Here is a 242297-nt window from a genome sequence, read left to right on the forward strand (position 1 = left end):
AAAGGCTCCTCTTTCTATTCAAAGGACAGAAAAGCTGCAGCGGGTTGAAACTGTCTCTATGCGTCTCATTTGTCTCTATGACAGTAAACTGGTGGGAATTCTTCAGAAAAGCATTCAAAGCCCTCAGTAAACGGGATGTAAATGTCGATTCTGGTCAGTTTGTGTTTGCTGTCCAGGTGCAGTGAGTGCTACACTGTCAGAGGTCACTGTCTGGATCAGCAGGTCAGGTTGTTATATTGGGTTGAGTTGTGGGGCTGCTTGCCACACAGAAAAATGCCTAACTGAACTTGTGTTTTAGGGATGAACACCAAGAAATGCATTAGGTTAAGTAGTTAAATGGAGAAATCCCATGAGCTATTTGTGAATTTATTCTACTTTAATCACAGTGCTACTTGTGCACTATATTAGGTACAATATAAAGACCCAACAGCATAGTATAGACAGAGAGTTTTATGTATTGCATTACATTTGATGTGAGTTTAAAAAGTTAAACCTGTTTTATAAATGCCACTATTAAACCCCCTTAGAGCAGAAAATACCAGGAAGTCAATGGTTTCTAAACAAATAAAAGGTATTCTGACATTTTTTTCCTAAAACTATCTGCAAGAGACTCGTTCAAATCTTTCAGTCCAGCTGTGGAGTTTTGGTCTTAACAGTTTATCTAATTTGTAAATGTGAAGTGTATTAGTATCTGTCCCTCAGGCAGAGTACCAAACATCAAACAATTGGCACATTGATGATAAACTGCATTGGAATGGTCAATTTCTGTCATTCCATTCACCTCATATTGAAAACAATCTCACTCTTCCTTTCAAAAAGTGAATATATTATTTCCACATCACTGTGCCTTTTGCAACAATGTCCCTTGTAACCACTGGCCCTACTAATATGGTTAAAATGTCATTTTTGATGAATTTCTTTTTTAATCCCTTTGCCAACAGAATACCCACAGAAAGGTTAGTAATAATCAGCCGCCCCACTTTCTGAGTATAAAGGACTATTCCTTTATACCATCATTTTTGATGAATTATACCACTGTGATTCCTAAAACCCTCTGAGCCTCGTAGAGATTGATACGAAGCAGTGTTTAAAAGGTTTCCTTTTGCTAATTACTTCACTAAATTTGTAAAATAACCATGTCAAAGGTTTCATTGAGCAACACGTGTTTCCTCCAGTCTTTATTAACACCATGTAACACAGGTTATTAACACAGATACAGATCCCATTGTAAAGAAATTCCAATCTGAATTGCGACTGTTCTTTTAAATCAATCTCCTACTGTAGGCTGCTGGATGGAGCAGACCATGTTCCTGCAGTTCCATCTCCACCCAGAGATGAATCACGCAGAACAAGGCACCGATCCCACTGACTAGTGCAGAGCAACATTGGGGAGAGTCTTCATCAGGTCCTCATCATTCTGACCGTCAACTTGAAACAGGGGGGCATGGAAACAAGATGGCAATAGTGAATATCTATTAGACGGTATAAAGGAATTGTCCCAAATGATTTCAGAAATTGGGAAGGGTAATTAATACTAACCTTTCTGTAGTTATTCTGTTTCAAGGTTGAGCCAATGCATCTTGGAGATGGTTCACACCAGTCTGTCCGCATTCATCCTCACCAATCTAAAGCCTGCACTGGGACTTTATATCACAATGAAACTACTAGTTAGGAATTTGGTGCTTTCAGCAAAGAGACCAGATTGCAAGAGAGTGCTTGCCACTTCAAGTTCCAATGTCACCAGCCTACACCAATTAGACAGGTACACAGACATTCATTGACTAAGAATGGGATTGGAGGTTATATGCATAAGTAGGTGCAGGTGGCGAAATGCCTCTGAAATTCTTTGGTTCAAATGCTGTTGGAAACTGAAAATGTCAGGTTTATGGAATGTATCTGCCAGGGTTAACCAGACTGTAATATTTGATTGACCACTTACAATTACGCATTCTCAATCCTAACAACCTCTTCTTTAGTTCTCCGTTTGCCAATACTTTTTCATCTATTGATCTGCTTAACAGTTGCTTCATGTCCACATTTGATATCCTTGTCCTCAGCACAACCTTCATTCCCTTTCCTATTCCAGTTGATCCTTCTGCTATGACCTCATCTTTTGCTCCCTCAAGTCCATAGCGAGACACTTTAGTGTATCTGACATATAACTGATTTAGCAAATTCATCACCACATCAGACTGGACTACATTCTCCATCCTTCATAAACATCAGCTCATCCAAAAACTCTGCTGCCAGTATCTGAACCCACGCCAATTCCTGCTCACTCAACACCGCTCTTCTTGCTGACTACATTAGCTCCCATTCTCCAATATCTCAAATGTAAAACTTCATGTTTCAGAGAGCAAGACTTTATTTATTCTTTCATGGGATGTGGGCACCTCCGGCAAGGCCAGCATTGGTTGTTCATCCCTGATTTCCCGAGGTGGTGATGAGCCACTCTCCCTAACCACTGCAGTCCACCTAGCGTAGGTACACCCAGAGCGTCTTTCAGAAGGGAGTCCCAGGAATTTGACCTAGCGACAATGAATAAACAGTGGTATAGTTCAAAGTCAGGGTGGTGTGTGGCTTGGAGAGGAATTGCAGGTGGTTGTGTTCCCTGGTTCTGTTTCCTTGCTCTTCTAGGTAGTGAAGGTTGCGGGTTTGGAAGGTACTATTGAAGGAGGCTTGGCAAGTTGTTGCAGGGTATCTTATGTATGGTACGTGGCGTTGCCACCATGTGTTGGTGGTGGATGGGGTGCTGATCAAGCGGGCTGCTTTATGCTGAATTGTGTCAAGCTTCTTGAGCGTTGTGGGAGCTGCATACCATCACACTCCTGACTTGTGCCTTGTAGATGGTGGACAGGCTTTGGGGAACCAGGAAGTGAGTTACCTGCTGCAGAATTCCCAGCATCTGACCTGCTCTTTAGCCACAGTATTTATATGGCTGATCCAGTTCAGTTTCTGGTCAATGGTAAGCCCCCAGGATGTTGATGGTGGGGAATTCAGCAACGGTAATGCCATTGAATATCATGTGGAGGTGATAAAGGAGGTTGGAAGTTCCGTCACCAATGGTGATGCAACGAGAAGGGGAATGTTGAGTCAGAAAAATAGAGCAATCGTGAAGGTATATAGGGTTGGAGGAGATTGACGAGGTTAGGGATGGGAATAGCCATGAAGGTGTTTCTGGCAGGGGACAGAATATGTGCAGCAGAGTGTTGGACAAGTTAGAGTTTAGGAAGGGTGAACTAAGTAAGAAGTGTTAGAGAAGTTTGGTCGTTATCATTTATAAGAAAGGTCTTTTAAGAAATAAACAGAAAATAGCAGTTGACGCTAGGTCACAGCTGCTGTATCATCCTTCATTGAACGAGAAACAGCAGCATTGTTTCTCATCATCGCTGCTGCCTTGTGTCCCATATGGACTAGCAGGCGACCGAGTGTCTCCTCCCTTCCGAGGCTACCTTTAGCAGGATACAATGCCAGAAAGGATGTTTTATCGAGTGTTGATGATTTTGATGCAAAACAACAAAAGAATGTAATATTTTTTTTATAATCATGGGGAATATTTTAGTTCTAAGTCTGTGGCAGGTCCAGGCGCTCTAACTAAACCCTAACTTTGCCAGCCTATTGTAAAAGTGAAGGATAAAAATGACTAGGATGCTCTGCTCTGCTGGGTAAACTAAGTTCACATGTTTTGCTTGTATACTACCCCACCCATCCCCACCCACCCATCCACCCTCCCTCATCTGTCAGAAAACACCAATTTTGGAATTTGTACAAGCTGAATTGGCTTATGGACATCAAACACCTGTAAGAGTACCAAGATGCTCCCAGCTGTCTTCCAGTCTTATAGCAGCACTCTCCGACCAATACTGGCCCCATCCACCTGACTACAAACAATAAACTGCCAATTGTGTTTTGTGGTAACATTCATTGAGTTTCATAGTTTAATAAAAGTTTTACATAAGGCCTCTGGCAAAAACAGGATTTTTTTTTCATTGCATTTTTTTGGTTGACCTACATAAGCTGGATTTGAAAGAATTTAAACTAACAAGTTCCTTCTTGTTAATGCACATTTCTATAAAGTGAGCTCCTCCTTTCAGAAAGTGCTAAAGCAGCCAAAGATCTCGCAAGTGTCACTTATTAGGAGTGGGAGTCACTCATTTTGGTTTGGGGACTTAATCCAAATTGACATTTGCGTTCTTAAAAATTACCACAGCTCCCTGTGTTCAAGCCTGTCTGTAATTCGTGTCACCCTCACTAATGGTAAATGTCACTCCTAACCTTTCCTAGAGACTGACAGCTCTGTACCACTAACAAACAGAGACCTGGACGATTAAAGCACTTCGTCTGAAAGATTTTACCGCTTAAAAATTTTTTGCCAGAAACAAACATGATCAGTCACTATAAGCAGCAGATACCCTTCTTGTTAATCTATACAGAATAAATATGGCCCATTTAAGCAGAGTGCCCTTTAAAATTGTAACATTATTTATGTATAAACTTCTGTCCAAATGATTTCTTCTAAATATTGAATACTAAATAATGTATACAGAAGCTCTGCATAACTCAAAGAATAGTTTTCATTTTTCAAAATTCAGTGGTAAGGGCGAGGTTGGCAATGCAAAGTTTTGGCCTGGTGCCAGAAAATGGGGCTTTAAGTTTACCCCGGTTGCTGATCACTTCCTGATGGTTAGCTAAAGCTCCAGGAGTTCAGGAACAGTCCCAATTCGGGGCTAGAGGATCAGGTGGAATTTCACCTCAGGCCACACAATTAGGTCCCGTGGCCCAGTGGGAAACACACTCACCTGAATCAGGAGGTTGTCGATTCAAGTCCCACCCCAGAGATCAAAAGCTGATATTCCAGTGCAATACTGAGGGAGTGCTGCATTGTCAGAGGTGCCATCTTTCAGATAAGCTGTTAAGTTAAGGCTCCATCTACTCTCTCAGGCGGATGTAAATGATCCCACGGCACTATTTTGAAGAGGAGCAGGGGCGATATCCCCGGTCAATATTTATCCCTCATCAACATCACAAAGCCAGGTTATCTGGTGATTATCACATTAATGTTAGTGGGAGCTTGCAGTGCGCAAATTGGCTTGCATGTTTCCTACATTGCAACAGTCACTACACTTCAAAAGTACTTTAGAACACCCTTTGGTCATGAAAGGCACTATATAAAGGCAAGTCTTTTTTCTCTCTCGAAGGCTGACCACAAAGCAACTTTAGAAGAAGCCATGAGCATCTTGGCAGTCACTTGCCTCCAATCTGTCTGATCTAAGAGGAAATAAGGATTAAATAGGTGGCAAGAAATAAGAAACCTAATTACATTTTCATATGGATATAAATGTGGCCACGAGAGCTCAATATGCTCCACGATACAAAGGTTTAGGCTTTTGTCAGTGCATTGTTATTACATTTTCTTATTGACCATTTCCTTTCCCAATCTAAACCTTCCGCTCTCAGCAGGCCTTTGACACGGGAGACTCAACAACTGAACCATTAGAGTTAGACTGGAGCAACCTTATGGTTCATTCTTATCCAACCTGGAACAGAAAAATCACATCGCCCTTACCCCTTTAAAAGAAAATGATTCTGATCAAGTTACTGTTTATCTGGGTCTTTTACTATGTTTAAATATTTTACTCCAGGACAGCTGTAAGAGTCTAGCCCATTGCAGGAGCAGTGGAGAACAACACAATCCACTCTTCACTCAACTATTCTACTGCCAGTTCACCAGGGAGGAACGATGTGAAGGAGAGTTATCTTGAGCCAGTCCCTTCCCCATGCAGGTTGACCAGGGAATCGGCGTGTGACCTGGGCAGAAAAGAGATTTTACATAATACATTGCTTAGAAACACACACACACACACACAATCATGGACTGAAAAAGTCTGTTCCTCGTCATTGGCGCCTCACTTTGATCAAAACTATTCAAATAATCAAAACAAATGGAGCAAAAAGATAGAGAGCAACAGCATACAAGGATTTTGTTCTTAAAGTGGATACTGTCACTGCTTATTGGAGGCATTTCTATGAACTCAATTTACATCAGATCTGGGTAACAGATAAATTAATCGGAGTTATTGAAGAGAAATAGTTCTACAACGTAAGGAAAATATGGCATGAAACTTACCTTCTACCACTAGATGTCACTACTTCATTTAATTTAATACAAGTATTTTCAGTGTTAAGGGATAGTGTCAGTCTTTCCCAAATTAATTTAATGGTTAAAGGCTGTGCCTTTCACACCCTCATCATTAGCAAAACAGTACATTGTCTAGTTTTGTTAATGCTAAAGACTTACTAACAAGAATGAGTCATTTATGTTCCCTGGGCTGATTAATGCATTAATGTGGCATGGCGGAGGAAGGAATTTCATCCGAAACAATCAATCGCTGAAAATAAATGTCTTAAATTTTTAAAATAGATTTGAACTCTGGTCATATTTCACATCAAAGTGAGTGAATTGAAATAAATTCCAAGTAGAAAGTGCGAAGCGGTCTTTATTAAGCATCACGCATCATAAGGATATGCTAACAGAGTGGTTATGTTAGCCCAGAGAAGCAGACCAATGATCCAGAGACACGAGTTCAAATTTCAACATGGCAGCCGGAGTATTTAAATTCTGTTAATCAAATAAATCTGGAATAAGAAGCTACCATACCCTCAAGGCAGCATTCATCCAATTATGGCATCCAGGGGCCCCAGGAAAATGGGAGTCAGAGGGAATACCGTCCAGTGACGGGACTGACACGTGAGACAAACAAAAACGGCTGTGGTCAATGTTCCCTCTGAGCTGCCCAGCAGCACAACAACCCAAAATTTCCCACATCCTGTAAAGTTACCCCCTGTGCGTGGTCACAGAAAAAAATCTGAAGGGCCGCACCAAAAAAAGGTATGTTGGTTGTGGCTGTTGAAGGCTTTTCAACACAGCCCCAGGACATCACTGTAAAAGTGCGACGTTTCAGCCCAGCCATCTTCAACGGCCTGTCCTCTGTCAAAAGTTCAGGTGAAGGCTATTCATTGTCAATTCCACACTGTTCAACTTCATTCATAACTCTGGAGGTGTCAGCTGTGGCTCAGTTCATAGCACCCTCGCCTTTGAATCAGAGGGTTGTGGGTTCATGTCCCAATCCCGGAAAACCAAGAACTGTGATTGTACTTGAAAGAGTTGCAATCTGTGACTGTTGATAACTCGAAAGAGTTTCATTCATAACTCTGCTCATAACGATGTTGCTCATACCAGATAACAGCAGGCAAGTCAGTTTAAAAATAAGATGGGGGGAGTGCCAGTTTAGGACCATTTCAAACAAGAGAAAGCACCTCCGACAATGCAGCACTTCCCCAGCACTGCACTGATTATGTGCTCAGATCGTGGAGTGGATCTCAACCCATGAATCATTAAATGATAATCATGATAGTTAAACAGCCAGTATTTGCAAAATCTGTTCTTAAACTACACACACAGCAATTACAATTACTGAGCCAATGGCCAAATCACACAGCCGCATTCATTTAGATCACAATTCAAGTGGAGTTGGCTTGTTCAGAGGTAATGAAGCAGTAAAGCCCAGGGGATTTGGCTGTAAATATTTCTTCCAGTTTAAAACTTTGCACCATTAGGCAAAAGCAACAACAGGAACAAATTCAATAGTCAACAGCTTCAGTTAGCAAATCCCAGGTCAGGAAGTGTTTGTGACAGGGAGCATGCATTAAACACACATGGTAAAAGGCTGTGTACTAGGAGTCACTTCAGCAAACACTACAGTGGAATAGACTTAATCATTAACTGTAGGATGCACTGTGGTAGTTATAAAGCAGCCAAGGTGCTCTCAAAGTGATCAGAGTTAATAAATGAATCAGTCTGCATGCAGTTTACTCAAAAAGCAACCTTCTTCAAAAAAAAAACCTGAAAACCTTCCTTTGACTGCAACAAAGAACTGGAATTAATTGAGACAGCTCCCCAACAATGTAGCTGGAAATCCAGAGACACATCCTCGTTCCTCAAAGTGTTCTGGAATTTTTCATCCCAGGTTGGTTGAAGTTTTAGCTTTTGCTAATTCTGGGACAACTCAGACACTCCTCTACCTGAAAGACGGTTCTCACAAACAAAGCACAGTGGGCTAATTGATGACTAATTACATTTAAGTGTAAATAAATTGAGATTGATATTCACTGATTGCCAATTGACTATTACTTTATATACCCAGCCTTGACATCTTGATAAAGTTTCTAAATAGACATAAATGTGGACTCTAAACACACAAATAAAAGTCCGGTATCAAATATAAACTAAAGGCCAAGATATCCCTTTTTCAATAGTAATATATTTCTACTGATTTAAAGTGAAGAACATTAATTATTTCAGCCATCTGGCTGATTTAGAATTAAAAGTAAATATATACTGCATAATGAAACCAGAATTGCACTCAACTAAGATATTTATATGTGTTCAGTGTACTTTGTCCTTCATCAACTTCTTTCAGTTGTCTTTTGTCACATTTTAGCCTTTAAAACAATTTTACTGAACACAGCTACACTGAGGGAGATTACTGTCTGTGGAATTTAACAAGGGCATCACAAAACTTGCACTTCCATGACTAGACAGATGTGACCAATGGATCAGGAAAAGTATTGCCCACTTACTGGAGGAGAGAACATCAAGAAATCATTATGGTGGAGCTCTGCTTGATATATTTTCTTGATGTGCTATCTGATAGCAGTTAAAATAGGAGGAGAAAAATTAATGACAGAAGGTGTAAATCGGCTCCCTTTATAAATATTTTGGATGATATGGAATTCAGATAAGTAAACTTCCCATAAATAATTCAGAAAAATGTTCTGGATGAAATCAGAGTTATGAACAACAGGAATTTATCCCAAATTGGCCACAAAAATCTATCAATGAGGTCCCTCCTGCAGGTCCATTGCCCCCTTGAACACTTTACCTCTGCTTGCTATCTTTTCTAAACTGTCTCTTTTGACTCGTACCTGGATTCTACTCTCCCAAATTTCCTCCCTTTACCCCCTCCCACTTTACAAACCTCATCCAAACCCATCTCTTTGACCATGACTTTGGTTCCCCCTATCCCCATCTTTGCCTTCCCATTTGTTTCCCTACTGTGAAGCATCTTGGAGTGTCCTTGCAATAAAGGCGCTATCTATTGAGAAGTTATTAAGGAACAGGAATTAGAGATGATTTCACCACTATTTTTTGCAAAAAAAGGCATCTAACTGCAAAAAAAAAAGTCTAGGTATTGCAAATAAATACAAAATTATTGTATTATTTTCCTGTTTTTGAAATATTTTATGGACCTAGCATGACACTTAGTGTGCAACCAACCTAAAGAGAAATGAATACAACAGGTGTAGACTGAAAACCTTTTATTTATTTCTATTCATTTTTATTGTGATGTGATCAATACATTCAGGTACAATCAGCTACATTGAGCAATACCCAAACATCAGAGGCAATGTCAGGATCAAACACTCCGCATGTAATCAAAACCATTCCACACTCTCCACTTGCCCAATACACATCAGTTGTCATGTCTGAACAGCCAAAGTTGCAACACTAAAACCTACAATTGCAGTCTTAACACCATGGGCAAGAAAAAGTTAAAATGGTATAGAATTGTCAGATAACTGGCATAAATACAACGTGAAGGTTTGTCTAAAATGTCAATAGACCAAGTGATTAACAATGGTCAAAACAGCAGCAAAAGCAAAAAAAGGAAATCTCAGAGCATTGACTTTGATTTTTAATCCCAGATAAATTTATGGAAAGAGGTTGTAAAACCTGGTTTGCCAGCACGTGGACATTTGCACAACAAAACAGCCACAAACTCAACTAAGTTGAGCATGAAACGTTTCTAAGGTAATGTGGACAATTTGATTTTGAACTTCAGCTTATTGCAGTCAATGGCAAAATTACTAGATCACTATCAACAATGCTGCAAAGCATAAATGTAAGGAAGTCACATCAGTACTAGAAAATCCAAGGATGTTCTATCCAATGGCAATAGTGTGCTCATTTCAAATTAGTGCAAGTACAGGGTTGCATGTAACAAAAAATCATGAGTTTTGATGCCAGTTTAGACAGGCTGCGAACTGTATCTCAAACAGTGGCTAAGGGTTTAACTGTTAGATTATGTGAATAGTAAGAAAGATGACCCCTGATTACACAACCCGTGCAGCAGATAGCCTATATGGCTATATTTATTGCATTGCTCCAGCACGTCAATTAGGAAATATCAATGCTACTTTTATAACCAAAAGTGGGAGATTGCCCTACCAGACTTGAAACTATAAGAGCATTTTCTTACAGCTACTTTTTGAAATAAAACCACCTTACTGAGAAGGTCCTTGAAAACAATTCACACACCCACACAGTACAGGATATTCGGTTGATCCACCGACCCCATCTTTTCACCAAGATGCCCATCATACTTTTTCTGTTTTGTATGGAATCAATAAACGTTTACTATCATGAAAACTACACAGCAACTATGGAAGTTCTTGCCTGGTCCACATGTGCCACTTTAGTTTTCTTTGGCATGGTTGTTCCATTGATGAATCATCTTGGTTATGTTACACACCTCTGGAACTGCGTTCTGGGATACTTTGGTCATTCACTTACCATTGTCATGGATATCTCCAAACCTTTTGATACAATCTGATGCCATGAACTTCTAAACATTCTTAACATTAAATGGATGTTCCATCAAAGTTATGTTCATGGCTATCTAGTTCCCACTCAAAATTGTTCTACATGTGCTAAAAGTGATTCTCTCTTTTCAACTCACTGATTTCACCAAACACATCCTGCTCCTCACCAATTTTCTTCAGATCTGCGGGAGCCCTTGACAATAGTTTCATTAGATTTCTGCTAAGTTCAACAAATGACTATTTTCTTTTAGATGGTTCCACATAGTTCTTTAATTCACTCTCCTCTGATCTTAAATGGAACTCTGGGATCTTGTCCATTGCTAAAACTAACACCACAAAACGGTTTTTCTTGCTGTATTTCTCAATAACAACTATTAACCCATTCATCCAAGACTAGAATGCTGCCCTACATCTGGGGAGGATCTTCTATTCTTCCTTCAGACTCCTAGACACGGTGCAAGAAAAAACTCATCTTCTGATTGTTGATCCTTTACTGGCCTGTAGCCTCCAATCGAAGTCTTTCTATGCTGACCATTTCTATCAATATTAAAATGGTCACTGCATCTCTAAAGGTTGCTCCTTCTAAGCTCCAAATAAGCCACCACACATAATCTTTCTCTAGCTTGTCTCTTCATTCTGATTTATTACTCACTTCCTCTTTTACTCGAATCATTTTTCTCGCAGGAACACCTTACTTCCTTCAGTTTTCTCTTCCTCCTACATTGTAGGTTTAGAAAACCTGTACATTCAGTTTAATCTAACTGCTACTACTGTTCCAGTTACCTAATCTCCCCATTGTCTGTACACCTGGTCAAACACCACAGACGGCGACTATCTAGTTCTGCTGAAGCGTCATGAGGACTCGAAACGTCAACTGTGCTCTTCTCCACCGATGCTGCCAGACCTGCTGAGATTTTCCAGGTATTTCTGTTTTTGTTTTGGATTTCCAGCATCCGCAGTTCTTTGCTTTTAGCTTTGACAAATTGTGTCCATGCTGACTCAGTTAAGACTGACAAACTTCACTCAAGTTTCTCAACAATACAAAATTGGTGAGAAAACCATTGGAATACTGAAATAGTTTGCTAGATACTATTGCCACTTTATGAGAGATTGGTCCAATTAAATGATTTCATTTACTTTCTGCACCAAACATGGGCAGGCAAATGGAATTATAGCAGCTGTAATGCTTGATCATGGATCTGGTTGCTGACAACATTCTTACCCCTGAAATGAATAGACGTGAATGAACACTAATTAAGCTGCACAAAGGTGTAGTTTGGTCACTGTTAGGGCTCAAATTCACTAACCACCACTCTTTGCTATGAAGTTCAGTTTTAAGCTAGCTCCAGAAACTAGGTTGGCAGCAAAACCAACGTAGAAAAGACAAGCTATTATGCAAAATACAAAAGATCTCCTAACATCAAAAGATTCAAATAGAATTAATATTTAAATTCTACTGCAACAGCACTGAAACTTGGTCAAATTGGGAAAATTTCCATATTGCATCTTTTTATGACTTTAGCGAGATGTGGCATCGTGAATTAAAGATTTACTAAGGATATTACATATCTTTGAAAGTTCCCAGACCTCTGCAGCAAGAGAGTAGCCAAGCAACTATCTCATTTGAGCTGTATTTCAGTAAGTTATTTGCCCATGGTGACTTTTATTGTTAATGCAGTTGGCTGTGCCTAGAAATAACAGTGGTCATTTTTTGACGTGTTAATGTATGCAAGTTTGTAGATTGAAGGCAGCAAACAAATCTCTTGTTTCTAATCAGGGTACATCTTGTTAAGAAGGCTGTAATGTCTCGATTTTCTCTGCTATCACCCAACCTGCCACTTCTCAATAAGTCAACACGCTGGTCCAAAATGTATACACATGTGTTGTCAAGTACACGCAAATTCAATTTTAATGAGGGTAAAGCCTTTACCACATTACCCACCACTTGCCCAAATTGTGCAATGTTATTGGGACTGCCTGTAAGGCCACACCATCCAATAATTTAAGATTAATGGAGGGAGCCTTGATAACTACCACCTTCTTGCTATATATATATATATATATATATATATAGATGAGCCTGGTCAGAAGAATGGCAGGGGCACTTGCAGGCAGGGCACAGTCCTACCACACTGAACATGCATCCCCACTAGAAAATCCAGGCCTTCTTGGCACACATTTAACACTTTTGACATCAAAGGTCTCTTTCGGCATAAAGACACTACAATTGCTGCTTATCCCAAGTTCAAGGTTTAGTTTTCAATAATTTATAAGCTGCTGCACAATAGCAGATTTAAAGGGTATCTGTTAGCTCTCTCTCACACAATCCTATTCATGTCACACATCGGTGCACCTTTATATTCCCAGTCTGGTCTACCATTTTCCTGAACACAATTGTGTTCAAGGGAAATGTCAAATAAAGAAAGAAAATCTTGCAGTTATACAGAACCTTTCAAGGTCTCAGCATGCTTTATAGCTAATGAAATATTTTTAAAGTGTAATCGCTGTTGTAACATAGGGAATATGGCAGCCCATTTCCACACAAGACCACAACAGCAATAAGATAATGGCCAGATAATCTTTTCTTAGTGATATTTGCTGAGGGATAAACATTGGCCAGGACATCAGGAGAACTCTCTGCTCTTCTTCAAACAGTGCCATGGGATCTTTTAATTCCATGATTTGACTTAACAGGGCCTCGGTTTAATGCCCTATTCTAAAAGTGGCATCTACAACAGCGCAGCACTCCCCAAGTACTGCTGTAGTGCCAGTCTAAATCATGTGCTCAAGTCTCTGGTTTGTTACTTGAACCCACGACCATCTGAACAGAGATGAAAAGGCTACTGAACTCAAGGCTGACTTACATACATCAGTGTGTGGTTCCAATAAAAAGAGACAAGCAAAGTATCAGGAAATTCTAAGGAATTTGGGCTTGACTTTTTTGGAAGAGAAGAGACATCAGAGTGGCTGAATTGAAAGTTTCACAATTATAAGAACGTTTTACAAAGTCCATCTAGGAAATTGCTCACTATGGTGCAGGATTATGGTATCAGGGGACAGGAATTAAAAATAAGTTTAGGAGTAAGGTGGTAAGTCAGATCTCTTTTTCATATATAAACATGATAGAATTTTTATTTAGAAGTTAGAATTCCTGGGGGCCAACATGAATGAGTTTTTATGGCAAGGAAGGAGTGATGGAACTGTGGAGAAGGCAGGGTCAAAATCAATGAAAAAGATATGCATCTGTTGGGCCTAAAAGGTTTAGAAGAAGGAGGGTGGGAGGAGGCTCATGTGGAGCATAAATGCCAGCAGACAAGTGGACTGAGTGGCACTTTTCTGTGCTGTAAATGCTATGTAACAGCCTCTTTCCATTCTCAAAAAATCCAGCTAAGGATCTTGACATTTGGCACTGTAGTTTAATAAAATCAAATGGGAGTATGGTTAAAATTTCAATCCATACACTTTTGTCGGGTTCTTTGGGCCTCCAAGGAAATCATTTAAAGTGGTGAAACATATGTCCCAAAGTAATTCCTACAAGTCACGTACTGTCCAAATTACTGCCAGAAATCTGCAATTTTGCACAGAAAGTTAGTGGGATTGGTTTCCGAGTGAATTTGAATGGTACTAAATCACCAGCCCATCTAAATCACTTGCCCTAATGGTGTCACTTTATTTGTGCTTCAGCAAAGCAACGATGGAGCCGAGCAGACGGTTACACTTCTGGACCAGTCATTAACCACGTTTTATACAGCACCTTGATCTGAAAGTTTATTTTTAATGTTCATCATGGTCTATTGACACTAAATTAAATACCATCTCTGAGCCTGTGTTAGATACGTAAACAAATAGGAATTCCTTCTATCAGAAAGGTCAGGGAATGTTTTCATCATAAAATTTACTTGTGAAGTAACTTCAATACAAGTGCAAAACTGTATAATCTAAATGTTTGATTAAAATAATTACCACGGAAATAATTACTCAGCAATCAGAGACCTCCAGGCAAAATGTGCGGTTCACAATGTTTGAAAATAAACACTTTCTTGCTTGAAAGGCATTGCGATGATATTTGGGCTGGGGAAGGGTGAGGGGGTGGGGGGATGTTGGGTGGGATAAATGATAAAAAACATGTTGCAACATTAACATTTACGAATTACAAAAACAACATATTCAATTTATTTTCGTTAGATATAACTCCCTCATTCCCTGCCCCAAATATGTAGTTTAATGTAGTTTCACCCCAGTGCTTGACATGTATTAAATAATTTTAAAGAGACAGTACTGTTTGGTTTGCCTACATCATAAACTATATTTCATTATTAATGAATACAAGTAGCAAACGATTTCATGTGCTTTGCTATAAAGTTCAATTTAAACACCACAAATGCATTTCTGAAAAAAATGACCTTGTTCTCCACCACTACCACCATCTTTCTTGTGCGTAGTCAAAACAAATTAAAGCAAAAGTGTTTAAAATGCATAAGAGCGTTGTTGCTTCTCCAACCCCAACCTAACCACAATAAGAAGAATGCAGGTTTTCAGCATTTTACCTACTGGACAGCTGAAACACTCTATACTAATTAAAATCTGGTTCAGAAGAAAGGGGAGCAGTGTCTGATTGATGTGCCATATCAAAGAGTCAGTCTTGGGTCATAATTTGAAATCAAATCTATACAGTTCAAGAACTATACTGTTGCCCTGAAATGAAATCAAAATTGGTTCATGTCATGGAGCTCCCTTCAGTGCTAACTGAAGTTTCTTCCAAATTCAGGGTTCTCTGCGATAGTTTTATTGTGTGGTACTGTGACTTTCAATTTGACATTGCTACTTCTCTTGCATATCATAATCCATCGAGATGATACAAATAATGGTACAAAGGTGACAAAGGGGTTTCTTGAACTCGAACCATAAGGAAAGCCTATTTGCCCAACAAAAGAAAATCAACTTTGTTACAGTCCCATTCTTCAGGGCTATCCCAGTCTGAGTGTGTGCACTCCATTTACAGTCACACCCAAATACAAAGTTATTGTAATGCAAATACAAAATTTCAATGCACTATTTCCATTCATTCCCATTATACAATAACAATTCGAACACAAGCTTATCATTTCCAATCATGTTCTTAGCAGGCTTCAACTGTATCAGCTCTTAGAGATGCTTCTAGCAGCCAATGTGGACTGCCAAGAAACAATACAGCTTTGTTAGTGGTGCTGCTTCTTCACATAAAAGGTGGGACTGGATGCCCAACCACATTTCCTTGGTTGATTCTAGATCACATCAAGAGTTGACTGAGTGCTAACAAAACACATCATAAGCAAGGTGTGGAATTTTGCGGGGTTTTTAACCTACAACCAGGTAGATTACAGGTGAGCATTTTGACTTCTTCACCACTGAGGTAATTCGCTCTTTGCGTGCTGAACTCTTTGGACCTGGTCATGCAATAACGTTGCACCAAAGTGTAACTGGGTGTAACTAGCCACTCATATTGATCAGGTGTTTACATGGGCCAGAGCGTTATTTGCTGGATAGCAAAAATCCACTGCTCAGGATGCAATAGCATATATTTACAGTAAATTAATGGAATTAAGGACGTTCTGTTCATGGAGGCCAAATCACAGGATCACATTTGCTAATTAGTTAATGTCATTTTCATTACTGGCACCTTCTGGACGTCGTAGTTTATCCACGTGCTCATTTATCTGTCCATCACCACCCCGCCTATCCTCTGTTTGCACATTCAGAGGATCCTCCTCATCCACGTGACTGACATCATCATCTTCATCCTCATCTTCATTCTCTTGTTTTTTTTCTTCCTCCCCTTGGACTTCCATCCTCACCTGACATTTAACATCTACTTTGTTGCTGTTAATGACATGGCTACTGAGATTGCCCCCTTCAGGGCTATGGTTCTCTGTGATTGGCGAGGAAGAAGCTGATTCAATGCTGACTGGTGAGATGTCGCTGCTGCTGTTGTTGTGATTGACTGTCACCGAAGTGGCTATTGTCGATGGTTTGACAGGAATCTGCCAAGAGGGTATCTTTGGAGCTGAAGGCGAAGATGGGAACTGTCGTCTACAACCAAAGTACAAGATTATGCATGTTAATAATCATAAAATCTACTGGACATATCTGCAGCATCTGTAAGCTCTATTTAGAGTTTGACATTATTTTACGAGGGTAGGTTTTCTTTGCCTAAAGGTGACATGGTTTCCTTCTCCCCACTGGGAGTCTACACTAGATTTATATAGAGACTGCATTTCTATCTGACTTTAAGGGCATTATAATTCTGAAATATGTTTTGGGTCCCTCTAGAAGTCCCCAGCATCACAGATGCCAGTCTTCAGCCAATTTGATTCACTCCATATAATATCAAGCAGCAGCTGAAGACACTTGTATACTGCAAAGGCTAAGGGCCCTGACAACATTCCGGCAATAGTACTGAAGACTTCTGCTCCCTTCTGGCGCCCTTAACTAAACTATGCCATACAGCTACAACACTGGCATTTACCCTATACAGCTACAACACTGGCATTTACCCTATACAGCTACAACACTGGCATTTACCCTATACAGCTACAACACTGGCATTTACCCTATACAGCTACAACACTGGCATTTACCCAGCAATGTGGAAAATTGCTCAAGTATGGCCTGTCCGCAAAAGCAGGACAAATCCAACGCAGCCAATTACTGCCCCATCAGTCTACTCTCGACTAGCAGTAAAGTGATGGAAGGGGTAATCAACAGTGCTATCAAACAGCACTTGCTTAGCAATAACCTGCTCACTGACGCTTGGATTCTGCCAGTGCCACTCAGCTCCTGGCCTCATTACAGCCTTGGTTCAAACAAGAGCTGAACTCCAGTGGTCAGGTGAGAAAAACAGTCCTTGATAACAAGGGAGCATTTGACTGAGTGTGGACATCAAGGAGCTGAGGTCAATGGGAATTAGGGAGAAAACTCTCCGCTGATTGGAGTCATACCTAGCACAAAGGAAGATTGTTGTGGTTGATGGAGGTTAATCATCTCAGTTCTAGGGCATCATTGCAGGAGTTCCTCAGGGTAGTGTCCTAGGTCCATCTTCAGCTGCTTCATCAATGACCTTCCTCCTATCATTAAGGTCAGAAGTGGGGATTTTCACTAATGATTGCACAATGTTCAGCACCATTCGTGACTCCTCAGACACTGAAGCAGTCCATGTCCAAATGCAGCAAGACCTGGACAATATCTAGGCTTGGGTTGACAAGTGACAAGTAACATTCATGCCATACAAGTGTCAGGCAATGACCATCTCCAACAAGAGAGAATCTAACCATCACCCCATGACATTCAATGGCAGTATCATCACTGGATCCCCCACTATCAACATCCTGGGGGTTACCATTGACCAGAAATGAACTGGACTAGCCATATAAATACTATGACTACAAGAGCAGATCAGAAGCTAGGAACAATGTGGCGAGTAACTCACCTCCTGACTCCTCAAAGCCTGTCCACCATCTAAAAGGCACAAGTCAGGAGTGTGATGGAATACTCTCCACTTGCCTGGATGAGTGCAGCCCCAACAACACAAGTAGTTTGACACTAACCAGGACAAAGTAGCCCGCTTGATTGGCACCCCATCCACAAACATTCACTCCCTCCACCACCGAAGTACAATGGCAGCAGTGTGTACTATCTACAAGATGCACTGCAGGAACTCACCAAGAATCCTTGGACAGCACCTTCCAAACCCACAACCACTACCAACTAGAAGGGCAGCGGACAGATGGGAATACCACCACCTGGAAGCTCCCTTCCAAGCCACTCACCATTCTGACTTTGGAAATATATCGCCGTTCCTTCAGTGTCGCAGGTCAAGATCCTGGAACTCCCTCCCTAACAGCACTGTGGGTGTACCTACACCACATGGACTGCAGTGGTTCATGAAGGCAGCTCACCACCACCTTCTCAAGGGCAATTAGGGATGGGCAACAAATGCTTGCCCAGCCAGAGATGCCCACACCCCAGGAATGAATATAAAAGAAAACACCATGGAGAACCTCCACATTCAATTGTGCTCTTTATAGTCACTTTGCTTCAGTGTCTATTGCAGATAAAAAGACAATGGCCTGGATTTTGCTTTAATAATAATGGCAACTTCTGGCATTCTCACAAATGCAGGTAAAAACTGCTGCGGTCAGAAATATCCTGGCACCTCCACAGGGTTCACTGTTACAGTCCTCACTGCCAGACTTGGCACTGAAGTCTCTAAAATACATTAACTTGCCCACTTGTTCCACACTAAGAACTGCACGATACATTGAGAAACAAGTGAATTTTTAATCTTGTAATAAGTGGGAATTACTGAACTTCTGAGTTTCTCAAAAATGAATTTTACAAGTATAGTCTCATTCCCTAAGAAAATTAGTGTTGCAGACTTCAGAATTTTTAAAAACCTTCTCTGTTTGTCTGTTTTATCTCCCTCCCGTAGTAAGTCCCAATATTTATCTTGCTTCTTGTACATATTTTAACATTAATTTACCATTTCCAGCCTTTTTGAAAAATTCCTGCTTTAGACGCCAAGTGTCTCTGCAAGAATTCGACAATCTGAGACCCTCACATTTGCGTATACTGGTCACACACAGCACAGGCCCCCCCCGAATAGAGTGCTGCACTGAAACAGACAGCGAATTAGTGCAAATTCCTGCTGACAAACCAGCAAAAGATTTCTGGGCAACTGCCAGTGAGGTGAATGGCGAATCTCATTCCTTCGTCGCTGAGAGCAAAACTGTTCAATTCCTGTCTTTCGCATGAAGAGGAGATAATTCTACTGAGAAGCCCAGAACCTTTTAGGAATATTTTTGGAGCAAAGTTCTGGATTTTGGATGTCGTGACTAGCAAAGGTTAGTTATTTGAAATAGCAGGGAATCTTGGTTTAACCCAGGTTTCTGATACGAGTTCGGCTTCAGGAGTTTTGAGAGTTAACTCTGAAAGGTCCAGTACTCTTTTCTCATCCTGGCATTGGGCGGTAGGCTGGTTACAAAGAAGGGGCTCATATGGTAATAAGCACACCCAGGAATTAGGGGGAAAGTCAGGGATCAGGCTGCTAAATCTATTGACCAGAGAGGTCACAAAAGGTTAGTTAGTGAATTCTACTGAGAAATAGGTAGGGCCTGGACTGGCCTGTCTCAAGAAGAAAGCTGACCAGGCCCACCGAGTAACCTTCGATCAGTTCCAAGAACTGGTTACTCAGCCCAGTAGCCACCAGGATAGGGTAATATATTTATTATTTTGCTTACTTAGGAGGAGAGGCTGATCTCAAAACAAGGTGAGATTTGCTATCGACAGTACTCTGCATGTTTACCTGATGGTGAGCTAAATTACAAGCATACACAATTAACATATAATCACAATATCCAGTTCATATATTATAGGAATCACATTATTACAAAATTTGCGTTACATTACCATATTACAAGAAACTGGTTGGCACAGATGAATTCCTAGACATGAGGTATGAAGGGTCTACATGCAGGAGAGACCACTGTCATTGAGCCCAAGAGAATAACGAACACTAATCCAAAATACAGATGACAATTCTAAAGAAACTAAACGAGTGCTGATACCCTCCAAGGCGTCTTTGACAGCACCTCCCACTCCCAAAATCTCTACCACCTAGATAGAGGGACAAGGGCAGCAGAGGCATCAGAACCTGCAAGTTCCCCTCCAAGTCACAGACAACTATGACTTGGGAATCTATCACCATTCTTTCATTGTTGCTGTGTCAAAACCCTGGATCTCCCTCCCCAGCAGCACTAGATGTGCCTTCGCCACACAGGCTGCAACAGTCTGAGGTGGGCTCACCATCACTTTCTCAAGGGCAATAAATGTTGGCCTGGCTAGCGATGCCCACATGCCATGAACTTCAAAAACTCATTCTATTAAATGGTTAGGGTTTATTCTTTTGATTGTGAGCCAGCCTGCACTATGTGTAACATGTCTCTGATTGAGATTTATGGAAAAATTATGTTACAGTTCTGCAGAGCTCTTCCATGCTGACAATCAAGTAGAATAATAGCAATGCTTTTGTGTAATGCCTGCCTCCTAAGTCAATGATGAGATCATTTCACTCGAAGGTGTCAGGAGAACACAGATAGCCTAAATAACTAAACACAGACTAGAGAACAATAACTCTGTCTGAGAACTATTCACAATAATAAATAACCCAAACTGGTTAGGGAATGGGTGGAGGGAAGGTGTGGGTAAAGGTGAAAAGGAGAGTTTTTGAGGACATCAGCATGGGATTATCTGAAAAACACACTATTTTAAGAATATGGATTGTTCTGTTACCCCTGCACCTTTTGTTTTGCCAATTTTCTCGATCGAATGTGCTGACTCTTACTGGAATTCACTTCCATTGTTGCGAGCAGAACTTCTGTCTCGGTCAAGTCCCAACAGAGTGTGTGAACAGGACCATATAACAATGGAGGACCCCCTCTATCCTCTGCCATTGGATTGTAATCAGCAATGGAAACACTGTCTGATCCTCTAGTCTGGGGCTTTGAAGTTAATACTTGCATTAGCTGTGACCATCTAACTTTGTGTAGACCTGGAACTGAACCTGTGACCCATTGATCTGGATGGGTCAGGGCCTTTTCCCATTGGACCTTTGGGGAAGCTCAACTTAAGGCTATTTATTCAGTGATAATCTCATTTCAAAACCTTTTTTTTGGGTGAAGGAGCACCGTTTGCACACAAAGTAAAGGCTGGAGTTTACCTGTCCTTTCATTCAGGTTTCAGTACTAGTCCAGATCAACTTTACCTGCTTAGGAGAAGTCCTTTCAATGAGGTGATCTCAGCTTTCAATTCATTCACACTCTGAGACTCTAGGAGCCAATTCGTAGAGGAAGAAGCCTAAGGAAACCAGAGGAATCAAGTTTATGTTTCAAAATAATTAAAAAAAATATACAACTGAACTTGCTATTGGCTATGGAGTGTTAGAAATCACAGTTAGGCACTGGGGCACCAAGCCTTCCTATGCATAACAAATCATGTTTCCAGAACAGCATTTTCATGTTGTTTGTTAATTCTTCTGCCCCATATTTTCCCCCCTCTTGGCCTGACCTGAGGAGGCACTGACCTGCTACTACACTAATCTGACACCAATTCGAAAGAATCGTCCTATCTTCAGGCAGTGGGTGGTTAACAGCATTAAGACAACTTCTTTTGTTTCAATTTTCAGGATCATTAGATGCATATTTTCTTCCAGGAGGGAAGGAGAGAGACTATCGAGCCAACGGCTTCAATGGTCAAGTCTGCAACAAAATGGCCCAAGTCTTATGTGCTGGTAGGTGGCCAGAAGATTACAGTACGTAGATACTACGTATAGGGGTGTGCATTGGTCAGAACGTCTGTTGACATGTTCTGGCTCTTCCTAAATGTCATCAACTTCATTTAAAGACAGGGGGAAAGTGAGCCCCACCTCAGTTGTTGTTATACTTTACCACAAATGTCTCACCAGTGCAGAGCATGATCACAACAAATTAAAACACCAACCAAACAGCTCAAAATTCTAAGGAGCTGGATTTAATTGAAGTGACCACCTTGACAGAAATTTGGTGCACCCGTGAGAACTGGAAATTTATATAATCCAGCGTGACATTTAGGTATAATGCTGAAAGGGTGTTGCACTGTCCGGTATGCTGTCTATTGGATGAGAGGTTAAACAGAGGTCCTGACTGCCCTCTCAAGTGGACGTAAAGGAGCCAATGGGTCTATTCAAAGCAGAACAGGTGTCTTGATTAATATTTATCCCTCAACCAACATTCCTAAATGCAGGTTACCTGTTATTATTGCATTGTTGTTTTTGGGTCCAAAAACTCAAATGTAAGATGATGCAGAGAGTGAAAGCTATGGCGGCTAGTGACCCAAGAAACAAGTTTGCAATATGAGAGAAAAATTAATCTCCAAAAATGTTTACAGGAAAGCAAGAGCTAGACATTTCTGCCAGTAACAAGACTGAAAAATAAGGATTGACCAGTGGTTAAAGCAGAGGAATAGGAAGGTATCTTCAAGGAACATAGAACTAAAGATATGTTTATACTACAACAATAGTGTCAACGATAAGTGATTTCGCTTGCACTGGTGCTACAGTTAATAGCCTATGCATCCACAATCAGCACTCAACCTGACATTTGATCAATAAACAGTGAACTCTGCCAAAATTAATTTAAGCATTAACACTCAATTTACACCAGACTTTTTTTAGTGTTGGTGCAAATATGAAACAACTTCACAATAATTTCAAACTTAGTATAAATGCAACTTTAAAAGGATTCTAACTCCTTCACTTCCTGTATTTGAAGAACAACCTAGGCTGATTTAAGTTTAAAATTGCGTTACCCTCAAAATGGGTTTCAAGCGTTTCTTTGAAACATTAAGGGTGCTGCAGACAGCATGTTTGGTTCAAAACCTCAATAAGGCTTTGATCTCAAGTTCATCAAATTATAGGCTTTATTTAAAGAGCAAGAGGTATTTTATACATTGATTCCATTTCAATCGCACAGATGGGATTGTGTTTTCCAATTGTTGCCAGGTGTGAGAAATTGGTCATCAGTTCACACTCTGTCCAATTAAAACAGTTAATGGAGGTGTCAGCTGTGGCTCAGTTCATAGCACCCTCGCCTTTGAATCAGAAGGTTGTGGGTTCATGTCCCACTCCCGGAAACCAAGAACTGTGAACGTACTCAAAAGAGTTACAATCTGTGACTGTTGATAACTCAAAAGAATTTTAAAAAAAAAAAAATAGTTAATATTTAATTGCCTGGCTATTGAGACCAAATTCTTCTTCAACTGAAAGTTGAGGTGTCAGCTGTGGCTCAGTCCATAGCACCCTCGCTTTTGAATCAGAGGGTTGTGGGTTCACGTCCCACTCCCGGAAACCAAGAACTGTGATTGTACTCGAAAGAGTTACAATCTGTGACTGTTGATAACTCGAAAGAGTTTCAACTGAAAGTTCCTATACACTTCACTGTCATAGAGGTGTCAGCTGTGGCTCAGTTCATAGCACCCTCGCCTTTGAATCAGAAGGTTGTGGGTTCATGTCCCACTCCCGGAAACCAAGAACTGTGAACGTACTCGAAAAGAGTTACATTCTGTGACTGTTGATAACTCGAAAGAGTTACACTTCACTGTCATACTTGCATAAGAGAAATGCCATAATAAGTGCTGTAAATGTGTCCTTAAAATGCCGCATCAGTCCTGGGGCTGAATGTTGGGAAAGGAAAAGGCTAATGTTATTTAACAATGAAAATTTCCACAAATGAAACATTCCTTACTAGGGGTAGAAGACAAGCCATCAAGCCTACAGACCCAAAGGCGGCTCAATAAGGGGGATATAAAGATGTCCTGCCTTATTTGGATCTTTGTGAACAAAGGCCCTGAGAAGCTGGGAATAAATTAACAAGCTGGTACATTGGTCAGCAGGACATCATAGGGAGCCTGCAAAAGGACGTAGATAGGTTAAGTGAGTGGGCAAAAATTTGGCAGATAGAATATAATGTGGAAAAATGTGAACTTGTCCACTTTGGCTGGAAGAATAGAAAAGCAGCGTATTATTTAAATGGAGAATCTGGTAGTACAGGGATCTGGATGTTCTGGTACATGAGTCACAAAAAGTTAGTCTGCAGGTACAGCAAGCGATTAGGAAGGCAAATGGGATGTTGGTGTTTATTGCAAGGGGAATGGAATATAAAAGTGGGAAAGTTATATTGCAGCTGTACAAGGCCTTGGTGAGAACACATCTGGAATACTGTGAGCAGTTTTGGTCTCTTTATTCGAAAAAAAGATATAATTGCATTCAGGGAAGGTTCACTCAACTCATTCCTGGGATGAGGGGCTTATCTTATGAAGAAAGGTTGCATAGGTTAGGCCTACACCCATTGGAGTTTGGAAGAATGAGAGGTGATCTTAATGAAACAAAGGTGATCCTAAGGGGATTTGATAGGGGATACTGGGAGGAGATTTCCACCTGTGGGAGAGAATAGAACCAGGGGAAATAGTTTAAGAATAAGACATGTACCACTTAAGACAGAGATGAGGAAATTTTTTTTCTTTGAAAGGGTCGCTAGTATCTGGAATTCTCCTCCCCAGAAGTCAATGGAGGCTGGGTCATTAAATTCAATCAAGGCAAAGTTAGACAGATTTTTGATAGACAAGGGAGTCAAGGGTTATGAAGGCCAGACAGGAAAGTGGAGTTGAGACACAACCAGATCAGCCATGATCTGATTGAATGACATAGCAGGCTCGAAGGGCTGAATGGCCTACTCCTGCTCCTAAATCTCATGTTCCTAATTCTGTTAACTAGTCAGATAGCTAATGAGTCTAATCCTAAATTAATCTCACCAATTTATATCTCAGACACTGATTTCAACTGTAAATTTATAATCAGCAAGCAATGTTAAATGACTGTGACATAACTAAGCTGTCTTTGTAACCTCGCAATTATTTTGACAATTAACCCTATCTACAAATTAAACTATATGTCAATACTTAAGTGCTGCTAATTAGGATTCTAAAATTAATAACCAATTGCTAGTTCATGATTTTATTGCCTGACTTCTTTGGTAATTGGTGTGAATGGGTTAATTTGTTCGATCAGTTGTTGGTGTGGATCCTGGCGGGAGGTTGGTAATAAAAACACAAATTTTGTTAAGATACAAGTGTTTGGCAAGAAAAAATTAGGCATCATTAACTCCTAGGCATAAACTGGGTGGTAAACCCCAAGCCATTTTTTGACGCGACGTTAAAGTGAAGGGATTAAGAATTTGTCTTGTGTGCTTGATAAATGTTCTTTTAATTATAAACTGCTAACAGCAGTTTATAAGGAATTACTTCCATGCAACTTATCATCAGAAACTGCTATCAGGAACTTACTTAAATGAACTGGAAAGATTTAGGCTCTCTTTTCTGTGTTTATTTTTTCAAGAACAATTCATACATTGTGTAAGTTTGGTTGTTTTCCTTCTAGCACCTTACTGTGCCTTTTTTCTTCCATATATTATAGTCACCTGGATGTAAATCTGACCAAGCATTTTTAGCCTGTACACAGTTTAGCAACTTGTTATTTTCTACCTTTGAAGGTGCCAGAAAAACATGATGGGTATAGTGTGTATTCTTCAGTGTAAAATGTTAAACCTGGGTATGCTAAACCGTACTTGAAAGTGGAATGCGAAGGTTTTGGTTCATTAGGGACTCAGTTTAGGCTGCTTATGAACAAAGTGTTTTAAAAAATCCCAAACTGTAATACTTCCCCCAAATATAATTTCTTAGCCTGGGTCACAGTTTCACAGACACCCGTCGGCTTCCAGTATTTCATCCAAGTGGTATCGCTTATGTCCAAGCCTGGGTGAATGCGAGTAAGGCACTTGACTGCAACTGCATCATAGTCAAGCCTGATCCCATCTCTTCTCTAACACTGACACATGGGCTTTCTGTCAGAAGTCAAAGGACAACACTCAGGAATATGAACTCTGGCTAATGTTTAGAACTTTTTGGGGAAAAAAGTAGTACACCAATGAATGTGCTTTATGCCAAGTCTACAGAGGGTGTTATTCTATATCGCTACCCCATCAAATTCTTAACTGAAGGCAATATTATGCTAAGTTTAGATAGATATGAAATGGGTTATTGCTGTACAGCCCAAATTAACCCAACTAATCCTGAGCCCAGAGCCTTTTGATGGACAGTGATAATGACTATCTGAGTTGTTTCGCTGCTTCTGTTCTATGAGGAGTAATTTATCATTAGAAGGTACCGGATAGAAGTTGTAACCTCAGTGGCCAGGACACCAGGGATAATTCCTCTGCTCTTCCTCACCTGATCAGGCAGACAGGGCCTCGGTTTTACGTCTCATCCAAAAGACAGCACCTCCAACAGCGTAGCACTCCCTCAGCACTGCAATGGAATGTCAGCTTTGATTTTGGTGCTCAGTCCTGGAGTGGGACTTGAACATGGAACCTTGTGACGCAGAGATGAGAGTACTACTAACTGAGCCATGGCTGTCACAACAGGGAAATGAAGGAGGGCTGGGCTGCGTTCTTACAGTTTTATTTGGTCATTTATGAGAAATGAGACAGGCAAACCTTTTTCATTGCTTAACTTCTTTTTCTACTAATTTTCCCAGTAGTTATAAAAATTCACCAAAAAACCCACCATGTTAAGAAAAGATACTAAAATCAACCACAATACTACTTTTCTGTATATTATTTTAGCTTATGGAAAACTACTGAGGAGAACCAGGAACTTTAAATAAATCAGTTCAATAGGAATTAGTTCATGATGAACAAAAACTATTTCAAATCAATGAAATCTAACCTGAAAAGAAAAAGCAAAAGATACAAAGCAAAATACTGCTGAAAATCAGAAAAAAAGGCAGTAAATACTAAAAACACTCATCATGTCGGACATCCTCTTGGGAGGGAGAAACACAGGGTTAGCATTTCAAGTCAATGATCTTTCCTGACGCGAGTTCATAAACACTGCTCTGACTCATTGAGGGCTTCCCTGAATTTTCCGTGCGCAAAAAGAAAGTGCTTTCTTTTGTTAATACTGAGGTACTGTTCTAACGTTACTCGTGTTACTTTAGAGAGGGTGAAGTTCAAATTTGGGTGGGAGGGGTGAGTTTCCTTTTCATGAATGTTAAGGGTATCTTTTAGAATTTCTAAACCACAACTTAGATCATTCTACAAAAGGTCACATCGTTGAGCCAAGGTCTTTCTTCAGAAAAAAAGAATACCAAGTATACCAGAGTTCTCCACATTACTTGAATGAAGAAGGGAAAACAGGATTTTGCACAGATACCACACATCCACTTTTAAAGGAACTTTAGCACCATTTGAGCATCAAGAATCCTACATGAAGTAATATGAGAGGAATTTGACCAAATACAGTATCATTCTTATGTGGAATGACTAGTATCTGATCATTTTTGAAAGTTTTAGATTTGAATATCATCTAGCTGACGGCATCCTGAACATTACTACTGGGATACAAGATCAATATTTAAATCATATTTACTTAGGCTAAATAATAATGCTGACATTAATTTAGAGTTGACAATTTCTGTTACATGTTACATAGCAATCTGACTTCCCAGTTATAATTTCCTTTCTTAACCCACCTAAAATAATGACGCATTGAACAATCTATTTTAGACTAGTTGTAGGGTAATCTGGAAATAAACTAATAATTCCCAGAAATATAGCAGCCAATAATTCAGCAAATAATTATTTTTGATCACCATATGGTTACTGAGTATGAATTGTCCCTATAATTTTATTCTAATTTTTGAACATTGAGAAATTATATAAAGATCTCCAATTTAAAGGCGTAATAATCAGTATTAACAACTGAAAAATTGGATTTGTTTTATGACTGAACCAATGGTGAAATTTGGAAATGGCAACCTAGGTTCAATGCTCATAGGAAAATTGATCACTTAAAGCTAAGCTGTCTTGGTACTAGTTCCTTCACTACTGATCTTCTATTTATCCCAAGCATTCAGCATGAGCTAGAGGGTTTTATTTTGATATATACTATAAACAAAATTCATGGCAAAATATCAGGACCTATATTTTGGGTACATGAGACAGGTGTTACTGTCAAGATGATTACCTGGAAAGTGATACCAGTCCAAGTTACAATCTATCAAACTGCAGCACTGCATTTATCCACTTTGTATGTCGCATGAAAACTATACCCTTGTTATTAGCATGCCCAGAACCTCCAAGTTAGTTTTTGTGCAATTCTCCACTCTCCAAGTTAGACACACAATGATTTTTCACTTCGACTGAAATGGGTAGGAGGCTTTATATTTATAATTCACTTCAACATAAACCTGCTCACATTAAACAATTTGGGGGATTATAGGCATGCACTTGGGTTCACCAGTTGTGCGCACACTACAATTCAAAACATGAGACTATATATAAACTGTAGCTTCCAACCAAACGTCTTTCCACAATTACATCAGATAAGCAAGTATTCTCTCAAAAGCAATTAAGTATACAAGGGCTTTTGGAAGTTGGGGGAGAATTTTTAATCACATCACTAAGGTTATACCACATACCAATATCTGGTACAAGTAGGCAATTCTTGACAGTAATATTTGAGTATTGATCCATGTATTCTCAACTTCATCTCTGAATGTGTGCACACACAGGTAGTGCTGCCTCCTGTGGCTGGGCGCTCTGCCAACTGTTATCACTTAAGCAATGTTAACAGCTGAATAGTCATAAAACCCTAAGCCTAACGATAAGTGGTTTTTATAAGAAACATGTGTTGCTAATCACTCATTGAGCACCTGGAAACAATTCTGCAGTTTTCCACATTGGCTTTGATATAAGGCCCTTATGTTTCCAAAGTAAATTGGAAATTAATTCTAAGGACTGTAATATGATCTGCCTGTTGTGTCATTTCGCTGTTTTGTTATAACCTTTGTTTCACACATGCTGAATTTCCCACCTGGTCCAAGATGGAATGTAACACCTGTCAATTTTCAGCAGGCTCTCGAGGGAGGAGAGAGATGTCTCTTTTTGTGTCATTTTATGTAGTTACTAGTTTCTTCACCATTTTTCAGAAATTTCTTATTCAAAGCAATTAACCCCCATGTACTGCTTTTGGATCAGGGTAATTTCTGCCCAGTACAGGTGTTTTCTTAGAGACGTCTCTGGTTCTTCTTACACAATAGTTTTATTGTGGCATCAGTAAGATGATCCTGGAGTGGTGTGAGTGGGCAGCACAGACTTTTGGTGTCGCTCATGTAACTCTGCGAAGAGCAGAAACAGAGCTTCCCCTTTGCCTGGAACTCCACACACTGATCCTGTCACTCTTTGTGAAACATTTAATATTGCAAAAGAAATCATCTCACCTATCTCTTCTTTCTGTTGAAATTTAAAAGCAGCACAGTGGAACGCTCATACTCTTTTAATGCCAAGTTTAAATAGCCAACTTTGTACCAGTTACAGATATACCACATTAATGGATAGTGCAAATGATCAGTGACCTCTCCAGGTGCTAGGCAACTCAAAATTAATGCAAGTTTTAACATGGCGGTGCACATTTCACATTAGTGAGGCACATCAGTGCAAGTGTCCAAATTTTGCAATGCTAATAATGGTGAAGCTGTCAGGTGTTTATCATCATTGCATTGGTGAGAGGCACAGCATCTTCGGGAGATATGCAGGAAGTGTCATTCTGTGCTGCTCCAGAGGCTTTGTGATTGTAGTCACTGGCTTCAGGATTAGAAGGGAAGAACTGGCACTGTGAGAATTTGGGCTGATTGCCCGCTAATAACAAAATATTTTGCTCCTGGTGTTTCCAGGAGAAGAGAGCCTCTGGAGTCACTTCGCTAATAATTAAAAAGTTCGAGCCAGTGAGGATAACAGTACTGGAAGGCATTTCAAATTTTAAAATGGCTGTGGGAGGATCTGACTTGTTAAATCATTTAATTTAAAGGCTTTTAAACATTATTGTGACACTATTTATCTGACTTTTTAAAAATGTGTATAAATTTATGATCTTTTAAATGAATATCATTTATCAGGCTTTTAAAAAATGTATAAACAAGATTTTTTTAAAATTATTCTGCTCAAATTTATTTGCTTTGATCTTTTGTTCCAATGACATGAATCTATTTTGACAGATGCTGCAGCAGTTCAGTTTTAACAGATCCAGTGGGTGTGCCTTCTATTCACTGCAATATGAGATCTGCTGTTTTTTTGCCTGCATTGGAGAACGCTGCAGAACCATGCTGAAGTCTGCACAGTGAGGGAATCCTTCTTCCTTGTGGAATTTTGGCCCACAGTCAAATTAGGTAAGTTTTGCACTTAAGAGGTCAGTGGTGAGGGCCATTGCTTCTCCACTGAACACAAACTCCAGGCCACAGAGTGTAACTTCAGCAAAAAGAAACCAATGATCGTCTGTGTTTGTAGTGGGATCTTTGAGGGTGGTCTTCCTTGCATGCATCTGGGCAGTTGGTAAGGAACCAATGATGGCTTGCACCACAACTATATAATTTTCTTTTATATTTAAACTCTTCAGTTTTCGGCTTCACTCATTGTTTATTACTTTCATCACTTTCAAGCTGGAAGAAATGCACAGATTTGTAGGTTGACAGACTGTTGCAACACATCAGAGAGAATCTTTGATGCTTTCTGATGGTTTGAAAGGAATTGAAGAGTTTTGTGCACTTTCAAGTTTGTAACAACACTGGGCTCGTGAGGCACCAAAGTTGATTAATACAAACATCAGTGGAATAAAATAAACTTTTTTTGCAGAAGAATACTTGTTAATTCAAGATGTATTTTCCTCCTTAACCAAACATCATTTTCCTGAGGTAAAAGCAAAATGCTGCGGATGCTGGAAATCTGAAACAAAAACAGAAAATGCTGGAAAAACTCGGCAGGTCTAACAGCGTCTGTGGAGAGAGAAAAACAACATTCTGAAGAAGGGTCCTACAGACTCAAAACGTTAACATTGTTTTTCTCTCTTCACCGATGCTGTCAGGCCTGCTGAGTTTTTCCAGCATTTTCTGTTTTTGTATCATTTTTCTAAGGTTGTTAAGCATCAACGATTAGTGGTTCCTATTACTCTCTACAGCCAATCTCAGGGAGTCACTTTAAATGTGAATCTTCATAAGATCGAGCACAGAAACATTAAAGTTTCCTCCAGCTAAATTCATCATATTCACCGAGGGCCCCTTCCAGTTGCTGAGCTACTTTCTTTAGATACAGGAAAGGCTATAAATGTTAATACCCCAAACCCTTTTAACAACAATGTGCATTTATAGAGCACCTTTAATGTTGGGAAACACCCCAAGGCGCTTCACAGTGGTGTAATCAGACAAAAATTAGCTGAAGCAGGATGTAGGAGGAGTTTTTTTCACATGGCTGGGAAAACAGTTATAGTTTGATCCAGGCCAAAAATCCATTCAATGGCTTCAGCTGATGCAGTGTGAATGATTGTGAAGCGATCAGAAAGGGATCTCTCAGGGCAGAAGTTCACTATGTGGACGATGGTCTGACTTGGTTGGCCACAGTCACAATTTGTGCTGCTCCTAATGTTCCATTTGTGGAGCAAGTGACCACATCTTCCCCGGCCTATCCTCAAGTAGTTGAGGGTTGTCCAGATTTTTGGTGGAAGGTTGAAACCCAGGTCTTCGCTACCTGGGTCAGTTACCAGGTAACTGACATTTGCAGTCAACCAGGAGTTGAGCCATCAAGAGGTGGGGCTGTCGTCAGTTTGTAGTGTGTGGAGTGTGTTCCAATAGGGATTATGGGATTTCAAATGAGTGCCTGGACTGTTTTTTTTGTGGTCCTGTGTTAGCAGAAGTGTTTTGTTAGCTGTCAACCAGTGGGGTTGGGAAGTTTTTTCTGCAGGAATCAGGAGGTTCAATGTGTGCTGGCACAGGAAGCTTTTCAAGCTGTGCTGGTCTCAACATTCTAGAAATAAACCTCATGATTTTCCAGAGTTGGATAGCTACCATGTATAGCAGCTCCTGAACTAGGATGAACAGCCCAGAAGCTTGGTTAAAGAGGTGGGTTTTAGAGAGGTACCTAAAAGGAGAGAGGGGTGGAAGCAGAGAGGTTTAGGGAGGGAATTCTCGGTGTTCAGGGCCTCAATAGTGGGACAAAGGGAGTGCAGAATGCGCAAGATTTTGAGGAACGATGAACTTGGAAGGCTGGTAGGGCTCAGGCATGCAGCAATTTGAACATGACTATGAGAATTTTAGATTTGAGTTGGTAGATGAGGAGCCAATGTAGGTCAGCAATCACAGAAAGAAAATAATGAACTCCAGATAATCTCTTTTTGTGATGTTCGCGGAGAGATAAATATTGGCCAGGGCACTGGGGATAACTACCTCAGCTCTTCTTCAAAATAGGGCCATGTAATCTTTTACATTCACCTGGGGGGGCAGCATGTGAAAGATGGCACCTCTAACAGTGCAGCATTCCATCAGTACTGCACTGGAGTGTCAGTCTTTTTTTTTTGCTTAAGGCCTGGAGTGGGGCTTGAACTTCGAATCTTGTGACTCAGAGGTAAGAATGCTACCAACTGATCCATGGATGGCATTGGATGAAGGGTGACTGGGATATGCTACTGCAGCAAGAGTTTTGGTTGAGGAAAAGCTTATGGAAGGTGGAGGATGCGAGGCTGACCAGCAGAGTAGTGCAATAGTTAAGTCTAAAGATAACAAAAGCATGGGCAAGCATTTAGTCAGAAGATAGGTTGAGGCAGGGATGGAGATGAGGGATATTACTTATATCTAGTATAGTTTAATTACAGGTTGTGGTGGCTTCTAATTAAAGTCCCCACCTCTAGACATTAACTCAGCATGAAATCACAAAAAATTACATCATGATTAAACCTAGAAAATGCAATTTTCCACTGCCATTAAGATCCCAGTAAAACTGGAAAAATGGTTCTTTACAATGGTCTTTTTGGTGCAACGACTTTATGTAACAGAACTCCAACATGCTAAACTAGTGTCAGGTTGGTGAGGTCCCTGTGAAGCAGCTACAGCTTCTCGTTCTTGTTGTGGATTTTGTATTCTGTGCGATGGCCAACATCATTTAAAAGTCACGCTCATTTTTCTGATGTTAATAAAGCTTCAAAGTCAATAGAACTTTTGCAAATATTAGCAATTGCTAAACCAGCTTGGTGAAACATCAAGACTGTTACTACTAGTCCTAAACACAGCGCAAATACAGATAAAAGTGAAACAGAGAATGAGACGAAGCCATTTAGTTTATTAAACCCATTTCCTGCTGGGACCAGGTGGAATCTGCCTCATCACAGGCGGTACCCAAGTACTCAAGCATCTGAAAGAGCTTAACTACCACTGAAACTTTAAAAAAATTAGTAACAGTTATCAACTCCCAAAAATAATCAAGCAAAACTTCAGAGTATTAAACTAACCATACATCCCTCACTGATTAGTTCAACCCAGCTGTATTTTACAAATAACACATCTAGTCCTGATAAACAGGAACAGGTGTTATTGAAGTTGATCTAGAACTGTTCTTATAACCTTCAAACTTGCTCTTAAGTAGATAGTAGAAGATCCTTTTTAGAAGTTGTTCACATAACATTAAGTGCTTTTTCTGGGATACTTTGCCTTTGCACGAGCAACATGAACTAGGCTTGTTCATTTTCATTCTTGTACTGCATGAAATGTGACAGCCAATTTGTACACAGCAAGCTCCCACAAACACCATTGTGGTAATGACCAGATAATCTGTTTTAGTGATGTTGGTTGCGGGATTATTATTGACCAGGACACTGGGGAGAATTCTCCTGTTCTTCCAGGAAACAGTGCTGCAGGATTTTTTATTCCCATCTGAGAGCGCAGACAGGGCTTCAGTTTAACATGTCATGCGAAAGGTGGCACCTCCAACAGTGCAGCACTCCTTCAGTTGCTGCATTTTCAGTTTAGGTTTTTGTGCTGGAGTCTCTGGAGTGGGGCTTTAAACCACAACTTTCTGACTCAGAGGTGAGTGTATTACCTCTGTACAAGTTGAAGACTACGGTTGGTTAAGTCGTTCCCTTGCATGAGTTTCATTATCATTTTGCATATGACGTATATGTTGTACAACTGTTTGCATTGTAGGCTTGAGGAAACATATGGCCTCTTCCTGCTCTTATTTCTTACGTTTGACACCTCAAATTCACTTAGGTCTAACCGGGCTAGATCTTTAATACCATATTAGGCCAAAGTCTCCCTGCTCATGACCTTTTTCCCTCTGTTCCCGAAGGCACCAACTTATCCTGGGGTGGCAGTTCCACAGGTGCCAGCCTCCCTTCTGGCATCTCACTCATGCAACCAATATTCATGTCAGCCTGAACATCGAAGGTCAGCTGAAGATTTTGGGGTAGGTCAGGGGTTGGGGGGAGGGATTGTAAATGAAGGAAAAGCACACCATCTAAGAAATGGCTGATCTCGACTTGACATAGAAAGAAGCTTTTGCTTTACAAAACTGTCTGGGCTTTTGAGCATCATGAATACTGACATGTAGGAAGCGTAGGGGATCGTACCAGTCTTGGCACTTTTTATTTTATCTTCCACTCAAGTTAAAGTTGCTCTAATTCAATTTTTTTTAGACAGATGCCCAGCTGATTATCTGGTAAAGGTGGTCTGATTGAGCTGTAATTGAACACAGTTCCCCGGTTTACAGTCTAATGCTCCAACCCTACCAGTGTCAGCCCAATTTGCTATCCTTGTTTCATTAGTTTCACTGGTGTTACTCTCCCTTCTCAATTTCTTTTATTGATTGAAGTATGTATGTTCTGCTTTAATTTAGCTCTCCATTTATTCACTTTTTCTTTACTAATCTTTTTTGCTTCAGCTTTTGAGATATATCTGTTCAGTGTCAGGTTTATTATTCCTCCTACCCGGAATTTGCTTTTCCCTTTCTCCTCACAAATCACGCACCATTTGAAGAATAGCAGGACTGCTACAAAACATCTCCCTGGCAGCACTTTTTGTGCTGTCAGTGATCGGGCCGAAAAAGTAGTTGTGTCGGAAAGCCCATTGGAAATGGACTCAGAGCAGATCTTCAGGGCTGCCCAAGTAACTAGAAACTTAGGTGATTCTGTGCATCATTTTCCAAATTTTTTTCCTTGCAGAAGCCACAAAGTGCGTGTGTTGGATGCAATGAGACATTTAACTTATTAATTGTTTGCAAAGGAAAGAAAAGACAGCTTCAAGGAAATCAAAGGGATGCACACAGTGTCTGTAATAACAGCTTAATAAGCGTTGAGATCCATCAACCCAGACACTAGGCTTCCAAGACACTAGTTTAATATTTATGGATTCTTTGAAAAGGTTGATGGAATTCATAGCATAGCTAGTGTTGCACCTCAATTTAGTAGCCACAACTTCTGATTTGAAGCAAATATTTCAGGTAGTTACATGCTTATAACTAATCTACAATAAGAAACAAATGATTAGGTCAAGTATTAAGGTGTTAAAAGTACAAGTCGAAGACTACGGTTGGTTAAGTTGTCCCCTTGCATGAGTTTTATTATCATTTTGCATATGATGTATATGTTGTACAACTGTTTGCCCTGTAGGCTTGAGGAACCACATGGCCTATTCCTGCTCTTGTTCCTTATGTTTGACACCCTCAAATTCATTTCGATCTAACTGGGCTAAGGCATTTTTTGAAAGATGCTGTCTTTGTAGTAGTTACCTTGGTACTAGTCAGTTCTTGGGAGAGCTCTTGTATCCTCTCTTGCTGTTGTTCCAGAAGCTCCTGCACTGTGGTAAGATTTGTTTGTAGCTGTGTCACTATGCAAGAAAAGAAATTAAATCATTTTTGATTCACAGTAATTATAGTTCTCTCACCAACCAACCTTTCACACCACCAAACTGAAATCTTCTTCATGCATCACCTACATTAACTGTTTAAAAGATACACCATTCACCTTTTCTTCCTTCCACAAGTTTGGGATTAAGCTTTTCAAGCTTCTTTTATTTTCCTATATATTCAGGCAGATGGATTAAACATTGAAATGAGAATTCAGCAAATATTGCATCAGCTTCACAATGAACCACTAAAAACTAAATAAATATATAAGATGAAAGTGATATAGTTCACTCTGAAACTTGGGTCTTAAATCTGAACAAAGGAAACTAACAAAAGAAGTTAAGGATTGCATTAGATCAAAGAAAGTGGCTACTAAGACTGCCAAAAAAAATGGTAAAGCCAAGGATTGAGAGCAATTCAAAGTCCAGCAAAGGAGGACCAAGAAACTGAGAAAGAAAGAGAAAAGAGAATACGAATGCAAGCTAATGAGAAACATAAAGGCAGACTGTAAAAGTTTCTTGGGGGTAATATACTGATATGGATTGAGAATTGGTTAACAGTCAGAAAACAGAGTTGGAATAAACAGCTCATTCTCAGGATGGCAGGCTGTTACTAGGGGGGTACTGCAAGGATCAGTGCTGGGGCCACAGCTGGTCACAATCTATATCAATGATTTGGATTTGGGGACCAAATGTAATATTTCCAAATTTGCTGATGACACCAAACTAGGTGGGAATGTAAGTTGTGAGGAGGATGTCAGGAGGTTTCAAGGGGATTTGTACAGGCTAAGTGAATTGGCAAAAACATAGCAGATGGAATATAATGTGAATAAGTGTGAAGCTGTCCACTTTGGTACAGAAAAATAACAGGAAGACAGTATTTCTTAAATGGTGAGATCTTGGAAAGTGTTGATGTCCAAAGGGACCTGAGTGTCCTTGTTCATGAGTCTCTAAAAACTAGCACGTACATGCAGCAAGCAATTAGGGAGGCAAATGGTATTTTGGCTTTCATCACAAAGGGGTTTGAGTGCAGGAGTAAAGATGCTTTGCCGCAATTATATACAGCCTTGGTGAGACAGAACCTCGATTATTGTGTACAGTTTTGGTCTCCTTATCTAAGGAAGGATATACTTGCCATGGAGGGAGTGCACTGGAGGTTTACCAGACTAATCCCTAGGATGGCAGGATTGCCTTATGGAGGAGAGATTGAGGAAACTGGGTCTGTATTCTCTAGAGTTTCGAAGAATGAAAGGTGATCTCATTGAAACTTACAAAATTCTTACAGGGATGACAGGGTAGATGTAGATAGGCTGTTTCCCCTGGCTGGTGAGTCTAGAATCAGAGGGTACAGTCTCAGAATAAGGAGCAGGCCATTTAGGACTGAGGTGAGGAGGAATTTCTTCACTCAGTGGGTGGTGAATCTTTGGAATTCTCTACCCCACAGGGCTGCGGAAGCTCAATCCTTGAGCAGTTCAAGACAGAAATCAATAGATTTCCTGATAATGACATCAAGGGGTGTGGGGACAGTGCAGGAAAGTGGCACTGAGGTAGATGGTCAGCCATGATCTAATTTAATGGCGAAGCAGGCTCGATGGGCCAAATGGCCTACTCCTATGTTCCTCAGTGGACTTCTTGTGTATGTCCTTCTATGACAGAGACCAGTAAGTGAGCATGAAGTTCAGGTGCACAGTGAGGGCTGGTCTCCTCTGTTGCCGGTCATTGCTCTGTAATTAGTCAGCATCATTATAAAAACTAATTTGAAGACATTTTATTACTAACCAACAACAATATTCCCCCGTGTTCAAAAACATTAAGGAATGATTTATAAGATTCAATATTTTTCACATTATTTCACAATTACTGGCATGTGCTAAAGTTTACGTGAAATGTATTTACTTTTTTTACATCAGGCATTACAGGAACAGGAATTGGGAATCCTTTTAAGTTAGAAATACGGTACTATCTGATTAATAGGTGGATGTCCATTTACTGAATCAGGCAGCAGAAGATATTCTGTGAATCACAACTGTTTTACTGTTAATTATAGTTCAGTGCAAATACCAGTTGCCACTCTTCCCTTCTGGATCCTTTCCCTATCCAGAAACAAAAAAACCCCTTACTGGGAAAAAACCAGCTCTGAAGTACGGGCTTCAATGAGCACCACCTGCTCTCAATTTACTCTGAAGCTTGCTCTGGTTTACTCTTAAAGGGACCTACATTTCTAACATTGTCACTATCGTCACGATTTTTTAAAAAATCGTTCATGGGATGTGGGCTTCGCTGGCTGGGCCAGCATTTATTGCCCATCCCTAGTTGCCTTTGAGAAGGTGGTGGTGAGCTGTCTTCTTGAACCGCTGCAGTCCAAGTCGTGTAGATACACCCACAGTGCTGTTAGGAAGGGAGTTCCAGAACAACGATATATTTTCAAGACAGGATGGTGAGTGACTTGGAGGGGAACTTCCAGGTGGTGGTGCTCCCATGTATCTGCTGTCAATGTCCTTCTAGATGGTAGCGGTCATGGGTTTGGAAGGTGCTGTCTCAGGAGTCTTGGTGAATCCCTGCAGTGCATCTTTTAGATGGTACACGCTGCTGCTACTGTGTGTCGGTGGTGGAGGGAGTGAATGTTTGTGAATGTGACGCCATTCAAGCGGGCTGCTTTGTCCTGGATGGTGTCAAGCTTCTTGAGTGTTGTGGGAGCAGCGCTCATCCAGGCAAGTGGGGAGTATTCCATCACACTCCTGACTTGTGCCTTGTAGATGGTGGACAGGCTTAAATTTTGACAATTTTCTCATTTTACCTGATTAAAAATTGCTGACCGAAGCATCACGAGAACTGGGTGAGAAGTTAACATTGAATTTGGCAAAGTAAGGTGACAAAAGTAATATGTGGAAGTCAAAATGACTATGATGCAATCATAGATCAATGATAAATAAATAAAAATGGATTTGAATAATAACCCTTTTCCTTTTCTTCCCAAAAAAGAGGAACATAACTGTAACCCATTTTCAGAAATTCCCATGTTTTGTCTTGATAACATTGGATGAAGTTTTCTACCTGTTTAATGCTTCTTTAAGGTAGTGCCACTAAGATGGTCACCAACATACAAATTGGCTAATAGAAGAATTAAAACGGCACTGATCTGACAGCCTACACCCTCTAGCTGTACATTTATAGCCCAGGTTGGGAGTTTCATTTTGTACCTTGGGCTTTTCAAATAAATTGTATAACATAGGAGGTAAATTCTACCCAAGTTTTATAAAACACTTGTCAAATACACCTTGGATTTGATCCTTGACTATTAAATTGTTACACGATCTTCTTCAAATAAAGACGGTGTCAGTCATACTTTTCAATTAATATTCTGCAAGACCCATTGGAGAAGAATATAATACATATGCTGTATAAAATGTGGAATATTTTTAGAAGCTGATAAAACTGATTTTCTTTTATTGCCTTTAATTTTAGAAATGAATTAAATTCATGGAGGAACTAGATGGCACAGCACATTAAAATTTGTCCTCGTTTACAGGCCTGCTTTAAATCCAGTACAGACAAATAGGATGCACATCTCTCCAGCAGCTGCTAAGGGCCTTTGTGAAAGGAGCTTCTCAGGCAAGTTCCTAGTTGATAAGAGATCTTAACATGAGACCACACATTATTCGTCACTAACTGACACTAATTGGGCAATATCACTCAATGACCATTAAACGAGCATGAACAGAACCACGCTCATTCAACTAAGTGGCAATTCTTCAAAAATGTTTTGCAATAAATTCAGTGTGTGCATAAACCCTATAAAATAAATAGCAAGTGAATTATTTTAAGTCAGTTGTAGGATATTTAAACCAAACCGTGCCCTTGATTGTTTATTTACCTTGTAATTTATTTAGTCATGTTAATAAAGGTGTAATCTAGATTAATGCACATAAGGCATCCAGCGGTGAAAGGCCGTGGATTATCTAGATTAAGATATTGCACAGTGCTTCCTGTCAAGCTTTCTTCATAAAATGGGATTAATGAAATATGATGAATGTTGGGCAATTGTAAGATCTAGGGCTGCAAATACCCCCATTTGAGACTCTAGGGCAGTGAAATAACACAGTCTATGGAGCAGATGGTCGAAATCAGAATTATTTGTACAACATTTGCACTGATATAGTGTCTTTAATGTAGTAAACATCCCAAGGTGCTTCACGGGGTTGGCACATGCATGGTGGGCTGAGTGGTCTGCTTCTGTGGTTTATCATTCTATGATTCTTAAAAAAGTGAATTGAAACAAGAAGAAGGGGAAGGAGAAGAGGACAGAATAACTCGAATTTTTATGGTACCCTATATTAGTAAAATATTCCTGGGTACACAGCAATAGAGGAGGAGTTTGTCTGGGGGATGGGGTGGGGTGGGGGAGAGAGGTGAGTGTCCAAGAGATGGGTTTTGAGAAAGTTTTCGATGGGTAGGAGCATGAACTGAAGTGGAGGGGTTAGGGAGAGAATTCTAGAATGTGATTCTCTCAATACTAAATATAGTGAAGCAGATTTCTCCTGCGGACCAGAAAACAGTGCTTCTGCACATTTCCTATTCTTCCCAGAGTAATTATTTTACACATATTGGAGAGAATCCCCTTTTGCATTTTACAAATTACTGATGCCAAGATATCACAGTCCACAAAGTACCACCAAAGTCACTGGCTGGCTCAGCTGATGGAAATATATCTTCATGCTAGTGTTTAAATTGGTACCTGACACACAAAATGGCCTTGATTCAGTGAAGAAAAACCTTAATAAATCTGCTAAGTGACTACACTAGAAGATCCCTTGACTTATTGGGGTAGCAATGCCAGTGTGGCTAGCACCAACAGCACGAAAAAAGGAAGTACTTTGCATCAGTCTTCACGGTGGAAGACACGAGTAACATCCCCAAAGTTCAAGAGAGTCGGGGGGCAGAGGTGAGTATGGTGGCCATTACCGAGGAGAAGGTGCTAGGAAAACTGAAAGGTCTGAAGGTGGATAAATCACCTGGGCCAGATGGATTACACCCCAGAGTTCTGAAGGAGATAGCTGAAGGGATAGTGGAGGCGTTAGTGGTGATCTTTCAGGAATCACTCAAGTCAGGGAGGGTCCCAGAGGACTGGAAAATCGCTAATGTAACCCCCCTGTTTAAGAAGGGAGTGAGGCAAAAGATGGGAAATTATAGGCCGATTAGCCTGACCTCGGTCGTTGGTAAGATTTTAGAGTCCATTTTTAAGGATGAGATTTCAGAATACTTGGAAGTACATGGTAAAATAGGGCAAAGTCAGCATGGTTTCATCAAGGGGAGGTCATGCCTGACAAACCTGTTAGAATTCTTTGAGGAAGTAACGAGCAGGTTAGACAAAGGAGAGCCAATGGGTGTTATCTACTTGGACTTCCAGAAGGCCTTTGACAAGGTGCTACACAGGAGGCTGCTCAGTTAAGATAAGAGCCCATGGTGTTAGAGGCAAGGTACTAGCATGGATAGAAGATTGGCTGTCTGGCAGGAGGCAGAGAGTGGGGATAAGGGGGTCATTCTCAGGATGGCGGCCAGTGACTAGTGGAATTCCGCAGGGGTCAGTGTTGGGACCACAAATTTTCACTTTATATATTAATGATCTAGATGAAGGAACTGAGGGCAGCCTGGCTAAGTTTGCAGATGATACAAAGATAGGTGGAGGAAGTGAAGCAATCATAATAGGATTTTATTATGGGAGTCTAAAGGAGTATTATCACGCACTGGAATTCATCAACTACACAAAGTCCTCAAAAGTACACAGCGGGAGTTGTTGGTGCTGGTTCCTTCTGGGGTGTGTGAAGGGCATTGAATGAATATGCAATTTTCCCTTTCTCACCTGAATCACAACTTGATGTGCCACATGGCATGAACAAGATAACCAACTTTGTGGGAATGAGATACATAACGATTAGAAAAACAAAATCAGTCGTCGACTACAAAGCAAATAAACCTGCATGCAATTTGGCAAAGCTGAGTATTATTTCTGTGTTCTACATAATCCCCAAGTTATTCTATTGTTTGGCACTTTAAATAAAAATCCTACACCAACATTGAAAAATTAACCTGCCCCAGTTAGATACTGAAAACAAATACAACGAAGATAAACTTCATTTGGCACCAAACACAAACACAGGCACACTAAGAGGCTCTCCAGGCAATGGATAAATAGGATTACATTATAGCACTGGGGGTAATAAATGAAGAATGCATCTGTACAAGCAGTCACACAAATAAGAAATGCAGAATTCTGAAAACAAAAGCATCACAAATACAAAACTAAACTACACATGAAATGAAATGAATTACATAATGAAGTGGCGGACTGAGCGAACGATGGTCAAAGATATGATGTTTTCATTCACTTTAAAAGCAACTACTGTCAAAGTGAAGCAGCAACCCTGGAGCTCATTTAACTAGGAGAGTTTTTCACTGCCAGTAAAATCACATCATTACTCAGATTCTTAAGGGGTATTGACAAATGAGCAAAATAAATCACTTAAATAATTAAGTACTAGCTCAGTTTTGATTGCATGTTAAACTGGACACTGCTGGTGCCTACACCTCATTTTCATTCTATGCCTTCCTTCAGGTCCATGAAGTTTAAAATGAACTAATCAGATGATCATATGTCAGCGGAAACTTTCTACTTTCACTATATTACCGCAAACTTTCAGATAATGTCCAGCAATAAATGGCTTGTTTGAACTTTAAAGTGTACATTTGAACAAAGCACTTAGTTTCGATGTGGCAAATATTCACTCCAAATCTAAACAAAATATCCAAACACAGTATTCTGGCCCTGCATTAAATGTTAACCAATTATCCACTTTATATGATAAATACGATATAAAATACAAACAGAAAATGCTGGAAAAACTCAGCAGGTCTGACAGCATCTGTGGAGAGAGAAACAGTGTTAATGCTTCGAATCCGTATGGCTCTTCTTCAGCAGTTCCTTGTACTTCCTGTAACCTCTCCCACGACGCCCCACTCTCCCCTCCTTTTTTCTCTTCTTTTATCCACTTTATATGCTCAGCATACTAAACATACGCATTTCTCAGTCATCTATATTTACGTGGATCAGCCCGAAACTTAATGTGACACTCCAATTTGAAGCAGCATTGCTTGGCAGCTTTCCGAATGGAATTTCTTCTTCAGTAATGTGACAGATTTCTCCAGACAGCGTTGGCAACTAATATTTCTGATAAGTGTTGATAATATTTTGCTTCTCCCTTAACTTTACATCCTCCTTTACAGAACCAACATGCTATATGGGCCAACAGAAATTTCCACCATCATTAGTGCCCAATGTAAACCCTTTAACTGGCATCAATTTTGCATTCCATGAAATGCAAACCCAAAATACATTTGGGGAAACGTGGCTGAGATGCATATTCCATCCATATTTCCAGCGATTAAATGTTCAAGTATAAATCCAGTCAATCAACTAACAGATTTCACTTGGATAGTTTAGAGGAAATCACTTGTATTTAAAACAGCCTGTTTGTCAATTTTCTCTCCTTACCTGACCCCCTCCCTCACTCAGTCAGCAACATGCTGGCATGTAGTTTTCTACTATCTGAGAGAGCCTAAATAAATAAATGTTGGCAGTATATTCAATTGTGCATGCCAAAATGCACTTACTAGCATGGAAGTCATCAGGCTTGGGAATAAACCCTTCCCAAATTTTTGCTCCTTGCCAGCAATGTATACCAAGGCAAGCAATACTATCCAAAATCCTATTATCAACTATCCTAACAGCACTATGGGTGTACCTACAACACGTGGACTGCAGCAGTTCAAGAAGGCAATTCACCACCACCTTCTCAAGGGCAACTAGGGATGGGCAATAAATGCAGGCCCAGCCAGTGAATGAATGAATAAAAAAAAAACCATGGAAGTTGAGGTAGGTTAACACAGAAGGTTTTTCTTATGATTAAATCAGTAAACAATTAAATTGAATGAAGTGCAGTAATTATCAATTAGATTCTCCTTTCCCTGGTTCAGAGAAATCCTACTTTACACGAGGTTCCCATACCACCCTGCTGCACAATGACGCAATTGGACATGTATTGTGACAGTTCCTCGCACTGCAAATTCACATCCGTTAAGTCTCCTAAAGGAAGGCAGCAAGAGCAAGAGAGATCATTTCTCAAAGGGAGGCAAAGACACATGACATGTCTAAAGGAGTTGCTCCCAAACATCTGCTTGTTAAACAACAACTCTGGTAAAAATGAGAATAACAACTTACTAGCCCAATCTCACAGTCAGGGACAGGAGATGAAAAGGAAAAGGGGAAATTAAATTGAGGGTGAATAGAAAAGGACGGGAGAGTGGGCGTCATGGGAGAAGTTACAGGAAGTACAAGAAACTGCTAACAAATATATTAAATGGAAGCTAAATATTCCTTGGTAAATTAGTTGACAGTTTATCAGTAACTAAAGCTCCAATGCAATCGCTCAATAAATCCTCTTAATAAAGACATATGTTAAGAGTTTATTTTGTGGTCTACATCATTAAAATGTATTTGAATCCTGTATTCATCTTGCTGTGGTAATTAAGTCATTAATCACAAATACATGAAGAGAGTGCTGCCACGATTTTTGTTTTCAAGAGGAATCCACTGATTTGAAATGACAGGAGGTCACTTATGAAGCTTGGTCCGGATTTAACAAACTGTTTTGAAGTTCGAGAGGCTACATCCGTGTTTAAAGACACAGATACACATGAAAGTACAGTTCCCAGCATGTGACAATTTGATGACAATTACCAATTTGCCCACAGCTTGCTAAACTCCATATGGTTAGCAAAACAAACAGCCTAGCACTTCATAGATTTAAAAAAAAACAAATAATAATACGGCCTGTCTCATTCTTTGAACATAATTCAAACCCCATTATTGGGTGGCTGTCTTCAGCCACCTAGGCTCAAAGCACTCGAGTTCCTCTCAACCTCATTCCCCCTCCAACCCCCTCTCCGTTCTACCCTGTTTCCTCTTTTAAGGCCCCCTTTAAAACCTCCTTCTGACTGAGCTCTTAGCTGCCCCTTCTAACGTCTCCTTCATTGATTTGGTGTCAATTTTTGTCCAATATGCTGCTGTAAGGTACCAGGGCATTTTTCCCCTTCATTAATGGCGCTAGATAAATGCAAAGTTGTTGCTGCAAAGAGCCTGCATTCAACAAAAAAAAAACACACCGGAACACCTTAGGGGAGAAGCCATTCTGCCAACGTAACAATCTCAAATATATTCATAAATAAAGACATTTACCATATTACTATACATCACGCAGGCCAATTCTTAGCACTATTTGAAGCCACACAGCAGTTATGTAAACATATAGTTCTTCACTAGCCTTCTTGTTCACAAAAGCAGGGAAGAAAGTTCCTGTCCCTCTAAGGTAAAGTTTTGGAGGTGTTCCTCTGCGCTGGCAACAATTATGATAACCTGTGCTTAGTCTGTCTCTTGCTTTTTTCAATCCTCTTCCTCTCTATCCTTAAGGTGCTAAATTCAAGATCAACTTGAATACTAATTGAGCACACCACAACATTCACCATTGTCCAGAACAAGCTATCGATCTCTGCAAAACATGCAATGTCCAGTGACGATCAAAACTGTTCATGGGTATTTTAAAATGAAAGCCATATGTTACCGGAAAGTTTAACTTTTTTTAAATGTTAATTGTAAACTGATCATTTACATTATACATTCAACTGGGTCAGAAAGCAAGCTGGCAGCTGGAAAAAAATTACATTGAACACTTGGCTGGTAACCATTACCAAATTGGTACATTTAGAAAAAGTTAAATATCAAATTAAATACATTGGTTTTATGTGGGATTCTCATACCTGAATGATAGCTTTCCTGATCTGTATTTAACCAAATCAATACGGTTATTTTAATGATTACGTTAGCCCATCAGAAAACTATAACACTTGATTTGTTTGGGCTGCAAATAGATTTGTGTGAACCTTAACGTTTAATGTAGGTCATGTACACTTGAGCTGCAACAAGCTATAACCAAGGCTTTCAGTGATATAAATGGATAGGTGACTAAACTATACAGGGACAAAATAGTAGTAAAAACTTTTGTCTCCTTGCTTTCCATCAAACGCAAGAAGGAACTGTGCGTTAATACTAGAATGAGGTCTTATATGCAGCATGGGCTGGTAAATAGACCATGGTTGACTCTTAACTGTCCTCTGAAATGGCGTCGTTGGCTATTTAGCTCAAGGGTAATTAGGGATGGGCAACAAATGCTGGCCTTGCCAGCGATGCCCACATCTCATGAAAGAATAAAGAAAAAAAAAAGACCATGTACTTGCTTAGCTCCTAAGTGATGCCCAAGTCTCTAAAGGACGAAGTCCCAATGCAGTTTTTCCATTTAGAATCTGACCCATGCATTTGCATCTGGAGGTTGACACAAAGATAAAGGATTGTTAAAATAAGAACGATTCATGTCTTCATGCACATCCATGTGCAAAACCCCTTTCTCCTCCCTCTCCATCCATTCAAGCATATGAGTAAGAATAATACAAAATAAAGTTGATTGGTAGTACAGAACTTGAACATTGCTGAAGAAAGAGACATGCTGTCAAAGCTTTTCATCTTGCACTTATCAGGATGGATACACAAGAATACTGATAGTAAATGGAACAACAATTTATACTGCATGAAAAGAGAGTGCTGATTGGTTGGCAAGTGGACTCAGATTGGTAGAGATGTTACCATGGAGAATGCAGCAGGAAACATTTAACTGCCAAGCTTTTGTTTAAATTCAAACCAGGCAAGTTGGCTCGGATTGGTCAAGGTATTGCCATGAGGAGTGAACCAGGGAATGGCTGTCCCACAAGCTTTTGTTTAGCTGAAAAAGGCAAAATACACGTACATGCTCCTTCTGTCTGCAAAGAAATGGCCCCATTTGTGAATATATATCACTTCTAGAACAGATAAGTGAGCCACATTGCGAGCCCAACAGATAATCTTAAATTGGTTGTCAGTGTACTTCTTAGCACAATCAGGGTTGTTAAGCAAATGCCGTCCAATCGCAGAATCATGTCTAATGTTGGACACTATGTTTTGCGTTTTGCAAGCATGGAGTGGTTGATTACGATCAGCACTTTGCCTGTTGCAAACAGCCGAAGAGACGTGCTGTTTGATACGTTCCCCCAGTCGTTGGCACATACGGCCTACAAACTTGGCATTACACCGGCACCGAAATTCATATACCACATTACTCATGTGGTAGGCAGAACATCTTTTTGGTTTGATCGCAGCTTCCTGTTAGTGGAGAATACCAATCATGTTGCTACTGCACAATAGCAGCGTGAAATGGCCAACTTCACTAGTTGCTCAAATTTTGAGATACCTTACTCTTTCCAGGGTAATCTGACATAGACTGGGCACTCTTCAGGACCGAAAGTGGCAGCCTTATGCCCATTCATGGGTTTGTGCGATATACAGTGAGAAAAGATCTGATCACCATAGCCATTATCTCGCAGGATGGCTTTGATGCGCCTTATTTCAGCACCGAGTGGCTCAGGCCCTATTTACAAGGTCAACGATAAGGTCAACCTCTTGGCCTTATCAAGGTTGCCGATAAGGCAGATCATATACTCACTAATAACCTGCTCACTGACGCTCAGTTTGGGTTCCGCCAGGGCCACTCAGCTTCTGACCTCATTACAGCCTTGGTCCAAACATGGTCAAAAGAGCTGAAAACCCGAGGTGAGAGTGACTGCCCTTGACATCAAGGTGGCATTTGATCAAATGTCGCATCAGGGAGCCCTAGAAAAATTGCAGTCAATGGGAATCATGGGAAAACTCTCTGGTTGGAGCCATACCTAGCACAGAGGAAGATGGTTGTGGTTGTTGGAGGTCAATTATCTCAGTTCCAGGCCATCACTGCAGAAGTTCCTCAGGGTAGTGTCCTTGACCCAGCCATCTTCAGCTGCTTCATCAATGACCTTCCTTCCATCATAAGGTCAGAAGTGGGGATGTTCACTGAGGATTGCACAATGTTCAGGGGCATTCGTAACTCCTCAGACACTGAAGCAGTCCATGTCCAAATGCTGCAAGACCTGCACAACATTCAGGCTTGGCCCGATAAGTAGCAAGTAACATTCACGCCACACAAACCAGTCAATGCCCATCTCCAGCAAGAGAGAATCTAACCATCGCCCCTTGACATTCAATGGCATTACCATTGTTGAATCGTCTACTATCAACATCCTGAGGGGGGTTACCATTGACCATAAACTGAACTGGGCCAGCCACAGAAATACTGTGGCTACAAGAGCAGGTCAGAGACTGGGAATTCTGCAGTGAGTAACTCACCTCCTGACTCCCCAAAGCCTGTCCATCATCCGCAAGACACAGGTCAAGAGTGTGATGGAATACTCTCCACTTGTTGGAGCTGCATTCATCTAGACAACACTCAAGGTGCTTGATACTATACAGGACAAAGCTGCTCACTTGATTGGTACCCCATCTACCACCTTAAATGTACACTCTCTCCATCAACGATGCACAGTGGCAACAGTGTGTACCATCTATAAGATGCACTGCAGCAACTCACCAAGGCTCCTTCGACGGCATCTTCCAAACCTGCGACCTCTACTGCCCTGAAGGATAAGGGCAGCAGATGCATGGGAGCACCAGAAGCTGCAAGTTCCTCTCCAAGCCACATACCATCTGCTGTCCCTTCACTGTCGTTGGGTCAAAATCCTGGAACTCCCTTCCTAACAGCATTGTGGGTGTATCTATACCACATGGACTGCAGCGGTTCAAGAAGGTGCTCACCATCACCTTCCCAAGGGCAATTAGGGGTGGTCAACAATTGCTGGCCTAGCTAGCGATGCCCATACCCTGTGAAAGAATACATTTTTAAAAATGTTGTACAAGATACTCTTCAGGAACATAATTTACTTTCCAGGTTTTCCTCCAATGGCAGAGTGCAGAAGGCAACCTTGTTAAAAAAAAAATGGAATGGTGGCATAGCTATAGAAAGTACCAACCTGAAGGGGAACTTAACCTTCACTAAGTTTGGACCCACCATTTAGGGTCCAGCTGTTGGAAGGCTGAGGCTGACTGTATTTGAATATGATGTTAAGCAAAAATTTAGTTGGAGGGAATTTCTGCTCATTCAGGACTAGATGTCAGAAAAGCAGCCTGACACAGAAGAAGTGAAGGGGTTGATTGAGGAAGAGCTGGATTTCACCAACAGACATGTGGAACCCAAAATAGATGTTGCTATGGGGCAGCATGTAGATGAAAAATAGGACAGTCCTACAGAGATAGGTCTCTGCAGGAATGGGAAGAGAAGCCATTGCAGGTGATTTCCTGGCTACTGGATAGAGAAACTAGGCAAGGGCAATCCCACTCAGTTGGACGACAGAGGAGAGATGTTGGAGGAGGATGATGTGGTCAACCAAGTCAAAGACTGCAGGTAGGTCAAGAAGGATAAGGAGGGATAGATTACCATGGTCACTGTCACATAGCAAGTCCATTTGTGACTTTGCCAAGTGCTGTTTCAGGGCTGGAAGGATTCAACCCTGGAATTGTTGGAAATATGGGTATAGATTGGGGAGGTGACAATGCATTCAAGAAATTTGGAGGGGAAAGGGAGGTTGTAGATAGGACAGTAATTTGGAAGGGTGGAGTGGTCAAGGGTTTTTTTTTGAGGAGGGGGTGATGACAGAAGATTTGATGGCTAGCGGAGGGGGTGGTATTTAAGGAGCGGGAACCATTAACAATACCAGCTAACATGAGAATCAGGAAGGAAATTGGATGGAAGTAGGAATAGGGTTGAGGGAGTAGGACATGGGTCTCAAGAGAAAGGTGAGCTTGGTGAGGCCATAGAATCAAAGAATTATTACAGCACAGAGGGAGGTCATGAGGGAAGATAGGAGAGAAATAAGAGAATGATGGGAGTTCTAGGCCTGGGCAAATGGGGTGGGGTGGCGTGGGGGGTGGGGGTGATGGAAAGCTTTAGAGGAAACTTGGTTGGTGGCTAGGAAAAGTTCATAAGTTCCTCGCACCTGTTGGGGGTCAGGGTGGAGAAGGTGGGGGAAGGGGTTCAGAAGATGGTTTGTAGCAATGAAGAGAAGCCGGGGTTATCTTTGCTTTCCAGGATGATCCTGGAATGATGAGGTGTTTTGGCTGAGGACAGCAGGACTCAGTAGTGCTTAGGAGTCTTGAATAATTTTGCATTTTATTTAATTTATTTCATAATATTCAGGGTTATGAATAGTATTTTTCATATTCTGAAACTTGAACACAATTCAGGAATAAAAGGAACTGGTGTACAGAAATACAGAAATCTAAAACAAAACTTAAAACTAAAATGAAACGGTTGTCTCAATCAGCAACCTTAATTTTAAAACATTCATTTAAAACTCACAGAAGTCACATGCTCTAATTATTATGCTGCAGTTGTACAATTGACTTTTAAAAAATATTCAATTACCTGTCAAGGGTTTGACACCTATCACACGATTAGGCCATACCCATCTGACCCTGCCTTGCAGTGAAATAGAATGCAATGGGGAATTAAGTCATTCCCCTTCAGCACCAACCTTCACCATATAAACATCTAAAAAATCCCCGAGTTCTGTCGTCCTTCAAAATATGGCCATGTATGCTATGGTAGAACCATAGATAGAGAGTTGAAAAACCCACATTTATTAATTTCGAAACCTCAGTCAAGATTTGTCCTATGAGAGAGGAGTGTGTGGTGGGTAGAGACAGGGAATTTACAAGGCCCAGTCCTGGCAGTTCATTATAGGTGCAACCCCACTGCTGTCCTTCTGTTGAGCCTTCTTACACATTAGTCCTATTGTCTTTTATTTATCATAGTACACAAAATTACTATATTTGTCTGAATGAAAGTAACTGTTCCTGTAAAGGATAATATCCTATTCAATAGCCCCACAAAAGAAAACACTAACATATGAACAAAATACAGTAAACTATCGCAGCTGAAATGTGCATCAGATCTAAGCATGTGAACCTCTGATAACGAATACTAATGGAATCTATTTTGATATTCACAGAACATTCCAGTTTTGTAGTCTAATTGAAGGAGAGTTTTGAAATTGATTCATAGTCAGCAATTGGATGTTTATGAATAAAAAAAAACAACTATGATTTTTCATATAAAACTGCTGCATTGAAGCAAATAAGCAGCATATTCCTTATGTGACAGATATGAAGTTTGTAAGATTGTTGTGTTTTGGGGGCTGTCTCTTTAATTTAGAGTAAATGAAGGAATGAGGGCAAGCCACATGACCTGTTCTGAATTCTGCTGGGCAAGAAGCCTGGCTGGCTCGATTGGCAAAGGTTAAAGGGGGGGCCCAGGTTGTCTTACTGGGAAGAAGGTACGAGATATTCACACCTGTAAACAAAGACCAGAGCAGTTGTGTTGACGGTGAAAAGACTATTAGTCTCCATGTCTCACAGCCTAGAATGGAGTTGGAGCTTTGAAGGAGAGCTAATTAGCATTTCTACTTGATGCAAGGCCCATGTGATCCATGTTGCCATGGAGATGGGCTTTGAGGGGGGGGAAGAGTCCATAGGAAGCCATTGTAGGACAAAAATAAAAATATCTGGAAAAACTCAGCAGGTCTGACAGCATCTGCGGAGAGGAACATAGTTAACGTTTCGAGTCCGTATGACTCTTCAACAGAAGCCATTGTAGGATTGGCTGCCTGACAGACAGGTCAGAATGAACGAGAACAGGGGGGGGGGGCGCGAGAAAGGGAGGGCGAATGAGAGGAGAGGCGAGAAAGGTAGAGAGGAGAGAGCGAGAGAAAGAGTGAGCGAGTGTGAGTGTGCTTGTGAGTGAAAGAGATCAGAGAGAGAGAGAAACTAGAGGAAGGGACCTCCAGGGTAAACATTACCATGAAAGTCACTTCGAGGATTAGCAGTTATCTGGCTGGCAAAGGAATAAGAAAGCAAGCCATTGGGAGCTGAGAATAGCTTTGGACTCGTTCCTGGCGAATGAGGGACAAAGTAAAGTATAACCATGGAGGAGGATTTTCAGTCGCTTTAAAAGTTAAGTGGGGAATTACTCTTTAGTTTAGAGTATAAGTTGCCTACTGAATAGCATTTAGGCAAACTTGCTTTTAGTTTGTTTAATGCAGTAAAAGTCTTAGAAAAGAAAATCTTGTTGTGTGATCCTTCCAGTCAGTCGCTGGGAATCTTTTTAAAAGTTATCAGTCTCTACGGGGATCGCAACACTTACCAAAGCTCAACTCTCCCGTTCACTCGTGACTTGAAGCTACATCAGTGTTCTTCATATTGAAGTAACAGTACAGGTAATATCAATTAATAATCTGTACTAACTCAAACAAGTCTTCAGATGTTTCTTTAGAAAGCGGTCACAATAACCCTAGAACAAACTATTTCTCTTGTCAATTTTAGTTTGCATGGCAGAGTGAGACTGAAGTGGCAAAAGTAACAATAATTAAGTTTCACTCCAAGCATCATGCTGTCTTGCTAAGGAAAACTTTCAAGATGAATTAGTTTCAGCAGAGAGACTGTTGCTTTTCCTACTGAAAGCTTTGCAAAGATTTTGACTGCAGTGCCTTTTTAACGGGAATTAAACGTACTTGCATTTATTATATGAGAATACGATCATAAGTGTATACGTATGTGAAAATGGTACATAAAAATGTACAAAAGGTAGAATGGTATGGAGTATGCTGCACTGGGGATTGTTCTCATATTTTTCATCTCAAGTGCAAGGCTTCACTATCCTGAGCAGTACAGCAGATCATTTTTAAAATAACTAGATTGCTATGACAAGGCCCAGAATGTACCAGAAATGTTGGGGAACACAGGGTTTAGTGAGAGGGAGGAACTGAAAGAAATCGGTATTAATAGGGAAATGGCGTTGGAGAAATTGATGGGATTGAAGGCCGATAAATCCCCAGGGCCTGATAATCTACATCCCAGAGTACTTAAGGAAATGGCCCTAGAAATAGTGGATGCATTGGTGGTCATCTTCTGAGATTCTATAGACTCTGGAACAGTTCCTACAGATTGGAGGGTAGCTAATGGAACCCCACTATTTAAAAAGGGAGGGAGAGAGAAAACAGGGAATTATAGAACAGTCAGCCTGACGTCAGTAGTGAGGAAAATTCTAGAGTCCATTATAAAAGATTTAATAGCTGAGCACTTAGAAAACAGTGGCAGAATCAGACAGAGTCAGCATGGGTTTACGAAAGGGAAATCATGCTTGACAAATCTACTGGAATTTTTCGAGGATGTAACTAGTAGAGTTGATGAGGGGGAGCCAGTGGATGTGGTTTATTTGGACTTTCAGAAGGCTTTCGACAAAGTCCCACATAGAGATCGGCATGTAAAATTAAAGTGCATGGAATTGGGGGTAGAGTATTGAGATGGATAGAAAACTGGTTGGCAGACAGGAAACAAAGAGAAGGAATAAACGGGTCTTTTTCCGAATGGCAGGCAATGACTAGTGGGGTACCACAGGGATTGGTGCTGGTACCACAGGGATCGGTGCTGGGACCCCAGCTATTCACACTATATATTAATGATTTAGATGAGGGAACTAAATGTAATATCTCCAAATTTGCAGATGACACAAAGCTGGGTGGGAGGGTGAGCTGTGAGGAGGATGCAGAGATGCTGCAGTGTGATTTGGACAAGCTGAATGAGTGGGCAAATGCTTGGCAGATGCAGTATAATGCGGATAAATGTGAGGTTATCCACTTTAGTAGCAAAGACAGGAAGGCAGATTATTATCTGAATGGCTATAAATTGAGAGAGAGGAATGTGCAACGAGACCTGGGTGTCCTCATACACCAGTCGCTGAAGGTAAGCATGCAGGTGGAGCAGGTGGTAAAGAAGGCAAATGGTATGTTGGCCTTCATAGCCAGAGGATTTGAGTACGGGAGCAGGGATGCCTTGCTGCAATTATACAGGGCCTTGGTGAGACCACACCTGGAACAGTGTGCGCAGTTTTGGTCTCCTTATTTGAGGAAGGATGTTCTTGCTATAGAAGAAGTGCAGCAAAGGTTTACCAGACTGATTCCTGGGATGGCGGGACTGACAAATGAGGGGAGATTGAGTCAGTTAGGATTATAATCGCTGGAGTTCAGAAGAATGAGGGGGGATCTCATAGAAACCTATAAAATTCTAACAGGACTAGACAGGGTAGATGCAGGAAGGATGTTCCTGATGGTGGGGGAGTCCAGAACCAGGGGTCACAGTCCGAAGATGTGGGGTGGACCATTTAGGACTGAGATGAGGAGAAATTTCTTCACCCAGAGAGTGGTGAGCCTGTGGAATTCGCTACCACAGAAAGTAGTTGAGGCCAAAACATTGCATGTTTTCAAGAAGGAGTTAGATATAGCTCTTGGGGCGAAAGGGATCAAAGGGTATGGGGAGAAAGAGGGAGCAGGCTATTGAGTTGGATGATCAGCCATGATCATAATGAATGGCGGAGCAGGCTCAAAGGGCTGAATGGCCTACTCCTGCTCCTATTTTCTATGTTCCCGATGTACATCTGTCTTGGCCAACTTTACACATGAATTTGGGAAAATAAATAAAATTTGGGAAATTGTTTTTTTCACGCTTGCAAATACATCCAGCATGTTGACGTCATTATTTCTTACCAATTCTACTAATGGTTATTATTTCACATTGACAAAGATGCTCTTATGAATTATCTTACGACAGTTAATTGCCTCTCTTTAAAAATATGATTTAAATGTCCACATTTGAGCTTAAATCTTGCACCATTGTCCCTGTATTCTTAACACTGAACCAATAGGATTTGTAGTATTGACTAATAGTGGTTATAAGATCTATTTTGAATTTCAGCAATACTGAATTTAATTTCATTTCTAAAAAAAGACAAAAGATTAATGATACGTTACATAATTTCCAAGAGTTCCAATCATCTATTCAAGGTCACAGGCATTCCTAATGACTGCCACAGTGCACCAAATTTGATCAGGAGAAACATTTGTCATGAGTCTGTACTTTTTTTGACTCATCATTAAGTCATTTTTATTAACGCACCCGCCTGAGTTTCAGAAGCTGTTATGGGGTTTTCCAGGTTATTTTCAAGGATGGCAACTGTGAAGTGAAATCCAATTGACTCAGATGTTTAATGTTAAAATTTCTGATTGTTCTAAGATGAACCGCAAGCCTAAAGGCATGTGTAAACACAAAGGCTGGCTGACAAATAAAGATTCTCCTTGTTTTGTTTCAGTTTGTTATAATCCAATATTATGAACACAACTATTAATCTGTCACATGGGGCTGCACTTCCGCGAAGTCGGGAAGATCCTTCGGACATTTAAAAATGGCGGAAGGGAGCCAAATGTAAAAGCTTTGCTCCCATTTCCGACAGATCCAATTTATGCCAGCACAGGGAAGGGCCAGGGCGTGAATCACACGAGGGAAACCCAAAGTCAGCAAGGTAATTTGAACTTAGCACTGAGTTCAAACAGACCCCAGTTTGGTTGTTGAAAGTACCTTAACCCACAGAATGGGAGTCATGAATTGATGGAGTAGATCCAAATGCTAAGTTTGTTTAAGTATTATGAACTGAAGTTTTAAAAAAAAAAAAATCCCGCTCTTTAAACGTGAAAAAAATAGGCTGAAACTGTCAATGAGAGTTAAAAAAAACGCTCTACTGAGATCCTTTGATTGACAGGCCATCTGGTGTAGCTTGGAAAAACATTTTCAGCTGGTCTTGTAGTTTCAATAGAGTTCTTTGTTTACATTTCCCCAAGGGCTGTTATTATGTCATTATGAGTGCCTGGTTAAGCTTCAAAAGCTGAAATTATCTCAGTAGGAAGTTCGGAGTTCATGGTTTGATTGACAGTTTAAAGAGGATATTACAGGATTAGCTGTCTTTGATGTGAAATCTGAATTGTTTTTATAAGAGATTAGCCACTTGAGATTTAAAAGCTTTGAATGGGTTTCTTGAATGGAAGTTCAAGGCACAAGTCAGGAGTGTGATGGAATACTCCTCAACACAGCTCCAAGAACACAAGAAGTTCGACACAATCCAGGAGAAAGCAGCCCGCTTGATTGGCGCCCCAACCACTACCTTCAACATTCACTCCCTCCACCACCATCGCACAGTGGCAGCAGTGTACACCATCTACAAGATGCACTGCAGCAACTCACCAAGGTTCCTTAGACAGCACCTTCCAACCCCATGATCTACCATCTAGAAGGGCAAGGGCAGCAGACACGTGAGAACACACCACCTGCAAGTTCCTCTTCAAGCCACACACCATCCTTCCATCACTGTCGCTGGGTCAAAATCCTCGAACTCCCTTCCCACACCACATGGGCTGCAGCGGTTCAAGACACTGGCTCAAAACCACTTTCTCAAGGGCAATTAGGGATGGGCATCAAATGCTGGCCCAGCCAGCGATGCCCACATCCTGTGAACAAATTAAGTTTAAAAAAAATATGTTGCCATGTTTAACAATTCAATGGTTCGTTTTTGAACACCAGTTCTTAATATCGATGTTATTGTCACTTGGTTAATGTAGGACAGTTTGCATCTAACAGCTTGGAAACATACATATGCAGTCATCTAATAATTAAATTTTATCATCTTGATTTTCATTTTTCAGACTTTTCTTAGGGATCATCATAAGAGTTGCTCTTAAGACTTGGTGGTACCAATTTTTTACCCTGAAAATTCCTGGTATGTTTACTGATCTGGAAGTGTCAGCTATTAGGTACATTTGCACCATTTTTAATTGTAGTTAAGTTTTATTCGATTCATTTGGCATTCTATAAATCGGTAATTAAAGAGCATGGTTTAAATATTTTACGGTGTTCCAGGATTTATTCAGCAATTCCTATACTGCCCTTGTTAATATATCAAACTAGAGATACATCTCAAACTCAGTTTTCAGCCATTAGGGCTGCATATCAATGTTTCAATTTTTTGCCTCTTCTCTAGTGAGATGATCAGATTACACTGATTTGCCCTGATATTTCTCAAATCTGCACAGGTTTTCTTTATTCGCTCATAAGCTTAAATTGAATTTGGCACCAACAATCCAATGATCTGAATCTAGTTCTACAGTGTTGTGTTCACCATTTTCTAACTGAACCCTGCTGATGAGGTGATCTAATTCTGTTGAGATTCCATTAGGATCCTATTAGCTCCACATCCTGCTGGGGGAGTGTGCAAAATGGACTGGAAATGGGTGTGAATTACAAATCTTAAGAGTTTGTCACTCTCATTGGTAATAGCACTCTGGGAAGGATAGGAACTAATATTAACAGAGATTTAAAAAAATAGGGTTTTAAAAAGTTACTTAAATAAGGACAATATCACATCAAATCTTACATTTTTGCACTTCTTTCTCAATTCTATTAAGTTTATTCAACTTATGCAGAGTCTTTCAGCTAAGGGGTTAGGTGAATACTGTTACTGTACAGTTACCCAATGCACATCTTGGACTGTCACTACCTTCCAAGGTACAATATACCTCAAGGCCCAGCTAAGCATCAAACAACTGAACCAAATATGTGGCCGACAGATGCACTTGATACCACAATAGTCACTGATCCTCTGAACGTTCCTCTTGCTGTGCCTAAGTTTTAAATATGCCATTTTACACGCCACTCGCCTCCATACATCCTCTATATGTTCATGTAAAAACTCGTTTTACTGTCTCCAGCTTATTCTCTCTGAGGATCTCTAAGCTGTGAAGCTCCTTTAACAAACAGTGAATCCACCCTTCAGTCTTCATCCCCCACCTCCACAATCTCCCAGTTTTTACCTAAACACTGCTTCTTGTTTTACCTCAAAATAGAGCTTGTTTCTTCAGTTTGATCTCTAAATTTAAAAAAATAAGGGCCACTATAGCACTCTTTCTACTTGTATTCAAACAAACTAATCCTTTCACTCACGCACAGGCAAAATACAGTAACTGATTATTTGAGAAACTATGCAAATATACCTTCTTCACCTGGTTCCAAACAAAATAGATTTTGCAAAGAATGTGATTGTTAATTGTATAAATCAAGCATATACAGGCAATTCAGTTCAACAGACAATTACTTGAACACACATAGAGTGACATTTATTGATACTGGTGGTAGGTTGTAAAGTTATAAGTTATCCATTTGTAATAAAATCAAATAATGCTGGAAAAACTCAGGTTTCGCAGCATCTGTGGAGAGAGAAACAGAGTTAACATTTCGAGTCCGTATGACTCTTCAGAGCTCTGAAGAAGAGTCTTACGGACTCAAAATGTTAACTCCTGTTTCTTTCTCCACAGATGCTGCAAAACCTGAGTTTTTCCAGCATTTTTTTGTTTTTATTTCAGATTTCCAGCATCCACAGTATTTTGCTTTTATCCATTTGCAATGTTTCATTTGATGCATAAATCTAGAACTCAGTAATCTGATTAGATCAACTTACCTTTTTGTTGAGGGGGGGGGCCTGGAACTCCAAATCTCGACAGGCCTCGGGAATTTCACGCATGCATGGGCTGGGAATGGGCAGTGCACATGCAATCCGACAGTTAAAGGGATCAGCCATTCTGGCAGCAGTGCGCCTGCATAAAAATAGGAAAAAAGAAATGGCGCGAAAACCCAAATCACGTAGCCAGCAGAAGAGCACCATGGTTGAGAGGAATCCCTGACAGGGGACAAGGGCAAGGACAGGGCACAAGGGCAAGGACAGGGCAAGGTTCCAAAGGAAGCCCCAAAGGGAGGGGACAGGGAGAGGTTCCAGTTAAGAAGAAAGAGCAGCAGAGAAAGCGGTCCCAAGCAGAAGAAGGGCTAAAGTTAGCAGACTTTAAGTGGTAAGGGTTCAGGAGAAGCCCTTGGTGATTGAAGAAGGCTCGGGAGAAGCCCTGAAGATCTAAGAAGGCAGCAGAAGGTTGGTGACTTCATGTAGCGGCTCTTAGGGCAAAGGTACTCCTTTGGAGAAGTAATATTCTGCTGGGCGTGGTTGAAGATCCGAAGTCGCGCTTGTGATTTGGTGCTTGAATGCTGACTCTGGAATGCAGGGGAATGGAGTCTTGGGAGGCGAGAATGAAAGCCTGTGAGCTGGGCAGTTGTTGAGGCTGTCCAAGTTGGAGTGACTTTTGGAGAGAATTCCAAGATGAGATGTTTGAATGTGAAGACTGGAATCCCTCGTGAGAAACAGAGTTTCAAAGAGATTGGCGGACTCAGAGTTTACTGACGTCCGGGTGGTTTGTTGAGAAATCTATGGACTCTGTCTTGGTTGCATTTGCCATTTAGTGTGCAGTGTGGTGTGTTTGACCACAGTTTGTCTGTTAATTCACCCATACCTCATATTAACCCTGACGATTGGAGTATAAGATAGATATTGTAAATTGCTTTTATCTTTCTGACCTTGTATAGTAAAGTTTAATTTTGTTTGTTCAAAACCCGTAGAATCTTGTGGCTTTATTTTCTTAGCTAGTGTCTTGAATATCAAACTTTGTCTACTTTAAATAAAAAATTACTGGTCCCTAACTGGATCTCACCAAACATTTGGGATTTGGTCCAGGTTCATAACAGTAAAGACTGACTTCTGATCTCCTCCTTCACCAACTGGCCCTCAGGAGTTTAACTGATGTTACTATATAAATGAAGCTACATTTTTCTTTACCCCCACCCCCTGCCCAGCATTTTGGAAATCAATACAATTAATTGCTCTATTTGAGTTTCATTGTCAAAAAACTTATCTCAGTTTATCTGTTAGTGATTGGACATTGAATTAGTTTATTCATTCATGCTCTATGCTAATCAGTTGTAACTTGCAGTGCTCTATAACTTCTAACTAGCACAAAGTATCTGAAAACCACCAGTTTAACACAATTGATATCCTTTCTCAAATACGCAAGAATGTACATGAATAAAATTAACCATTACAAATTTCATGGGATTGCACAAGATATGTTCGGACTCTATTACCTCTCAGTCCCATGAGAGTAGACCTAGGAGAAATATAAGTTGATACTTTCAACAAATCACAGTAAATTCTTCCTGGTACACAGGGTCCTCAACATCTGGAATAAACTTTCAGATAGTGGAGACAAATGCAACTAGAAATTACTGTGACCTTATGTCAAGATCTCTTTGGATATATGAGACAAGGTGAGTTGAATGGCCTTCCCTTCATCCATAGTTATCTTGTGATCTTGAGTACATTTTTACTACCCAATATCTAGTTAAACAAGTGTCACCCAAGGGATGTGAACATAGGTCTCTTGTGTCTACTGGATACTGGGCTGCCACATGTTTTCTCCTGTATTTACGAAAGGCAAACTATGAAAGCACTTTAGTGAGACAAGACTGATTGTAAAATTGCAAATTGTCTTAGAGATAAAGGAAACAAACAATATATCTTTCTAGTGCTATATATCTATTCCCTGTCGCTTCCTGTACCATGAAAAATAAGAAAAATAAGCAATTTGGCATTAGGCGGAACTCAATTTCAAGTTACTTGTGTTTGATTTCAGGTTAGAAATAATCTAGTTTCACTCTGCCATTCTCATAATCTCCATATATCTGTGACTGACTCAAGAATGGTCTCTCCTCTCTCCACAGAGACTAGCAATCAGGCTTTCCGCTTTGGTTTCCATTACCTCTAGCACATTTTTATTTGCCAATGCAGTCTTGAAGAGTAACCATATCATAACTGATTGTTTGCCATTTTGAAGTGAACCGAGGTGGCGTATCAATACAATTATTTTTAAATCTACAACTAATACCTTGTCAATCTTTCCACCCCACCCTCACTAGAGCTGTACCTTGAGTGTCCTGCCATCCATTCTTAATTAGCACTTTTCTTAGATAATATCACCACCTTCAACACCTCTTTGATCCTTTTGTCTGTGACATCTTTTGATTATCTGCTCCTATCACTGCTTGCTTGTCCCTACAACCACCCCACCCTCAACTTCTCTCCCCCCGCCCCCCACCTTAAACCAGCTTATATTTCACCCCTCTCCTAACTATACTTCAGTTCTGTTGAAGGGTCATGTGGACCCGAAACGTCGACTCTTTTCTTCTCCACCGATGCTGCCAGACCTGCTGAGTTTTTCCAGGTAATTCTGTTTTTGTTTTGGATTTCCAGCATCCGCAGTAGTTTTTTGTTTTTATCAATACAACACTTGGTCACAATTTCCACAGATATAAACCCTTTCCACTTTGACAGTTTCCCAGCATTTTTTTAAGGGAAAGCATTAGATAACTCATCAACAAGCTCCTGAAAATATTTTTTGTACTCTTAGCACTTCCATAAATGCAGGCAACATCATTAGACATAAATATTGCCTTTGTTCAGCTACATTAGAACATTTCAATAGTGCAAGGAACACAGATATACAGCACAGAAACAGGTCATTCTGCCCAAAAATGCAGTTGCCTTCTGTGGTCTGTGCACTAGGGAAGGGGGAAACAATAAAAGTTATCTGGGGTTCTCACTCCTGGTAAGGTTTGCTGAACGATTTTACAATCAGATGAGAACAGGATTGGGCTTAGTTGTTCTTCCCTCCGAAGTCAAATGACCTGCTGACACACTGCCAGGCCACATGAAGAATAGCCATTCGGGCAAAATATCAGGCAGCTTTTGTCAGTGCCCTTAGATCTGGTACTCAAACAAGAACAACTGAAGAATAGGAAGGAAAACCAAGAAGTTACCAAGAAAAAGTTACTAAGAAAACCAAGAAGTTCCCAAGTCCTCTATTTGTTAAAACATTGGGTTTGCTACAACAATCGGGAGGCAGTGGCATTGTGGTATTGTCACTGGACCACTGACTCCAGAGACCCAGCGTAATGCTCTGGGACCTGGGTTCGAATCTCACCATGGCAAATGGCGAAATGTGAATTCAATAAAAATCTGGAATTAAAAGTCTAATGATGACCATGAAAACATTGCTGATTGTTGTAAAATCCCATCTGGTTCACTAATGTCCTTTAGGGAAGGAAATCTGCCATTCTTACCTGGAATAGCTTACATGTGACTCCAGATCCACAGCAATGTGGTTGACTCCTAAAAATGCCCTCTGAATGATGGCCCAGTGTTGAACACATCCCATGAATAAAAAAAAAGCTACTTCTCATTGAAACCAAAGAGACTGGTCAAGTGAGAAGTTATAGTTTCAAAGACAATTCTCATGAAACTATGAAAACAATACACTTGATCAAAGCTATCATTACAGTTCCTTGAAGAACAGTGGCCAGTTTAGGTAAAGTCATTTTAAAACTCTGGTCAATTAATTAGATAGTTCTAACTCCATAAAATGTTTGCCCTCAATATTAAAACATCTATATCTTAGACTTCCATATGGCCTGTACATAAAGAAGGAAATCAAAAGTTATTTACCAAGGGACAGTCAACTTGCCATATGCAGGGAGGAAGGCTTACAACTTGTGCAGCACAATTGCTTTAAAAAACCCAAAATAAAACACTCATATCAAGCAAATATCAAGTTTTTTGCTCTACCCACGTTTCAAGCAAGATGATTTAAAATACACCAAGGCTAAGGTTAATTCTTAGCAAAAAGCTACACAAGCCTTCAAACGTAGCTGGAAAAACTCAAGAAATCTATTTTTGGCTCAACATTGTACTGATAAACAAAGCAATGTTCAGTGCAGACCGGGGAGCTGCTTTGTTTTTACGCTCACCAATCCAATCTGGAAAGCTAATTGGCAAGAACAATTCCCCATTCCCAACTGTTTAGGATGCTAAACATGTAAAAAAAAACTGAATATATCGACACATTTGATTTTCTGGACAAACTTGTTCATTTGATACCAAGGGCAATTCCAGTTATACAATCATTTCCAACAGCTCTCAAAACTAAAGTTCATGCTCCTTAAAAAAAGTTTATTGTGAAATAGAGTATTCTTGGAGATAAGAACCTCACATTAAGGCTTACATATGCATCATAATTTGGTTATTTCAAGAATAACACCAGTTATGAGCACGTATTGCATAGGAGAGACACACAATTCAGGTTGTCAAATCTCATTAAGATGTTAGGGTCAAAAGCTTTTCATTAAAATATAATTGAAACCGCTGACAGTAAACAAGCAGTTTCATAGGAAAGAAAAATTACAGAAGCTTCATCTTTTAATTACGGAAGATTTGCATTCCAGAAAACTGAATTCCCCTTACAGAATTAAAAACAGGAAATTTAACAGTAAATTTATGAAAGCATTAATCTTCACCTGTCTGTGTTATGGTCCCACTTAGTTCAGTAACACCCGACTCAATTCTCTGCAGATGCTTCTTATCTTCTTTGCTGGCCACTAGAAGAGGCAGAATATATCTCTGGAAGAACAAAAAAAAACTCAAAAGAGATTAACAAAGGAAATATTTAGTGCATTCACTTCCTTCAGCATCAGCACACTGGCTGCGTGTATACCATCTACAAGATGCACTGCTCCTACAACAGCACCTTCTAAACTCCTCTACCAGCTAGAAGGTCAAGGGCAGCAGGCACATGGGAACACCACCACCTGCAAGTTCCCCTCCAAGTCACCGACAGTGGAAGTATATCGCCATTCTTTCAATGTCGCTGGGTCAAATCCTGGAATGCTGTCTCTTTAACAGCATTGTGGGTATACCTACACCACATGGGCTGCAAAAGTTCAAGGTGGCTCATCACCACCTTCTCGAGGGCAATTAAGGGTGGGAAATAAATGCTGGCCTTGCCAGGGACACCCATATCCCATAAGCAACTTAAACAAAAGGACTGAAATACACCATTTAACCGATTTGGTAAATTCTCGCTCATTTACTTCATAACTTCTCATCATCACCACCTTCCCTTACAAAGAAAAGTTTCTATTACAGTTTGGTGCTGCATGCAACAAGATTTCATGGGAAAGACTACGTCATGTCTTCCCTCTTTGTTCCACACTGAGTTAGCACTCTGTCTCAGAACTTATATGCTTCCAAAATCAGATCTGTTACAGCAGAGGAAGATACAAGGCCAGGAAAGAGAGTAGGGCAACGGATTATTTGGATTGCTCCAGCACAGACACATTGGGCCTCCTTCAGTGCTGTACACCTCTATCGTGTCAAGTTAAACCTGCAATACATATGAGTTCTTGCCACAATGCAAAGCTTTCCACGTTGCACACGACTTTGACTACCTACATATCTGTCTATAATCTATTATAAAATCAGTGTGCACAGTTTTGTTGCACTTCGTTGCGACGTTTCAGGAAAGGCAGCGCTTCTGAGTCAGAGCTCATGGACTTAATCCCAACTCCAGAGACCTGAGCACATAATCCAGACCAACACTTCAGTGCATTACTGAGGAAGTGCTGCACTGTTGGATGTGCCATCTTTAGGACAAGACATTAAACCCTGTCTTCCCTATCAGGTGAGTGTAAAAGATTGGTGGTACTATCTGAACAACAACAGGGGAGTTTCTCCTGGTGTCTGGTACAATGTTTATCCTTTAATCAACATCACTAAAACAGATCAACTGGTTATTCCAAAGCAATCTAGTATTTATTTTCTCACTGCTGTGTGTGGGACCTGCTCTGTGGAAACTGGTTGCCGTCTTTCCCAACATTACAACATTAACTATGTTTCAAAAAGTACTTAATTGGCTGTAAAGTGCATTGGGAAGTCCTGGGACTGTGAAAGGCAAGATCTTTCTCTTTCTTGGGTGCAAGTTTCTTATATTCAAATTCTTGCAGAATGAATTGACTGATATTCAAATTCTTCCAGCTAAATTGGCTGAGCTCAACAGAATTTCTTCCTGCAAGTTGGCTGGGAAGCAAATTCATTAACATTGAATCAGATTGAGCAATTGTAATTTGGTGATGTGCACATTCCTTAGCAGAGAGAGGTGAGCTGATCAAATTGCTCAAACCACTTCTCCAAAAAAAATTTCCTAACATTCCCCACCTTCACCCCACCCAACCAACTAGAGTAAAAAGAATGCTTGAATAATACCATTAAAAATGTCATATTTCACAATAACTTAGCATTCTTCTATGTTTTAGTGCTTTCATTGTTGTTTTTAATTTGAAAATCTGAGCTTATCTTAAAAACCCAGCTCGTTCTTGATATTTTTCTGCAATGGTAGATCTCGCACTACACATGTACTGTATGCAATTACTTGAAGTTATAGGACAAATCTCAAATGAAACTAGCAGAGTTTTTTTTAAAAAAGTAACAGAATGTCTGTGTGTCTATAGGAGAGAGATTGAGGATAAAAGGGGCAAGACCATTTCAAACAGAAGAGTGCTGTTTGTGCACCTGTCCTTGCCAATATTTATCCCTGCCTTACTAAAGCAAATTATCTGGTCACCACACACCTGAAATTGCTTTAATCTTTAATACCAAAACAAGTTATTAGTGGAAAGCCAAATTGCACATTTGCATATAGCAGCATTTCGGTTAATGTGCTTCTGAAAATGATTTTAATGCAACTTGGATGATGAAGTTAAGATGAAAACCCTCTTCCTGTGCTGCTAAACCTATGATCTCTCACGCAACCCCATGCTGCCAAACCTCAAGATCCCACCATAGTTTTAGCAAATTGTACGACACTCTTCCCTTGGTGCTATCAAAGCCACGAACACCACCCTACCCCACAACTGCTGCTAAGCACCATCTACCTCAAACATGGCCCCTGCACCATCTTGCTATAGCTTTAAAATGGCAAAAAAAAAATCAAATAACACAGGTAGAGGGATAAATAATAATAATCAAGGCCACTGGTTTGCAGTTTTTATGGAAGAATGAACAAAGTCAGTGAATTGGGTCTTCAAAACGCCAGTAAAAATCTCAGGATACCAGTCAATAAAAATGGAATTTGACGTATCCAATCACTGTAAATCAGTGGCCCTGATAAACTATTTGCACTACATGGTGTAATACTCCTATTATTATAAAACAAAGTTAATTCTCAATGAGTAAAACCACAGGACATCCACTAGCCTGTATTAAAAACTCTTATGTCTGGTGTGTACATCTGTCATACATCACACTAAGTAATAAGTGTTAAAATCTAGGAGTTACAAGCACATGTCAATCTATAATATTTCTTGATCAGTTAGCCTTGGGATAAACCTTCAGGGACATTGCTGAACAATGCCTTTTAATGGGCAGGCCAGATTAAACACAGCCCCAATCCAATATCTAAGCACCCAAATCAAGCTCCGTACCATTTACAAACTACATCATGGGAGCTCAGTCAATCTTCTTTCACAAAATGAGAATCAGCATTGAGGCTAAATATTTAAAGAACTACTTTCTGCAAAGTCCTTATAAATTCTTCAATCATCTGAAAAATGGTAATTTCTCACAGTTTGTCCACAGCAAATTAAGATACTCAATAATTCAGTGAGGGGAAAACAGTCATTTGGTAACTTAAGGTTCACATTCATGCCATTAGCAAACCTCCAGTCCTCTCACATTTCCATGTCTAAACCACTAATCCTTGTTATCCATCATCGCCTTTGTAGGAAAAATGAAAATCTTTTAACATTTTTTCAAAGATAATTCCTTCATATACCTTCCAAATCCAACAGGTAAAATCTCTTTGACTGCCCCATTGTCAGTCTTCTAGTCTTGCGATGTTCTTGCCCTCATTACCTGCTTACACCTCAAATGGGTTTCCACTTTTCACCAATTTAGAATTTTGCACCAATTAACCTAAATCACTACTACCGGATTTACTTAGTCTTTTCCTTTACTGTCTTCAACTTGGAGCTGTCCTGCGCTATTGGCTTTTGTCCATGTTTTGTTTCTCCTTTGCAATTTTAGTAAGGGGAATTTGCCAATTTCACCAAACTGCTTTCTCCTTATTCCTAAGATTAATGTTACATTAGTCAGTGTTCAGTAAGCTGTATATAACAGAAGATTGGTAGATAAACAGTTTAAGCACAACAATGGATTTTCATATTAGCCTTTGCCATCCTGATCTTGGGTTTGAATTCAGCACAACTGATGGGAGTTGAAAATGCTCCATGTGAAATGGTTGCACACAATATTAATAAAGGACCACATTGGGCACAAGTTTACAAACATCACCAACCATAATTCAACACAAATTGCCAGTCTCTCAACAAGATGGAACATAATTACATTCTTGTAGTAGGGAAGCTGTTCTGGTTGGATGAGTGAACACTGATGGGGTACTGTTGAGGGTGCACTAATTTTGTAAGCACTGGAAAATAATTATCCAATCCCTAACAAACCACAGCGAGTAATGAGTGGAAGAAACCCAATAAACTGCTAGTTTTAATCCTCTTCCTGATTGAATCATGGCTCCCTGTTACAGTGACTTTGGTTTGTTGCATAACAGAGGACCTGCAAGTATCTTTTGAATAATCAGAGCATTGGGAAAATAACAGATAATGACAATGGTGCTGTTGCTTACATGATTATTTCAAAAAATAATTTAGAAAAAGGCCGTTAGGCCCATATCTATTTCTTTGGGCTTAAACCAACTAAGCTTACCTCTTCCTCATTTTAATCATCAGTTCCTTCTCTGTCCTGAAATGCATCAAATTGTACGGTCTGTTTCAATTTTCTGCCCTCACAACCTTTTCCACTGAGGACTGGATGAACAAGGGTCCTTCCCTCTTTGTCACTCACTTAACTTCCACTCCATGCCTGAACAATTACCCGCAGGAGTCTTTTCTCATTGGAGGGATCAGGCTAGTTTCACACCGCAAGGAAGGCTAGAATACGTATACTTCCCATTAGCATTCCCTGACTCTTGCCGTGAGAGCAAGGAGTGAAGAGCAATAGGTGCATCACAAAGGTATGTCAGTTGCCTGGATAGAGGCTTGATGCCCACTGAATGAGGAGGTCAAAGAGCAGTATACAGAATATGATACATTAGGTTGCCAGGACACAATGTTGAGCATAAGAGCAACAGGGAAACACACTAACAGGCACAGCTGAGGGGCAGGTGGTTCATATAATTAGAACTTATTCAGTAAGACATTTTTGCTCTGCACCAAGCACCCTAACCACTGAAGGACATTAGTCGCATTTCACTGGAAACCAAATGTCTGCTAATCTCACCCACTAATTTCTGTCAGGTTTTTAAATTGGTTTTAGTTATTTTACTTACGGTTTACATATAGAGTGCCAAAAGCAGGTATGATTAAAGCAGGGCAGAATGGGATGCTCCCAAGATACCAACATCACGGGAATCTTATGGACATTTAGATGTTACACTGATGCAACAAGGGAGGCTCTTGGTTGAGGTCATCACTATCCACGCATTCTAGTCTGGGATCTTTCCTGATGGCACTGGGTGCATCAGGAACATAATTCTGCACCCTTTCAAGTACATGTTTCCACACATGAAAAAGTGTAAAGCTGCAGCACATGTAGCTTCTATTTTTACTTGGTTTGAAATTCAGGCTATCAGATCAAATGAAGCAGATCATCTTGAAGTGGAAGCATCTGCAACAAACTATTAATGGCACTTTTAAATTTTATTATTTGCTTTCCATACTTTGTTTCTATGGAGAAACATCCAGAACAAATTTTCTCATTATAATGCAGCGTAAAGCTGATTATGATATAAGCTGCAATAAAACATTTTGAATTCAGGTTAAGTAACTCTTAACGTAACTTAATCAATGGGCCCACTGCAGCGAAACAGCTCGTAGCAGAACCAAGAACGTATAAAAATCCTTTATTTTTGTTTAGACCCTCAGAACCATTTGTCGTTATTTGTGGCAGCATCCTTCATTGCTTTTCCTCTGGGGTTTAAAGTAGACATTACTTACATAGAAGTAGGGTATGATTTTTTTCCAGCTATATAGTTTGAGAGGTTCCAATACCTAATGATCAAACAAATGCTTACCTCACAACAACAAAAGCAACTTGCATTTATAGAGTGTTTTCACATCGCAGAAAATCCCAAGGCACTGTCCAGGAGCATTATCAAACAACATTTGACACTAATTTTAAGGTGATATGACGATAGGCAATCCACCTCACCTTCCTTTGCCACTTTGCGGGCCCCCAACCCCCAGCCCAATCCTAGAGGACTGGTAAAATCCAGCACAGGGTGTCATTTAAGCAGTGTCTAAAGTTGAAAAATATTGAATAATGCAAAAATTACTTGTTTCAGTTAATAGGAATACAGTGGATGTTGGTAGGCAATTCGTTAATCTTGCAGTTTATATTCAGCCATTAAGAACATCAGCTTTATTAAGTAGTTTCTCGATGCCTTCATAGCCCACATGCGCATTGGTAAGTAATGTCTCATGCTGCTTTAAAGTTTATTTTTCTTTCATATTTAACCAGTTAAAAATAAATCTACATAGCTCATGTACAACAGTAATGACAAAGCAACATTGTCACACAACAGGCGTACAGAATGTAAAGATTACAATCCAAGGGAAACCAAAGTTACGGGATTCAGTGTCTGAGACATTAATAAGACTGGCAGACAATCCCTTGACTTGTACCTGAAATAATTTCCACATTGGAACAGTTTTAATTTCATGGAAGTAGGGTAACAGCAGGCTACATTCTGACAACAGGCGATGCACACAGTAACCCAAAGGCTCTAGTCAGCTAAATAGAAACTTTGTGGGAGAGATTAGAAGCAAAATGCATGTATTATACCTTTAGCATTCTAAAATGAGCTTAAATTGCAACCTATCAAGTTGTAGAGAAGGATAAAATCCTAAAATTCTGCAATCATTTAATCATGGAAAAGCCAATAGTTCAGATACACATCTTATATTTCTGAAGTCCCAGGTGAAGAACTAGTTGCTTCATTTGATATTATAGCAATTTTGCCAGATCTCTGTGTAATTCAGCAAAACCTTAACTCTCCAGACCTCAACACCAACCAAACTCATTGGAATCATGGTGAATGAGAAGCTTTTCACAGAGCAACAGCCTGCTTTCCAATTACCAGTTACCTTGTGATGCCTTCAGGTTCACAGATCATAAATACAAAAATGCTTAATATTCAAAACGAAGACCGAAGGATAGCCTTGTAACCAAACAACAAGAGAGATATAGCTGTGCTGTCAGTCCAGTACAAAGTCATAATAACAACAGGAATGAAAAACATCCGCATTTACACAAGAATTGAATGCAAACCTCTGCAACAAACCAATAAAAGCAAAAGTAGCCTATTGGAACAGTGACTATACAGGCTTCTGATTCTGCCCCACCTCCAAAAAAAAAGCATTCCGTGGAAGAACATCCCCCACCAAGTGCAGTAATCAGAAAATAGCCTTTTTTCGTTTCAACTAACTAATTCTACACAAAGGCAGCATGGGGAGCATCAGTGTTGGCAGGAGGGCAACATTTAATATTTTACTGGTCCCTTTTGTTGCATTTTGGCATTGAGTTAATTAAATTGGGGATTCAGTAATAGACCCTAATAATTTACGATCACTCTCTTCATTATAATCATCTATTTGATGATCAACAATCTGTTATGGTTGTTATGGAACTTTGTGTTTTAAGTATGGGCAATGTGATCATTGGTCATTTTACAAAATCCTACAACTGTTCTACTTCATGTGAAAGATGCTAAGCTAGCATTAATGAAAACAACTGGAGAGTGTGAAATGGCTATATTTACAATCTGATGAGTATTTTTTGTACGAGCAGGGCTATTTTGACATTGCTCATTCCGAGCTCGAACAGTGCCATGAGGAAAATGTGACACAAAGTGCATTCATAGTTTCCATGTGGCAATGTACAAATAAAGTGACATCTGAAGCAACCAACTTCAAAAGTAAACAGTGAAATCCAATTAGCTGCAATTTAATTTGGTGTGCACTTGATACATTTAATGGCAACTCTAAACCAGTGCAAAAGTTAAGACCACCTGAACTCTGCTTACGTAAAATCAGGCTACATGTAAACATCTGCTTAGATGTATTACAGGACATAAAATACTGGAACTTTTTGCATCATACTCTTGGTGCAGGCTAGGAGTGCATATCAGGAATTCTGCAACCCCTCAACACATGAATTTACAACCATTAATTCTGGAAATTCATGGAGTGAGGATACAGAATTTTATGATATGAACTCCAAGTCTGCGCTCCAAGCAGTGAAATAGAAAATCCCAGTCACCAGCTTCTTTGGGGCCCTCTCTTAGTTCATTTATTGACAAAGAATAATGCAGTTAGGTCTTTGGACACAATATATTTTTGCATGTCCCAATGCAACATCAGTCAATTGTACTCAACCGCCATATGCGTTAAAAAAAGAAAACCAGAAAATAATCCCTAAATATTCATTATATAATAAGAATGTGCAATCTATTGTTTTCTTATGGACTTTATTATCTGATGCCCTTTACTATGAAGTAAAGCTGGATTATTTTTTTTCTCAAAAAGAGGGGTTAAATGAGCATCAAGCTTGGCATTCAATACAGTGGGGAGAAAACAGGTCAGTATAGCAAGTGGCTGAACATCTTAAAATAATTGTTTTTTTGCTTAATCAGCTTTAAAAAAAAGTCTTGCTGGATTCCTTTGTTTCCAATTATACCTAATGCAGTCATGAAGGGCATGCTGTCACAAGGCAAGGATGTTTGTTGTACTACTCGACTGCAACCAAAATAAAAATTGAAGTGACTCCAGAAATGGATAACAAAGCTACTCAAAAACAATCTAGTATCAAACAGCACAAGTTACACAATAAATCGTTAGAAAAAGTTTTAAGCAGTTCCAAGTGAATGAATACAGCTTTGTACCTGGACTGCCTACAATAACACAAGGCACTTTGAAACAAAGGTGACTCTTGACACAAAAGCACCAGAAAGTGTCACAGTCAACAGAGTTTACTAGAATGGTTCCAAGTATCATTACACAGTGTACATTAACAACCACTTGTGTTGCATGTCTACGATTGCCTACTTGCCAGCTGTTTCTAGTTGACTTTTCTATCACAACACTTTTAGCAAGTTAATACTTGGCTTTGAAGCATGTAGTGGCACACATCCTATGAGGTTTCTAGATGCTGCAATCTTTGGGCTAAATTTTCCCAGGTTTCTTGATTTGTGTCACATTTCTTAAGCGTTTATTTCAGGTCATCCATGAAACTTTACCTCTGATCCTCTAGCATCCTCCCCAAGTTTCTGGATAAAGGTCACGTTCCTTACAACGTTATTTGAGGCTATGCCTGAAAGGCTTCTTCTGAACCCCCAACCGTGCTTTCTGCTGTCATCAGCTGGGTGTAGAAAATGGCGAACAGAAATTGCTCATCTGACGTACAGAAAACACATACAGTCTACTGTAGCTGCAATTGTAGACCGATGACATTGATGCTAATCATGCTGGCAGGCTGATTAGTCTGATTTGGCACTTCATTTTTTGTGACATTGTATTTGCCTTTTTGTGAAACTGTTCTAGCTACTGCACATGCCTAACAATACCAAATAGATGACATTCAGAATGTCATATCAGAATTAACAACCTCAAGTACCTATCACATTTTTACTGAGGGAGTGGTATAAATCTCAATAAATACTTTAGTTTTCAAAATATGGCAATATGGGGACTGGTTCGTGCAACAGGTTGGAACACTTTTGCTTTTAGCTGTGGAACTCAGATGCTAATCTGACCTAGTTATCTAGGATGAATGTCTATGTCTTTTGTCAATTATAAAAGAACATTGGCAAACACAGAGAGGGGGGGAGGAGGTGAGGGGGGGGAAAAAGGGGGGGGCAAAGAAGTGGGGGAAAGGGGGGAGAGAGGGGGAGGAGGGAGAGGGGAGGGGAGGAGGGAGAGGGGAGGAGAGGAAGGAGCGGGGAGGGGGGGGAGGGAGAGGGGAGGGGGAGGAGGGAGGGGGATGAGGAAGGCGAAAGAGGGGAAGGGGAGGGGGAGAGAGGGAGGGGGAGGGCAGGGGAGGGGGAGGGGGAGGGAAGGGGAGGGGAGGGGGAGGGAAGATGGCAGGGGGAGGGGCAGGGGAGGGGGAGGGCAGGGGAAGGCGAGGGGGAGGGAAGGGGAGGGGGAGGGGAGGGGAAGGGCAAGGGAGGGGGAGGGCACGGGAGGGGGAGGGCCGGGGAGGGGGGCAGGGGAGGGCAGGGGAAGGGCAGGGGAGGGGGAGGGGGAGGGCAGGGGAGGGGAGTGGAAGGGGAGGGAAGGGGAAGGGGGGGGGAAAGGGAGGGAAGGGGAAGGGGAGGGAAGGTGAGGGAGGGGGAGGGAAGGGGAGGGGGAGGGGGAGGGAAGGGGGAGGGAAGGGGAGGGAAGGGGGTCGGGGAGGGGGAGGCCTGGGGAAGGCGAAAGAGGGGAAGGGGAGGGGGAGGGGGGAGAGAGGGCAGGGGAAGGCAAAAAAGGGGAAGGGGAGGGGGAGGGGGGAGAGCAGGGGAGGGGGGAAGGGGAGGGGGAGGGAAGGGGAGGGCAGGGGAGGGGGAGGGCAGGGGAGGGGAGGGGGAGGGGAGAGAGTAGGAGAAAGTGGGGTTGGAGAGGGAGAGGGACAGTGGGGGGAGAGGAACACACATACACAAGACCCAGGAGTGAAAAGATGCGAGAGAGATACAGGGCGGGTCAGGGGAACTGGACAGTCGGGCAAGAGATGATGACAACGAGAATGAAAATTAAGGCACAAAAACTGTATCAAACATGTGCGCAAAGCTTTATGAGGGAAAAAGTCATAATTAGAAAAAAAAGAAAATGAGAACAAAATTGAAGGAATGTCAGGACAATGTGCCTGCAAAAACATTAATGAAAAATTGGCAAAAATGAGACGGATAACAGAGAAACTAAAAAAGGGAAAATGAGAGAACTGGAGAGAAGACTAGAAAGAGTTATAACAAGAGACAGGAAACAGAGAAAGTGAGATAGGGGAAAAGGCTAAAATAGAAGGCAAAAAAAAATGCGAAAATTAAGAACAACAAAAATGACAGAGAGATAAAGAGAGAAAACAATACTTGAGCAAACTTACAACATTATTATAATATTTTTGCCCCTGACTATTTCAAAGTTCTGAGTTGGTGAGACATCCAGGCTGAAAATATGGAATTCCTGGTTAAGACCCCCAAAGCATCTAATTAAAATAACTGACAATCAAACACAATGATTTAATAATGAACATTCCAGTGCATTTTCATGTTGGAATTTGAGACAAAGCTGGGAAAAAAAGCACACAATACAGTTTGAGGACCCCAATGCCAACGAAGCATAAACTGAAACATTCAATATAATTATGTAAGTAAATAGGAGCTAAATATGAGCCAATAGTAGAAGTACTCCTTGTGCAGTGCTGCTATTGGTTGGATGTTTCAATTTTAGGAACGTTGGGTTCCAAAATGCATTCATATTTCTTTTCCCAGTCGTATTGCGATTACAATAATTTACTAAATAATTAGGAATACTGTGCTGTTAGGTTACTTAGAGTTTGGTAAACACAAATAATTAAAACTGAGAAAAAGGCATCTCTGGCTTGATCTTGTCAGGAGAACCTAGTTTTATTCTGCTCAATGAAAGCCTATTTTGAAATACTGGAGAATTAAAAGTACAAATTGGATCATGAAAAATTTGATAGCTTGTACTTCTGCGTTGCTTGTCTACTTTGATCAGCAAGGTACACATTCCTTTCTTAGCTGAAAACAAACCCAGCCAGTTAGTACACAGCTCAACAGCTGATGTGGTTTATATTAACATTAGGATGTCAGCTGTCGTGAATAAATGAACTAAAACATGTAAGCTGCACAAGGAAGTTGCAAGAAGTACTGTCATAGAAGCTGGCTACCAAGTGTTGTCATATATGTTTTCTTTTAGTTTCTTTCATATCCAAGTACTACAAGGGATAAAAATCTACAATTAAACCAATATCCTTCTTTCGCATTACAGTCAGGCTGCATTCACACTACAAGAGTAACAAGAACCTACACTATAATTATGGCATGAAACCAGAGTCAGGATTCAACTCCACTCTGGCGCAACGTAGAATGAAATTCCCTAGCAGGGAACTCCCATACACTTCCAAATTAAGTCAAGTCCTAACTTCACACTGATGCTACTGACCTAATGCAAATGCAGCCTTAATTAATCACCTCCAACATGGCCATCATTCACAACAGAATTGTAACCAATAGTATTCTTCTTAGAAACTATACAGCTCAAAGTGCTCTTTAGACACCACTTGCCACGTGCAGAGGCAAAATATATAATTGCAGTTTTAAAGTTTGTATATTTCACGGTTCAACTCGACATGATATAAAACACCCTTTATGTGTAGTATAAGAGTTAATCCTAACTGTGATATGCTAATGAGACAGAATACATCATCACAGGAAATGATGCAATGTCTCATGATCTTGCTCTCTCTTATAGGCCTCATGGTAAGGAAGCCACAGTAAGAGATGTTCCAATGAAGTTAAAGTTTTCCTTACCTCAGCAGACTCTGTAAATATTGTGTTAGCGCAATGAGACCAAGGATATATTATGCTATATTGAAATCCCAGTGACAAGGAACAGCATTTTATTTTAAATTTGAAAGTCTTTCTGATAATTGTGTAGAGGAGAACTACAACTGTACCTTGTATAGTTGGTGAAAGCCAAATGCAATCCCAGCCATGATAATTGCCAAAGCGCCATATTCCCGCCACCTGGAACTAGGAGGACCTAAAAGATATTAACATAAAGGGCAATAAGCAGTTGATACAGTAAAAACAAAGGCAAACTTGACCTTAAAATGCTACTTGCACACAATGATATCCAATTCATTTTTTGAAATCTTAACCTTTTTGCACAGCACCATCTCCCATTTCAGAGCAAGAATACTTTATGAATAAATACAGTTTTCATTTAGACTGAATTTGAGTTTGTTTCGGCATTTTGCGCACTTTAATTGGGGCAGTCATACTTTGAGACAAACCAGATGTATGGCCTATGTAAAATTTTAATAGTAGAAATGTGGATAAGCTCAAATTGTCCATGTGCTGCCTGGCCTATGAAAATCAAACAATTTAATTCTGTTCATTTGGACGGTGAAAGTGCCAATATATTTGCACGCACAAGTGTGAACGCACAACATTAGAACAGGCTTTTGTGGCTACTGGGTTCTGGATTAAAATTGGATGAAATCTGATTTATCAAAGGAAAAAACATATTGGAACACCTGGGACTATTTGGTAAATTTGCATTCTCCCGTAGAAATAGAAAAAGTGGCATTTCTGATGATTTTGAAGAAATACAATAGCTAATATGCATCACAGGTCCCTTAGTTTCATTCCAAAAACCCCAACATAAACTTAACGAGGATGGTTGAAGTTACAGTAAATACAGCAGGGCTGCAGATTTAACTCAACACAGTTCATTTAATACAAAAATAGTACATTGATAGGTATGTTCACAATACTTCACTATTTCTAGAGCATTGCTGAAAAAAGGGACATGCTGTCAAAGCTTTTCATCCTGCACTCATCAGGATAGTTTGCAAGAATGCCAATAGTAAAGGGAACAACAATTTGTACTGCATGAGAAGAGGGTGCTGATTGGTTAGCAAGTGGACTCTGATAGTTAGAGGCCTTACCATTGAGAATGCACCAGGGAACAGTTAACTTCCAAGCTTTTGTTTAAATTCAAATTAGGCAGGTCAACTCTGATTGGTCAAGGCATTGCCATGGGCAATGGAACAGGGAATGGCTGTCCACCAAGCTTTTGTTTCGTTGATACTAACTGAACTACTAGTATGCAGTATAAATTGTTGTTCCCCGTACTAGCAGTATTCTTGCCAACTGTCCTCATGAGTGCAAAATGGAAAACTTCAACAGCATCTCATTTTTTCAGCAATACTGAAGCTCTCTATTACCAAATGACTATTTCCAGAGCCTTATTATCTATTTTTGTGATTTGGGCCTCATATGGATGGAATTTTCCCTTCTTTAATGCCTCAGCATTTGAAGCTTTATGTCAGCCACTGTGAAGAAAAAGGTTAGAACATAGCGGGTACAACATTAATATAGCACTATTAACGTGATAAAACATTCCAAGGATGAGTTATAAAACAAAATGACACCAAGCCACATATGGAGATATTAGGGCAGATGATCAAAAGCTTGGTCAAAGAGGTAGATTTTAAGGAGTGCCTTAAAGAAGGAAAGAGAGGTAAAGAGGTTAGGGAGGAAATTCCAGAGTTTATTATCTTGGCAGCTAAAGGCATGGTCACCAGTAGTGGAACAAATAAAATCTGGGATGCTCAAGAGGCCAGAATTAGATGAGTGCCAATATATCCAAGAGTTATGGGGCTGCAGGGAATTACAGAGATAGGAAGGGGCAAGACCATGGAGGGATTTGAAAGCAAGGATGAAAATTTTAAAATTGCCTAATCAGGGAGCCAACGCAGGTCAGTGAGCACAGGAGTGATGGGTGGATGGGGCTTGGTGCAAGTAAGAACATAGGTGCTGTATAGCCAAGGACAAAGAAAAGGGCAGTGATCCAAATGAGATATTCAGATGATACTGTAGCCAAATTTTCTGATGATACAAAGATAGGTAGGAAAGTAAGTTGTGAGGAGGATACAAAAGAATCTACAAAGGGATATAGATAGGCTAAGTGAATGAGCAAAAATTTGGTGTATGGAACATGATGTGGGAAAATGCAAGATTGCCCACTTTGGCAGGAAGATTAGAAGAACAGAATATTATTTAAATGGAGGGAGGCTACAGAATGCTGAAGTGCAGAGGGACCTGGGTGTCCTTTTGCATGAATCACAAGAAGTTAGCATGCAGATACAGCAAGTAATTAGGAAGGCAAATGGAATGCTGGCCTTTCTTGCAAGGAGGATGGAGTACAAAAGTAGGGAAGTCTTGCTATAACTGTACTAAGCCACATATGGAGTACCGTTTACAGTTTTGGTATTCTTACGAAGGTGGGATATACTTACTTTACAAGCAGTTCAGAAGGTTCATCAAGCTGATTCCTGGGATCATGGAGTTGTATCATGAGGATAGGTGGAGCAGGTAGGGCCTATACTCATTGGAGTTTAGAAGAATGAGAGGTGATCTTATTGAAACATAAGATCCTGAGAGAGCTTGACAGGGTAGATTCTGAGAGGATGTTTCCCCTTGTGGGGAAATCTAGAACTAGGAGACACAATTTAAAAATAAGGGGTCTCCTATTTAAGACAAAGATGAGAGGGAGCTTCTTCACTCAGGGGTCATTAATCTTTGGAATTCTCTTCCCCAGAGAGTACTAGATGCTGGGTCATTGAATATATTTAAGGCTGAACTGGACAGATTTTTGATATACAAAGGAGTCAAGGGTTATGATGGGCAGGCAGGCAAGTGGAGTTAAGACCATAACCAGATCAGCCATGATCTTATTCAATAGTGGAGCAGGCTCAATGGGCCGAATGATCTACTTCTGCTCCTATTTCTTATGATCTTACAGGTTAAACTATCAGAGCAGGATTAGAAGTCATCTGATTCAGTCACATTAAATCATAAAATAACACCGCATTTACATTTCATTATAAATTCAATTTTATATTGCCACACATTCAACTAGACACACTGGCATCTAAACATTAATGGGAGAAACACAGTGCAAAAACATTCAAAGACATGGCTGAATACAAAACCACACTGTTAAATATAGTTAATTCCTGAACAAACATATAGCTAGTTTGGGGATTATTATTACATGGGTTAACAGTTCAATGAAGCCCAGATTAAAAATTATTTAACGCCATTTTAAATAATTTAGTAACTCAGTCTAAACAGAGGATGTTGTCACTGGTGAGTTGCGACTATATTTTCAGGCTCAATCCAGTGAAGACCATTTCCAGGTCTATCAGATCAGACAGTTTCAGATACTGCTCAAATGTTTCACTGTTCATAAAGCAACATTGCTTTCACATGTGATTTTGCTGTTGATTTTACTGCAAAGAGATGGAATCTGCTGAATATCTGGGCTAAAACAGTGAGATATTTTTAATGCACAAATTAAAATTGGATCAATTATTGAAAATGGATTAAAAGCAAAACACTGCAGATGCTGGAGATCTGAAACAAAAACAGAAAACGCTGGAAAAACTCAGCAGGTCTAACAGCATCTGTGGAGAGAAAGACGGTTAATGTTTTGAGTCTGTGTGACTCTTCTTCAGATTGAAAATGGATTGTTGTGCTACAACAATGTAAAAGCAGTGTGAAGTTTCTCATCTAAGAACAAAAGTCATTTTACAAATTGAAAATAAATAGATTTTATTTTAATGTAAATCAGTCTTTTTGTGAATCAGAGATCTGAAAGTAACAATCCTTGTCATACTTTTATATTTAGACAATCACACATTACTTTGTGCTTTCATCAGGCATACTTTACAACGGAGTTTGCCCAGAGCCATAGATGGATGTCTTTTGTCAAAGATCTCACCCTGGGTTTAACTAGTGGACCCTGTGCACTCAGGACTTGGGCTACCCTTGAAATTGATCCTGATAAATCATGTCATCCCAAACACCTGTGATAACAGCCCACAGGAAAACGGGCTTAAAAGTTTCTTCTTGCAGTTTATTCAAGGTTTGAAGGACCTGAATCCCAGATCTGGGGCTTTAGCTATGAGTACAATGAGATTCTGAGCCATTTGCACATTAAACAGTCCATAAGTGTGGAACTTTGACTGAGCAAACTATCCTTGGGTAGGTCATCACCATCCTCCTCCTCTTCCAGCACTTTTCCCTGCCCTGCCTGAGTCCTATCCTTCGTTCCCTAAGGTCTACTGGGGAATTACTCAAGTGGTTCCCTATAGATTCACTGGCACTGTTGGCCTAGTTTACTCCCCTATGGGGAGAAAAATGGTTTCTTGTTAAGTCAGCCAGAGCACAAATAGATTTGTAATGGGAATCAAGTCCTTCAGCATGCTGCTCTGCCATTACCCTGGACAGCCTGCATCAGTAATTTGGCCACCCACTACGAAGGAAGCCACCTGTGCCTGAATTCCATTCAGAACAGAATTACTTTAGCTGTTCAACATGGAGGGTTCCAATACTCTACATCTCCTGTGTTCCAATACCGGAAAAAAATATTTTTGCATTTAATTCAAATACTCTGTGGAGCCTTGCAAAATATTCTATGAAATATTCCTAGTTTAAAGTATCACATCAACCAGAGTTGATAAAGTATGTAAACAACCAGAGACTCTACTAGTGCACATATGTCTGTTAAGAGTCAATGCCAGATCATGACCAGGTTGTTAAATACATACTCATGTATAAATCCTACACAGATTTCAATAAGAAATCCCTGTTTTAAAGAAACAGCCTAGAATAGGATTGTTGCTTTATAGGATGAACTACTGATTCAGTTCTGGATTCAAAGTCATTAAGATTTTTTAAAAAACAACAATCAGTTTAATTTGCATGCATTTAACCAAGTAGTACAACCCTTTCAGACCTTTGAAATGAAACCGATTGGTTTTCATGACCAGATGAAGGACAAGCATGATTGATAACAAAAGATTTTGCATAACCTACTGGGGGTGGGGGGTGTCACCATACAATTGACACAATGGGTTATGTATACCCCTTTTATCATTGACGTAAACCTACTGTTACTGATAGAATAATGAATTTACATATTGGACAGTTGCAGAATCTATTACTGCCAATCAAAACTGGCACATATACTTTTTAATAGGCCTTCTTTAATAAGAATAACTGGATAGACTGTTTTGCTCACCATGGGAGGTGTTCTGTTAAGAGGTTTCTACTCTAAAACTGCCAAAATTATTTTCTGTAGGTTTCTAATTAGTAACACAAAGCAAATTAGAGAAAAGGGTGAAAGAACAGAGCATTTGTTCATTTGCAACATTCTATGATCAACTGGAGTATTTTAACCCCACTGTATGTGTTTTATTGTAGTAGAAAGTTCTCCAGGGGTTAACATAGCACCGCAAGCAACCTCCAACAGTGGGCTATTACGTTAATTATGTTTTATGATTATCATAATATAACTACTTTCTTGATTAGAATCTGCAGCTTACAGGAAAAAAAATCATAAATATTCATAATCATAAAGATCATGCCTTGAGACTCTGAAAACTCCAAGTTATAAAGTCATATTCACACAAAAGCAGGTTCCAAAGTAGTTACAAAATCTTACTCCATGGTCATTTTGATACCAAAATTTAATAGCCTAAATTTAGGTTTTTTAATTTGCAGGGCTATTCGAATTGGCTAAATTTGAATCAAATGTTCTACACATCACAAGTGATTAATCGGATTTTAAGATATATTAAATTGAAGAATTCGTACCAATTCCTAATTTAGTATGCATTCAGTGTGTTGCACACTAAACAGGCCACTGCTCCGAGGTTGTTTTTATCCCATATCAATTGTTGAGTTACTAAAATTAAATAGAATTGCTACTGAAATGCCTGCTTGATATTAATGTTTTGCAGATCGTAAACCAAACAATCAAATCAAATGCACAAACTGTACTTTGTATCCTTTCTGTAATGGCTAGGCTACTACACAAATCAACAGATTTACGTCACTGTTGAAATTTTATTAATTTTTACACTCTTACTTTCTACCTCTTGTGCCTGATCTGGTCACCCCACCCCCTACCAATACTTAAATCTTGGGATAGTCTGGGTTTCTTCACAGCTTCATCAGCACAGTTGTCAGGAGGCATGATTTATAAAGTGAGATAGATCACTCGGCTGATTTCTTTAACATGAAATTTTCTGTTGCTATTGATCCATCTTGCTGGGTAGAAGTTTGAATGTGAATGAAGGCATTTCTTAAAAGACACTCTTATTGGGAGCCCAATACTCTTACCACTTCTGTTACCAGGCTGCAGTTACTGAGTCAGTTAATTCATTGATTAGCAAATGATCAATTGATAAACCATTACTACAGAAGATTTTAAAATCTAATCCAAATAACTAAACAGAAAACTCTCCAGTGGTCTAAGCTTTCATTCACAAGAGCCATTTCAAACCACATGCCTCTCCAAATTTTGTCAGAAAAAACAAGTAGCACACTCATCAGTATAAAACGCTTCTTCACAACTTACATTTTATATTAACAACCGGAGGAGGAAAATTAAAGTCTCCTGCACATAGTTCTGTGCTATTACTAGATGATGGATTTTATTTTTTCCTGTGCTTCATCCTATGAAGTTAATTTGCTCTCCCTCTTTAGCTCATTTTGGAGGTATTTTGCCCTAACAGACTGGGTCAGCAGCATAATTATCCAAAGCCCTCTTAGCACTTTTTTTCTTTTCCATTGAACATTGGGAGCAGAAAGGAAACCTGGTTTTACCTTCTCAACCATTCACCTTATCTTCATTTAGATGGCTCGCCAAAAGAGTCCAGCTATTATAGTAAAAAGACAGAACTTTTGAAGGAAAGGTAGGGATCTATGTGCAGCACTGAAATTTGGCCTTGTCCAATATACAGTCCTTTCAAAAACTTGGATTAAGTTTTTCTGATCTATGTCTCTGGGGCTGCCCAGTTGCCAATGCATAAGGGTCAGGAAAAAAAGGAGGGATATCCAGATTGTTTGGTCTCTGCCCGTGTAATGTAGGACTCTGCTAGGAGGAGTGGATATTAGCCTTCAGCTGCAGTTGGTGTACAGCAGAGGCATAAGGAGGTGGCAATAGGCATATCCAGCATTCTGCTTTATTTCCCACACTGCTCACTTGTTAAGCACCCAAGGCAAGTTCACTGACAAAAATGATGCTATCACCTTCCTTCTCCCCATGTGAGGAGACAGCAGCATAGTGATAATGTCACTGGACTAGTAATCCAGAGGTCCAATCGAATGCTCTGGGGACATGGGTTCAAATCCCTCCACAGCAGCTGATGGAATTTCAATTCAATTAGTAAATCTGGAATTGAAAGCCAGTCTCAGTAATAATGACCTTAACAACTATCGTCAACCCATTCAGCAATGCCCTTCAGGGAAGGAAATCTGCCGTCCTTATCCAGTCTGGCCTACATGTGACTCCAGACCCATACCAATGTGGTCGACTCTTAACTTCCTTCTCCAATGGCTCAGCAAGCCACTCAGTTCAAGGACAATTAGGGATGGGCAACAAATGCTGGCTTTGCCAGCAACACACAGCCCATGAAAGAATAAAGAAAATGACACCCACCTCCATCCCACTCCGCAGATATTCAACTCCATTGGAACCTTCTGGCTACTTTTCCATCAACAGTCAGAAGATTCTGATCAGACAGGCCTGCAGCCACACCCAAATTTCCTGACCCTAAACCTGCCAGTTGACGGGTTTGTACTGGAATTGCCCCCATTCTACACGAGTGGTTCAGGACAGGAAATCTCAGTGATCCTGAGGCTTGACAGGAGTAGCTAACCTCAGTGGGTGGGAGGAGGCAAAAAATCTGCAACAAGATATTCTGAAAAACCGAAAGCAAATTTGCTTAGAAATAATTGTGTCCATTTAATCGAATAGATTGGCATGACCAAAAAGACACACACCCCATGGAAACGACTGGGAAATTATTATAATTAGTCTGTTTACAAATATTCCTAACTCATACTAATTTTAAAAAGTCACAATTGGTTTCGAAAGGCGAATATCTTGCACCAGCATTTTCTCATGAAATTTAATTCAGGACTCTTCTTATGCTTTAGGTTAAAAAAAAACTTGTATCGACAAGCTGTGCACAACAGCTAGTAAATAATCACATGCCAAAAAATAATATCTTGTGTAATAAATTACAGCTACAAATATTCCAGGAGCTATTCATCAATTTTATTTTCAATTCGTGCAAAGTCTTGGTTTTCTGGATTAATCACAAGGAAATATCCTTTACAGCATCTCTGGAGCAATGTAACTCAGGGAGCAACGCTGTTCTCGCCAAAAATGAGTGATAAAAAGTAAGGAGCTCATTCACCTCCTGTCTAAAGCATTTATTTGTTGACTAAGCAGTAAAGTTATAAACATCTGCAACATCACATTGGCATTTACACTTTCCAGTATCAGTCATGTACAACCCCTGATTAAAGCAACCCCCAGTGAAACAGGGCATGGGGTTGTATCAGGTTCGTTTCCGACACAAAGCAGCATCGATCTTCCCCTGCCTGTTTCACTCTAAATTGCTCTTGTACACCTCCTAGTTGCAAGCTACAGAGTAGCATCAGTAAATGCATGAAAGGTTCCCTGCTTTCTCAGTTACTGACTGATACAAAGCATGAGGTGGGCTAAAAATAAAATAAGGGAAAGAGAAAATAAGCTTAAAATAAATCTCAGTAATCCACACAACATACTGCAATTACAATTTTATGAATCACAGATTTATAAGTGTTATCCTACACGCAAACCTGCTTGATATAGTTCAGACCGCCCTACGCACAAACTCTCAAACACGACTTATGAAGTGGATTTGAAAGGCTTTCCAAATAGAACAATTTTACAAATTTGTCATTTTTTAACAAAACTGCACGTTCACAATTTTACAAAGCACAAGCTACCAAATGTGGTGACTAAACATTTACCTGCCTAAAGAACTTGGGATGGAATTGTAGATTACAATCACAATTCTGACTAAAACTGAGGTGATCTCATTGAAACATACAAGGTTTGGAAGAGGCTGACAGGGTGGACACAGAGGTTGTTGGAATCCTAGAACGCGGAGGCACAGTCTCAGGATAAGGGGTCAATCGTTTAGCATTGAGATGAGGAGAAATTTCTTCACTGAGAGGACTGAATCATTGGAATTGTCTACCCCAGAGAGCTGTGGATGCTCCATCATTAAGACTGAGATCAACAGACAGGGAATCAAGGGATATGGGGAGCAGGCGGGAAAATGGAGTTAAAGCAGATCAGTATTGAATGGCAGAACAGGCTCAAGGGCTATATAGTCAACTCCTTATGTTCGCATATTCTTAAATCTCATCAGTTTATCAGCTGCTCCGACAGCACACCCTAACACTAAAGTCACAAACCATTTACTTTCGAGGACTGTCTCTGACAGCAACTCTGCCAAGGAAACATACAATACTGGAGGCTTGTGTCTTCAAGCACTGTGCATTGCTGGTGGAAAACAGAAACGCTGGCCCCAAGGTCAAATACACCGTTTTAGTCTGGTCAGTATCTGTTGACATATCTGCCCATAGATGAGTGCCAGGGATTTGGCAACAGTGGTAGCAGATCTGTAATATAAATGGGTATCAAATGGCCACCATCATTACACTCATATGAATTTCTGGATTTCCCAAACCAGCTCATGAACTCTCTGAAAGAAATTACTAACTTGGGCCAAATTGTAGGTATCTGTATGTCATGGGCCACAGCCGCCAAGTTAATTAGTATGCATTAATTTATATTTCCTTCCAGCTGCTAGATCACCAGCCCATTAGTCCGGGCTGGATTCAAATGCTCCAAAGGTGAAAGGACAGTGTTTCAACCCAGTGTAAAATGAACAGAAAAGTCACTTCTGCACAGCTGCAAGAGACATTCAGCAGTAAAAATGCAGAACTTGAATAAAGACAGTTGTGACAGACATGCTATTTGCTGTCAGATGGGAGGTATGGTTGGAAGGATGATGATTATTAATTGTAGATAATAAGCTAAAATATAAATTTTTGCTGAATCAGAGAAATAGATTAAATAAGCTGATTTGGAAACAATTCAGCATTTTTAACCAAAAGATTTTGATCATCCGAAAAGGAGGGAAAAAATTGCTATAAGAAGCACAGGTATTGCAATTGCAAACATCTTCTGACTGGAGTAGCATAGTCTGGGCTAGGTACATTAATTTCTACAAATCTGCAAATTCATATTCATATTCAGATGTCAGTTTGGTTCAATTAGCGGTATTCTTGCCTCATAGAATCTAGGTTGCAAGTTCAGAGGGACATCAGCCAGATGAGACATTATACCAAATTCAAGTTAATGTTAAAAATTCCATGGTTCTTTCTGAAGCTGCATATGGGCTGCTGGCTAACATTCTTCCCTAAATTCTTAGCACCATAAAAACAGATTAAACTAGTCATTCATCTCATCTGCTCGCTGAATACAAAACTGGCTGCCAGATCTCCTAAAACAAAGGAAGATCATTTCAAAAAGTAAATAGTCAAGTTTGAAGAGCTTGGAAATGTCCCCAAGTGGCTTAATAACCGTTGATTTTCTTCTGTAGTCACTTGTAAATTCTAATCTGAGGGAAACAAAATGTGGACCTCCTCACAAGTTGGAAAGTCATTCAGATAATAGCAAAATGCTGCATTCCGAGACCATGCTCCTGTCAGTAAGGTTAGATAAACAAAATGCATCTAAAATAGGAAATAAAAGTACCAGGGGGTGTTTAAATGTCAGTTTGTGAGGTAGGGGCTGGGGAGAGGAGGGGTGGGGCAGTAGAATACCAGAGGTGCCTGGAGCCCCATTGCTTCTAATCTACATAAACAAATGATGCCAAAATCAATTTTAAGCTTGTCAAATTTGTAGAAGACACTAAAATAGAAAGAGCAGTAGAGCGGAGAATACAGTTAATCATTTGTAGAAGCTTTTAGGTTATGCAAATGGTCAGACAAATAGCTAATGAGACTCAATAATGAATGTAAAGTATCACACATTGAGAGGAAAAATGTCTGGCAGAAGTACACAAATGAATGGAATTAGCACACTGAGATTCAGAAAGGGGGCTGGGAGTGGAAATAAATGCATTACTGCCAATATCTAGACAATCTGGCAAGGCAGTTAAAAAAGCCAACAGATTGTTCGTATATAAAGTTAGAATAGTAGAGTGCAAGTCTACAGAGGTTCATGTTAATGCTTTATAATCCACTGGTTGGTCCCCACCCAGTGTGCTGTTTTCAGTTGTGGTTAACATGCTACAAAAGACTTGCACGCATTGGAGAAGGAAAAGAACAAAAACTGTCCGAGGATAAAGGGGGTAAGGTATGAGCAAAGGCTATAAAAGCTCAATGAATATAGTCTCAATAGAAGTTTAAAAAGATATACAGTTTAAAACGATAGAGATAAGGTACATCTAGATTACTTCAAAGTAGAATGAGATGACATTTAAATTAGCGAGAAGTAAATTTTAGACAATTAAAGAATTTCTTTAGTAAAGAATAAGGACTTCTCAGATGATAAAATAGCCACGAATTACTTGAATTTATTGATCTTTTCATACTCCAAAAAGCATAATATGTTCAAACACAAAGCAGCATTCTGACAGTAATTTTGTCTTTGAAAACTATTTAAAGCCTCATTTATGAACAGTATTAAGATAACTCTAGTGTTCCATTCATTATTAGCATACAAGGTCACCTAACTTGCTATAAATTAGGAATATATGCCTAAAGGAAGGATTGTTGCAAAATGCACTTCAAGTGATCAACAATATTTGGCAATCTACATACTGATTTTAATCTTTCAACTGATCAAGTAAACCAAATAATCATAGGATTAATTTATTTCAGGGTAGAGGCAAAATATGGAATTTTTAAAGATTGATCACTTAACTAGAGTCTTGTTAACTCTTTTAATGCAGGTCTACATACAAACAAGAATTCCAGCAGCATTAGAATCTCTTGGGGATACTTGTTTAAGTTTAGGTTATTTTCCTGCAGCCATTTTAACATGCAACATCATTCTGAGCAAGTTCAAAGTTCTTTGTCTATAGAGGCAATGAGAAGGGATAATGAGAGCACCAAAATATTCCAATACAATTTCAGTGTAAATGAAGTTGAACAGTGATTGAACCAATATGCACCACAATGTGTGGTTAGACATGATGGCATGTAAACTTCAAAAGCATAGACATTAAAGAAAGTACTTCAAGCCATACAAGTCAAAGAGAGCAGGAGTTACCCAAGAAGAACCTTTGAATATCATTGAACTTTATTCTAAGAGCTGGAGTTCATCCAGAGTAAGTAATCAACCATTCTTCCTCATTTGTTCAACCTCCACATACAAATATGGAAATGTCTCACAAGTACTAAAATGTTGGAGGCAGATCTTTGAGGATATGCACTTTGAGGGCAGCCTAGAGTACCACAATATTGAAACACATATCCTCCTGAGCAGATCATGACAGTAATGCTTTAAAACAAACATAAAATTACTTCAGCTAGATGCCTTATAGTTGCCAAGGAACCAGTGTTGTCACTAAGACTTCAGTAAAGCAGAATACTGTTTTGTGAATTTTTTGGGCTATATATATATCCATTTGTTATTACAAGAAGATTCCCCAAAATACAGATTTAGTCCTTCCAAATTTGGGGTGTGTATAGTAGGATGAAATAATGATGATTACAGTTGATGGTAGTACTAGTGGGAGCAATTTGAAGTTTGGATTTACAAATATCACACAATTGCATCGCAGAACATTTAAGTACATTGGCCAATGTATGATACCGTCTCCATATAAATAACAAAACACAAAATAAGACTCAAGATAACAGTGGGATTCCTGCACTTGTTGAGCACAAGGTGATCACAAATCAACGGAGTGGGCACCACTATTCCCTGTTTCCTATTCAACTAGTATAGTGGTGGGTTCTACATTTTGACTTTTCATGTTGACCTTGTTTGTGTCCTTTTCCTTTCCCAAGAAGCAGAGAAACTTTGCAGGTCCTCCTACAACTGATTGACCATCTTCAGCTGGCACACTAGCCTCTGGAGCATTGAGATCTTTCTAACATTGACTATCAATGTTCAAATTGGGTTGATGACTGCCGGAAAGTCTTTCCACAGGTCAGGAGAGAAATTTTCTGCTTAAATTACTCTGAGATATATAACATAGAGACGAAGATATCTTTAATAAGGTCTTTTATTGATGGTTCTTGGGTCAATTACTATGTCCGAGTCATGTATATAATCGGACACATGCTGGCATCACTACTCCAGTGCAGTTAAAAAGTTGCATTCACTGTCCAAGGGTACCATACAGATTCCAAAGATGGATAGGCTACCTTGACCAAAATTGAGTCACACAGTGAAGGCAAAGTAATCTTCCGTTTTTGACGAGTTACTCATTCAGCCAGCACTCAATGATGGATGCTGGCCACATGGCAGGCATACTAACCAATGAATGCCAGGCTGGAGGGCTACCCGTGTCTGTGCTACAACTTTTTCCATGAGGGCAAAAGGAGGTGGCCCAAAAATCCCTAGACTTTCTCTAACCTGGAGAGTTCTGAAGTTGCTCTTAACAGACCGAATCACAATTTTGCAGTGGGCTGGGTCAAAAGCGTTTGGCATTCTGGTCAGTGTCTCTCAGGATTTCTCTCCAGATATTTAGGGATTTTTTTTTACTACATATATTTGAGATGTGTGTGTCGCTGGCTAGGCCAGCATTTATAGCCTATCCTTAAGTACTCTTGAGGACCACCTTCTTGAACCGCTGCAGTCCTTGTGGTGTGTATATATACTCATGAAGCTTTAATCTCCAAAAGCCCTGGATAAGGCTTTGACGGGCCTGATTTTCTGAAATAGCAGGTGGACAGAAGGCACCAGAGTAATGAATTACTCATCTCCAATATAAGAAAGGCATCTCTGCAATAGTGACTGTCACAAACAAGTACTCTGATCTCTGTCAACAAAGAAAGGAAGATATCTCTTCTCTTGAAAAAACAAGGCTGAGGAGCAGCCTAATAGAGGTTTTTAAAATTATGAGGGGCTTATAGGGTGGATACAGAGTGACTGTTTCCTCTTGTGGGAAAGGGCATAACAAGAGGCCATCAATAGAAGATAGTCATCAAGAAACCCAATAGGGAATTCAGAAGAAACTTCTTTACCCAAAGAATGGTAAGAATGTGGAACTTGCTACCACAGGGATTGGTTGAAGCATTTAAGGGAGACTAGTCAAGCATGAAAGGGAGAAGATGGTTACGATGGTAGATTTAGATGATCAAAGATGGGAGGAGGCTCAATTGGAACAAACACCTGCATGGACCAGTAAGGCCAAATGGCCTCTTTCTGTGCTGTGTATTCTATGAAATTCACTTCAAATGAGGCTGCAAGTCAGCTAAACTATGGGAAACTCAGCTAATGTGAAAATCTAAACTCATGTGCCCTGGAGGATGGTTTGCCTCTCCTCTCCTGGGATAGAGGAAATTTCTAGTTGTATGTGCAGTTTGAACAATAAAAGGAGCAGGAATTCATAAAGCGGCTGCAAAGTAAAACACATCAAGACTTTGGTGTGGCATAAAGTCAGGATGAGCATCATCCAGAGTCTTCTGATTTGGTCAATGAGATCTTGTTTGCAATTATTATGAAAAGTATGAGATGCACTTTGATTTCTTTGAGAGTTAACATCACTTGTGAAAAGGATGATTGGGAAATTCTGTCAGCATCAGGTGTGAAGTGTACACACACCTGAGTATTTCTAAATAAAGTGTTAGTGAAGATTGGGAGCATAGCCAGGGTAAACAAAGCCCTAGATTTAGATGCCGAGTTAACAAGAATTTCTATTTCATTTTGTTTGAGTACACTAAATCAATAAATAGCTGCACTGAGAATGATATAAACATGACAGTTACCATAATTATAGAATTTTGTTAACAGCCATTTTTCTCACTTACCTATGTTACTAAGTGGGTGATTGAAGAGCAGATGATAACTCAATTTGAAACTGTTGGAATTTGAGATGACCCATTTATCCAAGTAATCAGAAAGAGATACTGCATCTCATCCTATATTTTATCAATACAATGCTACAGTGTTTAGCAGCTTATCCAATATTAAATGCTTCTGACATTGATCCTTACAAATTGAACATTCTTAAAACTGGCCACAGCTGTACAAAGTTTAGTAGTTTCATTATGAGTGGTACCAGTAGTTCTTAACTGTACATCTGAAAAATTAAATTGTAGGACAACTGTGCAGCACTATGGCTTTAATAGAAAGAGGTGGACCAAACCATTTGACAGTTAGGATTAAATCAGAGCAACTGAAAACTGTTTCATTTTTCAATCCTATTTGGTCTTATACAGCACTCAGTCCCAATATGATATTATAGAACAGGTGCAGTAATACAAACCTCTGAATAACATTTTGTTGTTCCACTTCAGTGGAACATCTGTTAAATAACTTGTTGTAGGTTGCCAAAAGAACATCTCAGGTCCACAAGAGCCTCATCAGGCAAAAAGAAATCTTAACTGCTGCAGTGGTTTCCATGCAACCAACATTTAGTAGCTTATGTGCTTCTACTGTTAAAAGCAAGTAGATACTAAAGGCATTATTAAGGCATTTTTGATAAAGGTCTTATGGCCCAGATAATAATGAATTAAAAATAATAACAAGAAGGGATCTGAGGCTAGTAGCACAAAAGCATTTAACAAAAGCTAGCTAGGAAGAAAGGAATAGGGGGTTATGCTGATAGTTAGCTGAGGAAGAATGGGGGGAGGCTGAGTGGAGAATAAACATTGAGATAGACTAGTTGCAATGAATAACCTGTTATGGTGCTGTATACTCCATATAATTTTATAGATTAATTCAGCCTGCCAACAAGATAAATTCCTTCATTGAGTAGTGCTTTCTATTTTGTTGTATAAAAAAAGCACAAAAAGCTGACCTGATGTAATATAAGCATGACCATATCATTAAAATTCAGGGTAGGCTTGGTCGAAATACAGGCATTTTATCCATAGGAACATAGGACTTAGGAAGAGTGGGCCATTTGGTCCTTCAAGCCTGCTCCACCATTCAATAAGATCATGGCTGATCTGTTTATGATCTCAATTCCACTTTGCCGTCTGCCCCGCAAACCCTTGACTCTCTTGTCTATCAAAAATCTGTATAACTCTGCCTTGAATAAATTCAATGACCCAGCCTCCGCCACTCTCCGGGGAAGAGAATTCCATATACTAACAACTCAGAAAAAAATTCTCCTCATCTCAGTCTTAAAAGGGAGACCTCTCATTCCGAAACTGTGTCCTCTGGTTCTAGTCTTCCTCATGAGTGGAAACAGCCTCTTGATATGTACCCTGTCAAATCCCCTCAGGATCTTATATGTTTCAATAAGATCACCTCTCATTCTTCAAAACTCCAATGGGTATAGGCCCAACCTGTTCAATCTTTCTTCATAGGATAAGCTTTTCATCAGAGGAATGAGTCCAGTGAACCTTCTTTGAATTGCCTCTAATGCAATTATGTCCTTCTTCAAATAAGGAGACCAAAGCTGTACACAGTATTCTAGATGTGGTCTCACCAAGGCCCAGTGCAGCTGCAGTAAAACTTCCCTGCTTTTATATTCCATTCCCCCTGTGTTATAACACAGCAGGTTTTAAAGGCTGAATTATTTAAAATCCCACAGGGAAAGAGGTTTTTATATCAAACTACATGAGACATTTATTAATTTACACAAGTTAACCATATACACATGGCTACAAATTACTACTATCATAACTTTTTAACAAATTCCCAAACTAATCTCCACGAAGGCAACAGCAACCCGTAGACTTTAAGCAGACATCAGGCAAAGTATTTTCACCTTACAAGTTCAAAATGAGGTTCCTTTCACTTTGGTTCCTTTGCAGACAGTTGTAGGCTTACGACTGCTTTGATGCTACTTGCCTCTGCCCTGCACACACAAAAACTCCCTTCTGTTATACCCAGCACTTCTCTTTGAATGTAAATTTGCATTGTATCATCAGGCCCTTTGAACTTCACCTCTTCTAACAATAAAACCCCTTTCATTGTACCGATTTGATTAGTAATATAAACATTGATTGGTGTCTCCTAGCTAGGTGCAAGATTTCATTTCCACTCTTGAATGCTCTATTCAACAAAATGCAAATGTACCTTTACCTCTCTGTTTGCATCTCAAAACTACTGTACATCAAAGCACCTAGATTAGCTGGCTTTAACCCAATTAAGACACACAGATACACCCACAGACTAAACCTCTATTTTAAAAAAATAATTTCCAATATCATATACATTAATAGCTTCTTGACACCTCGCAATAAACGCCAACATTCAATGCACATTCCTAATCACTTGCTGTACCTGCATACCAACTTTTTGTGACTCATGTGCCAGGACATCCAGATCCCTCTGTACCACCAAGTTCTGCAATCTCTCTCCATTTAAATCGTAAGCCACTTTTCCATTTTTTCTGCCGAAGCAGACAAGTTCACATTTACCCACATTATACTCCATCTGCCAATTTTTTGCCCATTCATTTTAAACTATCTGTATCCCTTTGCAAACTCCCTACCTCTTCTTGACAACTTACTTTTCTACCTATCTTGGCGTCATCGGCAAATTTAGCTACCATACATTCGGTCCCTTCATCCAAATCATTGATGTAGATTGTCAATAGTTAAGGCTCCAGCACCAATCCCTGTGGCACTCCACTAGTTACAGCTTGCCAATCTGAAAAGAGGCACATTTATCCCTACTCTCTGCTTCCTGTTAGCTAACCAATCCTTTATCCATGCTAATGTTACCCCTTACACCACATGCTCTCATCTTGTGTAGTAATCTTTGATGTGGCACCTTATCAAATGCCTTTTGGAAATCCAAGTATACCACATCCATAGGTTCCCCTTTGTCCACCATGCTTGTTACTTCCACAAAAAGCTCTAATAGATTAGTTAAACACAATTTTCCTTTCACAAAGCCATGTTGACTTTGCCTAATCACATTGTGATCTCCTAAGTATCCTGCTCGAACCTCCCTAATAATGGATTCTAGCAATTTCCTTAAGGCAGATATTAGGCTAACTAGCCTGTAGTTTCCAGCTTTCTGTCTCCTTTTTTTGAATAAAGGTCACATCAGCTATTTTCCAGTCCTCTGGGACCCTTCCAGAATCTAATGAATTTGAAGATTTTGAGAGATCCAATCCAAGTCTCACTTTTAATTTGCGCAGCCCACTTACAAAAGCAGATGGCATGATTCAGGACAGAGAAGGAGGAAAGTCTGAAAGTATATATTTTTTTAAATTATGCTTCAGCAACTATTAACTGGAAATAAAATTAAATATAGGAGTAAGAAGGGAAGAAGTGAAAATAAAGGGAAATGAAAAGATGGAACAAGAAAAGTTTATTTACTATAGTTTCTTACGGTTGTTTTGTGCCAAGTGCAGTCTATCATATCTTAAAATGAGAAATCTTAACCATGAAACTCTAAAGCATGCTGTTCTTAATGCCTATCACTTTATGCTTTAAGTGTTCAGCAGCAATGAATTGTATTTATAATAGTGCCTTTAAAGTAATAAAACATCCCTAGGAGCTTCACATGAGAGAGTAAAGAGGTGGACATGTTTAGGGAGGGAATTCCAGAGCTTAGGGCCTAGGCAGCTGAACCAATGGCAGGATGATTAAACCTGAGGATGCTTAAGGGGCTAGAATTAGTGGAGCATAGATACCTCAGAGGGTTGCACAACTGGAAGAGGTTACAAAGGTAGAAAGAGGCAAGCTGGGGAGGGATCTGAAAACGAGAATGAGAATTTTAATATTGAGGCAATGTTTAACCAGGATTCAATGTAGATCAGCAAACACAAGACTGTTGGCAAATCAAGGAAATTCCAATCTATCTGCACATCAGTAAATTAAGTTTTCAGCTTGCACATAATGCTGAAACAATTCCTAATATCACTATTTAGGTCATGAATTCCTGTAATACCAATGGTAAGAAAAACTGTTCTGTGTCTTCTAGTATGATTTATTCTCTACAAATTACCTGGTTTTCCTTAATTTATTATACTTTTTCCCATATCCTGCTCACACATCGTTATGTAAATATAAGTTTTTTTTTATTCATTCAAGGGATGTGGGCATCTCTGGCTAGGCCAGCATTTATTGCCCATCCCTAACTGCTCTTGAAAAATTGCCTTGTTGAACCACTGCAGCCCATGTAGTGTAGGGACGCCCACAGTGTTGGTAGGGAGGGAGTTCCAGGATTTTGACCCAGCGATGGTAAAGGAACGGCAATATATTTCCAAGTCAGGGTGGTGAGCAGCTTGGAGGAGAACTTCCAGGTGGTGTTTGCCTGGCACTTGTATAGTGCGAATGTTACTTGCCACTTGTCAGCCCAAGCCTGGATGTTGTCCAGGTCCTGATGCATTTGGACATGGATTGCTTCAGTTTTTGAGGAGTCGCGAATGGTGAACATTGTGCAATCATCAGCGAACATCCCCGCTTCTGACCTTATGATGGAGGGAAGCTCATTGACGAAGCAGCTGAAGATGGTTGGGCCTAGGACACTGCCCTGAGGAACTCCTGCAGTGATATCCTGAAGCTAAGATGACTGACCTCCAACAACCACAACCATCTTCCTTTGTGTTAGGTATGACTCCAACCATCAGAGAGTTGTTGAAATTAAATTGGACTGAGAGATAGCAGACAGGGAAACACACTCTGGATTGTAAAATATAAATCCATAACAGGACTACACTTAAATCCTATACTGATAGTGTTAAAATGGGCACACTTCCTACTCATCAAACGCACATTTCACTTAGCACCATGGTGGACCACTCAATCATCAATATATCCGAGAATACATACTGTATGGCACAGCAGCAAGGTGTGAAGATTGCACCAAGTGCTGTTGGGTGACAGGCCCAAGTACTTCATCAGCGGCGGTGTTCGACTGCTGTAGAGCTATCTCAACTTCTTCATCTGTTAGACCTATGGAGAAAAAAAATTTAAAAACTTAAAATAATAGTGAATCTGCATAAGGATAAGGCAAAAACCGATACTGCACACACAACTATAAATGGGAACAAAAAAAATTGTCTTAATTATTTTTGGAAAGACAAAATATTCCAATTTTATGCCAATGCAGTGAATGATTGCAAGATGCAGGATTCTCACCATAAAAGCAATATTGTAATCTTCAATTTAAATAATGCAAAACTGGACATTATATTCATTGCTACAGCACTCAGGTAAAGAGTGAGAAGTTTTCAATGTTTTGAATATCCAACCTCTTTTGAGTATTCAAAAACCAAAACAAGTTTAATTATTAAATATTAATTTTGATATTTCAGCTAATTTGTTCCATACCTCCTACCAATCATTTTTAATAGTTGTATCATTTCATCCTTTGAGATACAGGCAAGCAGCAGGAAATCAAATTGATACAAGAATGGATCCCTCCCCAACAACTTTTTTAATCCCTTACCTAAAATAACAGGGCTACAACTGGCAGAGTCACAATGTAGAGTAAGATGACACTAAGGACAACAGAGGGAATCTTAATCCCAAAAATAGGTAGGTTTCGGTTGGGTGGGATTTAAAAATGCTAAAACCTAAAACCCAACCTGCCCACTTCCAATTTTAATGGAGGCGGGGAACCAACTCGCTCACTGGATGTGGACTGGCCATTTAATTATAACGAGGCTGTGTGCCTTAGAATTAACCATCGTTTTAAAGTTAACCTTGGCCGGCCTCAGGAAATCCAGCAGGTAAAAGGAGGTGAGGATGCTGGATGCAGATGACAAGTGCATTTACCTGCTTCGCCCACTCACCACGACCAAACACTCTACACCAACCATTCTGATCTTCCCCAGACCCTCAGCTTGCCCCCTGCTAACCTCAGCCTTCTCACCCATGAACAACAGTCCCTCTGACTTCTGTTTGCTGTGTGCTGAGCCAGCTCTGTGTGCGCAGCCAGCTTGTGGCACTACATGGTCCCTTTAAGATTGATGGATGCACCATAAAGGAAACGTTGCTTGTGCGTGACCTTCTTGTTCCGCTTATTCCCAATTATCACATGGCCGCAAAGTCACACAGCTTAGACCCTTCCAATTTTCCCCACATCTTCAATCTCCCCTCTGGCCTCTGATCCTTCTCTTCTCTCCGCTCCCTGACTGCAGTTTACTGTCAAAGGCACATTCTACCAATAACCAGTTTTTCAATCTGACTGGCTATGGCCAGGAAATCGAGGCAAAATAAATGGTACTCAGATCCTGACATTACATTCTTCCAGGTGTCCCAACTGCAAAAATTGCCCATCCCACCCCTGAGACAAGATCAGGACCCAAGACTCTGAATTGGCCACCCAAACTCAGGAGTTTTAGAGTGTGTGTAGTCTCAATCAGCACAGCATTAATATAAACATAGCACATTGTATTTCACATATCTCAACCTCAACTGGCAATTTGCATAAATAAAGTTCAGGATTAAAATGCATATAAGATTATTAGAATAAATGAGAATGTTCCCAAACCCTTTAACAGAAATAATAGATACCTTGGAGTGATTATAGGACTGCAATCTCGTCAATGACTGCAGAAACCACAACAGCTGTGATAGGAATTTATATTATACATACAGCTATACATGAGAACAAGAATAGCCCTTCCTAATTATTTTCAGAAATCAAATATTTCTCAGATACCCAAGATAGTATCACTGCCTTAAAAGCATTTTGTTTTATTTTATGCAATTTGCAGAATGGAGCTGTTTCTTCCCTTCCCTCCCTCGGTTCAAGTTTCTCTGCGTCTGCCATAGTATCAATCAACAACAGTCAGCGTGCCCTGTGATCCATGATGAACATCCATACTGAAGGAACAACAATAGTGGCATAACCATTATGAATGTAGAGACTGATAGTTGAACCGATTACTGGGAAATAACTGTATTCACATTACAAAATGACTATGCGCAACAGGATCTGAAAGAATATATTGAATTATAATTTATCCATCTCTTATTTAGCACAAAGTTATCGCTATTATATGACAGGACAAACTCAGGGGAAAACTGCATAGGAAAATAAGAGATCAAAAAGCAAGAAATAAGACTAGCTGAAAATTCCATTTGGTGGATTGAAAACTCCCCCTCCCCACCCAGTATAGTTTGCCAAAACTCAATGTTCAGGTTCCAAATATTTTTAAATCTATTCATTTTAAATTACTAATTTATATGCATTAATATAGAACTGATAGTTTATTAGAACTGGATAAATATGTTTCCTTACAATTTTCATTATGCACTAACAACTTAAATACATTTCTAGCACATATTACAAAAAGGAAATATTTCACATTTGTTTTATTAATTCTGCATTTTTATGACATTCAAATGTTGAAATTTCAACTAAGTAAACGGCTTAACTCCTGCAACAAAGAAGAAACAATGGAAGCTTCAGGACAATCTTGGTCATTTAAGATACCCAAGGCTGCGGCCTGCAATTTGCAGGGTTTTACATGAACTATTAGTGGTCACCATTACTACCACTTCAGATTAGTACAAGTACAGATGAACATGGAAATCCTTAAGTTGCAATCCGCCATTCACTGCTCCGCTATAGGCTACACAACATTCGAGGTCAAGGCGGGCACCCGTGATTGCCACTGACTGCAAAACCCAATGTGTCACTCTTTTGTATTTTGAAAAACAAGGATCAGCAAACCAACTGAGGTCTCATTTAATTTAAGCTTTTCAAGATATGCAAACCGTTTCAAACTTTCTCACACCACCGTAGGAATCCTTATTTGTATCTATGGGGTGGGACAGGTGAAGAGAAAAGTGTCCCAAATCTGAGTTGAACTAGTACATAAAAATTATTTTCCCTCCCTCAAAAAGAATTAATGGTCGACAGCTCAGACTTTTATTCATGTCAGTAAACATTTACTTGTCCAACATTAGACCATTAGTGTTTAGGTTTTACCACCCACTTCCCCATTGGAAATTAAAGAGCAGAATAACAGCTGATAGGAATATTCTTCATTACTCCGACATATTAATGACAACCGAATATGACAATGCTGGAATGAGGAAAACACATTGTTAAAATAAAGCAAAACCCCGTTCACAGAATCACACAGTGCAGAAGAGGCCCTTCGGCCCTTCAAGTCTGCACCGACATGTGAGAAACACATGTTGATAGCAAAGCGTAGATATTAAAATATACATAAGCATTTTTGGAATTCTGAAAGATTGAGAAGCAAAGGCCTTGCTCTGTTACTGACTATAGATCAGGAAGTCAGGCAGGCATTCTCAAGAATTTCTTCACCAGCTTCATGGAGTCTAACTGACAGATCACTCATTTCTCATCAATCGGTGTGACCTTGATCAAATGCCTTTAGCTTCCCAAGTGATAGGGAAGGGGTAACAAATCTGCCTTTACTGACTGGCCCATATTCACTTCATGCTGGAGTGGATTTATTGAAGGGAAGGGATGGTACAAGAATGATACACACCGATCTCCATTCCTAGCCTTTCCCTTCTCTATTCGTTCTAGTTTCTTGTCTGGTTCTACAAAGTGGCTTCAGTGAGATTGGATTTATTTTTTCCAAAATCTGCTAAATCTCTCGTAACAAGGCCCCGGGTGAATTTTCAGACCTTTTGTCCAGCGGAAACAGGGCGACAGCCCATCAAAAATGGCAGGCAAATGACCCACCTCTAAATTGTTGCATACAGCATTGCTCTCCGGGCACTACAGCGATCCAAGTCAGACAACAGGTCCATTAAAAATAATATTTGGGGTCCTATGATATACAAAGGATCTTGATTACCATTTTTAAACTTAATTGGGCTGAACATGACCCCAAAGATAAATTTCTCTTTTGCTTTGTGGAGCCAGGAAGAGCAGAAATGCTCCTGTAGGATGCACATGAACAACTTGGGCCCATTGCCCTTCTGGCTACCTAGCCCCTTCCAGGCATTTGGGGGGTGGGGGGGAGCTGTTCTATTTCAGAAAGCCAGGCGGTGAAGGATACAACTGGAGCCTAACCTTTACACACATACATATAAGCTTTTATTTACACAGGCACACATTGCAAACTTATACCTCCAAAACCAACCAACACCTATATATAGAAACACAAGCGAATCCCAAGTTAAGGACCACCACTTGAATACAATTAAATACTCAATTAATATACAATTAACATCTGCCTTCTTTCAGCCAACTTCTTTCAATTTGGAGCCAGCAGGCTGCCCAAGCTCCGCTACCGTCCAGATGCTAATGGTGTCAGGCTCTCAAAACGGACTTGCCTGAAGCTTACTCAAGGAAAACCCATCCCTATGATTACCAGATGTCTTAAATTAGTTCCTGGTCATTATCCCTTTGGCCAATGGAGATAACAGGAAGTCAAAAACCTAGAAGAAAATGAAAATGTTCTTTAAAATAAAACCTGCTTTTCATTGTATTTATCAGGGCTTGATAGAGTATTCATGGTAGCAGGTCAAAGGACCTTGAAGTAAGTGAGGTAGGCTAGTATTTAGTATATCCATTAAGCACTTACATTAAGGTAGAAATAATGGGCATGAACTTCATCACTCTCAAGCTAATAGGGTCTTTGCTCTTTGCTGGTCTTTGTGGTATAAACTCTGTATCCCATTGCTACCTATCATGTATCGCCTATTTATTCTGAAAATATTTATAATGCACTATAAACACTTAACTCTCACAAATTCACTCAATAGCATCCATTAAAACTTCAACCTGAAGCACTAAGGCACTGCACCACTCGGAAAATTGACTTTCTCATTTCACTTTACAATTCATTTAAATAGATATGACAAAATCCACCTTTCAGGCAGTGTTAACCGGAACTGAACAAGCTACTATAATTTCCAGATTTAATGCCTCTAAAATGATAAAGTACTAAAGATACTAATATTGATAATTTGATGGTGGTTTTCCCCCTTCTCTATTCCTAGACAATCTCAGCAACTTCTTTGCAGTCTCAAATCTGCTCCTGAAGTCTTCTTCAAAATCGTTTCTTTCCATATCCTTCCTTCCTTCTCAGTCAAATTGGATTAGTTCAGACTCAATGACAACTTGCACTTGCCTAACATCTTCTTTGTATTAAAGCTCCCAAAAGCACTCTAAAGGAATGGTGGGGATGGGTGGTTGAGAGTTGGGGCAAGGTTAAGAATGAAATAGAGGTGGAGCCAGGCAGTATTATGGAAATGGAAATAGCTCATCTTGATGATGGGCTGAATTGAGGTTTGAAGCTCAGTTCAGGTTTAAGCTGCTTGATTCAGCCAGTTCATTCAGGCTTTATTATGTCAGAGTTAGAAAGTAGATTTCTACAATAAGAAATTTTTTTTAAAAAAAGCAATTAGTGCAAATCACCACCAGATAGATAGGTATAAATAACTCCCAAACTAACACAACAAAGGTACAAGAAACGTTTTAATTTGCAGTCGATACCACCTAGTCAGGTGGCAATTTGAACCAGAGTCCAAAACAAGCAATTTTTTAATGGGTTTAAAAATGGCCTCAAAAAGCATTCCATATAGCATCATAGTGAATACATTTTGTGCTTTGTTATTTTCAATTACTACACAACAGAACATAATATGGGATTTCAACTCCATTTTAAGTAGTACAAATACATTATTATACTCCACAAATATACTGACACGGACACAAACAAACACCTATATTTGTAAGCTTGCACCAACTAATAGTTAGCCATTTATACCATTTGGCACATTCCAGAGGTTCAAGAAAGAAAGACTTGCATTTTTATAGCATATTTTGTGACCACGGAATGTCCCAAAGCATTTTCAGCCATGAAGTGCTTTTTGAAGTGTAGTCACTGTTTGTAGAAAACGTTGCAGCCAATTTGCGCACAACAGTAATGAAATGATGACCAGATAATCTGCTTTTTGTGTTACTGGGTGGGTTAATATTGGCCAGGACACCTGTGCCATGGGATCTTTTACATCCACCTGAAAGAGCAGGCAGGATCTCAGTTTAACGTCCCATCCAAAAGGCATTGCCATCAACAGTGCAGCACTCCCTCAGTACTGCTCTGGAGTGTCAGCTTTGATTTTATGCTCAAATTTTGGAATTAGACTTGAACCTACTACTTATTGACTTTGAGGCAAGAGTGAGTCCAACTGAATCATGGCTGACACAAGCCAGTAAAAGTTATTTTACATTCTATGAAAAGATATAGGGATACTATTTGAAGATGCCAAACCATCAAGATATTGCAGCCATGTTTTTAGTTTATGGTTTTCAGCATCTGCACCTAGAACCAACTAAAGGAAAAATAAATACAACTGGAAATTCCCCCTCCCCCATCAGTGCCTCAAATATCTTCCTTAGAAAACTGCACATTAACTATCCTGTTAGTTAAAACATTCCCTTAAATACAGTTAATACTCAAGGGGTTAGTCTGACATGCATAACAAATCCAAAAGCAGCTCATTCTATAGCTCAGCTAACAGAAGAAACCCTTGCTGCAGGGCAAGAACAAAGAGGTCAGATTTTCCCCCTATGGGGGAGAATCTGTTCCACAAGGCATTCTACATAGCAGTCTAGCTAAAGACTGATGGAAAAATCACACACAAGGTTATCTAAGTGAAAGTGCCCATTAGCTAGGATTTAGAGAGCATGACAATAGTCCTCTAACCACTACAACCTGATTCCTTCAACGGAATAATTTAGCACCACACGTCCAGTAATGTACAATATAGATTTAAACCTTAGTGAGAGTCTGCTGGCAGGCTGTGACATACTTGAGGGCTCTGATGAAATTAAACTAATCAGAAACCCAAACCTGGAGCCCCTGCTATTCATTCTATACAACATACATTTTCCCGTCATTTCTGATTTCAGTAAAACATTAAGTCATTTGTCTCATTTGCCGTTTAGTGGGATCCAGATGTGCATAAAATGGTTACCACGCTCACCTACATCAGAATGACTAAAGCTCAATCGGTAATTCACTCAACGTGAAGGACTTTGAGGGCATGATAAAGTGCTGTATAAATGCAAACTCTTCTTGCATGTTGCAGCAAGGAACATTCTCTCTGTTGCTTCAGCTTTGGACTTTGGGTCCAAGTTTACATGTTCACTCAAATCTTTCCCTCCACTTGGCTGGAGGAACTCTGACGAAATATGCTCATATGACATGGGAGGGGGGTGGAATCTTAAACTGGGAAATAATCCACTGAAAGTTGTTAGGAAGCTCTACAGTCAGGATGTTATAATTAAGTTACCGCTTCAGAAGGTCTTGAAAGTAAATATCACAAAGATATTGATCATTCCACATCCTGTTAGTTACACAGGTCTAAAGGAGAGCAGATTGGAAAAAAACACAATCACTGACAAACAAGCACCATTTTAGTCATTTGATATTACAGACCTTGAGTATTTCTGAAAAAAGAAGACATGTTGTCCAAGCTTTTTGTCTTGCACTCATCAGGGCAGTTTGCAAGAATACCAATAGCAAATTGAACACCAATTTACACTGCATAAGAGGAGAGTGCTTAGTGGTTGGCAAGTGGACCCTGATTGGTAGAGGCGTTGTCATGGAGAATGCACCAGAGAACCATTAGCTGCCAAGCTTTTGTTCAAATTCAAACCAGGCAGTTTAACTCTGATTGGTCAAGGTTTTGCCATGGGGAACGAACCACGGAATGGTTCCCCCCTACCCCCACGCTTCTGATTGGTTGAAAAAGGCAAAATATGTGGACAAGCACCTTCTGTCTGCAAAGGACAGGGCCCAGTGTGAGCAGCATTTTCCAACAGTGACACAAAAAACATTCAAAGGACAAAACTTCAGAATTGGAAGCTTTACTCCACAGAACTACTAAAAGATGACTCTGTGGATGAATTCATTTCAAACAAGGTTGCACAAAACAAAACAGATATTTTGTTCACATATACTTTTCTATAATAAAACACCTTGATCTACTTTATCAATATATCTGATTAACCCAAGAACATATGAAATAGGAGCAGAAATAGGCCATTTGGCCCTTCAAGCCTGCTCCAAAATTCAATACGATCAAGGCTGAGCTTCTATCACAAATCTATCTACCAACACTATCCCCATATTTCCCTTAGTATTCAAAAATCAATCCCTGCCTTCAATATACTTAACAACTAAAAATTCACAGCCCTCTGGGGTAGAGGATTCCAAAGACCCACAACCCTTTGAGTAAAAAGCCTCATTTCATGATTATAAACACACAAACAAAACTTTACTAAACATTAGCACAGAAGTACAAGTGTCAGGGAGGTCAGCACGAGAAGAGATGAGAACAAGTTGGGCTTTGATTCAAGGCCAAGACATAAAAAGATAATTTCACTGTAGGTATTAAATCTAACCAATACATTCTAACAAAATGGATGCCATCTCTTTAATACAAAGCAATTCTGCACTTCATTATACTGCATTATTTTAGCTGCTGATATGTTAAAGGCTCTGTTTATGGTCGTCTGTATCACCAGATGCAGAATTGAGGTATTCTGTGACCTTGTTCTTCTCACCGGGGCATGAAATTACAGTTGTGACACCTTGGTATTACAGTCATAAATACTGCAAACTGCATACCTTACAGCTATATATACACATTTTCTATTGTCTTCAAACATAAACCGGACCAGTATTTATTTAAAAGGGGGAAAAAATTGCAAAACAAAGAATTTATTGCTCTATTTTCTTTCCTTATTCCATTCCCACAGAAGTTATTTTTTAAATTAGCAACACAGTATTACACAATATACTATTAACCCTGTCTAATCCACCTTCTATGGTCACAAACGTTATTATAATCTGGCTGATTTGTGTAACACACAAAGTTTTAAGACCATACTCCTTACTGAAATTTCTTAAATGGACTCAGGAAGAAATCTGAAACCTTTGATAAATTCAAATGTCAAATTGAAATTCATTTTTTGGAAAAAAAAAACCTTTGGAATTATACTATTCCCTGTATTTTAATTCCATGCTCATGCCCTTTCCATGCCTTCCTTTAGTACGGAGAACACGTGCCTGCCAGCAATACAGCTCCACATTAGCTAAAAGGAATTTCAGATTGCTGTACAAGATACAGCTCTCGCTAATATGGTCAACTATGTCACTGTAAGGCATACTATGCTAGACCCTAAACACAACTAGAAACATCTACAAAGGACAAGTAGCAAGGTAGGAGAGGTTCCAATCCTGAGTGGTACCTCTTATTTGTTTGCTCCACAAGTCAATGTCAAACTTTTGATGTACAATAAAAACTTTTATCAAACCTCTTAAAAGTTAAGGGGGGGTTTTAGCTTCAGTAGAAAATTTTTGATGTATGGAATTCTTCACGTAGAGGATCAATAAACATGAAATGCTTTACCAGAGACAATGGTAGAAGCAAAATCCACAATTCTTAAAAGGGAGACGGGTGAATTGTTGAAGGAAAGAACATGCATTAATGTTTTGAAAAAGAATAAAAATCAAAAGTCTATGAGACAAGGGCACAGGCCTGGCATTAAGCGGATAGCTCTTTCAGAGAATCAGCACAGGGCCCGTGGACTAAAAGAGCCTCCTTCTATTTCGCAAAATTCTACACTTCAATGCTTCAACTCAAAGAATATTTTCAAATGAAATAACATCCACACATATATATATTATATTGGTTTATAATAAAAACAGAAAACGCTGGAAAAATTCAGCAGTTCTGGCAGCATCTGTGGAGAGAGAAACAGAGTTAACAGTTCGAGTCCGTATGACCCTTCTTCAGAGCTAAAAAGTAGAAATGTGATGGATTTTATACGGTTTAAGAGGGGGTGGAACAGGTGGAGAGAAACAGGGATGAGGGTGCTCAGGAGAGATTGACAAAGATGTACACAAGATAAAGGGGATGTTAATGGTAGTGTTAAAGATTAAAGAAGGGAAAAATAGTGGCTAAAGGTAGGATAGCAGAATGTGTTAATAGCAAAACAAGGGTCAGCACACTGTGAAAGCACAAGTGACAGGTGGCCCTGTGGGGAGGAAAAAGGATAAAAGGAGGGTTTTTAAAAATAAATTAATATAAATAAAAATTTAAACATTTGATTAAAAAAGGGGTAAAGATGGAGAAGAGACTTCATGGTCTGAAGTTGTTGAACTCGATGTAAGTCCAGAAGGCTGCAAAATGCCTAATCGGAGGGTGAGGTGCTGTTTCTCCAATTTGTGCTGGGCTTCACTGGAACATTGCAGCGGGCCAAGGATGGACACCTCCCCCCATGGCCATCTGTCACTTGTTCCACAGAGCACTGACCCTTGTTCTGCTATGAACACATTCTGCTATCTTACCTTTATGCCACTATCAGCACCTTTAGTCTTTAATACTACCATTAGCAGCCCTCTTGTCTTGTGTCCATGACATCTTTGTCAATCTCTCCTGAGCTCCCACCTCTCTCCCCTTCTATTTTGCTCCACCTCCTCTTAAAACAGTAGAAAAAATCCATCACATTTCTACTTCTTTAGCACTGAAGAGTTGTCATATGGACTCGAAACGTTAACTGTTCTTCTCTCTCCACAGGTGCTGCCAGACCTGAATTTTTACAGCATTTTCTGTTTTCATTTCAGATTTCCAGCATCTGCAGTATTTTGCTTTTATATTAGTTTACATTTATTATTGAGGAAGCAAGGGAGATGGTGGCGTAGTGGTAGTGCCACTGGACTAGTAATCTAGAGGCACAGACTAATGCTCTGGGGTACGGGTTCAAATCCTACCATGACAGCTCGTGGAATCTGAATTCAATTCATAAAAAAGCTAGTCTGAGTAACAGTGACCATAAAACTGCTGTTGATTGTCATAAGAACCCATCTAGTTCACTAATGTCCTTTGGGTAGAGGAAATCTGCCATTCTTACCTGGTCTGGCCTACATGTGACTTCAGATCCACAGCAATGTGGTTGACTCTTAACTGCCCTGTGAAATGGCCAAGCAAACCACTCAGTTCAAGGGCAACAAATGCTGCCCACATCACATGACAGGATAACTTTTTTTTTAAAAGCAGTAAGGGGTCCTGTGTCTTTGATTTAGTGGCTCTGCTATCTTGCCGCAATTTTTAAATATGAATTTTAAACTCCAATTGTATACAAATATTTTTAATTATTTCCATTTGTTCTGAGAAAATTGGTTTTTGACTAAGAAAAATGCTGCCATTCGCTAAAATCATCAAATGAGCCCATCTATGTTTGTCCAATACAATTACATTTCATCTACCAATTTAAAAAAAAATTCTTTAAAATATTTATAAGTACATTTTTACACCAATCTGAAGCTTCCGTCACTCATACCAACTAAAGGGGAATCTAGGGCTACATTCTCAAGTCCTCCAAGCACTGAATTTACCCATTAGAAAGACAAAGTTGATTTGTAACTAGCATCAGCCAGAATGTCATTCAAGCTATAATCTTGCCTATAAGAATGGACAGTGAAAGTATAGCATCAGGAAAATTCTCCCAGTAAAAGCATTCATTCAAGTTCAAACTTTCAAAATTTCACAAATCTAACAAAAACACTTAAAACACTCCCACTTTGAGAAATAGTCCTAAAAGCTAAATGATTTATGGTTACAGTATATGATTTCTGCACATGTAACATAATACATTAAATCTATTTTTAACCAATTCTTATTTTCACAAGTAGAATAATTTTATGACATTACAGATATTTCTCTTTTGTAATTTATTTCAGCTAAGTCTCCTTCAGTAAATCTGTCCAACTAAATTATCTATTTCACTTGTAATTTCCTCTCGCTCTTGCCATTTTTGCATGAAACCGCTATTATTCTCTGAGCTCCTACTTCTATCTCAATAACCCAAATAGTTTATAGCAAGAGTTTAGGATGGGAAAGAAAAATTTCATTCATTATTACTTAAGGTAGAATCATGAGCAGGACATGCTTACATGAAATTATTGGACTAATCATTTATTAAATGCATGTGGCAAACGTTCCAGATAAATGTAGCACATCTACCACTTTATATATAAAAGCATCCATTACAAAGGGGCTAAAGTGTAAAGTGAAATTGAATACCTATAGAATAGGATAAAAACAAGATCTATTCAACATCAGCTGCTCATTTCAGTTATTATCTCCACTCCTGCAAGTGATAGCAACTTACAAAACCCCCCCTTGCAAAACGTAATGCTCTCCAACGAGTATTTAAAAAACATCTTTGACATAGAAAAAAAAATCACAAGGCATATCATAGAGGGAAATCAAAAGAAAAAGGATGCTCAGACATGGAAAGAGAGAGCAAGGGAGGTGACAGAAGGCATGGTTATAAAGGTTCATAAAAGCAAAAAACAAACTTGTATCATTAAAGTGCCTATCATGTCTTCAGAACACTCCAAGTGCTTTACAGTCAATGAATTACTTTTGAAGAGTAGTCACTGCTGTTTTGCAGATAATCATTGCAGCAAGGTGGCACAAGTAACAAAGATGTATGACCAGATAATCCGTTAGTGGAGGAGTAAATACTGGCCACCAGCATGGCACTGAACTGGCAGACCAGACTGTATGCTCATGTCTCGCTGTGTGCCTAGAATTAGAGCAAGGGTTGGCCACAAACTATGGGGTGAAAGAAGAGGATAACAGATAGAAGACTACAAAAGTAAAATACTGCAGATGCTGGAAATCTGAAATAAAAACAGGTCTGGCAGCATCTGAGGAGAGTAAAAGAGAGTTAATGTTTCAGGTCTGATGATAGGTCACAGAGCTGAAATTTCTGTTTCTCGCTCCACAGAAGCAGCCAGACCTGAGTGTTTCCAGCATTTTCTGCTTTTATTATTTAATAATGTGGGAGGGGACACAAGACCAGAGGAGTCTGCAGAGATAGAATTTGGTAAAGCCATGGATTGACCTTGCAACCTCTATAATATGTGCTATATTTGACAAAAGAAACACCCTTAATTTCCTTCAAACAGTTCCCAAGCGTTAACTAATCTAGCAAGACATAAATGAGCATTTCACTCTGGAATGATTATGTCAACGATTGGAAAGAGAGCAACTTCTTAATCTCCAAGTTTTTGGATCCTTCCTCTCGAGAATATTCATAGTGTTTCCTTCTTCCAATTTCCCTAGTTTATTTCAGTTTGGGAGAGTCAAAGTGTAAATTTAAAAGGTTTTCTTTGCAAAAAATAAACTTCTTGCAGCTTGATTACATGGGAAAGTTAACTATGTATATTAGCATAATTATATTTTTGTCTGCAGTATACATCTCTGCTCATTATTAATAAATAAATCTTTCAAAATGGTGACCACATACTGAATGACAAGCACAACACAATACATTGCTGGTTAGCGTCAGTACAGATATTGACAATATTATGTTGAAGCATTTTATACAGTTCAGTGATTTTGACCGGTACATTCCATAAGTGAAATAAAAATTGCATCATATTGTGTCATGCAATTTTCTGGCTATATCACCAGCACATTTTGCTTTTATTTATAAATTTGATTTAATTTTTAAGTCATCTTCACTTTGTGTTACAGGCCTAAGAACAAACTATTTCCATGGAGGGTTTTGAAGAAGAGTGCCATCATATTGTTTATCTAAATGAATGGTTTGTTCACCACATCTGAGAAAATACAAGAAAAAAAAGGCAGATGTATGCTTCACACTTTTGATGTAAATTCTGAATATTGTTAAAAGATGACAGTATTTTCTGATATTCTATGGCTGCATATTGGCAGTGTCTTTAGTGCTTTGAAAATTAACAAGAGCAGTGTTCAGCTTAAAGCCAAAAGCTGTCAGCATTGATTTAAGGTTTCATGAAAGCAAATTTGATGTGAATTAGAGAAGTCTAGCCTTGATATGCAGTTAGTTACATTAGTATGGGAAGGACACAAATGTCATTCACAGAATCTTATGAAGATAAAGCAGACTGCTTGAAAATGGTATGTTTAAGGTAAAATGCAGGATACCATGGCACAGTAAACTGCTATCAAATTTCAATACATTTCCTGAAATGCTTTCAATTTTTTTTTCAAAGTGACCTTTTAGTTAACTGTGTAAAATGAAATCAAATTAACTCTTTAAAGGCTACCGCAACATTCTTGCCCAAACTCCCCCAGAGGGCCAGCATTTGTAGTTTTCCCAAAAAAGCTAATCACGTTTTTAACAGTTCTGTACTTTTCTACAATCATGGGGAATTTAAAGAAAATCATGTGCATGGATTATAGAAAAACAGATTTGAAATGAATCTTTAGTATTCAAGGTGTAGAGAATAAACATAAAATAACTATTCTGAGTAATATGCTTACACACATTTTTCAGAGACATTCGGCAACTAGCAGTCTTCGATGAGCTTATCACCCATGAACTTCACCATGAAGGCTACAGGAAACATCTAGAACCTGCACACAAATATCTTAACCACTATGCATAGAACGTGGGAACTGCCTTGTGAAAAAAGACCAAGTCCATCCAATTCACCTTCTACCATCCAATTAGTCATAACAAAAATGATGTTGTTGACTAATCATTGCAATTAATCTCTATTAATTAATCTGCAGCACATACATGATGTGAGGAAAACCCCAGTGGGTGGAGGGCTCTGAGAACCATGAGTCCAAACCCACGTGTTTCTCCAAAGCTTGCTACACTTACCACGTGTCATCTCTCAAATTACTCTGTTATCTTCTGAAAGAAAAATATATAATTTGTATTTGAATGAATCAGTGCTAACCACTTCCACTGTCTGCCTCAGGAGCCTGTTCCATAGATTGACCACTTGCTCACTGGAATATTGGTTTCATAGATTAATAGTAAATTAACCATTTTTTTACATAGGCCCTATCCTCTGAATTTTCTGACTGTGCTACTAAGGTGAAATACATCATTATGGCCTACGTTATCTAGTTGCTTTAAAAAATTAACAATCGTTTCTCATCTCGCCTTCTCCATACCCATGAGAACATGCTCAATTTACAAATTCTGCACTTCATAAGCCAATCCTGCCATCCCGTCAATCATTCTGCTTGGTTTCTTCTGCATCCTCTCAATATCTGTAAATTTGCTTCTTGTGCTGTGGCATCTGAAATTATACATACATCTGTATACCACCCAGTGACATTGGCCTGTTGTGGGATACCAGTGTACAAATTAATTCATCCATGATTTCTTTCTCCACCACTTTAACAGGGGCCTTTAACCATCTGGTTAATGCCTTGACTAAAGTGGTACAGGTCAATCAATCATTGGCTAGGATATCGTGCATAATTTCAGGATAGATACATCTTAGTTTCCTGCAGATTTCTGTTCTATTGCTTATGCCAAGACCACAATGCAGATTGTGACAGGACTGACTCAGCACCTTTCTCTTCTTCCTTATTTCTCCTTATGGTACCCAGAAGAGGTCTATTGAACCATTGTGAGATGCCCTATTGGGCTATTTGGTTTCAAAACTAGTTCAATTTGTCTACTGATAGGAATGTATATTGAGTAACAGTCAAACTTGGGAATTCAGTGTTTTGATAAACCTAACTATTTGCCAAAAATTACATTGAAGCTTATTTTTCTTTCATCACTCCTGATATGCAAAATAAAAACTCAAAACTACATATGTGCTCTAAACACTCTACCATATGCATGAATTCAAGGTGGCTCATGCACTAAATAGAAACATAGAAAATAGGAGGAGTAGGTAATTTGGCCCTTCAAGTCTGTTCTGCCATTCCATATGATCATGGCTGATCCTCTATCTCAACGCCGTACTCCCGCACTCTCCCCTTACTCCTTGATGCCTTTAGAGTGCAGAAATCTATTTCCTTCTTAATTACATTCAGTGACTTGGCCTCCACAACTTTCCATGGTAGAGAATTCCATAGGTTCACCACCCTCTGAGTGAAGAAGTTTCTCATCATCTCAGTCCTAAATGGTCTACCCCATATCCTGAGACTGTTCTAGACCCCCCAGCCCCATCATCCCTGCATCCAGTCTGTCCATCCCTGTCAGAATTTTATACATTTCAATGAGGTCTCCTCTGATTCTTCTAAACTCCAGTGAATACAGACCTAGTCGGCTCAATCTCTCCTCATACAACAATCCTGCCACCCCAGGAATCAGTCTGGTGAACCTTCGCTGCACTCCCTCTGGGGCAAGTATATCCTTTTTCTTAGGTAAGGAGATCAAAACCATACACAATACTCCAGGTATGGTCTTACCCAGTCCCTGTACAGCTGCAGTAAGGTATCCTTTCTTCTGTACTCAAGTCTTCTCGCAATAAAGGCCAACATATCATTTGCTTTCTTAACTGCTGGCTGCACCTGCATTCTTAATTTCAGTGATTGGCGTACAAGGACACCCAGGTCCCTTTTCAAATTTTCCAATTCAACATTTTCCAATCTATTACCATTTAAATAATATTCTGCCATTCTGTTTTTCCTACCAAAGGGGATAACTTCACACTTATCCACATTATACTGCATCTGCCATGTATTTGCCCACTCACTCAACCTGTCTAAATCACCTTGAAGCCTTTTAACAACCTCCTCATCGCTCATATTCCCACCAGGTTTTGTGTCGTCAGCAAACTTGAAGATATTACGTTTGGCTCCCTCATCCAAATCATTGAAATATATTGTGAATAGCTGGGGCCCAAACACTGGTCCCTGCTGTACCCCACTAGTCACTGCCTACCACTCTGAAAACGACACATTTATTCCTACTCTGTTTCCTGTCTGCTAACCAATTCTCAATCCATGCAAATATATTACCTCCAATCCCATGTGCTTTAATTTTGCACACTAACCTCTTATATGGGACTTTATCAAAAGCTTTCTGAAAATCCAAAAACATCCACTGGTTCTCCCTTATCTATTCTGTCAGTTACGTCCTCAAAATACTCCAGTAGGTTTGTCAAACACAACTCCCCTTTCATAAATCCACGTTGACTCTGTCTAATCCGGTTGATATTTTCTAAATGTCCTGTTATCACATCCTTTATGATAGAGTCTAACATTTTCCCTGCTACTGATGTTAGGCTAGCCGGTCTGTAATTCCCTGCTTTCTCCCTCCCTCCTTTTTTAAATAGTAGGGTTACATTTGCCAACCTCCAATCTGCCGGGACTGTTCCAGAATCTACAGAATTTTGGAAGATGACAACCAACCCATCCACTATTTCCATGGCCACCTCCTCTAGTACCCTGGGACGTAGATCATCGAGCCTTGGGGATTTATTGGCTTTCAGTTCCATTAATTTCTTTCAGTTTTAGTAATACTAATTTCCTTCAATTCCTCCTTCTCACTAGACCCTTGGTTCCCTAGTATTTCTGGGAAGTTATTTGTATCTTCCTCCATGAAGACAGAGCTAAAGTAGTTGTTTAATTGCTTTGCCATTTCCTTGCTCTCTACTATAAATTCTCCTGTTTCAGACTGCAAGGGACCTACATTCGTCTTCACTAAATATTTTCTTTTTACATACATATAGAAGATTTTACAGTCTGCTTTTATGTTCCTTGAAAGTTTACTCTCACTCTCTATTTTTCACCTCTTAATCAATCCCTTGGTCCTCCTTTGCTGAATTCTAAACTGCTCCCAATCCTCAGGCTTGCTACTTTTTCTAGCAAATTTATATGACTCCTCTTTGGGTCTAATACTATCCTTAATAAGTCAGCTAGGGATATAAAGTGGATTAATATTGTTCAGTTTTGCTCCAGCCTCCAGCTTACAATCCTCCCTGAACGCAGCGCTACTTCACTCTGGCCTCTTGCAGATTCCACTTCCTTCAACCCACCACTATTTGCCTAGGTCCTCGGTTCTGAAATTGTTTCCCTATACCTCTCTGCCTCATCTCCTCCTTTAAGAGGCTCCTTAAAGCCTATCTCATCGACCAATCTTTTGAACACTTATCTTAACGTCTGCTTCTTTGGTTCATTGTCAATTTTTGTCTGATTATGCTAATGTGAAGCTATTTGAATTGTTCTAATACATTACAAGTGCTATATTAATATAAGTTGCTGATTATCCTTGAGGAGTGTGGTAGGGAGAAATTTTACATCACTTTTTCTTGTTCTTGGAGGTTGATGTGCTAGAAGACCCCACAGATGTTTTTTCTACCTGAAGGCAAAAAAGTTAACTACACTTGTAAAGACACATGTAATCGGCAGGAAAATGTAAAATTGTGTATAACAAAATATTATTTCAGCATAACCCCTTTAATCATTCAGCTGTTACCAGAAACAGAAAACAGGGGGAATGGTCTCTTTCAATGTTATTACTAAATCCCAGATTACTCGATCTTCATGTTGTTTCAAGCATAGAAGGTTTACTGTTGTCCACCACAACACTGATTTCTCTGTGATTCAAATGTAAGATTTCTTGCAAATAGGTTAATTGAAAGACTGGGACAATTTATACACCAATTTTAAAAAGTATTGTTTTGGAGAAACATCTATTCACTATTTTCTAAAATATGACTATTATCTCCCTTGCAATAATTGATCGGCTGGTGAAGAGAATAGGTGGCTGAACCATAAAACCATGGGGACCAATCTCAGCAGTGACAGGAACACTACAACTGGCCTCAGTGTCTTTTGATTAGGACAAAATTGGCTACGATTATCATTTTGATCTTCAAAGCCTTTGGCTTTCAGTTTTAATGGAAAAGTGGACCATGGAAAACCATATCTTAGAAAGAATGCAACATTTGGAGAGCAGAATGGAGTGAAGAGGGATGAAAGGCAGAAAAAAATGTAAAGTTCATTTAAATGACAGCAAAGGAGCCTGCAATTTAGTTCTTAAAAATTTCTCCTCCATGTACCTCAAGGGCTGTCAGTACAAACAACTCATATTACCTCCTTTATGAGTGGATCATTTTCCATAGCTTCTCATTAGCCAATATAAAATTTGTTTCTAACATGCTGTCTTTATTTTTTTTTAATATAATAAGTGTCTCATGCTGCATTGTAGGAATGGCTGACTTTCATCCACCACTCGTTACTGTTGTATATTTCCTAACAGACTGCCATCAAGAAAAGGCAGGGTAGGAAAGAGGAAATGATCCACTATAAAAACAGAGAATGCCGGAAATACTCAGCATCTGTGTAGAGAGAAACAAGGCTAGCATTTCAGGCTGATGGCCATTCACTCACGCTAGAAGGGAAACAGGAAGTAATGAAGATGAGCAAGGCAGAAGAAACAAAATGGAAATCTTGTCCGAGACAAGTGCAGAACTTCTTCAAGGTGGGCATCTCTCAAAGAGAAGTGGCAGTGAATTAGACACTAATATAATAATAAAATAATGTAGATACTGGAAATCCGGAAACAGTGAAAATACTCAGCAAATCTGGCAACATCTGTGGAGAGAGAAACAATGTTAACGTTTCACATCAATGACCCTTCGTCAGGATAATTTCCAGAAACGATCCATAAATCTGTTCCAGCAATGAGGCCCCAGTAAACTCATATATGCAGTACATGTAGTAACTGAAGTCATTGGCCACATAAGGAAGTAATTTGAACGCTGTAATCTAATTACTGGGGTTCAGATGACTGTTAAAAACTACTAGAATGACATCTGAACTTCCCTAACTAAATAAATAACCAAAATAAATTGCTTTCAGTTATTACTATTCTAGGCTTTAAAATACTGGACAAAGGAAATTTTGATGACTTGTGTCACAGTTGCACCACAATGCTTTCAATCCTTCTACAGGTAAAACCTAGCTTTATACCAGTCTAACCACATATCATGTTCATGTTGACTGTACAGTGGAGAATATCCAGATCCCAACTGCATTTGGTCCTAGCTGTAAGAAAGATAAAAAATAAATTATTTAATTTCTTTTAACAGGAGTTATTTTGTTCATAGGCGGGTCAGCACAGTTAAATCTGACATGGAGCCTGCTGCTACACAGCAATAGATTTCTATCTTGGGTTTCTCTACACAATCATGCAGCTTTTAGTCTCAGTTTTCACTGCTTCATTGCCTCAATGATACAGAGAAGTCCCAAAGCTTTTCTGATTAATTAGTCCCTATGGTATGTGCTTCTTTCCGTAAAGAATTGCAAAGATTATTCAATAGCACAGCTGCACAATGGTCCAGGCCTTCCACCAACACAACAGTTCAATTTTTCCTTTGTAACAGAGTCAGTAACCTATAAATGGGTGCCTTCTGAAAGTGTAAAAAAGCTAGGATGTTACAGTCAACCTTGGTTACTACAAACTGATGTGGACTAGAATTGTAGCTCTCGTCAGATGTTCAATCTTCACAAGAGCTCATCTGCTGGCAGCAATGGGGCTACAGCCAGGACCAGAGGAGGGAACTTTGATATATTACAACAGAATTTATTATAACAATAATCAACTCTATATGTAATGGAACACTAAAAAATCAAGATTTGGACTGCGTCGCACACATAGGGAATTTAATTGAACAGCATAATCTATCAGAAATGATTAGAGTCAAAGAAACCATGATAAACTGATGGCCTAAAGACCCAGTCCCCACTGCAAGTATTACACAAATAGTCATTTAAGTCAATTAAAAGGCTATAATTCCATCCAGCTAACTTTGGTGTCCAGGAACTGTATAAATCTGTTTGTCGTTTTATAAAAATTAGATGACAAAATAATAAATAGAACTAAGAAGAAATATGGTTTTATTATGCCTCTCAGTTTGAAACATCCAAGACAAAAAACAGAGAATCATGAGCCAGCCATTATCTATAAAGGCATGGTTCCAGATTATTTTATTCCAACCACTGATCTGGTCATTTGTGGGCACCTCCACCACAGAGTTTGGCAATTACATCTATTAGCTTCAGATAATGGTGCCAAAAATCAATTGCTAATCAAGAATTTTGCCTTACACAAAAGAGTTCTCTGTCCGTTCCCATCTTTATTCTTGCACATTGAATAACTTACTTATTGTGCATGGTTCAGCTTCTAATCACTTTAAGAAAAAAACAAGAGCATGGCATCCAAAGAAGTAACATTGACTACTTACATGTCAGCCATTATAAATTGTGCATTAAGAAATAAAGTGTTTTTATGTTTGCTATTGGCCTCCCTTCATTGTCACTGGTCTCCGCCAACAGTGCAAAAAAAATGTCACAATGATAAAGGGTTTCCATTTTCTGATCAGACCTACACAGGGGCTAAAACTAGTTAAACATGAGATGTCTGAGTGCACAGATCAATCCCCTAACCCAGAAGTCCACAGGTGATAAAAGCCTCTATAGTATAGTATGCTAAGGCCGAAAAGTTAGTTGCCAGTAGCCTCTGACTGTCCCAAGCTTTTTGCTTTTTAACGATTAAGATACCTAGTAGTACCTCTCTATAAATTGGCTTAATAATAGTCTCTTAAGTGTTTAACAAATTAACTATATATGTCAACAGATACAAAGCAATTAACAAATGCAGTCACAAGATTTTTATTAAGAAGATCCACTGCATTGCTAACTCCCTCAAAATTATGCTATCAAAAGGGACAGAATGGACAAGGTTAGCATGAGGCAAGAAGCAGTGAGACTAGCTGCAGCTATTTTTCTGTCCCCTTTAAGAGGAACAATTTGTAGGATCAAAAGGACAATTTTACTAGCATAGGCTTTGTACTATAAATATTGCATCTATGTTTACAAAGTTTTTATTTTAAAAAATTACAGGACATAGAAGGGTAAAATGGGCAAACTGACGGCAGACGTAATTTAATGCAGATAAATGTGAAGAGGTGCATTTTGGGAGAAACAACATGAAGAGGCAGTATAATCTAAATATTTTGAAGTGGAGGGGTGCAAGAGCAGGAGGACCTGTGAATGCATATCAATAAATCCTCAAAAGTGGCAGGAAAAATTGATAAAGTAGTTAAGAAAGTGCAAAGGATACTTGGGCTTTGTAAACAGCAGCATTGAACACAAAACAAGGAAGTCAGGCTAAACCTTTACAAATTACTGATAAGGGCCTCAGCTGGAGTATTGCACACAATTCTAGGCACCGCACTTTAGGAAGGATGTCAAGGCCCTGGAGAGGGTATATGTTTACCACAATGATAACGGGGATGGGGGAGTTCAGTTATGTGGAGAGATTAGAGTAGCTGAGATTGTTCTCCTTAGAGCAGAGAAGGCTAAGAAGAAACTCAATGGAGGTAATAAAAATTATGAGGGGTTTTCATGGACCAAGTAGGTCAGTAACCAGAGGTCAGAGATTTAAAATAATTGGCAATATAATTAGAGGGGAAATGAGGAGAAATTTCTTCAGTGTTAAGATCTGGAGCGCACTACCTGAAAGGGTGAAGAAATCAGGTTCGATATAACTTTGGAGAAGACAATTGGGAATGTACTTGAAGATGACTAATTTACAGGCTTACGAGGAAACTGGAATGTGGGACTAAATTGGGCAGCTCTTTCAAAGAGCTAGCACAGGCATTACAGGCTGAATGGCCTTCTGTGCTGTTAGATTCTGTGATTGTTATGTAGTCAAGTACCGTGTACTGACACGTTTCATGTTACAGCCTCTCCCTTAGTTGTGAATTATATTTATAGATAGTATTTTTGCAAAGTTAATTACATGCAAATACAGTAGTTATGAATTACATGCAAATATAATTATCTACATCTTTGATGTAAATCTATGGATTTACAAAACAGTCACATAATATAATTTATTGCTGTTCAGTTTGAGCTAAACACAGCAATGTTAAAAAAAAGTAGGTCTAAAGACTTATAGACCTTATTGCATAGCTCATAAATTGCCTGCCATTCATTGTGTTACAGTGTTTAAAGTTACAGCTTTCTTTAAATTCATATTTAAAAAAAATACCAGCAGAACGCCTGTAGTGCTGCTCAGGGTATATCAGATGGCACAATGTTTTATCGTGACTGGAGTATTATACAATGTAATACACAATGTATTATTCGATTGTTAAATATTATTATTGTTATTATTCTATTGTGTGTAATGTGACCTGTCCTTTTAAGGTCAGGAAGTACAATTGGTGTAAGTAAATACACACTGAGGTGGCTCCAAATTCAGTGCCGTTAGGTATGGGCACTTGGAAATTAGAACGCACTTTTAAGTTGCATTGTTGCAGTCCAGAAACACCCAGCATATTAACCCTTTACTTCTTTAACAAAATGTGACATGTGACATGCCACTTTAATACATGACTAGTGGATCTGTTGTAATTGCTGCTCATGACACGTAGCAGGATATATGGCTTTATAAGGAAATGGATTGTGTAATTGTGGTGTAAACTAGAGCTGTGTGTTTTTAAGGTTTTATTATGTAGTTGCAACGAGTTGGGTTGTGAGGGAAATTAGAGGCAAATTGCATGAGACATGTTTCGTAAGTGAGATGATAGAAGGTCAGCTATAAATACAGGCATAATCTTGTTCAAATTTAATATAAGGGAGAGTTTAGGAATGATTTTGGTTATAAATGTGAACTTTGTGGGAGGGTTTCGATTTTATCATTGTGTCAGATGGATAATGTTAAGTTAGTGCTAAATAATAATTAATAATAATGTTAGAGTGGGAGTCACTTGAGCAAGTGGCGAGAGAAGGCTGCCATTTGCTCTTAAATGTGATCACTGCAAATACACTACTGCTTGCAAAATCTGCTATATATTCCCCTCTCCTGCTGACTTTGTGGTTTATACGAGAGTAAAGAGTTGTGTTTCTTTTCAGCAAAGAGGGATGAGTTGAGTAGGTACTGGCAGGTCACAAAAGCATGTGGGGATTAAGAGAGAGTTGGGAGAGTCATCAGTAGTAGAAAGAATGGGGTGCCCAGCTGGTGGAAGAGAGAGAGTTGAGTAGATGGTAGGAAAACAAAAAGGCTGAATGGTAATGGGGAGGAACAGGAAAGTCAGATTAACAATCAGAGTTTGCAATCACATACCATAAGGGACAAGGATCAGAAAGCAGATGGATGTACTGAACTTTTACATTTTACTTACAGCTGGTTGAATATCTGGTGGAATTAAAGGATCAACCATAAAATAATAGATAATGGCAAAAAGGATAATAGATCTTTAAGAAATTAGGTAGAAAAAATTTGGTTAGCTTAGAATAATTTCAGCTATAAGTATGAGTGACAAAAGTAGGGCAGCCAGGTTTGATGAAAATGTGCTCTAAACACGTCATTTTTAATTGTGGTGAAGTCATCCCTCCAACGTTAAAGCTTAATGCTCAAGTGCAAAATGAATTACTCCAACATCTTTGACTCCTCATATGGTAAAACAATCCAAATGTTTATCATCTTTAGAGCAACCACAATTTTACTGTGATCTGTTTTAAATTTCCTTTGCAGTAATTTAAATGAATGCTCTCCTGGTTTGAATAACAGAGGAATATTCTGAGTTTATCTTATCCATATCATTGAATACTTCACCTATTTAAAACAGACCCTAATCAGGATATCCCTTCCCTTTTCTCTCTTAACCATGTATATCCTTTCCAGCTCATTCACTTTATTCTTGAGGTCATTCCAATGGTGGAAAGTGGAAGCAAGATCCATGGAAAATGAACTTCATTCGAAGAACACTAATAGTGGGTATCTGCATTCTCCCTAAATAATTTATCTGCTACATACCTTAAGATTATGCCTCAGCAATGCCAAAAAGTGGAAGCGAGCTACCAACAAATGAGATGAAGGACTTTCTCAAGGATCAGGTCTCTTTTCAACATATTTGACTTGGAAGTTTTTTTTAAAAAATTGTTCTTGGGAAACCACGCCAATATTTATTGCCAACCCAGTTGCCCAGTGGGCATTAAGAAACAGCCAAATATTGTAGGATTGGAATCACTTATAAGCTAGACCGGATAGAAGTAGCAAGTTCCCTTCCCTGTAAGGATAACTGACAACTAGTTAGGTTCTTACAATGATCTAGCAGGTTTAATGGATTTTTTTTTTTGGTGTGAGCCCACAAATTACAATTTACCATGGTGGCATTTGATCCCTCAACCTCTGGTTTGCTAGTCTAGTACCATAATCACTAGACTCTCATACCCAATATTCCAGACAATAGTGTTCAGTAAAGATGTGATGTTAACCTACTGATAGTTGCACCTTCAACAAATTTTGATCCCGATTCCTTAGGAGACCATAGTTCAAGTGGAATGAGTTTCAGCATCACATATCTTAGTGATGGAATTACCTTAAGTTTCACACTAATCAAAGTCTGCCATTAATACTATTAAATATGCTAGAGCTTTAATGTTGCCTACACAAGACTGGCACAAGAGGAACAAAATAATCTAGCATTGAAATTACTAAACAACTCCTACACTTCCTGAGCACAGGGGTATTGGGGAAACCAGCTGATGGCAAAGATATCCTTCCTGTAATGATACTTCATAAGATTACTGACCAGGGAGGTGGGAGTAAGTAGTGGTGAAAATGAACAGGCAGTTCAGAAGTAAGAGGTGGCAAAAATTACGGTCAAAAAGGTATTTTTATTAGGAAGCTTTTGAAGCTGGTGAGGGGGTGGCAAGGTGTAGATGTTTCAAAAGAGAAGTTCAAGTTGCAGGGGCACAGTGGCTGAAAGTTCTATCAGGGAGAGGATCACACAGTATATCAGAGCTCGGAGAAAGTAGGGTGTGTACTGGGGCATAAGCCTGAAAAGACAGCAAATTCAGAGTCTGCAGCAAGATCATGGAGGGATTTAAATACAATGATCAAGTCAATGCTCTGTAGGGCAGGGAGCCAGTGGAGGCCTGTAAAAAGCGGCATAATGAGAGTGTGCAGGAATTTATTTGGGATACAAGCCACAAGGTTTTGCATGAATTTCTCAGGCGACAGCATTGTGAATAAAGATTTCAGTAACAGTGGAGGTGAAATAAAAGCAAAAACAGGCAATACTCCAGAAATGCAAGCAGCAGTCTTCACTCCTGAACTAGCTCCAGCAATACGAAGCCTATGACTTCCAACAAAAATATCACAAGCTAGAGTTCAACAAAGTCATGAAAAGCTTATATCATCAGTGTGCATGACATGTCAAAAACTAACAATATATTCTAGATTTTAAGAAATCTTAAGATGGACAGGCATCTGTGTACATTGTACATTATTGTAACAAATGGGTATTTTTCAGCTTCATTTAAAAAGGGAATTTCTCTCATAGTTGGAAAAACTTCAGATCTGATCTCAAACCCCCACCATTCGGTTTCCCCCTTGGCCACAGGAGCAAGTTTGCAATGCAAAAAAAGCTTGACCTACATCAATACAAAATTTTGCAATGTGGTTTTTGTATTTTCCATCAGTGACCTCAACACTGTATTTCCTCAGTTTGCAAACTTTATCATGCATGTCTCTTTACAGAAAAACACAAATCTTTGTTCATACATTTTGAACGGTACCCTCAAAGCTTCATTGTGGCCAATAATAAAATTGTTCACAATGAATTTCTTTCAGTGTGAATAATTAGCTGCCCAGTAACTTATCCCCAAGGGCATGTAATCCAGGCTCAAGCCTGACTTTGATACAAAGTTTTAGCCAAAATGTGATCTGTCATTTAAGATGTCAAATAAGCATCATAGTTTAGGTTTGAATTGGAATTTGGAAGGAAAAGGACATACCTTTTTTCTTTAGGAAGGATTTTCTTGTTGCCAATGGACTCTGACGAACTCTTTGGTTCTGCAAAAATTTCACTGCAGTGGCAATCTGGACAGTGAGAAATACAGATAATCCATTCAGTTAGTGAAGATTAAAATCTTGTTGCAGTTCAATACAAAGTTCAGGATCCAGCATAGTGGTTACAAGCCATCATTATCAATTTCTTTCCACTAAGGTAAATATGCAATATACAATTCATATCAGCAAACTTTACCAGACAAACCTTTCTAATTTAAAGGATTTTTTTTTGTTGTTTTAAGATTTTTCAAAAATCTATTCAAGAACTCTATTTAACGAGTCTGGTGGTTAAAATCATCCATGGGCCCTGCTATAAAATTCTGTTCAAATGTCAAAACAATTCATGTGAGAATGTATTTCTGCGGAAGTTTATCCAGTGATTAGTGGGGCCCAGGAGATCAGGAAGGTGCCAGGGTTCATGCTGCACAGCCCAATAGGAGCTAGCTGATTTCAGCTGTAGCCACAAGGTGATCACTATAATCAACTTCATGGATCCTTGGTTAAGGAAAGGAAGGGGAAGCACTGAAATGAAAACAGAAAATGCTAGAATTATTCAGCAAGTCAGACAGCATCTGTGGAGAGAGAAACAGAGTTAATGTTTCAGGTCGATGAACTTTCAGCAGATGTTTATCATCATTTTCTGTTTTTATGTCAGATTTGCAACATCCGCAGTATTTTGCTTTTGTACAAGGGAAAACACTTAAGGGTTAGACTTCAGTGATACCTGATAGAGCCACATGATAATGGAAAGAAAGATAGCATCAGGATGTGATACCATTTCATTTATGGGGATCTGGTGGCATAGTGGTAATGTCACTAAACTAGTTAATCCAGTGACCCAATCTGGCCTACATTCGCCTCCAGATCCACAGTAACATGATTGACTCTTAGCTGCCCTCTGAAATTTCTTAGCAAGCCATTCAATCCAAGGGCAATTAGGGATGCACAACAATTGCCAACATAAAGAATAAATTAACTTCCACTCACCCTTGCATAAGTGCCAATATTGACCGTTCAGGTGAATAACGGTCAGAATCAGCTTGGGCATAGTTTCTGTGCCTCCCCCACGCAACCCTGCCCACCCTAGCCTGTCTCCACTTAAGTCCTCAGCCAACACTGAAGATATTGACAAGTTCACAAACAAACTTAAGAATTACATTAAGATAAAAGCAAAAAACTGCGGATGCTGGAAATCCAAAACAAAAACAAAAATACCTGGAAAAACTCAGCAGGTCTGACAGCATCTGCGGAGAGGAACACAGTTAACCTTTCGAGTCCGTATGACTCACATTATCACATTCCTTAGATAATATCACCAGCTTCAACACCTCTTTGTCCTTTCATCTGTGACATCTTTTGGTTATCTCCACCTATCATTGACTCTCTATCCAGCTCTACTTGTCCCAGCCCCCCTTAAACCATCTTATAGTTCACCTCTTTTCTATTTTTCCTTAGTTCTGTTGAAGAGTCATACGGACTCGAAACATTAACTGTGTTCCTCTCCGCAGATGCTGCCAGACCTGCTGAGTTTTTCCAGGTATTTTTGTTTTTGTTTAAGAATTACATTTGTTCCCTCATGTGTTTCCTTTGTTTGAATAAGTAGTTCCAGGTGTTCTGTCTTTTGACATCATATTCTGTGACAGGTCACGTTCACAATAGTTTTTGTTTCCTTGATGTCATTTATCTGCATCCAGTGGCCCCACTTTGTTTTGCCCAATTTATCTGTTATCATGTCCTGCTTTTTTTTAAAAACTCAGACCATCTTCCCTTTCTATGCAGGAGTTTTTATCCTTGTAAATTCACCTCTCCATCCATATCCTCATTTAGCCATGTCTCAGGGACACCTACAATGACACAGCTTTCCTCAGGGGTGGTATAAGTCTTTACGATTCTTGATTTTCTCTGAAAGCTCCTGGCATTTTTACAAGCAGAATTCTGATGCACGCATCACACTCATCCCTCAGCTTACACGTTTTTATTTCATTTCACCATTACCTCTGTGTGGTTATGCATTTGTACCTTCTTTGGTTCTTTTGTGTCGCATTCAGATCGACAGTCTTTGACCTCTTCCTATTGCAGAGGATCTGCCCTCTGCACCTTTTCTAGTTTCAATGTCTGTCCCTCTTACCTTAACGAGTTTAAATTCTTTCCCCCTGTTAGGATGCATATACACGATGTTCACTTCAGATGAACAGCTTCCTTTCACCCCAGAATTTGCCCCAGTCAATCCAGAATTTGCCCCAATCAACCCAAAGAGATCCCGTAAATGTGATGGTAAATCCATATCATTAAATGAAAATAATGAAAGAGTATTTACATGAATTTGAAAATACATTCCTGATAGATACCTGAGAGCATCTGCAAGCATTTTCATGAGTTAGCAAGCTTTAAATATAACAGCAAACATGCGAGTTTTGATACCACAAATCTTAACATGCCCAGATGGAATCTGCTTTTGATAAATCCCACAGAGAGGGAATTGTTGTTAAGTAAGGAATTCAAAAGTGCATATTTTTCAGTAAATATCCTGCACTTCCTTCTGGCTTTAACTGCAGACTGCACTGTGTGCTTTACTATAATGCAAACAACACACTATAATTTTATCACACTTGCAAACCAACCTGTCATTTTTCTAACTGCAATTTAGAATTTTTATTGAAAAAAAAAATCAATGTCAATGTCAGCAGTAAACAGAGAATCAGCTGCCAAATTTATGCAGTCCATTATAACATTTGACTACATCCATATGATACAGGCCAAGTATGCTGACTTGATTAGATGCTTTTTTGGTAAGTTTGTATTACTCAATTTAGGTAGAATGACAAAGAGAGATATCATTTAGGAAAAGTTGTCTATGCATAAAATGCATTACTCAATGAAAGAAAACATTAAAGCAACCCTAGTTAAAACGTTGAGCTCTAACACCTGTGGTCACTCTGATTCAATTTTTAAAAATCTTCTATAATTGGTTAAAAGGTTTTGATCGACATTTTTCTTTAAAAAAATAGCCAATTTTTTTAAAAACTGTGTCAAGTGGCAGGGAAGCAGTCGTTAGTAATTTATTTTGAGAAACTCTGGTAAAAAGGAATACCTGAAATGAAGAATCAGCTCAGCTACTAAAAAGCAAAAGTAAACGACATGGAATTAAAAGCATGAGAGCCTGTCTTTGGAGTGAGTACTTTACATTGCAAGTAAAATGAAGGCACCACTCAATCAATAGGTTACACCACAATTGTGTTTCAAGAGTAAATTATTTCACCACAATGCTCCTTAAACTGTCAGGTTTCTATTTGGATTCTGTCATTCCTTTAGCTGGATATTTAAAACCCAATTTCTTTTGCTCCCCACCTCCCCCATCCAACTAACATTTATTGAAGTTTGTAGGCTTACTGTTTGTAAGGATTTGTAGTGGGCAGTAACAGAAGGAAGCCTAATTGGTAAGAGCTTTAACGTAAACACTCTGTTCAACCCAACCCAACCTCAAAAAAATCTCTGCACGTGCTTTTGGTTAAGGGAATCTTTTCAGCTGCTCCCCAGAAGTCAACAGATTCATCTCCAATTGCTCAAAGATCAGGGATTAATATACTGGGTTATTTAGATGACAAATACTGTTCTGAAATATGCTTTTGTATAAAAATTATAATTTCTGAAGCCATTGATGATTGAGTGCATCACCTGAGTGATAGGAGGGAAGGAGGTAATATGCTCTGCTTCGACCTATTATATTGTATCGTTTATGCATTAAATTTTATTTTAAAATCAGTACAAAATAAAATTATAGAGGCCTGGGAAAGTATTAATGACAAATCATACAATTCTAAGGTCTTACAACAGCAAAAAATGTATGCGTAACACATGTTTTGTCCTTCGCGTCATGGCTGACTATATGCAAATGTGTCATACGTATACCTGATTGGGTCAAATTTCATATTCATGAAACAGCAACAAATTACAACCAAATATGTCATAGACAAAACTATTAACAATGAGCAAATGGAAATGAAAGCCACCAGTCATCAAGGTCATTGAATGACAAACCATAGAGGAACAGTCAGCAACAGCTACCAATAAAAAAAAGACAAAGCAATTAAATTGCTCAATTTGTTTTGATTAAACTAGCCTATGCAGTAGCACATTGTGTGTTAGAAATGCCTTGAAAAATATTTACTATGTGCGACTAGTCAGCCTCTCAGACCTACCATTGGTAACTGTTTAAAATGTTTATATAAAAGTTCTAATTAAATATACTTTTGCAGATATATTTGGTAAAGCAGGAAAGATGCAAGTAAACCAATATTTGATATGTTTCTTTGCTTTCATTACAAAATGCCATAACATAAACAGATAGACAAGAAAGCTGCTCCTTTTGTCATGTGCAGGTATCTATTTATTTAGCAAGTATGCACGTAAAAGAACAAAGTTTATCAGCCTGTAGTTGAAAGAAAATACTATTTCCATGGTCTAATTAAAAAATCATTTATTTCACTGTCTTTAAAGAAATCGCTTCCGAACTGCTTTCCAACGAGTTCCACTTATGTATTCCCTCCTCCATTTCAACATTCCAGCACAGCACTACTCCTCCCTTTGGAAATTTTAATGAATCATATTTACAAGGGTGTATACCCAAATGTTGGGGGTTGGATTCTGAGTAATTTAGAGCATTTTCTCAAACAAGTGGTTAAGTGTCGGTTATCTATACGAACACACAAACAAGCAGCAGGAGTAGGCCAGTCAGCCCCTCGAGCCTGTTCCACCATTTAATAAGATCATGGTTGATCTGATAGTAACCTGAAATCTGCATCCCACCTACCCCCAATAACCTATCACCCCCTTGCTTACCAAGAATCTATCCACCTCTGCCTTAAAAATATTCAAAGACTCTGCTTTCACTGCCTTTTCAGGAAGAGGGTTCCAAAGGCTCACGGACCTTTGAGTGAAAAGATTTCACCTCATCTCTGTTTTAAATGGGCGACCCTTTGCTTTTAAGCAGTGACCCCTAGTTCCAGATTCTTCCACAAGAGGAAACATTCTCTCCACATTCACCCTGTCAAGACCCGTCAGGGTCTTATGTGTTTCAATCAAGTCGCTTCTTACTCTTCTAAACTCTAGCGGCTACAAGCCTAGCCTGTCCAACCGTTCATCATAAGACAACCCACCCATTCCAGGTATTAGTCTGGTAAACCTTCTCTAAACTGCTTCCAATGCATTTACATCCTGCCTTAAATAAGGTGATAGGGAGGCACCTTGGAACCCTTTTACCTTAAAAGGCAGAGTTGGCGACCTCACTTTCTGTTTAAGCAATCCCAGTGAGCGTCGCAACCAACAAATAGTTCAATTGTGACAGTCACAATTTACCAAGTTTTGGCTTGTCCTAGTGTACTACACTGACAGTACGTTTAATTATTACATACTCGTCAATATCAATACATCAATATCATCTGGTCGAAGTGGAACTATTGAAGTTGTTGGTTTATTTAGTGCCATTTTACCCTCAGTGGCTATCTCTAGTCTACATTACACTTTTTTTTATTCTTTATGGGGTATGGGTGCCATTGGCAAGGCCAGCATTTATTGTCCATCCCTAATCACCCTTGAACAGAGTGGCTTGCTAGGCCATTTCAGAGGGCACTTAAAAGTCAATCACATTGTTGTGGGTCTGGAGTCACATGTAGGCCAGACCAGATAAGGATGGCAGATTCCCTTTCCTAAAGTGCATTAGTGAACCAGATGGGTTTTTACAACAATCAATGATAGTTTCATGGTCACCATTACTGAAACTAGTTTTATATTCCAGGTTTATTAATTAAATTCAAATTCCACCAGCTGCCGTGATAGGACTTGGACCCATGTCCCCAGAGCATTAGCCTGGATGTCTGGTTACTAATTCAGTGACGTTATCATTATGCCTTCTCCCCCAAATTATGCATGTTGATGATTGTGGTGTTCTAATTATTTGAGAGTGAGGCACTAGGACAGTCAGTCCCGAAAGTTCTTTTCATATTATCTACAAAGGTCAGGCTTCAAGGGAAACTATACAACAGGCACAAATCTTAGCCGAAACATAGATGTTAAGTTAAGGTGACTCTTTCTATCGAATTAATACATTATAGATTGTTAATATCAAAGTATTTTAGAAAATACTGTCAGTTTTAAAGCACATTAATTTAAGTTACAAACTAGTTAGACAATTCAAAGGCTGCAAAACCTAAATAAACATTATAAAAGATAGAGTGAGGTGACTATAAATTTCCATCTGTTTGTAAATTAACGACCGAGCACACACACACAAGAAACAAGCAGCATGGTGCTCCCCCTAGCTGAGACTCATCTCTTTTCAAATGGAAAGCAAAATGCACCCAGGTGCTTGGAATTGACTGCAGCTATTGGGTTATCTTCTGAAAGTGGCACTTTTTCACTAATGGTAATGCTCCTGCAAACCAATTACCCTGTAACACCTCAATCAATTATAACCCAATTCAGTTGTTTGTAGCTGTGTCCATTTATAGTGTTATATATCATAACATCTTATTTCCTTTAAGGGGGCAGGGAAGATGGGTTCTTGCTATGTTAACTCTTCATTTGCCTCGTTACTTCTGAACTTTCCAAAGTTCAAGTTTTTTTTTAAGTAACATAGATAGGTTCGATCACATACTATTTACCCAAATGAAAAGCCAAATGAATTAGCTGCCAATGTATCAAGTTCACATTTAGTTGGAAACAAACTTGGTTATGAAAGCAAAGAACTGCGGATGCTGGAAATCCAAAACAAAAACAGAAACAGAAATACCTGGAAAAACTCAGCAGGTCTGGCAGCATCGGCGGAGAAGAGCACAGTTGACGTTTCGAGTCCTCATGACCCTTCAACAGAACTAAGTAAAAATAGGAAAGGGGTGAAATATAAGCTGGTTTAAGGGGGCTAAAACTTAAACTCCTTAAACCAGCTTATATTTCATCCCTTTCCTACTTTTACTTAGTTCTGTTGAAGGGTCATGAGGACTCGAAACGTCAACTGTGCTCTTCTCCGCCGATGCTGCCAGACCTGCTGAGTTTTTCCAGGTATTTCTGTTTCTGTTTTTGTTTAACAAACTTGGTTAGTTGGATGAATTTATATTTTATGTATTTGATGCAGCTTCTTGGTCTTGAGCTCTTCCCATACTTAATAATAAAAGTCCCAATTTTAATAAAGCGCAAAAACTTCTACATTTCTGAAAAGGCCATGAGAAAACCTCCAAAATTTCAAGCTTTCACCAACCACAGTGTAACAACATTATGTTCTGCCATAACAGAGATGGTGGTCAAACAGGGTTGGAGTTTCAAGCAGTCAGAAAGTTCAAGTCACCCAACTGGGACTCAAATAATCACTACAAGCTACTGATCAAGATGAATAACTAATGCTGCAGGAGAAAATGTTTATGGGATTACTGCAACATTTATACAACATTAGAACTAAAGCTCATAATTTAAGGATGCATTTCCACTATGACTGTAGTGAAAGCCTAGAGTCAGAAGTTGCACTCTCACCTCTGAATCAGACAGTTGTGGGTTCAAACTACACTCCAGAGACTTGAGCACATAATCATCTCTGACACTTCAATGTAGTGCTGAGGAAGTATGCGCACAGGAACTGTGTTTCAGATGAGAGGTTAAAATAAGGCCCCTTCTCTCTCGCCTTCGCAAAAAAAGATGCCAGAGCGATATACAAAGAAGAACAAGTGTCCTGGTTAACATTTATCCTTCAACCAATACAACCAGGAACAGATTATCTGATCATTCATTTAATTTCTGTTAATGGGATCTTGCCGGGCGTAAGTTAACTGCCATGTTTCCTCCATTACAACAATGATTACAATTCAAAAGTACTTCATTGTGAAGTACTCTAATTCATCCTGAGATTGTGAAAAGCACTATAAAAAGGTGTTCTTTTTCTTACTTCTACACTCAGTAAGAAACATTTTTACTTTGCATGAACTGTGCAGTTGTATAAATGAAATTAGAATTCAGAGTCCAGGCAACCAGACAATTGGAGACATGATTCTTACTCCACTTCTTTTCACTTGTTATCCAGTTTGACTCTTCACATCCAAGTTATTGACACTAATTTTACATCATACGTGAAGCTGAAGCTCCTTCACATTAATACTAAACTTGCAGTGTAAATGCATCGTAAGTTACTTTCCCCCACAATAAGATAAATAAACAGAATGTTTTAAATGAAAACTGATGGGGACAAAGGTTCCAACCTCAAGTTTCAATGGACAAATCATTCAAAATTAAAACTAGGGTCTTAAGTAGCCTCTTAGCTTAACCTTTCATGCAGTTAGGATTGATCAAAATCCCACTCTACTGGATAGAGTCTGAGCAGGACTATTAGGTGGGGCATTCCACTGAAGGAAAACCCAATCTCTGTCCCACCTCTTGTACCGTGTCTAGCCGCCAAGTATCAGAAGTAGCAAAAGTCTAAATTCTGTTCATTTCCACTCCTGGCTAAAAGTCGAAGCAATCACAAGTGTTTTGTGGTAAAATAAAGAAACAGGATGTGAAAAATTCTAGTGCCAGCATTACGGAGATGATGATATAACACAGCTGGACAATTCATATTAACGTTGTTTTATCTGCCCACTGAGGAACTCTTCTTAGTCAATCTGTTATTGATAACTCAGGAACCAAAGAATAAAACAAGCTAATGAATGAAAGCTCCACAAGAAGAGGGTTTTTTTGCCCAGCTAAATTAGCTATTTTGAGAATCAAATTTTTATTCATGGCTGATTGAGTACAACTACTTTCCTGAAATTATTGGCTATTGGTCTAAATCTAGGTACACCACAGGGAGGATGTCAAGACCTTGGAAAGGGTGCAGAGGAGGTTTGTCAGAATGATACTAGGGATGAGGAGCTTCAATTATGTGGAATGAGTAGAGAAGCTGAGGAAGTTAAAGGGGAGATTTAATAGAGACATTTAAAACTATGAAGGGTTTTGACAGAGTAAATGAGGAGAAACTGGCAGGAGTGCCAGTAATAAAGATTTAAGATAATTGACAAAAGAACCAGAGAGCAGATGAGAAGAGTTTTGTTTAACCAATGAGTTATGATGATCTGGATTGCACCGATTGGAAGAGGGGTGGAAGCAGATTCAACTGTAACTTCCAAAAGGGAATTGGATATATACGTCAAATGGAAAAATTTGCAGGGCTATGGGAAGAGGAGAGGAGTGGGGCTAATTGGAGTACACTTTCTATGAGCTGGCACAGGCACATGAAGTTGAATGGCCTCCTTCTGTAAGATTCTATAGAGTTGAATTGAACACTAGAAATACTAGAGCTGATATATTGAACACAGGAAATTCATTCTGCTAAATCTAATGGTTTGTGAACAAATCTGTAAATTTAAACTTAAGCCACAGCTTGAAACATTACATCTTTTGAAGTTTGTCTTAATAGAATACTACATATACTCTTTCAGATGATCATTTCCAACCTACTGGTACTTTTGAAAAGGATTCCTGTGGTTAATTTTGATAATATTGTTGACTTACAACGTGGATGTTTGAGAAAGCTACGTTATTACTTTACCAAAGCTGCAAGTTGTTTGATAAATTCATTAATCAAAAGATGATTGGTTTAGATGCTATTACATAGCTGCTCCAAGTAAAAAGCTAGAAAAGGAATCATTAGCAAGTACAGAATTCAGCCTGTGCAGATCAATTCATTTTACACTTGACTGTACATTCATGTAAAAGTACCTTTTATGCAATAAAGACTCATAACATGTCTAAACCTTGTTACGCCAGTCTCAAGTTCCTGTCAAACAATGGTTTAAAAAAATGAAGCTCCATTTTAATTAGCAGGATTCATGAGTGATTTGGTAACAGCAGTAGTTGCTTGAATGCTTTCAGCTTGATGGGATATAGATACATGAAGTCAGCAGCTAGAATAGATTTGATGCAACTGGATATTTCCCTTTGCTCTTATATGTGACATGTGATTATTGTCTGTTTAACACTTTAACCTTTCTGCCCCAGGCCCATTGCTATATAAGGAAGAATTACAGCAGAGAATATTTCACCAACCTTCAAACCTGTGCATACCAAGCCTAAAAACTTTTAAATAAAGCACACAATCCCGACATGTCTGGCTTTATTGGCTTCAAATTTCAAGATCGGCAGATATACAGAAACTCAGATTGCTATATTATGCAAAAGGTTTCAGGACGTACGTGACTTATGCTGATATAAGCAACTGTTAAATACCGCTCAAAAAAATTAACTAAATTTGAAGGTTTTTTGGTGAAATTTTAGTCACATATATATCCTGAACTGTATGTACTTGTGCTGTGTTCTCATTACACCTTACAGTATACAGAAACCAGTTGTTTTGGTCACAAGTATTAAACAACAGGCAATTCTAACCAGCCTATTACTCATTTTTAAATCATAATATTTCTAATGAGCTAGAAATGGGTTCAATCTAGTTACCAATTCTATCAATAAAGCAGTCAAACAGAGTAAAGTAAATGCAACTTGGGTTGCTCAGTAGTACAACACATTTGTATACTGCAACTGATTCTATCAGCATTCACACTAGAGATACTCCCACTGGCAACAAACTATATAGGATTACACAGGATGTATGGCACAGAAACAGGCCATTCAGCCCAACCAGCCTATGCTGGTGTTTATTTTCCACTTCAGCCTCCTCCTGTCTTTCTTCATTTAACTCTATGAGGCATAACCCTCTATTCCTTTCTCCCTCATATGCTTGCCTTTGCTCTTAAATGCATCTATAGTATTTGCTTCAACTACTCGCCGTGGTAGAGAACTCCACATTCTCACCACTCTTTGGGTAAAGAAGTTTCTTCGAAATTCATGACTGGATATCTTGGTGACTACCTTAGATTGACGGCTTCTAGTTCTGCTCTTCCCTACAAGCGGAAACATCTTCTCGGTATCTGCTTGATCAAAGCCTTTCATAATTTTAAAGACTTCAGCCCTCAGCCTCCCCTACTCCCCAAGAGAAAAGAAACCTAGTCTGTTCTTCCTTTCCTAGCATGTATACCTTGCAAATCTTCTGTGTAAGCTCTCCAGTGCACCCCATATCCTTTTTATATGGCGAACAGAAATGCACGCAGGACCACAATTGTCCAGCTCAGTCAGGTCTTCAAGAACACTATCAACCAGAAGACCCATTAGCAGTCATTCCATCTCCAGCATTCATTTAGCAACAAAGTGGTTAGAGAGCAGCACTGGCAGGGTCTGGTGAAGTATTGCTGCTCACATGCGAAGGTTGTAAAGTGGGGAAGCAAAAGCTTTCAGGAGGAGGAAAAAGAGAAGGGCAGCATGCAATAGCTAAAGACAAAAAATAGAGTCACAAGCTTTAGGTCTAGCCAAAAATCTGTAGAATGTGCCAAAGACAAACCACCATCTGCCTTGAGCAATCAGTTGGATTCAACACCAAGCTTATGCATTTTGCTATATGACAATTTTGTGTGTCGTATAATTTTAGAAACAATGATGAAAAATGTTTTACAAATAAAACTTCTCCAGCTCAAAGAATTAATATCACATGATTTCATAGTACAACAGGAACTGATAATGTGCAGAATCCTGACAGCCTCTTAGGAAATCTTAAAATAAACTTGCTTAGCATGACCAGCAGGTACTAGACTGCAGAGGAAACGAGCATGTTTCTGAAGATATTCATTTCTCTCCTCCATCTCCCAGCCACAAATATGGCTCGAATCAGAAATGAGAAAGGGCAAAAAAACAGTGTTCATATCTAAATCAAACCAGCGCTTAACCAAAAATCTAATAGCCTCACCTTCCATATACAATGGAACATCTGTTACCTGTATCCTCGATTATCCTTGCTCTCACTTGGTAGATCATAGGAGACCAGTGGAAGATGGGCCTGTTGGCTACTTTCACTTGGTTCACCCTAAGATCAGCTAGCACTGAGACAGAGGATCGACTGTCTGACGTGCTGCTTCAAAGAGCCACTGAATTCTCACCTGTGATTTCCAAATCCGAGGCAATGGGATTAAATGCTCTACTGTACCAACCAATAGCCTTTAGCTATAGATATCAGCACTAAAGACAATAAGTGATCCACTCTGCCACCTCCACCAAGGCCAGTAAATCAATCACAGTACAGAGACTCCCCTTTTTAATGGACTCCTGTACTGTCAAGGGCAGTTTGCGTTGAAGGTATGTTAACCAGGTGGTGTGTCACTTAACATGCACTCCACTCAATGGCATTTGAGTGTTTAAGCAGATAGGCACTGTATTGATCTTAAAGTTGGCAGGTTTGCAGTGATCATCTTATACTAAAGGGATTGTTGGAAATTGGTACATACTGCTTTGTGCGCTTACCCTTGTAGTTGGTAGAGCAAACCTGTTCAAGGTTCTGGCAGCTGGAGTCACAAGAAGGTGGCTAGGAAGCTTTCAGCTGATCAAGCAGTTGACTGATCGATTTTTCCATTGGTCCTGTAGATAATCTTGCTGGCGGGAGCAGACCATTAGAGAAGCACCACTGGATAGGACTGCGAAAGGAGTGCCCTGGCCACTAGCTACAGAGGTGAGTACCAAAGGCAGCATGGACTCACTTGCAGCAATCCATTGAGTAACGTCCCTGAGATTAGTGCTGCAAACCCAATTAAAATCATGGCAGATCATGCCTTTTTAAATGAGTGCCAGTATTGGTGAAGTATTGATAAGAACATAAGAAATAGGAGGAGTAGAACATTCAATACGACCATGGCTGACCCTTGTTATGATCCCCGGAGAGACCAGTACTTTTGAAAAAAGAAATTCGAACTTCCAGTTAATAGCTGAAAGAATGACATGTCAAGATTTCATGTTTTAAAGTATTACTATGACAAATGACTAAAAAAAAAACACTATTGATTAAATCCGCTTTCCTTTTTGTAGGCAACTCATACATTAAACTACAGAAAGGAATGTTCCCCTTTTAAACTTATCACACATCACACTCTCCTCAGTATTACAGTCCTTACGGCAAGCAGTTTACAGATGCTCCCATCTTCCCATTTGTCCGTTTTGCCAAGTAGTAACTTCGAGTGACCACCTCCGTGCGTTTCCCTTAGTTTTGGAGCATTTTCTCAATCCACTACCAGCAGAAAGCCTGTCCCGATGCTTCTTCCCCTCTGGCCATACCAGGACAAATCTCCCGGAATCCTTAGATGGCTGCAGGATGCATCTCTTCAACTAGAGACTGTCTTCTTGCATCTGGCTGTGGTAGTTCACAAAGCTAAGTAGCCCCTTCTCTGCTGACCACACAAAAACTGCTGTCTGAGATATTCATTGATTTGTAAGGGAGCCTGTAACCTGATGTCAAAATATAGCTTCCTCTGCACTCTTCCCATGACAATGTGAAACACATTAGCCTTGCATCCAGGTAGAAATGCTGGTTTGCTGTTCTTGACCCCAACTCTCTTTCATCTTAGAAGTAAACGGACAGTTTACAACACAAATGTTTACAAAATAATACTTTCAATACGTTTCTAGGACTTTGAGAGACTCAGAGACTCCACTGTTAATAGACAGGCTGCTGTTATTGTCTTCAAGTGTAAATACCTTGCACCGTCTTCCTAATAAAACAATCTAAGCCTTCCTCTGATTTCAGTCAAACCACACAGGCTTACTGTTGGGCAGACTTCAGAACAGGTCACACGACTTCCTTCATTCTACCCTAAATTTAAAGATACAGTTCCAAAACATAATCTTATAATCCACAGTTGTAACACCCTTGACCCACCCCCCCCCACCCCGCTCCCCCCTAATACCAATTGTATAAAAATTTGCCTATCTCAACCTTGAATATATTCAAAGACTCAGCCTCCACTGCTCCGTGCGGTTCAGCTTTCCAAAGACTCACAACCCTCCGAGAGAAGAAATTCCTCCTCATCTCCATCTTGAATGGGCAACACCAATTCTGAAACTATGCCCCCTAGTTCTAGGTTTCCCCATGAGAGGAAACATCCTTTCTGCTTCTAATTAATTGAAACACTAGCCAGTTCAGTAACTAAACCCTGTTACATTCAACAAAGCAGGTAGCCCAAATCCTTGCTGGTCTTCTGCTGGTCATGCATTATCTATGGTATAAGTATGTGGATGATGACGTGCAGATAATTGAGATTCCATTAAGTCATTATTTGTTACAACTTTGTTCAAGTGTGAATTAAAATGGAAAAAATTCTCTTTTCTTTTCCTCCTTGTTTCAAATGCATCTGTAGTGAGGAGAGGCATTTAAACCTCAGGGTAACAAACAACAGTGAAAGTTGGGGGCTGTCAATCATCCACCAAATTCCATGATTCACAGGGAAGAGAGGGTGCGGATTCCTTAACAGCATGTAGTCAAAGTTCCACTGTAAGGGTCCCTTTCAGATACTACAGGGTAAGGGTCAAGCATACAATCCAAAAAAACAAAGGAAAAAAAGGTATTTTCTTTACTGTATTTTTATACAGCTTCCCAAGGACCAGGTTTACTAAATTACAGTATATCATATACATGTGCAAAATTAAAAATCAGGAAAAGGTTCTATTAGGTGATTGTCCCCTTCTTCCTAATCAGACTGTCAAGCTAAACAAAACTTAGCTATCGGAAGGGCAAGACCCCTAAAGGTTCCCATTGAAAAAAAAGATTACTGCAATGTGGGGTGGTGGTAACGAGTTAATTCTCAGCAATGTAAGGATAACTCGTGCCATATCACATCACAATGGAAGATAATGCAAGTTGACAGTGTCACCACTCTCATCTATCACTGGATCTTTGAGTCATCCAGTTACTCAGTGTGGAGGTGCTGCCACCATTAATACTTTAATCCCGAAGATTTGTACAAAATCTCCTGCTCAGTCCATCGCAATGTACAAGGCAGCTAGAGCTATTACATAAATATACCTGGAGGAGAGAAGAGAAAAAGAGCAAGGGCTGTCTGCTGTGAAATAGCTTTTAGAGCCTCAATTGTAGGAGTTTATTTTACTCTCCCTCCAAGGCTATTGCACCACACACCAGTCGCTGGCTGAAAGTACAGGCAGTCAATCCAAGTCTTTGCTAATGGCAGTCTGTAGCCAACAATTAGAAAGCGTGCAAGTAAATAAAGCCTTGCTCCATCACTCCTACCACCCTGTGGGAAAGAAAGTGCTTTGTTTGCCGCCAGTTGGCCAAGATCAGAAACTTTCCACATGGAGGGAACTGCTACTGCAAATCTGCTTCTGCTTGTGAGACAGTACTACAATATCAGATCATTTATTTTTCTCTATTTATTTACACAAGCTTTGTATTCGTTCAGGTTCTGCAGAAATCCACCAAAAAACCACTAGTTTGGTTCATAAGACACCCCTGCAGTAAAAAGGTACACATTTGCACCTAGCTCCAAACAAGCAATGACAGGGAACTTGGTTGAACAGGATATTTTGCTAATTGGCTTTCAAAAACATCGATGTGTTTATACTTGGCACCTGTAAGCCCATCTCAAAATGAAAGCTTCTCAATTTACCACAGATGTAGCTCCAAGGCAAAACCTCCAATAGCATGAAGCCTTGTGGCTATCCTCTTAATGCCTCTTCTGAGACACCACCAGTTACTACAGTAACTGATCTGCACCACAACAATAAAAGCAATATACTGCAGATGTTGGGAAAATAAAACAAAATGCTGGAACCACCCTGCAGATCAGGAACAATCTGTGGAGAGGGAAACTGAGCTGATATTTCGGGGTCATATTACAGGCTTTGTTTTTATCCAAAGTCAGGTGCTACTTCTCACTTAAGCAAGTTTGTGCGCCTTATTTTAGATTCCAAATGAAAATTTTGTTACAAGTTTAGTTCTGCAGCAGATACTTTCCTGGGTTTAGTGGCATCAGTTGCCCCTCTAGGCAGTTCCTAAACCAGAGCTGACTCTCAATGCACATTAAAGTATAATCCAGGAGATGCAACAATTTGTCACCTTGACATACATTCTGCATATCAGGCTAGATTTCACCACCGACCTCGAAGAAAGCTGCCCACAAAGATCTAGCGATCTCTGTGGTATGGGCTTCTCCTTTCCGGACAGCAGTTCAAATCTAATGCCAAGTCAAGGGGATCTCCAGGTGTCCAGCGGCAGTGACATCAGCAAGCCAATAAGCAGGCAATCACACTGGAGTATTCTCACAGACAGCAATCCAGGGAGTTAAAAACATTTAATATCGTTAACTGATAATTTAAATTTTCAGATAGCAAAATAAATGATGATGATTGGATTGAGGCAGAAGCTAAAGGAAAGATAAACAAGCTTAAAAAAGAAATTCTTTAAACATGTATAATTTCCATCATAATGGAGAAGTCTAACATTTCACAAATACAAAATTAGCTTTTCAGGGCCAGTTAGGGTGTTCAGCGATAACTATGAAACTAGCACACCATTAAAAATCCAGTTGCAATCCATTTCACTCCAAGGTGTGACTTTTTTGAGAGTTTTTACAGTGAGAATAACAGTTCAAAGGTGGAAGTTTTCTTCAATAACTGATTGCTTAGGAGCTCCAAGTGGGAGGAGTGGACAGGGACCTCAGAAGCACCCTTTGAAGGAGCGCATACAAACAACATGAAAGAAATCAAAACTAAAATTACAACTTGTACATAAATAAACAGTTCCTAGTCCATAAGAACATAGATACGAACATACAAGTTAGAAGCAAGAGTAGGCCATTCGGCCCCTCAAGCCTGCTCTGACATTTGATAAAATCATGGTTGATCTGAATGTGGCCTCTATTTTCCCATCTACCTCCTATACCTTTAGATTCTTGGCTGACAAAGGAGTCAATCTAACTCAGCCTTAAAAATATTCAATGATCTAGCCTCCACTGCTATTTGGGGAAGAAAATTCCACAGACTAACGACCCACAGAGGAAAAATGTCTCATCTCCATCTTAAATGGGAGACCCCTTATTTTTAAACTGTGTCCCCTAGTTCTAGTCTCTCGCATAAGGAGAAACAACCTTCCAGCATCTATCCTGTCAAGTCCCTTCAGGATCTTATGTTTCAATAAGATTGCCTCTTATTCTTATAAACAGTCGGGATTAATGGGTCTTTTTCAGGTTGGAAAGATGTAACTAGTGTAGTGCCACAAGGATCAGTCCTAGGACCTCAATTATTTACTTTCTATATTAATGACTTGGAGGAAGAGATAGAGTGTAATGTATCCAAATTTGCTGATGATACAAAAATAGGTGGGAGGACATGTTGTGATGAGGACATAAGGAATCTGCAAGGGGATTTCTGTAGAAGGGTCATGAGGACTCGAAACGTCAACTCTTTTCTTCTCCGCCGATGCTGCCAGACCTGCTGAGTTTTTCCAGGTAATTCTGTTTTTGTGTAGGGGGTATAGGTAGGTTGACTGAGCTGGCAAAAACATAGCAGATGGAGTTTAATGTAGGAAAGTGTGAGGTCTTGCACTTTGATAGGAAGAATCAAAAGGCAGGCTATTATTTAAATGGAGAGAGACTCCAAAAAGTGCAGCACAGAGGGATCTGGGTGTTCTTGTGCATGAAACACAAAATGTTAGCATGCAGGTGCAGCAAGTAATTAAAAAGGCAAAAGGAATTTTGACCCATATTGCTAGAGGGCTGGAATTTAAAAATAGGGAAGTCTTGTTACAACTGTACAGGGTGTTGGTGAGGCCGCACCTGGAATACTGTGTACAGTTTTGGTCCCCGTATTTAAGAAAGGATATACTGGCATTGGCGGCAGTTCTAAAGAGATTTACTAGGCTGATTCCTGGGATGAAGGGGTTGATTTATCAAGAACGGCTAAACAGGTTAGGCCTTTATTCATTAGAGTTTAGAAGAATGAGGGGTGATCTTATTGAAACGTACAAGGTTCTGAGGGGGCTTGACAGGGTAGATGTTGAGAAGATGTTTCCACTAGTAGGGAATCTCCAACTAGGGGACATAGTTACAGAATAAGGGGACATTCATTTAAAACTGAGATGCAAAGGAATTTCTTCTCTCAGAGGGTAGAGAATGTCTGGAATTCTCTACCTCAAAGAGTTGTGGAGACTAGCTCACTGGAAGTATTTAAAGAGAAGGTAGATAGATTTTTGAAATATCAGGGAGTTGAGGGCTACGAGGAGCTTGCACGAAAGAGGGGTTGAGGCCTGGGGCAGATCAGCCATGATCTTAATGAATGGCGGGGCAGGCTTGAGGGGCCAAAAGGCCTACTCCTGCTCCTCTTTCTTATGTTATGTTATATTCTTAAATTTCAATGGATAAAGGCCCAACTTGTCCAACCTTTCCTCATAAGACAATCCCTTCATCCCAGGAATCAGTCGAGTGAGCCTTCTTTGTACTGTTTCTAATGAAATTATATCCTTTAAGTAAGGAGGCCAAAACTGTACACAGTACACCAGGTATAGTCTCACCCAACAGCCTTGGAGAACTGTAGTAAAACTTCCCTACTTTTACATTCCATTCCCCTTGCAATGAATGGTTCTATTTGCCTTCCTAATCACTTGCTGTACCTACATGCTAACTTTTGGAAATCCAAGTCCACCACATCTACAGGTTCCCTTTATCCATGTTGTTTGTTACTTCCTCAAAGAACTCTAATACATTAACCAAATATGATTTTCCTCTCTCAAAACCATGTTGGCTCTGCCTGATTCAACCAAGATTTTCTAAGTGCCCTGCTTTAACCTCCTTAATAATAAGTTCTAGCATTTTCTCTATGACAGATATTAAGCTAATTGGCCTGTAATTTCATGCTTTCTGATTCCCTCCTTTATTGATGAGAGGAGTTACATTCACTATTTTCCAATCTGGCGGGGCCTCTCCAGAATCTAGGGAATTTTGGAAAATTGAAACCTTTACTATTCAGTAGCGACTTCTTTTAAAACCCTAGGATGAAGTCCATCAGGTCCTGGGGACTTGTCAGTCTTTAGTTCTAATAATTTCCTCAGTACCTTTTTCCTGATGATTGTAATTGGTTTAAGTTCTTTCCTCCCTTTCACCTCTTGATTTACAAGTATTTCTGGGATGTAATTTGTGTCTTCTACAGCGAAGACAGGCAAAATATCTGTTCGATGCTTTAGCCATTTCCTTATTTCCCATTATTAATTTCCCAGATTCTCTCTTAGCACTTACTTTAGTTACTCTTTTGCCTTTTAAATACCAGTCGAAACTCTATCTGTTTCTGTATTTCTTGCTAGCTTTCTATCGTACTTTAATTTCTCCCTCATTTTTTTAAGTCATTCTTTGCTGGTTTTATATTCTGTCCAATCTTCTGACCCGTCACTCATCTTCACAGAATTGTATGCTTTTTCTTTCAACTTGATACTACCTTCTTTAGTTAACCATGAATGATGCATCCTTCTCCTACAGTATTTCTTTCTCACTGGAATGTATCTTTGCTGAGTGTTATGAACTATCATTTAAATGTCTGTCACTGCATCTCTACTGACCTACTCCTTAACCCAATTTCCCACTTCACTTGAGCCAGCTCCATTTTCATACCTTTGTAATTGTCTTTATTAAATTTAAAACTCTAGTCTTAGACCCACTCTTCTCTCCTTCAAACTGAAGGCAAATTTCAATTGTGTTATTATCACTGCTACCTAGAGACTCCTTTACTATGAGGTCATTAATTAATCCTGTCTCATTACACAGTATCAGGTCTAGTATAGCTTGCTCTCTGATTGGCTCTAGAACGTGCTGCTCTAAGAAACTATCCCGAAAACACTTTATGAACTAATCTTCCAAGCTACCTTTGCCAATGATTCATCTGTCTATATGTAGATTAAAATCACTTTTTAAAATTCTTTCATGGGATGTGGGTGTTGCTGACAAGGCCAGCATTTGTTGCCCATTCCAGAGGGCAGTTAAGAGTCAACCACATTGCTGTGGATCTGGAGTCACATGGAGGCCAGATCAGGCAAGGATGGTACATTTCCTTCCCTAAAGGATATTGGAGAACCAGATTTTTACGACCAGGTTTTCATGGCAATCGATGATGGTTTCATGGTTACCATTATTGAGACTAGCTTTATATTCCAGATTTTTATTAATTGAATTTAAATTCCACCAGGATTTGAACACATGCCCCCAGGGCATTAGCCTGGGCCTCTGGATTACCAGCCCAGTGATATTACCACTACGCTACTGTCCCCCTATTGCCCTGCCTCTCTCACAAGCCCTATTTTTTTCTTCCTCCATACCCTGTAGAGTAGGGTGGATAATGCACAACTAATGCGCAAACTAATCTTTGTTTGGAGGGATAGTTTGACATTTCTCCCGTTTATTAAAAGCACAAACTGCTTTGACAACTGCCGCTAATAATTCTCACCAATATTCCCACAGCCCTTGGGACATTTGAAGATGTGAAAGACAATATTTAAATGTCCATTTTTTTTTCGCCATTGGATAGTATGTCTAGGATCATACATGAACAATGGCGAATTGCAAGATGTATCTGAGGTTACCCAATGCTCACAGAACTATATTCCAGTAAGCAGTCATAGCCTTCAGCAAAGGAGGCAGGAAATTTACTAGAATGCCACTAACATTGGACTTGAACCATCCAATAATAAACTGGGTGCTCGTAGAAACATTCTGCCAGTTGCAGCCCAGCAACATTTTTAATCAAAGCAGCTTTAAAAACCCTCGTAATCCCCACTTCTTCCCTCCCTCCCTCCCCGAGGAATTTCTTGAGAATTGGAACTACTGTTGGAGAAAATTATTTACTTTGTTCACAATATTCCTTAACACCCATAATAATACTTTTAAAACAGAAAACCCATGATTTAAGTGTTTGAAATGGGCGCAACCATCATAAAAATAATGAATATATATACATACCTAGGGAGGGAAGGTTCTTCTGGTCATGTGCTAAATTTTGCACTAAAGAAAAGCTCAATTCTGGTTTTACTGCATATTTACATACAAACATATCCCAGAGTACCAATTACAATATCCTTCTCCTCCTAAAAATAAACTTTTCACAAAATGTTAATTCTTCTGTCCTTATATAATGAAATAGGTGTTTTCCAATGTTTATTCAGGGTTTCTCCACTCACTGGTTTGCAAAGCAGCATACAATTCCTCATGCCCATGTCTGTGTGTAGACACCCAGAAGAGCTGGAGCAAAAGTATACACGGCCAAGATTTTGACTGCATGAGCTCAACTTACAGAATTGACACTGATCCAAATACATACAATGCCATAACTTGAAATCAGGTATACTACCAGTAAAACTGCAATATGAACATCTCAATTTTTTTTTCATACAATTCATGGACATTTATTTTTAACCGTATGTATTTATTCTCTACTATAAATAGATTTTTTAATAAATTATAAATTTATAGAAAGGATAGGAAAGAACGTGTCCATCAAGTCCACTCTTTTCAAACAAGGGGCAACCACATGAAGCCTACATTAGCTTAGTGTTTAGAACTGGAGGGGAAATAGGTAAGATCTTAAGAAAAATATTCCACAATAAGGACCCAAGATGCTTAACCTTGCATTAACCTTAAGTGCTACCATAAAAATATCCTTACCCCTCTTGAACAAGGAGGGGGAGAAAAAATATTGAGAAACAAGAATAGACTGAGCCAGAGGGGGAGGGAGAGACAGGAAGGGAGCAAGAAAGAGAGGCAGGGAGAGAGAGACAGAGACAGAAGAGAGAGTGATGGAGCACTCTTCATGCTTCATGTGAATAATATATAATAAAAATTTGACATGCACACCATTAGTGAAATCCTAGTCACAAACCCGCTTGGTGTCCTCAGCTGTAATAAAAACAAAATCACTATAGGAAATTAGTACCCCATTAACTCCATTTACCCACCCTTGATCTATATCCCTCAATACCCTTATTTAATGAAAATCTACTGGTTTCAGTATTGAAAATTGCATGACCCAAAGTCAAGATTTCACTGCCTTTCATAAGGAAAAAGCACTTCCTGGTTTCACTGAGTTTAAGATTGTTCCCCCTAAATCACATTCCTCTATCCAAGGAAATAGCGTAGATTCAGAGAAAAAAATCAAATCCAGGGCGGATTCAGAGAAACTATCATTTCAAATACCTCAATTAGAGTGTCTTATTTAAAGTTCTCTTAACAACTATAGGGTCTAAAGCATTCGTCAAAGGGCCAGCGGCTTCTACATATTGCTCATAAGGTTAAGCTATCTCATGGAAGAATTGGGTCAGCTCTACTCTTATCCTTCAACATCAGTGTCATCATTACTTCCATGTTGTATAAAGTCAGGATACATAAGATCTATAGGACAATACAGCAGTTCCTTGCTGTTACTATCCCTTTTTGCTAAATAAAACATTTTTCATAAACCAAGCTAGTTAACAATGAACTTTAACCATTTTAATATGCATAATGACCAGCAGTCTAACATCTGTACTATAGTGTTCCAAGCTTTTTTTTTCTCTAAATGACTGATAAGCTAGGGAACTATCAGAATTTTAGAAAATGCATGAGGTAAAAGTAGTCAAACCACTGGAGATTGAACAGAAAAATAATATATTGTACAAATCGGGCATTCCATATCAATTCAGTGATACTGGAGAAATGGTATTCCCACCCCCACTTTGTTGCATTGCTTTGTAGCCGCAGGTGTCAGGGCCTTTTAATCCTGAATAATTTACACCAAAGCCTCACACATCCGTATTACAATAAACAGTTGACAGTCTTTCTGCACACTTAAATTTGCAGAGATCTCAAACACGCTGCCAAATGTCTTTGAAGCACTATAATCAAAACCAGATGTTTAATAAGTCAACTCTGGCAGCAGTAGCCAAGTCACTGATGCTAGTCACAACAAACACTATGCACAAGTTACAGTAGAACCATGCTACAACAGGTTAAAAAAAACATCAGCTACAACATTTCAAAGTGTTAACACTTACTGTAAGTCAGGCAAGTTTACATGCCTTTACTTGGATCTCCCAGGAGCCTACTCCTATCTTCAGCTACTTCCAGATTAATCTTCATTCTGTGCCATTAAACTGGACTAAAAGCTGGACTCCAGAGCCAGTTTTGTGACAATCAAGTGGATATATTTATGGTGGGAGGAGGAAAGCAGAAGTAAAGAGAGGTAAATTAATGTTTTCATAAAAATAGGAAGTGGATTTTGAAAATAGATTAGAGCACCTATTGATTGGAACCACTTCTCCCCGGAAGATGTTTCCAGGATATATTTATGGTCTCCTCAGCGGACACCTGATATATTACTGAAGAGGTGTTTCCTACATAACAGTGACAACACTTCAAAAATGCTTCATTGGGTGTAAAACACTTCACGAAGTCCTGAGGTGATGTGAATGCAAGTCTATTTTTTTCCTTTGTTTGTGTATGAGTGTTAGCAAGCTTTCCAACTATATGGGGTGGAGTGGTGGGTGGGGGGGCATCACCTTTGAGCCTGATCCTGTTTTCAACAGATGCCTACCCACTGCTATTCCAGCAGAGGTAGCTGCATAGTGATCAGAAATGCAAATCCTGACCAATTTCTCTAACCAGTGGGATGTTATCATCCATTTGAAGAGCTTATAAACATTTTCTTTTAAATAGTATAGAGGATAGATTGGAAAAAGGGCCAGAAAGAATGAAGATAGTTTTAATTTTATTTGAAGTTGGATTCATATATGTTTAGGGTTAATCCTGCAGCAGTAAAGTTATTACTCATATTTGGGCAGTTTAATTACTGCATTGTTGTTTTCTCAGCAGCAGTGTGCACAAGTCGAAAACACGTCAGCCTAGAGAGATTATTGTTTGCCTGAAGTTGTTGGCAGTCTAAAAAGTTAAACTGCCACCTAATTTTTCTAACTACTTAGCTGTTTGCCTAGCATATAGTGAAATTCTGTTCCTAGGGCCCATAATACTGTCAAACTAATGGCAAAGTTACGAATTCTCGACAGATATGTGCACATACTCCAGCAACCTCAGGTGAGTGCAGGTGCGTAGTCAAACATGGGAATCTAAAGTTGCTGTCCAAGATGCACTGTTCTGCTGTTAGCTTTGCGAACATTCCATCTTGTTGTCTGGCTTCCAGTTCGTATGGATTGCACAGCATGATGTTGCTGTACTTGTGCAGTTGGTACAAATTAAACTCACCACAGAGAGTTAGAGTTAGTCTGAAATGAAACAAGGAGCTGAATTGGAGCCATTTACGCTCTGCACAGATTTGGTTATTATCTTGTTCAGTTGGATTAGCTGTCAGCTTCCTCTATTTGTGCGCTCAGTGTCATTACTGCCAATGAACCTCTCTGACATTGAAAATTAACTATTACAAATATAGAGACTCACTTTATTCAGCTTTTAATTATTAATGGATATTTTGAAAAGTTTAAGCGCGATTTGTTTTTACTTTTCCTTTGCTTCTTTTTTCTCTCTCAATCCAATCCTTTGTTCCCTGGTGCCAGGCTTCCCATTTTCCTCACTGCAACGTTATTAGCTCACACTTTCAGCAACTTACCATGCAAAAAATTAAAAAACCTAAACTTTCAAGGGCGAGTCTAGCAGCATTAGATCATTAGACACACTGGCACAACAGATTATGGCCCATTAGATCCACCCCAATATTCCTACAGGCCCTCTTAGACTCTGATACAGAAACAAAAATGGAAAGTGCTGGAAATGTACAGTGGGACAGTCAGCCAGCTTCAGGCAAGGACAGGTTAACATTTCAGTAGAACTGACATCATGAAGCAACTCAGGAGCAGTATGAGTAGAACATGTTTTTACACTGGAGAGCACTGCAGTTCAAATATTATTACAAACTTTATGAGCAGATTGAAATTACAGAAGAACGGAAACTAATAATCTAAGATTATCATGAGTAAAACAGTAATATTCCCCTATTTGCACTGGGAGCATTTTGTAGTCATTACTTGTAAAAACAACATGGCTTAAAATCTTATACTTTTCCCCCTCGCCTGTACAGAATTGTTACAAACAAATACCATCACAAAACAGCAACGGATAAAAGAAAACATTGCAATAGTAAATAAATTATACCTAATGATGAATACAAGTTCTCATTTTTTAAAAAAGAGATTATTTCCTCCCCATTTTGAGTTCTCTGCAGCACAGCCTCCCTCCACCCCTTCCGTGCACACAATTCTTCCAGCCATAGGGACGTCAGGCCTATGTAAATGACTCTGGGAGACAAATGCTGGACCTACATTCCCAATCTTGCGAGTAAACTGTGTGGTTAAGCATATCCTGGCGCTCCTTGTCATAGTATATTGGTGCACCAAACTGCTGTGCTGCACATCCTTCTGTTGCTATCAAAAAGCAGAAAACACAAACTGTACTATGAGACAGGTCCATTATTATTCAGAGGCAGCTGAAGTTGGCTAGCCTGCTTTTTCACATCAATTTTAAAATACCCAGATATCATTGGTTACAATTACTTTCTATCGCTGATATTCCATGTGCCCTCACAAAACAGGTTTTTACTCAAAAGCTGTCTTATTATAATTGCAAAACAAAATTTCAACAGTGTTGCTAGCAATATCAGGTAGGCTGAAATTCATAAGTGACAGCAAATAATTGTTAAATTACAGAGGCAGCAGAACTACATGGGAAATATATTTAGTTCAAATTTTTTGCAACAAGTGGAAAAAATCCCCCTTCAGAACAAATGCAGTAATTGTTCCGAAACTAAATTTAAAACAAGACACAGGGTTTCAGAAAATGTATACAGGGGTTTCCCCAGGGGATTTGCACTCCAAAGGTGCTACACAAGGAATTTTATAGACAAATTAACTTGGACATTCAGCACAACTTCAGCTAAGAAATTGAAGATAAAGTTTTGATTGCTTTCATAAATTTTATAAAACCATTAAGTAAATAAGCACAACCTAACTGAAATACTCCCATGTATTTTCAATTTACACAGAGATTTTTGTTTCAGCAATAGATAGCATTCTAATTTAAAGTCTCAGGACTTTCAAAACAAGAAAGATACACTGTATATTCTGATGATAGTACAGCATGCATTCTAGTTAAATAATGAGGTAGACTATTAATGCAGCAATGGAAGTATGGTGGTTTCATAAGTATTAGTTTAACATTAGGCATGTACCTAAACATAAGGCGTAGGGGAAATCCAAGCAAGGAAACAAAAATAACTTCATGTGAAAAGTGTTAGAAAAGATTGAGAAGTGTCAAAAGCAGTCAAGATTGATAGGATCACAGAAATTTCAACACAGTCGATATTTAGCACATTGAATAGATTTCTAAATTGTTCTGAGAATGTTCAATGTCAGAAAGAAATGAGTAAGGAAGACAGGCAAAGCTTGGTTAAAATCTGATGCTTTTTAAATTAATACAATTAGAATAAAGTACAAAGCGCCATAACAAATCTTGGCACAAGTCTGGTTTTCATTCACAGCAAAATTAAAAATAACTGGGTCAAAAAAGACATTTAAATATACAGAAGCAACTTTTAATTTTCAATGGAAATGCTGACTTTTAATAAAGTCTGTATCTACTTTTTTAAATACTCATAAGGTTTCAATATGCAATACTACAAATATTGAAAGAATATTTCATTGTGAAATAATTGGAAACACAGATTCTTAAATACACCCTAGAAAGGTTTGCAAAAAGAATACTGTATGTTTAATTAACATGTTCATGAAACCTTTTCAAATCACTGTTAACAGTCAAGATTCAATTCACTCTGTACTGGAAGTACAACACTGGCATAATACACTCTTAAAAAATAAATCACCACTGTTCATTCCAAAAGGAAATGCAGCTCATGCAAAATTCCATTTGTGGGCACTCGTGGCCACAGATTATTGCTATATTGACTCTAGAGAGTCGAGGCAGCAATAACTTCGTGAAATGATTTAAAATCAGGATGTACTTAAAGCTACAATGCCCAACTAATGTATTGGTTCTCATAAAAACAATACAGAAAAAGAAAAACTTTTTTTAAAAAAACTTTTATGTGGATTGGGTTGAGGGCGAAACCATTATGCCATTTCTGAGAATTTCTAAGTACCCATCTAAGTACCCAGCTAAAATAAAGTTAAGAGCATTATCGGATGGTATTTGTCTCCAAAAGGTTGTATTTTCAAACTATACTGCAAAAAAAAAATCTATTTATTGCTGCTAACCTATGATGTCTTATAACTTACTTAAAACCATAGACGGCTACATGAGAATTTGTAGACTGTACCTCAAGACAACATGGGTGAATTGTGACCAAAATGGTGGCTCATTTGAGGCCTCGGTATCATCTCTTTCATATACTGAAATATAGTCCCAACAGCAAAAGGTCAAAAGAAATCTATTAGGAGTCTCCACAGTGCTTTAAAGTATGCTATGATTGACAGACTAGTCAGAGGGCACAGAAATAGGAGAGCATTTGCCACTCCCATGCTTCAAAATATGATCCACATAAGGATCCTACTCACTTCCACTCTTTCCAAATGAATAAAACACCTTTGCATTGGACACATCAGTGAACTTGTTCACTTCTGTTCCATCACTTCATCCTCATTATTTTTCAACTCTACTATGCAGTCTCCCAGTTCATCTGCTCTTGATCCCCAAGACCTCCAGGCCTTGGTCAGCTCAATGCATACCATTCTTGTGACGTTATAACAGCTGCATAATCGTTTCAGCTGTTTATTGAAACTCCACATGATTTCATTTAATAGCAAGGGTATTTCTTTGTAAACTACAAACTTTGAATTGTCATCAATAACTTAATATATTCAGTTGCAATATTCAAGCCAGTGTGAATTTCCTCAGTCAGCGTTACTGAACCAAAACAGCTTTACAAACAAGATGATATTTGGAACACAAACATTATCCTTGTAAATTAGGTTCCATAACTGCAGCATTCAGAGTCATCTGTAACAAGGTCAGCTACCTCACATGAACTCTAAGATTTCTCAATGTTTAATGCATGTGCCAGCAGCCCTGGTTCAGCAAGCACTGGTTAACTCTGTATCTGAACTTGTGCCTATAGGACCAATGTTCCAGGCAGTGACACTGTCTGGTACAGAAAGAAAGGCAGACAGGCGAGAGTAAAGTCTTTCAAGTCTTTATGGCATTCCAAGTACTTCAGAGGAATTATTTACTACTTAAGTGTAGCTATTTAGTTTTTTGCCAAGTATAGTACCCAATGAGTGCAGAGCAAAGTCCCGTAAAGAGCAGATGAGATAAATGACCATTAATCTGTTTTTGGGATTAACTGAGGGACAAATTTAGGAGAAGTATTTAGTGGAGCTTCACTACCAGCATCCAAGGTGTTGTATCAATTCAAAATGTTTGCATAAAATACATGAAAGTATAAGTTAAGCACAGGCAACTATGTGGTGCTACTCCATTATCACCTTGTAGAGGACTGATACCCTTGTTAAACCTCTTTGATGTTGATGTTGGAAAAGGAAGATTATTCCAAATTTTGGATTGTATTAAGCCCAGAAGTGGAAAATGGATTTTCTCCACTATCTATCCAACTGTGATGCTGTATTTTATCCAAACACATAATTGCCTGCAGAAAAATGTAGGAATGCACTTTGAATGTTTGTGCTTTCTGCTTTGGTGGGATAACAATAGTTGACAAGTCTAACAATTAGTTGCTTAGAAAAGGCTGGAAGGCTTTGCCAAGTTTGTTTTATGATCATCACTGGTTTATTGGTGCTGGGAAACCAACAAAGCTTCTAACGCAGGCTGGGAGCAGGGGGGGGTATGTCTAAAAATACATGGGGCAAATGTGCTGGAGCGAAATAGAGCAGGTTCATCAGGATATGGTGCATGCAAAGGAGAAGGCGGCAAATGGGGGAAACAAGGGATTGAGGTGTTAAGAGTGAGAAGACAACCAGAGAGTAACATCAGAAAGGAAAGGGTGAGCAGTAATGAGGGATGGAAGAAGATGTGAGCAAGCATATGGGAGAAAAAGAAACATCAGGCAAGGTGGAGGGAGCACACAAGAATAGTGGAAAGAAGAATTGGAGAAGGTGCAATAAAGACTTACAAGAATAATACCAGAAAAGGGTGAGTTCCTTTTCTCTTGCAGAGAGAAGACGGAGGGATGACCTAATAGAGGTCCTTAAAGTGATGAAAGGGTTTTAATAGAGTGGATACAAAGAGAGTGGCTCTCTGCTTTTGGGGAAGAGTGAAGCTGAAGGCCATCAATATAAGACAGTCACCAAGAATGCACCACATGGATTGCAACGGTTTGAGAAGGTAGCTCACCACCATCTTCTCAAGGGAAATTAGGGATGGGCAACAAATGCTGGCCTTGCCTGCAATGCCCACATCCTGTGAAAGAATAAATAAAAAAGAAATAAAATTGGGAATTCCAAAGAAACATCTCTATGCAGAGAGTGATAAAAATATAGGATTCACTAGCACAGGGAGTGGTTCAAGTGAATAGTACAGATGCATTTAAGGGGAGACTGGACAAGCTTATGAGGAACAAGGGGATAGAAGATTATGCTGATAGAATTAGAAGAAGGAGAATGGGAGGAGGGTCAAGTGGTGCATAAATGCCTGCATGCACTGGTTAGGCTGAATGGCCTGTTCCTGTGCCATATATTCTCTGTAATGTAGTATTCCATTATTACTTCATTGAACATTCAGTCTGATAATATACTCAAGCATCTGCCGCGGAGTTTGAACCACAACCTGGCTCAAAAGTTGGGAGTGCTAGCACTGATGCTTATAAGACACAGGGCACATGGTTCAAACTCCCATTAGCAACACCATGGAAAGTCCACTATATTAAAACAAAAATATACACAACCAAGTTGCATTTTCTTAAATTAGTAAAAATTTAATTCTTAAAATGATGCAACCAGATACATAATCTGAAGGTACACTGGAAGCAGGGCGCAAAATATTGGCCAATCATTTAAAGTAGTATGCAGTATCCTACATGTTGTCACGATAAAGGTACTCAGTGATCAAGCTTTACACTTGCAAAACTTCAGCAGAATGTAGGGAAACTAAAGTCAAATAGAATTCAGCCTAGCGGTAGCAAATGTTGAATTCAGTCCAGCATTAAACCAGTTGGCAGACAGAAAGTACTGTAATCCTCATACAAAAGAAAGAATGGTCTCAGGGTTTAACAGTTCAGTGAAGTGAGAACATTGTGCTGGTCTTCTCTATATTTTAGTGTTCCAAATGAGAGCAGCCAGTGAGAGAATAGACCTTACATAGATATTATAGTCGCCACCAGCTGTTTCTCAATTAGTTTGTTTTTTAAAAAAGGAACACAAAGAAAGCATGCTTCCAACAGATGTTCCTGTTCTCAAAACATCCAAACTACACTGGGCTAACATCAGAGCGAAGACCTTTTCCCCACTAAATTCAATTTCATGTGTGAAATGGCAAACCCATTAAATCGCTCATTTACAAAGGTAGCTTGTTTTGCAGGCTCGGTTTATAAAGTGAAAACTTTTAAAATAATGGAAAACCTTCAATGCCCTTTACTCCATGAGATAGCAAGACGAGAATTCAAATTCTCATAATGAACCAGTGCAACTCAAATATTGGTGGGATGCTGTCTCAAAACAGGTCATCAGGAAGGTTTGGGTTTATTTGCCTTGAAATATCTTGAGCTCACTTTTCTTGGATTAACAAGTGTGGAATAGTGTGGCTTAAAATCCCAAAACAGCCAAGTAACTATTTTTTTGTTCAAGAGAATTTTGTGTTGCCTATTTTCACTTATACAAACTCACCAAAATATATAACTATTTTCTCTTTCAAATGTATACTTCAACTTAATTTGTTGTTTATGCATCCTGTCTTAATGAGTTCTTATCTCCTAACTTATTCTTTACTCACAAGAAACCTTGGTGACAGGAGTCTAGCATTTCCTCCACATTTTCAGGTCAAAGGTAGTATTATTATTGGCATACCCTTAAAATGGGCACTCTTAATATTATGTAAATATATCCAGTTCTCCACAAAATCAGATTACCTACATATTGCTGATTTAAAAACACAGCCTACCTCACCAATATAACTACCACAACAAAAGAAAAATCCTGCACAAATTATTTTTGTGAAATTTTTTGCAGTTTAATTTTCCAAATTTGCATATATTTGCCCTTAAGAATTTGTCAACACTGATATAATAGCAATTTTCTTAAGGTATTAAACAGTGACATCCTGTGGAAGAACACTAATGTTGCCACTATTTTGAAAGTAGTAAATATTTTTATTATTTTTCACTTTATTAATTTCCCACAGCAGTGTTCTCATCTAGATTCCACATTTTGCTAGGAGATAATATTATTGCAATGACTGAACTGGGATGCAGATCTTTAAGTGGATCACAAGACTCAAGTCTCATAATATGCGGTTGACTCTTACCGCCCTCTTAAGTGGCTCGTCAAGCCACTCACTTGTATAACAATCACGATGAGGTTCAAGGAGGCAACTAGTATGGGTAATGTATGGGGCCTTGCCAGTGTCACACACAAGAATATTTTTTTTTGAAAGGGCTTTCATGAGAGGGAACATACAACTCTCTACAATCCCAAAAGTATTTCCACATTGCTTATTCCAAATACTTTCTCAATTTTTAGCTTTGGCATTTCTGCAAACTCCCCGCTTTCACCACAAGTAAGCCAGTCAAAGTCTGGACCTCAATAATCACACAGCGCCTTTCCCAGTTTTCTGTACTATGTTTAATATCCCAATTTATAAGCACTATCCTCACTTCATCTTTAACCATTCTGCTTCACACAGTTGCAAAAGTTGTGGTTTATTCTGGCATTAGGCCCTGATCTGAATCCAGAAAGAAGCAGTGCAAGATTACCAGAATCTGTGCAATTTGGCCACACATGGGTATCAAACCGGGCCTGAAAAGTGCCCACATGGTACACCCAAACACATTTTTAAAACTGCTAATTAAATGCTTGATGGGTGATCCTGGCACAGGTCTCAATATCTGGTTGACTAAATCACAGGTATATCATGGCTGAAATGTGTACAATCTACTAGGTGCGTTGCAGCATCTCACCCAGTTACTTCAACATCATGTTTCTCTCCTTCGAACTCTACCAGAGAAGAAAAAGCAGCAAAGTTGAGAGAAAGCCTCACTGGTCCTGCTTTGCAGCTGGGTCAATGCCCCAGTATTTCATAGTAATTATGGAAGCATCAATACCACAGGGCTGTGGTAATTCATGAAAATCCACCAACACCTTCTCTGGACAAGCAGAGATGGGCAATAAGTGCAGCCTTGCATACGCTGTGCAATTTCCAAGAACAAAGCAAGATGATTGCTGCCTCCAATATATTTTGGTCATTTAAAATCAAAATGCTTGGGGATGTGTCAGCACTGACCTTTCACTTCTGGGAGCTGGGCTCAAATCCAAACTAGACTGATGGGATGAAAGTCTCATGTGTTTGATGAGGCACAGAGTTGAAAAACAAAGAAGTTATGTCAAACTTTACATTGGTTAGATCACACTTGAGAGTATTGTGAACAGCTCTGGGCTCCATATTGTAACAAGGGCACAGAGGCAATGGAGAAGAAACAATAAAGATGTACAAGAATGATACCAGAACAGAGAAGTCACACCTACAAGCTGGCCTCCTTTCTCTAATAAAGGAGTGACCTAACAGAGGTCTTTAAGGCTATGAAAGGGTTTGATAGGATAGAAATGGAAAAGATGTTTCTACTTGCATGTGAGACCAGAATTAGGGTCCATAAATATAAGATAGTCATTAAACAAATCTAATGGGGAATTCAGGAGAAACTTATTTAATCAGTGAGTAGTCAGAATATGGAACTCACTACCACATGGTGTAGTTGAGACGAATAAATGTATTTAAGGGGAAGTTAGATAAACACAAGGGAGAATGGAGTAGAAGTTGATGTGGTTAGAAAAGAGGGAGATGACTCATGAAGACTATAAACACCAAAGATCACCAAATGGGGCAGTTCCCAGCCAACAGAAATAACCATATGGGGAGAACCCACCTGTTGCCACATTAAATGGTTCTCTTTGAAAGATTGATTTTACCATTTGCTCACTAGGTAGGAAGGAGAACAAACAGCTTCCAAGATCACCCCATATTTAGAAAGCTCACTCATACTGGCTCCTCCTAAAGCTAACCTTCCTTCCTGGGTTTAAATGGCTTGCAGCCCATGCATTATTACCACAACATATATAATGATACACAGGACAGTTAATAAAATTTATAATTCCACAAATTATTTTCCCTGCAGTTATCATTTTCTTTTTTTACTTGCCAGCAGTTTTAAGCAATCCCTCGGTCTAGTCTACACCTCTGAGCCCAAACTGTAGAAGACCCCATGAACACAGGAGTCAGGGATTTGTGGTCCAAGTGAAATCTCCAACACCTCTCCCATCCTCAAGCTTTATTTGGAGCTATCTCTAGTGTACCAGACTCTGAAATTACTGGCTTCAATTTTTGCTTACACACAAATTTAGACCTATGGTTCCCAAAGCTTTCCACCTCATGTCTGGGTCTGTTGTAAATTAATTGATAAATATGATTATCATGATGAGCCAACAACTCCATTACCAGTGTGTCATGTGGCAACCAGGATGGTAGAAGGCAATCTAGATGGACCTTGGTTATTGTCTAGCAAATCTATGTTTATAATTGCAGTGCACTTGGTTGCAACACTAAAGCTGGAGTAGTAATTCACTTTCAGAGTGCATTCAAATCTCCTGCACTACAGAACCTTGTTGATTCAGCTCGTCTGGTACCTGTCCGACACTTCAATGGTCCTGGTTAGGAGAGCTGAGAAATATAAATGGTCGGTGAGCAGGATATGGAGGAATAGCCCCTCTCTCAACGTTCAGATCAAGGTCAGGCAGCTTTAAAAATTGACCAAAGGATCCCCTGAAAACTTATAAGTTTAACAATGAAAAGCTGCAATGCTTTCCCCCTCCATGAATTTCACTTTGCTTCAGAATCTGCCCAGGCAGTAATTCTGAATTTACATTGTCAATTTGGCATCAGTGAGTTGCTGAAATTGTATTCCACTAACACTAAACTTTGCAGTGTAAATGCACCCTCAGTGCACCCTGCTTTGAGTCCAGGAGCTATACCAAGTTCACACTGCCAATAAGGCTTTTAAAAAGATAGTGAACATTAAGCAGGAACCTACAAGAGCGGCCTCGATTTTATTGTGCTCTAAATTAGTGCCATTACCATTCCAATGGGAAATTCCTATTATAGGTATTGCTCCACACATTCTGTTCCTAAGTGCAGTTAGATCTTTGCCCCTGAAGCAGCTAGCATGACTACACTATTTTACCTCTCCAAGAATTAAGTTGTTGCTTTGTGAACCATGGTGCACCGCAGGGAAGATGTGTTTTCAGATTCAACAACTCATTCAGATAGTGTAGCACAGTAAAATAAATTAGTGATCCAGTGTCAGATCCATTGATTAATTCGACCCTCCCTCCACACAAAAAATAAGATGACCACACTAAGCATTTTCATTTGAATGCTTTGGCCTTGAGTGGAAAAAAATTCAATATTAAAAAAGGTTTAAAATTAAAGTGCACAAGATTTAAATTAGCAATTTCAAATCATGCTTTATCAGCTTACCTGCAAACTCGTAAATGATCCATAACATTCAATTTGTTTTACACATGGTGCAGATGTGACTGGAGAAGTGGTGGGGTGGGGGGGCAGGGTTGAGAACAAGAGGATAAAATCTGTAAATGTGCAGGTAGGGGAAGTCTCTGATACACAAGCTCATTAAAGAGCTATAAGGGGTAGAATAATCCCAGATAGTGCTAAGGCTCTATTGTGAATTTCCTATTAAGTGAATACTCTTAATTAGTGAATAACATTTTTCTGGCAAACAGGTCATTAATTCAATACTGCAGAAACTGAGCGCACTATGCATTGCTGAGGTTTATATTGGCTCATACAGTCATCACTGAGACAGATTAATACTGAATAAGCTTCAATTCTGCTAGGAAATATCAATTTGCTTTTAGAACAGTCATGTGGGAATAAGGAAAAAAGCTATTTTTCTTTCACTAACTGGAATGACACAGCTTTTAAAAGATTTTCTAGCAAAATAATTGGATTAATTTCTTTCATATGCGTCTCTGTCAATTTTAGTCAGCAGTAATTGACTGCACCTAAACCTTGGATTTTTGTAACTGTGCTATGAACAGGAGTGCCAAAAGGCAAGAGGCATAAGACGAACAATAATATTTATTTCCCATTTACCATAGTTGAGTGAGTTAAAACTCTCTAAGGAACACAATGAAACCTGTTTGTCAAGACCATTCTTGGGTAGAGATCATAAATAAGTCAACATTTTTTCAAGTACATGAATGATACCTTTCCCCCAACTCTTTCACATGCTCAAAAGCATACTTGATAAGCCAGTTTTGCAGATTTTGCAACATCAACAAATTTGTTCATTGTTTCTGCAACTTCCTCTTCAAGCAGACATTCATATTTTGACTGGAGATGAAACTAGATCCAGATCCATTGATTCAAAACAGTAAAATAGAGGGTGTGGTACTGGGGGCATAAATTAAGGGCTGGACATCACCGTGATTGACAGGCCTCATTTGCTTCAGTTAATTTAGTGCCTCACACTTAAAATTCATAAATCTCTGCATCAGGGGAGTTATAAGAAAATAGTTTACATTATGAACACAGTAAATTCCCGGACAATCAGAGCAGCTGGCATTACAGCTTTAAGACTTCAGGCAGACAACAATAAATTTGTCCTAGCACATTACAATTCTTGCTCACTTCGAGAGACTCAAACAGTCTATTTTTTATTTTCCGCCAGTACCTGGCACCATTTCACAATTTTCTGGAGAGATCAGCTGTGTTTGAGTATTTAGGCACATTTCAAAACTTACAGCATTGCCTACATTTTGCAGTTATGAAATATGGGGCAAGGCAGCAAAAAGGGAGAGAAAATATTCAGCATTTGCGGTGCTAACAGTTTTGTTGAATAGTCAAGAAACTTGTGATTAATATGCACATTTCATTAAAACAGGCAGGAGAATTTTACTGCCAGCTGCAGCCCTATTGACAATTATTAATTAATTACATAATATTAGAATTCTCTGTTATCTTTTGAACTTTACGCATTAGGGAATTCATATTTGTTTAAATGTGACAAACAGCTTTTATGGTTTACCTATCACACATATTAATACTGACAACTAAAATATATTAGTGCAAACCCAACTGGATTTTTGTTAACTCTGATCTAGGGCATTTAAAAATAACTGATCAATTTTGAGACTTTTGCTGGATGTCTATGCAACCGTTCTGGAGGTATCATATTTTAATTGGCAAGCAAAGAATTATTCTATGCAGTACTATAGAGAACACAAATTGGTTTAAAAATACTTTCAAATTTAGTAGAATTTATTAACATATTAAAGTCATCAAATTTTTATTTTTGTCTAAATATTTAATGTTTATTTTATAAATTAGTAATTAGCATTTAAAAAGGAACATCCTTTTCAATTTAGCTGAGAGGAAAAACTGGGTTTAAAATCAAGCACAATATTTATTTGATTATTTTCTTTACCAAAATCAGCAAGAGTACAAGTGAAGCTCATTCCAAACCTGTGATCAACAAGTATATCAGTAAAGAGGGAAGATACTTTCAAGTTTATTCTTAAAACGCATAAAACTCACAGCAATTGTGACAATTCCCAAAACATAAGGAAACACAAATTTCCACTGAACATACAGTATATCAATAAAGTCAAGCTCAAGATGCCAGAAGCAGCTGCTAGAAAAAATACATACATCATACAAGCCATAAAATGGTGGCTTTTTTAATGAATCAAATATAATGGATTGAAAATTTTAATTGACAGAAAATTAAATATTCGACCTTCTCGTCACTGAGCTAGCTGGTATGGACATTTCACAGTACTGCACACAAATTATTTGAGGACGGACTGACGATATCTTTAGCAAAAAAAAAATGTATTTCCACCCATCAGGATATTAGCTATGGATATGCATACAGAGAGGAGGCACTGGATTCTAGCAAATGAGCTGCTAAATCCTTGTTCATTTACAAAGCATCAATGTTTCTAAATATTCAAGTGCCCATCTCAAAAGGTAACAGAATACCCCAACTGCAAAAATAAAACTAGATGGTGCATTCCAACCACACAAACCACACAAGCATTTGACAGAAAGGAAGTGAGTCACCATACCAAGTACAGTTAAAACTGGAAATTGTTCTGCAGCATTAGGAGGAGGAGAGAGGCTGGAGTGATTCACGCCTCAAGGTCATGGCACCATTCTTAAAGAAGAAAATGCTTCTCTTGAAAGCCAATGACCAAATCTCAAGAGGACATCAGCATTCTTGTCTAGGAGGTGCTGGTGGCACACCAAGAATGGAAGTAAGATGGGAAGTTTTGGGTGGTTTTGGACAGGCTTGTGGATAATATGCTAAATTGAACACAGAGAAACAGGTGAAGGTCTCTTAGATGTTAACTTGAGAGCTTTCACTCTCACTTTTGAACTGCATGAGGTAAAGTTCTTAAAGGCAACTAGTGACCTCACCCAACAATGGTAACAAAATTCTTCAGGGCTTTTTTTCCCACCATCTGCTAATTTTAATACAAACGCAACGGCAAGTAGAAAGCAAAGATGGAACCTCAAGAATTGTAGCAGCACATTTGACAGAATACATATTCCCTGGAGGTGTGGTGATTCTGTGGGGCAGTTCCCATGCTGGGTTTCTGCACATTCCTACAAAATCTGGACTTCATATCATCCACTGGCTGGTGTATCCAATTAACACAGCATTGCCTGTCCATATTAGGAACACAGACAGTTATTTCTTTCAATACCAACTATTCTACAACTCTGTAATATATGTACCTGCCAGTTTATCGAGTCATATGGCCAATTGTGACAACCAACAGTTGCCCAAGTCTGCACAGGTTCCCAGTGCTCTGAGTTGCTTCTGTTGAAACAGCCTGTTTATATCCATTAATGCAAAAATGAATGATCTGAAGCAAACCTGCCTATAGTTTAATAGCTAATAGATCCAGAGAAGCTTTTGTGTTAGGCCACTGGTACTAGCCCTAGAGCTTGGATGGAGATCATTTCTTGCTGCCAAGTCTGATAATCCGGAATGTTAAATTGGTCCTGTGGGAGTAGTATTCTTCCTTACACTCTATAGTGGAAAGCAATAATGAACAGGATGTTACAAAGGTTTCAGTCTAAACCCTTTTATTCCTGTTAAATAAATCTTTACACTATTGAAACATTAAAGTGCAAGTATATTTCTCTATCTGGCCTCAATATTTTTTAAATAAAAGAGTGATAAATAATAAACAAATAAATTATATAAACTCCAATCAACACAATGTAAAGATAAAAACAAAAAGCTAAAAGCTACTGCGGATGCTGGAAATCCAAAACAAAATAAAAACAGAATTACCTGGAAAAACTCAGCAAGTCTGGCAGCATCGGCGGAGAAGAAATCAGTCAACGTTTCGAGCCCTCATGGCCCTTCAGCAGAACTGAAGCATAGTTTCAACAAGGGAGAAATATAAATTGGTTTAAGGTGGGTGGGGGGGAAGAGACACATTGAGGGTGTGGTGTGAGCAGATAATCAAAAGATGTCAGAGACAAAAGGGTCAAAGAGGTGTTGAAGGTGGCGGTCTTTGTCTGAGAAAAGTGCTAATTAAGAATGCAAGACAGGATATTCAAAGTACAGCTCTAGTGGGGGTGGGGTGGAAGGACTAAAGGTTTTAGTTTTAGATTTAAAAATAATGGAAATAGGTGGGGAAAGAAGAATCTATATAAATTATTGAAAAAAAAGGCGGGTGGGGGGGGAAAAGAAACGGGGTGGGGATGGGGGGAGGGGGGTTTAAGATCTAAAGTTGTTGAATTCAATATTCAGCCCAGAAGGCTGTAAAGTGCCTAGTCGGAAGATGAGGTGCTGTTCCTCCAGTTTGCGTTGGGCTTCACTGGAACAATGCAGCAAGCCAAGGACAGACATGTGGGCAAGAGAACAGGGTGGAGTGTTAAAATGGCAAGCGACAGGGAGGTTTGGGTCTTTTTTGCGGACAGACCGCAGGTGTTCCGCAAAACGGTCGCCCAGTTTGCGTTTGGTCTCTCCAATGTAGAGGAGACCGCATTGGGAGCAACGAATGCAGTAGACTAAGTTAGGGGAAATGCAAGTGAAATGCTGCTTCACTTGAAAGGAGTGTTTGGGCCCTTGGACGGTGAGGAGAGAGGAAGTGAAGGGGCAGGTGTTGCATCTTCTGCGTGGGCATGGGGAGGTGCCATAAGTGGGGGTTGAGGAGTAGGGGGTGATGGAGGAGTGGACCAGGGTGTCCCGGAGGGAACGATCCCTACGGAATGCCGTCAAGGGGGGTGAAGGGAAGATGTGTTTGGTGGTGGCATCATGCTGGAGTTGGCGGAAATGGCGGAGGATGATCCTTTGAATGCGGAGGCTGGTGGGGTGATAAGTGAGGACAAGGGGGACCCTATCATGTTACATCTTTTGATTATCTGCTCACACCACACCCTCAATGTGTCTCTTCCCCCCCACCCACCTTAAACCAATTTATATTTCTCCCTTGTTGAAACTATGCTTCAGTTCTGCTGAAGGGCCATGAGGGCTCGAAACGTTGACTGATTTCTTCTCCGCCGATGCTGCCAGACTTGCTGAGTTTTTCCAGGTAATTCTGTTTTTACAATGTAAAGAGTTCAACAAGTCCCTCCAAATATCATACAACAAGGATTACTTTCAGCTAGTGACCCAATTCCAAAGTGAGTTCCATTCAACTGATTGCTCCCCTTCAATTACGTTATTCTTGACACTTATTCAGTGATTGAGCACTGCATTTGGACTGATTTTTGAATTTCATGACTTTATCACATTTACATTGATGCAAAATGGATTCAGTTGCACAATGGCACACAAAGCCTGGTGGTATTTCAGAGTTGGAGGAGGTTTGACACGTGAGCACTCTGAAGTCAGGAGTTTGAGATCAATTCTAGTCGGGGTCTCCAACCCAATGAAAACATAAATATTTTAAAAAACTGCCCCGGTTGTCCACTGGGCTGGATGGGATATATTTTGCTAAATTATCTTGAATTATCCAAACCATTCCCTTCTAACTTTAAAGATATACTGGCACACAATTCCACATACAGTCTCTTAATCGAGAAGAGTCCTATTTTCCCAAATTTCATTTGTTATGTGGAGTACAACATAAAAAATGTTTTCAAATTCTGACCTTCCTACTCATATTACAAAGTATTACAAAGTAGTTACAGCACAGAAATAGGCCTTTTGGCCCAACAGGTCTATGCCAATGAGTACATTCCACAAAAGCCTCCTCTCTCACCCCTCTTCATCTAAGTCCATTGCAACACAATCCTGTGTTTTGCATTTTTAAAAAAATTTATTCATTCATGGGATGTGGGCGTCGCAGGTGGTGATGAGCTGCCTTGTTGAACTGCTGAAGTCCATGTGGTGTAGGTACGCCCAGTGCTGTTAAGGAGGGAGTTTCAGGATTTTGACCCAGCGACAGTGAAGGAATGGCGATATATTTCCAAGTCAGGATGGTGAGTGACTTGGAGGGGAACTTGCAGGCGGCGGTGTTCCCATGCAATTACTGCCCTTGTCCTTCTAGGTGCTAGAGATCACGGGTTTGGAAGGTGCTGTGGAAGGAGCCTTGATGAGTTGCTCTGGTGCTTCTTATGGATGGTGCGCACCGCTGCCACTGTGTCAGTGGTGCAGAGATGAATGTTTAAGGTGGTGGATGGCGTGCCAATCAAGTGGAGTAGCAAAAGCTGCTGAACATTGTGCAATCAATTATCCAGGTTTATTGTGAACTAATTATTTCTCTTACAATTTGCCAATCTGAATTAATGTCACTCATGACCTATCATTGCTATAAAAAAAACTCTTCAACTAAAGTTTGAATACACAACAGTCCTGTATATGTTAAACCTTTTTACTTAATTCTGGAATACAACAGTACAGAAAATGGAAACTGTGTGGAGACTGAAGTGGGCGGAATGAGTAGAAACTAAACACACCACTGTACGTTCCAGTGCTGCACCATTTCATTACTCAGCACTGTGCCATCAGCTGAGATCAGTGACCAGAGTCTATTGAACCAAATGAATAATGCTTAGTACATTTACTGTACTATGTTTCCAGATGCAGCAAACTTATTGTGCAAGCTGTTACACTAACCACATTTTAAAACACATTAATTTGCATTTGTGATTCCAAATATTCTTGCTTTACAATATATCCTTATTATATTGGTGCATTCATAATATACAAGGTGCATGGTAGTGAGGCAGTGAGTTTAACTGTGCGGCTTGGCTTCCTGATGTCCCTAGGGAACAGTGGCTGGTTTAGGCGGTACTTCTGCACTTCGCAGTGGTTTTTGGTTGTGCCTGTGCAGTGGTTTTTGGTTGTGCCTGCTTACTGTATCTTTATGAATTACTATACTCGGGTAGGATCAGGCTTGTCCAGTGGTGGTCACTCACAGGCAGAAGGCCAGAAACAGGGACTTTGTTTTCTAAGATGCCTTCATTCATTTTGATTATATAACTGAACCAGTGGATTTTGAATATGTTAATATTGTCAGATATTGGTCCTGCTGTAAAAAGCTACATAAAGTGTAAAGCTAAGACATCACACTATATTTTTATGACATGTATAATCATGGCTACTTCTTAAAAATCTAAAACTGGGCAATGACGTTTTAAAAATGACTGAAGCCATGTCTGGCTGTGACCTTCGAACAATATGAGTTAGTCCAGTAGAAAATGGAATTTCCACCTTGTTATCTCTGAAGAGATGCTAACAACCCTGTGGACTGCAGACACCAAATGCAAAAGGCCATCTACATCTCATAAGCCAGGCCTTGCCACTGGAGTCTACTGGTCTGCTAGGATAAAGAGTCTTGCAACCTTCCTTTGTAATTCTTAATGGTGGGAATATTAACAACCTCAGGAACCCAGACATAGGAACATACACCCTTTGTCACAGTCAAGTGGAGAGGTGGGAGTCATGTGATATGACCCCCTCGAAGAACCTGTAATATTGCCCTGTAGAGCTGGAAAACACAGTCTGCCATCTTCCATCTAGCAAGCAGCAGCTCAGAAGAAGGGCTCTGTCCAGGTATGAATGCCTGGCCCCCATCTACAATATTTCTACTGGGACTTCTGAACTTCCATATCATTATCTACAAGGCTAATTCATCGCTGCGTGCCTTTCTCATTGTGGAAGTCAACTCTATTGGAAAAATGAATTATCCAGCATCAGTTCAGCCTGCTGACCTCTGTGAAAGAATTCACCATTGGACTTTTGATTCTGGATTCTAGACTCGCGTGAAACAATAATTCTTTGCTCTGTAGTCTTTGCCCTGTAAATCTTTCTTTCATTGTATGAATGCACCAAAGGCCACATAGCAACATCCCCCCAACTCCCGTGTTTTGAGTGCGAATAAACTAGCCCTCTGAATTTACCCTATCTTGAGTTTGCTGTGGGGTTATTAATAAAAATTGGATCACACCAAAAGTGAGGGTTTGGGAAATGCGCCACCGCTTACAAAGGGGGAAATCAAAATGAAAACGCCCTTCCGTTTATGGGCAGGTGGTGAGAGGAGAAATCAGGGCTCTTTAAATTAAACCCCCTCCTGTTCATAACAAGACTTTGACTGGCTTCATAGAGTATTTTTTTTAAAGCCTCTTCAGGATACATACTCTAACTTCAATAATGCATTAGAAACAGGTTTCACATTAAAAACAGTCAGGCTATTGTGAAAAATCATTAATTGCAAGATTATTTCTTGACCTAGTATTACTTACTTGGAAACTCTGCAACAATTAAAATATTGAAAAAAATGGGAAAAGTACAAAAACAATCCGTGTATCAAAATAAGGAATGTTTAAGCCCGATTACAACACAACACAAATGCACACAATTCATTGAGCAGATTACGTGGGAATAAACTATTCCATTATTTTTCTGGGGCAGAGGGAGACGAGGTGGCTAAACACCTCAGGAAGCGCCAGTATGCATCTTTTTAATGTCTATTGCTAACTTCCTCCCCACTAAAGAGTCCGTGACACAAGGACAACCAACGAGACACACAATGCTGGCAGCCTCCCTGGGAAAAAGCTGAATCAATACAACATTCACATCAAGTAGCTTCAAAGGAAAATTCTTAAAATAGAAGACAATATACAAATTTTAGTAGTGACAGGACAGTTCAGTTGCAACATTTTTCGACATTGGCAATTCTTGAACACTGCAGCTTTAATTAAGAGGTAATATTCCTTTTGGGCCTTAAAGCATTACTTCTTGTATGAATATCACTACTACAGGCTTTCCAGCCTTAATCAATTTTTGCTATCGCTAATAACCACCCAGGTAGCTGTTGCCATTTAAGTCAACATCTGATATGAAATAATTACAGAGTGGAGTGTTTCTGCAGCATGGTTCTAATTCACCATGGGAATCTCCAGGTATAAACAGATATCATCTACTGCAGGGGAGCGTGCAAATAAATTAACATCAAACAACTTACTATCAACTCTCAAGAGGCTGCCAAAACTGCTTCAAAACCATTTCCACTGGTTAAAAATCAATGTTACCAGTGCCAAACATGGCCTATATTAGGAAGCATAGTTGTTTGAAACAGAAGTTCACAACATAAAACAACTCAAAATCATATGCTCACTAGGTCAGTTTAGTTTAGGAAATACAGTCAAGTCATTTCAAAGACTGGACAAGGCCTCTTTGGTTGACATCAACTCCTGGAATTTAATACCTTCTTTGGATTAGTCATAACATGTCACTGGAACAACAGTTAAATAGGGGCAGTCCAAATGGCTGAAAATAAGCCTCAAGATATTTCACAGGTTACTAAGCATCAAGGTGATGCATAGGACAACATTGCAGAATTCAGTTTATTGATGGTGACAGAACTGAGGCCTCTAACTCTCCAGCATCCTATTAAACATTTCTCGTTTACTATGAAATATTGATGATGCAAATTTTGCTTAAGGGAAAATTCACAGAAAATATCTGTGGTTGATGGGGTTTTCAAACATTTTCCATTTTACAAAAGAATAAAAATTAATTTTAAATGATTCACCCAAATTCAAAGCAGTTTCTCAGATCAAAATTTATTTATTTTTGTTGGTCATTTTATTTTTTTGTTTAAACATCTCAATCTAAATTGAAAATGGTTGTATATAACCGCTTGTAAAATTTGAGTTTAAAGTACCTAGTTCTAAACTAAGGAGTTACTAAAAATAATTTTTTATTTAACATTGAAGTGGAGAACACTACAGATTTTTTTTAAAAAGCTGCTTTTCACGTTTCACAGTGAGTATTTACTTTGTAGGTTTTAGCTGTTTACAACAGATGAGTTGAAGTAAACATGCTTATATCAAGAACCCTAGTTATCACTCGATTTTAAAAGTTTGTGATTCCACCCTTTCACTGTAACTATCATACTGTCCATAGTATGTCATTTACAAAGCGCAATAGCAGCATCTAGTGGCAGGAATCAGTGCTATACAAGCTCCTGACGGAACAGATTTGAAAGGTATCAGTCACTATGAGGACTGACAAAGAAGTTGAAAACTGGCAGAAAGAAGGAAACTTTCATCACTGCTTCTGTTACCATAATGGCATTGAAAGATGTCACACGTGCAAAATCTATAATTTAGTACAAGAGTAAATAGAATTTCCAAGGCTGACTAGTGGAAAGGTTAACTCATTTAAAAAAGGTTCCTGCCAACATTTGCCAGTTTAGCAAAATGCCAAATAAACAAATACTGTAGACAGAATCTTCCTCAGACCTGAATACAAATGCATCTGCGGTGTTCACAAAATATAGACATGTAGCTAGGCTGTTCCTTATGTTATAGAAATTTGATTTCTGGGCTTGAGGTTTATTGTTCCTGACATGAAGATATATTATGTGAAGAAGTAATCATAAAAAATTAAACCAAAATCATACATAAACACTTCTTCAGTCATAGCATAGGCCAACTCACAAGTCGAATTCTGATGACACTTCAATTGTCCCACATCCTGGTACCATCCTGATAAATCTACCCTGGACCGTCTCCAAGTTAAGTCTCCCTTTGGGACTTAATATTCATTTTATTTATGCCTTTGTGAAATGTCTTGGCATGTTCTTTACATTGAAGGCACTATATGAAAGCAAGTTGTTCTTGTTCTTCATATGCAATTACTGGAACATACAGGTCAATCACAGGTATAAAAATTTATCCCCAGATTTCCAGCATGGCTTGATGGGCCACATAGCCTCCTTGTGCTGTAATGACTCTATAGCATGAGCAATACTCAAATTAGAACAGCAAATACATCCTACTGTGCCAGTTTTGATGGGTGAGGCTGCTAAATTCACATGAAAATGGCTACTAGGCAAGATACTTTGAAAGGCCTACCATATCCCAGCAAACATCACAGTAATCTGGAGAAGCTAGTGAATCATTAAGGGCAAGGGGAGAAAATCAGAAAGAAAACAAAAATGAAAGAAAACGTAAAGTTCAAAATAATGTCTACAGATAGTCAAAAGAATATTCCATGATAACATCTGATATGAAAGGTTTATCCAAGAGTTATTTGTGCACTCCATTTTAGCTTTTCCTACCTGCCACTTATTATGCTGAAGTTACAAGTGTGACTTTCTAATTAGCAGAATTTTACTTCCTCCACTACATCCGCCACCACCACACCCCCACAGCCCCCCCCCCCACCCCATAAACCTCACTAATAGTCTATAGCACCACTTGGAGTAACTAGATATTCTTCTGGCAATTTTTAATCATTATGAATTTATAATCACAACCATCTACACCATCAAATCAAGTAACTGAAATCTCATTTACATTGGCAATTGTAATACTCTAAAATCAATTGCTGTTCTTATCTTTCCCCATTAGGTCCTCCATTTTTCATTTGCCCATGAGCTTTGAATGACGCTTCATTAATACTGTTAATGACAAACTGAGGGGATCAACGTGCTTAACAACTGGCTTGGTTCTGCTCATGCTTCGTCGTATCCCCTCACCCAACCCTACCCCTCAACCCTACAGCACAGTCTAGCAACCCAGCCAAAACTAAACCCATCTCCCATATTAGGGCATAAAATTCAAACAGCTATTCAAACTCTAGCCTCATGCCTGAAAGTCTAGTTGTACTAGTGAACTCAAGTAGCTATTACCTTATTATAAACTTACCATTTACTTTGTATCCGTAGGGAGAAAAACGCATTAGTTTTTATTTCATAAAGATTTAATACAGAGCTTCATTTTCTGACAAACACTTAATCTAGGCTAAAAATGTGATTTCTTATTTAGGGTTTATTTCTTATTCACATTATCATTTACTTTATTATTACCAGAATATGCACATTACATGATCAAATTCAGAATGTAGCTAGTTTATCCATTTTTTTTGTGTATTAGACCCAAGGCACAATAGTCTATTAAGTTTTAATAAAAATATTTTTACAGCATACCACACAAACCATAAAATTAAGTACTGAAACTATATGCTGGGAAATTATTAAATTCACAATACTTGTGCAAAATAAAGTTATGTATTTACCAGATAATCCTTTTGCTAGCTAATTGGGATTATACAGAAGCCCTCAGTACAGCACTACATTCTGATTTCATGATGTTACCTTTGAATGCTGCCTTGGTCTGTTAATTACAGATAATATTTTTCTAAAGTGCTTATTGAATCACATCTGCTTCATACTCATTCCTTTCACAGGATGTCAGACAGTTGTGAAATGTATTAACTGAAGGAAAAAATAAAATGTGAACAGAAATATAGGTTTAACGTTGGCGAGTGTGCCCCTGTATTTGTCAGTCAAGATCATTAATGCTTGCAAAACGAAACACGTTTATAATAGTAGCAAATTAACCAATTTATCACTACAAACATCTTTGTGATGACTGCATACATACAAATACAACGCAAAAGTCTATTTAAGATCATTTGGTTCAAATACTATGGCAGGGGAAGAACAGCAATATGACACATTGGAACCAATGGAAAACACTACACTATGGCATATTACTGTAGTGAAATTAGGTTGCAAATAGTAGAGTATGTGTAAGCTGGAGTAATTTTCCTGGGAGACAGAGCTATGCCTTCAATCAGAAGTGGCTACACCATATACCTACGCCCTGAAACTCAAGTTGATGGAGCAGCGAGAGTGTACAGTGGCTGTCAAGGCTTATTGAAGAAAGCAACATGAACAGTTGCGGTTTTTTTTTGGCTGTTGTGCTCAATCTGGGTAAAGTCTGCACTGGGGAATTTAGCATTTTTCCGCTTTATTTCCCTAGTATCAGTTCTCAGGTCAGGAATAGCACAGAACTGATATGGTAGGGTTGCCAGCACTCTGCTTTAACCCTAACCTCAGAAAAGTTACTCCCATTAGTCACCATTACAGCTTGGCTAAATGAGAGCCAATGGTACTTTAGTGTAGTGCCTCACATTGTCGAGAAACTGCGTTGAGATTGTCCAAGTTTTCGTGCAATGGACCCTAATGGCCAACGGGACAGCAATTTCACCCAGGTCAGTCTAAACTAGGTTTGAATCAAGATCCCATACATGAAAGGACATGGGTTTTAAACAATTACACCTGCATCAACCTCATTAAAAGTGTAACATAGCACTTGCCTCACCAACTCGTGCAAGCCCAGGCATCTTTATGTCTGCCAGTTAAGAAAGCTAAAACGCCAAAAAGCTAAAACAAGATTGCTACAACCACTTATTAGGTCCCAGGTTCCAACTTCATGAGATGTCATGTAGCAAAGGGAGAGGTGAAACCTGCAGTGATCTAGACTGCGATGTAGATGCCCATGATCCTCAGCAGTTGGCATCTGCTAACTATTCATGGACTGAAAGCTAACCATTTACTTCTTACAGCTGTCAAGTCAACTCACCCTCAGTGCAGCTGTTTCCTCAGACCTACCTGAACTAGTGAACAGAGGCTGGTATATTGTGCTGCCCAAGGATCCTTTCCAATGCTGGGGAACCTGTACAAGCTAGCGCTGTCGAAATTATATAACTGGGCTGTGCTAGCTCGCTAAAAACGCAATAAAAATTAAGTGGCATCAGCAGCAGTAGAATGCTGTTCATTCTGCCTTTTCAGGTATTTTGTACATTTTAAAAATAAACAGTGGAGCCTATTTCAGTAACCATCAGGAATCTATAAGAGACTCTACAGTACAGACAGACCAGTAGTACCAGCGGTGGTCCCAGTCGCTGAAGGAATGCAAAGCACCTCACATACAAATGTGAATGAAATTGGGTATGTAGATGCACTAGAAATGATGACTATGGAAAAGGAATTGGTTCTTAAGAAAATAGCAGAATTCAAATTGGCACATTACCAGCTCCTAATGGTGCATGCATTCTCAACTGTAGGGAGGCAATAGAGGGCCTTACAAATATCTAATACTTATAATCTTCAGTCATGAAAACTGTGAGAACAGCCAATGTGACAATTTTATTCTAAAATGGGAGAGAAAGATGACTTGGTTAAGCTTTGATTGGTTAGTCAAATGGGGGAACACCCTTAAAATTCATAATTCAAAATAACATTAGTGAGCATGGATTAAATAAAGGACAGTCAACACAGATTTGACAAAGTCAAGTTGTATTTGACAAATTTAATACAGTATTTTGAAGTGAGCGAATGGATAGATAAGGGAAGTGCAGTAGTACCATACATGGATTTTCAGAAGGCACTCAATAAGATAGCTCAGAAGAGACTTATTAAGAAAATATGGGTATATGGTTAAAAGGAAATATAACATGGATAGAAAAGTCGTAGGAGGACGGAAAGCAAAGGAAAAGACAAATGAATATTGCTTGGATTGATCAAGTATTGTACCACAGGGATCAGTGCTGGACCCACTTCTGTTATCAGTATACATGTAATGATTTGATGAGCTTTATCTCACCATTTGCCAACAAGACACAAGTAGAAGGCTTGTCAAACAGTGAGGAAGACTGTAAAGGGCTTCAGGAAGATTGGCAGGTTAGCAGAAAGGGCAGACAGGTAGCAGATCCAATTGAAAGTGGGTAGTGTGAAGTAGAATATTTTGGGAGGAAAGAACAAAATGAGAATATAAACTCAATGGAAAAATAGTGAAAATTATGATGAATACAAAGTTCTAGAGTTTCAAATACATAATAGCTGGAAAATATAAATGCAGATAGTTAATTTAATAAAGGTTTAACATCATTTTTTTAATGATAGGGACTTTGAGTACAGGAGCGATGATAAATTTGTACAAAACATTGTCCAGTTCTGGGTGTACTATTTGTGACATTCTTCTATTCAATGTAAATATACCAATCATACGACAAGGATTGGTAAGCAATAATCTGGGTTCTTTATTTGAAGATAAGACTATGTGCAGGCAATGTTAACAGGAAGGATGAGCATACACATCTGACTTCTACAAGCTGCTATAAAAATAGAAAATGCAAGAAAAACTCAGCAGGTTTAGCAGCATCATTGAAGAGAGAAACAGAGTTAACACTTTTGAGTCCAATATGGCTCTTCTTCAGAACAGCAGTGGGTTCCGAAGAATCATCATATTGGACTCGAAACGTTAACTCTGTTTCTCTCTCCGCTGCTAGACCTGCTGAGTTTTGCCAACATTTTGTTTTTATTTCAGATTTCCAGCAACTGCAGTATTTTGCTTTTATTCCATAAGCCGCTCCTGTATACTGAGTTCAGGGTCATGGGGTTACAACATCACATCCTGTCTCAGTGGTAGTGATTGACAGCAATTTAATATACACACCCTTAAGAGTACATGTATATCATATCACAACATCCCCCTTTTGTCTAAACTAAAGGCTTACCCTTAAAGAATCAAGCTATTTACATGAAAGCAAATGTAAATAACATTGTGTCTGAATATATCCTTATAGAAAGCAATAAATTTAGAAGTCTCTAAAACGTATTGGCGGTTTGTTTATCTGTCCAGACTTAGTTACGGTGATCTTGGTTGGAGGCTGCTATAAGTTTTCAGAATGGTGTATAAGGGTGCTGTGTTTGTGTTGCATCTTGGACAGTGTTCTGTCCGCAATGGGACTACTATGCGTTTCTGGTTGTGGTATTGTTATGATTTGGCATCTTTTATCTTCCCCTGTTTTTCATTTAATACATCTTGGACCGCTGGGAGTATAGATGAGTGGTGACTGGGGAGGGTTGTCCACACTTGTCTGCTGAATAGTAATTCCACATTGGCTCCGCAGTACGGTGAGCTTTGCAAATTCGGATTAGGTATACATTCAGTTCAAACTGGGCCGCACATCCTGTCAGCTGATGATCTGCGTTGTGGAGCTAGGTGCTCTTCCCTCAGTGTAAGCACAGGGTTTCCAATGGCACGCCCTGTGGTCCTCATCATGGTATTGATAATACCAAGGACATGTCCCTGCACCACATCAGTAGGCCTATGATCACTGGATCCGTGGTGTCCACAACATAAAATGTCTGGGGTGACCAAGCTGAGTTGTTGCAGCAACACTTAAATGTAATGGATCCCAGGAACGGAATCTCTGAGCCATTGTACATGGTGAATTTAACGGTGGCTGGTTGAATCATCACTTGCTACCTCTGTGGATACATACATTTCAGTGTGCGAAGTGGAAGGGCGTTTGTACCTGCACCAGTATCCAGTTTTGCATGTAAGTTATGCTGGCCCTGTACCTGTGGACATATTTGGATGTTGGCAAAGGCTTCTGTTGGTACCATGTGCCAATACATTCGTTGATTTCACTGTGCTGAATGTCTGCTCACTTTGAGTTTAAATAATCTGGTTATCCCCATCATCTGACATGTAGCTCGGCTACACATTCCATGGATCTTATTTTGACACTGTTTGGTATGTGCTCTTGGTTGTTGTGTGCTCTACCTATCTGGCATCTCTGTGCCTTCTCACGATGTTGAGCCACTTGTTCCAGCCGTTACCTTCAGTATTGACGCTCCCAGGGTCCTCTGGTGCCACATGCCTTGCATACAACATTCAAAACTGGACAATTTCTGGGGGCGTGAGCCAGATGCCAAATTGAATTAGAAATTTTGCCAAATCCAACATCAACTCAGGGTAGAGAAGTGTCACTCTAAACTGGGTGGTTAGCTCCACACTTGTTGATCTGTTTAAACGTACTATTCAGCCATCAGCTCCATCATCATTCTGTGATTTTCTTCTAAGAATAATTTATGGAGCATCCTTTGACTGACAGGTACTTCAGGACTAAAAAATTGCTAAATGATATAGCTCACAGTAACTGCAATCTTTGTGCTGTGTCGAATAGAATGCTCACTACTTTTCATCTATCATATAAATATACTATTCAGCATCAAACGAAAGGGAGATGATAACTTTCACTAGTCCTGTATCAGCTTTTTGTAACTGTACAAATGTGTAATCCAGGATCAATTAACACCTTGTCAGAAGAGTGAAGATCCATTGCCACATTGTCAGCCAATTGGAAGTAGTATGTTGTAGAAATTGTTTGAGCTGTCTTTTCAATATTTCCTACTTAACTTCATCTTTCTGTTCTCGGTTTTCAAAGTTCAGCAAAAATTCTTTAAAAATAGTTGATAACCTCAGTTACAAGAGTAAAATGAAGGACTGCTTGGGCTCACTGCAGGATTTTTTAAAGCAGATTTATATTAACTTCAAGGAAATAGCAAAGGTTTTAAATGGCTACTTTTCATCAGTCTTCACTCTAACAGGACTATGCTCAATGACTGTTAACTACAATATGTAGTTGACTCGAAAATTGTACGTATCAAAATGAATAGAAATATAAGCTTGAAAAAAATAAGCGGTCTCAAAACAAATTGTGCTTCTGGTACTGGTGGCATTTGACACAAAAGTGCTCAAATAAATGAATGCTGTGCACAGTGAGCCCCTTGCTTATATATTTGTTGAGTCACTATGTCAGAGGTTGTTCTTGTGGACTGGAGTGAGACACATGCTGTGACAATTCAACAAGAACAACAGATTATAACTGGGAAATAACAGGTCCATTCGTTTGAATTTGGTTATAGGCAAGTTGCTGGAATGGATCAGTAAAGATATACTGTATGGCCACATGGACAGAGAAATAGTCATCAGAGGCTCTGAACATAGCTTCTGGTTGGCCATTTACAAAATTTTTTGAGGAAGTTATTAGTTTCACGGATGAAGGTATACCAGTAGGCATTATATACTTTGGTTTTGAGGAAGATTTGGAGAAGGTACCACACAATATTTTATCCCTTTTTTATTCGTTCATGGGATGTGGGTGTCGCTGGCCAGGCCAGCATTTATTACCTATCCCTAGTTGCCCTAGTTCGGAGGACATTTAAGAGTCAACCACAAGTCCTGACCAGGTAAGGACGGCAGATTTCCTTCCCTAAAGTCCTATGGGACTGGAGGCTGAATTTGGGTTGGATAATGAATTAGATGTATTTTCACAGGCAGAGGGTTATTGTTAATGGTAGTGATTATGGATGGAGACCAGTTGCCATTGCTGTTCTCTGGTAACTGGTGTTAGAGTCGTTGGTCTTCACAATCTTATTAAGAATTTGGATGAAGGCATTTGGGGAAGTGGAGGAGCGGAGAAACAGTTCGCGACTTCACAGGTGATATCAAGATTAATACAAGAGTTAGAACCTTGGATGAGAAGAAAAGATTACAACCAGATCCAAATACAGTGGAGGAATGAGCCTTAAGTTTGGCAGATGCCATTTAATACAGATGTGTCATATTATGTTAGTAGACTGGGCTAATGCCAGCCATTACATACCGTACCATACAACTTTAACAACTACTGCACCCAGCCACTTGGACACACAGTTGAGAGATGAGATTGACTCAGTCGCCTTTCCTTGTGGAGAAGTACCTTGCCATTACTTAGCACCTCCCGAGGTTTAGTATATTTGCTCTCTGGAAAATTAAGGCGTGCGTGCACATTGTAATTTTAGCCAGGATATTAACTTGCTATCCCAATGCAATAAACACAGCACAGTAAGGGTTTGGAGATAGCATGTTAAAACATTGGAAGATACTATGCTGAGTCTGTACGATCACTGATGCTGTTACGAACACTATGCAGTCTGCCTCGTTCCCAGAATCTACAGTATTTATTAAGTGATTGAGAAAGTTACTAGCAGAATAGATTTTACATCACTATAATGAAACTACAACACAAAGATCAAATTGAATTTACTTGTAGCTTCTAGGTAATCTGAAGATGGTGCATTGTAAGTTATTCTGAGTAGAAAATTACCACAAAATCTAGCATACATACACACAAGCATGGGCTACATTCTAATTTATGAATGCAGTTTTAGTTTTATGAAATTCACTTTACTGGCCCTGAATTCTGCAGTCATGAATTTAGTGCATCGATTCCTGTCATACATTCCTAATGAATCTCCTTGCCATGCCTGTATTTCTACACCCAGACCAGAGTAAAGATCTACAGATACTGTTTGCTTGGTTCAGTGAGAAGCATTCTCATCCTAGAATCAGAAGGGCATGAGTTCAAGCCCCTTCAGGAATTGAGTAGGTAAATAAACCAGCACTCAATTGCAGTACTAAACGTGTGCTACATAGTCAGATGTGCAATCTTTCTACAACAAAACCAAAAAATGCTGGAAAAACTCAACAGGTCTGGCAGCATCTGTGGAGAGAGAAACAGAGTTAACGTTTCAAGTCCTTATGACTCTTCTTCAGAGCTGATCCTTAATTACTTAGTGCAATCCTTCTAATCAGAATTAACCTTAGACCCTATCTTCTTGTTCCCACAGTTCTGACGGCCATTAGTTCTATGCAAGGAAGAGTAGTGAGTTCTCTGTGTCCTAACCAACAAATCTCCGCCAAATAATAACACCAACAAAAGTGGACTAAATTGGGCGGGCTTTCATCTGAATCCTGAAACTTTTGTGAAACTTTTTACATGATAAATTACTTCAAATTTGCATATAAATCCACAAGCACTGTACTTCAAAAAAAATCTGTTCTGAGATGCTTCTGGAAAAGCATGATAAACGCAGGACATACGTTGAATGATACTTTAGTAAGAGCTTTGAGAATCAGGTTCATAAGATATGTGATAGGAAGCAGCATCTTAACTATGTTATCTCAGGCTAAAGCCACTGTGGCTCATAGGGTGTCCTAATAGGAAGTCACTTCCCAAAACTGCTTCAGTGAACTGATTTGGTCAAGCACCCTCACAATACAATCTTTAATTTTTTTTTTTTCTATTCTTCAAACTTCAGTTGTAAATCAGGGCTAGAAATATAAACATTGGCTCTTTATGGTGCAGAGCACTGCAGTATGACAGTGGGAAGTTTCACATTCATGGCTACAATTCCCCACAACCTCAGTTCCAAATGCCAGCCAGGCCATGAAGGACAGGTGCCAGTCAAGGCATGTCACTTCTCCCACAAGGTGAAGGAGGAGGAAGAATCTACAATTGACAAGCAAGTCACCCATGACAAATATCTCTCACTTCCTGATGATTATTGTAGAACAGATAATTAATTAGTCACTCGTCTCCTTACCAGAACAGGTCTTATCATGGAATGAGTTAAGTAGGAGAAAAACTACTTTTTTAAAATAAGAATTCAATATGTGGAAATCAGAACAGGTTTAAAGGTTTTTCAAATGGCTAAGCTTTGAAGGTGCACTAATTTGGTTGTACAATTTTTAAAGAGTGGTCTAAAGTACCACAAATTACAGCCATTCTCATCCATTGAATTTTATGAAAACCTTCTTATTCAAGGATTAAAAACCAGGAAAACCAAAAAAGTAACAAATAATCTGTTTAGGTTTAAGCAAGAGTTTTAAGATTGCACAACTAAGTCATTTTTATAAAAAGAAAAGCTTGTATAATAAAGTCATTGCATTCTGATGAAAGGCCATTTCCTCTCCACAGACTGAGTAACTTCAGTATTTTCTGTTTTCATTTCTGATTACCAGCATTTGCAGTATTTTGCAATAGTAAAACTGGGTTGGGTTGATTACCTGGAATTTACTGCTGCACTGCATTTACGAAAATAATTCTTTAATTTGTGAAGCATACAAGTTTAAACTTGGCTTCGTAAGTTTCAGTTAGCACCAATTTTTTTTTGCGAGATTTTATAAACTAGAACTTTTCCAGTGACAGATGCTACAGTCGCAGTGCAGATTGCTGATATAGTACTTGAAACAAAATATTCAGGTACTTTGGGATTTCATATATAGCAAATTTTAAATTTACCCTTAATGGTTATAATTTTTTTGTGAAGGAGAATGGACCTGCAACCACAGCCACTGTAGAACAGAAACAAAGCAGTGCATGGGAGGTTAAATTCACTGAAAAGCAAATATATGCTGCACATGCTGTATTTCAGCACCTTTCGTGCATTTTTTCCTGACAACTTGCTCAATGTGTTAAATAACATAGCTAGAATTTCAAACCTCCCCTCCCTGCTCGAGTGCCTACTTTAAATTTGAGCCCCGGTCAATTTGGATGCCAAGCCAAAAATGAGAAAATATTAACTTTTTGCTGAACTACAAAAACTCATAACTTGATATCTCAGCAGCCCATCATGATCTGGATCATCCATTCTAACATAATAGTTCCTTTCTACCAACAGAATGTTTTATAGCCAAAGGCCAACAATTTTTACCAAATAAAACTGATAGAATCACTTTCTACAAAGCAATATATAATTTCCTTCCAGGTAAAGTCAAGGTGGACACCCAAGATCCTTTTGATTCTATTTTTACTCTTTAAAAGCTGTAATATTGCTGCTGCGCCCCTAACCAAGCTGCTCTAGTACAGCTACAACACTGGCATCTATCCGACAATGTGCAAAATTGCCCAGGTATGTCCTGTACACAAAAAGGACAAATTCAACCCAGCCAATTATCACCCCATCAGTCTGCTCTTGATCATCAGTAAAGTAATGGAAGGGGTCATCAACAGTGCTATCAGGCGGCACTTGCTTAGCAATAACTTGCTCACTGATGCTCAGTTTGGGTTTCGCCAGGGCCATTAAACTCCTGACCTCATTACAACCTTGGTTCAAACATGGACAAAAGAGCTGAACTCCAGAGGAGAGGTGAGAGTGACTGCTTTTGATGTCAAGGCAGCGTTTGACCGTGTGGCATCAAGGGGCCGTAACAAAACTGGAGTCAATAGGAATCAGGGGGAAAACTCTCCACTGGTTGAAATCATACCTAGCACAAAGGGAGATGGTTGTGGTTGTTGGATGTCAATCATCTCAGTTCCAGGACATCACTGCAGGAGTTCCTCAGGGTATTGTGCTATGCCCAGCCATCTTCAGCTGCTTCATCAATGACCTTCTTTCCATCATAATGTCAGAAGTAGGATGTTCACTGATGATTGCACAGTGATCAGCACCATTCGTGACTCCTCAGATACTGAAGCAGTCCATGTCCAAACGCAGCAAGACCTGCACAATATCCAAGTTTGGGCTGACAAGTGGCAAGTAACATTCACACAAATGCAACGCAATGACCATCTCCAACAAGCGAGGACCTAACCATCGCCCCTTGACATTCAGTGGCAATACCATCACTGAATTCCCCCATTATCAACATCCTGGGGGTTACCATTGACCAGAAACAGAACTGGACTAGCCTTATAATTACTGTGGCTACAAGAGCGGGTCAGGGGCTCGGAATCTTGTGGCGAGTAACTCACCTTCCGAATCCCCAAAGCCTGTCCACCATCGATAAGGCACAAGTCAAGAGTGCGATGGAATACTCACACTTGCCTGGATGAGTGCAGCTCCAACACTCAAGAAGCTCAACACCATCCAAGACAAATCAGCCCACTTGATTGCCACCCTATTCACAAACATTCACTCCCTCCACCACCGATGCAGAGTGGCAGCAATGTGTACCATCTACAAGACACACTGTATAAACTCACCAAAGCTCCTTAGCACCTTCCAAACCCACAACCGCTACCATCTAGAAGGACAAGGGAAGCAGACACACAGGGACACCACCACCTGGAAGTTCCCCTCCTAGGCACTCACCATCCTGACTTGGAAATATCACTGTTCCTTCACTGTTGCTGGGTCAAAATCCTGGAACCCCCTAACAGCACTGTGGGCATACCTACACCATAAGGACTGCAGCAGTTCAAGGCGACAGCTCACCATGACCTTCTCAAGGGCAAATAGGTATATGCCATTAGAAGCTCTTCAACTTGAGCTGAATAGTCTAGTCATTTTTCCCTGCTTCCAATATCCTTTATATTTGTTCTTTTTAAATGTATCTGCAATTCCTTTTTAAATAATGTTACGGTCTCTGCCTCAGTAGTCACTTCTGATAATGCATGCAACGTTCTAATAACGCTGAATGTAAAGAGGTTTCTTCTAACTTCCCCATTCATTCTTCAAAGTGGTAACTGTGAGCCTTACTGCATCTTCTGAATAGCCATACACATAAATCACATTCCCTTCATCTTTACACTTGAAGTTGTCCAAAAATTGAATTAACTTATCCAAACATGACCAACTCTTTACAAATTCATATCAACCGTCTCTGACTAATCCTTGCCTTTCTCTATTCACTAACTTCATCCTAGAAGTATACCTTCAATTCTGACAGATATATTTTGTCTATTTCCTCCTCAAGCACTCCTAAAGTTCCATTTTCACCTTCCACTGTAAAAACTAATACCATGCTTATTAACCATCTCTGCCATTTCTTCAAGCTCAGGATAGCCCTCTTCACCTCTAAATGGTCTCAACTCTTCTTACATGATCTTTTTACTTTTTAGGTCCATATGATAGCCATTGATATTCCCCTTTATGTTGATCAATCTTCTTTCCCTCTTAAGCCTTCCGAATCTCTTGCTGTCTAAACCTTTTATAATTCTCATTGTTTTCTTGTGTGTTATCACCCCTGTCTTTATTATATACCTCTATTAAGCTTCTCATTACCCCTGGAAGCCCTGCTCTTTAACATAACCCTTTACTCTTAGTTGGAATGTATTTAACTTTATCTGTCTCTCTAAATATCTCCACTGCTGGTTGGTTGTTTGATCCGCCACATTTTTCCCAACCAATTATTCTGTGCGTGATCCCCTTTCACCCCACTGAAATGAGCTAATTTCCAAGTTAATTACTCGGATGACTCTTTCTCTTTGTTTTCAACGTGAATCTAATTAGGTTAAGGTCACTATTTCCCAAGCATTCCCCCACCTTCAGGTCACTCACTCACTCTGCTTTGCCATCCAGAACTAGAGGAAGCACAGCATCCCCTCTTGTGTGTGCACTCCAAGTTAACATTTCAGGTTATTTGTCACAGCCAGAAGATATTACAGACAAAAATTGTTTAAAAAGCAACAGAACAAGTCAAAAGAAGAAATGTCTCATGCTTATATTACTTCTGCCATTTAACTATTTCCTGTTTTTTACTTAAGCAATTTACATCTCATTTCATTTCTTTTCTCACGTTAGTGTTTTTGGGCTTTTTTCTTCACCACCTCCCGCCCACCCCCACCCAACCCCAACCTACAATCATGTTCTGTTTTTTTTTAAATGCTGTTTATTTGTAATGTCTTCTATTCTGAGGAAGGGTCTATATCTGAAACATTAACTTTTCTGTTCTGTCCACAGATGCCTACACACCTGCTGAATTGTTCCAGTATTTTCGGCATTTGTACAGATGTCCTGCATCTGCATTATTTTGGATTTGATTTCAAATAAAAAGCTGCATCTTTCCTTGCTGCACTGACAACACACTGTTAAGGAAACAGTCTTCAATGCACACAAATGCCCCCTCCACATTTTGGAAAACCTTTGCCTTATCCCAGTGTTCTTTCCTATAATTGCAACTGTACCACTGAAATCCTAAGTTGCCATTGACCTCATGCTTGATTTCTTTCACATCATTCTATGATCTATAATGTATTCGCAGTACTGTAACAGATCTCTTACTACGTCTTAACTCTACTCCACTGAGCACCGTCATCAATAAAACCTGCCCTTTCTATGGCTGTACTTGTGTCTTTAATTAATGAGACTAGTCTCCTCCCTTTCCTTTCTCCATCTTCTGACAATTTAATAGCTGGGATTATTTACTTCCCAGTGTTGCTCTGGTTCAAACCAAATTTCCATCAAATCAACATCATCATGGACCTCCATTCAAATTGATGCTTTTAGGTGCTAATTTCATTTCTAAAGTTTTGCACACGTATATAAGCACTGCAAATCTGATACTTTCATATACTTCAATACTCTTTTCCCAGTGCTTTTTCCTTATTCTCTCTCCTAACTTTCCTAAGATATATCCTTCCATGCCCCCTCTCCACATTACTAGTTCAAATCATCCCCTACTGCTCTTTTTTTTAACCATCTCTGCTAGGACACTGCTGCTGTTTAGCTGGAACCTATTGCATCTATAGTGCCTCTGCTTGCATTCATCACCTGTAGGAAGCTGTCTCAGAGCACTTTATAATGAGAACTAAAATATGGTGGACACCAAGCATGAGGAAAAGAGGGGACATTTCCCAATGTCTTCCTTCCTTTCCATATCATCCATTAAGCCATGTGCTGATGTCTAATCTGTTACTGATTGGCTTTGCATATGGTACTGGGAGAAATTCTGAAATTACAAACCGGGACACTTTGCTTTTTTAATCTAACAAATAACTGCTCAAACTCCCTTTGTAAGACCTCCATCCTGTCCTGGATCTTCTCCATCCACCCTGCACTGTTCCTTCTTCTGGTATGTAAAAGGCAACAAGTCTTTCAGCATTCCAAGTCACAGCTGAAGAAAATCAGATATATCCTTCAAATGATAGAATCCTCTAACTAACACATCTTTACATAACTTAACATGTGCTTACATGACACAGTTGTTTCTTTTCCTTCCTGTGTGTGTGTGTTTTTTTAAGTACATAGAGTTATTTGCTATTTCTCTCCTCTGTCTCATCCTCTGCTGCATCAGAGGTGCTGCCTATACCCAAGTCTTTCTTTGAGCAAGGAGCTCTCAAATAGCTGACTTTCGGTATGATTGCCAAAAGCATGACAGTTTAGTTGTTAATCAGTCTGTCAGCCCTAGTAAACATGCTCACTCAACTATCATGTGACAATTGTTTTGCAATAATCATGCAGGGTCTCCTCAACAGGGTACTGCATTAATAATCTGTATTACTGAACATGGCCCCCATTGCTGTAAACCTGTTTATTAATGGGGCTCACTGCACCTACACCCAGATCCACATTAAAGAAACGGCAGGTATCCAAGCTAAAGTATGAACAGCTGTTTTATACTCCTTTAAACTGATTATTTCCTAGGGACTGCTGCATTCCCCAGTGGTTGAGGAGAGCTTGTGTAGGTCAGTGACAGAATAGTCACTTCATTGCTCTGTCTGAGGGAGGCATGGGTACTTCAGTCTCTCAAAGAGCAACCAAAACAGTTGCCATCTCCACCACTGTGGATTCATGCAGCCATCAAATAAACTGCCGTTGTCAGGATCGCGAAAAAAACTGCTTCTTTTTGGTGGGTGTGTGTCAACACATTCTCACTGCAGGGTTACTATCAGTGGTGGACTGGCTATGTAAATGCAATATAAATTATCACATTTTCAATTCAGGCAGACCCATGTTATAACATGGGCTATTGATGTTCAGTCATTTAGTTCTCAGCATAAGGAGGGTGTGACACAAAAAAAACCCAGAACAATAGTTGGATAAACAGGATCTGAGGGTGTCCTGTACAAACTGCCTGAAGTAAATTTATACTGTACATTAATCGATTCATAAAATTAACTACAATATTGCAAATAAAGCCACTTATTCAACTGCCAAATCAGTTTTCTTACTGTTTCTCTTTCAGAAGGTGCCTTTTTCCTTGGTGATACACGCCAATCAGGAGGGTTGCCAGGCAAATCTTTTGGTTTCCACCAATGCCTCACTATTACAAATTATTAAAAAGCATACAAAAGTAGTTACAGTTAATTTGTACCCACCTCTTACCAAAAAAAAACTATCATTTCCTGCAGAAAAAAAATCTCCAATCTAAAGATTGACAACTGGCCACATGAGAAATATAATCATGAACTAGCTCCTGTTGTTTCAACGTATCAGTCAAATACATACTAGTCCCCAAGTCGATGGTTTTACCTTCTACTTCTCTTTTCCCTCTCCTGAGTGTGACGTTTGACGCTTTCTATTGTTTGCATGATGTTGAGGCATGTGGGTCAGCATCAGAGAAGTCCTGAATTGAACTACTCTAAAGCTTAAAACAAACTTTAGTTGCTCCATCCTTTCTCAGAAAAATAATCAAATTAGAGAGCTCACCTGTGAGATATGAAGCATAAAGAATGTACCTAAGGAGCTAGTGGGCAAAATTAAAGCACACGGGGTCGGGGGTAATATACTGGCATGAATTGAGAATTGGTTCACAGGCCGGAAACAGAGAGTGGGGATAAATGGGTGTTTTTCTGGATGGCAGGCAGTGACTAGTGGGGTACCGCAGGGATCAGTGCTTGGGCCCCAGCTATTCATGATATATATATATATATATATATATAAATGACTTGGATGAGGAAACCAAATGCAATATTTCCAAGTTTGCTGACAACACAAAACTGGGCAGGGTTGAGAGTTGTGAGGAGAATGCAAGGAGGCTTCAGGGTGATTTAGACAAGTTGTGTGTGTGGGGAAACACAAGGCAGATGCAGTATAACGTGGATAAATGTGAAGTTATACGCTTCGGTGTGAAAAACAGAAAGGCAGAGTATTATTTAAATGGTGATATATTGGGAAATGTGGATCTACAAAGGGATCTGGATGTCCTTGTACACCAGTCAATGGAAGTAAACAGGCAGGTGCAGCAAGCAATTAGGAAGGCAAATGGTATGTTGGCCTTCATTGCAAGAGGATTTGAGTTCAGAAGTAGGGTTGTCTTACTACAGTTGTACAGGGCCTTGGTGAGACCACACCTGGAGTATTGTGTGCAGTTTTGTTCTCCCTACCTAAGAAAGGATATACTTGCCATAGAGGGAGTGCAGCGAAAGTTCACTAGGCTGATACCAGGGATGGCTGGACTGTCGTATGATGAGAGATTGGTTCGACTGGACGTGTATTCACTAGAGTTCAGAAGAATGAGAGGGGATCTGATTGAAACATATAAAATTCTAACAGGTCTAGACAGGCTAGATGCAGGGAGGATGTTTCCTCTGGTTGGGGAGTCTAGGACCAGGAGCCACAGTCTCAGGATATGGGGCAGGCCACTTAGGACTGAGATGAGGAAAAATTTCTTCGCACAGAGGGTGGTCAACCCGTGGAATTCTCTACCACAGAAGGGTGTGGAGGCTGGGTCACTCAGTACATTCAAGAAAGAAATGGATAATTTTGTGGATATTAGGGGCATCAAGGGGTATGGGGAGAGCGCGGGAGTACGGTGTTGAGATAGAGAACCAGCCATGATCATATTGAATGGCGGAGCAGGCTCGAAGGGCCGAACGGCCTACTCCTCCTCCTAGTTTCTATGTAAACTATGAAATCCCTACAGCAAAGATTGTGAACAACTATAACAGACAGACCCCTTATGCCTTTTTGATTTAAAGACCCCCTTGATGTGTTCTAGAAAATGTCACAGTATTTCAAGGGACGCTAAATGGTTCATGGGAATAGCTACTCTGTCTCAGAGTTAACTTCTGATTACTTCCATGGATATGTAAGATTGAAAGACTGCATAATAAGCATTAGGTACAGTAAATGAGAGGCTCCGCAGCAGCAAAACAGAGGTAAAAGCAAAATACTCCGGATGCTGGAAATCTGAAATTAAAACAGAAAATGTCGGAAAAACTCAGCAGGTCTGGACACATCTGTGAACAGGGAAACAGTTAATGTTGAGTCCATATGACTGTTCTTCAGAGCTAAAGAGAAGAACAGAGGTATTGAGAGTTAAAGTTAAAACACAAGGAGTAGCAGGGAGAGAAAAGGCCATTCAGCCCATTAAATGTGCTCACTTCCACCAAACATCCCTGTCTGCAAATTTGTTGTCAAGAGTGGAATGCAGCTTGGTGCTGAGGGCATGGTTTCCTTCAGAAACAGCAAAGCAACGAATTTTGCTGGTGTGGACTTCTGGTGTATCATTGCTTAAAATTAAACATTCCAATTAAGACAAGAGGTACACTTTCTGCATAGAAAGTATATAATTCATCCAACCTAACGTTCCTTGTTCCTAAAGTTTATATTCGTACATTTCTGAAAACAAAATGCTCCTTCTTCTCCCATAAGTTAACAAAGGAAAACTTCCCTCATCTCTACAACTTGCCATTTAACCCTGGCCTGCTCCAAACATCCTTCCCCCTTCTTCCCGCAACTCAATGCCCTACAAATGCAATATTAGCCTTCACACTTCACTGCATTAAATTTCTTCTGCCACCCTTTGTCCTCTTGAAGTCGATCGCCAATCTTTCTCATAGTTCACAATACTTCCAAGTTTTGTGTCATCTGCAAATTTTGAAATTGTGCCTTGCATGCCCAAGTCTAAGTATAAATGCATCAAAGAAAGCAGGAGTTCTCATACTGACCCCTGAGCAACTCCACTACAAACCTTCCTCCAGTTCGAAAAACCGTTTATTATTACTGTTTCCTGTCACTGCGACAACTTTGTATTCATGCTGCTACTGTTGCATTTATTCCATCAACTTCAACTTTACTGACAAGCTTATTATGTGGCACTTTGTCAATGCCTTTTGGAAGTCCATTTATACACATCAAGCACATTACCCTCATCAACCCCTCTTTGTTACCTCATCAAGTTGGTTAAACATGATTTGCCTTTAACAAGTTTGTGCTGATTTTCCTTAATTAACCCATATGTCCAAGTGACAGATAATTTTGTCCTGGATTATTGTTGCTAAAAGCCTTCCCGCCGCCAAGGTTAAACTCACCGGCCTGCAGTTGCTGGGTTTATTCTTATACCCTTTTTTGAACAAGGGTGTAACATTTGCAATTCTCCAACCCTCTGAGGAGAATTGAAAGATTTTGGTATTTGTGTTATAGCTCTAATAGTTAAGTAAGGGTTGCTGCTGGCAGCAACGGTGAAGGCATCCTAAGCATGTCTCCCACATACAATATTTGGTGGTGTTTTAATGTCAGGAAAGCTTTTCTTTTGGGTAAACCAGCACCTTTCTGCTACAGTCCCCTGCCGCTGCATAACAGGATTTTCCCTAGATTGGCACAAGGTAAACAAAGGCTCGAGGTTCTACGGAATTGTTGAGAAAGTAATTTCTCATTTAATACATTATGTTTATGAGTAGGCTATTGTCATGAAAAGTTTCCATAAACACAGTTTCAAGAATGTTTGATGACTTACCAGCTGTTCCCTTGGCACAGCATCCTCCCTCCCTGGAGGAGAATCTGACTGTGAACAGAACAAATATTAAGTTAGAGCATCATCTACTGGGTGCTTTGTAAACTGAACTACATCAAACTAAAATTATTCAGTACAATGAGAAATGTAATACTGAGGGGCCAGGAAAATTACAAAATGTTTGATGAAAAATCAAGCATTTTATAGCTAGGAATCTTTCTGCTTGTATAGAAATTCCATATTCTTCTCAGCAGTGCCAATTTCTGCCTATGCCCCAACGTTGAGGTCCTCTACTATTGCTAGAAGTCTGCCCGTGTCAATCGATCTGTAATTCTATTTGCAAGATGTACAAGAACCTGCCTAAGCTGACTCATCTTTTCACTTGTCTTCCCTTTTCAGGTGGAAATTCTTCAGCGCTTCCTTCAAGACAACCCAGCTACATCTGCGAATTCAGTAAAGGGATCTGTTGCAAGTTTGAACTTTGCCACTCTGTGGCATAGCGCATGAGACCACTGACATATTTATCATATTGAACTACCCACGGCAGTTTCAACTCTACACCAAGGTCCACTATATTTTATCAGCTATGGCAATAAATCAAACTTACTGAAGGGAGAAATAACAGGGGAATAAGCATTCTTGCACATGGCCTCGTGACATCACCAACCATTCCAACACCAAAGTGTGAGCCAAATACAAGAGAGAACTTGTCCCTACATTACCCAGACACAGTAAGGATAAACATGTTGAGTTCTATGATTTTGATACCAAATGTGCGTTAATTCTACTTTAATGGCAATTCCAAGAGGCTTCACATTATTTATTTTAAATAAGAGTTTCATGTCTTAATATGGAAATGAATAGGTGCTAGGAAAACTAGAGCGTGCATTATTTTCCTTTTGTCTTTTTGCCTTTTCAGATCGGGGCACAAGGAAGGGTGTGGGGGGAAAGTGGAGAACAGATTATGGTTAAACTTTTCCTATTCAGCAGCACCAGCTCTGTAGACAAGCATAGTGAGCATTGGTCAAGTGCAATTTGCAAGTCTCTCCACATTACCCCACTACTCTACTTTAAAGAAAAATGGCATTCTTCTTAAATTGCCACACAAAACAAAAATAGCATACAAGCATCTCATGTTATTTGCTGGTGCCAGGTTTGATTTTAAAGGAGCTATTCAATATCAAAGTCTAACGTTCAAAGGCTGCTCGATCTTCGTTCACATGGGTTAATCATCAGAACTGCAAGCACTAATTACAGCCTTACAATGCACTTGTTCTGCGTGTTTTAGTTTTAAAACGCTTGGCAGAGCTGCCTGTAAGCAACGTATTACGTGTAAATTTCCTCCATCTTGTCTCCTTTCTCTCCCCTCCCCACCACCCCCAGACTGCAACCAGCGGTTCTTAAAGCAAACCAAGATAGGTTGGTCCATTTTTCTGGTGGACACACATTGTAAATATTTTAAAATATAAAATACAGCTCTTTTCTCATTTCGCAATGCTGCAGGGGCGTGGCATTTTTTGATCTGCAGTTCTCAGTGCAGTCAGGAAAGTAATGGTTTCCAGATATATTATTTAACAATACAATTTTTACAGTGGAACCAGTGGCATACTGGTAATTTTACTGGATCAGTAATCCCAAAGCTCAGGCCCAGACTCTCATTCTGGCGACAGGGGTTCAAACCCCACCACACAAGTTGGTGGAATTTAAATTCAATTCATTAATAAAATCTGGAATGGTGACCATGTAACTATTGGATTATTGTAAAAACCCACCTGGTTCACTAATGCCCTTCAGGGAAGCAAACCTGCTGTTCGTGCCTGTTCTGGCCTCAATGTGGCTCCAGACACACAGCAATGTGGCTGTCTCTTAAGTGCCCTTTGAAATGGGCCAGTAAATCACTCAGTTGTACCAAATTGCTACAGAAAAGTTGAAAAGGAATAAAACTAGGCAGCCCTGCACCAGATGGATTGCAGTGGTTCAAGAAGTCAGCTCAGCACTACTTTTAAGGACAATTAGCGAGGGGCAACAAAAAGTTGGCCTAGCCAGCAACATCCCGTGAGAGAAAAAAATGGTTACAGGATTTGAAATACCATCAACATTTAAAAATAATCAAGCAATGACTGACATGGCAATATTATAGTTTACATCTGAAATTTAAAAGCCTTGAAATTTTCGTTGAGATTCATCAGGATCTGGAATATTCTACCCGAAAAGTTGACAGGAGTTGCTTCTATAAATAATTTTAAAAAGGAGCTGGATAAGTACATGAGGAGGAGGAGGAACTGACAGGATTACAGATAAAATACAGAGATGTGGGACTAAACGTGACTACGCTTTCAAAGAGCCAGCACAGGCACAATGGGCCCAATGACCTTCGTGTGTGCTTCTATGAATTATAGCATGGAAGTTTACCAAATCTCTGTTCACTATTTTAACGAAGGTTTTGACCTACTTATTTTACCCTGGTTAGTTCCTTCAATAAATTAGTTCACACAGAAACTGGAAAAGAATATGTTAGGCCTTCAAACTGTAATACATTATAATGCAATTTCCAAGTGATATTTTGCCAAACGATAGATCGAGTTCACTTCCAAAAACATTCACTGAGTAACTCGGACAAAGAATTCTCATGGAAGATTACTGTGGATCTTCACAAAATGTACCTTTGGTTATTCATGTGACTTGATAAAAACAGTTTTGACAGGCCCCCACTGTTGCTATACATCATTCCCAACCTGAGAGGGTTAACAGCTACCAGTGCCCAGGTCTCTGTCACTCATGATCCAACCAATAGACACCTTAACTTCAAGAAACTCTTACAAACCATAAGTCATCTTCACATTGGTGTTATTTCAGTTTGAATTCTAGAATATCTGCAGCACGTGTGACTGAGTACAATAAGCCAATGAGTAGATCTTCATGTCTGCTGCTGGCTCATGGAATTCAACCTAATACAACACCAGGGTAAAGTGGCCGCAGGCAAAATTTCAAGTCTCACCAATCCATTGTGTAGCGCATTCCTACTCTCAGTAACTCAACACTGGGTCATCAATTTGACCAATTTTTAACTCAGGCATCATGCAGTAAACCAGGTTTATAACATCTCAGTGTAAGAACTCTCATAATTTGAATGCCTGAAACAAGCTACAATACATTTCTCAATCGCAATGGAAGGGCTTGTTCACGCCATGTATGTTTAATGATTTGAGAAAGTACACAGGCTTGGGGTTGCTAAATAACAAAACAGAAACATTGCTCTCCTCAAAGACTCTACCCATTTCCATGCTCCTGTGTGACTCAAAAAAACTTCAACTGCTCCTGAAGTTAGAGAAAACAAAAATAATGTGGAATAAGTTCATAATTCAAAGTGATAGATTCTGCAGAAGCAATAATTCCCTATAACCCACAGAGAAAAGTTTGATTTATATAGCGTCTTTGAGATGCTTTATAGCCAATGAAGCCCTTTCAAAGTGTAGTCACTGTTGTAAGTCAATTTATGTGTAACAAGGTCCCACAAACAACAACGAAACAAATGTCCGGATGGTCAGTTTTTCCAGAGGTATTGGTTGAGGGATAAATATTGACCATGACACCAGAACACCCCGTGCTTCTTCAGAAAGTGCCATGGGGTCTTTTGTCAACTTAGCAGATGGGTACACCCAGCAAAGTTACAAGCAAGAAAGTCCAAATAGATTCACTTTCCAATCCTTTCCTCTGAGGACACACCTTGCAGAATGCTTCTCCTGGGTAGATTGTAGATTTATGGGCAATTCTGATTATAAATCAACGTCCGACTGCATCAACCCCAGGCTGCCAGAGCCTGTAGTTTTAAAGCTGTCCCTTCTTTAATCAGAATCCTGAAGATTCACATGTAGCTAAAGATGAATAGTTCTTTGAAGCTTTTATCTGGGAGCGGGGTAGTTCTAATACGATCTATAATATTCAAACTACTGAAGACATCAGAAGTTTACAAGCAACAGAACAGGTGGAATGGTGATGTGAAGTTGCATCATGACATCGGTGAAGTCCAAAACAAGTGGCCATCAGTATAAGACAGCCACTAATAAATCCAGCAAGGAATTCAGGAGAAACTTCTTTACCAGGACTGTGGCTAGAACATGGAACTCACTACCACTAGGAGTGGTTGAGGTGAACAGCATAGATGCATTTAATCGAGAGCTAGATAAATATGAGGGAGAAATGAATGGAAGGAAATTCTGATAAGAGTTGGAGGCGGTAAGGTGGGAGGTGTTGAGCAGCGCATTAGAGCCAGCACAGACTATTAGGGCTGAATGGCCTGTTTTTGTATTGTAACATTCCATACTGGTGTGACATCAGTGTGAGGGGTTTCACTGATACAACTTTAGACTCAGAGGATACACAACAGGAGCCCAGAGTTTACTGAAAAATAAATCACCCAGTAACCTCAGGTGTATAGCTCACAGGTGGTTTGTTTTTTCCGTAAGCCCGTTGTGTATGTGTGTTTATACCACACATGTTGGCTGATTTTGCTGCCTCAGAACTCCCTGGTTACTACATTTTATAGACTGAGAAAACTCATGTCTCGATTCTCAGGAGGCTGCTATCGTATACTGAGGTGACGTGGCAGTTAGTAGTTTCAGGACAGAGAATGATGGTGTGTACACCATACAGCAATTGAAAACAGAGTCAAAATTTCCAGTGTTTATAACAGAAATCTTCAATCTTGAAAGTTGTAGCAATGATTAAGTTGTTACTGGCAGCCAAAACAGAACGAGGGCAGTGTAGAAATCTGCTGTCATTATTTATGCCCATATGTGGATGAGTTAAATAATAGCATGGCAACAAAGTACAGATTTCAGAAATGCCCCACTGTCAGTAAACTTTCACTGAAGTATGCTGGACACCTCAATAATGCCAGCAGTATCTCTTCATTGTTTATGATTAACTATAAATAATGTTATAGAGAACCCCCCTTTTGGGGTTCTGCAAACAGGGTTTTACAATGCTGCATAAATGCAGTAGTGACAACCAAGGATGGGCATTATCAAATGGGAAGTTACAGAAAACCAAACCTTCAAATGACACTAATTGTAGATATGGTGCAGCGGGCACAAGCCAGTCAGATTCATCTTGTCACAGCTGGTTCATTTTCCATAATTCCAAGTATCCCAATGTGTATTGTTTGTGCCACGTATTGAAATTTCCTTTTCAGAAACACAAGAGTGCCTCCTTCATCGTTTAACAGTGTGCTGCTTCAGAGTAGCTTTCAGTGCTAGTAAGAGGCTTGATAGAATAGAGTGATGCATCTATTGACGGCATGTTCTACTCTTAATATAAACTGTGCATGTTCCTTACCATTCAAAAAGAGAACCGATTGTGGCACTTTTATCAAAAACAATGTGAGGGCTGGTGCTGAATCAACAAGCAGTTGATGAATCAGACTGTTTTACAGACTACACTGAAGCTGCAGTGCTGGTGCAAAGCTTTTTGCTTCATCTGATACGTGAACCCTGAACCCAAAGTGAAAGCTCAACTCAACACTGGGATGAAGTTAAGCGAGAATGCCCAGCTAAAGGTGTCTTATGGTGGAATCAGGTCAGGTCTTCACATGTGTCTTATATGCCACATTTAGTGTTGGCGTGAAGTGATTCTGCATTTTGCACACGTATACAGATGGAGCACTGAGCTTGTTTAGCATTGATCACAGGGCCAATGTCCATTTGCCAGCTTTCACAGACTTGATCATAGGTCTGCGATTCTGCTATTATGATACAGAAGGTAGCACAACACAGCCGTCCCATGATTTTAACTAAACATGTGCCCAGATTTGACTCGGCATCTGTGCTCAGTTGGGAGATCACAGCAGAGAGGTTCTGCCACCCACAGAACCATCATTGGGCACAAGGCGCCATCTGCAGGACAGAAGTGCAAGGAAACAGTCTCAAAATTTTATTTCAAATGTAAAATTCTAAGAAGAATCTTTTTAGTTTTTTTTCAAAATCCCCTCTTGTCAAATGTTGACCATATCACCAGGTCAGTAAGCCAAGAGGCAATTAACACCTATAGATAAGAACCAGGTGCACTGGGATTCAGCTCCTTTCAACTGTGCTTACAACAACTTATATTTATATAGTGCCTTTAACGTAATGAAACACCCCAAGGAACATCATAAAACAAAGAATGACACCAAGACATATGAGGAAATAGTTGGTCAGATGACTAAAATCTTAGTCAAAGATATAGGCTTTGAGGAGTGTCTTAAAGGAGGAAAGTGAGGTAGAGAAGGAATTCCACAGTTTTGGGCTGAGGCAATTGAAGACACAGCCACCAATCGGGAAGCAATTATGATTGGGAATGCACAAGGGGCAATTAGAGGAACGTTGAGGTCTGAGGGTTATGGGGCTAGAGAATAGAGAGATTGGAGGGGCAGGCAGGGCAAAGCCATGGAGGGATTTGAAAACGATGAGAATTTTAAAATCAAAGCATTGCTTCACCGGAGCCACCATAGGTCAGCAAGCAGAGGGGTGATAGGAGAATGTGACTTCCTGCAAGTTAAGACACAGACAGCAGAGCTTTGGATGACCTCAAGTTTACAGAGTGTTAATGTGAGAACACAGCCAGGAGTGCGATGAATAGTCAAGTCCAGAGGTAACAAATGCATGAATGAGGACTTTAGCAGATGAGTTGAGACAGGTGAAGTCAAGTGAAGTTACAGAGGTGGAAATGGACAGTCTTAGTGATGGCACAAATAGGAGGTCAGAAGCTCATTGTGGGATCAAATTTCACACCAAGGCTGTAAACAGACTGGTGTAATCTCAGACAATTGCCAGGGAGAGGGCTGGAGTCAATAGCTAGAGAACAGGATGGAACAGGACTGAAAACAATGGCTTCAGTCTTCCCAATATTTAACTGAAGAAAATTTCTGCTCATCCAGTACTTTATGTTGGAAAAAACAGTCTGATAATTCAACAACAATGCAGGAGTCAAGAGAGGTGGTGACGATGTAGAGTTGGGGGTCGTCTGCATACATGTGAAAACTAACGCTGTGCCTTAAGATGATGTTACCAAGGGGCAGCATGTAGATGAGAAATGAGAGGGCCAAGGATAGATCTTTGGAAGGCACCAGAAGCAAGTGTGGTAGCAGGAAGAAAAGTAATTGCAAGTGATTCTCTGACTATGATTAGATAGATAAGAATGGAATTAGCTAAGAGCAGTCCCTCCCAGATGGACGACAGTGGAGAGGTATAGGAGTAAGACGGTGTGGTCAGCTGTGCCAAAGGCCGCAGACAGGTCAAGAAGGGTGAGGAGGAAGAGTTTATCTTTGTCACAGTCATACCGAATCATTGTGTACAACAGCATTAGCTTTTACTATCAGGACAAAACAGAAATGGAAAAGGAAAAATAATTGAATCTAAATCACAATTCTTTGTCACCATTTGATTTTTCAGCATTTTCTGGTGCATTGTGGTGGTCTAACAAGCTGTCAAATTCCATTTCTCTTTCAGAACTGCTTCCAATAGAAACATATGACATATCTTTTCCAATGCTAGCGCATCTATCCCACTTGTATTGTGGAATAGCCTGAACAATACTGAGCAGTGCAACTACTCAGACACAAGATTGGCACACTTGCAGTCGCTTTGAAATCACAAACATGACTGAGTGTAAACAAAGTCACAATCAAACTTTGGCAATCTGGGTGGCACCTTCCCTAATGTTAGAGGTGAAGGGGTAGGGAGGAAAGAGAGAAAGAAGGGTCATAAGGACCAGCAGTGGAACAGTAAGATATCAGCCTGGCCCAAGCAGTGTCAGGGTTTGACGTTTCGAGTCCTCACGACCCTTCGGCAGAACTGAAGTATAGTTAGGAGAGAGGTGAAATATAAGCTGGTCTAAGGTGGGGGGCGGGGGGAGAGAGAAGTTGAGGGCGGGGTGGTTGTGGGGATAAGCAAGCAGTGATAGGAGCAGATAATCAAAAGATGTCACAGACAAAAGGATCAAAGAGGTGTTGAAGGTGGTGATATTATCTAAAAAAAGTGCTAATTAAGAATGGAAGACAGGATACTCAAGGTACAGCTCTAGTGGGGGTGGGGTGGAAAGACTAACAAAGTTTTAGTTTTAGATTTAAAAATAATGGAAATAGGTGGGAAAAGAAGAATCTATATAAATTATTGAAAAAAAAGGGGGGGAGGGGCAAGAAACGGGGTGGGGATGGGGGGATGGGGAGTTTAAGATCTAAAGTTGTTGAATTCAATATTCAGCCCGGAAGGCTGTAAAGTGCCTAGTCGGAAGATGAGATGCTGTTCCTCCAGTTTGCGTTGAGCTTCACTGGAACAATGCAGCAAGCCAAGGACAGACATGTGGGCAAGAGAGCAGGGTGGAGTGTTAAAATGGCAAGCGACAGGGAGGTTTGGGTCTTTCTTGCGGACAGACCGCAGGTGTTCTGCAAAGCGGTCGCCCAGTTTGCGTTTGGTCTCTCCAATGTAGAGGAGACCGCATTGGGAGCAACGAATGCAGTAGACTAAGTTAGGGGAAATGCAAGTGAAATGCTGCTTCACTTGAAAGGAGTGTTTGGGCCCTTGGACGGTGAAGAGAGGAAGTGAAGGGGCAGGTGTTGCATCTTCTGCGTGGGCATGGGGAGGTGCCATAGGCGGGGGTTGAGGAGTAGGGGGTGATGCAGGAGTGGACCAGGGTGTCCCGGAGGGAACGATCCCTATGGAATGCCGCCAGGGGGGGTGAAGGGAAGATGTGTTTGGTGGTGGCATCATGCTGGAGTTGGTGGAAATGGCGGAGGATTTTAGCTTTTAGTTTTAAAGACTGAAAGCACTGGAAGACCACCTCGTGTCATCAACAAGAACTGAAAGGAATTTGAAAGACGTTGATCAAAATCAACCCATCGAATCCTGTATTCCAGAATTGGTGCTATTGAACTGTTTTATCCCACCCTTAAAATCCATGTTTTTTTGTGTCTTGTGTGCGTGCATAGGGATTTAAGAAGGGGTAGAGTTTAGGATATAGAGTTAGAAATTAACAGACCATATTTCTTTCTTTTGCCAATGGTTAACGACAGTTTGCTCAATAAGCAACTATTTACTTATTAAGTTTACAAACCTGATGCTCGCATTAAATTAAACAGTTAGGTAGAATTGGGGAAATCTAGTGGTTTGATCAAACTTTTTCACGTTTGTCACAGCTCGGAGAACAGTGGGGCTTGATATTACAGCGCAATGTCCCCAGTGAGTCGTGACAATGCTAAAACAAATCATCTGGTCAGTTATCTTATTGCTGTTGGTTGGACTTTACTACAACGTTCATCAACATTAAAATAATGACTACTCTTCAGAAGTAATTCATTGGTCTCAAAGCAGGTTGAGACATTCCAAGGACATGAAAGGCACTATATAAATGCAAGATTTCTTTATTCCACAATTTCAATGTATTTCTTTTTAATGCAATACTTGGTTGAATAGTTCCTTTTTAGAGTCCAGGCCTTTTAAATAACAAGTGAGGGTGGTGTTCTGAGTTCACATATTTGCTTAAGAGAACCTCACCAGGGTGGATGGGGTGGGGAAGTAACAGATTATTCTGAAAACACGTACATGCAGGAGGGTGTTGTACAGAAAAAGTACTTACTCCTAATTACACAAGTGTTAAAATCTGTATTTCTGGATAGGGAAGAGAAGAGGGATTAAAGAGAACATGAAAAAGTCATAATCGTTCATTTCTAACAAATACTAAGCCAGAAAAGGACTGTTATTATGCACCATGATCAGCCTGGCTGCTTGCCAGCTGGCAAATACTGCCTGGAAACCCAGAATATTGATGGCACTCCATATACATCACAGGTAAAGAAATTTCCTACTGCATTTTGCTCAGAATCACTCCTGTTCCAATGAGAACACATGTGGCAATATGTCCATTCTCAACGTGCCAAATAGAACCAGATTCTAGACAAGGTAGCTCTTAAAATTGCAACAGCTTCTGTATAAAGTATAAAAGCAAAATACTGCGGATGTTGGAAATCTGAAACAAAAACAAAAAATGCTGGAAAAACTCAGAAATTTAGCAGCTCTGACACTTCCCTTCCCTTCCTTGACCTCTCTGTCTCCATTTCTGGTGATAGACTGTCCACCAATATTCATTACAAGCTTACCGACTCCCACAGCTACCTCGACCACAGCTCCTCACACCCCGCTTCCTGTAAGGACTCCATCCCATTCTCTCAGTTCCTTCGCCTCCGTCGCATCCGTTCTGATGATGCTACCTTCAAAAACAGTTCCTCGGACATGTCTTCCTTCTTCCTTAACCGAGGTTCCCCACCACCACCCCCGGCCGTGGTTGACAGTGCCCTCAACCGTGTCCGACCCATCTCTCATGCCTCTGCCCTCATATCTTCCCCTCCCTCCCAGGACCATGATAGGGTCCTCCTTGTCCTCACTTTTCACCCCACCAGCCTCCGCATTCAAAGTGTCATCCTCTGTCATTTCCACCAACTCCAGATGCCACCACCAAACATCTTCCTTCACCCTGTCAGCATTCTGTCGGGACCGTTCCCTTCGAGACACCCTGGTCCACTCCTTCATCACCCCAAATACCTCATCCCCTTCCCACAGCATCTTCCCATGCAACTGGAGAAGGTGCAACACCTGCCCCTTTACCTCCTCACCGTCCAAGGGTGCAAACACTCCTTTCAGGTGAAGCAGCGCTTCACTTGCACCTCCTTCAATTTGGTCCACTGCATTCGCTGCTCCCAATGTGATCTGCTCTACATTGGAGAGACCAAACGCAAGCCGGGTGACCGCTTTGTGGAACACCTTCGGTCTGTCCGCAAGCATGACCCAGACCTCCCTGTCACTTGCCATTTCAACACACCATCCTGCTCTCATGCTCGTCCTTGGCCTGCTGCAATGTTCCAGAGAAGCCCAATGCAAACTGGAGGAATAGCACCTCATCTTCAGATTAGGCACTTTACAGCCTTCCCGACTGAACATTGAGTTCAACAACTTCAGACAATGAACTCTCTCCTCCATCCTCACCCCTTTTTTCTACATTCATTTTTATTTTTTTTACACTTTTATTCATTTATCCAGTTTTATCCCCTCATCTCCCCTTCTATCCTTTTTATATGCTCTTAATAATGAGCAGACTGAGAAGATAACTGACTAGAGTCACAGAATGGTTACAGCACAGAGGCCGCCATTCAGACCATTGTGTCCATGCCAGCTCTCTGCAAAAGCAACTCAGCTAGTCCCATTCGCCCTCCCCTTTTCTCCATGGTCCTGCACATTTTCATTTCTAGATAATTAACTGATTTTCTTTTGAAGACTTCAATTGAATCTACCTCTACCACACTCTCGGGGCAGTGCATTCCAAATCCTACCCACTTGCTGTGTAAAAACATTTTTCATGTTGTCATTGCTTCTTTTTCCAATCACCTTAAATTTGTGCCCTCTGTTTCTCGATCCTTCTACCAATAGGAACAGTTTCACCCCATCTGCTCTGTCCAGACTCATGAGTTTGAATGCCTCTACCAAATCTCCCTCTTAATCTTCCCTTCTCCAAGGAGAACAGCCCCAGCTTCTCCAATCTATACAGGTAATTGAAGTTCCTCATCCCTAGAACCTTTTTCACAAATCTATTCTGCACTCTCTCGAATGCCTTCACATCCTTCCTAAAGTGTGGTACCCAGAACTGGGCGCAGGACTCCTGTTGAGGCCAGAGACCAGTGCTTTTCTTTTAAACAAATTTATCATAACTTCTTCCTTTTGTACTCTGTGCCCCACTAAAGCTAGCACCATAGTTATCAAGTTGGAGAAGTGCATCTCTGAGTTTTTTTCACAAGTACACATTTACCTGGGAACACAGTAGGTTCAAAACAATGTTTCTTACTTTCAGACTAATACTGCATGTGATTGTATGCATAATCATTGACTAATGCTGGACTATGAAGAAAAGCACAAAGGCAACAAACAGAAATTAGAATAATTATTTTATTAGAATAATTAGGGGTATGGTAGCATCGTGGTCATGTTGCTGGAATAATAATTCAGAGGCCAGGACTAATGACCCAGACACGAGCTCAAATCCAACCATGGCAACTAAGGGAATGGAAATCTAATTAATAAGTCTGGAAGTAAAGCTAAGCTCAGTAATGATGACTATAAATCTAGCGTTGGTTGTTACAAAAACCCGTCTGGTTCACTAATGTCCTTTAGGGAAGAAAATCTGCCATCCTTACCTGATCTGGCCTACATGTGACTCCAGACCCACAGCAATGTGGCTGATTCTTTACTGCCCTCAGTTCAAAGGCAATGAGGGACAGGCAACAAACGCTGGCCTTACAAGCAACACCCACATCCCATGAAAGAATTTTTTTAAAAATCAGCAATGGTTACCAAGTAACTACCGGGTTGCTGTTTAAAAAAAACCCATCCGATCCACCAATGTCCTTTAGAGAAGGAAATCTGCCGTCCTTACCCAGTATGGCCTCTGAGGTTGACTCGTTACTGCCCTCTGAAATGGCCTAGCAAGCCAGTCAGTTGTATCAAAAACCACTCCCGCAGAACAATAATCCACACAAACTGCAGCGGATCACAAAGGTGGCTCACTACACTTTCACAAGGGCAGAGATACCAGCAACACCCCCACATCCCGCAAACAAACAAAAAAAAAGGAACAACATCTCCAGCAGTAGCTGAAAGAGTTGAGAGTGGCAACTCTGGATTAAGGATCTGACCCAAAAAGGTAGCCAATTTTTCTCCTTCAGATACCACCAGGTCCTAAATGAATATTCAGTCATTTTGTCAAAATGACTTTGTCCCAAATCTTTATTCTTTCTAAATTAGAGAAAAATGAAGGTGAATTTTGCATTTCAAAAATTAAAATAAGTGTAATAAACAGAAAAAAAAAGTTTTGAAAGGTTATTTTATTTCCACTTCTAACTCTTCTGCAGCTTTGGTGCCTATGAATCAGCCTGGATCGTGCAAAAAAAAGTTGCATTGACAGGAAGGCAGAGTGTTCTGAAGAAATGGCACCCAACTTTTTCACATGGGCAGGCTGTCTGCCATGACGACCTCCCTGTCTTAGCTTCGAAAAGATGGTGCTTGTCACTCAAAAGAAAAACAATGCTATCTTTGCAGAAAACATTTTTATAAATACATATAAAAGGAAAAAAAAATGCTAGTAAGTTTTCAATTATAGAAAAATCCACAAATTATATTCGACTGATAGAAATCCAATCGCAGGTCTCCCCAACAGGTCCCTGTTTGAAATGATAAACTGTGTTTTAAAGATTGCACTTTAGATTGAACAAAATGTACACAGTTCATTGATTGCATCGCATGGTGGCGCCAAACATCAATTCAGACACTAAGCAGATTTTAAATGAGCTGCTTTGCTCTCAGTCTGTTTCTGTACTTGTAAACTGCAACTTGGAAGATTTCTTCTCTGTTGGCGGTGATGGTGCGTTACAGTTCACTCGGGGAGTCCAGGTTGCTCTGGGAACATACGCCTTTAAATGCATGTTGTAGTCTGGAGCTACAGATAGTGATGGTAGAGGCTCTAACATCCTTTCCACCCCATGGCTGACCAGGAATCTCTCTCGCTCTTACCACCTGCCGTAGGCATGCGTTGCATGCATTGTCAATGCTGCTGGTAACATCTGTATTCTTCATTCTTATACACAATGCACTTCATGAAGAATTCCCCATGCCCACTTCCCCAAAATAGTTTGAAATCCTTAATAATAAAAAGCAAAATGCTGGAAAAACTCAACAGGTCTGGCAGCATCTGTGGAGAGAGAAACAGAGTTAACGTTAAGACCAACGTGACTCTTCTTCAGAACAGGTGCTGTCAGACCTGAGTTTTTCCAGCTCTGTTTTTATTTCAGATCTCCAGCATCCACAATATTTTGCTTTTATTTTAGTCTTAAATCTTTTCCTTTTGCAAGCCAGTCATAAGGCAGACTGCTTAAGATGTGATTGAGCACGAGGATCAATTTACATCAGCACTCTCAAGATTTATCCCATGGACAATAGTTTGACAGCACCATCATAGATGATATAGACATTTATAATTGACCTGTTAAACTCTGTTTATTACTCATTTCCCTGTAGCAGGATGATAAATGACCATAGGAACAGGAGGCCCATATCCCTTCATACCTTTCGTTAGCAATAATCTATCAATCTCAGATTTAAAAATTAGCTTATCTAGCATCAAATCTCATAATCCCAGACTCCTCTGTCAAAACAAATAGTTCCTATATACCCTATTTCCACCGTTTCAATCTCAGTAAAGACAGGCAACTTTTTTTAAAAATCAGAAATCCCAGCTTTTTACTAAAACAATGAAACCACAACATTCCACAATTTAAAGACAGGCGGGATTTTGAAAAAGAGACTGTTAGCAAAACTTTTCGTCTTGCACTCAAGACAGAAGCAAGAATGCCAAATTTCAAAGGGAACAGCAAGCAATGCACTTTTTTGGATTAAACAAAAGCATGGGGGACAATAGCTCCTTGGTGCATTCTCCATGTCCAGAGTCAACTTGCCAACCAATCAGCACCCTTTTCTCATTTAGTAAAAGTTGTTGTTCCCTTTGAAATTTGACATTCTTGCATCTGTACTGATGAGTGCAGGATGAAAAACTTAGTCAGCATGTCTTTCTCAGCAATACTCAAGAAGAATTTTTACTTTACAAGAGTCAAACAAAACAAACACTAAATACTATCTTAGCTAACCATCTATACTCTAACATCCAGAATCAACACAAGTTAACATGAATTAACAGGCAAATTGCAGTCAATTATGGATTATAAGTTACACATTAAATGGCAGATACAACTAAGACAGGGCTTATGAATTGGCACAACAGTCCACACAGCATAAGGGTTATTAAACTCAGTCACAAAGTCCTTCAAAACGTTGGCTTCTTCAAAGAATTTCAGCTCCTCTTCTTCTAGGAAATAGTCTGATCCCCAACTGACACCAGCGCACAGAGTTCCCTGGGCATGGCCTTCAGCAAAAAATGGTGCACATTTGCAGAACTTGGTCTGGAAGGCATAGATCCTTTGTTTAAAAAAAATTCATTTATGGGATGTGGGCATCACTGGCTAGGTCAGCATTTATTGCCCATCCCTAGTTGCCCTCGAGGTAGTGGTGCTGAACTGCTGCAGTCCCTGTGGTGTAGGTACACCCAGTACTGTTAGGGAGGGAGTTCCAGGATTTTGAACCAGCAACAGTGATGGAACGGCGAAATAGTTCCAAGTCAGGATGGTGAGTGGCTTGGAGGAGAACTTGCGTGTGGTGGTGTTCCCATCTATCTGCCGCCCTTGCCCTTCTAGATATTAGCAGTCGTGGGTTGTAAGGTGCTGCCGAAGGAGCCTTGGTGAGTTTCTGCAGTTCATCTTTTAGATGGTACACACTGCTGTCACTCTTTCGTTGGTGGAAGGAGTGAATGCTTGCTGAATGGGTGCCAATGAAGCGGGCTGCTTTGTCCAGGGTGTCGTCAAGCTTCTTGAGTGTTGTTGGAGCTGCACTCATCTACACATGTGGACTATATTCCATCACACTCCTGAGTTGTGCTGTGAAGATTGTACAGTCTTTGGGGAGTCAGGAGGTAAGTTACCGTAGGATTCAGAGTCAGAGTTATACAGCACAGAAACAGGCCCTTCAGCCCATTGTTTCCATTCCTAGTCTCTGACCTGCTCTTGTAGCCACAGTATTTGTGTGGCTAGTCTAGTTCAGTTTCTGGTCAATGGTAACTCCCAAGATGTTGCCAGTGAGGGATTCAGCGATGGTAATGCCATTGAACATCAAGGGGCGATGGTTAGATTCTCTCTTGTTGGAGATGGTCATTGCCTGGCACTTGTGTGGCACAAATGTTACTTGTCACTTGTTAGCCCAAGCCTGGATATTGTCCAGGTCTTGCTGCATTTGGACATGGACTGCTTCAGTACCTGAGGAGTTGCGAATGGTGCTGAACATTGGGCAATCATCAGCGAACATCCCCACTTCCGACCTTATGATGGAAGGAAGGTCGTTGATGAAGCAGCTGAAGATCGTTGGGCCTGAGGGCACTAGGTATCTTGCAATGATGCCCTGGAAGTAAGATGATTGACCTCCAACAACCGTAACCATCTTCCTTTGTGCTAGATATGACTCCAGCCAGAAGAGAGCTTTCCCCCGATTCCCACTGACTCCAGTTTTGCTAGGGCTCCTTGATGCCACAGAAAACATCTGCAGCAACTTTCTCCGCTTCTGGATCTGGACTCTGGCTTCTTCAGCATGCCTATACTGCACCACTGGACTCAAACTGCTACTACACAGCTTGGGTGGCTCTGCATCCCTTTAGGTAGACTCAAACAGTTTGTCTGCCCAGAGTTTTGGTATCCAAATCTGTTTCAGTTTCCTTCCTGTTTCCAGTTAGGGTCTACCTCAAAAAATACAAACTCTGAAATCACAGATTCCATCATACCCTTAAATTCTAGAGAGTACAACTATAGTTGGTAAGACCAGGGTCCTTTCACCCATCTTTCCAATTAATCGAAACATAACTGAGGAATGGCTTTCCATATTTGTGCCAAATTTTACTACATATACTTTCCAGGTTTGTGTCTCAACCCTTTTTAAAATAATAGTATGATAGCCACACATAATGTTTGGTCTGGCCAATAAGCCAGAATTAAAATCATTTATTTGACTTGTAATCAATTTAGCCTTTTAGATATGCCTCAGTAATTTACTAACAGCTGTTCAAGTACAGTTACAACACTGGCATCAACCCAGTGATGTGGAAAAATGGGTGTGTCCTGTCCACAAAAAAAAAGGATCCAATCTGGCTAGTTACCACCCATAGTCCACTCTCGATCAACAACCAAGTGATGAAAGGTGTCGTCAACAGTGCTATCAAGCGGCTCTTGCTTCTGACGCTCAGTTTGGGTTTCACCCGGGCCACTCAGCTCCTGACCACATTGCAGCCTTGGCCCAAATATGGACCAGAACTAAACTCAAGGGGGAAGGTGAGAGTGACTGCCCTTGACTACAAGGAAGCATTTGACCAAATGTGGCATCGAGGAGACCCAACAAAACTGGAGTCAATGAGAATCAGAGGGAAAACTCCCCACTGACTAGAGTCATACCTAGCACAAAGGAAGATGGTTGAGGTTGTTAGAGGCTAATCATCGCAGTCCCACAATAGCGCCGCAGATATTGGAAGTTCAAATTTAGTTTTAAAAGTCATCACTCTACAAGGATCATAACAATTTGAGGCTTTTTCTTTGTCCAATTGAATCCATGCCATAAACTTGTATAGAACCTTGATTAGACCACTCTTAATCCCCATTTTCAAAAGGATATAGAGGCACTGGAGAAGGTGAAAAAGGATTTACAAGGCTGATACCAAAAGAGAGTTTACACCAATCAGGAAAGATCGAGCAGATGGGGGAGGCTGAGGGGTGACCTGATAAAGGTTTTTAAGATTATGAAAATATTTGATGGGATCGATGTAAAGATGTTTTCACTTGTGGGGAGACCAATAATCAGGACCATAATAATAAATTCAATAGGGTATTCAGAAGAAGCTTCTTTACCCAGAGTAGCAAGAATGTGGCAATCACCACTACAAAGAGTAATTGAGCCAAATAACATAGTGGCATTTAAAGGGGAAGCTGGATAAACATATGAAGGTAAAAGCTTGTAGTCATTTAGCAGCACAGAACTTGAGTATTGCTGATAAAAGACATTTTGTCGGAGAGAGAGAGAAAGAGCAATGCCTTGACCAGAGTCAAGCTGCCTGGTTTAAAACTTCAAACAATATTTGGCAGTTAACTGTCAGTCACCATTAAATGGTGCATTCTCAATGGCAATGCCTCTACCACTTGCCAACCAATCAGCACTCACTTTCTCTTCTCATACAGTATAAAGTTATTGCTTCCCCTGACATTGGTATTCTTGTGATTGTCCTGATGAGCGCAAGATGAAAAGCTTCGACAAGATGCCTTTTATCAGCAATACTAAAGTAAAAGTCTGTGTCAAGATTAGGTGAAAAGAGGCAGGAGGCCGCTCATGTGGTGCATGATCCAGTTGGGTGGAACAGCCCGTTACTGTGCTGTACATTCTAATGTCATGCAATGTAAGTTGTAGTAAGGATCTCATCATGTACCTGCAAATGGATTCACACTTGCTATGTCATGGAGGCCTTGACATATTGGTACTACAATGGACTACAGCAGATATCACAGGAATGTGTTCACATTGTGCCATGGGAAGCCAGTCTTGACATGCTCTAATTTGCTACAGCAGATACCACAGGGGCATGCCCACAACAAGTGCAGGGAGAAAACTGTGACACATCCAGATCTCCTACAGATTTTCCATATATCAAAACACCGTTGAGGTTCACCTTTGTTTTGTGTACAGCTCTAGACTGTATAAAATGCACTGTCTTTCAAACTCCCTTTACAATACACAGTGCTTGTTATATGCAAAAAAAACCAAAAGAAATATGGCTGCTTTAGAAGATTATTTATTCAGCGACTGACCTAAAACAAGGCTAATAGTACCTCTCTTAAAATAGAGATAATGGTCCCAGCAGCCCATGGATTTTCTAGGACAAGGCACAATAGGCAGAGATGATACACGAGTTTATTGCTAGCTAAAATAACTGTTTAACCTTGTGCATTAAAGTAAGCCACTTCCAGCATTAGATCAGTTTGAGGTTAAGCTACGAAACTCTTTGCTCAATTGTACAAAAACTGTAAGAATAACATTGGCTTATCATGACAAATGTAAAAATAAGAATTGCAGAAATGGAATGCACCAGAGAACAGTGCTCCGTTTAACTGAAAACTACTGAAAATTTATTGGACTCCTTAGAAATTAAATGTTACCAATGTAACCTTTGGAGGATTGCAATTTGAGCTAGTAACTAATTTCTCTTACAGACCCATTATGAAACAATCATAAAAGTACAAAAAACACAAGGCGCACATGAAATGAACTCCAATTTCCCAGTTAGAACCACACAAGCAAAATTCTAAAAAACATGTTTGCTTTTAAAGTTTGATGTGTAAAAATTCAATTTCCAAACCTGCCCCATTTCAATAGCTCATAAAAAGAAATAAACTGCACTGAGTTACTTAAATTTAATAAAGAACTTTAAAGCGATCAAAAAAAAAAGTGATGGAACAAGGTTAATCCGAAGTGGAGAAAACTAGAATTACATCTGCTCATTATAAATATATCTGTATAATAGCCAAGAAGAAGAATGATGCCAGGTTCCAGGATTAAGGTCTATATAAATACAGCTAGCATCACCAACTCCAGATGTTTTTCCACAAAGTGTTCGCGAGGCTGCAGTGTACAAGCCAGAGACAGACCCAGATGCAGGCCCTGGGTTTCAAAGTATTGTCTCTAAATATATTTCTTAAAAAAATCAAGACCATGCAAGTGGCACCAACGAATAGATTCTGACTGCAGTCTAAACTGAGTCTAAAGCCCAATAAGAAGCAGAACATGAAATACCAAGAAGAAAGCAACACAGAAGGTAAATCACTCATTAAACTTCATGTTTCAGAGTTGAAGATGCCTTTCTGGTGACATGTAGGAAAGGATAAGAATAGGCACATGAACAGCAAGATTAAACATGAGTTATCATTCCTTAAAACTTCCCTGATTATAAACTGTTGCTTGGTAATACAGAGCCTGAATATTGCTGAAGAGAGACGTGTGGCTGATGCTTTTCATCTTACACTCTTCAGGACAAACAGTACCAAATTTCAAACAATCACAATAACTTATACCTGAATTTTCCTGAATGATTTCCTCTTCCCTAAAAAATAACTACAAAAAATGGATTCTCAAATGATTCCACTTTGCTTGTAACACTAAAGCAGGAAATACTTTTAATGACTTAGTATAAACAACAATTTAGAGAACACTAGGAAATCTTTCGGAATGATTTACAAGCAAATCTGATCAAAAGAGTCTGAGTTGAAGTGCAAAACCACAAGTGAATTGGAGAAATTTACAACCAATCATTGACCCGAGACGAAACAACATGCTTCAAGGTGCTCTTGTTTGTAACACAGAATGGTCACAGCACAGGAGGCGGTCTTATTGGCCCTCTGTAAGACCAACACAACTTGGTCTCACATTGCCCACCTTTTCCCCACAGCCCTGCACATATGTTCTGAAACTAAAAACAGAAAATGTTGGAAACGCTAAGCAGGTCAGGCAGCATTTGTGGACAAAGAATCAAAGTTAACTGCTCAGGTCAATGGCCTTTCACCAGAACTGGAAGATTAAGAACTTGGGTTAGAACTTGGTCAGCAGCTGCCTGGCCTGCTGAGTGTTTCCAGCATTTTCTGGTTTTTATCTCAGTTTTCCAACATTTTGTTTATGTAACTAAGAAACTAACTTTTCTTGACCAACTGCAGATCTCAGTTTGACTACTGACACTATTGGTACTCAACAACACATGGCCACATTCAGATCAAGACTGTGGTACAACCATTGTTTGTAAATGCAAAATGAACAATATATCAGCTGAGAGAAAAATATTAATAGTACACAGGTAAAGGCATAATTACAGTATGACAAACATCTTAACAAAACAAAAACAAATATCGAGAAAAGGGCATTAGAAACAAGATCAGAGGCTAACAGTAAATGTTTAAAAACATCAAGCATTGCATGTTATCTCATGTGTTTATCCTGCCTAATCTTTTAGAGTAATAGAGAAAAAGAACAAATTTCAACCCAAATAAACTCATTTGTAATAATCGTATCCATGTACCTTGCAATCCTCTAATTGCAGTGAGATTGAGATGAAATGAAGCATAATAAATACTACACAGGTCACCCCCTCGCGCCCACCCCACCCCCGCAAAAATAATGCAATATTAATACGATTGCCTTTTTTTAATGCAGAAGACAGACTGTTCTGACAGTATCTCTGGGAGTGAAAAACAATTACAGTATCTGGGTTGCTGATGTTTCTGAAAGTGGACAAAAATAATCTACTGATTTGGATCAAATTCCCAACTAGAGGTGGAGGAGCGAGTGTGGGAGTGGAGGGGAGACACACTGGGGGAAAGAGGGAGAGGAGAACTGGGGGTGGGGGGAGAAAGAGAGAGAGAGAGAGAGAGACAGGGAGAGGCAGGCAGGCAGGCAGGCAGAGTGGGGGCAGGGATGGGGAGAGGAGAGACCGGGGGGGGGGGGGGGGGGGGGAGATGAGAAGGGAGACCGTGTGGGGGGGATGAGAAGGGAGACCCGGGGGGAGAGAGACGGGGGGGGGGGGGGGGGGGGGGGGGGGGGATCTGGAGGAGAGAATCGGAGAAGATGGGGGCTGGGGGAGGGAGGCAGATTGGGGGCTGGGGGAGGGAGGCAGATTGGGGGCTGGGGGAGGGAGGCAGATTGGGGGCTGGGGGAGGGAGGCAGATTGGGGGCTGGGGGAGGGAGGCAGATTGGGGGCTGGGGGAGGGAGGCAGATTGGGGGCTGGGGGAGGGAGGCAGATTGGGGGCTGGGGGAGGGAGGCAGATTGGGGGCTGGGGGAGGGAGGCAGATTGGGGGCAGGGGGAGGGAGGCAGATTGGGGGCTGGGGGAGGGAGGCAGATTGGGGGCTGGGGGAGGGAGGCAGATTGGGGGCTGGGGGAGGGAGGCAGATTGGGGGCTGGGGGAGGGAGGCAGATTGGGGGCTGGGGGAGGGAGGCAGATTGGGGGCTGGGGGAGGGAGGCAGATTGGGGGCTGGGGGAGGGAGGCAGATTGGGGGCTGGGGGAGGGAGGCAGATTGGGGGCTGGGGGAGGGAGGCAGATTGGGGGCTGGGGGAGGGAGGCAGATTGGGGGCTGGGGGAGGGAGGCAGATTGGGGGCTGGGGGAGGGAGGCAGATTGGGGGCTGGGGGAGGGAGGCAGATTGGGGGCTGGGGGAGGGAGGCAGATTGGGGGCTGGGGGAGGGAGGCAGATTGGGGGCTGGGGGAGGGAGGCAGATTGGGGGCTGGGGGAGGGAGGCAGATTGGGGGCTGAGGGGGGAGGGAGATTGGGGGCTGAGGGAGGGAGGGAGATTGGGGGCTGAGGGAGGGAGGGAGATTGGGGGCTGAGGGAGGGAGGGAGATTGGGGGCTGAGGGAGGGAGGGAGATTGGGGGCTGAGGGAGGAAGGGAGATTGGGGGCTGAGGGAGGAAGGGAGGGAGACTGGGGGCTGAGGGAGGGAGGGAGATTGGGGGCTGAGGGAGGGAGATTGGGGGCTGAGGGAGGGGGGGAGATTGTGGGCTGAGGGAGGGGGGGAGATTGTGGGCTGAGGGAGGGAGATTGGGGGCTGAGGGAGGGAGATTGGGGGCTGAGGGAGGGAGATTGGGGGCTGAGGGAGGGAGATTGGGGGCTGAGGGAGAGAGATTGGGGGCTGAGGGAGGGAGATTGGGGGCTGAGGGAGGAAGGGAGGGAGATTGGGGGCTGAGGGAGGGAGGGAGATTGGGGGCTGAGGGAGGGAGGGAGATTGGGGGCTGAGGGAGGGAGGGAGATTGGGGGCTGAGGGAGATTGGGAGAGGGAGGCAGATTTGGGCAGGGGGAGGGAGGCGGATTGGGGATTCGGGGGGGGGGGGGTGCTGTGCCTCCCACTGTCGCTCTGCGGGCACCTGGACATTTCCATCAGTTGGGGGAGGTCGAGGGGAGGGAAGTGGAGGGTGACCTTGCCGGGCGGGGTTGAAGCTTCTTCTCCCCCCTCCCAGCTCCCCGGTCTGCGGCCGGCCCGGAGTGTCCGTCCGGCGCCGGCAGGGTCAGCGCAGCTCTCCCCACAGGGGGGATCAACAGCTCCCGGCCGTAAGAAGCGGCCGTTGGTGTAACCGCCGCCGGCTGAGGGAGTAGAGGGGCCCCGGAGGCCGGCCGGCCGGCCACCAACAGGCTGCTTACCTGGCGCGGCTCCGCCTGCTCAAAGGAAGCCATCTTTACAGCCTCGACCAATCGATCACAGATACAACACCTGCCAGCTTCCCGCGCCAAGTACGTCAAATCGATCACAGATCACCTCAAACACCATTGCCATTAAAACGTTTTTTCAAAAATATTATCGTGTGGACCTGTTTCAAATCCTAATCTAATCTAAAATTAATTGTTAGATTCTGAAAATAAACAGCATTGACAGAAGAATGTTTACTGGAGCATGCTGGGAGCTGTAGTTTCTTTGAGGTGAGTAATTGAAGAGTTAACACTGTCGCTTTATTTTTGCTAATACTAAAATAATTTAAATGTTTAAAGCCACTGGCAGTCTTGCGGCTTTGACTATAATTAATATTCTCGTGCTAATTCAGACGGAAATATTTTGCCGCCGGTGGCGCGCATGCGCGTCAACCGCTGCCACAGCAGGAAGAAGGCGTGAGCGCGCAGAAAAGGAAGGAGTTGCGTTTTTATAGCACCTTTGACCACCCCACTTCACAGCCCCAGCTTCACAGCCAATGAAGGAGCTTTGAAGGCTTTTATTTTTTTTAGCCGTTGTAGGAAACGTGGCAGTCCGTCTGCGCACAGCAAGATCCCACCAACAGCAAGGCTTGTGTGATGTTGATGGAGGGATAAATATTGGCGTCAGGACGATGGCGACGACTCCCCTGCTCAGCTTCCAGTAGGGGATATGGGATCTGCCTCATCTAAAGTCGCCCTCCGCACCGCCTCATTAGCAGCCAGAAAACCCACCGCCCTCACCCACCGCCCTCATCCAGTCTTGGTCCCCCACACCCCCCCCACCCCCCCCACCCCAAAACCTCCATCCCGTTCCCCCTTCCCTGTGTTGAGGGCAATGGAAGTTCAGCCAAGTCCATGCACAATGGACCCGCAAAGCAGAAAATTTCCATGCAAAATCTGCGGCTCCAACCGCCTTCTGACGTTTGGTGTTGTCGCAACCTCTTTGGAAGATCTGATCGCCAAAGGTAACTAAAGAGTCAGAAATGCTGGTTACCAACTGTAAAAACCTCACTACACACACACACACACACACACTCTGGGTTAGATTTTTGAGATGGGCTGAGCTAAAAAGTAGCCCCGCCGTCTGACGTTCTGGTTCCCATCCCGCCCCCTGGCCATTTATGCAGAGGTGGGAAGAAGGGGACAATGCGACAGAGCAGCCACAAACCATCCCATCTCCCTCTTTCTGCACAGTTGCTGAGAGTTTTCAACTGTTTCTGGGGTTAAAAAGAGAAATGCTGGAAATTCTCAGCTTGGGTCTGCCCGCAACTGTGGAGAGCGAAACAAATGAATGATTCACCTTTTATCAGAGAGGGGGTTTATTTTTAAAGTCAGAAAACTTTCCAAAAATAAAAATGAGATGTGTGGTGCTACAGGTCGAGGCTAGTGATTTAAACTTACAGCGTCGCGCTAGCCTTACTCTGCTGTCTGATCATTTGAGTGAAATATTGCACAGCTCAGCCCTCGGCTACTCCCAATAGATGGAGCTGATTCACAGTTTAAAGAAGCTTTGTGCCTTAGTTTGTAACTCGTTGACTTTTAATCTGATAATACTGGATGTATGAATATCAAAACATTTTTTTAATAAAAGCGTTATTCACATGCAGCCACTCAAAGTAAATTTGGATTGGTTTTAAAGGGTTGTGACAATGGGGTGATGCTTTCAGAACCTACCTCTTTAACACTAACCATTGTAATGTAACAGGAATGTGGAAACTACCCCTCTTGACCAGTGAAGCAACATGTAAATATAGTTCCAATGAAGCTCAGTGTAATCTTGAGGAACTGCATCTCATCTTGATGAATACTTTGCAGCAGCCTTCACAAAAGAGGGGGACCAATGATGGCATCATAGTTAGGGAGAAGGAATGTGAAATTTTGGATGGGACAGACTTTTTGAAAGAGAAGAAGTATTAAAAAGTTTGGCATCTTTGAAAGAGAGGAAAAAGGGAGAAATTTGCGAATGCTCTAATTCTAATTTTTCAAACATCCCTGACTACAGGAGTGGTGCCAGAGGATTGGAGGACTGCCAAAATTGTACTGTTGTTTTAAAAAGGGAAGTAGAGATAACCTGAGTAGTTATAGGCCGGTTAGCTGAACTTCAGTTGAGAGCAAATTGTTGTAAACAATTCTGAGGGGCGATTCAAGTCTTTGAGGAGGTGACACTTTGGGTTGATGAGGGCAGTATGATGAATGTGGCCTACATTGATTTAAGCAAAGCTTTTGACAAGGTCCCACATGCCAGGCAGATCAAGAAAGAAATGTCCTTGGAATCCAAGGGAGAATAGCAAATTGAATCCAAAGTTGGCTTTGTGACAGGAAGCAAAGGATAATGGTTGACAGGTATTTTTGTGACTGGAAGATTGTTACCAGTGGGGTTCTACAGGGCTCAGTACTTGGTCTCTAGCTTTTGATAATTTATATTAATGATTTAAACTGAAATGTAGGAAGCATGATAAAGAAGATTGCAAATGATTCAAATATTGGCTGTATAGTTGACAGTGAGGAGAAAAGTTTTAGACTGCAGGAAGTTATAGATGGGTCAGTTGGGCAGGAAAGTGGAAAATGGAATTCAATCCAGAAAAGTGTGAGATAATGCATTTTGGGAGGTGCAACAAAGCTAGGGAATACACAGTAAAATGGGCAAAGTGTGGAGGAACAGAGGGACCTTGGAGAGCACGTCCACAGATCCTTAAAGGTAGAAGGACAGGCCAATAAGGCAGTTAATGGATATGATATGTTTTCCTAGTTAACCAAGGCATAACAGAGCAGAGAAGTTATGCTAGAAGTTTATACAACACAAGTTAGACTACAGTGTTACGAATGTGAGGCTTTATAAGATGGCTATGTCTAAACGGTCAATGCAAGGTAAAATGGAGTAGTGGAGAGGGGCACGTTGAGCTCCTACTAGTTCTGCCTGGTGATAAGCCCATGTGACTTGGTTGCCATGGGGACAGGGGCCAGGTCAAGCCCTATCAAAAGCAAGGTGCAAATTTTTAACACCTGATGACAAAGGGAAAGACAGCTGGCCTTACTGCTACCAGACTTACTGACTCAGAGACCTGAGACAGAGTGAGAGAGAGATAGGGGGACAGCAACTGCTGTGAACAGCAAGGAAAAAGACTGCCTTCTGTTAGTCACAAGGCAGGATGCTGGTGGGAGTTCATTCTCTGGTTGAAGAGACAGGAATTGTGCTGATTTAAGGAGATTGGGAGATTTGCCCTGGCATGGCCAGGAGAATGTGTGAAGGAGTGGGCCTTGCTACTGGAAGCACCTCTGTGAAATGGGGAGAAGCAAGTCTGTTGGAAGCTGAGTAACTTTGGACTGGTTCCTATAAGCACTACAATTCTGCAGAGTGCAGTGTAACATGTACGTGCATCATGTGGTTTTCAATCAGGCTAGATAGTTAATAGGGGATATCTTTTCTGTAGCTTAGTGTATTATTTGCCTGTTAGGTGATGTTTAGTCCATGTTGATTTTAATTTTGTTTCTTACAGTAAAAGTCTCAAAACGTGAAAACTTGTGATCATTCGGGTCAGTCACTGGGAATTCAAATCTCCTTTCTTAAGGAGATCATAATAACAGCTTAAGTACTGCTCGTAGTTTTGGCCATCACACGAACGCCTTGCCTGAAAGGGTGATAGAGATAGAAACTCTGAGCACAATTTGAAAAGTACTTGGATGTCTACTCAAACGGCTGTACTGAATAAAAACTACCAAATGAAGGGCAGACCCAGAAAAAGGATGTAAAATAAGATGTGATTATATACATGTTGGTAGCTGGTTTCAAATGGCAGTAGCCTTTAGAAGTAAGCAATTGTATACTGATTTGTGTAGCTGTCTGTCCTCCATGAAAACCATGTAAGTGTAAAAAATAAAGAGTGGAGTTGTTTGTCATGCTTGAGAATGGAACACCTCTCTTAATCTGACAAACAACTAAGTTGTTCAACATTTAGAATTAAATGCAAAATTTGTTTTCTGTGGTTAACAGTCCTTTTAACTTGAAATGTCATTTTAAATGTGAATAACATGAACAATGGTTGATCTCTCAATGTAGGCGCAAAGAGGTATGTAAGAGTTACCTAGCGTGATTACTCTCTATTTTCCCTCAGTTGGGAATGATCTGATTATGTAGATAAGACTAGAACTTGTTTATGAAGAATAATTGCAGGTCCTTTTCTCATGCAGCATGTGGCATTGATACAGTAGATTGCTTGATTATTTAATTTGTAAAATAACCAATACTGTAAGTTTATACTGAAAAGTTAAAATGCAGGTAATGTTAAGAATATTAAAGACATGGCTTAAAAGTTTGGATATTTTCAGGATAAGGAGTGTCATGATGCAGTTGTTGGCAACGGAATGTAAGAATTGCTTTCATGGCTTGAAACTTAAGACTCTGCAACACCTTAAGTATATTTTTAGTTTGTAAGCCTCCTGAAAGCTTAAGTATCCTCTAATTTATGTTTATGGGTTTTATTATGTTTAGGGAAAGAAAAACTAGGTCTGGACAAATTTGATGCGCAGCAAGCATATACAATTGTGCTTGAAGATGATGGAACAATTGTTGAGGATGAAGACTATTTTATGTGCCTGCCAGCAAACACAACATTCATGATCCTTAACGCCAGTCAAAAGTGGACTCCTGTTGCTGAAGGTAAGTTGCTGATTGCTAATATAAATCATGGACAAGGAGCATTGCAAAGGATTCTGAAAGGACCTTCAATTAGATGGTTCTACATTTTTCCTTTCCAAAGCATTCAGTGAAATGTTTTTATTTCATTATTCGATGCATGGATTTGAAAGGTTTAAGGTCAGAATCTTCTGCAGAATAACGTGGAGTTTAATGTGTACACTGTTAATGTGTAAATCATCCAGCAAATTGTAGCAGGTGCCAAAGAATAAATACAGCGAATGCAGGTTACTTCAGGAAAGAGTGCAATTTATTAAGCGCTGAACCGTACAATGGCCATTGGGAGGAGATCACGACGGATCTGCTCGAAGTTACAGTGTTCAACAAGCAGTATTTATACAGTACAATTATGTGACTCCAGCATATTTACACAGTGATCTTATTAACTTGAGTGATCTTATTAACTTGCCCTTCTTTATTCTCTTATAATTATATCTATGTTAGCTAATTGATTTTGCTTACCCATACAGCTTCTTGATCATCCCTTATCTCTTCTAACAATGTACTATTCATTCCATGAGACAACATCTGTTTGTGTTTATTGTGTCATGTATCCTTTTTATCTACTCTTTGCCTAACCTTTGATCTCAGGTCATTTCACGTGTCCAGGCTTCTTGTTCTTATTTTTCTGTTCTTGCTTCCCTTTATAATTTAACCCTTTAGGTGATTTTTCTTTCTCTCAGGAAAGAGAGATCCTGTAAGTTGTGAATCCCCACATGTTACTGGACGATTTTTGCCATTAGCCTTGCAAAATGACACCTCCACCTCCCCATTCCACGGTTTTTTTGTACATATAACCAGCTCATTTGTTCAGTTTGGGTTCTGCCAGAGTCATTCAGCTCCTGACCTCATTATAGCCTTGATCCAAGCACGGACAAAAGAGCTGAACTTCCGAGGCAAAGCGAGAGTGACTGCCCTTGACGTCAAGGCAGCATTTGACCGAGTGTGTCAACAAGGGCCCTAGCAAAACTGGAGTCAATGGGAATCAGGGTGAAAACTCACCACTGGTTGGAGCCATACCTAGCACAAAGGAAGATGGCTATGGTTATTGGAGGTCAATCATCTCAGTCTCAGTACATTACTACACGCGTTTCTCAGGGTAGTGTCATCGGCCCAACCATCTTCAGTTGCTTCATCAATGACCTTCCTTCCATCATAAGGCCAGAAGTGGGGATGTTCACTGATGATTGCACAATGTTCAGCACCATTCACGACGACTCAGACACTGAAATCGTCTGTGTCCATATGCAGCAAGACCTGAACAATATTCAGCCTTTGACTAATAAGTGGCAAGTAACATTTGTGCCACCCAAGTGCCAGGTAGTGAGCATCTCCAATAAGGGAGAATCTAGCCATCTCTTCTTGACATTCAATGGCATTACCATCACTGAATCCCTCACTATCAACATCCTGGAGGTTACCATTGATCAGGATTTTAAAAACTACAGATATCTGCTTTTATTTGTCCCCTTCTCATTGGCACAGCTCAGGTCAACACCATGGTAGTCCAAAGTAACTATATATAGTGGTCATTGCAACTTCCCCCTGTTCTACAGCAAAACAAGAATTTGGTTTTCCACTACAAGCAGAGTGTTAGTACTGCATTTCATTTTGGCCATTACATTGAAGTTATCAAACTTCATGTCACCAAAATCTCTCTTCTTTCCCCACAGAAATCAGCATCAGCTCCGATACAAAAATGGATGGTGATGTAGATGGCGTTGGATCTGTAGACTGTGTGGATTATCCTGAATCTTCCAATAATTGGAAAGTTCTTGCCAAACAACTTCGAAAAAACCTTGCCCACATTATTACTATGTCTGAATCTGACCTCCAGGTAACAGAGAAAGGACAAATAGCTTGGTAGATTTACAACAGAATACAAAGTTCAATAAAGCCTATTGTCTGACATCGTTCGTGTCTGTCAGACTCCTATTGGTTAAGGTGTTACTGGCTGAAGCGTGCTCAGAGTCCCATATTTGAAGCTGCTTTCAATGATCCAAGTATAGGATTAGATGCTAACTAGATTGACTTGATATTTTGGAAATGGCTTTGTTCTAACTAAAATAAAATAGAGCAGTACCTAGAAACCTACCAATCCTAATGTTAGACTGTCATAGATATTCTCCATTACATCGAATATGGCAAGCAATTAGCAGAGTTATTTGTAGCTATATAACATGAGGCTAAACCACAAGGTGTAACTTGTAAATCTCTTTCCCTGTAATTTTACAAGGCTTTTATTATGCAAAAAGGAACAATATTTCACACTTGTCTGAATGCCATAGCTCATTTGACCCAGCCAAGATAGAATAGTGATATAAATCTGCATCCCCTGGTGAAAACACATTAACAGTCAGGAAATATCCTCTCAGCCATTCTGAGCTGTTGTCTTCCTACCTCAGTTTTCCAAGTCTGGGAAATGGTCTTCCCTCACTAATTGTGTGTGCCAGCAAAGACACTTAAGCATCTAGGAACAAAGGAGAATAAACTACTTTAAGACCAGGAAGCCTTTGGGCCCCTACCCATTTTATTTCTATATGCCTAAACCCTCCTTTACCCATAGTAGGTGGCCAGAAATGTCTGAAATACAGATACATTCTTGCTGACTGGAAATGTATGGTGAACACGGAGGGTGAGTGTTCATGTGTAAAATATGGAAAAAGGACTGAGTCGGCAAAACTGCATAGCCTGTTGTTGAAGTGACAAGTGTGCAGGATTTGGCCAGGTTTGTTGTTTTATATATATATATTGGGCTATGTTGATATGTGATTAGAGTAAACGGGAAACTTGAAAATATGTTCAGCTATTAAAGTGCATTTCTTAACTGTAATAAATTGAGGCTCAAAAATAGTCAGTATGATCATAATCAGCATTCTATGGGTTAGCAGGGCAATGAAATGGACTCTTCTTCAGTCCAGCATACATCTTCTAAGAACATACAAGAAAAGACAGGGAAAAAAATCAACTGGTTCTTCTAACCTGTGTCATTCAGTTGCCTTGGTGTCACATGTATCCATTATCAGCCTGCCTTCAGTTACACAATCTCCTGGGAGGAAAATTAAATACTATTTAAGAAATCTAGAAAATTCCTTTGCAATCACTGAAGGCAATCAAGCAATCTCCAGGGGACTTCAGTAAGTGATAACACAACTCACTGGCTCCCCTTAGCATCCGTATTTCATGTCATCTACTTGCAGGACCTCATCCAGCTCTTTGTGAAGGCCTATAGTAAATCTGTATTCACCACAAGTTCTAGTAATCTATTCCAATGATTGGAAAAGAAACAATTCCTGGTAAAAAAACCTAACTCTACTTCTTTATTTTGTAGTGATATCCTCTGTCCTTCCCTAACAGGCAGCTAATGACGCTTAATGATGATTCTGTTAGAATTAGTTGTTGAAAAATGGGGCAGACGCAGGCAAAATACTCAGTGGAACTTTTGCTTGTGATCAAATTACTTTTGCCTGTGCTCCTGAATGATAAGTAAGTCAGTTAGAAATTCAATAGCTTTCCATGATCTTTATTTGACAGACACTAATAGATGTACCATCTACTGAGCTGGCAAAGGAACTGGAAGAAAATTTAATAAGAACTGAAGCAATACAGGACTCCCTTCAGCGTGCACTTGATAGCAGAGAGGAGCACCGGGAAGCAAAGGAACTATTGAAACTGTACCAGAATGCTTTTCAAAATGATGGTTAGTCTGATGTTGTGGTGAATATATAGCAAATTCTTAAGTTATTTTATTTTATAAATTTTTCTGACTCCACATATTCTTGCAGCAAAGTGAATGTCAACAGATGCCTGGGTCCTTACGTTATGTTCTTTAGCTTGGAGATAGTTTGCCATTTGATGTAGTCCTGGCCTAGAGACTTGCTGGATCCACGATGAGTCAGCTATCTGAGCTGGAGCACGTCCTTTGCCTACACCTGGCTAAAGATAATAATCAAAGTATTCGATTTAGTGTTAATCTGTGTTGTAGCCTATGGGAATTGAGGATGCAGGTTTGTATTTGGGAGTCTTCTGCACATGAGTTCTGAATTTCATTTGTGCAGCTGAGAAAACCCTGAGCAGCATCTGAATACTGTCAAGAAAGGGGTTTGACGCCCCGGCCCCTGACAATGTTAGAAATGCAGGTCCCTTTAAGAGTAAACCAGCACGAGCTACAGAGCGAATTGAGAATAGGTGTTGCTCATTGAAGGCTGTACTTCAGAGCTGGGTTTTTCACCTAGTAAGTGGGTTTCCCTTCTGGATAGGGAGAGGACCTAGAAGAGAAGAGTGGAAACTGGCATATGCACCAGTTGTGATTAAATAAAACAGTTGTGGTACACAGAATGTTTTCTGCTGCCTGGTTCAGTAAGTAGATATTTGTCTGTTAAACAGTCCCAATCAACCAGCAGCTAATTTCAGCGTGGCATTGTTCAATACTGGGATACAGATTCATCTTCTTTCTCAGCTGCAGGTATTGTGAAGGAGAAATTTAAATATGTATGTTTGTCAACACAAACTGACAATGGCAGCAGGAAAACAGTAGTTAGTACGTTTTCAATCTGACCCAGTTGAACTGTAGACCAGTGCTGGATTGGCCGAATTGTTGCTCGGCAATTGTTGCTAGTTGATACAGACCGACAGGAAGAAACTATTTCTTTTTATGGGCTCAAAGCCTTTTGTTCCCAAGACAATTACAAAAATATAGATCCTACATCTTTCCTAGATTCCAAACCTGCTAAAGAAACTGATCAAGCAGATGGTTCAGATCCGATAACCAGAGAAACCTCCCTGCTGAACAAACGCATCATTGGTGTTCTCAGACAGAAACCTAGTCCAGAGCTCAGCTTGTCAAATGTGGAGCTTCAGGTATGATAAATTCACTTGCTAGCATTTTTCTAGAAGTTTGTGTTTTAACATTTTCACTTTCCCTATGCTAAGTCCACAGAAATTACATTTATTTGTCCCAAGTTTCACTCAAGAAGTGGGTTTATTTTTGGCAGGTGACATTTGCCTCTTTGGTATTAACTGAATTCAAATCCAGAGACTGGAAATGGCAGGATGCTGTTCTTGAATTATCTCATTAATCAAAACCAGTTTATTATCCTTCAACATTGCCAGTGGGCAACTTTTCCTTTGTCACTTTCCTTGCTCATTTCCCTTTATTTTTGCAGGATTATGGGGGAAAAGCTGGACTGTGGGGCTAAAATGAATAGCTCTTTCAAAGAGTCAGCACAGGCACGATGGGCAGAATGACCTCCTGTGTTTTAAGATTCTATGGGTGGAAGTTTGTAGCCGTGTTGCGGTGGGGGCAGGGCTGTAAAATGCAGCAAGCTGTCGAAAAGCCCATTGAATTCGGCGGGACTAGAAAATCCTGCTGGTGGGAGGGGCCATAAAATTCAGCCTTATAATTCCCTAATTGGGCAGGAGAGCTACGCTGCCCTACTTCCTTCAAGATGAGGAGGGATTGAGTGTAAGTCTGAGGCTTGGCGATGTCTGAACTAAGGAACTCAGAATTGCCACCAAGGTTACTTCGGTCATAGAGTGGTAATTAACTTTTGCCTCCCTTCCATATAGAACAAAGCCCTCAGGTTTAAAAAAAAATGTCAGTAACTTTAATATCCTTATTGCCAACCAAATCTTAATTTTCCAGTAAACTTTATGGGTTAATCTAATCCAATGAGTTTAGGATTTTTAAAAAATATAGATGGTAAATGCTGTTAATTGCTGGACTCATTGCATACGCCTTTTGCATTCAGGAAGTTCTCAAAGAGAGTGAAAAGGATCTACAGTCTGCTTTAAATTGTTCCATTGAGAAGGTAAAGGATCTGCAGCAAGACTGTAGGAAGGAATTGAAGAAGCGCTCATCCAAATTGGAGAGCCTGGAACAATTGAGAAAACATTCAACAAAGAGAAGAAAACTGTAATACACTGGGGCACCAATTGCAGCCAAACATGGTTCTGCAACTTAGTGATAAACCTTGACTCCCAGCATTCAGTTTTTGCAACAAAAGCAAAATAATCAAATTCTATCATGGGGGGAAAGAAACATTTTATACTTGTACTCATTGCCTGCATCAAGCACTGTCAGACCAATCACAGCATAAAACTGATGCAGGCTGAGTTCCTTCATTCTGTCTCACCGATATCCTTTAATGCTGACTTCTAAGCACTACCTAATAGCTATTTGGTGTTAAGCAAATTACAAAACCATAGAATAATTACAGCCCAGATGTGGATCAGCATCCATTGTGAACTGTGTGTCTGGATTTTACTTATAACTGTTTCTAACCATCACAAGGACATCAACCCATCAATTTGTACTGCATTCAGACACCTGTTAAGATGAAATGGCGGTCAGTGCAGCCCAACCATGTAATTGTACTTTGTTCCTAATCTCGGCTGTGCTGTTGGCAGAAAGAACCAAACCACAACACAATTAATTCAAAAGGGAGGAAGGAAAATTTGATTGTATGATAGCCACCTAAACACCATTTACAATGTAATAGCTTTATAATTAGCACTAAACACACTCAGTTGCTCTGAAAGACTAATTTCATATATGTGAATGTCAAATTTCTCCATTATGAAAATTCCACATTTTTAAATGTTTTAGTTTTTTTTGTGATAGTTTTGTTTCAGCTTTTTTTAACTTCTGTCATTGAATGTGTCTTAATCATTTTGTTAACTGTAAAATTTAAAAAATAAAAATGACAGGCTAGGAGTTTCTACTTTCTGGTTTGCTGCCTGTGAGAATATTTCAATGTGATTGGTTGCTTACCTTGCTAAATTGCATCACTGTTGCTGGACATCTGAAGATCCCCTTGGTGCCAAATTTAAACTGACACGGGGGAGTCTGCATCACAGAGATTGCTAGAACACAACGGGTAACTTTCTTCAAGGTCAGCAGTGAGCACTGCTGCTTCTCAACTTGTCTCAGAAAATTATAGTATAATGATAGTAAATGAGGGAATGACATTTCCTCTGATAACAAAATTCAGTACGAGAGCAAATTGCCTTACGATCCAAACCAGTAAAATAATCCAAGAAAAATTGCTTCTCTCAATGGACTGTGAGAATGTGGAACGTGCTACTTTTGAAGGCCATAGATGTAGGATCAATTGAAGTGTTTAAAAAGAGAGACGATACACAGGAAGCAATAATATTGAGGGTGTGGAATTAAAACCTACAGCCCATGACGAATAGGAAGAAGAGTAGGCCATCTGACCCAGTGAGCCTTTTTCACTATGCAAAGACCCTGTAATTTGTAACATTGGGAAACACCTTGCTACTTGGAGAACAGCATGCTTATGTTTGGAATAACTTGAATCCTGTCACTGCATAGCACAACTTCAATGACTGCTTCTTGTTTATGCCAATGGATGTAATAGCTATCCATGAAAAATTAAAGTATCCCCTCTCAGCAGATTGGTGTGAGGAAGAATTGTGCCCAACACATTGAATAAAGCCCATTTGCTTTATGTATTAGTTATTAATGAGATCCTTGTCTGATTGGAAGCTTTCAGAGCAGAATTTTAAAAATATTCCAGTGGGCGCGAGTGGACATGTTCATTTGCGGTGCGGGATCCCAGATTTCCAACAAATTGCACTAACCACCTTGCTGGTTGGTATAAAAGATCATGCTGGCCATGGAAGGCAAATTCCTGTTAGACTGTGACCCCATCCATCACACACCACTCTCCACGTGCAATGTGGTTGACTCTTAACTGGCCTCAGAAATGGCCTAGCAAGCCACTCATTTCAAGGGAAATTGGGGATGGGCAACAAACCTTGCTAGCGATGCCCACATCCCATGAAAGAGTAAAGAAAAATGGGATCACTCCACTGTAGTGGGAGAAAAGCATGTGCAATTTTAATGAATCAGCCCTAAATGGGAGGTAGACCAAAACTAGGGGGTAATCCTATCAGAATTAGCAATCCCAAACTGTCCAGTTTGAATTGGTACCCGTTTCACCTTTCTTTAGACTTGTGACTATATGACAAGGCAGAATTACATGTTACAACCAATCATTGATGTGTTTGATTGTGATCCCTCAACATTTATCCTAAACCAAGATTGAGACACGGAGTGAATACAGAACATTTCACGTGTGGCTGTGTAAATGTGTCTGACTAATGATTGTATTCTGAAATCAAGCCTTGAATTTATACATGCCTTAACACTTCTCTCAAATGTCCCAAAGCACTTCACATACAATGAATAACTTCTTTGAAGTGCTGTAGGCAGCTAAAAATGTATCTGATTGTGATTTGTATTAAATCTGAGTGTAAAGTGGTATACCTAACATCTAGTTGACAGCATTGTATAGCTGTTTTTTTCTGCTTGTACTTCAAATACATTTTTTAAATTTAGTTTCCTTTTTGCATTTGAAAATCTGTGGATCTAATGTCATCTTCATATGAATTTGTATTTATATGGATCCATATCCCAGTCAAGATGTCTCAGTGCTTCAGTGAAATGCTTCTGAAGTCGAGAGTGGATGTTGAGTTTTTTAACCTTTCCTCAGTTCTTGAAAGCGTTTGTGACTCCTCGGATAATGAATCAGTCTGTACCAACATGTAGCGAGGCCTGGATGTTATTCAGGCTTAGGATGACAAGTGACATTTGCACCACACAAGTGCCAGGCAATTACCATCTCCAGCAAGAGAGAATCTGACCATCTCCCCTTGACATTCAATGGTATTACCATCGCTGAAACCCCCACCATCAACATCCTGGGAATTACCATCGACCAGAAACTGAACTGGACCAGCCATATACGAGAAGCGCAGGTCAGAGGCTGGGAATTCTGTGATGAGTAACTCACCACCTGGAATGCATATCTTACCATCGACAAGGTACAAGTCACGAGTGTGATGGAATGCTCTCCATTTGCCCGGATGAGTGCAGCTCCAACAACGCTCAAGGAGCTTGACTCCATTGAAGACAAATCAGCCCAGCTCACCGCTACTTTCTCAAGGGCAATTAGGAATGACAGCGACACCCACATCCCAGTACAAATAAAAAAAAAATTCTCTGCAACCTCTCCATGCATGTGCATCTCTTTTTGTGATGTGGTTATTGGAACTGTATACAGTATTTTGTGTGGTTTAGCCTCCTTATGACCCATGTAGGTTGGTTTTCAACTTTTATGATTATATATCCCAGCATTTTGTTAGTTTTTAGTTCCTATTTTTTAATGAGCTTTCTTCTTGAGACCGTGCTAAAGTAGTAATTGCTGACATTCAGCTAGCTCACACTGAATGCATTAATTAACTGTGCACCATCCCATATGAATGGTTGGAATATGTACCATCACTTTTAGTTTTGCTATTTTCCAATGTTAATTATTTTGGATCCCTATGTCAGTTGTGAATCCAATCATTTAAAGTGGGGACTGGCATAGTGGTAATGTCACTGGACTAGTAATCCAGAGGCCTAGGGACATGGATGCAACTGGCAGCTGGTGGAACTAAATTTATTAATAAATCTGGAATATAAAGCCTAGTTTCAGCAACTGTGACAGTTATCAGCAATTGTAAAAACCCATCCAGTTCATCAATCTGCTCACCTGGTCTAGCCTACACATGACTCCAGACCCACTGAAATGTGGTTGACTCTTAGCTGCCTTCAGAAACGGCCTAGCGAGCCACTCAGTTCAAGGGCAATTGGGGATGGGCAACAAGTGCTGATTTTGCCACCAATGCCCCCATCCCATGAAAGAACAACAGATAGAATGGCCTATAATTCACTGTGCATTACTATTTTCAGAATATAGAAGGAAGGGGAACATAGACAAAAACTGAGAGAGGGCGGTTAACATTCAGCAGATCATCTCTTTATTCTTGGTCAAGTTTTCTTATTTGCTGAATTATTCTATAGACCAGCAGCTGACTTGGAGTAACAGAGAACCAAGAGCACAGACTGATCGTGAACCTGTAATTCGGTGGGTGCTGCAGCTGGCACAGTGAAACCCGGATCACCTGGTCCACTAAAACTGAGACCCAAGAACAAGCAAGATCTCTTCTAGATCTCGGGTAAAAGATCCACTCACAGGAAGTGCTACATGACAATTACAAGAGAAAAGAAAGAAGTGCTTTTAAAAGCTGTAATTGCAACAACCCTAAATAAAATATTTACTGATCACTTGGAAACAGAAAGAAAGAGCAAAATGTCATTGATATCCAGTGAAAATTGTGGACTTCAGCTGCGGCATTAACAGTTTAGACTGTCCCAGAATAAGCAGTACTGATGTCTATAGAGAGTATAAAAAGCATTGATGGAGGACAACTTTGCTGCCTTACTTGTCCAAGAGTGAAGTTGAGTGAGGTAACTTCCAATGTCTCTAGACCTAAAAATTAACTGCCTGCCACAGTCCATTTTCCTTTACACTCCTCAACTTTGAAGGCCATGGCTTAGCCTGGAGCATGGTTCCATTGATACTGTCCCCTTACCTCACCCAAACAGCCATTCTTCATCTGCGAGCTGGGTTAATGTTGGCAGGCTGTTTGCCCAGAGAGGGAATCCCTCACTGAGCTTGATCCTAGATTTATCCAAAGTCCCCCACTCACTTTCCCAGCAAAGGAAATTGGATCGGGATCAGAAGCTGGAGACCCAGCTGAGTTTTCTTTGTTGACCTAGGAACACTTCAGCTAATTGTGGTGTCCCTGGTGTCACCCTGACCAAGGTCAGTTAACTGGGCACCGATTGGGTCAAATCCGGGACCTCCCAGCTTAGCATCAAAATAGAGAACTGCCATTGAATTACATGGGGAGCTGTTAAACCCAAGTTCATTTTCAACACCTTGAATCACTGTAAATTCAATGCAGAAATTCCCTGTATTCTTGTTCTGTTTTCTCCAGCAGCCAAATCATGCAGCATCCTTCCTTATCCCAACAACACTTTTTTCTTGATTTTTTTTTTTGGATTGTACTAGCCTCATTTGTCAGTAATAGTAATAATCAGACTCATAAAACAGAACAATGGTAAGAAGACAAACCCTTAAGCAAATCATTCTGACCAAAGGAAATAATTATCAATATCAGAGGGTCAATTATCATCAAAGATAATGAAAAGTGTGGACCTGACCAAAATTTTAGGATCCATGCTAATGGATGAAGAAAGAATATTCGTGAAGTTTGGATTGGGAATTGTGACTGCATTCAAATTATTGAGCATACTTTTATTTAAAGGTTAGGTACAATCATTTAGATTATTGTCAGACTAGTTTACCACAAAAGTCACCAGAGCTTAAAGGGTTAAAAGCAGAATTTGCTAGAGAGGAAATTGTAATTATCCATAATTAAGGATTTTGTATTCCTTTTAAATTTGTTAAGGTTAAAACCTGCTCTTAAAAGATTCTTGACAAATACTTGATGCATCTGCAAGGCTACATCAACCACTATTTCAAAGACCAACAACATTTAATTACTTTTGAATTAAACCTAATTGATAAAAAGTAGGTGAGCAATCTTAATAGCCATTTATTTTAGAACGGAAATTATTTTCCATTAATGTAACAAAAAGTAAAACACTCAAAATGCTTTCCATGATGCTAACCTGTTGAGAAATAGATTCAACTCCAAAATGTGAAGTATCAACTATAAATACAAGAGCACAACTGTTGTGTCATCTTAATAAGTTATTAGAAGCTGTCTAATGAATTAAATTTAGAGCTAGAAAGGTTTTCTACACAAAGTGCTTTAACATTTTAACATTTATTAGATTTGCATATGAAAAGTTGGAAATGTTCTAGATAAAAGTCTATTTCTTAAGGTTATTAGCGACCAGTTTCTCTAAAAAAATTTCTTGAGTTTTCTCATGAAGTTGGTGACATCTTCTGAGGTTATGGGTTTCTTGTGACAGTACAATAAAGGGATGTAAGCTTAAACTTCATAAAACATTAGGGCTGAGGTCAAGAAGTCCTTCACACAAAGAGTGACCAACAAGTGGAATGCGCTTCAGGGTAGGGTGGTAGAGGCAAAAGCCTTGGAATTTAAGTTAAAATCTCCCTTGTCTCACGCTAGTAAGATCAAGATGCTTTGTCAAATTCAAACCCCTTCCCACACAACCATTGTCCAAGTTAAAATCAGGTCTTAATGACGCACCACCATCAAACTACAGGAAATAATGAATAGGTCAGAACACATTATAACTAGCAAATTAAAATGAGCAGTAATTATGGGACATAGCTTTCAAATCGGTGTTGTTTCTGGACAAGCAGCTGGATTAGAAAATTGCCCTTCAAGGAGGAAATAACTCCACAGGTTAGTATGCCACTCGATGACAGTTGTACTATTTGCACATGCCCATTATCCATTACTTAAACACATAGTGAAGCAGATCGCTACAGAAAACAAGAGGATTCTTTAGAGCTGCGTCCACTCTCTAACATTGGTTTCAGTGCCTTCTTGCATGCAGTGCATTTTAATTTGCTCAAGTTGTTATGACCAGGTGAGAAGGGGTGAACTGGCCCCCCTCTGTTTAATCTCCTTGGTTGGTCATAACAAAGGTTTAAGTTTATTTTTTTATGAGGATATGCCTTTTCCAAATCAGATGGATTTAACTATTTGGGCTGTGAGCAACAAGGAGCCAATCAAACAAGGTTTGCTTGAGTCAAAGAAAGAGCAAATTTATTAAGCACTAAACCTGAGAAAAATAATAAAAACACGACGTCAGGTATTCAGCCCTCATGCAGTCATTAGGGCCCAAACACACACGCATGCGCGCGCACACGCACACAAATATACAGTCACACACATACAGACAGACAGACACATATACAGACACACACATACAGACACACACACACATACAGACAGACACACATATATACAGACACACACACATACAGACAGACACACACATATACAGTCACACACACACACACACATGCAGACAGACACACACACACATACAGACAGACACACACATATACAGACAGACACACACATATACAGACAGACACATACAGACACACACACACATACAGACAGACACACACATACAGACACACACACACATACAGACAGACACACAATACAGACACATACACACATATACAGACACACACACACACACACATACAGACAGACACACACACACATACATACAGACACACACATATACAGACACACACACACACACACATACAGACAGACACACATACACAGACAGACAGACACACACATGCAAGCATACACACACACACACATCAGAAATAAGCTGAGTTAGAGTCCAATAACAAAAAGTAAAAGAATATGTGGTTAAGTATTCTTTGATTGTCCTTGAGGCATAGATTTTTAAACGTGGTGGCTGATTTAGGTTACCTGGTTTCTTGGATGCGGTCAGATGTAGAAGATGTTGCAATTAGTACGAGATTTTTGTTCGTTGGTAGGTTTCTGGTAGCGTTGGCTTCTCGAACAGCGTCACACCCTTATTCTAAAAGAGAGAAAAAGAGAAAGAGCACAGCCCTCCTCTGCTGAAGACTGTCTTGACACTGCCTGTATTACTTGCAATCTCTCTAGGGGCTGGGCAGCCTTGCCTTGAAACACTTCACCCATTGTGTCTTTCCAAGAGGTTGTGGGTGTGTCTATCTGTGGTAGCCATTGTTTCAATATCCAGTACTTTGCATTTTTAATGATTCTTCTTTAGACAGTTACAAGTTTCGATCGGTTGTCTGGGTTGTAGGAAATGTCTCTCTCTTCGCAATCCCCTAAGAGTGATTTGTTGGTTTCTCACCTTCACCTTGGAATGCGGCCTTGCATTTTTAAGCAGTTTGCTCTGGCTCAGTTCAAATTGCAAAATTTCCAGTCAGGTGAAAGTTGAAAAATCAAATTTTCTAAAATAAGGGGGCATCACCTCATAACAATGTAAATGACTCATCTTGGTAAACTCGGTTTTCTGTCATTTCCTTTGAATGGAAAGTCAACAATTTCTTTTTAAACTTGGTTTGTGGTTTTGATGTCTTGAGCATCCAAGGAGAAATTTTCCAAAGATCTGCTATTTACTTATTTTTTAATTGGGGTGCAACGAAGATAATTTAATAACACCCATCTTTCTTCTATCCATGTATGAAATTTTGAAGATTGCCTTTTAAATGAGATTATCCTTCCTGTTTCTTTCACTGAGTACTTAGTTGGTGCAATTTGACAACATATGGCCAGGCAACTATATAACAATTGTTTATAGGGTGAGAGTCTTTCTTTGCTGTGTATTTGGCGATTTATTTGAATCAGTTTGCAACACCAGAAGTCCAAGAGAAGCCAACTTTCCCATCAACACACATTCCCATTCTGCACACCCTGAACTGTAGCCTCTTGGTTTAAGGTTTCTGAGTGTTCTGCGGCTATAAATCTCGCAAGAGACCAACCGAGAATATTAGACCTTGTTCAGAATTTCAGGGCCAACAAAATGAAGCAATTATATCTCAAGGCTTCATGGTGATATGTCAACAGCTTGTCAGGTTTACTGGAGAGTTATTGAAAAGCATGCGATGCGTGATCACTTGGGCACACACCAGTTCAGCTCGAACAAGATATTTGTTCTGTGTTAACAATTTATGAATGTTAAATTTTAATTTTATCTCATTCAGAGATGTTTTAAAACGTAACTTTGAAGAGCAAAGATTATAGCCAGAATAGAGAGGTTAGAAACTGGACCCCATCACTCAGTTCAAGGGCATTTAGGGATGGGCAACAAAAGTTGGCCTTGCCAGTGTCATGAAAAACTGATTACAGCCACGAATTACTTACGGGCATATTGAACTTTTTAAGGAAGCCTTGCGTGTTTTTAAAAGAAATACAAGCAAGGACACTGAGCAAAAGATGGCTGATAATGTCAAGTGACACTTTCTGGAAAATTCCTATGTGGATAATACTGACAGGACCATCCTGAGAGAACATGGAATGTTGCTCCCAAAAAGATGTCATGGCCTTCTTCAAGCAGAGACTGTCACGAAAGTATAATTATTCTCATAATATTATTTTGATTTATTGTTTGGATAGTTTGTGTGTGTGTGTGTGTGTGTGTGTGTGGGATTTAATTGATTTGGAGACAGCTAGTCTGGAGGCCTTGACTCATCAAAAGAAGCTGGGTTTGAAATACGTAAACATGGCTGAAGTCTTACAATGTGAGGTGAGGAGAATTTGCATTTTTAGATAAATCAGGGTGGTTTGAATTTCAAAGAGATGGTAGGATGTTACACCTAGCCAGAGAAGCTAGGCCAAGCAGTGTGTTTATTTTTCCCAAAGGTTACTGACAATATTAGCACCATGAAAATGTTATGCTATGGGAAAGTACAGGTTCAAAGACATATGGGATGATGGAATTTGCAGATTAAAGAGAGAGAAAACCATATATAAGGGGGAATGAAAGGTTATGTTGAGAGGGGTCCTGTGACATCTAGCAGAAGTTTGCGAAACTGCCTCAGAATTACCTCCAGCACGTCTGCCTGAGTTTTCTGCATCAGCCCTTAAAGATGATAATTGTGCTGACCTGGATTTCTAACTTTAAAATCTATTTTTTGACTTTTGCCTTACAAGGGGGTATTTGGGAGTCAGGTTTGGTAGAAATTTTAGAATGTACTGTAGTATTAAGTAACTGGAATTGTATGTATGTGTTTGACATATTTTGTTTTGTTAATAAATATTCTAACTTAGTTTTTAAAAAATCTCTGAAGGTCTTGGTGGACTTATTACTTCTGAATTCAATGCACGCACCTCAAAATAAATACAAATTGCAAAAGCGTTGTGATGGCGGGATCAAGTTTTCCTCATGGATGTGATCTGCCTGGCACACATCATCTGTCATGTCACAATAGAGACACTTGAAAGGGAAATGGGAACGTTGCAAAAGACTGAACATAAAGCTTCTGTGGTTGCAGAGTCAAAAGACTAATTTGCACGTCTCAGCAGTCACCCAGAAATCCATCTCAAATTGATTTATATCTCAGAATGTGTAAATAATTCTGACATCATTGCAAGATGTCTATTTCCTCTCCTGGAATGCACAGAAAAAAAGATGGGTTAAAAAGCTAGCTGCGGAGCAGTGCAGCGCGTGCTGGTGTGCTGTGAGAATGTCAGCATGATAAAACCAACTTGTCACCCCTGCAGTTGCAGGCGAAGTCTCTTGCTCTTTCTCTCTCTCTCTCTCTGTTGCTGGAGGCAAGGCTCAGCAGAAGCCACAATCAAAAAGGAAACAGGACAGCCTCCTCAGCTACCCTGCAGAACCAAGTGTCTCCAAACCAACTGCAAAACTGCCAAAGTCAGCTCTACCAGAATCACCCAACTTAACGGCCACAACACACTGCCACCTACGACTTACAGACAAGCCAAAGACTGCTTCATATTTGTTTAAACTATTATTTGGACTCTTAACTTCTCATTTCTGACCTGTGAGTATGTGCATTGCATTTTTATTGTTTTTCTCAGGTTTCAGTAACTAATAAACTTGCTCTTCCTTTGACTCAAGAAAGCCGGGTTAAATTGGCTCCTTCTAAAAAGCAAGTACATTTGGATTAGGAAAAGTTATCCACAGGGGAAGGGATCCCTTTTAAATTTTCCTTGTTGCAGCCAACTGAAGGGTTTGAATAAAGAAGGGGAGCCAGCTCATTCCTTCTCACCAGGAGCATAACAAAGTTGGGGTCCCGTTCGGGAAGTTAACAAGTCGGGGGTCCTCGCCTGGTGACTGGTTATAACACCAGCCATGCCCACATCTCACGAAAGAATCTTTTTAAAAAACTACTGAAAGCAAAGCCGTCAAAAAAGCATGTCAAGCATTCATTTGATTTGACTTCAGTATCTCATTGTTGCTACCACAAAGGTGTAACTTTTTCTTTAAACACAGACCCACTGTGCGAGAATCAAGCCTGGATTTCTAACATTGTTGGAGGTCGATTACCTGGGATTTGTCTGTCTGGCTGCAACAGCAACCTTCAAATCTTGAATATGTGACTGGACAGTCTAATAATAACTCAGGATTTTCTGTCCTAAAGAAATATGAATTATCCAATAACTTAGATGAAGCAATGAAACTGGCAAAGTGGGAACTTAGAGCTCAAATATCGAATTGTTGCAGAGTTGAATTAAACAATTGTGGCTGCTGAAATTTTTTGGAATCCATCAGTCATGTTATTTAAATAGCTTCACTTCCTTGCCACAAAAATATAAATTTTACTGAATACATTTCAATGTAATGGTTATTAAGCTTATTTTCTTTCTATGCTCCAGCCATTCTACTTGTCAAACTGAAGTTCAATATATGAGCCCGTTGATTATAAACAGCATAATGGTGGATATTTTTAAAGATGTGACTAAATAGGATATGTTCATATGTGGTTCTTAATCCAAAAAAGGCATTTCAAGTGATTCCTTTGAATGTCAAATTTTCTTAAGAAGGTGTTGTGTCACGGCAAATCAGACAAAGAAAGGTCAACATTTTGGGTAGGGATTCTCCCCCCGAATTAAAAAATGTTACAGAAAAGAACGTTTCAAAAATGAACTGAATCAATAAGAGCTTCTTTAAATATATAAAAGAGGAGAGAAAGACCAAAGTGAACATAGGCCCCTTAGAGAATGAGGCTGGGGAAATAATATTGGGGAACCAGGAAATGGCAGAGGAGTTGAATAAATACTTTGTATCAGTCTTCATGGTAGAAGACACTAATCGCATTCCAAAAATACTAAATAATCAAGGGGCAAAGGGGGTGGGCGGAGGAAATAAATACAATAACTATCACTAGAGAAAAAATACTAGGGAAACTAATGGATCTAAAGGCTGATAAGTCCCCTGGACCTGATGGGTTGCACCCTAGGATATTAAAGGAAGTAGCTACAGAGGTAGTGGATGCACTGGTAGTAATCTTCCAAGAATCCTTAGATTCTGGAATAGTCCCAGAGCATTGGAAAACTGCCAATGTAACATCCTTATAGACAAAAACTGGAAACTATAAGACAGTTAGCTTAATATCCATCATTGGAAAAACGTTAGAGTCTATTATAAAGGATGAAATAGCAGAGCATTTAGAAATGCATAATATAATCAAGCAGAGTCAGCATGGCTTCATGAAGGGGAAATCATGCCTGACAAATTTGGGATAAGGGGGGCATTTTCAGGATAGCAACCTGTAACTAGTGGAGTGCCACAGGGATCAGTGCTGGGCCATTATTATTTACAATATATATTAATGACTTGGATGAGAGAAATGAATATACTATTGCCAAGTTTGCGGATGACAAAAAAATAGGTGGAAAGGCAAGTGGTGAGGGTGACACAAAGAGTCTACAGAGGGATATAGACAGGTTGAGTGAGTGGGCAAAAACTTGGCAGATGGTATATAATGTGGGAAAATGTGAGGTTATGCACTTTGGCAGGAAGAATAGAAGAGCTGAATATTATTTAAATGGAGAAATACTACAGAAAGCTGCAGCAGAGGTATTTGGGAGTCTTCGCACATGAATCCCAAAAAGCTAGCATACAAGTTCAACAGGTAATAGGGAAGGCAAATGAATGTTGGCCTTTATTTAAAAGGGAATGGAGTCTAAAAATAGGGAAGTTTTGCTAAAACTATACAAGGCACTAGTTAGAGCACACCTAGAATACTGTGAATGGTTTTGATCCTCTTTTCTAAGAAAAGATGTACTGGCATTGGAGGCAGTCCAGAGAAGGTTCACTAGGTTTATCCCTGCTTTTGAGGAGAGTAGGTTGGGCCTGTACTCATTGGAGTTTAGAAGAATGAGAGGCGACCTTATTGAAACAGATAAGATTCTTAGGGGGCTTGAAAGTGTAGATGCTGAGAGGTTGTTTTCCCTTGTGGGAGAGTCTCGGACCAGAGGTAAGGGGTCGCCCGTTTAATACAAAGGTGAGGAGGAATTTCTTCTCTCAGAGAGTAGTAAATCTGTGGAATTCTTTACCACAGAAAGCTGTAGAGGCTGGGTCGTTAAATATATTCAAGGCTGAGATATACAGATTTTGAATCAGTAAGGGAATCAAAGGTTATGCGGAAAAGGCAGGAAAGTGGACTTGAGGATTATCAGATCAGCCATGAACTCATTGAATGGTGGAGCAGACTCGATGGGCCGAATGGCCTACTTCTGCTCCTATGTCTTATGGTCCTATGAAGAGAAGGAGGGAAGAAAAAAGACAAGGACTACATGCAGTGTAGAGTGGGGACACAGAGACTCCTGGGCCATTGGAACCTGCTGTGCTGTGACAGCCTTTCATTCTTTGCTACCCGTCTCCCCTTAGCTTTCTCCCTTTGCAAAGAAGATCTGAAAAGAGATACAGAGGATTTGTCAAGGCTCATCCTGAGCAGCTCTATAATAACGCAGGACTCTCTGCTCAATGGGCTGTTCCCAGACACTGAGACAAACATCAACTGCTGCTGGAGGACCATCAACTTGGTGAAAGACATTGGTCCTCCAGTGTAAAGAACGGACCATGACCAAGGGTTGTACTAGTTTGGTGCAGCCACCATAAAGGTTCAATGGGGGAAGCCACTGCCTAAGGCCTTCCCACCATATGTACATGGAGGGGCTAGAAACTGCGTAAAACCCCACGGGCTGTGTGTTTGTGATTAAATGAATATTAGTGTCATAGTCATAGAGTTATACAGCACAGAAAGCTCTTTGGCCCATCGTGTCTGTGCTGGCCATCAAGCACCTATCTATATTGTAAATATAACCTGTAATTGTAAATGTAGTGAGGCTCCTCAGAGTGATGCCTACTGTATTGAAAGAAATTGAACCGTGTTGCACTTTATGTAATGTAAAATTTGAACTGTTATGTCATATACCTTTACAAGTGTTAGGAATAAAGTCAGTTAACAGATGCTGTCTGACCTGCTGAGGGTTTCAAGCATTTTCTTGTTTTACTTTACATTTCCAGAATCTCTGGTATTTTAACTTTTGTTAAGACAAAGAAAAGGAATCTGAACAGAGAGCGAGAAACTAAAGAAGAGTAGAGAGCTTCAATGTACTGAGGATGACAGACTATATGAAAGCTGTTTACACTGTACAGGAACAGGGGATGGCCATTCAGCCCTTCAAGTCTATTCCTCCATTCAGTTAGATCATGGCCAATCTGTATCTTAACTCCATCTACCCACCTTGTTTCCATATTCTTTAATGCCTTTGCCTAACAAAAATCTATCAGTCTCTGTTTTGAAATTTTCAATTGACTCCAAGTCTCAACAGCTTTTTTACATCGGATATACGGCACAGAATCAGGCCAACCAGTCTGTGCCAGTTTTATGGTCCACTCAGCCCTCCTCCCATTCTTCCTCATCTAAGTCTATCACCATAACCTCCTATTCCCTTCACCCTCAAATGCTTGTCTAGCTTCCCCTTAAGTGCATCTATACAATCACTTCAACCTCTCCATGTGATAGTGAGTTCCCCATTCTCACCACTCTCTGGGTAGGGAATTCCCTGTTGGATTTCTTGGTGTCTGTCTTGTATTGATGACCTCTGGTTATGCTTGACCCCAGGGAAAACACTCTCTCAGTGTCCACTCCATCAAAACCTTTCAGAATTTTAAAGGCCTTCATTAGGTTACCCTTCAGCCTTCTTCTTGTCCTTCCTCAAGAGTTTTCTTGTGAGGGAGTGTCAGAATTCCAAGCACCCTTTGTGTGAAGAGGGCTCCCTACTATCACCCCTGAATGGCAAAGCAAGCTCTTATTTTAATCTTAGAGGGAATTTCTCTCTATGGGTCCTATCAAATCCTTTAACCATCTTAACCAGCTCAATTAGATCACCCCTGAATCTTCTATAGCTAAGACAGGGGTGGGGAGCCTATGGCCCGTGGGCCAGATCCGGCCTGTTGCTCAGTTTCATCTGGTCTGCAGCAAGATTTCTAAAAATATAGACTTATGACACTAGCACCTTCAAAATAGCATTTATCTTCATTGTCGCGAATTTGCTTTGGGCAATAATGTCAGCTAAATTGCTATAATAATATTTAACAATATAATATTCAATTCAGACATCGCAGTAAAACAGCAGATGAGTTGAACACTTCTGTATTCTCTCTTAAAAAACTAAATTAAGTTGATTTTTGTAATGTGTGTGTGTGTGTGTGTGTGTGGCCCGTGACTGATTTTGTCTATGTGTGAACGGCCCGTGATAAGAGAAAGGTTCCCCGCTCCCGAGCCAAGGGAACCCAAGCCTGGTTTACACAACGTGTCCCTGGGATATCAAAACTGTATCGGCTCTGAAAAGCTGAAAGTGAGAGCTGAAAATCTTGGCCTGAATGTTTCATTAAAAAAAATGAGAAAAAGACCAGTTCAGCTGGGGTTGCAGATAAAAGACAAGGAAGAGAAAGGGGGCAGATTAGCTTAACTTTGCCTTTGTTAGAAAAGAATAATAATGCTTCATATGCAGGTGTAAATGTGTGTTTTATTGTTAGCATTACTCACAAGATATTTCTAGATAAGTATATACATTCTATGCAGATAGAAGACCAACACAGTTAACACCATTACAATATGCTTTTCAAGATGAAATGTCACTGTCAACATAAGTAGGCTTTAACTTAGAAAATGTCCAAAACTGCTTTCAGACTCCTGACTGACTGTGTCAGGGAGAGGTTCAATCACAGAATCTTAACAGCACAGAAGGAGGCCATTCAGCCCATCATGTCAGCACCGACTCTCCAAATGAGCATTATGACCTGGCGCCATTGCCCTGCCTTTACCCCGTACCCTTGCACATTTGTTGCTATTCAAATAATCATCCTCTTGAATGCCTCAATTGAACCTGCCTCCACCACACTTCCAGGCAGCGCATTCTGGGCTCAAAGCACTCGCTGTGAGAAAAAGTTTTTTCTCAGAATCTCAGAAACATTGGTCTGGGGAATCAGGGAAAATGTTTCCCTCAAGGGGAGGAGGGATAAATCTGGATCGCATGTGGGAATTGGGACAACATGACACAGAAAAGCAGGAAACTGAGAAAAAATAATGCTGGAAAAACAGGAAAGTAACAGATATGAGAACCTTCAAAAGACCTGACAAAATTTAACTGGATTTCCATTTGACAAAAAACTATAAATTAATATATTTTAAAAGGCGTAATTTGCAGGTTAAATTTATGGCAAGCACTTTGTGTAAATATTAATAAAATGTTTGGGATGTTATTATACATGATTGCAGTAGATTTTTGATAGTTTTAAAGTTAAGCCATTACAGGAAAACAAAAGCCATTTTTCTCTCATTCCGCTAGTTTAGAAAAATCCACTATATGGTAATTAACAGTGTGAAAAAGTTTTCCAAAAGAACAGTTTACACGGGGTTTTCTGGTCTCTGCGTGGGATTCCAGCATTAACCGACCTCTCTTCCAACCAAGTCTCTTCTGCCTCTTCTGGGTTCAAAGGCGTGAAGCCATTTTCCAAGAGATTATCGTCAGTCTCCAACAACCCATCCAGCAGTTTCAAAAGCAAATACTTCCTGCTTTTTGTCACGTCCTTATGGGTAAACAGAGAATAGAAAGCTTTCATTTTTTTTCATGCATCACACGACAACAGTGCGTTTGTTCATTGATACCAAACATTAGTTACTCACTCAGACCCATCTCAGTTCCAGAAGGCCAGCATTATTCCCAACATTGACCAGTTTTGTTACAGTTTACTCATTGCCACTCTCTGCATGTTCACGATTCCCTAAACCCAAGTCTTTCTATTCCCTCAATATTTTTGTACTTGGCTTGATTAAAGACAAAAAAAAAAATCATTGTCAGCTTGCTCAGGTCCTTTCAGTAATGTTTCACTACTTTAAAAAAAAAATCCACCAAACCTTAATCAACAGGTTTTCCAAGTCCGCACCAGATTTTCTGATCTCTTAGAAGGATTACAGCGTCAACTGACACACGTTTGTCAAGGGTTATGGGGAGAGAGTGGGAGTATCGTGTTGAGATAGAGGATCAGCCATGATCATATTGAATGGCAGAACAGGCTCAAAGGACAGGCTGACCTACTCCCACTCCTATTTTATGTTTCTACGTGATGTAACCATCCCTGGTTAAAATTGAATTGCTTACTAGGTCACTTCAGAAGGCCGTTAACAGTCAACCGGATTGCTATGGAGCAGGAGTTATATATCTGTCAGATCAGTTTCCTTCCTTAAAGGGTATTACTAAACCAACTGAGGGTTTATGACAACCGGACGGTTTAATAGTCACTTTTACTGAAACCAGCTTTTCATCTTCACATTTTATTTCCAAACCAAATTCAAATTCTTAAACTGCCATAATGGTTTTTGGACTCAAATTTCCTGGATTATTAATCCAGACCTTTGTAATACTTGTCCAGTAAGATAACCAGCACATTATCACATCCCTCGATGATATATTATTGTTGACATTGGCATTCATTGTATTATAGAATCTTACGGCAAAGAAGGGGGCCATCATGCCTGTACCAGCCCTTTGAAAACAGCTACCCCAGTTAGTCCCATTTTCCTGCTCCTTCCCAATAGCCCTGCAAATTTCCACCCTTCGAGTATTTATGTACGTCCCATTTGAAAGTTGCTGTTGAATCTGCTTCCATCAACTTTCAAGGCAACACATTCCAGATTATAATGACTCACGATGTAAAAATAAAAAAATTCCTCATCTCTCCCTCTTGCACTTTTTTCAATAATGTATAATGGTGCCCTCTGGTTACTGACCCTTCTGCCAGCGGAAACGGTTTCTCATGATTTACTCTTCAGGATGCTGAACACCTCTATTAAATCTTCCCTTAACCCTCCCAGCATGAGGGAGAACAATCCCATCTTCTTTCACCGCTCTAAAATGTTCCCAATAATTTTACTTCAATGCTCTCTTTATAGGTGTTGATTTCACCCCTCCCTCCCTCCCCTTCCAGAACAATGCCACTACCTTTGTGCATTTAGTAATGGTCTTTTACTCACCCTGTTTACCTGAAGTTTCATTCTTTCTTCTGATGGGTCAGCACCCTCGACAGTCAGAAGGAGCAGCAGGGACATCAGGCTTACTGTCATTAGCCACTTCATGCTGAAGCTCAAAGCTCTCCTGAATGAAACGCTAAATGTATTGTGAGCTCCTCAATGTATTTTTCAAGAAGCATTTCCAGCTCTTTTATAGCTCAACAGAACCAACTCTCTGACGCACAAAATTAATGATACAATCAAAGTCTAACAGCCAATGTGCATCATTAACCCAATAAAGGCCTGGAACCAATTTGCATATAAAGAGTAACAGCTTTGTGTTATCGTAAACGGAAAAATATTAATTTAGGAAGAACATAACTGACTAATTCTATTAGACTTTTACACTCAGTAAATTTATGGACAAGTCAATGAAAGGTCTGTAATATGGACAGTTAAAATTGCAGTACAATTTTAATGAACCAGCCATTAAGGAGTTTTATAGCTTCCAGTCCAGGAATTTTCTAATCATATAAGCAAAATTATATTGTTAGATGTTATACTATTGGGATTCGATGCTGTTCAAACAATAGACTGTCCAACGCAGGGCAAGGAAACCAAAATCCGAAAGCGAAACCTGTAGGTTGATTCTTCATTAAAAACTGATTATTAGCACCTCGGAGAGTTCTGGGTCAGGCTGTTTCCTGGCACAAGCAAAATATTCTTCTCCAAAACGCAGCTCAAGTCTCGTCCGTTGGTAATTTTACACACTGCATTGTAAATAAGTTTTTCTTCTCATTTTATTACTTCAGGTTTTTGAATTTGTTGCAACAAATTGGCATCATGGGGTCAAGCCACCATTGACCCCATATTGTTTTAGCTTCCATTGACACCTACCCAAATGTCTCTCAAGGGAATTTAATTAATTGTCAAATGGGTTGCATAATTCAGCCACTTTTTGGTAGGTGTTTGTTTATTCATTGTAGAAAGGTACCTGGTTTCAGATGAGACGTGAAACTGAGGCACCATCTGCCCTCTGAGGTAAACATAACATTTCGCAGAAGAGCAAGGGAGTCCTCCCCAGTGCCCTGACCAATATTTATCCCTCAACCAACATCACTGGGTCATTTAACACATTGCTGAGTGGCTACAGTACAATAGTGACTACACTTCAAGAGTAACTCAGTTAGTCTGGGTGTATTGAGGTCATGAAAAGTGCTTTATAAATGCAAGTTCTTTCTAGTTTGACTGTTATGAAACAACATGACTGCCACACCAACCTATTCTCTCCCCCCCTTGCTTTTGTTCCATTTGTTATTCCATAAAAGTAGGTTTCAAGACTTAATTTCAATGTAACTCTGCTTCACGTAGTTCAACGAAATGCAAGGGAAGTTCTTAAAGATGTATTTTTTTTTAGAAAACGGCGTTGCTTCTGTCTCAACCAGGTGTTGTGAGAAGACTGAATGGGAGCCAGGTATTTTCCCAATAGGATACAGGGAAAATGGCACAAGCCGCTCTTCCGTGCCCCCTCCTATCAACCCAAGTGTGGAACTGGCAAACGTTTGGAACCTGCCCACCCTCTCAGCACAGGCGCATGGCCTGGAGAGCATGAAGAGGAGTAAATTCAAAAGGAATTTAAAGGGAGGAATTCAAAAGATTAAATACCTTAAAAAAAAACTCCTACTAGTGTACAGTGTATAGCATCATCAGATTCTGAGCAATAAATCCCTCTAGATTCCAGTTTAGATTTCTAACATATACAGAGCTAGCTGGACTCATCTAGGGTAGTTGAACTTCTACAATTGGCCTCAGCCATATCCTTGGGATATGGAGAGAAGAAAATCAGGCGGAATTCCCTCATCCGGTGGAATGTTTTTGAGTAAGAACAGGATCAGGTTTGGGTGTGAGGTCCCCAGAGTTGAATAGCCCTTGACATTTGATGCCTCAGCTCAAGTAAGAAGATGGTCATTTGATCCAAATAGTGGGTAGGCCAGTGCCACTAAAATACAGAAAAAAAGCATCTTTAAGGGAACTTGCACGTGGGTTGATACATGAAGATTTTTCCTGAATGAATCTTTATTTGCCTATTTTTTAATCATACCTAACATTGGTTATGTGGAAACTGCTGGAATCAGCACCAGGTCCAAAGCAGAAGGGCAGCAGGCAGCTGGGCTTAGCATGTCTTAGTGTACTTACAACCATCCCTTTCCTAACTTGCATAAATGAAAATACCACCCAGAATATAAAGTGTACAAATGATAAAAAGAAATGTTTGGACACAGTCTGAATATGGTCCTGAGTTTGTGCGGGTGACAACTAAGCTTTGCTGCCTCTTATTCCTGTCTACAACGCTTTAAGCTCAGGGTTTCAGGTTTTAATGGACAATGAGCAAGTTCTCTGCTGCTCATAGAGAGGTTTTAAATATCCATTTTGATACAGATGCCATTAGCAAGACGTTGCACATGATAGGGAGAAAAAGTGTTCTGTTCTCTACAACATGGTTAGCGGTGCAATGTTGCTCCTGCTTCAGCTGCAGCAGCTCTGCTTAACACATAGCAATGAAGAAGTCGTTCCTGATTTAATCCAACGCAGAGCGGCCAACCTAATCCAGTCAGTCTCCTGCCACAGAGTCTGTTATTTTTGCAACAAATTAATTGTGTTTCACTTATTATTTTTTGCTGAGAAGCCCTATAGGCTCAATCTCAACATTCTTGTCAGCCTACTGCATTCCACTCTGTACTTTAATTGATCCTAACCCACTTTAACTATCTTATCCCAAGGACCACAGTCTTACCAATCCTGTCCCCAGCATATTAAATTCATGATCCTAGTTTGCAGTTGCAAATCCACTCAAGGTTTTGCCTCATCTAGTAACCTCATTTAATGCAATGGGCTAACATGATCTTTTTGCTTAAACCCTAAATTTCATTGCTGATTGGAAAAAAGCATCTTTAATACGGTCCATGGCTGAAGTTTATTCAAAAGCGGTGAGAATGGATATGGAGCAATATTAGAAAAATTAAAAGAAGGAACTGAAGGTATGATCAGACATTTGCTTTGACAGGTGAGGGGTAGGGAGGTGGGGAGGGGGAGTGATGGAGGGAGGGGCGGGAGGTGGGGAGGGGGATGTGATGGAGGGAGGGGAGGGAGGTAGAGACACTGGGATTGCGGGGAGAGGGGAGGGGGTTAGGGAGGTGGGGAGGGGGAGTGAGGGAGGTGAGGAAAGTAGCAAGGCAGAGTTAGTTGCATGTACTGATGCAGTAAACAGGAACACCTACTGACTGAACATACAAAGCAACAAAGGAGGACCTGAATGCAATGCTTTCCAGGACCTCTCAGCTGAGAACAGAGTTTATATGGTAAAAGGGGAAAGAAAGTACGGCTCCAAAGACATACAACACTAACAACAAACTTACACAAACAATGGAATCAACTCTGCATTTGCATATACAGTAGAAATTTTATCATTTTAATGAATCACTGGCCTATCTTAGTCCCACTTGGAAAATTAACCACTCTTTTATTTGGTCTAAAATGCATGGATTTATTACTTAATTGTAGTTACTAATTGCACAATGTTCATATTGTCAGGTGGTTCAGTGGACCACAGACCAGAAAGCCCCAAATATTTTTTCTGGTCTCTGCTGATTTCAGTTGGACCAGTATTTGTGGTGTTATCATTGGCCTTGCTATCCCTAGGCTAGGTTTAAAATAAAATCACCCATAGTCCGGGGCCAAGTCATCAACCAGGAATCCTTGCTGGAAAATGTGTGCTTTAGTCGGACAGCCTGTTGAAAATTGTCCACCCTCATAGAGACTGACCACTGAACGAGTTCACACAAGCTTCCGACACACTGTGAACATTTGCAACAGCAAGACTTGTCACTATCAAGGCAGGAGAAAGCAAAGATTCAAAACATTAGTTCATTCCGATAACATCAGTCTTGTGTAATACAGGAGGTGCATGGTTGTCAGGTAAACCAAAAGTGAAAGCTCTTCCTAGGTCCTGGCCAATATTTACTCCTCACTCAAAATCACTAAAAGCGATCTAGCTGATTATTTACCTCATTTGCAGACTGCAAGTATTTGCTGTTCACAAATAGGCTGCCTCATTTTCCCACTCATGACTGCACTTCACAAAATAATTAATTGGTCGTGAAACGCTTTGGGGGCATCCTGAGGTTATGAAATACACTGTGAATATGCAAATTCTTTCCTTCTAGAAATTGTGCATTAAAATATTGGCACAGGAAATATTCCCAGTGGC

At 39.9% G+C, this 242297-nt stretch overlaps 2 protein-coding genes across 2 annotated transcripts; one reads left to right on the top strand and one right to left on the bottom strand.

Annotated features, from left to right (window-relative positions):
* Positions 1–14943: 14943 nt before the first annotated feature.
* On the bottom strand, positions 14944–209545 carry pex14 (peroxisomal biogenesis factor 14). Its single transcript, XM_078557755.1, has 9 exons — positions 209426–209545; positions 186542–186589; positions 122093–122177; positions 95399–95521; positions 75511–75596; positions 63231–63333; positions 35889–35986; positions 21461–21552; positions 14944–16731 (listed from the first exon to the last, which is right to left on the bottom strand). The coding sequence occupies exons 1-9, from the start codon at positions 209456–209458 to the stop codon at positions 16293–16295; spliced, it is 1107 nt and encodes a 368-aa protein (XP_078413881.1). The 5' UTR covers positions 209459–209545; the 3' UTR covers positions 14944–16292.
* A 320-nt stretch (positions 209546–209865) lies between these two features.
* dffa (DNA fragmentation factor, alpha polypeptide) lies at positions 209866–222527 on the top strand. Its single transcript, XM_078557756.1, has 6 exons — positions 209866–210435; positions 213960–214127; positions 215837–216000; positions 217698–217863; positions 218881–219023; positions 219914–222527. The coding sequence occupies exons 1-6, from the start codon at positions 210141–210143 to the stop codon at positions 220079–220081; spliced, it is 1104 nt and encodes a 367-aa protein (XP_078413882.1). The 5' UTR covers positions 209866–210140; the 3' UTR covers positions 220082–222527.
* The last annotated feature ends 19770 nt before the right edge of the window (positions 222528–242297 follow it).

This window comes from Cetorhinus maximus, chromosome 15 (assembly GCF_964194155.1).
Source record: "Cetorhinus maximus chromosome 15, sCetMax3.hap1.1, whole genome shotgun sequence".
NCBI classification, from domain to species: domain Eukaryota; kingdom Metazoa; phylum Chordata; class Chondrichthyes; order Lamniformes; family Cetorhinidae; genus Cetorhinus; species Cetorhinus maximus.

Coding starts and splice junctions, on each gene's coding strand:
- dffa (XM_078557756.1), top strand. CDS start 210,141: ATGGGATCTGCCTCATCTAAAGTCGCCCTCCGCACCGCCTCATTAGCA. Junction 210,436..213,959: donor GGAAGATCTGATCGCCAAAG/GTAACTAAAGAG, acceptor TATTATGTTTAG/GGAAAGAAAAACTAGGTCTG. Junction 216,001..217,697: donor TGTCTGAATCTGACCTCCAG/GTAACAGAGAAA, acceptor TTTATTTGACAG/ACACTAATAGATGTACCATC.
- pex14 (XM_078557755.1), bottom strand. CDS start 209,458: ATGGCTTCCTTTGAGCAGGCGGAGCCGCGCCAG. Junction 95,522..122,092: donor ATCCTTCCTAAAGAAAAAAG/GTATGTCCTTTT, acceptor TTTTCTCCATAG/GTCTAACAGATGAAGAAGTT. Junction 16,732..21,460: donor AAAGGACTTCTCCTAAGCAG/GTAAAGTTGATC, acceptor CTTTGGTTGTAG/ACGACAGTTCCCATCTTCGC.